Source organism: Thamnophis sirtalis, unplaced genomic scaffold (genome assembly GCF_051295495.1).
Source record: "Thamnophis sirtalis isolate CommonGarterSnake01/CBP01778 unplaced genomic scaffold, rThaSir2_p1.2 scaffold_2, whole genome shotgun sequence".
NCBI lineage: Eukaryota > Metazoa > Chordata > Lepidosauria > Squamata > Natricidae > Thamnophis > Thamnophis sirtalis.
Window position 1 is genome coordinate 65,149,110 of NW_028261382.1, and position 286,016 is coordinate 65,435,125.

Genomic DNA, 286,016 nt, shown 5'->3' on the forward strand with positions numbered 1-286,016 from the left:
TGGGCAACCATATGAAATGGATGGATGGATCAGTGGATAGATGATGATAGATAGATAGATAGATAGATAGATAGATAGATAGATAGATAGATAGATAGATAGATAGATAGATGATACAGACAGACAGACAGAGACAGACAGACAGAGGTGACATAGATATAGATGAGAGACAGACAGACAGACAGACAGACAGACATGACATGACATAGATATAGATGAGAGAACTGAGGAATTTCTCAGAGGAAGACGCTTGCGATGGAGAAGAAACCAAATAGGCACCAAACTTGAAAATTGCATGAATCATTCAGTTCATAGAATGATTTCCCCAGGTCTGAAATCAAAATGGCAGCAGAAGGAGAATTATCAAATCTTCATGGTTGACTTGATTAGGAGCATCTCATCATTGGCTTTCCTGGGACATCCTTCCACATTTCTTGATCCTGGTCTAGACCGGATTTGTCTTTATATTTTTTGGGCAAAGAGCTGAGGAAAACACCAACCACCATAAGTGGTTCAAGTCCACCAGGTGTCAACCCAGGTGTCAACCAAAGCCATTTTGAAGTCTCAGTGTTGCCACACTGGAGCTGAGGGATAGGGAGGAGGGGGAATAGAGATAACTGGGGTTTTGTAGCCAAAACAAAATACTTCCTCCTGGGAACCAAGGACATTCTCACACCTGGTCAGAGAGAGGAGGAGTGAAGTTACCAGGCAACCGGATGGCATCTTGATTAGACCATGTGACTGATGGTTTGGAGAAGGGGGAAGACTTTTACTTTTAATTAGGGGGAAACTGCAGGAACCTTCAGAGTCGGTTTTCACCAGAACTGTGCCAATATGATAGGCCCACTAAAACTATTCTTTGAGGAATCTACCTGCCTCGGAGGTTTGATTGCTATGGGTGTATTACTTGGAACCCTGACACCAGGGATGTAACTTTGTCGCTTGCATCCTTACGATTTATATTGATATTGATCGTTTCCTGATTGCTTATTTGTACCCTATGACTATCATTAAATGTTGTTCCTTATGATTTGTGATGAATGTATCTTGTCTTTTTATGAACACTGAGAGCTTCTGCACCAAAGACAAATTCCTTGTGTGTCCAATCATATTCAATGAAAGGAGAAAAGAAGGAAGGAAGGAAGGAAGGAAGGAAGGAAGGAAGGAAGGAAGGAAGGAAGGAAGGAAGGAAGGAAGGAAGGAATAGCAATAGCAATAGCAATAGCAATAGCAATAGCAATAGCAATAGCAATAGCAATAGCAATAGCAATAGCAGTTAGACTTATATACCGCTTCATAGGGCTTTCAGCCCTCTCTAAGCAGTTTACAGAGTCAGGCTATCGCCCCCATAGTCTGGGTCCTCATTTCACCCACCTCGGAAGGATGGAAGGCTGAGTCAACCTTGAGCCGGTGAGATTAGAACCACTGAACTGCAGATAACAGTTAGCTGAAGTGGCCTGCAGTACTGCACCCTAACCACTGCGCCACCTCAGCTCCTATAAGGAAGGAAGGAAGGAAGGAAGGGGAAAGGAAACAAAAGGCGGTGGGAGGGCATTTGCACCAAAGACAAATTCCTTGTGTGTCCAATCACACTTGGCCAATAAAGAACTCTATTCTATTCTATTCTAATCTCCTATTCTATTGTATTCTAATCTAATCTTTATTCTATGCTTATCTCTATTCTATTCTGTTCTGTTGTGTTCTGTTCTGTTGTGTTCTGTTCTGTTGTGTTCTGTTCTGTTGTGTTCTGTTCTGTCCTGTTCTATTCTATTGGAACCCTGACACCAGGATTGCTCAGGAGGCTTGTTAAGAAAGCTTCTACAGAGCCATTTAATTCTAAGACAATTTGATCAAGTTTCTTGATTCAAGTGGAGCAAGGAAACGGTGCTGCTTTTTAGTGAGTGGACTCTGTCACTTCTGCGGCACCTACAGGCCACACACAGAGGCGCTGGTGGTCTTGAAGTGGTCCCATGAGGCAGATAGTGCCATCTTGGTTGCTGGCCTTCAAAGCAAAACAGAACATGTCCATTTGGTCCAGCTTCCATGCTTCCCCATTGAACAATAGAAGGCAACTGCCATCTTCTTGCATGCTTTGCAAGTGCCCAGGTGAGCAAAGCAATAAGAGCATCTTATGGAAATGCTTGGACCAATTTGCCTGTCGTGAAATGCCAACTACATCCGCCATTTTGTGCCAAGCCACCTCACTTCAGGAGAGCCTTCCAAATGGTCTCACAAAATGGTGGCTGGGTTGCCATGGGCAACCAAAGGTGCAGGATCCCAGCCTATTACCTCCAACATTCCATTTCTGAGTAACCAATCCGAACCCTGAGAATTCTGGGAGATGCAGTCCCCCACCCAGGCAGCTGTTTTATATTTATAGTTGGAAGCTAGCTCCATCTTCATTTGCGTTTTAAAGCAAAACTTAAAATTTATTTTTCTCTCCCCCACCCCCTTGCTCCTGCACACGCTTGATAATTTAGCTGGTTAAATATTACCTCTTTTTTTTTCAATTTAATTTGTTTTAGTTGAACTGCTGCACTGAGCCAGGCGGTGTTTCTAGATTGCTAATGTTATTTTTATAATTGTAATGAGATTGTTTTAGCCCTATTTTATTATTTTAATGGGATGCAAAGCTGCCTTGAGATGGTTTTTGCCTTGAAGAGTGCCTTCTAAATGCTGGAAGTCAAATCTATATCTCGAAAAAAGACTTTAAACACTTGGAGATGTTTTCAGTCTGCTTAGCGTTTCATCCATGTGTTTAAATCTCAGTTTCCCGTTATGTGATAGACACACTGCTTTAATCGGTCTTAAGCAAGGACACAATTGCACACACACAGCAGCAATTTGGGGATAAATCCTAAGCAACGCTAAGTATGACCAAGTTGGCAGAACTTTTAAAAATAACTTTCTACTACCAAACAAGGCCAAGTCCTAAACTCACCTCGTTTTTCTTTCCCACTCAAAGTAGCACAGCCAGTCTTAAAACTCATATAGTAGTCCTTGACTTACAACCACAATTGAGCCCAGAATTTATGTTGCTGAGAGAGTTAAGTGAATTTTGCTCCATTTTACGATGTTCCTTGCCACAGTTGTTAAGTGAATCACTGCCGTTGTTAAGTTAGTCACCCGGTTGTTAAGCTGATCTGGCTTCCCCATTGTCTTAGTTCTTAAGAAAGTCACTAAAGGGGGAATCACAGGACCCCGGGACATTGCAGTTGTCATAAATATGAGTCAGTTGCCAAGCATCTGAATTTTGATCACATGATGCTGCAACAGTCATAATGTGAAAAACTGTCTTACGTCACATTGTAACTAAATGAACTGTTGTAAGTTGAGGACTACCTGTACCGCAATGAGATGGAAATATCAATGTCCATCTAAAAATAGAAAAAACACATCATAATGTAGAGCCAAAGTGGCCCATCCCTGTATCTCTCATCAAATTTGCAGATGATACTAAGATGGCAGGAATAGCCAACGCCGTAGTAGATAGGCTGAAGATCCAGATGGATCTTGACAGACTTGAACCCTGGGCCCTTTCTAACAAAAGGAAATTCAATGTAGAGGAAATACATTTCTTACTTTTCTTAGGCAAGTAAAACCAGAAGGACACATATAGACTGGGTGAAAACGGGCTTAATAGCAGTGACTGTGAGAGGGATCTTGGAGTCTTAGTGGACAACAAATTAAATAGGAGCCAGCAGTGTGCAGCGGCACCCAGAAAAACCAATGCAATCCTAAACTGCATTAACAGAGAGATACAATCTAGATCAAGAGAGGTCCTAATACCACTCTATAAAGCCTTAGTAAGACCACACCTACAATATTGCATCCAGTTTTGGTCACAACAGTATAAAAAAAGATGTTGAGACTCTAGAAAGAATGCAGAAAAGAGCAACCAAGATGATTAGGGGACTGGAGGCTAAAACATACGATGAACTTCATCCCTGGAGGCTTTCAAAAAGAGACTGGACTGCCATCTGTCAGAAATGCTGTAGGGTCTCCTGCTTGGGCATGGGGGTTGGACTAGATGACCTAAAAGATCCCTTCCAACTCTGTTATTCTATTCTATACTTTTAACCACAATGCACCATTCCCAATGGTGGCATAGAAAGGAAAACCTGGTTGGTTCTACACCCAAGATGGTTCGTTCGAAACTCCCCAGAGCACCGTTTTGGAGGAACATAATGGAGCAATTTTTATGGGATTATTATCTCCAAGAAACTAGAAGAAGAACAGCGAAAACGTTAAAACTCTCTCCGGGCTGCCTAGCGATGGTTTACTTGGAAGTAACAGAATACAGGGTTACAACAAGTTACAACAGTTCATTTATTGACTGTTCGAAGTTACAACAACAGTGAAAAAAGTGACTTGGGACCATTTTTCATACTTACGACCTTCACATCGCTGTGATCACGTGATTTACATTCGGACGCCTGACAGCTGGTTCATATTTATGATGGTCACAGCATCCCAGGGTCACGTGATCCCCATTTGCGACCTTCTGAACAGCCAGGTCCATGGAGGAGATCAGAATCACTTAACATCCATCCGACTAACTTAACAACTGCAGGGATTCACTTAACAACTGCGGCCAGAAAAGTCGTAAAATGAGTCTTTAAAGCATACTTAAGAAATGTCTAGGATATGGTGGCTCCATGACTAAGACGCTGAGCTTGTTAGCAATAGCAATAGCAATAGCAGTAGACTTATATACCGCTTCATAGGCCTTTCAGGCCTCTCTAAGCGGTTTACAGAGAGTCAGCATATTGCCCCCAACAATCTGGGTCCTCATTTTACCTACCTCGGAAGGATGGAAGGCTGAGTCAACCCTGAGCCGGTGAGATTTGAACCGCTGACCTGCTGATCTAGCAGTAGCCTGCAGTGCTGCATTTAACCACTGCGCCACCTTGTTGATCAGAAAGGTCAGCAGTTCGGCGGTTCGAATCCCTAGTGGCGCATAACGGAGTGAGTTCCCATTACTTGTCCCAGCTTCTGCCAACCTAGCAGTTCAAAAGCACGTAAAAAATGCAAGTAGAAAAATAGGGACCACCTTTAGTGGGAAGGGAACACCGTTCCATGCTCCTTCAGCATTGAGTCATGCCGGTCACATGACCACGGAGATGTCTTCGGACAGCGCTGGCTCTTTGGCTTTAAAACGGAGAGAAGCACTGCCCCCTAGAGTTGGGAACGACTAGCATTTACGTTTACCTTTACCTTTCAGAAATGTCTCACTTAACAACAGAAATTTTGGGCTCAATTGTGGTCATAAGTCGAGGACTACCTGCAACCAATTGTCTTCAGTTGGGATTCCTTCTGCTCACCCTCAACTAGATGTACCCTCAACTGTTCTTCAAGTTTATTTTATTTTTTTGAATAAAAGGAATGGGAAAAGCAGTGTTTAATTTTTAATGAAGGGGTGGGAGATTTCTCTCAAGGGAGTCTATTTTTATATTCAGCTGGGAAATTAGTAAAATAAGGACGTCAGTTCTACTCAGGGAGACATTCTTGAGGCGTTCCCATTGTTGACTCTATTGTTCTCTGTTCTCTGCTTTGCTTGGAGGGATTTTTTATTATTATTATTAAAAAATAACTGGAAGAAGAGCTACAAAGGGATATTTCGGGTAATCCACTATGAGAGGTTCATTGCCCTAAGAGCGAGCTAACAGTCAGTCTTCTTCTTGGCAATTTATTAAACTAATTGAACAATCGCAGAATGGAAGGAAGGTTTATAATGAAGTTTATAATTACCAGTCCGGAAAGGTGCTGGAGGACAGGAGGACATAAAGGAAGGAAGGAAGGAAGGAAGGAAGGAAGGAAGGAAGGAAGGAAGGAAGGAAGGAAGGAAGGAAGGAAGGGGAGGGGAGGGGAGGGGAGGGGAGGGGAGGGGAGGGGAGGGGAGGGGAGGGGAGGGGAGGAGAGGAGAGGAGAGGAGAGGAGAGGAAGATAAAAGGAAAGGAAAGGAAAAGAAAAGAAAAGAAAGGAAGATATAAGGAAAGAGAAAAGAAAGGAAAGGAAAGGAATCCTAATGAGTCCATTCTTCGTCTTCTTCTTGTGCCATATCTGTCATCAGACCTTGGCGATCATGTTGGTGATTCTATTTTGATCAACAGCTGCACAAAAAAGTGCTGCTGAGTTTTGTCGAAACTGCTCCCTTAGATTTTGAAGCCACAATGTGCTTCTTCTGCCTGGACCTCCTTTGCCTTCAATCTTTCCCTTGAAGATTAAGGGCAGGATGACCTATTTTTCCGGGTGTCGCATCCCACGTCCAAAATATTTCACTTTTTAATGGTTTTGATGATCTCCCTTGGCTTTCCCAGGTGGTTTATCACTTCCTCATTTCTGATTTTGTCAACCCAGCTTATACGTAACAGCAGTCTATAAATACACATTTCAATTGAATCCATAGTGCTTTGAAATCAAATCACTTTTCAATTTTGCCACATAGGCTGGCATGGAGTTTGGAATGGCGAATTTGACACGCATGTTGAACATTGAAACACTGTCAGTTTGCTAGGGCAGTGGTCTCCAACCTTGGCAACTTTAAGACCTGTGGACTTCAACTCCCAGAGTTCCTCAGCCAGCCTGCACTGAAAAAGTAACATGCCCATTTTTCACCCTTAACAACGGCAGTGATTTGCTTAACAACTGTGGCAAGACGGGTTGTAGAATGGGTCAACACTCACTTAACAATGGTCTCGCTTAGCAGCATGAACTTTGGGCTCAGTCGTAGTCGTCAGTCGAGGACTTAAAGAAGAGAGTGGGTAATAAATCCATAATAAACAGAGCCCTGAGGCAAGCAGGTTCCTCAAAGAATTGGACATTTCATTTTGGCACAGACTGGTGAAAACCAACTCTGAATATTCCTGCAATTTTCACCTAATTAAAAGTAACAATAAGCTGTATGGTCCAATCAAGGTCCCGTCCAGTTGTCAGTTGACATTGCTCTTCCTCTCCCCAGCCACCTGTGGGAATGACCTTGGTTCTCAGGAGAGAAGTATTTTGTTTTGACTAGAAGCCCCTTCCTGCCTATCCCTCAGCTCCAGTCTGGCAACACCGAAGCCTCAAAATGGCCTTGGTCAGGTCAGCTTCAGTTTGACATGGACAGCCACTTGTCTGATATGGTATAGGGTCTCCTGCTTGAGCAGGGGGTTGGACTACAAGACCTCCAATGTCCCTTCCATCTCTATTTTGATTGTTTTATTGATTGATTACCTGATGTCAATCAAATCAAAACATAGCATAATATTATGGGTCAGAAATGTTCCCGTAAGTCCCAAACATTTCTAAATTTTTGCACTCACTCCAACTATTCAACAATTCACCATTCACGGGTCCATTTTTCCCAGAGAGTGGTCATTGAATGTTGTCCATGCTGATGGAACCGCTCACAGTGTCTTGACAAGCCAATTTATCAGTTGTGTAGCTGCTATTACATTTTTTGCCTCCAGGACCCTGAAACGGGAGGCACCAACTTTGCTGGATTTTAAATGCAACACTGTACCACCGGTTGATTCTCAAAATAGAAGAGCAACTTAAAAGTGGGTGGGATGGGATGGAACAGAGTAACAGAGTTGGAAGGGACCTTGTAGGTCATCTAGTCTACCCCCCTGCCCAAGCAGAAGACCCTACACCATTTCTGACAAATGGCAGTCCAGTCTTTTCTTGAAAGCCTCCAGTGATGAAGCTCCCACAACTTCTGAAGGCAACTTCTGTTCCATGGGTTGATTGTTCTCACTGTCAGAAAATTCTCCTTATTTCAAGGTTGAATCTCTCCTTGATCAGTTTCAATCCATTATTCCTTGTCTGGCCTTCAAAGATGCTGTGGAAAATAGCTTGACACCCCCCCCTCTCTGTGGCAGCCCCTCAAATACTGGAAGCCTGCTCTCCTGTCTCCCCTGGTCCTTCTCTTCCCTAGACTAGCCATGCCCAGTTCCTGCAATTGTTCACCGTATGTTTTAGTTTCCAGGCTTTTGATATATTCAGATTAACAGAATTGGATCTTGTAGGTCATCTAGCCCAACCCGCCACCCAAACAGGAGATCCTACACCATTTCTGACCGATGGCAGTCCAGTCTCTTCTTGAAAGCCTCCAGTGAGGCTCCCACAACTTCTGAAGGCAACTTCTGCTCCATCGGTTGATTGCTCTCACTATCAGAAAATGAATGAGCTGACGGTTCGCTAAGGATGAGGGTCGCTGTATAGATCTGTTTGATCCACTGCAAAGCACTCATTTGAATTCCTGGATTTTCCACATTGCAACTGTTGGAGAGCAACTGTCCCAGACAGGAGGGAGGGATCAAACAGGAAATTAGTCGGGAGTCATTATGTGAACAAAAGGGCAAGGTCTGACCTAACAGAATAACAGAGCTAGATGGGACCTTGGAGATCTTCTAGTCCAATCCCCTGCTTAGGCAGGAAGCCTTACACCACTTCAGAGAAGTGGTTGTCCAGTCTCTTCTTAAAAACCTCCAGGGTGGGAGTATTCATAACTTCTGGTGGCAGGCTTTTCCACTGGTTAATTGTTCTAACTGTCAGGAAATTTCTCCTTAGTTCTACGTTGATTCTCTTCCTGATTAGTTTCCACCCATTGCTTCTTGTCTTGAATCCCCCTCCCTTCTTTGTGACAGCCTCTTAGCTTCAGCTGGGGCAACAGCGTGCGTGCCATAGATTCACCATCACAGGTATAGGGTCTCCTGCTTGAGCAGGGGGTTGGACTAGAAGACCTCCAAGGTCCCTTCCAGCTCTATTCTGATTGAATGGCAGAGGTTCTCCTGCTTGAGCTGGGGGCTGGACTAGAAGACCTCCAGGGTCCCCTTCAGCTCTATTCTGATTGAATGGAAGACCTTGAGCAGGGGGTTAGGCTAGAAGACCTCCAAGGTACCCTTATTCTGTGTGAATGGCAGGGGGTCTCCTGCTTGAGCAGGGGGTTAGACTAGAAGACCTCCAAGGTCCCTTCCAGCTCTATTCTAATTATAACTCTGGGTTTGGTTTTTCGTTCCAGACCCGTATCCAAACAGCTAGTCCACTCCTAATCTGTTTTTCCACGGGCTCTCTCACTCCTTTCTATATTGCCATCTCCGGTCTCAATGAGATCATGCCAACGGGCCATCCCTCCCTCCCTCCCTCCCTCCGAGGTTTCTAAATTAAAGCTTAACCAGGCAGGTCCTGTGGAAATTTCAATTAGGCCTCTCAGCTCCCCCAAGCTTAGCCGTTCCATGCACAGAGTGCCAATCGATTCTTCTCCCCTTAAACTTAATCACGGGCTACCAACCTGCAGAGATGAGAAAGACCCTCCATCAATACAGATTTCAAGGCCACATGTGGCAATCAATACAGGCCATCATCTGGCAGGCTAAGGGAGAGCAGTTTGTGTGTGTGTGTGTGTGTGTGTGTGTGTGTGTGTGTGTGTGTGTGTGTGTGTCCTTTGTCCTCTCTGGGCCCCTCCCCTCTTCTCCTGCTATTAAATCAACCTGTCATCGCAGGAGTTGTGTCATTAAAAGCAGGGAGAGTCATTTAGGAAGAATAGTGAATTGGGTGTGGGTGTGGGTATCCCTGGGGGCCTCTACAACCCCATGAACACAGCTATTGCTAAGAGCCGCGGTAGCACAGACGTTAGAGTGCAGTACTGCAGGCTACTTTCTGCTGACTGCCGGCTGACTGCAATTGGGCAGTTCGCATCTCACCAGGCTCAAAGTCGACTCAGCCTTTCCATCCTTCTGAGGTGGGTAAAACGAGGACCCAGATTGTTGGGAGCCATAGACTCCCAACAATAAAGAGTAAAGAGCCGAGGTGGTGCAGTGGTTAAATGCAGCACTGCAGGCTACTTCAGCTGACTGCAGTTCGGCTGTTCAAATCTCACCGGCTCAGGGTTGACTCAGCCTTCCATCCTTCCGAGGTGGGTAAAATGAGGACCCGGATTGTTGTTGGGGGCAATATGCTGACTCTGTAAACCGCTTAGAGAGGGCTGAAAGCCCTATGAAGTGGTATATAAGTCTAACTGCTATTGCTATAGACTGACTCTGTAAACCACTTAGAGAGGCTGGAAAGCACTGTAAAGTGAATTATAAGTCTAAGTGCTTTTGTTATTGCTCTTCCTTCCTTCCTTCCTTCCTTCCTTCCTTCCTTCCATCCTTCCTTCCTTCCTTCCTTCCTTCCTTTCATGTGCATAGTGGTTAGAATGCAGTATTACAGGCTAAGTCTGCCACTGCCAGCAGTTTGATCCTGACCGGCTCAAGGTTGACTCAGACTTCCATCCTTCCAAGATGAGTACCCAGATTGTTGGGGACAAAAGGCTGACCTCAACTGTTGAGTTTTGTTGAGTTTACCCCAATCCAAAGAACCGTGCCACAAATTTGTAAACACAGCTACTTCTAGCTCAGCCCTGCCATTTAAAGACACGCAGCCATTTTAAGAGGTGCTCAGCTCTGTCCACGTGGCTTGCCCAGACGTGACCCCACACCAGATCACTGTGAGGCCTCTCCTGCCCACGTAGTTAAGCGTCTGTAATCCAGCCATAATATCTTAACCCCTCCCTTGCACTTTGGACAGGCCAGTGACATCCTCCCGAGCGTGCAAAGTATGAAATAAGACTTGGAAGATCTCCGACAAAGAGGTCACTTGAGGCTTCCTGGGTTTTGCACTAGATTAGCCTCCTCTAAGCAGCTCTCTCTGGGTTTTGGGTAGCTTTGCCTTCTATATTAATTCGCAAAATGTCAGCTTTCAGAATACATCTTGCTCGGTACAAAAAAAAAGTAAAAGCACACCAAGAGACGGCTGCGCACAGCTTTCCAAGTGGTTGTGTTAAATTGGCACAGAAAGAAAAACCCACACCATTTTTTTAAAGTCTTAGTAAGACTAGCCCTAGATTCCTGCATCCAGTTTTGGTCACCAAACCATAAAAAAGATGTGGAGACTCAAGAAAAAGTGGAACAGAAGTTGCCTTCAGAAGTTGTGGGAGTTTCATCCCTGGAGGCTTTCAAGAAGAGACTGGATTGCCATCTGTCAGAAATGGTGTAGAGCAGTGGTTCTCAATCTGTGGGTCAGGACCGCTTTGGGGGTCAAATGACCCTTTCACAGGGGCCGCCTAAGACTATTGGAAAACACATATTTTCGAAAAAATACGGAAAACATAAAATAATTTTCTGGTTGGGGGGGGTCACCACACCATGAGGAACTGTATTAAAGGGTTGCGGCGTCAGGAAGTTTGAGACCCACTGATGTAGTCTCCTGCCTGGGCAGGGGGTTGGACTAGATGACCTACAAGGCCTCTTCCCAACTCTGTTAATCTAATATAATCTAAATGCTTTCATGTTAAACAACAATTGAGATCCATCCATGGCTGTTCGGTTTCCCTGTTTAGGTAAGGAAATATCTCAGAGACCGAGATACGGGTTGCCTTGGGAGTTTTTCAAAGTGATTTTAACACTGCAAACAAAAGGTTGAAGTGACCTTGAGGTGATAAATACAGTGCCGTTTCTGGCAGACGATCTACAGTTCTTCAGATTGGAGTGAGAATTCTTCGCTGACTTCTCTTTGGCATTCTCTTTCCAAGGAAAAAGTTGGCAAGAGTAACTTAGACGTTTAGGATGCTTTTCCTTCAATCCAACTGTGGCATTTTTAGCCCAAATGTGCAGGGCTAGAAAGAACAGCCGCCCAGAACTTCAGGCAAACTATTTTCAACCCTGTGCAGGGAGGATAACCAGTAGTCCTTGACTTACAACAGTTTGTTTAGTGATCACTCAGATTTACAACGGCACTGAAAGAAGTGACTCATGACTACTTTTCACACTGACAACCATTGCAGCATCCCCATGGTCACATTAAACAAACTTCAGATGCTTGGCAACTGATTCATATTTATGACGATTGTTGTGGCCTGCCAGTGGAGCTGGCAGCAGATTCAGACTGTGAGGAGGTTGGGGAGGAAGATGGGCCAGTCCTGGAGTCTGGGGAAGGCTCGGACAAGTGCTCTGCGTTGGAGGCAGAGAGGGGGCCAGGGCCGCCCGACAGTTATCAGCTGCCTTCGGAGTCGGAGATCAGTGGGGCAGAAGAACAGCTGGAGCCTGTTCCCTATGTGTGCATGAGCAGAGCTGCCAGGAGAAGGGAACAGCTAAAAAACAGGGCTCAATTCAGGAGTAAGGTCACAGATGGACAATGAATGGCCCCTCCCAGAGGAAATCAAAGAGGAGCGAGAGGGGAGGGGAGTTTGCAGGAGACAATGAGTTCATTTCATTAGGGTGAAGATCTGTTCCTGACTTCTTGCCAGGTAATTGCTGCTACAGCATGGCGTTTGGAAGATATCAGCTTGGCAGCTGTCCAAGCCTGATAAAGGTCTGTAGTTGTGAAATCTCTTGAAAGACTGTTGGCCAGGACTTTGCTGGAGAGGAATTCCCTTTCAACTAAATAAAAGGGGTTTTATCAGGACGAGGAGTCGGCTTTGTGCTTTTGGGAAGCCTAGATCAGAACAACAATTGCAATGGCTCTCGGTCCCATGATTCCCCCTTTTGCAACCTTCTGACAAGCAAGTCAATGGGGAAACCAGATTGACTCAACAACTGTGTTACTAACTTAACACCAGTATTGATTCGCTTATTGACCATCGTGGCAAGGAAGTTTATAAAATGGGTCAAAGCTCCTTTCGCTCAGCAACCGAATTTGGGGGGGTCAATTGTGGTCGCAAGTCGAGGACGACTTGTGGTGGATCTGGATCTAGTTCCGTCTCTACACAAAGCCGACAGTTGGCGTCCGTCTTTGCTTCCTTCGTAAAACCCGAACCGCAGGAACACCAGAAAAAATTGGAAAACAATATCCTTGTCCAATCAATGGACAGGCATTCCGGTTCCATACCTTCCATCATGGCCAAAATTCACAGTGCCTGGGTTTGCGAGAGCCCTTTCTGAACCGCAAAGTCAGGGAGGAGTATTGCACAAGCAACTTGGGGCTTCACGCCATCCCTGTGGTGGACCATCAACAAACGTTCTGAAGACTCACCTGGGGGCTGGCCAAGAGAAATTGCCAGTGGCTGTTTTGCATAGCTGATGCCGATTCCATTTGCTCCCTCATCACGTCCAGCAAGATGTTGATTAGCTCCTGACTGGAATTTAAACAAGGTCTCCGAGCCCCAAACTATGCAAAAATCAGTGCACTCTCCAAATCTCAACGGCTGCCATGTTGTTCTCAGCCATGTCTTCGGTGCAGGGGGGGGGGGGAAGGGACGAATCTGTATTTCTATAAATGTGCTAATTGTTCATTTACAGCCAACCCTGCTGAGAAAGGGGAGGGGGCGAGGGAGAGAGAGAGGCAGCAGCAATGTTGTGCTTGCCACTGTTTGCCCTTGTTCTCTGAGAAAGAAAGAAAGAAAGAAAGAAAGAAAGAAAGAAAGAAAGAAAGAAAGAAAGAAAGAAAGAAAGAGGTGGAGGGAGGAGGGAGAGAGAGGAAGGAAGGGAAAGAATGAAAGGAAGAGAAGTAAAGGAAAAAAGAAAGAGAGGAAGAAAGGAGAGAAAGAAAAAAGAAAGAGAAAGGAAGGAAGGAAGGAAGGAAGGAAGGAAGGAAGGAAGAAAGAAAGAAAGGGAGGGAGGGAGGGGAAGGAAAAGGGAAGGAAAAGGAAGGGAAAGGAAGAAAGGAAGGGAGCGAGAAAGGAAGGGAAAGGACAAAAGAAAGAAAGAACAGGAAGGAAGGAAGAGAAAGGAAGAAAAAGAAAGAAAAACAAAGGAAAGAGAAGAGGAAAAAGGAAAGGAAGGAAGATAAAGAAAGAAGAGAGAGAGAAAGGAAGGGAAAAGACGAAAGAAAGAAAAAATAAGAAGGAAGAGAAAGGAAGAGAAAGAAAGAGAAACAAAGGAAGGAAGAGAAAGAAAGTAAGAGGAAGGAAGGAAGGGAAAGGAAGGAAGGCAGGAAGAGAGAGAAAGGAAGGGAAAGGACAAAAGAAAGAATAGGAAGGAAGGAAGGAAGGAAGGAAGGAAGGAAGGAAGGAAGGGAAAGGAAGAGAAAGAGAAACAAAAGGAAGGAAGGAAGGGAAAGGAAGGAGAAAGAGAAACAAAGGAAGGAAGGAAGAGAAAGAAAGAGAAAGGAGGGAGATAGGAGGAGGAGGAGGAAGGAGGGAGGGAAGAGAGACAGAGAGAATTTTGATCACGTAATGGGGATGCTGCAACAGTTATTAAGTGTGAGAAACGGTCATAAGTCACTTTTTTCAGTGCCGTTGTAATTTCAGTCACTAAATGAAGTGCTGTACGTCGTGGACTCTCTATAAACACCTACTATGCCACTAAATCCATAGTGTCCATAAAAATACAGACAAATAAGTTCCTTGCATAAGTTTTCCGTACAGTTTCTCTCTCAACCATCCATCCATTGATGTGAGGAATATTTCAATAAGAAATTATCAGGTTCTGTGACTTTGGACTGTGTGCAGAGTTCAGGTACCAACGCAAAAACCAAAACAGGTGAGAATTTAGTGTTTTATTAAGTTTCAATCCAGTAAAACATTAGATTAGAGAGCATCCTTAATAGCTTGATTTTTTCCCCCTTTAAAAAAAAAGGAAAAACCCCAGAAAGACAATTTACCCGCCATTCATTCAATTTTTCCCCCATTCCCCTCCCCCTTTTGTGTCCTTTTTACACTTATATCTTCCTTTGGAAACGTGGAATTAATTGGCATCTCTCCGAAGTCTTGTAACCATTTATTAGGGGAAGAAAACAGTTATTGACAAACCAAGACATGTATAAAGCACCCAGACCACATTTTTAGTCCTTTTATGCCCTTAAAAAATTCATTTAAAAATAATAATAATAATAATAAAGTAAGGAATAAAAAGTTATATATAATATACTGTATATATATATATATTAGCCACAAGCCTCAAACCACATGAGGCTTCCTATCAGATTCAGGTGAGTCAGAGCTCGCCTATTAGAATTCTCCCTCCACCCAATAATTGTGTTTACACCCACATTTAAACAAGCGCCTTGCACAATCGCTTTCTCACACTTGGACGAGAAAGGATAGGGCTCCCCCATCCAAGAAACTGCTGGACTCCAAACTCCTCCAGACAGCCAGGTGTGGATGATGGGTCTGCCATCCCACTGCACCATGGATAAGAGTCTTTATTCCTGACCTCAAAGTGAATGCTTCTGGGATTATTCCCCCCCCCCCCCCCGACGTTTTAAGTGCAAATCTTGTATGGTTCCGTAGGACTTCACAAGCATGCCACGCGTTGCTTTCGTCAGTGCCTTTGGAACTCCTGGCCATATGGAGACAACTGTTTAAAAAGGATTCTTGGCTGATGAAGTATCCTCAATTAGAATCAAAGATCCTGGGCTCAAAATTGCTGCCCGTTGAAAAAAAATGTGACCCTTAAAAACGAGGGGCTGATCACAGCCACAGAAGATCTGTGATTGCCCAGTAAATATATCTAAGCCTTTGTTTCTCTCAACCATTGCCAACTTTAAGGCGCCCTGGACTTCAGTTTGAGGTCCAGACACCTTAATATCGCCACAGGCTTCCTCGAATTTTAAGCAGTTTTGCTTTTAATTCTAGACTTTAATTCTAGACTCTGACCTTCCACCAAAACCAAAAACCTGCACAAAAAGTGCCAAACCAGATTGGATTTTTTTTTAAAAAAAACATCCCACAGGCTCGTGGGACTGAGACCATCATCTAGAGTACCAGTTGCCAAGGTTGGAGACCACTGAACTAGACGGTTGCATGAAAAGAAACACCAGCTAAGGATCACCAACCAAAAAAACCCCAAAACCCACAGCCAAAAAAAACCACAAAAAAACCCATACCTCTTTTCATCTTTCTTCAAAATCCGAGTCCTTTTTACAAAGTTGACCCGAAAATGTTGCTGGTTCCTGTAATGGTTGAGTTTGTTTGTTTTTTCAAAGTTAAATAAAAAGTACATCTCTCTCTCTCTCCCTTATTTTTTTAAAAAAACAATAAAGCAAAACAAATGTTCACCTGCGCTAGCAAACTTTTTTCAAGTGGAAAAGTTGGTCGCATAGGGTTAAGGATTGGGGGGGGGGGAGGAGGACAGGACATTATTAAAAAGCTCATTTTTCCAAGATGCCAGCTACCTCCGTTATCTTCCTACCCATGTTCCACCTCAACCGAGAAGATGCTCTTCAAGTTTCCTGCAAACCACCCACAGCGAGACAAACAGTGGTGAGATCCTCCCGATTTAACAACCGGTTTGCGCGATTTGCGCTGCGCGCATAGTTTGAAGAAATCTTCACTTTCGGGTTTCTTTGTAGGAGTAACCCAGCTGATTCGCGCGGCAGTCTGCTCTGCCGCGCAAATCAGCTGAGAAGATAAAGGTGGGAAATAGCGCGGGTAAGCGGCCTGTCTGATCGTCGGGGTGAACCAATTCTTTCCCAGCTGATCGTTGGCGCAACCGGTTCGCCCAAACCGATACGAACCGGTGGAATCCCACGCCTGGAGACAAGTAACGAGTGGCTCTTCCAGAGGTTTTTTCTCACCTACCCACTGAGAAACATCTGCCGAAAATATTCAGCCCGCCATTTTAAGCTCTCTTTCTCAGCCATCCTGGCGTCGCCCACCTCCGAGACTCATTCTTGCTTTTCAAAATGATAAACATTCTTTAGCACCTAGGTTGGGGAAAAATTCTGCCCAGAGTTCAGATTCCCATTTTTCTGAGCTGGAAGTAAATCACGACTGATATCCCCAAATCCATACAGATTAAATTTTAGCCCTTCTTATTTCCCAAAGCGCTCAGTATAAATCAGATTAGATTTTTCCTGTCCCCGTCTGGAAAGAAGGTCGCTCGAGTCAATTTTCTTTTATGGATATCATCCATATACGTATTATATACACCGGATATAAGTTGACACGCACGCACGCACATGCACGCACGCAAACACACATAGAGACACACACTCACACCAAGAGACGGGAAGAGACGAGGTTCCTTCAAAAATCCTGCAGCTCAGGAATATTACGGTAGAGATCGAGCGTCTCCGGGTTAGAAAAGATATCCCGCTTGGCCACTTCCTTGCCGGCGATGACCTGTTTGACAGCCACTTCCACCTTCTTTCCGTTGATGGTGTACTGAGGGAGAAGGAAGAAGTTGGGAGAAAACAGAAGAAAGAAGATAATGAAAGGACTGTCCAGTTGGTTGCTAATAGAATAGAATAGAACAGAATAGAAAATGAAGAGAATAGAATATAGAAAGAATAGAATATAACATAATAGAATAGAATATAACATAATAGAATAGAATGTAAAACGAATAGAATGTAAAACAAATAGAATAGAATAGGATAGGATAGGATAACAGAGCTGGAAGGGATCTTGGAGGTCTTCTAGTCCAACCCCCTGCTTAGGCAGGAAACCCTACACCACTTCAGACAAATGAGTATCCAACATCTTCTTAAAAATGTTCACAACTTCTGGAGGCAAATTCTGTTCTACTGATTAATTGTTCTGTCAGGAAATTTCTCCTTAGTTCTAAGTTGCTTCTCTCCTTCATTAGTTTCCACCCATTGCTTCTGTCAGGTTTGTCTGTAAAAAAGTGCCCCTGTAGCTTGATCAAAGTTAATGATTTAAACCTGCGTTTTTCCAAACTTGGCCACTTTAAGCTGTTTGGACTTCAAATCCCAGAGATCTACAGCCTTCATCATTCCTGCTGGGAAACTTTGAGAGTTGAAGTCCACACAAAGCAGCCAAGATTTAAGAGTTTAAAAGCCCTAGGTTATTTCCCTCCCTCCCCCTTTCCTTCTTTTCTCTTCCTTTTCTCTTGCCCTACCCACTCCTTCCTTTTCTATTTCTCTCCTCTCCTACCTTCCTTTCTCTCCATCTCCCTCCCTTCTCTCTCCCCTTTCATTTCTATCCCCCTTCCTATTTCTTTTCTTTCCTCTTTTCCTTCCATTCTTTCCTCACTCACCTTCCCTTCTCTCCTCCTTTCCTTCCTTTTCTCCCATTTATTTATCCTTCTCTCCTCCCTTCCTCTCACCCTGTGGCCCTTCTTCCCGTCCTTCCTTTCTCTCGTCCCTTATTTCTCTCCTTTCTTCCGCTCTGATGGTTCCTTTCTTCATCTCTATCCCTCTATTTCTTCCTTCTTTCCTCTTTTCCTTCCTTCCTTCACTCACCTTCCCTTCTCTCCTTTCCTTCCTTTTCTCCCACTTATTTATCCTTCTATCTTCCTTCCATGCTTTCACCTACCTCCCTTTCTTCCTTTTCTGTCTCTTATTTCTCTTCTCCTTTCCTCTCTCACGGTTCTCCCTTCATCTCTAGCCCCCTTCCTATTTCTTTTCTTCTTTCCTCTTTCCCTTCTTCTCTTATTCACCTTTTCTCCTCTCCTCCTTTCCTCTTATTTCTCCTTCTCCTTCTTTTCTCTCCCTCCCCGTCCCTCCCTTTCTTTGTCTCTCTCCTCCCTTATTTCTCTCCTCCTTTCCTCTCTCATGGTCCCTGCCTTCCTTTCTTTCCTCCTTTCCTTCCTTTTCTCTTATTTCTCCTTCTCTCCTCCTTCCTTTCTCTCACCTCCCTCCCTTCCTTCAACATATTTTCCCTGCAGCTTATGATGGTGTTTCATGAGTGATCCACTTGAAGTAAAAAAAATAATGAACACCCAGGAGCAACAAGGAGAAAAATTGTCTCTAACTGTACCCAGTTTCAAGTTACGGAACTGGCCTTTTTGTTGTGGTTCTCAAGACTATTCTGTGCATTTTATTCCTCTTTCGATTCAGCAAACAGAGCCCACATGAAAGGCAGCTGCAGCCGGATGTTTCCAAAGGCTGATCACTCCGAAATCCCTTTATTTGGCACCGCTAAGAACTAGCCAAGACTTTTCCCTGACAAAGGTTTATAAAATGGCTTCTGTTGTTTTTATCCGGGATTTGCTATTCTTTCCTTACAGGAAGACCAAGTGAGTCTTATTGAACATGAAAGGCCCATATGGATGTTGCTAAGCGACACGGATAAACTATTTATAGCTTTCCAATCTGAATTTACAAAAAATGAAAAGATGTCTAAGCATGTGTGGGCACCGGAAAAATAATTGCTTCTTAGTTGATTGTCATTCCAAGGTAGTGTCTCTTTCTTTTCTTTTTCTTTCTTTCCCTTTCTTTTCTTTTTCTTTTTAATCTTTTTTCTCTTCCTCCCTTTCTTTCTTTCTTTTCTTCCTTCCATTCTTTTTCTTCTTTTACTTTTCTTTTAAATCTTTTTTCTCTTCCTCCCTTCCTTTCTTTTCCTCCTTCCATTCTTTTTCTTCTTTCCTCTTCCTTCCTACTTCCATACTTTTTTTCCTATTCCTTCCTTCTTCCTTCCTTCCTTTCTCCCTCCCTCCCTCCCTTCCATCCATCCTTTTTTCCTATTCCTTCCTTTCATCCATCCTTTTTTCCTATTCCTTCCTTCCTTCTTTCTTCCTTTCTCCCTTCCATCTTTTCTTTTTTCCTATTCCTCCCTTCCTTTCTTTTTTCCTATTCCTTCCTTTCATGCATCCTTTTTTTCCTATTCCTTCCTTCCATCTATCCATCCTTTCTTTTTTCCTATTCCTTCCTTCCTTCTTTCTTCATTTCTCCCTTCCGTCCATCCTTTTTTCCTATTCCTTCCTTCCATCTTTTCTTTTTTCCTATTCCTCCCTTCCTTTCTTTTTTCCTATTCCTTCCTTCTTCTTCCTTCCTTTCTCCCTCCCATCCATCCTTTTTCCTATTCCTTCCTTCCATCTATCTATCCATCCTTTCTTTTTTTCTATTCCTTCTTTCCTTTCTTTTTTCCTATTCTTTCCTTTCATGCATCCTTTTTTCCTATTCCTTCCTTCCCTCTTCTCCTTCTTCCTTTCTCCCTCCCTCCCTCCCTTCCATCCATCCTTTTTCCCTATTCCTTCCTTCCATCTATCCATCCTTTCTTTTTTCCTATTCCTCCCTTCCTTTCTTTTTTCCTATTCCTTCCTTTCATGCATCTTTTTCCTATTCCTTCCTTCTTCTTCCTTCCTTCCTTCTTTCCTTCCTTTTTTCCTATTCCTTCCTTTCATGCATCCTTTTTTTCCTGTTCCTTCCTTCCTTCTTCCTTTCTTCCTCCCTCCCATCCATCCTGTTTTCCTATTCCTTCCCTCCATCCTTTCTTTTTTTCCTATTCCTCCCTTCCTTGGTCAGAAAAAATTAAGAACATACCGGAATGCCGCCCGTTTCCAGAATCAGACTGGGCACGTGCCGAGCGGAAAGGGCCACCCGAATCGCTTCCCTGATTCGCTTCACCAAATCGGGTCTGAACTCGTGGTTGGTGCCCATCTTCAAGAAAAGGACCACCCTTTCCTCGCCGTGCATGTTGTACTGTGGGACGCAGAGGCTGTCGGAGACCTCCTCGAAGGCTTCCACTGAAGGAGAAACGAGGGGGTGGGTGAAGCATCTGAATTGCAGGAATCCTGGCAGATAATTCTGAAAACTTCAGAGCCCAAGTGTCCTGACTCAGCTCCAAAACACGACAAACCCTCTGAAGTTAACTCCAAGATTGTTTTCTGCCACGTCTGTTCATCTTCACCCCCTGCCTTTTGTCCCCAGAGTTAGGGTGGGGCTTCGCTAGCAGCGGTGGCTCTTGTCTGGCCCATAGATTTTCACTGCTCTCCTCTCCTCTGCCTTCTGCACGTCAGGCACTGGGCCCAGCTGTTCCTCTTCCTAATCAGCTACTCCCAGACCTGGGGGTTGTTGACTCTCCATCTGAGGGCTGATGGACGGCTCAGGCTCCGCCTCTGTCTGTCTGTCTGTCTCCCTCCCCCCCTCCCCTCTCTCTCTGACACCTCCATTTCCTCTTCCCCCTCAGAGCACCCAGGTTTCCTTGATGCTGACTCTGACTCCCACGACTCGTCCTCCTTTGATTCGGCTGCTGGAGGCACCCGACAGGCCACAACACTAAGAATGGTCTAGCCTGGTGTTGCTCAACTTGGTGTTCTGAAGACCTCGTCACATTGGAGAAGCCCATCCGTTTTGTGCACTGAGGTTGAGAAAATCCACCTTGCGGTGTATCACAAATGGTCTTCTCCAACGTGATGTTCTCCAGGGTTTAGGGAACTGCATGCCAATCAAACACTGAAGTTGGGGAAATCCATCCATCTTGGAGTGTCCAATGGATTATCTTCTCCAATCTGCTGTTGTCCAAAATCTTAAGGATTGGATGCTCTCAGCAAGCCAATCCTTGGCCATAACAAAGCAAGAATCTTAAAACGACGATTGGAAAGATACCTTAATACTAAATCAAATCTTCCCTCTGCCACAAAGCTATATAAAATACCAGACACGATTCTTAAGAGGACTTTCCCAGTCCTTGACCTATGCCCATTCGTTAACAACAATTTGAATTCACAACCTAATTCTAATTTACAACTGCCATGTGTTTGCAATTCGGCTTTTACCACCAGTCGCATCATCCTACTCTCACATAATCATTTCTGGCAAAAAAAAAACCCACTATTCACATGACTTGACTTATGACAATGGTAAAATTGTTGTAAAATTGGATCCGGTCATATGCTGACTCAAATTTAGGACTGCAATGACTTACATTACAAATTCCACTCGCAATTGTGGTCGGAAATCAAGACTTATTTGTAAAAAGTAGGATGGATAGGGAAAAAGAAGCACTGTTTTCCTTGGGAAAAATGCTGAAATATGTGGAGAAGGTTCACAGGACTGAGCCAATATATAAGCCAATATATAAGAGGCCTTGAAGAGAGGAGGAGGTTAAGCTATACCACGTTGGTTCTGATTTCCTTGAAAACCCAGTTTCCAGGAATATCTTCATTTGGATCGATAGGTAGGTAGGTAGGTAGGTAGGTAGGTAGGTAGGTAGGTAGGTAGGTAGATATGAATATATTGTATCAAAAAGACTGGATAGGATAGGATGGATAGATAGATGGATGGATGGATGGATGGATGGATGGATGGATGATAAACAGACAGACCCAGTTTCAATGAATATTTCATTTGGATCACTGGGTTTTCAAGGAAATGAGAACCAATGTGGTACAGCTTAACCTCCTCCCCTCTTCCAGTCTTCTTGTAGGAGGGTCGGGGGGGGGGGACAAAAGGCCACATGAAGAAAATAAAAAGAGGATAAAATAATCCAGAAGATTGGGTTTGGGGGTGGGAGAAAGGCCTTTGAAATTGCTCCCACAGAGGGGGGAATTCAAGCCAAACAGTGCTTTGATTCACTTGCCTGCCATCCATCCCAGGGTGCTGACAACCTCTTTGTGCCCACCCAAGAGTTATGGCCGCCATGCGCAGCGAAAGGACGATGCCCAGAGGACAGTGCTTCTGTGTGGCTCCTTCTTCCCTGGGGACAGCTCAGCACTACTGGGGAGGGGGGGCCCCTCGCACCAGATGTTCAGAGGGCCTTGAAAATGGAGGATGCAGAAGCCTTTGCAACGGCGCCATTCGGATAAGCAGAGCAGACCTCTCCGGCACAGTTAAAAGCCATAAGGGCTTGTAAGAGCTATAGTGGCACAGTGGTTAGAGTGCCTTACTGCAGGCTACTTCTGCTGACTACCGGTTCCTGCCTGCAATTTGGCAGCTCAAATCTCGCCAGGCTGAAGATTGACTCAGCCTTCCATCCTTCCGAGGTGGGTAAAATGAGGACCCAGATTGTTGGAGGCAAGAGGCTGACTCTGTAAACTGCTTAGAATTAAGCGGTATACAAGACTAAATGCTATTGCTATTGTTCTTTCTTTACTTCCTTCCTTCCTTTTGTTCCTTCCTTCCTTCCTTCCTCCCATAACTCTGCCCAATGTCAGCAGTTAAATCCTGACCAGCTCAAGGTTGACTCAGCCTTCTCTCCTTCCGAGGTGGGTGAAATGAGGACCCAGATTGTTGGGGGCAATAGGCTGACTCTGTAAACCGCTTAGAGGGAGCTATAAAGCATTGTGAAGCGGTATATAAGTCTAAGTGCTACTGCTATTGCTCCTCCTTTTCTCCTTCCTTCCTTCCTTCCTTCCTTCGCACAATGGTTAGAATGCAGTATTGCAGGCTGACTCTGCCCACTCCCAGCAGTTCAAGCCTGACTGGCTCAAGGTTGACTCAGCCTTCCATCCTTCCGAGGTGGGCAAAATGAGGTCGCAAAAAGGGATCACGTGTCCCTGGGATACTGCAACCGTCATAAATGTGAGTCAGTTGTCAAGCATCCAAATGTAAATCAGGTGACGAAAGGGATGCTGTGATGGTCGTTAAGTGTGAAAACTGGCCGTAAGTCCCTTGTTTCAAAGCCGTTGTAACTTTCGAACGGTCCCTAAATGAATTGCTGTCAGTCGAGGACTATCTGTAATAGGGTTGGAAAGGACCTTGGAGGTCTTCTAGTCCAACCCACTGCTCAAGGCAGGAGACCTTATATCAGCCCAGACAAGTGGCTGTCCAGTCTCTCCCTTAAAAAGCTCCAGTGTTGGAGCACTCACACCTTCTGGTGGCAAGCTGTTCCACTGGTTAATTGTCCTCACTGTTAGGAAGTTTCCCCTTAATTCTAAGTTGCTCCTCTCCTTGTTTAGTTTCCATCCATTGTGTCTTGTCTTCTGGTGCTTTGGAAAATAAGTTGACACCCTCCTCTTTATGGCAGCCTCTCAAATACTGGAATACAGCTGTCATGTCACCCTTAGTCCTTCTATATAAATAAATAACCATTTCCCGAACTGGAGGGGCTGACAGAAATCAAACTCCACTTACCAATGTTATAGATCTCCGAGCTGCCAAACCTTACTCCACTCGGATTCAGCGTGCCGTCGCTGGAAAAACAGAGATGAGCAGAAAAGAATCATTGAAGGTAAAGGTAAACGTTCCCCTCACACATATGTGCTAGTCGTTCCTGACTCTAGGGCGTGGTGCTCATCTCTGTTTCAAAGCCGAAGAGCTGTCTGAATATATCTCCATGGTCATGTGGCCAGCATGACTCAACACCGAAGACACACGGAACGCTGTTACCTTCCCACGAAAGGTGGTTCGTATTTTTCTACTTGCATTTTTAGGTGCTTTCAAACTGCTAGGTTGGCAGAAGCTGGAACAAGTCAAGGGAGCTCACTCCATTAGGTGGCGCTAGGGATTCAAATTATTACGGTTCCGCAAAGTGGCAACAATGGATGCCATGCATTTTGCTTGGCCAAGAAGCCCATCGGGTTAAGTGTGCCCCCACCCCAAGCCCCCAAATCCTTAGGGAAGAATTTCATCAAAATGTCTTTGGAAATATTAGTGTTGTTGGTTTGAGCTCTGAGCTTGACGATTTGGTTGCAAACGGGTCGTCCCCATACGAGGAGACATCGTCCGTACGCTTTGAATTGTGACCGTCTGCCAGAACACAGACGATCTTTAAATCCCTTTTTATGAGATGCAAATTAGTCCGCATGTTGTTTGCTTGGGTGTTTCTGAGTCACGGTCTGACTTTGGACTGTTTTGCACTGACGAGGTCTCCTCGAATGGGGAAAACAGGCTTGCAACCAAATTGCCCAGCTCGGAGCTCAAACCAACAACATAAGGATTTCATTGCTCATTCATAAACAGGGCCAGAATTTTGCTCAAGTCATGACAATTGAAAATCAGGTCATCCACCTGGCCAGATTCAATTTTTATGAGAGCTGTTCAGCAAATCGCACGGTTTTAAGTCCAAATCTTATTATCCTGGCAAAAAAAAAATCAGAAACCACAGTCACACGATCACAGGACTGCCACTGGGCATAAATGTGAGCCACTTGTCAGAGTGCCAAAATGTGATCATGTCACCAGGGAAGGCGACATTTTACGATGGTCAGAAGTGCTTTACGGTGCCACAAAGCAGCCTTTGAAGTCTACGTAACTCCAAAAGGTCATTAAGCAGCCGTTCGTAAGTCGAAAAGTACCTGTGTTTTATTCAGATTCACCACTCTTAGACCTCTGGTTTATACAGGCAGTCCTCGACTCACGACCACAATAGAGCCTAAAAGTTATGGTTTGTTACATGAGGCATTTATGAAGTGAGTTTTGCCCCATTTTATGACCTTTCTTGCCACCGTGGTTAAGTGAATCCCTGCAGTTGTCAATTAACACGGTCGTTAAGTGAATCCGGCATCCCCATTGTCAGGTCACAAGAAGTGATCACATGACCCTGGGACACTGCAACCGTTAATAAATATGAGTCAGTTCACAAGCATCCAAATTTTGGCCTTCGAGATGCTACAATAGCAATGGCACTCAGACTTATATACTGCTTTACAGTGCTTTATAATCCTCTCTAAGAGGTTGACAGAGTCCGCCTCTTTCCCCCAACAATCTGGTTCCTCATTTTACCAACCTCGGAAGGATGGAAGGCTGAGTCAACCTTGAGCCTGGTGAGATTCAAACTGCCAAATTGCAGGCAGCCGAGAGCCAGCAGAAGTAGCCGGCAGTACTGCACTCTGCGCCACTGTGCACAATGGTTAAGTGTTGAAAAATGGTAACAAGTCACTTTTTTCAGTGCCATTGTAACTTTCAATGGTCGCTAAACTGTTGTAAGTCAAGGACTACCTGTACAGGTTCCCATCAGAAGTGAGCTCTTAGTTTGCAGAGGGTATTTAGCAGCCTTCTCTAGATATTTCAGATATTTAGTGTCAGGGTCAGCTCTGACCCCACGTAATTTAGGGCCGCGATCATGACCCTGTTTCCGCCCTCCCCCAGGATGGGTCATCAATCACATTCACAATTTCACCAGTTGTAGAGATCACTCCCCTCCGGCCACTATAAGCAAACCTGAGAGACAGCTTTGAGAGAGGCAAGTCTGGAATGTGGCATCTGTCTTTTGCTGCCGTGCCGATTCATCTGTTTCCCATCCCCCCTTTCCTATGGCAACTCGAGAGCAGGTCAGGGATGCTTTGCGAGTTGAATATCATATTCTCTAGATATTCCAAATTTTGTTCCAAAAATGGAAAGTAGATCAAAGAAAGAGAAGGATCTATAGATCTCCTCTGACCACGCTATCCTGAACTGCAAATCAGACCGACTCCCCCACACGCACACACACATATACAACCCCAAATTGCCAGGAATTAAATCCAGAACTTTCCACTCCAAGATGGATGCCTGGTCCTTTTCATCCTTCCTTCAACCCACCGTCAGCCAAATCGGGATCCAGACAGACGTTTTCCCAAAGGGTCAGCTCTGAGTGACAAGCTCACCTGCGGCCTAGCATGATGATCCCACCCGTCTGGGGGTTAATCTTGCAGTAGTCTCCGTGGGCCCAAACACCTGTCCAGGAAAAACCCACAAGGAGGTCAATCAAATCTTCACAAAAACATTCTTTATTTTTTTAAGTGCCACCACCACGTCACGGTCTGGCAGCCTTCGGAAGAATTGCACGCTCGGATTGTGCATTGTCTAGTCCAGTGATGGCGAACTCTTTTGGCACAGAGGGCCCAAACCAAAATGCACATGCATGGGTATGCATGTGTGCTTGCCGGAGCACCGAAGACCAGCTGGCCAGAGCACGCACATGCCTGTTTTGGGGGCTGTTTTTCAGGATGTTTTCACAATGTTTTTGTAAGGGTCTTCGCGGGTGCTGGAGCACTGGAAAACAGCCTAAAAACAGCCTGAAAAACGGCCTGGTTTTTCCGGCGCTTCGGCACCTGCAAAGAACAGCTGGCCAGTGCACAGGTGTGTGCCGGGAACCAGAAGAGCAGCATGTGCCCACTAAGAGGGCCATCTCTGTCACACGTGCCATAGGTTCACCATCCAGGGGTCTAGTCTGATTAAAAGAAGGACTAAGGGTGACATGATAGAAATGTTCCAATATCTGAGAGGTTGCCAGAAAGAAGAGGGAGTCAAGCTATTCTCTAAAGAACATGAGGACCATAAGCAATGGGTGGAAACTAATCAAAGAGAGAAGCAACTTAGAACTAAAGAGAATTTTCCTAACTGTGAGAAAAATTAATCAGTGGAAGAGCTTGCCTCCAGAGGTTGTGGGGGCTTCATCACTGGAGGTTTCAAGAAGAGACCGGATAGTCTATAATAGTACAGGGCCTCCTGCTTGAGCAAGGGGTTGGACTAGAAGACCTCTAAGGTCCCTCCCAACTCATTCTTTCTATTCTATATTCTATTGCATGTCGGTAGAGACTAAAAAGGAAAGTTGTTTTGACATCATCAGAAAAATCTCTTCCCCACCCCTCCCCATGAGTTTCCCACCCTTGCCTTTCAGAGGTTGGCAAACGGGGGCAACACCATCACAGCTCGGGTTGTGCGTGTCGGAAGAGACAAAAGAGGAGCGTTGTGATACCTGACGGGGCGACACCGTCGCAGCCAGAGAAGCTGCCGGCCTCTCTCTCTCTTTGCATTGCAAAATAAAACCCAGTTAGAAACCAGCTCGTTTCAGAAGCCAGAAAAAGATGTTTAAAAGGGGAAAGGAATGACACTCTCTCCTCTTTTGCTGGCAGAGCGAAAGGAAATCAGAAAGTCAAATAGAGGCAAGGATCCAGAGGTCGGCGCTATCAGATTGGCAATTCCCTAGGCAAATATTGGTCCTCACAGCAATTCTTGATGGGTGTGTTCAAATATTAGTTTACTGTAAAGGCACTAGCAAGACCAGAGAGCAAACACACACCTACACACACACACACTCAGCTTAAAGGTCTGTAGACAATCTCAGTCCTCCAGGTCCTGGTTGTCCCAAAAGTGCTTTTTTTCAGGAGGCAGCTTGATTTTCTGGGTTTTTCTCTGAAGACATTTCGCTTCTCATCCAAGAAGCTTCTTCAGCTCTGATTGGATGGAGAGGAATGGAAGGATTTATCTTCCTTGCAGACAGCTTGTCATTTGCATCCTTTTAGAGGGTCGCTGAGGCCACTTGGAGGTTTGTCTGTGTCCTCAGGGCCACCAGTGTGATTCAAATGATTCCTGTAGTCTGCAATTTTTTTCCCACAAAGACTTCTTGGTTATACAATTTGGGATGAAGACCCTTTGAATGGGGTGGGAGTAGGAATGGATTTCCAGAGAGAGAAAAATTGCAGACTACAGGAACCATTTGCACCACTCAGGTGACCCTGAGGACACAAATAAGCCTCCAAGTGGCCTCAATGACCCTCTAAAAGGATGCAAATGACCAGCAAGGAATATAAATCCTTCCATTCCCCACCATCCAGTCAGAGCTGAAAAAGCTTCTTGGGTGAGAAGTGAAATGTCTTCAAAAGAAAAAAAACAAGAAAGTCCAGTTGCCTCCTGAAAAAGCACCTTTGGGAATCTCAGCTTGAAGGTTACGGCTCTCTTGACACATACCTGAAAATCTGGAAAAATACGCTTTTCGGTATTTGTTGCCATTTTCATCGTTCCAAAAATGTGTGGGTTGGCAAGGCATAGGTTTGGTGCAAACCAACTCACCGCTTTCTCCCCAAACAGGTTCTCCTGGTTGGGAAAAAAAAATCAAATAAAAGGGTTATTTCCCCCGCAGGAGGTTAAGTATTGCTTCACTGTTTGCACAGGGCTTACGTCAGCTCTGCTGAGGGACACCTGCTTCCGTTTCTCAGCTGACAATAGCGGAGGTTACTTCCTTGACATGGGTAGTCCTGTCTCTCATCAGTCCAATTTACCAATTTAGGTGGCCAATAGACCAAAAGGAATATTTGTAGCTCAGAGTTGAACTGTGCAGTCTTTGGTTCACTCGGAGTTTGGTGGTTTTCTTGCAGACGTTTCATGAACCAACTAAGTAACATCATCAGTGCTAAAAGGGAGTGGGGTTTCTAGAATGGAGAAAAGGAGGAAGAGGAGGAGGAAGAAGCCTGTAGGATCCTTAGTACTCTCGGAGTTTGGTGGTTTTCTTGCAGATGTTTCATGACCCAACTACATAACATCATCAGTGCTAGAAGGGAGTGGGGTTTCTGGAATGGAGAAAAGGTGGGGGGACGACAACAACGACAATGACAACAATGATGACTGTGGGATTCATTTCATTTTTTCATTTTATTGAAAATTTATATGCCGCCCTTTTCCCTGAGGGGACTCAGGGCGGCTTACAACAGTGAAGGGAAGGGAGTGCAAGACAAGACTTAAAAAAAAAAGGAATCGTGATTAAAAGAAAATTGATCGTAAAACACAACATTCACTCAACATTCGGGCGGGGTGAGAGTAATCCTATCCCCAGGCCTGACGGGATAGCCAGTTCTTAACGGCTGTGCGGAAGGCCTGGACTGTGGTGAGGGTACGGATCTCCACGGGGAGGTTGTTCCATAATGTCGGAGCAGCAACTGAGAAGGCTCTCCTCCGCGTAGTCGCCAGTCGGCACTGACTGGCGGATGGAATTCGGAGGAGGCCTACTCTGTGCGATCTGATGGGACGCAGGGAGGTGATTGGCAGGAGGCGGTCTCTCAAATAGTCAGATCCACTACCATGGAGCGCTTTATAGGTGGTAAGTAAAACCTTGAAGTGCACCCGACGATCAACAGGTAGCCAGCGCAGCTCACGGAGGATTGGTGTTATATGGGCGAACCGTGGTGCGCCCATGATCACTCGCGCGGCCGCGTTCTGGACTAGCTGAAGTCGCCGGATGCTCCTCAAGGGCAGCCCCATGTAGAGCACATTGCAGTATTCCAGCCTAGAGATCACAAGGGCTCGAGTGACTGTTGTGAGAGCCTCCCGGTTCAGGTAGGGCCGCAACTGGCGCACCAGGCGAACCTGGGCAAATGCCCCCCTGGTCACAGCCGACAAGTGGTGGTCAAAACTCAGCTGTGGATCCAGGAGGACTCCCAAGTTGCGGACCCTATCTGAGGGGGATAAGTTTTGCCCCCCCAGCCTGATTGGTGGAACGTTAGCCAAATTTTTGGGAGGAAAACACAACAGCCACTCGGTCTTTTCCGGGTTGAGTACCAGTTTGTTAGCTCTCATCCAGTCTTTAACAGCCTCAAGGCCCCGGCTCATCACGTCCACCGCTTCATTGAGTTGGCACGGGGCGGACAGATACAACTGAGTATCGTCCGCATACTGGTGGTATTTTATCCCGTGCCTTCGAATGATCTCGCCCAGCGGTTTCATGTATATGTTAAACAGCAGGGGGGACAGAACCGAACCCTGCGGCACCCCATAGGTTAGGGGCCTCGGGGACGATCTCTCCCTCCCCACCAACACCGACTGCGACCTGTCCGAGAGGTAGGAGGAGAACCACTGTAAAACAGTGCCGCCCACCCCCACCTCCCGCAGTCGTCGCAGAAGGATACCATGGTCGATGGTATCGAAAGCCGCTGAGAGGTCGAGGAGAACCAGGATGGACGCATAGCCTCCATCTCTGGCTCTCCAGAGATCATCGGTCAATGCGACCAAAGCGGTTTCAGTGCTGTAACCGGGCCTGAAGCCAGACTGGAAGGGGTCAAGGTAGTTAGCTTCCTCCAAGGTACGCTGAAGCTGTAAGGCCACCACCTTCTCAACAACCTTCCCCAGAAAGGGGAGGTTGGAGACTGGACGATAGTTGTTAAGAACTGCTGGATCCAAGGACGGTTTCTTCAGGAGGGGCCTCACCACCGCCGCCTTCAGCGCGGTGGGGAGGTGTCCCTCCCGAAGAGAGGCGGTAACAACCGCCTGGATCCAGCCTCGTGTCACCTCTCTGCTGTTGGCAGTCAGCCAAGAGGGACACGGGTCCAGTACGCAGGTGGAGGAACTCACAGCTCGCATAGCCTTGTCCACATCCCCGGAGGCAACATCCTGAAACTCAACCCAGAGATGGTCTACCAAGTTATTCCCCTGTGTCCCGGCTGGATCTGCAGGGGTGGAGTCCAGTTCCGATCGAAACCGAGCAATTTTGTCCGCCAAGAACTGACTATATTCCTCAGCCTTACCCTGCAGGGGGTTCCCCGTCTCCCTCCTATTTAGGAGGGAGCGGGTTATCCTAAACAGGGCGGCTGGGCGAGACTCGGCGGACGCTACCAAGGAGGCAATGTGTGATCTTTTGGCGGTTCTCAATGCCCAAATATACTCCTTGGTGCAAGCTGTCAACAGTGCTCGGTTCGATACGGACCTATCGGATCTCCACCGGTGCTCTAGGCATCTCCTCCGGCGCTTTATCTCGCGGAGCTCCTCGGTGAACCAAGGGGGTCTCCGCGAGCCGCTGACCCGGAGGGGCCGTAGTGGCGCAATTCGGTCTAGAGACTCTGATGCCGCCGAGTGCCAGGCCGCAGCAATAGTCTCCGCCGAACTGTGGGCGAGAGCATCTGGAATGACCCCAAGCTCCGTCTGGAACCTAACAGGGTCCATCAGTCGCCTGGGGCGGAACCACCTGGTCGGTTCCTCCTCCCTACGGTGGGGGTTTGGCCTCCGGAAGTCTAGCCTCAGTAGGTAGTGGTCTGACCACGACAGGGGAATGATCTCATTTCCCCTCAGACCAAGATCATAACTCCACTGCTCCGAGAGGAATACGAGGTCGAGTGTATGTCCTGCCAAGTGGGTAGGGCCTCGAATTACCTGGGTCAGGCCCATGGCTGTCATGGAGGCCATGAACTCCTGCGCTCCATCAGAGTGTTCACCGAGCGAAGGCAGATTGAAGTCCCCCAGAACCATCAGTCTAGGGAACTCAACTGCTAGCTCGGCTATTGACTCGAGGAGCGCAGGGAGGGCCGCTGCAACGCAGTTGGGAGGCAGGTACGTTAGCAGCAAACCCGCTTGACCCTTGAGGTCCAACTTCACTAGCAAGGACTCACACCCGACAAGCTCCGGAGCAGGGATCCTACGAGGAGCTAAAGACTCCCGGACTACAATAGCCACACCGCCACCCCTTCCCTGGGCTCTCGGCTGATGAAGCACCTGAAACCCGTCTGGGCACAGCTCTACGAGGGGGACTCCTCCCTCCGTGCCCAGCCATGTTTCAGTAATACATGCCAGGTCTGCCCCCTCGTCTACAATCAAGTCCCGGACGAGGGGAGCCTTATGGATAACAGACCTGGCATTTAGCGACAGCAGCCTGAGACCAGGGTCCTGATCGCTCACGCCATCTGACCTTGGAGTGGGACTCATAGGGCCGGAAGGAGGGATCTCTGCAATATAGCGAACCCTCCTTCCCCTATAATGGCCAGCCCTAAAGTCCCCGCTTCTTGGTACTCTCTGAGTTTACTGGTTTTCTTACAGACGTTTCATGACCCAATAGAAGGGAATATCTGTGGGTTCCTTGGTGCTCTCTGAGCCGGGTTGTTTTCTTGCAGATGTTTTGTAACTCAACTACATAACATCATCAGTGCTAGAAGGGAATGGAGAATTGATGTGGTCCGCCGGAGCTGGCAGCAGATTCAGACAGTGAGAAGGTTTGGGAGGAACCTGAGCCAGTCCTGGAGTCTGGGGAAGGCTCTGAAGAGGGCTCTGTGTTGGAGGCAGAGAGGGGGCCAGGGCCGTCTGACTGCTATAAGCTGCCTCTGAAGCCTCCAGAGTCAGACATCAACGAGGCAGAGGAACAGGGGGAGCCTGTTCCCAGTGCATGCATGCGCAGAGCTGCCAGAAGGCAAGAACAGTTAAGACAAAAGACTCAGGCGACTCAGGAGTAAGGCTTGAAGATGATTGGCCCCTCCCATAAAACATAAAAGAGGAGCAAATGAGCCTTTGCAGGAAGCAATTTTGTTCATTCTGATCGGTTTAAACTCTGAAGCTCCATTTGACTGTGTTCCATTTGGCAGTTAGATCTTTGGCAGCATTTCAGGGGAGATAAAGGTGGGAGCTTCTCAGCCTTATCCCGAAAGACTTTGACAGACTTCTGCCGGACTCTTTTTATAAACTATTTGTGACTCATTACAAGCTGTGAATGAACATAATTCACAGCCTTTGAAATAAAGAGAAGGTTTTTGGGACTAAGTGTGTGATTTTTACTGTCTCAGGAAGCCTAATTCAGAACAGGAATGGGGTTTCTGGAATGGAGAAAGGGTAGGGAGGGGGAGGGGGACAACTGTGGGATCCTTGGTACTCTCTGAGCTTGGTGTCTTGCAGACATTTCATAACCCAGGTACGTAACATCATCAGTGCTAGAAGGGAGAAGGGTTTGTTCTCTATTTATAGACAACCGGCTTGTCCTATTACTGCTGATAGGTGTGTTGCTTTCATCTTGGTATTCCCTTGATTAGAATTTTGTTTACTGAGTTAGTAGTTGCTTGATTGGGCTATTGTATTGGGGTATAATAGTTTAATAGTTAATAGTTTTATTGATTTGTATGCCACCCACTCCCGAAGGAGTCCGGGCGGCTTACAATAAAACAAGGGAGGGGGAATAATACACAAACAACATTAAAATATACAACAGTCACAATCTCCAGGGGGCTGGATATTTCCAGAGCCCCCCGGCCTGCTGGAGTAGCCAGGACTTAACAGCTTTGCGGAAGGCCGGGAGGGTAGTAAGGGTCCGGATCTCCACGGGGAGATCGTTCCAGAGGGCTGGCGCTGCAACAGAGAAGGCTCTCCCCCGGGGAGTCGCCAGCCGACATTGGCTGGCAGATGGAATCCGGAGGAGACCTAACCTGTGTGATCGAATCGGTCTATGGGAGGTGATCGGCAGGAGGCGGTCTCTCAGGTACCCAGGTCCGATGCCTTGAAGGGCTTTATAGGTAACGACCAGCGCCTTGAAGCGGATCCGGAGACTAATGGGTAACCAGTGCAGCTCACGGAGGATAGGTGTTACGTGGGTGTACCTGGGTGCACCCACAATCGTTCGCGCGGCTGCATTCTGGACCAGCTGGAGTCTTCGAACACTCTTCAAGGGCAGCCCCATGTAGAGCGCATTACAATAATCCAGTCTTGAGGTCACAAGGGCGTGAGTGACTGTCTGAAAGGCCTTCCGATCCAGGTAGGGTCGCAATTGGTGCACCAAGCGAACCTGCGCAAAGGTCCCCCTGGTCACAGCTGACAAATGGTATTCAAAAGTCAGCTGAGGATCCAGGAGGACTCCCAAATTGCGAACCCTCTCTGAGGGGCGTATAATTTCACCCCCCAGCCTGAGAGATGGAATATTTGGCCAATCTTTGGGAGGGAACATCAGTAGCCACTCGGTCTTGTCTGGATTGAGTGCCAACTTATTTACTCCCATCCAGACCCTAACAGCCTCCAGGCACTGGCACATCACTTCTACTGCTTCGCTAAGTTGGCACGGGGCGGACAGATACAGCTGCGTATCGTCCGCATATTGGTGGTACTTAATCCCGTGCTGGCATATGATCTCACCCAGCGGCTTCATGTAGATGTTAAATAGGAGGGGGGACAGGACCGAGCCCTGCGGCACCCCATAATTGAGGGGCCTTGGGGTCGACCTCTGCCCTCCAACCAACACCGACCTGTCCGAGAGGTAGGAGGAGAACCACCAGAGAACGGTGCCTCCCACTCCCACCTCTCGCAACCGTCGCAGAAGGATACCATGGTCGATGGTATCGAAGGCTGCTGAGAGGTCAAGGAGCACAAGGATAGAGGGGTGACCCTTATCCCTGGCTCGCCAGAGATCATCAATCAGCACGACCAAAGCAGTTTCTGTGCTGTAACCAGGCCTGAAACCCGACTGAAAGGAGTCGAGATAATCGGTTTCATCCAAGGACCGTCGGAGTTGGGAGGCCACCACTTTCTCAACAACCTTCCCAACAAAGGGCAGGTTGGAGACTGGACGATAGTTGCTCAAAATGGCTGGGTCCAGAGATGGTTTCTTCAGGAGGGGTCTCACCACCGCATCCTTTAGGAGGAGCGGGAAAGTTCCCTCCCGAAGAGAGGTGTTGACTATCGTCCGGATCCAGCCGCGTGTCACCTCCCTGCTGGTCGAGACCAGCCAGGAGGGGCACGGGTCCAGTATACAAGTGGAGGCACTCACCGCTCCCATGGCCTTGTCCACTTCCTCAGGAGAAGCAAGTTGAAACTCAATCCATAAAGCATGCTCAAGACCTTCCCCCGGTACCTCGGCTGGTACCGTGCAATTGGAGTCCGAATCCGAGTGACTTTATCCGTTAAATACTGAACAAATTCCTCAGCTCTACCTTGTAAAGGGTCATCCGCATCCCTCCCTTTCAGGAGGGAGCAGGTTATTCTAAACAAGGCGGCTGGGTGCGATTCAGCAAATGCAATAAGGGCGGCAAAATGCGAACATTTCGCCGCCCGTATTGCCACAAGATAAGCAGCGAGCAAATCCCCACTCCCGTCTAACACTGATGATGTCGCCAATCTGGGTCATGAAAAGTCTGCAAGAAAACAGCCAAGAAGAGAACAGCCGAAGGCCCATCAAACAGGTCCAGGTCCTGTGGCCAAACCTTCTCCACTTGGACAGGACAAAATTCCCAATTTGAGTAATGATCCTTAGAAGTCCCTTCATAATTTGTTTGAACTTTCACGGTTCTGATTTGGAAGAAACCATCACCCAGGAAGCAGAAGTGGCTCTAACAGACCTACCTTGCTCATTCCACGCTTCTACCGCCATTGCCAGATTCCGTGCCTGGATCTCGCCTTTGTAAACTGGGATGGTTACATTATGACCCATAAAACACGAAACTATATCAGTGCCTCCTAAAATATGAGAGAGAGAGAGAGGGGGGGGGAGGGGGGAGGGGGAGGGAGAGGGAGAGGGAGAGGGAGAGAAGGGGGAGAGAGAGAGAGGGAGAGAGAGGGAAAGAGAGGGAGAGAGAAAAATCTTGTCAGGATGTTGGACTAAGGGCGGAGACATCGAGATTCTAGTTCAGTGTTGGGGAACCTTTTCTGAGTGCTGAAACAAGAGTGCATGCATGCGCGCAGGGGAGCACCGGAAAATGGAAGAGCAGTTTCCCAACACACATGCACGCACCAGGAAACTGAACTTCTGGTTTCAGGCATATGCCCTCACAGCTAGTGCACTGGAAACTGGAAGCTCAGCTTCCTGGAGCGCGCATGCGCACCGGGGAGCTGCTCTTCTGCCAGCTCCATTCCCTCTTCCCCCTCGGAGCTTCCAGGTTGCCCTGATGCTGACCCTTACTCCCCACACGTCCTCCTCATCTGATTCAACTGCTGGAGGGCCTGGCGGCCGAAGGGCCTCAACAGCCAGTCCCAATCACCCAACATTGGATAGATCTCCAATAACTTGTGTTTCATATGCTGCCCATGAGTTGAACCACAGATTCATGGAGTAATGAATTATATTAGCTACCTAAGCTTGCAAAAAATGTTTAGCATCACCTAACCATCTCCAGATGTCGCAGTGGTCTCTCCAGAGGCATCTTTGAGCCAGTCACTCATTCCCAGCCTGATCTACTTCAGTTTGTCAAAATTAGAGGCAGACTATGTTAAAATATTCATGACTGGGAGAGACATGGGAACAAGGTCAGCCAATGAATAGGTATAGCAACTAAGTCAGCCAACAGGAGCTTAAACAGATCTGAGTCTGTGCAGAGAATTGAAACAGAAACTTAAAGCAGTCTGCTGCTCTGAGAAGTAAACTAGCAGTCTGCCTGGGCTCGTCTGCTGAAACTGCTTGCGTTTGTCTGTAACTCTCCTGCCTTGTGTTTACTTGGAAGAACCACCTGTTGGTATTGTACATTTATTCATCTATTCTTATGTATATAAAGAAGTTAATGAATCCTGCTGCATTCTGTGTGTGATTCTGGATTTGAATGTATGCAACAAACTCTGACAGACTATCAGTCCAATCAATAAAGAAAACGGTTGAGCTAATTTTGGTAAAAAGAAAGCAAGCAAGACGGTGTGGAGAAGATGATGCATATAACTTTTTGGTACCTGAAATAGAGCCCAGGAGGACACTGCTCTTGATGTGCTTGTAGACGTACTCATAACTTTGAGGCTTGAGAGGTGACCCGGTGGACAAGATGGTGTGGAGGGTTTGAAGGTTGTGGGTTTCGCCTTGAGAAGAAAACACACAACGACATAAATCCAGGCCCACCGACCCTCCCTCCGTTTCAACAGAGTTGTGAGGCTTGAAGAGCAGAGCGCTATCTCCCATACAAGATGTGGTGGGGTTCGCCTGGCCTGATCACAGCTGGGACTTCCAAGCATTGAAGTCAAAGACTTTTGATGGACTCCCAGATTTAACCAGGCGAAGTAGAGTCAACCACCATGGGGAAATTCTAAACTCAGGCCAGTAAGATTCAAGGAACACGAGATGCTCTTTGCCCAAAACATTTCAAAAGATGTTCAGGTGTTTTGACCTAGGCTTCCCCAGCAGCACGAAGCCGAGTCCTTGTCCCGATAAATCCCTTTTATTTAATTGACAGTGAATTCCTCTCCAGCAAAGTCTTTCGTCTCCCACAGTCTTTCAAGAGAGTTCCCAATTACCGACCTTTATCAGGCTTGGAGAGTGGCCAGGTCGGTATCTTTCAGATGCTGCAAAACTTGGCAAGAATGCAGGAATGAACTAATTGTCTCCTGCAAACTCCACTCCCCTTTCGCTCCTCTTTTATTCCCTCTGGGAGGGGCCATTCACCGTCCATCTGTGGCTTTAGTCCTGATCAGCCCTTGTTCCTTAGCTGCCTCACTGATGTCTGACTTCTAAGGCAGCTGATAACTGTCGTGGCCCCTGCTCTGCCTCCGACACAGAGCCCTCATCAGAGCCTTCCCCAGACTCCAGGACTGGCCCATGTTCCTCCCCAACCTCCGAATCTTTAACCAGCTTTGCTGGCCGCTAGCGGGCCACAACATGGTGTTTGTTTTTCTCAAAATGTCCCACTACCTCTTCAAGGGGTTCAATCAATGGCTTACTATATGGTGGGAACATCAACCACGACATGCCACCATGACAAATCAAGGCACTTCAAGCTTCAAACCATGTCAAAGCCAGAGCTCATGTTTAAATACATGACTCAGAATCGCTTTTCTATTCACCCTGGCTTGTGATAAGGTAGCAACCAGTGGTGGGATTCAAACATTTTTACTACCGGTTCTGTGAGCATGGCTTGGTGGACGTGGCATGGCTTGGTGGGTGTCGCTTGGTGGGCATGGCAGGGGAAAGTTACTGCAAAATTCCCATTCCCTCCCAATCAGCTGGGACTCGGGAGGCAGAGAATAGATGGGGGTGGGGCCAGCCAGAGGCAGTATTTACCAGTTCTCCGAACTACTCAAAATTTCCGCTACCGTTTTCCAGAGCTGGTCAGAACCTGCTGACTTACCACCAATAGTAGCAACTTTTGGGAAATAATATGGGATGGAATGAGGGATGGGTGGGAGGGAACTAGGCTCCAAAATTGAAGGAAAACAAGGAAAGGGGGACCAGGTTCAGCCATTTTGTCCGTAACGTGGTGGTTACCTCGGTGGTTATGGGTCACGTGAGTTCAACCAAACCATGGTTGAACAAACCAGTTTTGTGCGATGCAAAACCCCAACTGGTGCCCTAATACTTACACGGCTTCAAGTTCTTCTCTTCCAGAACTGCCAACCACTTGGCACCCGTCCCAAGGATGGTAATCCTGTAGCCAGAAAACAAATATTGTTTATCTTCTTCTTGTTAGTTTTATATATATATATATGCTGGAACATACGCAAACACACAGCCATATATATATGTATAACTCTGGAACTGAAGCAATTTCAACCAAATTTGGTATACACAGATCACTTAACCTCTGGAAACAAATACAGTGGGACAAGACATCCCTAAAACCTCTTGGGGGGGGGGGTGTTCTGTTAACATACAGCCTGTTGTGCCTTAAAACGGCTTCTACCATACTGCCATAAAATGGCTTCTACTGTAGAGCGCAGTGAAGTTGCCATGGTGAGTGACATCGAATTGTCCACGTCCACCCAGTCACATGACCACCTAGCCACGCCCACCCAGCCGGTCATTAGGCAGATCATATTAGTGGTCCTCAGGATTTAAAATTATGAATTTAGTGGTCCCTGAGGTCCGAAAGGCTGGGGACCGCTCACAAGGAGGACTTCCTTGCCTTCTTCTGAAGCCTCACCAACCTCATTTATCAATAGCTTGAGAGGCCAAATACTGTGAAAACACCCCAGGATCCATCTGAAGATGCTAAGCCAAGTCGGGGCTGATGGTTTACGTACCCTAATCGATCCACCAAGTCCCACAAGACGTTGGGAGAAGGAACCAGGGGGGAGCCGTCATAGAGGACCACTGAGGCCCCCACTGCGAGAGCAGACACCAGCCAGTTCCACATCATCCAACCCGTCTAGGATGGAAAGAGGACAATTAACTTATGCAGATCAGCTTCTCAGAAGATCATTGACATCGCAACCAACATAAGTACGTGCCAGTTGCCAAGCGTCCGAATGTAGATTAGGCAGAAAAGGCTATTTTGCTTTTCCGTCTGTTTTTAGACCTGCAAAGACATGTTTTTGCACGTCTCCGAGACAATCCACGTAAAGCACAACCTACGGCTCATGTGCTAAGTGTGATGTAATTTCCAGAGTCTCTTGCAAAGCAGTGCCTCCCCCCCCTCCTGACCCCAGGCACAAGAACCAGCCGCCTGAACATCCCAGAAATATCCTCTAGAAAGCTTCCACACTATTATATATACATGTTGAGAATTTTAGGGGTTAAAATGTGCAGAGGAGAGCAAGCAGAATGATGAGGGGACTGGAGGCTAAAACAAATGAAGAATGGTTACAGGAACTGGGCAAGGCTAGTCTAGGGAAGAGAAGGACCAGGGGAGACAGGATAGCAGTGTTCCGATATTTGAGGGCCACAGAGAGGAGGGGGTCAAGCTATTTCCCAAAGCACCCAAAGGCCAGACAAGGAATAATGGATGGAAACTGACCAAGGAGAGATTCAACCTGGAAATAAGGAGAAATTTTGTGACAGTTATAACAATCAACCAATAGGAACAGAAATTGCCTTCAGAGGTTGTGGGAGTTTCATCACTGGAAGCTTTTAGGAAGAGACTGGGCTGCCATCTGTCAGATATGGTGTAGGGTCTCCTGCTTGGGTGGAGGTTGGACTAGATGACCTATAAGGTCCCTTCCAACTCTGTAAATTTGTTAGAATTACAATCACTCTATCTAAGATGCAGGATTTGGGTTTGACTAGTCTAAAGAAAAGAAGAATTAGGGGTGACATAATAACAGTATTCCAGTATTTGAGGGGCTGCCACACAGAAGAAAGGGTCAAATTATTCTCCAAAGCACCAGAGGGCAGGACAAGAAACAATGGTTGGAAGCTAACCAAGAGAGAAGCAACTGGGAATTAAGGAGAAACTTCCTAACAGCGAGGACAAATTAACCAGTGGCACAGAAGTTGCCTCCAGAAGTTGTAGGTGCCTCATCTACAGGCTTTTAAGAAAAGTCACCTATCTGAAATGGTATAGGGTCTCCCACTTGAGCAGGGGGCTGGACTAGGAGACCTCCAAGGTCCCTTCCAGCTCTATTCTATTGCATTGCACATTCACCTTTAGAATGGATAGACAAACTCTGCAATTTTAACCCAAAATACTGTGAAGCTTCTGCAACTGCAGTTAAGCCAATTGGGAGAATAAAAACACCCAAACATTTCAAGAGTGGGCTTATCCGCAAGTATAAGTAGTAATTGATTTTAATCTCCATTAATCTTGGGCTAATCTGATCTGGTCTCCTTGGAGGACGAAGAAGGATTTTCTGGAGCGTGTGCAGACAGAGGGAGCCTCCAAAGGATGCCCAGTTTGAAGACTTTCAACAATTTAATATTTGTTTTTAGGGAAAGAAAATGTCAGCGATGCAACAGGGACAATCAACCAGCCCAAAGAGAACAAAAACACTTCAAAGCACCTCTCCCTCCGCAATCAGACCATCATAGATTAACTCCAAGGTTAACTTCAGACCAACAATCAAGTAAACAGTACCTCAATCAAGAAACTAGGCAGTGGATGGAAAGTAGGCAGTGGAAGAGGGTCGAAGGTGGGAGAAATACCTACATTGAGCAGCCAAGTAGACGAAGACAGAGGTAAAGATCCAAGACAGGAATATGGGAGGCAAGTCAAAAAAAAGCATCGCAATTGAAGTATTGAAGCTGGCAAGAGACAATGGATAGATGATTTCTCTTTTTTGTTGTTGTTCTAATTTGCTTCTCTTTTTCTCTCTCTCTCTCTTTTTTTAGGTAGGTGACATGACTAGAAGTTAGAAAGAAAATGTCTTTTAATAGAGGATGAGATGAGTTAGAATAAGCTACAATAAATTATAGAAATAAGAGACAAGAGGAATATTATACACTTCTAGAGAATAGAATAGCAACAAGAGAAAACATGGGTGTTTTTTTAAGGGGATCTGATGAGAGGAGATGGGACATAAATAGTAAATGATTTTTAGCCAATTATAATAACAACAAGGAAATGTCAATGGACATTGTTTAACAATATATGCATACGATGGTATTGGCTAAAGTAACTTGGATATAAATCCTAAACAGTGAGTTGCGGGGGGGGGGGCGGAGGGGGGGGAAAGGTTTAGAAACTTTATTAATTGACTTTTACTTAAAAGATATCATAAAGGTGTAATGTTATTGGAGGATTTTTTGAAATAGCTAATGAAGGCCATTATGTAGTTGTGTCTTTAAGTATGAAAGATTTGAGGCAAAAGCACATTCAAATAATTGTAGTCAAATGAGAATTGTGGTACATTGATAGTAAGATATACAAAGATTTTTGATTTAAAGTGTATAATCTAATATGAACTATAAGTAATGACTGTGGAAGAAATGAACGAAAGTTATCTGTAACCAATCGACACGCTTTCTACAAGATGTAATGATGATTCTTTTTTTGTGTTTTTGTTCAATTAAAATAAAATAAAAACTTTTCAAAAAAAGAGAGAAAACATGGAATAATTGAATAAAGGCACACTGCAACTTAATAGAAGTATGTATTATTATTAGAAATATATAAGTTGGTTGTGTTGGAAGAAATGTCCATCTGGGTTCAGTTCCAAGTGGGGGAAAAGGCACTGGAAACATGGAGGCTGCTTGGAAAGATGGTTTAATGGTGGACAGGATCCCATGGCTTGAGCTCCTGAACGGAAAAGGGGGATCACAGGCTTCCAGATGTTGGGTGAAGAAGTAAAAGAGAGTGAGATGCTGAAAGTCCCTGGTTTTATGCCCTCTCTGGGCTTTGATCTTGATCTTGTATTCTGATTGGTTGTCAGACTCCCATGGGGCCACGCAGGGGCAACTCTCAAGGCTGTGTTTTGAGTCCACGTTTGGTTGAGCCTTGCTTCTTCCCAGGTGCCCTGTGGTGAGATGGGCAAAGGGCTACTCCTATCATGCCTTAATCCCATCACGCTGGAGCTGAAGGGTGGGGATCTTTGTTATGTAGAATAGACTGGCTCAGGCCTTTTAATGGCCCATTGACAAAGGGGGGGACTATTAAGTCTGTTTCCTGCCAAAAGACATGTCTCTCCATTTCTTATCCAGGGAAATAGAATATTCTGCCTTTTCAATATTTCCCAGGACATTTCATTCTTCTAGGAGAGAGGTGGGTGCTAACTTCCTACAGTTGAATGTAATAACTATGATTAATTCTACTAGCTTTAATTGTATTCGAATGTATGACCCCAGGTGCCACACTGTTCATACGTTTGCAAATAAAAAAGCTTACTAAAAACAGAAACTGCCGAAGAGCCATCAGTAAACACACCAAGTAAAGAATCTCTAAGATCACCCCCACCAACACCGATGGGGACAAGCCACCAGAATGTAAACTGACAGCAAACTGCCTCCTTAATAGCGCTGGTGATGTTACCTAGTTGGGTAATGAAAGGTCTGTAAGAAAACAAGCAAGCTCAGAGTGCACCACGGACCCCACAGTCCTCCTTCTCCACTTCACCTCCTCCACCATTACTCAAACCCCTTTCTCTTCTAGCACTGATGATGTTTCCTAGTTCGGTTATGAAAGTCTCTAAGAAAACATGCAAGCTCAAAGAGCACCATGGACCTTATAGTCCTCCTTCTCCACCACTCCATAAACCCCATTCCTTTCTAGCACTGATGAGGAGGTTACCTAGCTGGGTAATGAAACATCTGCAAGAAAACTACCAAGTCCTCCTCCTCCTCCACCTCCTCCCAACAAAACCCATCCCTTATAGCACTGATGATGTTACCTAGTTGGGTAATGAAACGTCTGCAAGAAAACAAGGAAGCACAGAGAGCACCAAGAAGGCCTCATGTCAACCCTTACCTACAAATATTCTCCTTTATTAAAGAAAAAGTCACTTGCCGTGGTATAATATATGATGACGTCATTGCAGCTCATGTTGCCATGAAGGATATGTTCTTTCAGGTGCTGGATCAAAGTTCCCTGCAGGAACAAATAAAATAAAATAAAAAAGGAGAGAGGAAAGAGCTTAAATTGCATTAGAAAGCTAAAATAAAATTTTAGTTTCATTTACATTTTAATTAGCAAAAAACGGAGCCAAGCATTCAAATAAGTATCGTATTTTTCAGAGTATAAGACGCACCTTTTTTCCTCAAAAAGGGGGCTGAAAATCTGGGTGCATCTTATACATCGAATACAGCATTTTTGTCTCCCGAAGCCCCGCCCTCCTTCACCAAAATGGCCCTGCATACCCTTATGGAGGCTTTCAGAGAATCCAGGGGGCTGGGGAGGGCAGAAATGAACATAAAACGGGCCATTTTTGCCCCTCTAGTCCCCAGCAGCACTCTATTCCATAAAGCTATGCATGCAATTTTTTTGACAAGAAACGGACTCATTTTTACAAAAAAACGGGCCGTTTCTTTCTAGTTTTTGTCCCCCCCACTCCACCAGGAGCACTTTGCAAGCCCCCCCCCAAGGCTATTTATGCCTTTTGGGGGGAAGGGGAAACAAGCCCATTTTCACAAAAAACGGGCCATTTTGGGGAGGTTTGCAGAGTGCAAAAACTTTTTTTTTCCTTTTGGAAAGCTCTTTAACTGATTCATGAGAATTACATTGATCAAGTGTTGTGCCAGCAGAAACACCTACTTATCTACTGTATTTCTCTCTCTCTCTCTCTCTCTATCCCTCTACCTACCTACCTACCTACCTACCTACCTACACACACATACACACTCTCCCTACCTATCTACTGTATTTCTCTCTATCTCTATTTCTCTCTCTCTCCCTTTATCTATCTGCCTAACTACTCTCTCTCTCCCTACCTATCTACTGTATTTCTCTCTATTTCTCTCTCTATCCCTCTACCTACCTACACACACACACTCCCTATCTACTGTATTTCTCTCTATATCTCTCTCTTTCTCTCTCTCTCCCTTTATCTATCTACCTACCTAACCACTCTCTCTCTCCCTACCTATCTACTGTATTTCTCTCTATATATATTTCTTTCTCTCTCTCTCCATCTATCTACCTACCTAACCACTCTCTCTCCCCATCTACTGTATTTCTCTCTCTCTATTTCTCTCTCTATCCCTCTACCTACCTACACACTCTCTCTCTCTCCCTACCTACCTACTGTATTTCTCTCTCTCTCTCTTATTTCTTTCTCTATATCCCTTTATCTCCCTACCTCCTACACTCTCTCCCTCCCTCCCTCACTACTGTATTTCTCTCTCTCTACCTACTTACCTACACTCATTCTCTTTCTCTCTCTTTCTCTATCCCTTTATCTACCTAACTCTCTCTCTCTCTCTCCCTACCTACCTAATGTATTTCTCTCTCTTTCTCTACCTACCTACACACTCTCTCTCTATTTCCCTCTCTCTATCCCTTTATTTACCTACCTACCTACCTACTTATTTATATTATTTATTAATTAGACTTATATACCGCTTCATAGGGCTTGCAGCCCTCTCTAAGCGGTTTACAGATTTTTAGCAATTTGAGTCAGCAAATTGCCCCCACAGTCTGGGTCCTCATTTCACCCACCTCGGAAGGATGGAAGGCTGAGTCAACCTTGAGCCGGTGAGATTAGAACCGCTGAACTGCAGAAACAGTCAGCTAAAGTAGCCTCCAGTACTGCACCCTAACCACTGCGCCACCTCGGCTCCTTCTCTCTCCCTATCTACTGTATTTCTCTCTCTACCTACCTACCTACACACACTCTCTCTCTCTCTATTTCTCTCTCTCTCTCTCTATCCCTTTATCTACCTACCTAACTACTCTCTCTCTCCCTACCTACTGTATTTCTCTCTTTTTCTCTCTCTCTCTCTACCTACCTTCTCTCTCTCTCTCTCTCTCTCCCTTTATCTACCTGTATTTCTCTCTCTACTAACCTACCTGTTGTGGCCCGGCAGGAGCCGTTGGAGCTGCCACCAGACTCTGACAGCGAGGGGCCCTATGAGTCGGCCCTGGAGGATGTAGAGGACCCTGGACAGGGTTCCCACTCCGAGCAGGGCGCAGAGAGACTGGTTGGCCACCAGGTGGCACCTGAGCCTTGGATCAGTGGGGAGGAAACAAGAGAGAGTGATCCAGAAACCAACTGTGAGTTGTTCCGGGATGCACGCCGTCAAAGGGCTACTCGGCAAGAACAATTGCGTAATTACAGGAGGTAATTACATTCAGTTGAAGGTCATTAAGCTCCTCTCCAGACTATAAAATACACTGCTTGTGCCACGCCCTTCTTGCAGAAGTCAATGTTTGGGACTAAAGAGAAACGAACTTGGCAGGCTGGATTGCTGCCAGAGTTTGTTTGCATTGCTGCCAAGGTTTCTCGGACTTGCTGCCAAAGTCCTTATCAGTTTGTTTATTTGCCTTTCAGCCACCAAGAGTCTGGACTTGCTAATTAAAGGACATTCCATTTTACGCTTGTCTCGGCTTTTGTTACTGAACGGAGGAAGGGGTCAGAACACCTACCTACACTCTCTCTCTCTTTTCTCTCTCTCTCTCTCCATCCCTTTATCTACCTACCTAACTACTCTCTCTCACTCTCTCCCTACCTACCGTATTTCTCTCTCTTTCTCTCCCTCTCTATCTCTCTACCTACCTACCTACTTTTTAAAAAAATTTACCTCTTCAAAGCTTGGTGCGTCTTATACTCCGAAAAATATGGTAACTATTTGCATGCCAAATATTTCACATTGATTCTGGAGCCTTAAACTTTGTCACAGTCCAGCCTAGACGCAGAGGCTCAAACCCTGCAACGGCTACAAAACGGTTGACATACGAAGGTGAATAAGAGAAATGAAATGGATTCCGTCTGAGGTTTCAGTCCAGGGCAAACTTCATTTATTTGTATCCCACCTTCGTTATTTTTAGAAATAACTGGAGGCAACAAATATATTCCATATTCTAACTGCCTTCCTTCTCCTTTTTTCTCCACAACAACCCAACTGGCCAGCCACTCAGCTGCTTTCGTTGCTAAGGTGGAACTAGAACTCACAGTCGCCTGGTGATTGGCCCAAAGTGCCCCAGTTGGCTTCCATTCCTCAGGCAGGATTAGAACTCACCATTTCCCTAACTAACATCTTTTAAAATATAATTTGCAACTTGATATACAATTATTTGAATTTCTTAAATCTTGCAAAAGTGAGTACGCCTCTCTATCATGTGTGCATTATGTCACCATGTGTTTCTCCCATACTCCAAATATCCATGCATTCCATCATCATCATCTTCATCATCTTCATTTAACAACCCCATAATCCCTTGTGGGCAGTGGTGGGATTCAAATAAATTAACCACTGGTTCTCTGACCTCATGATTTCTTCCAACAACCAGTTCACCAAACTGCTCAGAAAGTTAGTAACCATTTCTCCTGAACTGGTACAAACTGGCTTGAATCCCACCACTGCTTGGGGGGTAGAAACTGGGTAACTGAGTGGAGCTAGCAGAGTGTTTGAATGGCTGGATGCCCTTCCTGTCGCCAGTGCGGAGTTTTGTTCAGCAGATATATTCTCATCGTGCCCGAAGAGAGAAATATCTGCCTCTACCTGGGGTCGAACTCACAGCCTCCCAATAGTGAGACGAGAGCGCCACCCGTAGGCCACCGCACCACTCCTAATATCCGTACCTTTCCATGCCATACTCAAAATAAATAAACAAGGGACACTCACCCCTGCAGAGTGCACCATGCATTTCGGGGCGCCTGTCGTGCCCGAAGAGTACATGATAAAAAGTGGGTGGCTAAAGGGGAGCTGTTCGAACTCGAGCTGAGGCGCCTGGTCTCCCTTACCCATTCCAAGGAAATCTTCTAAAAACACGCTGAGTGGAAAAAGAAAAGAGAAGGGTAAAAATCAAGATTTTCATATTACTAAGATTTTTCTATCACCCATTAATTGTATTGATTAGCCCTCTGGGCCATATCGGAGTGCAGAGTTCCAGAAACACATTTACTAAAATTTGATAAATGCAATTTAAAATGGAATTGCATGAAACACAATTTAAAATGAAATGGATAGATGCTTAAAAGTTAAGGAAAAGGAAGAAACTGAATACTGGGACTCATTTTATCAACATCTAGCCAATAAAAGCAGAAGTTAAAAATATGGAACTATAAGAGAAGGACTAACTGTATAAGGAAGGTATATTAAAGTGGATAAGCAAATACTACAATGATTATAAGATCAGTATCAATGGGATGAATATTACTGTAAGTATTATGATTATCTCTCAAAATTATGTGTACACAGACAAGACACTGTTTATTTAGTAATGGAATTTCTTATACAAAATAAAACTTTTTAAAACTCAAAAAAAGGAAATTGGAATAAAACACAATAATAAATAAGATTTAGATAAAATATGATAAAAATATATTATACTAAGATTTTTCTATGCAACCATCAGCAGGCTAACCTTGGGAACTAAAAGACCCCCAAGCTAATGCAGGAAGTACTCGACTTACGATCACAATGGAGCCCCCAAATTTATGTCGCTAAGTGAGACATTTGTTAAGTGAGTTTTGCCTCATTTCATGACCTTCCTTGCCACTGCTGTTAAGTGAATCCCTGTGGTTGTTAAGTTAGTCACACCATTGTTAAGTGAATCAGGCTTCTCCACTGTTGGATGGTCGTAAAAGCAGATCATGTGACTTTGGGATACAGCGACGGTCATAAAACAATCTTAAAATTGGGTGTGAGTCACTTAACAACCAGCTCTCTTACCAATGGAGGTATGGTTGTAAGTCAAGAACAATCTGCACTTTTATGAGAAGGTTATATTGGTCTTCCAAATCTGAATAGAATAGAATAGGCGTGACCCGTCAAAACCGCGGTCCACTAAAGCGCGCCCGATTAAAGCGCCTACCTGACGTCATCAGCAGCGCGACAAATACGACCGCGGAGAAAAAAGGGCGCTTTAAAAAGCGCTTTTAAAGCAAGCCGATTCACATAAAGGTAAGGGTTAGGTTTAGGTTTAGGGTTAGGGTTAGGGTTAGGTTAAGGGTTAGGGTTAGGGTTAGGCTTAGGGTTACGTTAAGCGTTAGGGTTAGGGTGAGGTTTAGGGTTACGTTAAGCGTTAGGGTTAGGTTTAGGGTTAGGTTAAGGGTTAGGCTTAGGGTTAGGTTTAGGGTTAGGTTTGGGGGGGTTAGGTTTAGATTTACGCTTTAATTTTAAGTTTACCGCTCACAGCGTGCTGTTTTCGTCGCGCTGTGATGGCGTGACGTACACGCTTTCGTCGAGCGCGCTTTAGTCTACCGCGGTTTTGTGGTGGAACCAGAATAGGACAGGAAAAGAGAAGAGAAGAGAGCAAAATAATGGAATGGAGGAGAGGAAAGGCGAGGAGAGGAGAGAAGAGAGCAAAATAAGAAATAGAATAGAAAGAAGGGAAGGAAAAGGAAGGGAATGGAAAGGAATAGAAGAGAATTCTTTATTGGCCAAGTGTGATTGGACACACAAGGAATTTTTATTTGGTGCAGATGCTCTCAGTGTACATAAAAAGAACAGATATATTCATCAAGAATCATAAGGGACAACACTTAATGATAGTCACAGGGTAGAAATAAGCAATCAAATCATACTAGGACACAATCAATATAAATCGTAAGGATACAGGCAACAAAGTTACAGTCATACAGTCAGTCATAAGTGGGAGGAAGGGATATCTCAGCCAATTCTCATAATATCCTTCAAAGCGTTATACCTATTTGGGATTCTGGAAATATCTATGGACTCTCTTGAAGATACATAGGGGATGACAACAACTTTTTTCAGATCCGGAAGTCCTAAAAGGAAAAAAAAGGATCAGAAATGCAAAGATGATCAAGTAGCAACAGCACTTAAAGACTTATATACCGCTTCACAGTGGTTTCCAGCCCTCTCTAAGTGGTTTACAGAGTCAGCCTATGGCCCCCAATGATCTGACTCCTCATTTCACCCATCTCGGAAGGACGGAAGGCTGAGTCAACCTTGAGCCAGTGAGAATCGAACTGCTGACAGTTGGCACAGTTAGCCTGCATTCTAACTACTGCACACCATGGATGGATGGATGGATGGATGGATGGATGGATGGATGGATGGATGGATGGATGGATGGATGGATGGATAGGCAATAACACTAGCAATAGCCCTTAGACTTATATACCACTTTACAGCCCTCTCTAAGAAGTTTACAAAGTCAGCCTTTTGCCCCCAACAATCTGGGTCTTCATTTTAATAACCTTGGAAGGATGGAAGGCTGAGTAAACCTCAACCCAGTCAGGATCAAACTACTGACAGAGTTAGCCTGGAATACTGCATATTTTAACTACTGCACACCATGGATGGATTGATAGATCGAGGGAGGGAGGGAGGGAAGGAAAGAAGGAAGGACGAAAGGAAGGACAATAACACTAGCAATAGCCCTTAGACTTATATACTGCTTTGTAGAGCTAAGCAGTTTATGGAGTCAATCCATTTCCCACAACAATCTGGCTCGGCAGAATTAGCTGCACTCCTGCATTCTGACACACACACACACACACACACACACACACACACACACACCGCCACCAGGGCTCCTTTATGTTGCATTTTTTTATGTTTCATTGTTTTTCTCTTGCATTTTTTATGTTGCATTTTTTATGTGGCATTCAGACACAGAGGAATCCTTTCCAATGGCCTGAGAGAAAAAAGGCAGCAGCTGATTTACCTTTCACGACACTCTGCAGCTTGTCCAGGTGGTTGTGGCGTTTCCCGTTGTAAATGACGGCTTCGACGGAGAAGATTAACTTGGGCTGAATTTGGGAGAAGCGATCCAGGACGCCCTGCGGGGGAGATGGTGGGAGGGAAACCAGGCATGAGCAGAGAATTCAACAAACCTGGGTGAAAAAGGGTGGGCTTTTATGTAGAGGCAGTCCTCGACTTACAACCGTTCATTTAGTGACCATTCAAAGATACGACGACACCGAAAAAACTCATGTTTGTTTCTCACACTTATAACATTTGTAGCATCCCCTTGAGCATGGGATTAAAATTCAGATGTTAAACGCCGAAGGCGCACAAAACGCTGTTGCCTTCCCACCAAAGGTGGTTCCTATTTTTCTACTTGCATTTTTACATGCTTTTGAACTGCTAAGTTGGCAGAAGCTGGGACAGGAGCTTACTCTGTTACGCGGCGCTCGGGATTTGAACTGCCGACCTTTCTGATCGACAAGCTCAGCGTCTTAGCCACTGAGCCACCGTGTCCCTTTGGGAAGAGACTAGTCAGTGACTAGAAGCATTTGAAATGTGGATTGACAGGTGTCTGTTACGTTTAAGCTGGGTTGACAAAATCAGAAACGAGGAAGGCATAAGCTGCCTGGGAAAAGCCAAGGGAAATCATCAAAACCATCAAAAAGTGAAAGTTAGAATATTTTGAACATGGGATGCAACACCTGGAAAAATAGGCCATCCTTCACTTAATCTCCTTAATTGAAGTCAAATGAGGTCCAGGCAGAAGAAGAACATCATGGCTTCCAAATCTAAGGGACCGGTTTGGACAAAACTCAGCAGCACTTTTTCATGTGGCTGTTGATCAAAATAGGATCGTCAACATCCAATGACAGATATGGCACAAGAAGAAAAAATCAAGTTAAAAGAAGGACTAGGGGGGACATGATGGCAGTACTCCAGTATTTGAGGGACTGCCACAAAGAAGAGGGGGGGGGGGGAGGTTCAACTTATTTTCCAAAGCATCCGAGGGCCAGAGAAGAAACAATGGATGGAAACTAGCCAAAGAGAAAAGCAACCTGGAACTAAGGAGAAATTTCCTGACAGTGAGAACAATTAATCAGTGGAACAACTTGCCTCCAGAAATTGTGGAGGCTCCATCACTGGAGGTTTTCAGGAAGAGACTGGACAACCATTGGTCTGAAATGATATAGGGCCTCCTGCTTCAGCAGGGAGGGCTGGACACTAGGGTCCCTTCCAGCTCTATTCTGATTGAATGGCAGAGGGTCTCCTGCTTGAGGAGGGGATTGGACTAGAAGACCTCCAAGGTCCCTTCCAACTGTTATTTTATTATTATTATTATTTTATTATTATTCTATTCTATTATTCTATTTATTATTATTCTGTAGTAGGGACCATCACGTGTCTTGGACACAATGGTGTCCCACTATATGTCTCACCATGCAGGACGCAACTTTTGTTCAGCCTCGCTCCACCATTTCTGGAACTAGATGTCCACCCTCCAGACATCTCCAGCGGAGTAGAAAACAAGCCAAGTTAGAACCACTGATTGACATGTTGCAACTTTGCTTCCAGGTCATCACATGAAGGAATCTTAAAATTAAATTCAGCTGAGATTTTAATTGCAGGACCAATGCCCTAAATTACACACACACACACACACACACTTATGTGAAATGTGACTATAAGCATCAGATCCAATTTCTCCCCCTAAAAGCTCAGTCTTTGGCTAAAAACAGTGGCGCATGACTCCTCTCTTCTGGGGATGCCATAAAAGTCAACCCTTCAGGTCGTCCTCGAGTTACGAATTTCCACGGCTAAGCAATGCATTCGTCATCTGATTTTGCAACTTTTGCCATGGTCTTTAAGCAAATCTCACAGTTCTTAACCGAATCTCGTTTCTCTCATTGATTTTGCCTGTGGGGAAGGTCGCAAACATCAATAGCCTTTAGATTATATAACACTTCCCGGTGCTTTACAGCCCTCTCTAAGAGGTTTACAGAGTCAGCCTCTTGCCCCCAACAACCTGGGTCCTCATTTTAGCCACCTTGGAAGAGGAAAGGCTGAGTCAACCTTGAGCAGAATTGAACTGCTGACAGTTGGCAGAGTTTGTCTGCAATACTGCATTCTAACCACTGTGCAACATGGATGGATGGATGGATGCATGGATGGATGGGAAGAAGGGAGGGAGAGAGGAAGAGCAATGGCCCCTAGACTTATATACCACTTCACAGGGCTTTCCAGCCCTCTCTAAGCAGTTTGCACAGTCAGCCTCTTTCCCCCAACAATCTGGGCCTTCATTTTAACCACCTTGGAAGGCAGAGTCAACCTTGAGCAGATGAGGATCGAGCTGCTGGCTGTCGGCAGAGTCAGCCTGCAATCCTGCATTCTAACCACCGTGCCATCCCGGCTACCTGCCGGTTGCCCAGTGTCCAAATTTGGATCCTGTGTTATGAGGTGGTAGGTTACTTTTTCCCATGGCACGACAAAACCGCGCTCGTCAAAATCGCGGTGATAAAATCGCGGCGCTAAAGCCGCGACGTCATCACCGCACGTCATCACCGCCGCAACAACAGCGCGGCAACAGAAGGGCGCTTTAAAACGGCGCCGCGGCAGAAAGACGACTTCAATTAAGGTAAGGGTTAGGATTAGGTTTAGGGGTTTGTTTTAGGGTTTGTTTTAGGGTTTGTTTTAGGGTTAGGTTTAGGGTTAGGTTTAGCGTTAAGTTTAGGGTTAGGTTTAGGGTTAGGTTTAGAGTTAGGTTTAGGGTACTGAGTGCTTGGGAATGCGCGAATTTGCCCTCCGCGATTATGTCATCGCGGTAGGGTCGCGTTTTTCCTTAGCGCTTAGAACGGCGCAAATTAGTCTTCGCGCTTATGTCTCCGCGGATAAGGGCTTCGCGGATTTGTGGTGGAACCACTTTTTCCAGCATCATTGTTACTTCAAACGGTCGTTAAAGGAACGGTCGTAAGTCAAGGACTACCAGCACTGCTTTGTCCAAAGGAATTCACCCTTCATTAGAGGCTGCAAATGTAGAATGGGGATTTGGGAACAAAGAGATAAGTGAGGGTCACTCACGTTGATGCCAAAATCCGGGGACGTCGCACTCCAGATGGCTCCGATGCTGGCAGCAGCCAGCATGGCCTCCACAGCATGTATCCCATTGGGCAGGTAACCTGGAACAGTTGCAAAAACGGAAGAGGAAGGGATGAAGGATGGATCTTAAGTCACTTGTTGTGGCCCGCCAGCTGCAAGCGGAGGTGGCAACAATGAGGAGGTTGGGGAGGAACTTGGGCCAGTTCTGGAGTCTGGGGAAGGTTCTGATGGACGCTCTGAATTAAGACACGGAGATAGAGCCAGGGCAGTCCGACATTTCCCAGCCACCGGACAGGCAGCTGCCATTGGAGGCTGAGATAAGTGGGGAGGAAGAACAGCTGGGGCCTGTTCCAGATGCGTGCATGGGCAGAGCAGTTTGGAGAGGTGAACAACAGGAGGAAAAGCAGCCCACTCGGGAAACAAAGCACACATGGACACTGAATGACCCCTCCCTGGCTGGGGAATAAATAGAAGGAAGGGGAAGTGGTAGTCGTAGGAGACAACAGTTCATATTTCTGAAGATTTTGTTCATTGTGTTTTGTGCAACAAAGACTGCTTGTCAGAACTTAATTTGCAGCCTTTTGGCTGGGATTATCGCTAAAAACTGATAAGGTCTGTTACTGCAGTTAACTCCTTGCAGGACTATTGCCTGGACTTTTCGGTGTGTGAATGCCATTAATTCACAAGAGGTAAAATAAAGAGGGTTTTTTCGTGACCAGGAGTCTGTTTCTTCCTTCTGCTAAGGCTGGGTCAGAACATCACCAAGGGATCAAGGAAGTAAATACTGCATCAGATCAGATCATCCAAAGGTCCCCAAACCATCCATGCTGCCTCCTACCTGCAAGGCATATATTGCATCATCGCTTCTTCCTGCCGACTACCCCGACAGGTAATGCAACCCAGATGAATTGGACAAAGGCCAGAGGTTTACACAACCCCAAACCGAGTCTGGGAAGACGAAGGGGAAGCCCCCACGGCCTCCCCTTGTCTTTTAAAAAGCCCACCAACCCAATAAGGAAGGAGAACCTGCACCCAGGAGGTCACTGAAGATCCTGGTAAATTATTAGATTTTCGGTGGCAGGTGGGATCCCTCGAGGAGATCCAGCCCCCAAACTGGTCCTTCTGGCTTGGTGGCACATTTTGAAACCCGACGGGAACCTGAATTTCACCTCCTTACTAAGCCAAGAGATAGTCCTCAGATCAGGCCTGGCTGGTTCGAGCAACAAACCTCAGTTGTGTAACTAACGAGTAGTTTGACAATCCTGCTCAACCCAGACCAGAAAAATCTATGCGATGGTTAACAGGTTAAGCCCCTACTTACGACCAAAACGGGACTCCAGCATTTCCATTGCTAAGCCAAATGTTCAGCGGGTCATATCTGATTTTGGCTACATTAGATGAACAGAGTTGCAAAGGACCTTGGTAGGTCATCTAGTCCAACCCCTGCCCAAGCAGGAGGCCCTACACCATGTCTAACAGATGGCAGCCCACTCTCTTCTTGAAAGCTTCCAGTGATGAAGCTCCCACAACTAAAGAAAAGTAAAGTCCTTGTTCTTTGGCCAAGAAAAACCAGAAGTACACATATAGACTGGGTGAAACCAAGCTTAATAGCAGTGACTGTGAGGGGGATCTTGGAGTCTTAGTGGACAACCAGCTAAATATGAGCCAGCAGTGTGTGGTGGCAGCCAAAATAGGCAATGCAATCCTAAGTTGCATTAACAGAGGGATTCAATCGAGATCAAGGAAGGTACTAATACCACTCTATAAAGCCATAGTAACTGAGTACTGTATCCAGTTTTGGTCACCACACTATAAAAAAGAGGTTGAGACTCTAGAAAGAGTGCAGAGAAGAGCAACCAGGATGATGAGGGGACTGAAGGCTAAAACATAGGAAGAACGGTTGCAGGACCTGGGCTTGGCTAGTCTAGTGAAGAGAAGGACCAGGGGAGACAGGAGAGCAGTCTTCCAATATTTGAGAAGCTGCCAGAGAGAGGAGGAGCTCAACCTATTCTCCAAAGCACTTGAAGATCAAACAAGGAATAATGGATAGAAACTGACCAAGGAGAGATTCAACCTGGAAATGAGGAGTTTTGGGCAGTGAGAACAATCAACCCATGGACCAGAAGTTGCCTTCAGAAGCTGTGGGAGCTTCATCCCTGGAAGCTTTTCAAGAAGAGACTGGACTACCATCAGAAATAGTGTAGGGTCTCCTGCTTGGGGGGGGGGGGGGGGGGCTGGACTAGATGACCAAAAGGTCCCTTCCAACTCTGTTATTCTATTCTATTCTTTAATGTTGATGCAACTTCGAATAGTCACTAGAGGACTGTGGTTTTAAGGCGAGGACTGCCTCTAATGCACATGACTGTAAATTCAGTGGGAAATGCTAACTCCACTTCTAATCTTACTTTGGAAGCATCTCAAACCCACTGAAACCGTTCCAGCTAAATCAACATGTGCAAACAAACCCAATGGATGAAGGACGAGAACTAGGCATAAATGTGGATTACGTTGCCACATATTTTCTTTTTGGCAGTTCCAAGTCTCACCGCCCCCGTTACTCAAGACCTTTCCAAAGAGGAAAACCCAGTGCAGCCTGATGCAAGAGGTGCCAATGGCTGCATTGGAACACAAGGAACGATGGGGCAAGTGACCCAATGACACAACGGCAGGCCAACCCTGAGGTATCAGCTGCCCACCTTGACTTTTGAGGGCACAACAGGTCAAACGGAAGCCTGTGGTTTGTGCAAGAGGTGAAGGTGTGCTGGACAGCAACATGACTGGCTGTTTTCCTCCTACGGGGTCCTTGGCGCTCTCTGAGCTTGGCGGTTTTCTTGCAGACGTTTCATGACGAAACTAGGTAATATCATCAGTGCTTAGTTGCCTAGTTTGGTCATGAAATGCCTGCAGGAAAACCACCAAGCTCAGAGAGCACCAAGGACCCCACAGTTGTGGTCCTCCTCCTCCCATTCTCCTTCTGCTGTACTTTGTAAACCACACTGCTTTCTGGCACTGATGATGTTACCTAGTTGGGTAATGAAATGTCTGCAAAAAAACAACCATGCTCAGAGGGCACCAAGGATCCCACAATCCTCTTCCTTCTAGCACTGATGATGTTACCTAGTTGGGTAATGAAATGCCTGCAAGAAAACCACCACTCTCAGACAGCACCAAGGACCTCACCGTTCCACCCTGATCTACAAAGATTCTCTTCTTCTAATTTTCTTCCTCTTCTTCTTCCATACTGGATGTCGGAAAACCCCCAGCTCCACCTCGAGCCCAAACATGCATTCCCGAGACCCTTTGGGAAGTTACAAATGTGTGTTCCCCTCCCTCTCCATCCAGAAGGTTCAGCAAAGTTTCCCACACTTTCTTTGGTTCAATGAGACCTGTTTTTCAACCTGCCATTTATTGGAAGAATTTTGATTTTAATGACCCATTGCTTTCTGTTGTCTCATCTCAGCAACATTTGGCTAAAAGTCGCCCAACCTTTTTTCCAAGTGCCTCTTCCGTGGGTGTTCTGACCCAGGCTTCCCAAGAGCCTGAAGCAAACTCCTGGTCCCGACAAAAAAACCTTTTATTAATTGACTGTGAATTCTGCTCATTCACATCCAGCAAAGTCTTTCAAAGGAGGATTTACAGTCACAGACCTTCTCTGGCTTGGAGAGCTGCCAGGCCGATATCTGCAGAACTTGGCAAGGAGCCTCGGAGACTCACGAACCAATGAAGCAAACTAATGGTCTCCTGCAAACTCCATTCCCCTTTCGCTCCTCTTTTATTCCCTCTGGGAGGGGCCATTATTCTTCCACCTGTGGCCTTACTCCCAGAGTCTAGGACTGACCCATGTTCCTCTCCAACCTCCTCACTGTCCGAATTTGCTACCAGCCATGCCACATAGTGTGTTCCTTTCTGCAGAGCTTTTTAAGAAGGTCAGATCTGATATTTGCACATCCTGGTTGAAAAAGGAATAGTGGAAGGAGAAGGGGGACTCACCCACAACTCGGTCTCCAGGCTGCACCCCCAACTTCCTCATGGCTGCAGCGTAGAAAGCCACCCTATGCCTCAGGTCCTCAAAAGTCACTTTTTCGATCTCTTCCTTCCCTTCCCCTGAGGAAACAAGATCAGGTCCAGTTGCAGGTTGACAGCAAGAAGTCAAAACAAATAACATATTAACCCCTGAAGACAACGAGGCATGCAGAGGGTTTGGGAGGCCTGCAGAGTGCAAAACCTTTTTTTTTTTAAAAAATCATGGTGCGCCTTATACACCAGTGCGTCGTATATTCCGAAAAATATGGTCGTTCTGGATGCACAAAAACCACAATCCTCTACAGCAGTGGCCCAAATTGTGGAAACCTTTTGGGAAAAGTGCATTTTTTGAGATTTGATGGCTAATACACCACTTCTTTTTTTTTAGTAGTACCATAAAATTATATATCAGTGGAAAGATCATTTAATCAAGAATGCAATGCAATGAAGTTTGTTCAATGATCTCTTCTATGAAAGGTTATAGCCAAATATAGCAGCGATAAAACCCAGTTAATAGAAGCAATCATTCAATCTTGGTTTCACATTATAACAGCTGCAGAACTAAACAACTTGGTTCACTCCATGGGAAGACGTTGTAAGGCTGCAATTCATGCTAAAGGTTACCCAACTAAGTATTAGCTGACATGGGGATAATTTTTGTATGTCTCTTTTTTCTACGTGTTTCACTTTTCTTCTTCTACCCCTCACTGCAGGGAGGCAGAACCGACTAGATGGTTCCGCGCTAGGTGCCTGATGGACCCTGAAAGGTTTCTCATGGAGCTTGGGACTTTTCCTGAATCCCTCGCTCACAGCTTGACCAAAGCCCTAGTGGAAGCCTGGGATAGGGCGGCCACTGGGGCCTTGGATCGTGTTGTACCTTTGTGGCCTCTGGCCCGGTGTCGATCTCGGGTAGCTCCCTGGTTTACCGAGGAGCTCCGGGAGATGAAACGCCGGGAAAAAGGGGCCTAGAGAGTGCTTGGAGGGCCAGCCGGTCCGAATCCGATCGAACACTAGTAAGAATTCATATTAAATCCTACTTAGTGGCGATAAAAGCAGCAAAGCGATGACATTTTTCCGCTTTTATCGTGTCCGCAGATAACTGCCCAGCTGCCCTGTTTAGGGTGACCCGCTCCTTGCTTAACCAAGGAACTGGGAATGACCAGGGTAGGGCTGAAGAATTTGTTCAGTATCTGCAGGATAAAATCGCTCAGATTCGGACAGGCTTGGACTCTGACTGGGTAGATTTGGGCGAGTCGATAGGGATCAATCTTGTGAGACTATCCACAAGAAATAGAAGTCTTTGTGAGGTTTTTTTTCTAAACTAGTATTGAATAAAAATTAACCGAAGTTACTAATTACTATCAAACTTAAAGTATTAACTACAATGTAAATATAATGGTGATGTGAACAATTATTACAAGTGTTAATACTACTGTTATTACATTATTAGAGAAGTTAAAATCGATAGAAAGGCAATGGAGAATGGAGAACTACAAAGGCTAAACATGAATGCCGATACAGAAGGACGAATATCTACTTTATATTGTTATATTTGTCTTTTTTTCTTTTTTTGTTGTTGTGTTTTTCTTTCTGTTTTTAAAGGTAAAAATGTTTAATAAAAACTATTTTTTAAAAAATGTTATTACATTACATTTTTGATTAAATTATCTCTCCATTGATATATAATCTTATGGTGCTACTCCAAATAAAAGTGGTGTTATTATCAGCCATCTAACCTCAAAAATACTGTACACTTTTCCCAAAAGGTTTCCACAATTTTGGCCACTATTGTACATGGGCATCCTAAAACCAAGGTTGTTTTTCCCTCCGGCTGCTCCTTGTGGGAGAGTCCAACCTTCACACCTTCAAATGTAATCCAGAGTGGGTTTTTTTTTTCTTTCTTTCCCAGGTTCCAAAAATTATGACTAGGGCAAGAACAGGTGAAGTTGCCGATTGTTCTCGTGCAAATCGTTACATAACACAACTTGAAAAAAAAATTGGCTGGGGGAGGCAAGGCAGAGAGGTGGGCCTGGCTGGGGCTTAACGGGGGTTTTAGCAACCTGGAGAACATCCAGGTGTGGAAAGGAGCAGAATGCAAGTTGCATAAACAGCAGAGTACATCTGCAGCAAGTACTTAAAGACTTGGCCCCTGAAAGTTTGGGGCGATTATGGTGTGGGGAAGAATACCCTTGCCTTCTGCAACTCCAGCCATCAAGGGAGAGCAGGGGGCGGGGGAATCCGGACACCCCCCAAGGAAGAAAAAGAGACACACACAACCCCAGCACATACAACAGCGAGAGGTTTTTGGCAGACAGGAAATATTCCTGCAGCCTGTAATGAAAGAGCCCTTGAATTGGGTGGAGGAATGCTTGAGAATTTTTTTCTAAAAGGAAGCAGGGATGGGAGACCACAGGGAAATCACGCCCTGTAAACTAGAGTGGGGTTCCTAAAAGATAACGAAAAATGATTCCCGCACGACTGCTAATGATGACGAGGGAGAGAGAGAGGGAGAGAGGGAGAGGGAGGGAGAGAGAAAAAGAGACAGGAAGAGAGAGGAGGAGAAAGAGGGGGAGAGACAAAGAGAGAGAATGAGAGAGAGAGAGAGAGAAAGAGAGGGAGAGAGCGGGGAGGAGGAGGAAGAGGGGGAGAGAGAGGGAGAGAAAAAGAGAGCGGGAGAGGGAGAAACAAAGAGAGAATGAGAGGGAGGGAGAAAGAGTGGGGGGAGAGAGGGAAGAAAAGAGAAAGACAGGAGGGAGGGAGAAAGAAAAGAAGCAAGAGAGAAAGAGGAGGAGGAAGGGGGAGGAAGGGAAAGAGAGAAAGAGAAAGAGAGAAAGATGGAGAGAGAGAGAGAAAGGGGGAGAGAGAAAAAGAGAAAGAGAGGCAAAGAAAGAGAAAGGGAGTGAGAGAGGGAGGATGGGAGAGAAAGAGGGAGAAAGAGAGAAAGAAAAAGAGAGATGTGAATAGTTGTATATCCAGCAATTACAAAGATTCGCACGGGGGACTCACGAGAAGAAAGGGGGAGAGAAAGAGGGAGAGAGAAAGAGAGAGAGAAAGGGAGGGAGAGAGGGAGAGGGGGGAGAGAAAGAGAGAGAAAGAGGGAGAGGAAGGGAGGGAAAGAAAGAGCAGAAGGGGAGAGAAAGAGAGATAGAGGGGAGGGAGGGAGAGAAAGAGGGAGAAAAGGGGGAGAGAGAGAGGCAGAGAGAGAAAGAGAAAAAGAGAGACAAAGAAGGGAGGCAGAGAAAGAGGGAGAGAGAGAGAAAGAAAAAGAGAGATGTGAATAGTTGTATATCCAGCAATTACAAAGATTCGCACGGGGGACTCACGTGCGGCATACAGGGCGATTTTATCGTTCTCCTCGTGCTTCAGGAGGTTTTCGGCATAGTTTAAGCGGCTGCCTTTAAACCATTCGGGAACATCCGCGATGCTCTTGGAGGGATCGATCACCTGGTGGGAACACATCCAGCATCCTTAAGAGAAATCGCTGCAGCCATGTAGGGCACAAAGGATCAATATTATGAGGGTCTTTCTCTGCCCGTCTTCACCAGCTGGGGGGCTCCATTAAATCCAGTTAGATGAATGCATTCCCCACCCCCTTGAAAAAACAGGATCAGACTGGGTTATTACTGGGATGGGGCACCACCAGGAAATCCAACCGGATGGGCACATTTTTAAAAAAAAGTCCTTTGGAAGAAGGCATTGGTTGCCTTCTGCTAAGAAAACTACAGGTAGTCCTTAAACCCTATGACTGTTTAGCGACCGTTTGAAGTTCTGACAGCAGTAAAAAGAGTAACTTATGACTAGTTCTCACTTATGGCTGCCACAGCATTCCCCACAGTCATATGATAAAATTCCGGGCACTTGGCCACTGCCACACATTTATGACGGTAACAGAGTCCCGCAGTCACACTTTGCTCACCCAAGCTGGAGAAGACCTAGAATCAGGTGGAAAGTCACACCCACCATCTTCTGCGTGACTCAGTCCTCAATTAACCTGGATAATCGATCGATCGAAAAACAGCTGTGTCTCAGGGGTTGCCACAAAGAACAGGGAGTCAACCTATTATCCAAAGCACCCGAAGGCAGGACAAGAAGCAATGGATGGACACTAATCCAGGGGAGAAGCAACTTGGAATTAAGGAGCAATTTCCTAACAGTGAGAACAATGAACCAGTGGAACAGAACTTGCCTTCAGAAATTGTGGGTGCTCCCTCACTGCAGGTTTTTAAGAAGAGATTGCAAAATCATTTCTCTGAAATGGTACAGGGCAGCGATGGTACTGAGTGGCCAAACCAAAACGCGTGTGCAAACACGACATGCATGTGTGTGCACCGGATCACCGGCCAGCCGGTCTTCGGGTTTCCAGCATGTGTATGCATGCCCCCGACATGCCAGAGCCCCAGAAATCCAAAGACCAGCTATCCGGCAAATGCATGCCTGTTTTTGGGCTGTTTTCCAGATCATTTTCAGGCTGCTTTTCAGCACTCCGATGCCCGCAAAGACCAGCTGGCCGATGCGCCGGAAACCAGAAGAGTAGCTGGCTACGGTACATGTGCCCACAGAGAGGGCTCTGCATGCCACCTTTGGCACATGTGCCATAGGTTTGCCATCGGTCCTGCCTGAGAACGGGGTCCTGCCTGAGAACGGGGTTGGACTGGAAGACCTCCAAGGACCCTTCAAACTCTGTTATTCTATCATCTTACCTCATCATAAAGCCGAGAAAAGGCAATCCCGCTGAATTTCCAAAACTCTGCCCAGAAATCCGAGTAATGTTGTACAGACCACTGGTAAAACTCATTGTAGTTGGCTGGAAGCAAAAAGAAAGACACCAACATACATGTTATATTTATGTTTAGCTAGAATAGGCCATAAGGATTCAGTGTTACTGGAGGATATTAGAAATAGCAAATGAAATGCCAGTATATGGTTATGTTTTAAATCTTGATATATTTTATGATGATGTTTAAACAATTATAGTCAAATGAAAATGGAGATATGATGATGGTAATATGTATAAATATATCCGAGTTAAAGAGTTAATATGAATTATGGTTGATGACTATGGAAAAGATGCACGAAAGTCTTTTGTAACCAACTGATACACTTTCTACACTATGTAAAGAAGGAAGATTCTTTGTGTTGTGTCTGTTTTGAAAATTAATATATATATATATATATATATATATATATATATATATATATATATATATATATATATATATATATATATATGAATTTAAAAAAAACCTCTATAATTATTTTCCACAAAAAAACCCCATTCCGACGGTGGCTTAAACTAGAGTCCTTTTCCACTCTGTTTCGACTCTACCACCTTCCTCCTTTTTTCTCGAGCAAAGCAAATTAAGCCGTTCAAATCAAACATTTTTACAAGTTTTGCTCTCCATCTGCTCACACATGGCATCAGATGCAGACACCACCTGTCAGGCCTGGGCAAAGAAAAATTAAAAATTATTGTTTCCATACTTACTTTTCGGGAACAAACAGCTCCCTTCTCTCTCTGTCTCTCTAGCGCCTTTAATGCAAACAACTAATAGATTTAAATAAATTACAATGGAATTGTAATAATATTAGATATTTAAGATATTGCAAAGTAAGGCTAAGATGAGAGTACATTATGAATAAAACTGTATATTTTAATGTTGGCACAAAATATGTATACCCAGACGACGCATTGGTTAATGGAAAATGGATTGCTTATATAAAAATAAAATTAAAAAATTAATTTTAAAAAATGCAAAGCCCAATAATATCAGATAAACAATTTCTGGGTTTCAGCTAATGCTTGAAAGGAAGGAAGCCCAAAAAAAACAACCTCCAGTGCTTATTTTTCTCTTTGTGATTTAGCGGTCAATGGATGGCTCCATCTTGGCTTCTGGTGAGTCCCCCAGGCAAACAAAGATGTATAACTGGGAAAGGTAGGTAGGTAGGTAGGTAGGTAGGTAGGTAGGTAGGTAGGTAGGTAGGTAGGTAGGTAGGTGTGTGTGTGTGTGTGTGTGTGTGTAAAATTAAACAATATTTTTCCAGGATTATTTACAAGATTAAAAATGTACAGGGTTAAAAATGTACAGGATTAATGTTTTATTTACAAAAGTGAAGTCCTGTCGCGCAATGCCAAGGGTATCATGGGGCACCCCAATTCTACTCCTCTCACCCTTAAAGTTGGCTTGTTAGGACAAGGTACCGTGTTTCCCCCAAAATAAGACAAGGTCTTATTTTCTTTTGACCACTGAAATAAGCGCTTGGCCTTATTTTCGGGAGGTCTTATTATTTTGGAAGTGCAGGAGGCCCTTTAACCTTGGCCTGTGGCTCAGCTGATCCAGAGAGGGCCAGAAGTTCTGTCTCTGTTTCTGGCACACTCTTGCCAGCCGTAGCGTTGCTGGGCCTGCCCTCTTTTTGCGGCTGCCACTAAGAGAAAAACAAATTAATTCCAAGATGAAATAATAAGAAACGTTACGGACTGTGCTGAAATGGACAAACTAACAAAAGAAATCCAGGGAAAAGAAGAAACAGATATACTACCAGATATGGGATAAATGGTGTAGGTGGATGGAGGAAAGAAACAAGGATCAATGAAGGAAGACAACAAAGCCCAAAAATAGAAGTTAAGGAGAATTAACACATATATATATGTATCTAAGTCAGTGTTTCTCAACCTTGGCGACTTTAAGTCCTGTGCTGGCTGGGGGATTCTGGGAGTTGAAGTCCACAGGACTTAAAGTCTCCAAGGTTGAGAAACACTGATCTAAGTGGTTTAAACTTACTAGAGGTAATTAGCCAATATAGCAGACAGAGAAGTAAGATAAGAGGATTAAGAATGGTGAAATGCAAATGAAATATAATAGAAGGGGAAACAATATAAGGTGAGCGATATCGATTGCTATTAGAAAGAACAGGAAGCTCCTGTTTGTATTGTATTGTGTAAATGTGGTGTACGTCTAGGTTTTGTGTGTGTGTATTTTTTTAAATTTTTTTAAATTTTTATTAAATATTTTGATCTTTAAAAACAATAGGAAAGACACAGCAAAGAAAAAAAACACAATAAGACAAAACAAAACACAGAACATTCATAACAATATACAGTAATTTTACAGCTTTCTATATCGGCTTTCCTTCTTAGCTTTTATAATTCTCCCTTCTGCATTGCCTTCCTCTCACTATAAACTTGTCCTATAATGTAACAAACATAATATTAACACTTATAATAGTATTCATTATTTATATCTCCATATATTTGTATTCTCTATTTTCTGTCTTGGCTTCTGTTTTCTAGCCACTTGTACATTTTATTCCATATTTTATAGAAGTCCGATTCTTCTCTTTCTTTTAGCTCTATTGTCATTTTATCCATTTCTGCGCATTCGAGTATTTTCCTGATTGTAGTTTCATCTGAGGGTGTATTGATTTTTTTCCAGTTTTGTGCAAAGGCAATCCTGGCTGCAGTGAGTATGTGTATGATTATATATTGAGATTGTTTTGTGTGTGTGTATTTTACATGTTTGTAAATCTTTTTTTTTTTAAAAGAAAGAGAGAAGGGGCGTGGTAGTTAGGGTTTGCGGTAGTGGCCTCCACAAGACCGTTCTGTGTGGATAGCAGGTGCATGTGAGGTGCATGGGGCATGTGTCCCCCCCCCCCCCAGGAAATGGCGGGGACTGCCTGCACAGGCGTTTAAATATTTTAGGCAAGGGCTTATTTTCAGGGGAGGCCTTATTTTAGCGCATGCGCTCAAAAGCCCGATTGGGCTTATTATCCAGGGAGGTCTTATTTTTCAGGGAAAACAGGGTAATCCTCAACTTATGACAATTGAGCCCAGCCTTTTTTTAAGTATTTTTATTTACACATTTTTCTTTAAAATAGGTAGGCATTTAATAAACCGTATATAGTCTGCGTCATTTTTCCATATGCATGATACTAGTAATAACAATATCCTTTGCTCTTATACAATAGTATTCTTCTAATTTCTATTTTTATTATCTAACCATTGATAAAACAAATCCCAAATTGAAAAATATTCTGCATCTTCTTTATCCTTTATTATGTTAACCTATCTAATATGTTAGCCAAACATTTTTGTTGTTAACCAAGACAGCTGTTTAGTGGGTTTCCCTCCCCCACTTTTCTTGCCACAGTTGTTAAGTGAATCACTGCAGTTATTAAGTCAGTCACACGGTTGAGTCCTTGGGAGAAGGGCAGCATATAAATCCAATAAACCAAACCAAACCAAGTGAATCCTCACTGAGGTTGCTTGTCAGAAGGTCGTAAAAGGGGATCACGCAACTCCTGGGCAACCGTCGTACATATGAGTCAGTTGCCAAGCGTCTGAATTTTTATCATGTGACCCTGGGGAATGCTACAATGGTGTAACTTCAAATGGCCACATGAATGGTTGTAAGATGAGGACTTCCTGTATCTCAGGTTTTACCAAATCCGTATTTACTTTTCCAAATCTCTGAACATCAGAGTTATCTCATTTGTTTGCACTAGCATCGTTGTTTACTCGAAGCGAGCGCAAAAAGAAAGTTGCTTGGAAACTAAACCCAGGGATGCTACCTAATTTATTTTCCAGCCTCCATTTCACAAACCCCACACCATGATCACACTTGCAAACAGCCAAGCAAAAACATGAAAAGGAGGGCAACAGATGCTTTTGCACATCTTTTTTTAAAGCTAACAACAGTTAAGTTTGCAAAAAGAAGCAAACTTCCCTGTCTGAGATATTCTGCATCTATTTTCCACATCAAGAATATCAAGAGAAAACAGTTGCCCAGTTATTCTACTATTCTATTCTATTTTCTTCTATTCTACTCTATTATTTTATTCTCTTCTCTTCTCTTCTATTATTCTCTTCTCTTCTATTATTCTTGTCTCTTCTATTCTATTATTCTATTCTATTATTCTATTCTATTATTCTATTCTATTATTCTATTCTATTATTCTATTCTATTCATCTATTCATGGATTAATAGAAGGCCCAAATGAAATATATATAGCAAGATGTTTCCAATGGATCAAATTTGTTGTGTATCGCACACGCGTTGACACTTTAGGGCACAAAGGGGAAAAGCTTTAGTGTCCCAAATGGCCAGTAGACAGAACTACAAGACCCTATGCCTCTCCTTGTGGGAGCTGTACGGGTAGTCCTCGACTTTCGACCACCAATGATTGAGCCAAAAAATGTCTATTGCTAAGTAAAACAGTTGTTAAGTTAGTTTTGCCCCATTTTATAACCTTTCTTTCCACCGTTGTTAAGTGAATCCCTCTAGTTATTAAGTTAGTGACACGGTTGTTAAGTGACTCTGGCTCCCCTGTTGACTTTGCTTGTCAGAAGGTCGCAAAAGGGGATTGCATGACCCCTGGACACTGTAACCGTCATAAACATGAGACAGTTCCCAAACACTGGAATTTTGATGATGTGAACATTCTGCAACTGTCATAAGTGTAAAAACCGTCATAAATCAGCTTTTTTCAATGCCTTTGTAACTCTGAATGGTTACAAAATGGAACTATTGTAAGTCAAGCACTGCCTGTAGCTCAGAATCTCCTAGGTAGCTGACCTATTTTTGATCGATGCAAAAATCAACAGCCTAAAATTCTTCCCCCCGTTGTAAGAAAGGAGAAATCTTATTAAATGTTCCTTTTTACAGCACATTGGCGCAGTTCCCAATATAAAAAGCATCAGGCCTCGCTCGGCACGCGGAAACACACAACCTGCCCTCTTCAGGGAATCAGAACCCACACAACAGCATTCACACACCATTTTTTCCTCTTTTCTACGGATTTCAGCCTGCAGAGAGGAAAGGCGAAGGGAAGAGAAGCAGGCAGCTGATCTAAGCTGTGTTGAACTGCAGCAAAAAGACATCTCCAAGCCCAATGCAAAACGCTGATTTGTACAAGCCTTGAGGGCTAGAGGTCCAGTTTCTTGGAATAATTTTTTTTTTTTTAAAGCACCCAGATTTTCTCTGGAAGATGACACAGTTCCGAGGGTGTCAGGGCTGAAATCCACATGATGGTTGCACTGTTTCATTCTGGGGATCGTATTGGTTGCAAGGCAAAAAAAAATGGATTTTTTTTTTCACCCTACAGTGGAGGCCTCAAGATCCTGTTTATTTTATTATAGGCTTATTGAATTTTGATGGCCCCCGTCTTCCTGACAAGGCAACTCTGGGTGCCTCGCATGTTTATAAAGTCTTGCAGGGTCTCTCTCTGCTGGCAAGCACACCTGTGAAGGCCCTCGCTCACAGGTAAACCCTGCGGGCTTGCAAATCATGTCAGGATTTAGGCCAGGCGGTTGTCCCCTGGTGGCTCCTGGGATTGCAGCAAGGCTCCGATCTTGCATCAGCCCCGGGCTAAAGACCGACGTGGGAAGGGATAAAATATGTGGGTGGGATGCAGAATGGCTGGGCCCGTGCAACACGCCCGACGGGTTCATTCAAAGCTTCTCTTCGACATGCTAGTGAGATGAACTGGAGATGGGGGCGGGGGGGGGGGACCAGCTCCAACATTTGGGACTGTGAGGATGCCACATTGTCTCCCCAGGGGTTCATTCACAAATTAGAGCACATGTAAGAATGCCATGCAGGTAAGCATCATTTAAGCCCCACTAGAGGAAGCTGAACAACCCCATCAGCCTCTGCTGGTCCAAGATAGACTCCTTCCCCCTCTGGAGGCTCCACTTATTATACCACATCATCAGCCACTGCTGTTTCCAAGGTAGACTCCTTCTCCCTCTGGAGGCTCCACTTTATCAAGATTCATTCTTTCCCCCTTCCAAAAACGCATTAAAAATAAAATAATCATCCTTTTAGGGCAATGTAGTTTTCCCTCCCAATGGACAGCCGGCCGGCTCTCCCAGCACAGGCAGCCCTCCCCCACTCGATCAAATAAGCCCCCCCCCCCAGCCCCAAAAGCCCAGAGAGAAAGCCAGAACAAGGATGACAGCATCGCATTTGCGGAGGGTGCCAGGTTGCCGATCCAAGCAGCGCATCTTGTTCTTTGCAATTGCGGGGCGCCCTGCTTAGCCTACCTTGCAGGGCCGTTGTGGGAGGGATCCCAAGAGGAGATGCGGTCCTGCCTCCTGGGAAGGAACTGGGCTGCAACGGGAAAGAGAACCCGGCAAATGGACGGAGCGTTGCTTTCTCGCCCGGCTTCCCCGCAGGGACTCACCCAGGCGGATGCCGTAAGCCGCGGTGACTGCCGCCCGGAACCGGTCCATGCTGGTGTTGCGCTTGGAGTCCGGCTCCCACATCCGCTGCGCTTCCATGATCTCCAGCTCCCCAGACATGATCAAACTTGGGCACAGCCCCGCCGCTTCACCTCCCCTGCCTGCTTCGCTTCTTAAGCGCAAACTCCTCGCCGGTCCGAGCGGGACTGCGGAGCTCCGCCTCCTGCCGGCGCCTTTTATAGACGCTTCACCTATTCGGCGGCGCCGGTGAACTTCCGCCAGAGGCGGAGCAAAAAAAAAAGCCCAAGAAATAGTGCGCGGAGCGAAAGGCCGATCTTTGCAGGGGGAGCGAGGGTGAATAAAATAAAAATAATAAAATAAAATAAAATAAAATAATAAAATTAAAAAATAAAATAAAAATAATAAAATTAAAAAATATATAATAAAAAATAAAATTAAAATAATAAAATTTAAAAATAAAATTTAAATAATAAAATTTAAAAATAAAATTTAAATAATAAAATTTAAAAATAAAATTAAAATAATAAAATTTAAAAATAAAATTAAAATAATAAAATAAAATAATTAAATAAAAATCATAAAACCTGCCAAGTGAAATTAATAGATATAGATATATACCCAACATGATTTCATGAATGGGTAGCTTCCTTTCTGACTTTCCTCTAATTACAGGTCTTTTTTTTCACAACAACCCTGCGAGGTAGGCTGGGTTGAAAACTAGAGGTGGAATCAGGTCACGCAGGAAGCTTCCAGGGCATCAAATTACCCTGAAATTTAAAATACAGGCGCTCCTCTGTGTAAAACAATTCATTCAGTAACCATTCAAAGTTACAATGTGACTTATGACTGCCTTTCACACTTAACAATGATTGCAGCATCCCCGTGGTTGAGTGATCGAAATCCAGAGGCTTGGCAACTGGTTCATATTTATGACCTTTGCAATGTCTCAAGATCATGATCTCCTTTTGCAACAAGCAAAGTCAATGCGGAAACCAGATTGACTTTAACAAACCGTGTTACTAACTTAATCACTGCAGTGATTCGCTTAACAATGGTGGCAAGAAAGGTGGTAAAATGTGGCAAAACTCACTTAACAAATGTTTCACTTAGCAACAGGAATTTTGGGCTCTTCCCCATGTGTACTTCAAGACATGGGGAAGATTTTATGATTTGTTAGAAAAAAGAAACTAGAAAAGAAAGCAAGAGAGAAATATAGAACTGAGACGAGACACTATTAAATAAAGGAAGGGAAGAGGGGGAAAATAGATAATAAAGTATTAATATACATGTTCAAGAATGAGATGTAGAGAAGATAGATAGATGATAGATGATAGATAGATAGATAGATAGATAGATAGATGATAGATAGATAGATAGATAGATAGATAGATAGATAGATAGATAGATAGATGATAGATAGATAGATAGATAGATGATAGATAGATAGATAGATAGATAGATAGATAGATAGATAGATAGATAGATAGATAGATAGGATAGGATAGGATAGGATAGGATAGGATAGGATAGGATAGGATAGGATAGGATAGGATAGGATAGGATAGGATAGGATAGGATAGGATAGGATAATGAAGAAAAGGGAACAGGAAAGGATAAGCATAAAATTATAACAGGGTTTGCGGGAATACCATCCCGAAAATACACCAGTTCAGCAATGAAAAGAGATAACCACAATAATAAGAAAGGAAAGGAGGAGGAGAAGAGAGGAAAGGGGAGAGAAGGAAGAAAAAGGAGAGGAAGGAGGGAAGGGATAGAAAGAGAAGGAGAGAGGGCAGGAGGAGGAGGAAGAGAGGAGTAGGGGAGAGGCAAGGGAAGAAGGGAAGGGGAAGGAGAGGAGGAAGAAAGAAAGTAGCGAAGGGAGGGAGGGTGAAAAGAAAAGTAAATATAGGGTAGTGATAATATAAAATAGGTGTACGGGATGGTAAGCAAAGCAACCCAGAATGTATATTTTAACCTTTCATATGGAAAAACAAATACGTAATAAAGATAAATAAGAATAATAACTAGGTGAATGTATACCTGTAACTATATAGAAGAGAATAAAAATGGAAACTTATTAAAAAAGAAAGAAATTTTGGACTCAATGGTGGTCATAAACCAAGGACTACCTGTATGTATGTATGTATGTATGTATGTATGTATGTATGTATGTATGTAAAGCAACACGCTCAGACCCTGATTCTATGCAAAAAAACCCTCAATTAGCAACCGCCCCCCCCCATAAATCTGCCTTTAACTAAATTATATTTACTTATTAATACATTCACTACAATGAAATGTTCACGGCGGGGAAATACCTTAGATTTGAAAATAAAATACATATTTTTTCTTGATTTTCCTTCCTCTATTTGTTCAGATTTATCTTTTATGCCTGTAAGTCGCCTGGTGGCGAGAAAAGCGGCCAACAAATGTCATAAATAAATGAATACATAAAAATCTGCTGTTAAAATTAGATCTATTTTTAAAAAGAAAAAGCATCACACTCAAATAAACTCAAATTCTATGGCAAAGAACAAAAAAAACCTACCCTGAATTATGTTTTAAAAAAACAATAAATCAAGTTTAAACTCTGTTTTACTTATTTCATGCATGCAATACAATGTGATGTACAGGGGGAAAAAATAAATGAAAATGTGTAGAAACCCAGATAAGGGTCAAAAGCCCCATACTGGGGTTCAAACCCACGAAAGCTGGCACCTTCGGAGGCAGAGGGCGGATGGATCCATGGCATCAGCGCACCACAAGCAGATGCAGCCCCCTCATTGGTGGATCTGGGTCTGGCCCCACATCAGCCCAGACTCTCCAGCATGGACCATCCAGCAAGCGATGGGAGGGCTGGAGCAGGCTGTGGCCCTCCTCAACCAATCAGAGGGAGAGGTTTTGCTGGCACTGGCTCCGTGAAGACCAATGGGTGCCAGAACTGGGGAAGAGGCGTGCCCAATCAGAGCGCAGCTTTCATGGTATGGGGAAAGGATCCATTGATTGGATTGGATTTGCACACTCAGCGGTGAGAGTGAAAGGAGGATTTGGGAAATTGAATGATTTTGATTTGCACATGCAGCTATAGGAAAGGGGAGGATTTGGGAAACTGGTTTATTTTGATTTGCATACCCAGCCACTGAGAAAAAGGAGGATTTGGGAAACTATGAATGATTTTGATTTGCACGCGCAGCTATAGGGAAGAGGAGGATTTGGAAAACTAATTTATTTTGATTTGCACATGCAGCTATAGGAAAGGGGAGGATTTGGAAAACTGTGAATGGTTTTGATTTGCACACCCAGCTGTAGGGAAGAGGATGATTTGGGAAACCAATTTATTTGATTTGCACACTCAGCCTTGGGAGCAGGATTTGGGAAATGCTTGGCCAGCCCTGGGGCTAAAAAAAGAAAAAGACCTTCAGTCAACAAGGAGTTGTTGCAATCCTTTGGCCACGAAGCTCAGGATGGGGTGAGCAGGCAGGCAAACCCGAAGGGGAGAGGTTAGGTCAGGATCCTCTTTGAACCCGAGTAGCCTGGATATTTTGAAAGTTGCTAAAAAAAGAAAAGTTGGACGGGTGGATTTAGAAAGTGGGCAGAGAGACAAGGCAATGTTGACTCAACTGAAGAGTTGAGTAGGCCACTAAAGGTACTGAGTAGTCTTGGGTCACCTCTTGGCTCCATTGGACCATTACACAATTACACACAATTACAGGTGTAAGCCAGAGTTTCTCAACCTTGGCAGCTAGAAGGTGGGTGGATAGGTGGGGGAATTCTGGGAATTGAAATCCACCCATCTTCCAGTTGCCAAGCTTGAGAAATGCTGGCTTAAGGGGGGGGAAACCTTCATATTTGCACTGATGATGGTTCATTCACTGATAGGTTAAGTAAAATCTCCAGCAGAATTCTTCCCCTCCCCTTCCTGATGGCGGATATAAGCCAAGATGACTGTTAACTTAATTAGTTTGCCTAGAGTGGGTTGAAGGAGGGAGGGAGGAAGGGAGAGAGGAAGGAAGGAAGATACATGTGGGAAGAAGGAAGGGAGGGAGGGAGGTAGAAGGGAGGGAGGAAGTACAAATGAATGAATGAAAATAGATGTGAGAAGAAGGAAGGAAGGAGGAAGGAAGATAGATGCGGGAAGGAGTGAGGGAGGGAGGAATATAGATTGGAAGAAGGAAGGGAGGGAGGAAGGGTGAATGAATGAAGATAGATGTGGGAAGAAGGAAGGAAGGAAGGAATATAGATGTGGGAAGAAGGGAGGAAGGAAGGAAGGACAAATGAGTGAATGAAGATAGATGTGGGGAGAGGGAAGAAAAAATGGAATATAGATGTGGGAAGAATAGCAATAGCAATAGCAATAGCAGTAGACTTATATACCGCTTCATAGGGCTTTCAGCCCTCTCTAAGCGGTTTACAGAGAGTCAGCATATTGCCCCCAACAATACGGGTCCAATACGGAAGGGAGGGAGGGAGTACAAAGTGGGAAGGAGGGAGGTAGGAATATAGATGGGAATAAGGAAGGGAGGGAGGAAGAAGGGAAAGAGGGAGAAAGGGTGAATGAATGAAGATAGATGTGGGAAGAAGGAAGGAAGGAAGAAGGAAGATAGCTGTGGGAAGAAGGGAGGGAGGGAGGTAGAAGGGAGGGAGGGAGGGAGGACAAATGAATGAATGAAAGATGTGGGAAGAAGGAAGGAAGGAATATAGATGGGAAGAAGGGAGGGAGGAAGGGTGAATGAATGAAGATAGATGTGGGAAGAAGGAAGGAAGGAAGATAGCTGTGGGAAGAAGGGAGGAAGGACAAATGAATGAATGAAAGATGTGGGAAGAAGGAAGGAACAAAGGAATATAGATGGGAAGAAGGGATGGAGGGAGGGAGGGAGGGACGGTGAATGAACGAAGATAGATGTGAGAAGGAGAGTCACATGTGAAAACGAAGAGAAACCTGGGTGAAATGTGGGGCGACGATTAGACAATATCAACCATCCCTGCCTAAACTCCCTTTGGAAAGGAGACTGGGCAACCTCCTCCTCTTCCCTGCAGCCTTTTCCTCCCTCCTGCTTTTCCTACCCTTTTTCCTTTCGCTTTCCCCTCTTGGGAGGCAGGCACCTTAAAAAAAACCACCCACCGCAAAGGCCTCCCGAGCCGCCTGGCCCAAAGCCAGCCCTATCCCGGGGACCCCCTTGGCCTCTCGGGGGGCTCGCCGACACGGGGCTTCTCCAAGAGCGCAGAGGCGAGCGGGGCGAGCGCGGGGCGCCTTGAGGCTTTTCCTCTCCCCGCTGAGCTCCGCCGGAGCCTCTTTCTGCCGCGAGAGAGCGCTGCCCGGCCAGGCGAGAGCGGCCAAGCCGAGGCTGGGCGGGGAAAAGCGGGGGAAACCCGCCAGCCAAGAGAGCCGAGCCGAGCCGAGCGCGCTCGGCTGGAGCGCACCAGCTACCCAGGAGCGCCATGGCGAGCCGGAGCGGGACGCGGGGCGCGCTGCTGCTGCTGCTGCTGCTGCTGCTGTCCGGGCCGGGGGCGCGGGGAGCGCGGGGGTCCCGGGGCGCCGACAAGCAAAACAGCCTCCGGAGGGCGGCCAACGGCGTTTACCAGGGCGCCAGCGGCCTCCTGGGCGAGGAGAACGTGCGCGCACTGCAGAAGGTAAGCGGCGCCCGGAGGGTCCCGGGCAAAGAGGGGAGGGGAAAGGGGGAGGGAAAGAGGAGGGGTCTGGGGTGGTAGGGGGTCTGGTCTGGTAGGGGAGGAGTGCAGAAGCGGTTTCCGACTTTGGCGTGGGTGGCCAGGAGGGAGATTGGGAAGGTCCTGGCTGACCCACTTGGGTGCCTGCTGGAGAGGGTGACCTGGTTGGGATGATGGAGATGGGCAAAGATGTTGTGTGGAGGTGGGTTTCCTGGTTGAGCCGGTAGGGTGACCCCACAAGGTGACTTGAGGGCACAATGCTGGGCATGATGATAGTGATGATGATGATGGCTTCTGAGAAGTGAACATGGTCATGGTGGTGAGGATGACCAAAGAGGTTGAGGGTCCTAGTTGACTCAGGGGGATGTCCACAAGGTGATCTGAAGGTGGGGAGAGGATGGGGATGATGGGGGTGGGGTCTCTTCTTGGGAAGTAAGCATGGTACGTGTTCCTCCAGTCGGTTAGACCAGAGGTGTTGGGTATCCTGCCCCAAAGGTGCTTTTTTTTCAGGAGGCAACTGGACTCTCTTGTTTTTTCTTTTGAAGATGTTTCGCTTCTCATCCGACCTAGAAGCTTCTTCAGCTCTGACTTGAATGGTGGGGAATGGAAGGATTTATTCTCCTTGCAGACACTCATTTGCATCCTTTTAGAGAGTCATTGAGGTCGCTTGGAGGTTTCTCTGTGTCTTCAGGGTCACCTGAGTGGTGAAAATGGTTCCTGTAGTCTGCAATTTTTCTTCTGAAAATCCATTCCTACTCCCACACCATTGAAAGGGTCTTCATCACAAATTGTATAGCTAAAAAAAAGCACCTTTGGGACAACCATGACCTGAATGACTGAGAACCTCCACAGATGTTGAGTTGACTCAGTTGGGGGCCCACAAGGTAACCATCAATCTCTTTCGCGGGTGGTGTTAGTGATGATGGTTAGGTTGGTGGTGATGAGGAGCAGGACGGTGAGAAGGTTGGGGATGAGTCTGCTGGAAAGTGATGGAGATAACTGGAGATATTCAGTGTCTTGGTTGGCCCACTTGGGGTGCCTACTGGAAAGTTGAGCTGACGATGGTGGGGTTAGCCATGAAAGTGAATGTGGTCAGCATGGTGTTCGGTGCTCTGGTTGGCCCAGTTGAGGTGCCTACTGGGAAGATGACGATGGGAAACGCATAGGAGAAATGGGAGAAGATGTGCTGCTCCTTCATCCTTTTTTTTAATAGAAAGTTTTTAATTTTTATACATACATACATACATACATACATACATACATACATACATACATACATACAGTTTACAGGTATATCTTCACATTCTTATTTATCTTTATCATTTTTACATGTTTGTTTTTCCATATAAAAAGTTAAAATATATGGTGTTGCTTTTCTAACCATCCCATATACCTAATTTGTATTGTCGCCACCATATTTTTTTTCTTTTCACTCTCCCTCCCTTCTCTTTCTTCCTTCCTCTTCTCCTTTCCTTTTCCTACTTCCTTTACCTCTTCCCTACTCCTCTCTTCCTTTTCCCACTCCTACCCTCTCCTTCTCTTTCTATCCCTTCCCTCCTTCCTCTCCTTTCCTTTCTTCCGTCTCTCCCCTTTCCTCTCTCCTCCTTTCTTTCCTTTTCTGTTGTTGTGCTTATCTCTTTTCAGCTCTGAACTGGTGTATTTCCGGTATAATATTCCCGCACACCCTGTTGTAATTTTACACTTATTCTTTCCTATTCTTCATTATCATATCCTAACTATTTTTTTCCTTCAATATCTCATTCTTGAACATATACTTAGATATTAATACTTTCTTTCATCCTTGATGGTGTGTAATAAGTCGCTCAAGGCTGCTAAAAAACCAGGAGGACCCATTAAGAGGGGAGATTAATCAATAATATTACCCAGTAAGTGTCATGAGGAGATCCTTAGACTACATTCTGGCAGGAGGAAGAATTCAGGGTCGAGAAGAAGGTAGTTATGGTTGTATGAAGGAAGGCTTAGTTTCCTTGATTTTCCTTCCTGGCCCGTCCATATTCTCTCTTGCACCCGAGACTGCGGGCACTTTTCCTTCCCTTTGGAAGACCACCCAAAACCAAAGGTAGACTAGAGAATTCAAGGGATCTTTTTCTGCTTAATCTTCATTGGCCAAAAATGCTTTCCCAGATCTTTTTTTTTTTTTCCTTCCTGGAAATCGTTTCTTTGCTGTTTCACAGTGCCTCAGCTGTTGAGAGCACATGGCAGGAACTTCTCCCTGGGTCCGTAAGTATGGGTTCAAAATCCAGGATATGATTCATAAAATACGTACCTTCTCCGTGGCGTCCTTTGGTCACTGTCTCTTTCAATTGTGGGGGCGAGGCAAGTCCAATCTATGGGTAGACCCCTGGCTGGCTGAGGAATTCTGGGAGTTGAAGTCCACAAGCCTTAAAAGCCTCCATAGTTGGAGACCCCTGCTTTAAGAAGAATGGATTGCTTTCCTATGAAGCCCTTCACATTTTAGAGGGTGAAAAGGGTCTTTTATGTTTTGCCTTTCCAGTTTTTCTCCAGACTAACGGAGAGATTTGTCTACGGAGTCGATGTTCTAGTAGATACGTTCTGGAGAATATGGACAGATCTTCTAGATGTCCTCGGAATTGATGGTAGGTGGGCAAAATAGTAGTTGGGGCAGTTCTCGTGTTCCCTGGGCTTACTTAGATTTTATTTCTTTTTATTTGATTATTAAATTTATGTGTCACCCACCTGAGAACTTACAACTTTATTGCCACTTTGAATGAGAGGGATCTTAGAGTCTTAGGGTACAGCCAGCTAAATATGAGCCAGCAGTGTGCAGTGGCAGCCAAAAAAGCCAATGCAATCCTAAATTGCATTAACAGAGGGATAAGATCAAGATCAAGAGAGGTAAAATACCACTCCATAAAGCTTTAGTAAGGCCACACTTAGAGTACTGCCTCCGGTTTTGTTCACCACACTATAAAAAAGATGTTGAGACTCTAGAAAAAGTGCAGAGAAGAGCAACCAGGATGATGAGGAGACTGGAGGCTCAAACATAGGATGAACAGTTACAGGAACTGGGAATGGCTAGTCTGGAGAAGAGAAGGACCAGGGGAGACAGGATAGAAGCCTTCCAATATTTGAGGAGCTGCCACAGAGAGGAGGGGGTGGTCAGGCTATTTTCCAAAGCACCTGAAGGCCAGACAAGGAATAATGGATGGAAACTGATCAAGGAGAGATTCAACCTAGAAATAAGGAGGAATTTCCTGACAGTGAGAACAATCAACCCATGAAACAGAAGTTGCCTTCAGAAGTTGTGGGAGCTTCATCCCTGGAGGCTTTCAAGAAGAGACTGGACTGCCATCTGTCAGAAATGGTGTAGGGTCTCCTGCTTGACTAGATGACCTACAAGGTCCCTTCCAACTCTGTTAATCTAATTAATGTCCACTGATTGGCATACATTAAAATGAAATTTCATTGCACACAGCTCTCAAAGGATCTCCACGTCTAATATGCACTATATAAACGTGACAAAATAAATACAAAAGTATGCATATACCCACACATATGACATGGAGAAGCAACATAGTCTAGTTTGGATGTGTACATGTAGATGGCAATACAAATGAATCTTGCGAGTTTACCGGATGGGAGGCAGCTGTTCCAGAATCTAGTAGGCCTATTACAAATGGAGCAACTCCATTTCACCTCCATTGAATAAGGAAAATAATAATTTGCGAAGGGTCCCTTGCTTACAAAGGAAGGTTATTTAAAACAAATATTTTATAGTTAATGGATTAGGTTTGAGGTTGAGTTTCATTAGTTCTTAGAAAACTCAACTTCACCACGCCTGGTTGTTAACACCATGAAGTCAAGCAAGATGATAGTCAACAGCTGCATATTGAAGGAGTTTGCAGGGGGTTGTTCCCAGGTAGTCCTCGACTTATGACCACAATTGGGACCCACCCAAATTTCCATTGCTAATCGAGGCCCTTCTGAAGTGACTCGTGCCTGGTTTGACGGTCTTTTCCGCTGCGGTAAAGCAAATCAGTGCGGTTGTTAAGTAAATCCTGTTGGTCGTAAAGTGAATTCGGCTTTCCCCCCTTGACTTTGCTTGTTGGAAGGCAACTGAGAAGGTCACAAATAGCAACCACATGACCTCCGAGGACGCTGGGATAAATTAATGACCATTACCAAGCACCCATTTTTTGAGCTGAGGATTCTGTGACGGTCATTAATACGAGGACTGCTTGTGAGTCGCATTTTCAGGGCCATGTAATTTCAAACAGTCGCTAAACAAATGGTTGTACATTGAGGACTACCTGTTTTCTTTTCTTTTAACGACCCTGTTAATCCCTTGCATCAGGGTGGAATCAGGGTGACTGAATGGAGCTGAGCATTTACAGTCCTGATGCCCTTCCTGACACCTACACGGTGCTCACAGCAGACAATTTTTACTCATGGTGCCCAGAGAGAGAAATATCTGCTGCTCCCTAGAACTAAACTCACAACCTCTTAATTGTGAGGCGAGAGCTCCACCTCTAGGCCACAACTCTGCTCACATTAAAGACTACATATAACATCGTTGCTGTCGTCTTTTAACGACCCCATAATCCCTTGCCGGGTGGAGTCTGGCCAACTGAATGCAGCTAGCAGAGTGTTTTAATGGCCAGATGCCCTTCCTGTCACCAATGCAGAGTTTTGTTCAGCAGATACTATTCTCAGTGTGCCCAGAGAGAGAAATATCTGCCTCTACCTAGGATCGAATTCACAGCCTCCTGATTGTGAGGCGAGAGCTCCACCTCTACCTATAATGCAGCCGTAAAATCTGATGATTTTTTTTTCATTTATCAATGATGCTTGTTTTCTTGGCTGAGTGAGCATTGACGTTTTCTGCTTTGTTTTTTTCCCCCCAGGATCCAACTTGACCCATTATTTCAGCCACACCTCCCTCGCCAACAATCCCGCTCGGGCCCTGTTGCTGATCGGCGCCATCTTGTTGGCTTATTGGTTTGTGTCTCTTCTCCTCGGATTCTTCTTCTATCTCTTGCACATCCTATGTGGGCGTTTCTTCTGGATCATCCGAATCGTCCTCTTTGCTCTTTCCTGCGTCTACATCCTGCAGAAATATGAGAGCGAGCCCGAGCATGCCGTCCTTCCCCTCTGCTTCGTGGTTGCTGTCTACTTCATGACGGGCCCCGTCAGCTTCTACTGGCGGAAGAATAGTCACAACACTTTGGAGGAGAAGATCGACCACCTCGACAGCCAGATCAGGCTTCTGAACATCCGCCTGTCTCGCGTGATCGAGAACCTGGACCGAGGAGGTGACTAACAGGAACATCACCCTTCCTGCAGGAGACAGGCGATTGTCTCGTCCATGGCGAGGCAGACTTTGGGGTAAAGGAGATGTGCACCATCCAGCCGTTAGTCTTCGCGTGTATCTTGTCCGTCCGTACCCCGAACGAAAACACAAATGAACTCATAAAATAGATTAGCTGTACGTTCAGACATGTTCGCCCATGAGTAGAATTTTATCTGCTGTTTTCCAAGCATTTGAAACATCTTTTATATAAAAAGAAAAAAAGAAAAAGAAAAAAAATAAGAGGGAGGGAGGGATTTGATGAAGGCTGATGGAGTCGTTGGTTTCAGACAAGAAAATTATCTATAAACCGGTCACCGATTTCACCTTCGGAAAGAAGGAAGGAAGCACGAAGAATTCAGCTCTAGAGGAACAGTCGTGAGGATCGGTTTTCCTTTCTTTCTTTTTTCCATCTTGCCTTCAGTGATCATTTCATGTTATGCCTCAATTTGTCTTTTTCATATAATTGCGAAGGAAAAAATAAATTATTTGAGTCAGATCCAAATAGGGTTCACCCTGAATTTTGAAAGGAAGAGGTTGCGTCCTTCGGATATCGACGAGAAGCATCAAAACTGCTTCTGTATTTTTTCCCTCCTCCTATCAGTTTTACTAAAAACAGGCCCTTTCTTTAGCCTACACACAAACACACACACACAGTCCAGCTTCCTATAAATGGTTGAGCCCCCTTCTCCCAAACCTCTCCTGCTAAAATCTTCTGGCTGCCCACGTTGGCTCTTCTTCCTTGGCACAACTTAAGCAAAAGACCTTGAGGGAGTGTCAGTCAGATAATATCTGTGGAGAACAGCCTGGTGTGTTTTCGGAATAGAAGTTACATTTCTATCGAAATTATGTGTTGCCTGAAAAAAGAGAGAAAAGTAGAAATAAACCCCAAGCAAACTCAGCTCAACTCATTTTTAAAACGCCGCAGTCACAATCGGCGACAGATTAAAAAAGGATTGCAAAAAAAGAAGAAGAAAAAAGTGGGATACGGGAATCTTTCTCAGGATTAACGTGGCAATAAATTCCATAAAACCGTCAACTTCAGAAGGATCTGTGCTTCATCTATCCAAAATCTTTTTTTTTTCTTAGCTAATACGGAGGAGACTATTGTGTTCAGTCCTTAAAAAAATGGAGTGGCTAATTTGGTTTGCCATTAAAAAAAATTGCCCGAGTGACCATTTGAGGTTCCTGGTGTAAATGGTACCCGCAAAGTAGTAAACCACCAAAGAATTAACATTTTTCCCCACGTGTTTCTAACCTCAAAAAACACGTTACTCTTTGGCTTGAAGACCTATTCCACTGTCAGTCATTTTCCTGGGAAAACTGGAAGCTGTGGGAATAGATAGCATCTCCTGACCTTGTGATCCCCCTTTGCCTGGATGACGATGTGTGTGTGTGTGTGTGTATCTGTTCTGACCTAAAGGACATTATAGACTCTTGTGAGTTGGTGTCTCCTTCCTTCCAGAAAAAACCCAACATTTTTTGAAGGTTGCCACTGAGTCCTAATCATTCCCAAATGAAGGCAAACACAAAACCACCATTTTTCTTCCGCGATCTAATTCTCCAAATAAAAGAATAAAGATTTGCGATCTTGCAGAATAAGAAAGGGCAACTTGGAATTGAGAGAACGTTGGTTAAAATGAACTCCCTCCTTTAAATCAGCTTCCCGTAGTGGCAATGCAGGAATTAGAAAAATATATAGATGTATATGTATAAATAGATTTGATATACACAGCATTTTGTTTGGTATAAGGCCACAGTTGAAAAAAGAATAGAGATATAGAGATATATATTGCCCCCGCTGCCTTGGTGCAGATTTGGCTAAGTAAAATAAACAGGAGCACAAATTATTGTACTTGAAGTAGACTCTTCTTGTCATTTCCTTGCAGAATTTTGAAAGTGAAGATGACCTTAAGTTATCCCCCCCCCCTTATTCTATTAAAAATACAAATGTGGGTGGATTTTTTCTGATTTATTTTTCTTCTTGTTACTGTTCACTTCTCTTGTGGCTAGTACCATCAAGGTATTTTTTCACCTTTGCTCATCTAGAGGCCTAGAAAATACCCTGCTTTGTAGAAAACGGGTGTTGGTAGCCTATTTATTCAATATATAGGTTCAGGGAGAAGAATTAAGCATTGCAGTTAATTATGGATGGCTGTGGTTGGCCAAGGGCAATAGTAAAGTTTTTAATTTGATTTGTCATTCAGGAAAGCAGAGGTGAAATGTTCAAACTAACCAGCTGCGATTCCTTTCTTACAAACCTTACATCCATTTTCAAATTGATACTAGATGTTTTCCCCCCAGCCTGAATTAAGATTGGATTTTTACTGTTGTTAATTCCTAACAGTTTGGAAAAACAGGTTTGCAATGCGTGCCAGCTTACTGTTACAACCTCTGCAAATAATTATTTTTTCCCTTTGTTGCAAGGTCAGCCGATCTTGGTTAATTCTAACTTGGATTGTCATTCAGATCCTCCTCGGTATAATTCTGGTTAGAATTACCCATGAGGATACTATTGGAAGCAAAATACTTAGATGCCAAAGCAGGCTTGAGAAAGCAAGCAGGCTTTGCATTCCTTAAATAATGCAAGAATATACAAAGCTAATCCTCTTTTGTACAAAGATATTAGGCGTGCTAAAAATTTTACTTTGCCAAGATTTTTACGTTAGTAGGATGGTTTTGGTTCAATAAATAGACCGACTTTAATTTTTCTAATCATTCAAAACAACTTAATAAACCCCAATCTTACGGGGATATTACAATGATGGCAGCTCAAGGGAATTTTTTTCCCCAACCGAAAATTCCAGTCTTGTGTTAAAATCAGAGTGTCGTGTGAGACATTTGTGGTGAATCATCTGTGCAATTATTGTGATCAATTGAGGCACGTCAGCCTGAACAAGAAATAGAGCAGAACTACTGAATTTAATGTTGTTGTTTTTTTAAGTTGTCTTAGGTTTTGGAATATTGTGTGCAAATGTGTGCTAAGATAATGTCATACTTTTGCCTTTTGGGATATAATTGGGTTGGATATTTTTTTGTGAGCTATCTTTATTTGTTGGCTGTAGGTTATATATATTTTTTCTGTTGATGAAGGTGAAATGTGTTTTCTTGCCTGTTAATTTGTATTTTGCAGCTAAGATTCTATCTTAACTGGCTTCTCTTATCTTCTACTTATTTTAAAGATCTTTAATCTTTCTTACATTTTGCATGAAACTTAAAACTGCTTCCTTGATTCCCGGGATCCTTGTTGCCAAGTGCCATGTTTAAAAATGTCCTGTTGTAAAAGCAGAAATATATAGTATCTAGATATCTAGATATAGATATATCCCTGGATCCTAACTGTTTATCTGCACTGAGTATAGTGATTGATTATCCTACCTGGACATTTGATCTCCTAAGTATTAAGTTTTTTTAAAAAAAAAAGTCTGTATGGCAAAATTATGTGTTTTGTTTAAGGAAAAAGAGATGATTTTGGTGAGAAGGAAATGTCATGGGCCTCCTTTTAATCAATGATCTTAATAAAACCTTAGTTCTATGAATGATGCTGTTGAATAACTGTGAAGATTTGGAGGAAACATTCGTCCACACCTTTATTTATTATTTGACCATCAAGACCTATGTACTTCTACATAGTGAATCGTTTGTAGACTGATGTCACAACTGAATTAGGGTGTGGTGACCAAATAAATCTTAAATGTTTACTGTAACTTTTGCAGTGGTATCTTTATTGTGTGCTCTCTCCCTCTCTCATCCATCTATCCATCTATCTATCATCTATCTATCCGACCCCATAATCCCTTGTGGGCTGCAGTCTGGGCAACTGAATATAGCTAGCAGAGTGTTTTAATGGCCGGATGCCCTTCCTGTCGCCAATGCGGAGTTTTGTTCAGCAGATATATTCTCATTGTGCCCAGTGAGAGAAATATCTGCCTCTACCTAGGATTGAACTCATAGCCATATGTCCTCCATACGAATCTTCATAATTGCTGGATCTACGACTAGTCACATCTCTCCCCTGCCCTTTCTGTCTTTCTTTTCCTCTTTCCCCCTCTCTCCTCTTACTTTTTCTCTCTCCCTCCTTCTTTCTCTCCCTTTCTTTTTCTCTCCCTTTCTTTCTATTTCTTTTTCCTCTCCTCTCCCTTTCTCTCTCCCTCCCTTTCTCCCTCTACACCAGGGGTGTCCAAACTTGGGAACTTTAAGACTTATGGACTTAAACTTCCAGAATTCCCCAGCCAGCTTGGCTGGGGAATTCTGGGAGTTTAAGTCTACAAGTCTTAAAAGTTCCCAAGTTTGAACACCCCTGCTCTACACAGACACAACACACGATCAATTTACACAAGGAAATGGCATCCTGAGTTTGTGGGGTGCAGATTTCATTCACACTTCCATGCAAAAAGAAAAAAAAAACCCAATAAACTTTTTACTGATTTATCATCTGGGGTTGATGGGAAAATGTTTTTTTTACTGAACCCTGAATGCGGAATCCTGATTTTGTTGCAAACAAGGTGCTTTGCTTTTATTAATTAATAACCTTAATTAAAACAAACCACCAGTTAATTTTAACTAAAATAAACCAGAGTTTCAGCCTCATGGGTTAGCAGCATCGCCCTGCTCGTCCCGTTCCGCTATGACTGGATTTCCCGCCGCGTTTTGCCTCCCACTCGCTCGCGGGAGCCCCGCAAGCTCCTCCTCTTCCTTCGAACGGACTTCTTTTAAAAGTACCATAGAGTCGGAGCCCTGGGTTGGGGGCGAGCGAGTTCTCGCGAGACGAGACGTCAGAAGGCGGAAGTGTTTGCTTCCCGGGGATCCACGTGGGCTGGAGAGGTTGTGTTGATGCGCGCCTCTATGGGGAAGGCGGAAAAGAAGCGCAATTGGCGGGCGCGGCTGCCAGGATCGCCCAGGAGAGGGGCTGCCGCTCCCCAGGAGCCTGTGCAGCTGGAACTGGGAGGTGAATACTATTTTTATATTTTTAAACTCACCTTTTTGATACAGAACTCAATGCCCACCTGGGATTCCCGCCTCCTTTTTGCCTTGTAACAACAGCCTTGCGAGGTAGGCTAAACTGGGAGAGGGAAGGAGGGGGAAAGGGCAGGCCCCAAAGATCAATGTAAAAATTCAATGTAGAGAAAAGTAAAGTCCTACACTCAGGCAAGAAAAACCAAAAGAACATATATAGACTGGGTGAAGCCAGGCTTATCAATGACTGTGAGAGGGATCTTGGAGTCTTAGTGGACAACCAGCTAAACATGAGCCAGAAGTGTGCAGCAGCAGCACCCAATAAAGCCAATGCAATCCTAAATTGCATTAACAGGGGTCTACAATCAAGATCAAGAGAGATACTAATACCACTCTATAAAGCCTTAGTAAGACCACACCCAAAATATTGCATCCAGTTTTGATCACCATGCTATAAAAATGATATTGAGATTCTAGAAAAAGGGCAGAGAAGAGCAACCAGGATGATGAGGGGACGGGGGGGGGGTTAAAACATATAAAGAAAGGTTTCTGGGTATGTCTTATGAAAAGAAGGACTAGGGGAGACATGATAGCAGTGTTCCGATATCTCAGGGGTTGCCAGAAAGAAGAGGGAGTCAAGCTATTCTCCAAAGCTCCTTGAGGGCAGGACAAGAAGCAATGTGTGGCAACTAATCAAGGAGAGAAGTAACTTAGAACTAAGGATACATTTACTGACAGTTAGAACAATTAATCAGTGGAACAACTTACCTCCAGAAGTTGTAATTTCTCCAACACTGGAAATTTTAAAGAGATTTGACAACCATTTGTCTGAAATGGCATAGGGTTTCCTGTTTGAGCAGTGGGTTGGACTAGAAGACCTTCAAGGTACCTTCCAACTCTGTTCTTCTATTCGACTAATGGGGATTTTGTCAATGCTGAATGATTGTCAAGTGATGTTCCTAACTATTTTGGGATTGCACCCAAGACATCTGTTAACTATTGTTGCTATTTTTGCCTTTGAGTTCATGGGACTTATTTCAGAGTGAACGCGCATGGAGGTGGAGTAGCCAAATAGGGTTGCAATTTGACCTGGTGAGCTCATCTTTGTCTTTCTCCCACCCTGACTAGATGAAACCATCTTGAAAGGAGTGGATGGGAGCAACGCCCTTGTCCTTCCGTCTCGAAAAACCCAGGAAAAACCAGCAACCTGCCTTAAAAGTCCAGGAAAGAAACCCCTGACAAAGAAGCAGAAGAAGAATTTGCAAAAGGTTTTGGAACAAAAAGCCAAGAAGGAAAAGGTGGGCGGTTTGATTTTAGGAATACTCCACGCTTGATTGAATAGGGTGACACAGGGAGGCAGGAGACGTCACCCTCTTTCTCACATGGTTTTGTTCTGTTGGGTTGGGTTTGAATTTCTAGCGAGCGGAATTGCTGAAAAAGCTGAGCGAAGTCCAGGTGCCTGAAGCCGAAATGAAGCTTCTCTATACCACGTCCAAGCTTGGAACAGGAAAACGGATGTTCCAGGCGAAAAGGTAAGATAAGGAATTGGGGGGTCCCTGGCGCTTTCTGAACTTGGTGGGTTTCTTGCAGACGTTTCATGACCCAGTGCTAGAAGGTGTTGTGGCCCAGATTTGGACAGTGAGGAGGTTAGGGAGGAACATGGGGCAGTCCTGGAGTCTGGGGAAGGCTCTGATGGCTCTGTGTCGTAGGCAGAGAGGAGGCCAGGCCCATCTGACAGTTATCAGCTGCCTTTGGAGTCAGACTTCAGTGAAGCAGAAGAACAGCTGGAGCCTGTTCCCAGTGTGCGCATGCGCAGATTTGCCAGACGAAAGGAACAGCTAAAGAACAGGGGTCGACTTGGGAGTAAGGCCACAGATGGAGGATGAATAGCCCCTCCCATGGGAAATAAAAGAGGAGCGAAAGGGGAGTGGAGTTTGCAGGAGACAATTAGTTACTTCCTGCTTGCTTGCCAAGTTTTGTGGCGTCTGAAAGATACCGGCCTGGCCACTCTCCAAACCTGATAAAGGTCGGTAATTGGGAACTCTCTTGAAAGACTGTGGGAGAAGAAAGCCTTTGCTGGAGAGGAATTCACTGTCAATTAAATAAAAGGGGTTTATCAGGACGAGGACTTGGCTTTGTGCTGCTGGGGAAGCCTCGGTCAAAACACCTGAACTTCTTTTCAAATGTTTTGGGCAAAGAGCATCTCATGTTCCTTGGTGTTTCAGGTCAGTCCAGGAAGCAAGTGTCGGCTGGTCGAAGAAAATCAAAAGCATTGGAGGTGCCAATAGGAAAAGAGGCAGACTTGAGTTGGAGGAGGAAGAGGTAGAAGAGGAGGAGGAGTCTGAGAAGGAAGAACAGGTTGACAAGGCACTCCCAGAAGCTGCCTCTACCACCACCACCGAGACAGAATCTGGAAAGGCCCCCAAATCTCCACTCCTTTTAGCCAAAGGACTTGATAAACCTCCTGAGCAAAGAAACACAACTTCTAAACCCACATCTGAACCTGCAGTGTTTGTTCCAGTGGATCGATCCCCTGAGATCCAGGTCAGTTTTGAATCCAGTCCCTAGAGAATGTTCTCATGCCTCAATCAAGTTAGCTAATGAAGCAAATTTGAGCTGATTTGTGTGTGTGTGTGTGTATAAATGTATACGTATGTATGTATACATACATTTATACACACACACCACACATACATGCATATTATATATATACACACACATTATACATACATACACACACACACACATATAGCGGTATAGCTAGCACCTGCGCTTTTATATGATACATCATCAGATCTCTCTCTCTCATATACACACACACATACTTTGCATTGGCATCCATCATTCTCAAAAGACTATGGTACCCAAGCAGCAGATCCCCCACTCTCCACGTGGCAGAAATAGTCCAATGGAACAGCAGAGCTGATACGATTGGTTCCAGCTGTGTTGCAGGAGTTACCAGAACATGGTTGTATACAGTCACAAACTGCTTCCGGGACTCCGGCTCCGGATTTTGCCTCGAGGTGGACTTCTGAAGCCTTTTCCAGTAGTAGATGTAGCCACAAGGTGTTGGCGGTTTGTAATCCGAGTTTCCCTTCTCCTAGAAGATGGCTCTGCCGCTTTATCTGCCGTTGGGGCGTAGAGCCCTCCAAACCGTTGACTGTCTTCTCCTGTAAGCCTGGAAAAGGGGCCCTTACGACGTGCTCCCAGCCGGCCCAGCTGGACCAAGGTTACTCCTCCATCGCTCACCTTTTGTCCTGGCTTGTGACAGGCAGAGCCTGGCTTCCCAAACGTTGGGCCCAGGCATCTTCAGGCTGGGTTTTGGGCTTAAAGTGTTATCGGAGCTGCCGTCTTTCTATAAATCTTGGTGGGGGTGTGTGGAGTGCTGGCTTTGTTTCAGTAAGTGGATTGATTGGCTGTGTGGTTGTATCATGATTGGTGCTGGCTGTGTGTCTATTGTTGTTTCGTGTTGTAATGGCCTGGGCGGTAGGTGGGGCCCGTTTGTTGACTAGTGCTGGTTTCCAGATGTCTGGTAGGCAGGAGGTATCGTCACGTTTATTCATGTTGTGGGGGTATTTCTCTATTTCGATAGCTTCCATAATTATTCTCTTGTTGAAGTGTTCTGTTTTGGAGATTAACCTGGTTTCCTTCAAAATTAATTTCATGTCCTGTAGCTTTAAGGTGCTGGGAAAGGGAGGAAGTTTTTTCTTTTTTCTGACTGTGTTCTTGTGTTCTGCAATGCGTGCATTTATTCTCCTGTTCGTTTGTCCTATGTATGCTGCAGGGCAGATTTTGCATGGTATTTCGTACTCCTTGGTTTTCTAGCTGGATCTTGTTTTTGGGGTCTCTTAAGATGTTGGCTATTTTTTGGTCAGTGCTGAAGGCTGTCGTGATATTGTGCTTGTGGAGAATTTTGCTGATTTTATCTGTGGTGCCTTTGAAGAGAGCATTGCCATTGTCCTGTTCTGTGTCTCTGTTCTTGGGGAGTGTCTCATTTTGGATTAGGTTGGTAATTGCTTTTCTTTGGAATCCGTTGGAGATTAATACGGTTGTGAGAGTCTGTAATTCAGTTTTCAGGTGATCTTTGTCGGCTAGGTATTTGGTTCTGGAGATGAGGGTCTTGGCTAAAAAAATCTGCCCTGCCATATATATATGTTTGGCAGTTCAAATCCCTAGGGCCACGTAACAGAGTGAGCTCTCGTTACTTGTCCCAGCTTCAGCCAACCTAGCAGTCCGAAAGCACGTAAAAAATGCAAGTAGAAAAATAGGGACCACCTTTGGTGGGAAGGAAACAGCATTCCGTGCACTTTCGGGGTTGAGTCATGCAGGCCACACGACCATGGAGACGTCTTCAGACAGTGCTGGCTCTTCGGCTTTGAAATAGAGATGAGCCCCCTAGAGTCAGGAACAACTAACACATGTACGAGGGAACCTTTATTTTCATCTTTATAGCGCTAGTTTATATATATTTCTAAATCATCTCAGGTGCTAAACCAAAAGCAATGAAATCATCTGGTCCGAGAATGTGAAGTGACATGGAGCTTGCAACGAAAGAAGTTCTTAAGAGTGGAAATATTAACCACAAGCGGTTTTAAAACTCCAGGATGTCTGTGGAAATGTAATTAAACCTCCAGAATGATGTGTGTGGAAATTTAATTAACAGTTTGGCTTACCACTCTGTTTATAAATATTCTCTCTTTCTCTTGGTTGTGAAAGGAAGCCAGGTTGAAGCTTCCAATACTGGGAGAAGAGCAGGTGATAATGGAAGCCGTGCGGGAGAATCCTATCATCATCCTATGCGGGGAAACAGGTTGTGGGAAAACCACACAAGTGCCTCAATTCCTCTACGAAGCAGGCTACGCGAGGTATGAATTTGGGGGCTTCTAAGGCAGCCCCTTGGACAGGTAGTCCTCGACTTAAAGCAGCCCATTTAGTGACCATACAAAGTTACAACAGCACTTTTTTTCCTCACTTATAACCTTTGCAGCATTCCCTACGGCCATAGGATCAAAATTTGGACGCTTGGCAACTGACTCATATTTATGACTGTCCCGGGATCATGTGGTTCCCCTTTGCGACCTTCTGACAAGCAAAACTATTGGGGAATCCACATTCATTCAACAACCGTTTTGCTAATTTCACAACTGCAGTGCTCCACTTAATAATGGGGGCAAGAAAGGTGGTAAAATGGAGGCAAACTCACTTAACAAATGTCTTGCTTAGCAGCCGAACTTTTGGGCTCAGTTGTCATCAATCAAGAAATACCTCTCTCTGCTTGCTAGAGTGAAATAAAATCAGAATCAGGATAGAGTTTGAAGGGACCTTGAAGGTCTTCTAGTCCAGCCCCCTGCTGAAGCAGGAGAACCTATACCATTTCAGATAAGTGGCTGTCTAGTCTCTTCTTAAAAACCTCCAGTGACAGAACACCCACAATTTCTGACGGCAACTTCTGTTCCACTTATTAATATTCCTCCCTGTTAGGAAGTTTCTCCTTAATTCCAGGTTGCTTTTCTCCTTGATTAGTTTCCACCTATCAATTAACAATAGCTCACACATATTTTGGCTTCAAACCTTTGTTTTCAAAGGTTTTATTATCTGGTACAAATAATAAATTTAAACCAGTTTCTTTTTCAAGCTTGCCAACTTTACAATGCACGTGTCAGCATTCCAAATATCATGCAGAATTAAATCAGAGTCCAAGGCAGAGCTATCCTTAAAGTTCCAATTTAATAAGACAGACATGTTGGCACATCTGTGGAATCCCAAATCTAAAAGCTTCCTGGGATTCCACCCAGTTGAAAGTTCATGATCTTATCCCCACACCCATAAATCCAACACATGGTCCAATCTTCTTCAGCCATGCTGGCATCTCCACCCAGCTGGTTCCGGTCAGGTGCAGAGGTGGGTAGACAAAAGATGACCTTGGGCTTCTAGAAAAGAATGACAACACATTCCACAATTCTACTCCTTTCTATTCTCCCTCCCAATTACTACACTAATGAAACAGTATAATGAAATAATAGAGAGTGTGGCAGGCCAAAGATCCTAAAAAGGAATATAACTGCAGGCCTGACAGCACGGATTTCAGCTCCCAGAATTCCTCAGCCAGAATCTTGGGAGTTGGTCCATCCATGCTACCTATGGAATCTTGCAAAGAAGTCCACTCGGCCGGCTAGGGAATTCTGGGAGTTGAAGTCCACACATTGTAAAGTTGCCACGATCAAGAAACTGCTCTTAACAAATTTATTAAAATCTCACCTCAATTCTGTTTGTAGTACCGACAGCATCATTGGGATTACCGAACCTCGGCGTGTAGCGGCGATATCTATGTCTCAGCGAGTTGCAGCAGAAATGAATTTATCTCAACAGTAAGAATGGCCTCTTTCCAATACTAGTTTCAGATATTATTAGGGCGGAAATTTTGTTGAAATAGAAACATAGCATGTTATGGTATTTAGAATGCAGTACTGCAGGCTACTTCTGTTACTGCGAGTTGCCATCAGTTCAATTGACCAGCTCAAGGTTGATTCAGCCTTCTGTCCTTCCGAGGTGGGCAAAATGAGGACCCAGATTGTTGGGGGCAAGAGGCTGACTCTGTAAACTGCTTAGAGAGGGCTGGTAGTGGCATATAAGTGTAAGGGCTATTGCTATTGCCTTCCTTCCATAACTTTGCCCACTCCCAAGAGTTCGATCTTGACTGGCTCAAGGTTGACTTAGCCTTCCATCATTCCGAGGTGGGTAAAATGAGGAGCCAGATTGTTGGGGGCAAGAGGCTGACTCTAAACCGCTTACAGAGAGCTTATATGCTACTGTGAAGTGGTATATAAGTTTAAGGGATATTGCACCTGTCTTAAGTTTTAGAAACAATTTGAGGATTTAATTATCCATATGAGATAGATTTTTCAGGGAATTTAAATAGCTGGGAAGTGATGTGATGGACCTTGTGCTTTGAATGTTTATTACTCTGTTCTTTTGAGAACAATTTCCATAGAGTTATGAGCCAGAGTTTCAACGTGTTCCCTAGTTTGGTTGTTGTTTCTTCTTCTTCTTCTTCTTCTTCTTCTTCTTCTTCTTCTTCTTCTTCTTCTTCTTCTTCTTCTTCTTCTTCTTCTTCTTTCTCCTCCTCCTCCTCCTCCTCCTCCTCCTCCTCCTCCTCCTCCTCCTCCTCCCCTCTCCTCCTCCCAAATCAAACACATTCTCTGAGGTTTTGAAATGACTGTAAGCAAAATAAAACCGGAAAGTATTTCAAGATAAGGAACCTAATCTTCTTTAAGCATTTATTTGCCATTTACATTTGCCCTAAATACTTCCAGCGAGATAGGTTTAAATGGCATCATCTCAGTTTTGTGTGTTGTGAGGGAAATCTGACAACCTCAACCTGGTTTCCACATTCTCTGTACCAGTGTGATTTCCTACCAAATCCGTTATGAGGGGAACGTGACGAAGGAGACGAAAATGAAGTTCATGACGGATGGTGTGCTGTTGAAAGAAATCCAGAAGGTGAAGATTTTTTACATTTTCCTCTTTTGAAATGTGGGGTGGAAATTGATTTTTAGGAGAATGCACATACATGCAGAACATTTTCTCACTTTAGCACAGGGCTCTCTAACCTCGGCATGTTTTAAGACTTGTGGCCTTCAACTCCCAGAATTCCTCAGACAACTTAAGACTTGTGGCCTTCAACTCCCAGAATTCCTCAGACAGCTTAAGACTTGTGGACTTCAACTCCTAGAATTCCTCAGACAGCTTAAGACTTGTGGCCTTCAACTCCTAGAATTCTACAGACAGTTTAAGACTTGTAGACTTCAACTCCCAGAATTCCTCAGCCAGTTTAAGACTTGTAGACTTCAACTCCCAGAATTCCTCAGCTAGCTTAAGACTTGTGGACTTCAACTCCCAGAATTCCTCAGCCAGTTAAAGACTTGTGGCCTTCAACTCTCAGAATTCCTCAACCAGGATTTCTGAGAGTTGAAGTCCATGCGTCTTAATGGCTGGAGATCTCTGTTTTAGCTGGTCCGAGAAGAGATTTTTGGGAGTCAGATAATCTCTTCTTCCTGCTTCTTCCCCAGTAAGGAAACAAAAGAGTGAAGGAGATTTCTTTCTTTCTGTTCCTTCTTAAAAGGCCTTGAAATTCCCAATAGTATTGCAAGTAGTCCTCAACTTAACGGCCACAATTGGGGTCAGAATTTCTATTGCTAAGCCAGGGGGTTGAAAAGTGAGTCACGTCCAATTTTGCATCCTTTTTTTTTTCTTTTTAGTATGATTGTTAAACATGACTGCAGTTGTTAACTGAATGACACTGCCATTAAGTGAATCCAGTTTCGCACATTGATTTTGCTTGTCTCAACATCTTTTTAATAGTGTGACAAAACTGGATGAAGTACTCTAGGTGTGGTCTTACTAGGGCTTTATGGAGTGGTGTTAGTACTTCCATTGATCTTGATTGTATCCCTCTGTTAATGCAATTTAGGATTGCATTGGCTTTTTTGGCTGCCGCCGCACACTGCTGGCTCATTTTTAGCTGGTTGTCCACTAAGACTCCAAGATCCCTCTCACAGTCACTGCTATGAAGCCTGGTTTCACCCAGTCTATATGTGTACTTTGGTTTTTCTTACCTAAGTGTAGGACTTTACTTTTCTCTACATTGAATTTCATTTTGTTAGATCGGGCCCAGTGTTCAAATCTGTCAAGATCCATCTGGATCTTGAGTCTATTTTCTAGGGCCGTGATGGTGAACCTATGTCACAGGTGGCACAAAAAGTCATATTTGCCAGCTTCGGCACACATTGGCCAACTGATTTTCGGTCTTCCGGAGGAGACTATTTTCGCCCTCCCCAGGCTTCCCCAAGCCTGGGGAAGGTGAAAATTCCCCTCGCCCCTGCGGGGGTCACTCGCGCCTGCGCAGATGGGTGGGCGTGCGCGATGGAACTCACACACACAGTTTTGACACATCTTTGGAAAAGGTTAGCCATCATTGTTCTAGGGTGTTGGATATTTCTGCCAGCTTACTGTCACCTGCAAAGAAAGTGACTTACAGCTGGTACTCACACTTATAACTGGTATTCACACTTACAATGGTTGCACTGTCTCCATGGTGACCTGATCAAAATTTGGGCATTTGGCAACTGGTTCACACTTAACGACGGCTGCAGTGTCCCAGGCTCACGTGATCTCCATTTGTGACCTTCCCTGCCAGTTTCCGACAAACAAACTCAATGGATTCACTTAATGACTGTACAATTTGCTTAACAGAACCTGGATTCACTTAATAACCATACGAGTCTGTATATGTTCTGTTGGTTTGGGTTTTTCTGGCCTAATTCTCCCACCTCTTAATTTTTTTTTCAGGATTTTTTGTTATCCAAATACCACGTCATAATTCTGGACGAAGCCCACGAGAGGAGCGTCTATACTGATATCTTAATTGGTCTTTTATCTCGCATCGTGCCTCTTCGAGCCAAGGTAAAGCAGAAAGAAGGAATTCATTCAATGTAGGCAGTATTTCCACACTGAGCTCAGTTTAATCGAAAGGTGTCTTACTTGGTGATAAATACTTCATCAGTTTTGGTAACAACACTATAAAAAAGATGTTGAGACTCTAGAAAGAGTGCAGAGAAGAGCAACAAAGATGATGAGGGGACTGGAGACTAAAACATATGATGAACAGTTGTAGGAACTGGGCCTGGCTAGTCTAGTGAAGAGAAGGAGCAGGGGAGACAGGAGAGCAGTCTTCCAGTATTTGAGGGGCTGCCACAGAGAGGAGGGGGTCAGGCTATTTTCCAAAGCACCCAAAGGCCGGACAAGGAAGAATGGATGGAAACTGAACAAGCAGAGATTCAACCTAGAAATAAGGAGACATTTTCTGACAGTGAGAACAATCAACCAATGGAACAGAAGTTGCCTTCAGAAGTTGTGGGAGCTTCATCACTGGAGGTTTTCAAGAAGAGATTGGACTGCTATCTGTCAGAAATGGTGTAGGGTCTCCTGCTTGGGTGCGGGGTTGGACTAGATGACCTACAAGGTCCCTTCCAACTCTGTTAATCTGTTAAAATTTGTTAAACCAGAAACTCTTCTCTCCGAAGCAGGGAAGTGAGGTCCCAAGATTGGGCAAACTCTTTAAGAAGGAAAAACACTGGGCAAGACAGCAGAAATATAGACCCGGAAAGTCGATGAAAAATCTTTGGTTTGGTTGGGGAATTTGTAGGATTTTTCTGGAAGCATTTGACTATTGTGGTCCAGCAGAGAAAATTATCTGATGTTTCACCAGTAACTTTGGATGAGCTCTTCAGTCATCTACATGCAACTGACTGGGATCCTGTCTTCAGGACTTCTGGTTGCTCTTTAGCCAAGCTGGCTTCCGATTGGTTGAGGTTGGTGAGGGCTCACCTCTGATTGGTTATTTGTCTGAGATGGGCAGGGCTAGGCATTGCAACGACACAACTTGCAATCTTAGGTCTCCAGGATTGCTGTTGATATCTCTGTTTCTGGATGGTCCTTTTGGACCTAAACTGTTCTGAAGGAACAGTGATAGAGAAGAGCATGTCCTGCTGATCTCAGGGGCATCGCAAAGCCCCTGATTGAGCCAGGAGAAAGCTCTTTTTGCCAGCTACAAGAGAAGCAACCAAAATGGCTGCAGAAGGTTGGGACAAGTCTCTGAAACAGAAGCTGTGCAGGAGTGTGTGTCGAATTGGTGAGAAAAAAATTTATTATTAGAGAAGGGAAAACCCAAAAGAGTTGGAATTTAAAATAAAATTGAAGATAGAAGAAAACAAGCCGCGAATCAACTCTGGTTTAAGACTAGCGTGTTATCTTCTCTACCTTAACTTTATTTGTTTTCTGTGGATGGACTCTTTACAAATGCCTCTTGCTTTTAAACTGGAGTGGTCTCTTTTTCTTCCTTCTTCCTCTATACTTTTTCCATTTTTTGTATTCGTGGTTTAAAAGCTGCTTCTCTCATAAGTAAGGCTGGGACGCAGTGTAATTTTTACAGTTTTTTTTTCTCTCCCGGACAGAGAGACAGAAACTGATGGAAAAGAGGTAACACTGCCATCTAATGGCTAGAGGTTTGGCAATATCTGATATTGCAAAGCTATAAGCTTTGTTTGCTGAAAGGCTCAGTGGGAAATGTTTTGTTGATACAGATGTTCCTTTGAAGGAAAGAGAAAACTTGGATTTGATAAACTCCACTGAATTTGTTTGACCTAAAAAGTCTCAGATATTTTGGCAATGTTTATAACCTGGAAAATGGCACAATGTGAAGAAGAAAAGGCACTATGCAAAGAATTTTCTTAGAAATTCAAAAAGTTGTAATAATTACAGAGAGAATTGAAAAGAGATTTGAAATTATAGATCAAAATACAGAAAGTACAGGGACAGTTTGAGGACAGAGCTGAAAAAAATAACAGACATATGAAAGTGATAAGAAAATTGTTGACACTGATAGCAAACTGAGAGTGGAAGGAAATGACAGGTGTGAAATACGGAAAGGAGAAATTGATGAACCGGATCTTCATTTCGAATGTAGCTGATAAACAGAATAGATAACGGGTTTCGAATTCTTATAATGAACAACAGGTTCTTAAGAGAAGTCCACATAAGACTTATCAAGAAAACATTTAGAATACAGACTTCACAAATGGCAAGAGATATTGGACTACACTATCTCTGGAAGGATACAGGATGATGAAATGAAATGTCACAATAACTTTTAGTTAAATGTAGTTAAATTTTGAGTGCTATATACAACATAATACTGGCTATAGTCAAATAAATGATTAATAATGATAACAAAGTATTTATATATACTAGATTGATAATATGAAATCTTATACAAACTGTAAGTGAGGATTATGGAGATGATGTTGAAAAGCCTTTTTATAAAAGTTAAAACAATTTTATATAGAATAGAATATAAAGATGCAATATCTTTATATTCTAAATATTTATATTCTATCTTAATAATGGATGATCTCGGGTGATGTAATAAAATGTCATAATATAAATACGTTAAATTTAATATGCCTTATGTTGAAAGGATGTAATAATAGCTGGGCTTAATGGATGTTTAATAAGTATAACAATTTGTATACATGTATATTAGATTGATGATACTAACAATGGGGAAAAACATGGAATTGGAAACTATTAGAGAATGTTATCAATGCTAAAATGATTGAATGACTTAGAATAGGATGAAGCATAATAACAATGTACAGTATACAAAGATATCTTGATTGTCAATAAGTAAATTTTGGTAAAATTTGAGGACCACAGACAGGACACAGAAAGATTTTGTAACCAATTGACACACTGTGTGTAATTGAAGAGGCTTTTATGTTATATGTGTTGTGTGTTTGTGTTTGTCTGAAAATAAAAATGTTATTAAAAAAAAAGAAATGGTGTAGGGTCTCCTGCTTGGGCGAGGGGGAGGTTGGACTAGATGACCTACAAGGTCCCTTTCATTTGTCTTCAAGCAAGCTAATAGCCAGCTAAAACCGTTTGCTAGATTTAAGGGAAAGCCTATACGGATACTTCGCCTTCCTCCTCTTGTCCCCCCTCCAAAAAAAATCTTTCTAATCTTTAATTCTGCCATGAAAACCCAACCTTTGAACGTTTCGTTTCTCTTTCGTTGTCAGAAAGGGCAGCCGCTGAAACTGATCATCATGTCTGCAACGCTACGAGTTGAGGATTTCACCGCTAACCAGAAACTGTTTCCTGTTCCTCCTCCAGTTATCCAGGTGAAAAAGGAGTGGGGGGTGGGGGTTAGGAAAAATGAGATTTTAGCAATAGCAATAGCAATAGCAGTAGACTTATATACCGCTTCATAGGCCTTTCAGGCCTCTCTAAGCGGTTTACAGAGAGTCAGCATATTGCCCCCAACAATCTGGGTCCTCATTTTACCCACCTCGGAAGGATGGAAGGCTGAGTCAACCCTGAGCCGGTGAGATTTGAACCGCTGACCTGCTGATCTAGCAGTAGCCTGCAGTGCTGCATTTAACCACTGCGCCACCTTGGCTCGTTTAGAACATTTTTCACAGGCTTTCTTTACTTCAATACAACCCTCTTTACCAATCTCGTTCCAAAGTGTTCCGACCGAGGCTTTCCAAGAGCAGGAAGCAAATTCCTTGTCTCAGCAAAAACCCCTTTTATTAATTTACTGTGAATTCTGCTCATTCACATCCAGCAAACTCTTTCAAGGGAGGATTTACAGTTACAGACCTTATCTGGCTTGGAGAGCTGCCAGGCCGATATCTGCAGAACTTGTCTAGGAGTCTCGGAGGGTGACGAACCAATGAAGCAAACTAATTGTCTCCTGCAAATTCCACCCCCCTTTTGCTCCTCTTTTATTTCCTCTGGGAGGGGCCATTCATCGTCCACCTGTGGCCTTGCTCCCAATTTCTTTAGTTGTTCCCTTTGTCTGGCAACTCTGCGCATGCGCACATGGGAACAGGCTCCAGCTGTTCTTCTGCCTCACTTATGTCTGACTCTGAAGGCAGCTGATAATTGGCATAGGGCTCTGGCCCTCTCTCTGCCTCCAACACAGAGCCCTCATCCAAGTCTTCCCCAGACTCCAGGACTGGCCCAGGTTCCTCCCCAACCTCCTCACTGCCCGAGTCTGCTGCCAGCTCTGCTGGCCACTAGCGGGCCTTTCCAGTTCTGACTCAACTGTGCTGAATCAGGCTGCAATAAGTGCTGAAGCTGACCTGGCTGGTCAGAGTTTGCAGCAGCAATCACATTCAGAAAGCACAGTAACTGATTGAGCAGGATTCAAAATCATAATAATATACAATACATTACCAAAAGCAGGTTTTCCAAGGTAGCGGTAACTGCAAGCAAAACACAAGCAGTTTCACTTTCAGTTCTCGGCTAAGCCAGGCTCCTTGTTGCTCATATTTCAGCGTCCAAATAGCCCTCATTGGCTGACCTTGTTCCCATGTGTCAGCTGAATACCATGGATGCTGGATGGCTAACCTATTTGCCAGCGAATGCCAAAAGCAGGAGCAGTGCAGGGGGTCATGCAGGGGCCCATAATTCTATGTGCGACCCCCCTCCCATGCATGCACGTGCGACCTCTGCCCTCCCCCACTTTTTGCGCATGATCGACCCGTTTTCCACCCTCTCCGGGCTCCAGAGGCTTTCTAGTAGCCTGGGGAGGGCAAAAACTACCTCCCCACCCCCCAGAGGCTTCAGGAGGGTTCCTTGAAGCCTCCGGAGGGCGAAAAATGGCCCTTCAGGCAACCTGGAAGTCTGTTCCTGAACTTCCGGTTTCCACATTGGGCCGTTTTTCGTTCTCTGGAGGCTATGAAGACTGAAGTCTGCTGGCCATCATGTGCGTTGGAGCTGACAGGGCAACGCCTCGTGTGCCTTAACAAATGGTTCCGCGTGCCACATGTGGCACCCGTGTCATAGGTTCGCCATCACAGTGGTAGGCAGAAGCAGAATTTTTCTTATTATTATTTTCCTCCCAAAAACTAAGGTGCGTCTTATATTCCAGAGCATCCTATACTCTGAAAAATACGGTAATTTAATTGGGCTTCAGACCATTGTTTTAGTGTCTTCTTGCAATTTAGCACATTGTTGTTGTTGTTTTACCTATGGTCTTTTTTCTCTGTCAGGTGGATGCAAGGCAGTTTCCAGTCACTGTTCATTTCAACAAAAGGACCCCATTGGAAGATTACAGCGGGGAATGTTTCCGGAAAGTCTGCAAAATTCACCGAATGCTTCCTCCAGGTCAGGGGGCTGATTAAAAAAACCAACAACAGTTGCCTAAAGAGATACCTAGGCAAGAAAATGTTGTCTTTGCAAAGCATTCAAGTTTTAGTAGCACGTAATTCCCTGGCAATGAAGCAGTGAAGTTCCAATCTTGATGCTTGGTTATTTTCTTGCAGACATTTCATTACCCAACTGGGTAGCATCATCAGTGCTAGAAAGAAGTAGGGATTGCAAAGAGGAGGACAACTCTGGGATTCTTGGTGCTCTCCGAGCTTAGTTATTTTCTTGCAGACGTTTCATTACCCAACTAGGTCACACCACCAGTGCTAGAAAGAAGTAGGATTTGCACCCTGCTACCACTGATGATGTTACCTAGTTGGGCTATGAAATGTCTGCAAGCAAACCAGCAAGCTCAGAGAGTCAGGTTTCCGAAGGATGCCCTAATTAGCCTCCAGCCAAGTTTCAAAAGAAAACCAGTCATTTATTAGGAGCACCATTTTGGTAATACCGTATTGCAGTCAGATCGAAGCCTCATTTGAATTACAGCTGAACTTTACCCCTGTTCCTTCCCTCCTCTCAGTCTGTGTCATAAATCACATTCCCCAATGTGGTGCACCCCTCCAAGCCTGCTGTAGTAATCTGAGATCTGACTCTAGCCGAAGGTATGGGTGGAATGCGCTCCTCCCCCCTTCTCTCACCATGGCAACTTTATGAGTTGACACAGAGCACCAAGGATCCTCTTCCTGTTTTCCTTCTCTTCTATTTCACACACCGCACTCCCTTCTAAAACTGATGATGTTATCTAGTTGGGTCATAAAATGTCTGCAAGAAAACAACCAAACTCACAGAGCACTAAGGACTGCACAGATCAACCCTGAACTACAAATATTCCCTTTAAAGTTCCTCTCTGCTGCTTCCCCAAAGCTGCCCCCCCCCCCAAGCTGGATCCTTACACCCATCATCCCCAGCCAGGTCTTTCAGTATTTAAACATTTTGATACTCTGCAAAGGGAGCAGGAGGTTTTCATTTTGGGGGGAGACAGGTGTTCTACGGTCTTTGCAACTTTCCCTTAGGTCAGCGGTTCTCAACCTGTGGGTCTGGACCCCTTTGTGGGTCGAACGACCCTTTCACAGGGGTCGCCTAAGACCATCGGAAAACACATATTTTAAAAAAAAAATACAGAAAATATAAAATAATTTTATGGTTGGGAGTCACCACAACATGAGGAACTGTATTAAAGGGTCGCGGCATTAGGAAGGTTGAGACCCCCTGCCTTAGGTGGTCCCATTTAAAATGCCATCCTTCCTTCCTTCCCTTTCGCAGGGGGCATTTTGGTGTTCTTAACCGGACAGGCCGAAGTCCATTCTCTATGTCGGAGGCTGAGGAAGTCCTTCCCTTTTTGCAAAAATGCAACCCCGGGTAAGTTTTGCCCTCTTAAAATTTATTCCTGTTGTCCTCCTATTTAAGACTTTCTCAAACAGCAATGCGAAAAAGGGCCAGTTAATGCAGCCTTTTCTTCTTTGCTCTGGGAGGGGGCAACCAGAGGCCATCCAGAAGTTTGTGGTGTTAACTTGGCCAAGGGATTGTGCGAGGTGTAAATTCAAGCATCAGTTTATTTACCTGTGCTCTGCATTTCTCGGTAGGTGACCTGGTTTAAATCTTTAGGGATGATACACAGCTGTTTTTTTTTCTTTGCTAAGAGCAGAAAATATACAGGTAGTCCTCGACTTATGATGCTCAACATTTCTGTTGCTATTTGATGCAGTTGTTAAGTGAATTTTGCCTCATTTTACGACCTTTCTTGCCTTGATAGTTAAGTGAACCACTGCCGTGTTAACTTAGTAACTCGGTTGCTAAGTGAATCTGCATTCCCCATTAACTTTGCTGGTCACAAAATGGGACCACATGACCCCGGGACACTGCGAGTCATAAATATGCAACTGTCATAAATACGAGTTGCCAAGCATCCAAATTATAATGATGTGACCTACGGGGACGCTACAACAATTATCAGTGTGAAAACGCTTGCAAGTCACTTTTTTCAGTGATGTCGTAACTTTGAGCGGTCACTAAATGAACTGTTGTAGTCTTGTGGCAATTGATTTTTCTCCACTCTTTCACCTCTCTGAAATGACTCTGACATCCGGTGATTTGTGAAACCCCATCTTTATCACTCTTAAATTGGCTTTTTGAATCATTCACTCTGGAGCTGTTTCTCTCTGGCCACTTTAAGAGAGGAACGCTTCACCTCCCATAACTCCCCAGCCAGAATGGATGGGCGTGCTGGGGAATTCTGGGAGTTAGTTCATCTGTGCTGACTGGAAAAAAATGGGAGTTGGTCCACCCCTGCTGGCTGGGGAATTCTGGGAGTTGAAGTCCATCCATGTTGCCTATGGAATTGTAGGTAATGAAGTCCATAGTGGGTGGGGGATTCTGGGAGTTGAGATCTATTCATGTTGCCTGGAGAATTCTGGGAGTTGGAAGTCCATCCATGTTGGCTAGGGAATTCTGGGAATTAAAAGTCCATCTATGTTTCCTGGGGAATTCTGGGAGTTGAAGTATATCCATGTTGCCTGAGGAATTATAGATGATGAAGTCCATATTGGATGGGGAATTCTGGGAGTTGAAGTCCATCTATTTTACCTGAGGAAGTACAGGTGATGAAGTCCATATTGGATGGGGAATTCTGGGAATTGAAATCCATCCATGTTGCCTGAGGAATTATAGGTGATGAAGTCCATATTGGATGGGGAATTCTGGGAATTGAAATCCATCCATGTTGCCTGAGGAATTATAGGTGATGAAGTCCATATTGGATGGGGAATTCTGGGAATTAAAGTCCATCTATGTTTCCTGGTAAATTCTGTGATTTGAAGTCCGTCCATGTTGCCTGGGGAATTATAGATGATGAAGTCCATATTGGATGGGGAATTCTGGGAGTTGAAATCCATCTATGTTGCCTGGAGAATTCTGGGAGTTGAAATCCATGTGGGCTGGGGAATTATGGAAGTTAATGTCCATTTACATTTCCTGGGGAATTTTTGGAGTTGAAGTCCATTCGTGTTACCTGGGGAATTATAGATGATGAAGTCCATATTGAATGGGGGATTCTGGGAGTTGAAGTCCATCTATGTTGCTTGGGGAATTCTGGGAGTTGAAGTCCATCCGTGCTAGCTGGGGATTTCTGGAAGTTCTACTAACATTTTATAGTCCTGATTGAGAAAGATGTGGCTTTGCTCTTTGTAGGCTCTGAAGATGAGGACAATTCTGTAGAAGCCATCAGAAGGTTTAAGAAATCCAGACAGAAAAAGAAGCATGCTCTTCAAGTAAGCTAAATTTTCCTGCACTGTCACAAATGCAGGCTGGTTGCCAAGAGCCCAAATTTTGCTCACGTGACCATTTTGTATGCTGCAAAAGTTACAGGCGCAAGTTGTAAGTCACTTTTTTCACTGCTACTGTAACTTTGGCCATTAAATAAATGGTTATAAGTTAAGGACAACCTATATTTTCTCTTTCTTTTAAAAAAATCCCACCAAATATCTTAGTTTTGCACATTCATCTCCTTTAGTACATTCTGTCTACTAAATGATAAGAATCTGATTTATCTTCTTGCTTTAGATGATTGGATATTTTCGTACTTTTCAAATAGATCTTAAGATCATGTGAAACGTTAATACCACTTTATCATGCTTTGGTAAGGCTACACTTGGAATCCTGCATCCAGTTTTAGTCACCACGATGTAAAAAAGATTTTGAGACTCTACAAAGAGTGCAGAGAAGAGCAACAAAGATGTTTAGGGGACTTGAGGATAAAACATAAAAAATAATTGCTGGAACTGGGTAGGTCTAGTTTAATGAAAAGAAGGAGTAGGGGAGACATGATAGCAATGCTCCAATATCTCAGGGGCTGCCACAAAGAAGAGGGAGTCAAACTATTCTCCAAAGAACCTGAGGGTAGGACAAGAAGCAATGGGTGGAAACTAATCAAGGAGAGAAGGAACCTGAACTAAGGAGAAATTTCCTGACAGTGAGAACAATTAATCAGTGGAACAGCTTCCCTCCAGAAGTTGTGAATGCTCCAACACCGGAAGTCTTTAAGAAGATGTTGGATAACCATTTGTCTGAAGTGGTGCAGTGTTTTATGCCTAAGCAGGGACTAGAAGACCTCTAAGGTCCCTTCCAACTCTTGTTATTCTACTACTTCTAAATTTTAAATCTAGAAGGATGTCAAGTCTTTGAAGTTGTTGTTGTTTGTCTCTTTCTTTCTAGACCCTGCCCAAAATTGATCTCGATAATTATTCCATTGTGCCGATCGCCGAAGGAGACGAAGACCGAGAGGCCGCGGAAGATGATGAAGAAGCGAACTCGGCTGGTTCGGATCTCGACCTTGATCTGGGCGAAGATTGTCTGCAAGGAGGTTTGTCCTTTCTGAGCCTTTGTGTTCTGACCCAGCCTTAGCAGAAGCAAGAAACAGACTCTTGGACACGAAAAGAACCCTCTTTATTTACCTTTTGTGAATTAATTGCATTCATCCACCAAAAAGTCCAGGCAATAATCCTTCAAGGAGTTAACTGCAGTAACAGACCTTATCATTTCCTTGGGATAATTGCCAGGCCATGAGTTCCCAGCTGAAAGGCTGCAAATTAAGTTCTGGCAAGCAGTTTTTGTGGCATGAAACACAATGAGTAAAATCTTCAGAAATACGAACTGTTGTCTCCTACGACCACCACTGCCCTTTCCTTCTATTTATTCCCCAGTCAGGGTAGGGCCATTCAGCATCCACGTGTGCTTTGCTTCCCAAGTCGACTCCTTAACCCCTGTTGTTTCCCTCTCCTGACAGCTCTGTGCATACATGCATCTGGAACAGGCCCCAGCTGTTCTTCCTCCCCACTTATCTCAGCCTCCAAAGGCAGCTGCCTCTCCGATAGCTGGGAAATGTTGGACGGCTCTAGCTCTATCTCTGTGCCCGACGCAGAGCATCCATCAGAGCCTTCCCCAGACTCCAAAACTGGCCCAAGTTCCTCCCCAACCTCCTCATCGTCCAAATCTGCCACCTGGTCCACTGACAGCTGGTGGGCCACAACACTTTAAAAGTTGGCTGAGTTTGCACAGAAGACCAGAGAGATTTTAAATCATGATTAGCCGATCAAACCACATGAGGCATAATAAGATGAGGCACTATGTGATGCAGCCTCTTTTTTTCTGTTTTATGGACAGATCTTGCCTTCATATCAACATAGAAAAACAAACCCTGGCTTATTCAACAAACCACGAATGTTAAGTTAGCACCTTATTATATCACCTCCTCAAAGATGTTGATCTGCCTTTAATAACAGGAGATGTTTTTTTAAGGTTGAGTGTCCCTGTTTGTAAAGTAAACACCCTGTTAGTTTTATGCTCAATATGACTCTCAAATAAAATCACAAAGAAGCTAGTTCTCATGAAGCTGCCAGAAAAATAGGTGCTGCTTTTTCTTCTTCCATTGCCTCTTAGCTCTTATTTGGAAAAACAAATTGAAACTTATTTATTTACTGGTTATATTTATATTTTTATACTGCCTTATTTCCCGAGGATTCACAGATGTGAGCAATTAAAATAAAAACGTGTAAGGTTAATGATCAAACAGTTAAAAAAATAGTAGTTTTCTTACTGTGTCTGGAAAATACATATTATACTACTAATAACCTAGCAGGCTAATCTTTTCAGCACTTAGATACCTGTATTTTTCAGAGTATGATGCACCTTTCCCCCACAAAAAGGAGGCTGAAAATCTGGGTGCGTCTTATACACCGAATACAGCATTTTTGGCCTCCTAAAACCCCACCCCTTTTGCAAAAATGGCCGTGCATAGCCTTTAGGAGGCTTCCAGAGTGCTCCTGGTGGCTGGGGAGGGCAGAAATGAATGAAAAATGGCTCAGTCTTCCCCCCCCCCCCCCAGCCTCCAAGAGCACTCTACAAGCCTCCCAAAGCCTACGCACGCCCTGTTTTTTGCTCGTTTTTGCCCCCCAGCCCCAAGGAAAACTTTGTAGGCCTTTCAAACCCTCTGCATGCCCCATTTTTCACAAAAAAACGAGCCATGCAGAGGGTTTGGGAGGCCTGCAGAGTGCAAAAACGTTTTTGTTTTTTTTATTTACCTCTTCAAAATCTTGGTGCGTCTTATACTCCAAAAAATACGGTATATGTTTTCCCTGTTTATAATTTGAATGCAGGTGAAAAACCGGATTCTTCCCACCCTCTTTACGTTCTTCCTCTCTACTCTTTGCTGGCTCCTGAAAAACAAGCCAAGGTAAGATTAAACACCCTTGTAGGAATATTGGGGTACATTCGGAAAAGCTGTCTATACTTATGAACATTTCTAGACAGAATAACTTTATTGTCCTTTTGAACTTACACTAAGTTCACTAACTTACACTTCACTAACTTACAGGTGAAACTCGAAAAATTAGAATATCGTGCAAAAGTTCATTTATTTCAGTAATGCAACTTAAAAGGTGCAACTAATATATGAGATAATACTCATTAAATGCAAAGCAAGATAGTTCAAGCCGTGATTTGTCATAATTGTGATGATTATGGCTTACAGCTCATGAAAAACCCCAATGCACCATCTCAGAAAATTAGAATATTACATGCAATCAATAAAACAAGGATTGTACATAGAACAATATTGGACCTCTGAAAAGTATAAGCATGTACTCAGTACTTGGTTTGGGCCCCTTTTGCAGCAATTACTGCCTCAATGCGGCGTGGCATGGAAGCTATCAGCCTGTGGCACTGCTGAGGTGTTACGGAAGACCAGGATGCTTCAATAGCGGCCTTCAGTTCTTCTGCATTGTTGCTCTCATGTCTCTCATCTTTTTCAAACCAAGCTTGAACTATCTTGCTTTGCATGTAATGAATCTATCTCATATATTAGTTTCACCTTTTAAGTTGCATTACTGAATGAAATAAATGAACTTTTGCACGATATTCTAATTTTTTGAGTTTCACCTGTACATTTCATTAAAATGAAATTTCATTGCATACAGCTGTCAAAGGGTCACCATCCCCAATATATGCTACGTAAACATGACAAAAATAAAAATAAATACAAAATTATGTATATACCCACATATGTTATATGGCACAGAGAAACAACTAGTCCGGATGTATAAATGTACGTGGTGAGCAGAACGAATCTTGCGAGTTTGCCAGATGGGTGGCGTAGGGAGCAAAGCTGTTATAGAATCTGGTAGTCCTACTAGAAATACTTCAAGACCTCCTCCCAGAGGGGAGCAACAGAAACAGGCCGTGAAGTGGGTGTGTGGGGGTCTCTAACAATGCTTTGAGCTCTAAGCGCATAGTGCTTCTAAGCAGTATCCTGAATAACACGAAGTGAGTTTCCTATAATCTCTACTGTCCTCACCACTCTCTGTAGGGACTTTCTATCTGAGGCACTGCAGCCCCCAAAACAAACAGGGATGCAGTTTGTTAAAACGCTCTCAGTCATGCCTCTGTAAAAATTGCAGTCTCCCAGGGTCGTGTGTTCACCTTTTGCGACCTTCTGACAAGCAATGGCAAGGGTTAGGATAACCCAGTAATGGAGCCTTGACAAATAGGACATGGCTGGCAGGAAACCTGAAGCTCTTCCCAACATGAAGAGCATTATCACAAATGCTCCTTGTGGAAGGGGTGACTAGTAGACTTCATTCTCTTGTCTTTGGTGAGATGGTTGCTTTTTCTCATCTGTTGAAACCTGTGCCCATCTCAGGTTTTCAGGCCATCTCCACCTGGGACCAGGCTGTGCGTCGTGGCCACCAACGTGGCGGAGACGTCTCTGACCATCCCGGGCATCAAATACGTCGTTGATTGCGGGAAGGTCAAGAAACGGTTCTACGACAAAGTCACCGGCATCTCATCCTTCAAGGTTGTGTGGACGTCCCAGGCTTCAGCCAACCAGCGGGCAGGCCGAGCCGGCCGAACGGAGCCAGGCCACTGTTACAGGTCAGCTAACTTGCTTTTTCTTCTTCTTTACAGAGCTGAAAATCAGGAATGCCCAAATGTGGCCCAAATGTCCTCGGTGCTGGTTTTCTTGTGGACATTTTATGATCCAACTAGGTAACATCATCAGTGCTAGAAAGGAGTGGGGGGGTCCCCTTATTTTTTATCTAGTAATGATTAGTTCTCTCTTTGTTGATGGGAATCTTCTTTATTAAGGTAAAGGTTCCCCTCACATATGTGCTAGTCATTCCTGGCTCTAGGGGGGCGGTGCTCATCTCCGTTTAAAAGCCAAAAAGCCAGCGCTGTCCAAAGACGTCTCCGTGGTCATGTGGCCGGCATGACTAAACGGCGAAAGCACACGGAACGCTGTTACCTTCCCATCCAAGGTGGTCCCTATTTTTCTACTTGCATTTTTTATGTGCTTTTGAACTGCTAGGTTGGCAGAAGTTGGGACAAGTAACAGGAACTCACTCCGTTACGCAACACCAGGGATTTGAACCGCCTAACTGCCAACCTTTCTGATTGACAAGCTCAGCGTCTTAGTCACTGAGCCACCATGTTCCTCTATCTTCTTTATTAGTCTGTTTTATTGCTTCACTGTTGTTCTGGTATGACAGGGCAAGCCATTTGTATAAAGGCGGTCCTCCACTTAATGACCACAAATTGAGCCCAAAATTTATGTTGCTAAGTTAGAAATTTGTTAAGTGAGTTTTGGCCCATTTTACAACCATAGTTGCCACAGCTTTTCAGTGAATTACTGCAGTTGTTAAGTGAACCTGGCTACCCCGTTAATTTTGCTTAGCGGAAGGTCGCAAAGGGTGATCACCTGTCCTTGGGATGCAGCAACGGTCATAAGTATGAACCAGTTGCCAAGCATCTGAATCTTGATCATGGGGATGCTACAAAGGTTGTAAGTGTGAAAAATGGTCATGGGTCACTTTTTTCAGTGCCATTGTAACTTTGGTCACGAAATGAACTGTTGTAGATCGAAGATTACCATGGATAAACAGAGAGAAAACACTACTTCTTTCTAGCACTGATAATGTTAACTAGTCGGGTCATGAAATGTCTGCAAGAAAACCACCAAGCTCAGAGAGCACCAAGGACCCCACAATAATAGTAATAATCCCCCCTCCCCCTCAAGCTGCCACACTTTTTACTGTATACTTTCTTTTGTGGGAAAATGGGAGGGGATTATGTGGAGTTGGGTGATATGTAGCCATAACAACATTATTTCTAGAAAGCCAAGGTCATCCTTTGTCTCTGCACCTGGCTGGAACTGGATGGGTGGAATCTGTCATTGTGGCAATGGAAGACTGGACCATGTGATGGACTTGTGGGTGTGGGGGCAAGATCTTGTACTTTCAACTAGGTGCGGAAAACCAGGAAGCTTTCAGCTTCGGGTTTTCCCAGATGTGCCAACAAGGCTCTCTTAATAGATTGGAACTTTGAGGAATCCTTTGCCTCGGACTCTGATTTACTTTTGGGTGCTATTTGGAACCCTGACACACAGTTCTTTAAAAATGGATGTTTGTTAGCCACTAGTTGTTGGTGGGGTTTTTTTTCAAGGATTGCTTTGACCTCCACTGCTCATTTTTTGTGTGCCCTAGACTGTATTCTTCGGCTGTGTTCAGTGATTTTGAGCAGTTCTCGGCTCCCGAGATCACCAGGCGACCTGTGGACGATTTAATTCTGCAAATGAAAGCGTTGAACATCGAGAAGGTGGGTGTCCCATTTTTTTAGGTGCTTCCTTGATAGGTAGTCCCTGACTTACAACTGTTTGTTGTGAAGTTACAACGTCCCCGGAAAAAGTGAACTTGTGACTGGTTCTTGTGCTTACAACCATTGTAGCATTCTCTGTGGTCATGGGGTCAAAATGACAGCATGGTTGCTGTTTGCAATCTTTCCAGAATCCAAAGTCAATAGGAATAGCCGGATTTACTTGAGAAACACAAGATTCACTTAACAGCCATATGCTTCACAAAGAAGGGGGGGACAAATTATTCTCCAAAGCACCGGAAGGCCGTGACCCGACAAAACCGCGGCACTAAAACCGCGATGTCAAAAGCGCGCCGACAACAGCGTGCCGACAGAAGCGCGATTTAAGTTAAGGTAAGGTTTAGGGTTAGGTTTAGGGTTAGGTTTAGGGTTAGGTTTAAGTTACGGCGCACTTCTGTCAGCGCGCTGTTGTCGGCGCGCTTCAGCGCACTTCAGCGCTCATTCATCGGCGTGGTTTTGTCGACGCGGTTTTGTCAGCGCGGTTTAGTCAGGCGCGCTTTTGTCGTTCGCGCATTTGTGGTGGAACCCCGGAAGGCAGGACAAGAAACAATGGGTGGAAAGTAATCAAGAAGAGAAACAATTTGGAACTCAGGAAAAACTTCCTAACAGTGGGAACAATCAGTGGAACAGCTTGCCACCAGAAGTTGTCAGAACTCCATCTTTGGAGATTTGAAGAAGAGACTGGACAGTCACTTGTCTGAAATTGTGTAGGGTCTCCTGCTTGAACAGGGCTGGACTAGAAGACCTCCAAGGTCCCTTCCTGCTCTCTCCTCTGCTCTCCACTTCTAAATTCTCTCCTCTCTCCCCTTCCCTCCCTCTCCCTGCTCCAGTCTTCTCTTTTCCTCAACTCTCCTGTCCTCTCTTCTCCTCTCTTCCCATTCCTATTCCTATTCTTATTCCATCTCATCTCAGCACATCCCATCCTATCCTATTCTCCCAAGCACCTGAAGGCAGGACAAGAAGCAACAGATGGAAACTAATCAAGGAGAGAAGCAACCTAGAACTAAGGAGAAATTTCATAACAGTGAGAACAATTAATCAGTGGATTACCGTATTTTCACCCATATAACCCGCGGGTTATATGCGTTTTTTACCTGCACAGCGCCCCCTGCGGGTTATATGCGTGGGCGGGGTATACGGAAAATATTTTACACGATCGGAGGCTTGCGCAGGCTTCTTTCTCCGTTTCTTCCCCCACCCCGATCTCAGCTGTTTCCTTCTCCTCCGTTCCTTTCCTCTTCCCCAGCTTGCGCAGGCTTCTTTCTCCGTTTCTTTCCCCCCCCCCCATCTCAGCTGTTTCCCTTCTCTCTTACTCGTCGCGGGTTATATGCGTGGGCGGGGTATACGGAAAATATTTTACACAGTCCCGAAAACCCGCGGGTTATTCGCGTGGGCGGGTTATTTGCGTGGGCGGGTTATATGGGTGAAAATACGGTAATTGTTTTTCAGAAGTTGCAGATGTTCCACCACTGGAGATTTTTAAGAGACAGGATAGCCACTTGCCCAGAATGGTATAGGGTTTCCTGCCTTAGCAGAGGGGTGGACTAGAAGACCTCCAAAGTCCCTTCCTACTCTTATTCTGTTTGTCAGCCTGCAACTATCTTTTCTTTTGTATCTTTGGCCTGCCACACTTTCTATTATTCTCCTATGCATTTTCTATTGTGGGAAAATGGGAGGGGGGATTGTATGGAGTTAGATGCTATGTAGCCAAAATAAAATTCCTTTCTAAAAGCCAAGGTCATCCTTTGTCTCTGCACCTGACCGGAGGTGGATGGGTGGAACTTCCAGCGTGGCAGTGGGAGATTGGACCATGTGATGGACTTGGGGGTGTGGGAGCAAGATCCTGAACTTTCAACTGGGTGGGAAAAACCTGGAAGCTTTCAGATTTGGGTTTTCCCAGATGTGCCAACATGGCTCTCTTAATAAATTGAAACTTTGAGCAATACTTTGCCTTGAACTCTGATTTACTTTTGGATCCTATTTGGAACCCTGACACTGCTCTGTTCTCATTTACTTAACAACCATGGCAAAAAAAAAGATAATAAAATCAGGCACAGCTCACTGACTGGTTGCATCGCTTAGCAACGTAAGTTCCAGTCCCAATTGTGGTCATAAGTCAAGGACTATTTGCATTCAGTCTGGTCAATCTCTTTCCAAATTTTGTTCATTAATTTTCTTTTTATAAAAAGGGAATTATCTCTTGTAAGCCTGAAATTGTTTGCTAGGGAGCCCCTCTTCCTCCCATCCCCCATGGTCCTTCTCTCATACCATCCCAATACTCCACCACACGTATCGCTCCATCTCATTGTTTGCCTCTTTCCTCTCTGTAGGTAATCAACTTCCCGTTTCCTACCCCTCCATCCACTGATGCCCTGAAGGCCGCAGAGGAATTGCTGATCGCCCTTGGTGCCTTGAAGGCTCCTACCACCTCTGGAAGGTATGAAAGACGAAAGAGACTAGAAGAATTTGGAACAAATGCAGTCGGTTGCATTTCCGAATCTACTTTTGCATCAGTCCAACATCTGATCTGTTGGAGGCATCCATCTCAGACATGTCCTTGTGTGGCGTTGTTGACCTTTGTTGAATCAATTAGGATATAATTTCACCAAATAATACAGGTAGTTCTTGGAGTGGTAGTTGTTAGAGTGGTGCAGTGGCCCTCTCACTTCACAATCAGGAATTGTGAGTTCGATCTGAGCTAGAGACAGATATTTCTCTCTCTCGGCACAATGCGAATATATCTGCTGAACAAAACTCTATATTTGGTGACAGGGAAGGGCATCCGGCCATTCAAACACTCTGCTAGCTCCATTCAGTTGCTCAGACTCCATCCTGCAAGGGATTATGGGATCGTTAAATGATGCTTTTATACAGGTAGTTCTTGACTTACAACATTTAGATGGTGGGAGGGAGTTAATTTTTTTAGCACTTGGTGGGAAGATAATCCTTGACTTATTTTCATAGTTTAACCACCTTCCTTCCTTCCCTCCCTTCTAAATGTCCTTCTTCCAGGCTGGAAAAGCTGCAGGAAGCCAAGTTCAGCTCTCCCATCAGCCCTTTGGGTGTCATCATGGCCTCCTTCCCAGTAGCCCCACGTTATGCCAAGATGCTGGCCTTGAGCCAACAGCACCACTGCCTGCCGTACACCATCGCCTTAGTCTCGGCCTTGACGGTGAGGGAGCTGTTTGAAGAGTTCAACAGGTAAAGCCATGGCAGGGGACTACTGAGAAACTGAGCCTATTGCTGCTTTGATTGGTTTTATGGGCTCTAATCTGGTTTGAGGGTTAAACAAACACCTCACCTCTCAAAATGGCACCAATATGGGGGTGAATTTACGATTGGCTTGAAAAAAGATATAAATAGAAAGAGAAAGGAACAAAACATGAAGTAAATATCTCAGAAGACACATTAGTAAATTAGGGGGGAGGGGAAATAAGAAAATATTCAAATGTAAATATACAAGTGGAAAAATGAACATAAGTGGAACTAATATTAGAAATAAAATGTAAACGGAGAAAAGTGCATGAAAATACAGTATAAAGGTGGGATTGCTGAAGTGCCAACCCGAGAAGCCATCAGAGAAAATAAATAAGGGCAACAACAGAAAGAAGGGGGGGATGAGGAGAGAAAAGAAGAAAGGGTAAAGTAGAGAAAGTAAGGGTGGGGAATTAAGAGAGAGGATAAGAAAGAGGAGAAGGGAGGAGGAGAGGGGAAGAAGAAAGGAGGAAGGAGAGGAGGAAAGAAGGCAGAGAAGGAAGGTTGAGAAGATGGAAGGAGCAAGGTTGTTGCAAAATAAGAAGGAGGCACGGGATGGCAAGAAAGTGACCCAAACTATATTGTGTTTGTGTGTGTAAAAATGAGTATAGAGACTGATGATGAATAGATAAGAATGTACAGTATATCTATAAATGAATTTGAAAGGAAAAAATTAAAAAAATTTTTTTTAAAAAAATGGCACCGATTTGTCCATGAATTTGGAAGAGTCAAGACTGACTTAAAGGCATAACTAAAGATTCAATTCAGGTAGTCCTTGACGTACGACCACATTGAGTCCATCATTCCCATTGCTAAGCAAGACAGTTAAGTGACTTTCGCCTCATTTTATGACCCAAAGGTGCTTTTTCAAGAGGCAACTGGACTTTCTAGTTTCTCTTTGAAGTTTTGCTTCTCATCCAAGAAGCTTCCTCAGCTCTGACTTGGATGGTTGGGAATGGAGGGATTGACAGTATATTCTTTGCAGACAGCTGGTCATTTGCGTCCTTTTGGAGGGTCGTTGAAGCACTTGGAGGTTAACCTGTGTCCAAAAATTGCAGACTAAGGACCTCCAACCACCCTCTAAAAAACGCAAATGACAAACTGATAGGTTTCTGTTTCAGATACATTAATAATTTAGTTTATTTAGCATGAAATGGAGCTTAGTTACATAGCATGAAGGCTGTACATTCTGCATTATTGGGACTCTCGGTGAGTCAGCAGTGGGTCAGAGGAGGACAGAGATGGCAGCTGCTCATATAAAAATCATGATTTAAATCAAGTTGATTTAAATCAAGCCCTTTTACTAGTGATTTAAATCATGATTTAAATCGACGTTTCAGATCAAATCCACCCTGACCTGGGGACATTTCTGTGTCCTGCACGATGGACGGATTGTTTGATTGAATCCTTCATTTATTCATTTCTCTTTTTTTATCAGGCCTGCCGTGAATGAAGAAGAGCAGGAGAGCATCAAAGGGAAGAGAGCCCGTGTGGCACAGATGCAAAGAATTTGGGCTGGCCAAGGACCATCTCAGAAGCTGGGCGATCTCATGGTGATGCTAGGTAAAACTGATCTACTTGTCAGTTGGGTTGGGGGCTATAAACTTTCATGGGGTTAGAGGTTTCCACCAGAGATGAGAGACCACGATCACGTGAAGGGTTAGCACCACTTTATCATGCCTTGGTAAGGCCACACTTGGAATCCTGCATCCTTTCTCTCCTCTCCTCTCTTCTGCTCTGTTGTTTTTGTTATTTTCTTCTCTTCCACTCTGTTATCTCTCCTCCCTTCCCTCTGTCTTCTCTTCTCCTTGTCCTAGTCCTCTCCCTATTCCATCCCATCTCAGCACATCCCATCCTAGTCTCCAAAGCCCTGAAGGAAGGACAAGAAGCAATTAATCAAGGACCAAAGCAGCTTAGAGACATGATAGTGAACTTATGGCATGCCTGCAACTTGTGCAGCTTCTGAGGGCACTTGAGGCATTGCCCTGTCTGATCTTAAGCCTTGATTTTTGGCCCTCCGGCCCAATGGGCAACCCAGAGGTCCGTTCCCAAACTTCCCCAGGCTCAAAGAAAGCCGTATGCGGGGCAGCCTGGGTGTGTGTGTGTGTGTGTCACGCGTGCATGCGCGGTGGGGGGGCGCATTAAATTATAGAGGTGGGCATGCAAGCGCATGGCTTTGGCACCCAAGGTGAAAAAGGTTCGCCATATCCCTGACCTAGAACTAAGGAGAAATTTCCTGCCGGTGAGTGAGAGTCTGTCATTGCAGGAGCCGTGGGCGCTTGTGAATACGCAGGTTGCACGCCTCATTTCTGTAGCACCAACGGCCTGCGCTACAAGGCTATGGTGGAAATCCGGCGGCTGCGTGGGCAGCTCACCACGGCAGGTAAGACTCTCCACACCTGCTCTCTTCCCTGGGCTCTGCTCTTCCTTCTATTGGGAGCCTCATTCAGGTGGGGCCACCTCCACCCGTCTCTTGACCTTCACATGTGTGTATGTATACGTCCCCTTCCAAGTGAATGCCGTTTGCCCGGGTGCAGACCTCTTTGTGGACCCCCAAATGAAGCCCCCCACGGAAGAACAGGCCACTTTCTTGAGGCAGATCGTCCTGGCCGGACTGGGGGATCACGTCGCCCGAAGGATCCAGGCAGAGGAGCTCCTTGACGAGAAGTGGAAGAACAGCTACAAGGTCTCTCTCTCATACTCCTTTTTAGTGCCAGCACTTTGCCCTTTCTGGAATTCGTTTAATAAAGTTGGGTTCCAAATAGCATCCAAAAGTAAATCAGAGTCTGAGGCAAAGGATTCCGCAAAGCTCCAATTTATGAAGAGAACCATGTTGGCCCATCTGGGAAAACCCGAAGCTGAAAGCTTCCCAGTTTTCCCCACCCAGTTGAAAGTTTAAGATTCTGCCCCAACACCCACAAGTCCATCCCATGGTCCAATCTCCCACTGCCATGCTGGCAGTTGCACCCATCCAGTTCCGGTCAAGTGCAGAGACAAAGGATGACCTTAGCTTTCTAGAAAGGAATTTTGTTATGGCTACATAGCATCTAACTCCGTACCATCCTCCCTCCCATTTTCCCACAATAGAAACGACATAGTAGAATAATAGGAAGTGTGGTAGGCCAAAGATCCAAAAGAAAAGATGGTTGCAGGCTTGACAAAAGTTTTATGTACAAATTGGAAGGAAAAAAAGGAGACAGAATAACTCAGTGTGTTGAAACACATGCAGATGTAACTGAAGCCATATTTAAAAGTAGAGAAAACAAATTAAGAAACTAGAAAAAGGTGGAAGGGAGGGAAGGAGAAAGAAAAGGAATGAATGAATAGAGGGAGGAAGGGAAAGGAAGAAGGAAAGGAATGAATGAAAGAATAGAGGGAAGAAGGGAGGGAAGGAAACAAAGAGTAGAGAAAGGAATAAGGAAGGGAATTGTTGGAAGAAATGTCCTTCTGGGTTCAGTTCCAAGTGGGGAAAAAGACACTGGATTCATGGAAGTTGCTTGGAAAGAAGGTTTATTGATGGTGGATGGGACCACGTGGTTTGAGGTCATGGGGAGGAAAAGGGGAAGAGATGCGGAGAATGTCCTGGTTTTATGCCCTCTCTGGGCTTTTGAATTTAAGCTTGTATTCTGATTATTTGGCAGACTCCCATGGGGCCATATAGGGGCAACTCTGTAGGCTGTCCTGTGTCCCAGTCTTGGTTGAGCCTTTGCTGGGTGATGATGTAATGAAAGGACTTTGGGATTCCTATTATGGCTCTGCCTGAAGGAGGTAGATCTTTGTTATGTAGAATAGACTGGCCCCGGGCCTTCATGGTCCATTGACAAAGGTGGGGAGGGGGGCTGAGTTTATGCCTCGCTTTTAGGGGAAAATATTCTGCCCTTTTTAATATTTCCTAAAATATTTCATTTTTCTAGGAGAGGGTGCTAACTTCCTACAGAAAGAAGGAAGGAAAGAATAGAAGGAGGGAAGGGAGGAAAAAGAATAAATGAAAGAAAGTAGAGGGAAGAAAGAATAGGGGAGGTAAGGAAGGAAAGAAAGACTAGAGGGAGGGAGGAATAAGGGAGGGTGAGAAGGAAAGAAAAAGGAAGGGAAGAAGAAATAGGGGAGGGAGGGAGGAAAATGTTCCTTGTATATTATGCTTAATTGTTGCTGGTTTACTAATAGGTATCAAAGTAATATAATATGATCAGTAGATAATATTGTTATAAAACCTCACAAAACCTTTACAGATGACTTTCAGTTGTGTAGATGCAGTTGCTGTTGGTTTGCACTAGATGGGAGCTTACCCTATTTTTCAGAGTATAAGATGCACCATTTCCCCCCTAAAAGAGCGTGGAAATGTTGGTGCGTCTTATACACTGAATACAGCCATTTTTGGCCTCCTGAAGCTTTGCCCCCACATCCCATTTTTGCAAAAAACAAAGCCGTGTTTCACAAAAACGGAGGCATTTTCTCCTTCTCCCCAGCCCTGCTGAAGCCTGCAGAGTGCTTCTGAGGGCCAGGGAGGACAAAAACTTTTTTTTCTTACTTACCTCTTCAAAATCTTATACACTGGTGTGTCTTATAGTCTGAAAAACATGGTATTTTTTTTTCTTTTCCTATTCATGCCCTCCATCCTCCCCCCCCCCCCTGCTGCTACTTAGACGCCACTGCTGGACGATCCAGTCTTCATCCATCCCAATTCCGTCCTGTTTAAGCAGCTCCCGGAGTTTGTGGTGTATCAGGAAATCATTGAAACCACCAAGATGTACATGAAAGGTGAGCTGGGGCGTCTGTTTTCCCCTTGCCTTCCGTTTTTTTTTGTTTTTTTTTAAAATATTTAAAGAAGAGAATCTAGACCAGGGGAGAGAGAAAAGACCCTGATCCAAAGAATCCGCAGGTAACATGCAAACATATTGTCTCTGGAAATTATAATTTGCATGATGTCACTTTCTAGCCGAGCTAAATTCCCATTTTCTCCCAATTTTTATTTTCTGGTCCCTTCTGAAGGGGTTTCGGCGATCGAACCTGAGTGGATCCCGCTTCTCCTGCCCCCCTACTGCCATTTTGAAAAACCTCTGGAAGAGCCGCCTCCATTTTACTGCCCCGAAAGAGGCCAGGTCCGTTGCCACAGGCCCAGTGTCTTCTGTAAGTTTGCTTTCCCTCCAGGAAACATATGACCTTCCTTTTCTCCTTCAAATCCGCCGCAAAAAAAACAGGAGCTCGGCTGCGATTCCGTTAACTTTGGGCAAAGTTTTTTTGTAGTTCCGCTGACGTTATAGCAGGAAGCTGCAATTTCTCGATGTATTTTGTTTAAATTCGTGGACAGGGTACCAAGTGCTTTGATGACAATGGGTATCACTGTTCCATGTTTCATCCATAATCGCATCGTTTTCGATTGTCAGGTCGCGATATTTTGTGATTTTTTCCCACCAGTTCTTATTGTTATTATACTTTTATTCATTAAGCATGAAACTCAGAAATATATATGAAATAATATAATATCACAAACATTGACTGGCACTGATGGTTGATACAGGTGGCTGCCAGCATCCTAGGTATCAGCTAAGTATCTTCTTAAATATTATTATTATTAATAATAATAATAATAATGATGAGATTGTAAAACAGCGGATAACAGCAACAGCTAGAAAAATTGAAAGATATGAGGCAGGAATCATCCAATATAAACAAAATCAGCAATTTCGATCAAACCAACGGCGTTTTTATCAAAGTCTTAATGTGAATGGTGACACCAAAAGTGAAAAACCAGAAAAGCAGGCCACAGTTGAATTCTGGAAAGAATTGTGGGAAAATGCAAAGGACTACAATAAGGAAGCAAAGTGGATACATGACTTTGAGAAAAGCATTGGCAACAAACAACTGCAAGTATTAGAAATAACAACTGAGATGGTCAAAAATCGAGTAAAAAAGGTAAAGAATTGGACATCACCTGGAAAGGACCAATTACATGGTTTCTGGCTCAAATATCTGACCAGTTTACTTGCAATTGCCTTTCCTCATTAAGCAGAAAATGCTCCATGATCTTATCCTTCAATTCTTTTTGTTTTTGAGTTAGTTCATCAGTTGGTTCAGTGATAACTGGTTCTAGTGGTGGTAGTGTTATTTCCTCCCCGAGAGCTTCTTCTGGGAGTTCTACTATGTCTTTAGTTGTGTCTTGAATATCAGTTATTTCCGCTTGTGATATTGTTTTTTTGGTTTTGCAATTTGCCTGAATTTCCTCTAGTTCAACTTCACTAAACACTTTATTCCGTATAATAAATCGCCTTTGATCTGCTAGTCGTTGTTCACTAACATTTGAATCTGGATATTGTTGTTTCCATAATTCATACATTCGCTTTAAATAGCCTCTTTTTTCTGGCTCTGAGTTGTAGTAAAGGCCATTATGGCACGGTTTTCATCTGCACTATATTTTTGTCGTTTTGTTGGCTGGTCCACTTGTAGCCCACTTGTCGACGGATGTCCAGGGACCCCAACATCCGCCGCGGCCCTTGTTAACCCGCGCGACGACCGATGCGGTATGGAATTCTTATTCGTTTTTTTCACCATATTGTATGGGTTGGCGGGTTTTTTTTATGGGACCAGATGCCAACCTGACCCCAACCCTCCTCCTTTCTCATCCGGGCTTGGGACCGGCAATGGCGGAGTTGTTGTTGTTGTTGTTATTATTATTATTATTATTATTATACAATTGTATCACAGCGGCCAGTTGTTTCGCCGGATTTGGCATTGGTTACTAGTCGGGCCCCACCCAGGGGCCTAGGACGTTGTAACATATTTTCGTAATATGCGTGCAGATCCAAGCAGTGCGGCTTTTTGCATTTGACTGATGGTGATTTTGTCAATTTTTAACTGTTTTAAATGTAATTCCAGTGCTTTTGGAATAGCACCCAGTGTGCCAATTACCACTGGAATTACCACTGCTGGTTTGTGCCATAGTCGTTGAATTTCAATTTTTAAGTCCTGGTATTTTGCGATTTTTTCATGTTCCTTCTCAGCGACCCTGCTATCACCTGGTATTGCGATGTCTATGATTGTGACCTTATTTTTCTCAACCAGTGTGATGTCTGGTGTATTATGCGCCAGTATTTTGTCTGTTTGTATGCGAAAATCCCACAAGATCTTGACCATCTGATTTTCGGTGACTTTTTCAGGCTGATGTTCCCACCAGTTTGTTGCTGTTTTAATATTATAATTTTTGCACAAATTCCAATGGATCATTTGTGCTACTGAATTGTGCCGCAATTTATAATCAGTCTGTGCGATTTTTTTACAGCAGCTGAGTATGTGATCAACAGTTTCATCAGCTTCTTTGCAAAGTCTGCATTTGGCATCATCAGAGGATTTTTCGATTTTGGCCTTAATGGCATTTGTGCGGATAGCTTGTTCTTGCGCAGCCAGGATTAGTGACTCTGTTTCTTTCTTTAATGTACCTGTTGTTAACCATAACCAAGTTTGTTCACTGTCCACTTTATCTTTTATTTTTTCCAGAAATTGGCCATGCAGTGCTTTGTTCTGCCAACTCTCCATTCTTGATTTTATCACATGTTTTCTGTATTCTTGTTTCGTCTGTTGGGCCTTCAGTAGATTTTTGTTCTTTACTTCAATTAATAGATGTTCTTGACTTTCTTTTAAATAATCAGCCAGTGCATGTTTTTCTTCTTCAACTGTTTGCTTCACTTGTAATAATCCTCTGCCACCTGATTTTCGGGGCAGGTATAATCTATCAGTATCACAACGTGGATGTAAACTGTAGTGCATTGTCATTAGTTTCCTGGTTTTTCGGTCCAAAATGTCCAAATCAGCTTGTGTCCAGTTAACTATACCAGCTGTGTATCTTATAACTGGTATTGCCCAGGTATTTATGGCCTTGATTGTATTTCCACCATTCAATTTAGATTTCAAAATTTTCCTAACTCTGTTGGTGTACTCTCGCCTGACAATAGTTTTTACTTCTCCATGCTTGATGTTATCCAACTGCAGAATGCCTAAGTATTTGTAGGCTTCATTTTCATTGCATTTAATTAGTTGGCCATTGGGCATTTCAATTCCCTCACATGCAGTGATTTTGCCTCTTTTTATGGATACAGTGGCGCATTTTTCCATGCCAAACTGCATTGAAATATCGGTGCTGAATACTCGGACTGTGTTTGTCAATGATTGGATTTCTATTTCTGACTTTCCATAGAGTTTCAAATCATCCATATATAGTAAATGCGAAATTTTTTCAGCTTCTTTGGCTGTTTGGTAGCCTAATTATTATTATTATTATTATTATTATTATACAATTGTATCACAGCGGCCAGTTGTTTCGCCGGATTTGGCATTGGTTACTAGTCGGGCCCCACCCAGGGGCCTAGGACGTCGTAACATATTTTCGTAATATGCGTGCAGATCCAAGCAGTGCGGCTTTTTGCATTTGACTGATGGTGATTTTGTCAATTTTTAACTGTTTTAAATGTAATTCCAGTGCTTTTGGAATAGCACCCAGTGTGCCAATTACCACTGGAATTACCACTGCTGGTTTGTGCCATAGTCGTTGAATTTCGATTTTTAAGTCCTGGTATCTTGCGATTTTTTCATGTTCCTTCTCGGCGACCCTGCTATCACCTGGTATTGCGATGTCTATGATTGTGACCTTATTTTTCTCAACCAGTGTGATGTCTGGTGTATTATGCACCAGTATTTTGTCGGTTTGTATACGGAAATCCCACAAGATCTTGACCATCTGATTTTCTGTGACTTTTTCAGGCTGATGTTCCCACCAGTTTGTTGCTGTTTTAATATTATAATTTTTGCACAAATTCCAATGGATCATTTGTGCTACTGAATTGTGCCGCAATTTATAATCAGTCTGCGCGATTTTTTTACAGCAGCTGAGAATGTGATCAACAGTTTCGTCAGCTTCTTTGCAAAGTCTGCATTTGGCATCATCAGAGGATTTTTCGATTTTGGCCTTAATGGCATTTGTGCGGATAGCTTGTTCTTGCGCAGCCAGGATTAGTGACTCTGTTTCTTTCTTTAATGTACCTGTTTTTAACCATAACCAAGTTTGTTCCCTGTCCACTTTATCTTTTATTTTTTCCAGAAATTGACCATGCAGTGCTTTGTTCTGCCAACTCTCCATTCTTGATTTTATCACATCTTTTCTGTATTCTTGTTTTGTCTGTTGGGCCTTCAGTAGATTTTTGTTCTTTACTTCGATTAATAGATGTTCTTGACTTTCTTTTAAATAATCAGCCAGTGCATGTTTTTCTTCTTCAACTGTTTGCTTCACTTGTAATAATCCTCTGCCACCTGATTTTCGGGGCAGATATAGTCTATCAGTATCACCACGTGGATGTAAACTGTAGTGCATTGTCATTAGTTTCCTGGTTTTTCGGTCCAAAAGGTCCAAATCAGTTTGTGTCCAGTTAACTATGCCAGCTGTGTATCTTATAACTGGTATTGCCCAGGTATTTATGGCCTTGATTGTATTTCCACCATTCAATTTAGATTTCAAAATTTTCCTAACTCTGTTGGTGTACTCTCGTCTGACAATAGTTTTTACTTCTCCATGCTTGATGTTATCCAACTGCAGAATGCCTAAGTATTTGTAGGCTTCATTTTCTTTGCATTTAATTAGTTGGCCATTGGGCATTTCAATTCCCTCAGATGCAGTGATTTTGCCCCTTTTTATGGATACAGTGGCGCATTTTTCCATGCCAAACTGCATTGAAATATCGGTGCTGAATACTCGGACTGTATTTGTCAATGATTGGATTTCTATTTCTGACTTTCCATAGAGTTTCAAATCATCCATATATAGTAAATGCGAAATTTTTTCAGCTTTTTTGGCTGTTTGGTAGCCTAATTTCATTTTTTTTAAGATTACTGATAGTGGGATCATTGCAATGATGAAGAGAAGAGGTGAAAGTGAATCACCCTGGAAAATTCCTCGCTTGATATTAACCATTCCGTAGCTCTCATTCCCTACTGCCAACTCAGTTCTCCATTGTTTCATTGCCTTTTCAGTAAAGGATGTAATATTTTTGCTAATGCCAGTTGTTTCTAAGCATTTTATGATCCAACTATGTGGCAGTGAGTCAAATGCCTTTTTGTAATCAATCCAGACCATATTCAAGTTCGTTTTTCTGTTCTTACAATTTTCTAATATCATTTTATCAATTAGAAGCTGATCTTTTGTGCCCCTGCTCCTTCTTTTGTTGCCTTTTTGCTCTACTGGCAAGATGTTGTTTGTTTCCAAATAATCCATCATGTTATCTGCAATAATGCCTGTGAGTAATTTGAAGGTTGTTGGCAAGCATGTTATTGGTCTATAGTTTTCAGGTGTTGTTCCTTTAGTTGGATCTTTCTGAATCAAGTATGTTTTTCCAGTTGTCAACCATTCATCAATTTGGCCCTTTTGTAAAATTTCATTCAGTTGCCTGGCCAATATTGCATGTAAACTGGTCAGATATTTGAGCCAGAAACCATGTAATTGGTCCTTTCCAGGTGATGTCCAATTCTTTACCTTTTTAACTCGATTTTTGACCATCTCAGTTGTTATTTCTAATACTTGCATTTGTTTGTTGCCAATGCTTTTCTCAAAGTCATGTATCCACTTTGCTTCCTTGTTGTAGTCCTTTGCATTTTCCCACAATTCTTTCCAGAATTCAACTGTGGCCTGTTTTTCTGGTTTTTCACTTTTGGTGTCACCATTTACATTAAGACTTTGATAAAAACGCCGTTGGTCTGATCGAAATTGCTGATTTTGTTTATATTGGATGATTCGTGCCTCATATCTTTCAATTTTTGTAGCTGTTGCTGTTATCTGCTGTTTTACAATCTCTACAGCTTCATTGATGTTTCTTGTATCCAATCTATATCTCCTGATTAGCCGATCTATGATTTTGTTGTTTTTAAGCCGTTGCTCATGCGTGTTCTTTAAGTTACTAGCATCTGCCCTTAATTTTTTTATTTTTTGTTCTAAACGGATTTTCCACTTTGGCTTTGATGCTTTTTCTGTTGTATGACTAGGTACTTTAATTTTAATGCCTAGTTCATTAGTGACTATTACAGCTGCGCTGTACATTAACTGGTTTGTTTCCAAGATGGATCCCGGTTCAATTGTTGAAAACACTGCATTAACCATTTTCATGATAGGGGCCAAAATTTTCTTCGGCACAGTTTTTAGTGATGGTAAACGTTGCCTTTCCTCATTAAGCAGAAAATGCTCCATGATCTTATCCTTCAATTCTTTTTGTTTTTGAGTTAGTTCATCAGTTGGTTCAGTGATAACTGGTTCTAGTGGTGGTGATGTTATTTCCTCCCCGAGAGCTTCTTCTGGGAGTTCTACTATAATGTCTTTAGTTGTGTCTTGAATATCAGTTATTTCCGCTTGTGATATTGTTTTTGGGGTTTTGCAATTTGCCTGAATTTCCTCATGTTCAACTTCACTAAACACTTTATTCCGTATAATAAATCGCCTTTGATCTGCTAGTCGTTGTTCACCAACATTTGAATCTGGATATTGTTGTTTCCATAATTCATACATTCGCTTTAAATAGCCTCTTTTTTCTGGCTCTGAGTTGTAGTAACAGGCCATTATGGCACGGTTTTCATCTGCACTATATTTTTGTCGTTTTGTTGGCTGGTCCACTTGTAGCCCACTTGTCGACGGATGTCCAGGGACCCCAACATCCGCCGCGGCCCTTGTTAACCCGCGCGACGACCGATGCGGTATGGAATTCTTATTTGTTTTTTTCACCATATTGTATGGGTTGGCGGGGGGGTTTTTACGGGACCAGATGCCAACCTGATCCCAACCTTCCTCCTTTCTCATCCGGGCTTGGGACCGGCAATGGCGGAGTTATTATTATTATTATTATTATTATTATTATTATTATTATTATTATTATTATTATTATTATTACACAATTGTATCACAGCGGCCAGTTGTTTCGCCGGATTTGGCATTGGTTACTAGTCGGGCCCCACCCAGGGGCCTAGGACGTCGTAACGTATTTTCGTAATATACGTGCAGATCCAAGCAGTGCGGCTTTTTGCATTTGACTGATGGTGATTTTGTCAATTTTTAACTGTTTTAAATGTAATTCCAGTGCTGTTGTTATTATTATTATTATTATTATTATTATTATTATTATTATTATTATGTGGTTAATTTTGGTGAGATTCACAGCCTTTGGGGCTGGTTGGTAGCTCAACAGCTCGAGTCCTAACCAAGGACCTAGGAACTGTTAAGGTAACATTGGAGGATAGAAGATGTTCCAAGGAGGGTGGTTTTTTGTACAGTCAGAATGTTCAAGTCAGGTAAATTTAAAATTTCCAAATAGCGAGGTAGCCCTTTGGGTATTGCTTCAAGGGCTCCAATTACAATCGGGACAACACACGATTTCCAGTCGCTCAACTTCAATTTGCAAGTGCCAGTACTTTGTGATTTTTTCTTGCTGTTTATCTTCAATTCGTGCATCTCCAGGTATTGCAATGTCAATGAACCATACTTTTTTCTTTTCAACTATTGTTATGTCAGGTGTGTTGTGGGCCAAGTGCCTGTCAGTCTGGATTCTGAAGTGCCACAAGATCTTGACTTTCTCATTCTCTAAAACCTTCTGAACCTGATGTTCCCAATTATTATTATTATCATTATCATCTCTTATATTCATTAACCATGAAACTCAGTCAACTAAACATTTAAAAATGTATTACCGTGTTTCCCTGAAAATATGACATGTCCTGAAAATAAGGCCATGCCATATTTTTCAGTTGGGCAATAATATAAGCCCCCCCTCAAATAAGCCCCTTGGACAATCCACCCCCTCAGGCCAGGCAGAGCACCACTCACCAACCTAGCAGTATCCTGAAGACGCCAAGCTGCAGGAACTGGTGGAGGGTCAAAGGAGCTTGCGTTGCTTGTTGCCTTCAGGCTACCGCTAGGTCAGTGAATGGCGCTGTGCCCAGCTGGAGAGGGGGTTTGCCAGGTGGCTGCTCTCTTGCAAGTGGGCTCCTGAAGAGCTGGGCACAGCCTCGGGCGAACACAGCAGCCATGAGGTGACCATGCTCATAAGCAGCTGCCTGGCATACCCCCTTTCTAGCCGGGCAGAGCACCATTCACTGACCTAGAGGTATTTTGAAGGCGCCAAGCCACGGGAATGCCTGTTCCCCGCCTCCCAGCCCCCGTAGCTCGGCGCCTTCGGAATACCTTTTGGTCAGTGAATGATGCTCTGCACAGCTGGAGAGGGGGGTTGTGTGAGCGGCTGTTCGGCTTGCGTGCCTCCTAGCCTCACCATGCCCTGGCCCAGCTCTCCCTGCTGGGCCAGGGCACCACCGGTAAGTCGAGGACTACCAGTATATTCACTCCGCTCCCTTCTCTTCCTGCAGACCGGGTGGGTTGGCCCCTTCCTGCCGTGGAAGTGGATTATCCTGAAGGCCTTGATCGCTTCAAACATTTTGCCAGGTTTCTCCTGGAAGGGAAGGTGAGTGTCTGCTTCGCTTTACAGCCAGTCCTCCACTTACGACCACAATTGGGACCTGAACTTAGGTCGCTAAGCGATGCCACCTTTAAATGAGTCATCCCATGATTGTAGCAATAGCAATAGCAATAGCAGTAGACTTATATACCGCTTCATAGGCCTATCAGGCCTCTCTAAGCGGTTTACAGAGAGTCAGCATATTGCCCCCAACAATCTGGGTCCTCATTTTACCCACCTCGGAAGGATGGAAGGCTGAGTCAACCCTGAGCCGGTGAGATTTGAACCGCTGACCTGCTGATCTAGCAGTAGCCTGCAGTGCTGCTCTTTAACCACTGCGCCACCTTGGCTCATACTCAATTAGATTGTACTCAATTAGATGACCTTTCTGCTGTGATCATTACGCGAATCTGGAAATGGTCATCACGTGGGCCCCCCTAGGATGCTGCAACTGTCATAAATGCAGACATAAGAATGAGGATTGGTTGTAAGTCACTTTTCAGCACCATCGTAACCATGAACAAATGGTCACAAGATGAGAATTGTCCATATCTCTGCCATGATCCACTGCTGTTTCAGACTTAATTTTAAGCGTTTTCCCCAACCTCAGGCCTGGCTGTTCAGTCCATTTGACTACAAATACCATGCCCTCCACCCAGCAGTAGCCAAATTAGCTGCACATGGGAGTGGTAGTCCAGCAATAACCAAAAGGCCAGTAATTTTCTACCTTTAGATTTTTAAAAATCCATTTTTTGGAGACTGTGTTTACTTGGATAGGAATGCCACAGATTAAAAAGTTGGAGACGAGTGATTGGAAAAATGTTCCAGGGTTGTCAACTTCACAAATAAATAGATTCATCAGTGACACACTCTTTTTCCCCCCTAGGTTGTGAAACGGTTGTCGGCTTACAGCCGTTGCCTGCTCTCAAGTCCAGTCACGATGCTAAAGACCTGGTCCAAGTAGGTTGTGAGCTGTCTCTCCCCTCCTTGTGTAATGGGATGTGAAAATTGTGTGTCTATCGCTCTGTCCACACACATAGAGTCAGCCTTGGGACCACTTACATTTGCTCCCATACTTACCTTTGATAGAATACAGCTGGAAGAGACCCTGGAGGTCTTCTAGTCCAGCCCCCTGCTCAAGCAGGAGATCCTATACCATTTCAAACAAGTGACTGTCCAGTTTCTCCTTAAGCACTTCCAGTGTTGGAGCACCCACAACCTCTGAAGGCAACTTCTGTTCCACTGGCTAATTGTCCTCACTGTTAGGAAGTTTCTCCTCAATTCCAGGTTGCTTCTCCCCTTGTTTAGTTTCCATCCATTGTTTCTTGTCTTGCCTTCTGGTGCTTTGGAAAATAAATTGACTTCCCCCTCTTCTTTGTGGCAGCCCCACAGTTATCATGTCCTCCCTAGTCCTTCTTTTCTCTAGACTAGCCAAACCCAAATCCTCCAACCATTCTTTGTATTTTTTAGTCTCCAGGCCTTTAATCATCTCCGTTGCTCTTCTTTGCACTTTTTCCAAAGTAACAGGTTAGCAGAGTTGGAAGGGACCTTGTAGGTCCACCCCCCACCCCAAGCAGGAGACCCTACACAATTTCTGACAGATGGTAGTCCCATCTCTCTTTGAAAGTCTCAAGTGAAGCTCCCACAACTTCCGAAGGAAACTTCTGTTCCATGGGTTGATTGTTCTCACTGTCAGGAAATTCCTCCTTATTTCCAGATTGGATCTCTCCTTGTTCAGTTTCCATCCATTTTCCTTCTCTGGCCTTCGGGTGCTTTGGAGAATAGCTTGACCTCTTCCTCTCTGTGGCAGCCCCTCAAATATTAGTAGACTGCTATCCTATCTCCCCTGGTCTTTCTCTTCACTGGACTAGCCATGCCCAGTTCCTGCAACCGTTCTTCGTATCTTTTAGCCTCAAGTCACCTCATCATCCTGGTTGCTCTTCTCTGCACTCTTTCTAGAGTCTCCACATCTTTTTTATAGCGTGGTGACCAAAACTGGTTGCAGAACTCTAGGTGTGGTCTTACTAAGGCTTTATGGAGTGGTATTAGTACCTCACTTGATCTTGATTGAATCCCTCTGTTAATGCAATTTAGGATTGCATTGGCTTTTTTGGCTGTTGCCGCACATTAATTGATGAAAAGTTGGTTTTATTTATCCCTCTGGATTCAATCTTTTGCTTGGTGTTCCTTATAGACTTCAGCCCAGGACAGAATCTTTGCTTCAAGCGCTCGTTTCTGAAAATGCTGATAAACTGGACACTTTGCAGCTGGCCTGGGAGAAAAATCCAAAATGTAAGCATTCAGATTGCCAAGATTTTAATTTTTTAGATATTTTTTAATTGTACTTAATTCCGCCACCAAGGCATGTAAGGTTTTACAACCTGCAGTATTTGGGAATCACGATCGCAAGCTAAATTCAGGAATCGAAACTTTTAATCGCAGCAGACTGACGGGTCATTCCTTTCTCCAATTTTAATCTTCTCGTTTCAGATTTATTGGCTGAATATTGCCAGTGGGTTCCCGAAGTTACCCATGAGGAAATTGCTAAAATGTGGCCTCCGGTGCATTGATGCGGTGAATGTTTGAGCCAGGAACCCTCCAGCTTGCATTCTTCCTGAAAATACCATGAAGAAAAGCAAGATCCGTAATTGCACAAGGAAACGGAAGAAAGATTAAATCTTTCTTCATTTGTCATCCAAAGGAACAACACGTGTGTGATTTGTGACCTGCAAAGAAGTGACACGTGGGACAATTGTGACACAAAAAATAATAATCATGCAGATGATTTTGGTTGGGCTGAATGCAACAGCTGTCCAGCGAAAAAATTGATGCACATCCTTTCATACAAACGAAATTCATTGTTTCTCAACCTTGGGAACTTTAAGACTTCAACTCCCAGAACCCCCCCAGGATCTGGCTTCTCTTGAGAACAGACTCTCTTTGGTTGCTAGAACTCGTCCAATATTTCTCAACCTGAGCACCTTTTAAGAGGTTTGGACTTCAATTCCCAGAATTCCCCCAGCTGGCAAAGTTTGAAACACCCTGGATTGCTGTCGCAAAGATCTCACATTCCATTAAGCAGCATTTACTTTAATCATGGTTTGTTTTTTTTGGCTAAGCCATGGAGGTTATCTTTTCCTCCCCAAACCCAGAAACCTTGCTTAGATACACAGTACATCCCAATAGATTACATCACACAAACATAAAACATGGGCTGCAAACATAAAAGATTTAGCAGAGTACACAGCCTTTATACATTTCAACTAGACAACTAACTACAGTTATGCCAAGTTTTGTAGAAATAAATGCCAAGAAAGGAAATACTCTAATATGCCACTGCATATTGGAAAAAACCCACTATGGTTTTGAGTCTCTTTGCACCTGTTTCTTTGAGTTTAAAAGGCTCCTGCTGTTAATCGTGACATTTTCAGTCCGTATCCACAGGATGTTGCAGCCATTTGTAAATGTAATAGTTTGAATGAATATTTGCTGTCGGCGTTTGGTTATTTATTTTCCTTTCTTTAGACATGCAAAGCATTCAGGGGTTTTAATCTGAATGCTCATGACTGGCGCAACGAGCAGATTATTTCTTTGCAAATGAGTTCCAGTGGACAACAATTTAAATATGAGCCAGCAGTGTGCAGTAGCTGCCAACACAGTTCTAAGCTGCATAAACAGAGGGATAGAATCAAGATCACATGAAGTTTTAATACCACTTTATAATGCCTTGGTAAGGGCACACTTGGAATCCTGCATCCAGTTTTGGTTGCCACAATGTAAAAAAGATACTGAGACTAGAAAGAGTGCAGAGAAGAGCAACAAAGATGATATGGGGGATGGAGGCTAAAACAAAAAATGAATGGTTGCAGGAACTGGGCATGGCTAGTCTAGTGAAGAGAAGGACAAGGGGAGACATTAAAACAGTCTTCCAATATCTGGGGGGCTGCCACAGAGAAGAGGGAGTCAAACTGTTCTCTAAAAGCACCCGAAGGCCTAAGGAATAATGGATGGAAACGGATCAAGGAGAGATTCAACCTGGAAATGAGGAGAAATTTTGTGACAGAACAATTAATCAGTGGAACAACATGTCTCCAGAAGTTGTGAATTCTCCAACACTGGAAGTTTTTAAGAAGAGATTGGATAACCATTTGTCTGTAAGGTTTCCTGCCTAAGCAGAGGGTTGGACTAGAAGACCTCCAAGGTCCCTTCCAACTCTGTTCTTCTATACGTCAATGTTGTTTTCTGCCCCAGTTGCAGTTGTGAAAATGTGAACAACTCCGGGTTTTCAATTTGATCATCCACTTGGGACGGATGAAGTAGAATGGATTTGGGTGGTATCCAATGCCTCTTGCAAAAAAAAACTGCAAAAGCTCAAATTTTCATATATAAGAAGATGGTTTTGTCTTGGGAAGGGAAATCTAAATTTTTCTATACCTCTTCTGGCCTTAAAAACCCCCTATACTAATTATTTTGAAAAACAATAATTTCAGTGTTTGTATTTGGCTATTGCCCAAAGGGTTTTCTGAAATAAATTGGTTTTCGTTCAATCCACTGGCTTAGCCGTTCCCTGGCCAATAACGGTGTTATATATTCATTTGTTTTCACATTGCTGGCGATTATGTGGCCTTGGGATTCTGCAACCGTTGTAAAGACCAGAATTTCTGTTGCTAAGCAGTGCTGTTATGAAACAAGCCATGCCCAATTTTACAACATTGACACTGGAGGCTTTGAAGAAGAGACTTAACTGCCATCAGTCAGAAATGGTGTAGGGTCTCCTACTTGGGTTTGGACTAGATGACCTACAAGGTTCCTTCCAACTGTTGTTAATCTGTATCTAGATCCCTTGACCCCAGCATGTTGTACCATTGGAAATACATGCCAGTTGCCAGATGCCCAAATTTTGATCCCATGAATGTGGGGAATGCTGCAAGTGTTGTAAGTGCGAGGACCGGTCGTAAGTCACTTTTTCAGCACTGTTGTAACTTGAGCAGTCCCTAAACCAATGGTAAGTCAAGAACTACCTATAATGGGCTGCAAAAGAAAAAGTTGGATGAATATTGGACATTTCATTTGTCCTGAATGGTGTAAGAACTGCGTCGGGTCAGTGGGTTGGACTAGATGACCTCCAGGTTTCCTTCCAGCCCTGAAATTCTATGGTTTATACAGGTAGTTCCTGACTTAATAATAGTTCATTTACTGACCGTTTAAAGTTACAACGGCACTGAAAAAAGGTGACATGACCATTTCCCCCAGCTATGACCATCTCTGCTCAGGGCATCAAAATTCAGGCATTTGGCAGCTGATTCATTTTATGACTGTTGCTGTGTCCCCAGGGTCACAGGATCCCCTTTTGCAACCTCCTGGCAAGCAAAGTCCATGGGGGAAGCCAGGTTCGCTTAACAACTAGGTTGCTAAGTGAACTGCAAGGATTCCCTTAATGTTTTGTTTTCACAAAAACCCTGCGAGGTAAGCTGGGTTGAGGACTAGAGGCAGAGTTGGGTCGTACAGGAAGCTTCCAGGACACCAAATTACCCTGAAATGTAAAATACAGGCACTCCTCCACATAAAACAATTCATTTAGTGACCACTCAGTTACAACGGCACTGAAAATGTGACTTATGACCGTCTTTCACACTTAAAACAACGGTTACAACACCCTCAGGATCACGTGATCAAAATTCAGACCTTTGGGAGCTGCTCATATTTATGACGGTTGCAGAGTCCTGGGGTTGCGCGATCCCCTTTTGCGACCTGAAAAGCAAAGCCAGATTCAATTAACAACCGGGTTGTTAATTATCAATGGCAGTGATTCACTTACCAATGGCGGCAAGAAAGGTCGTAAAATGGGGCAACGTTGACCAACGTGACGCTTGGCAGCAGAAATATGGGGCTCTCTCATGGTCGTAAGTCGAGGACTCGCTGTATTGCAAATACACTGCATGGGGTGGAAAAAACATGGAGATGCCGGGGATTGAACCCGGGGCCTCATACATGCAAAGCATGCGCTCTACCACTGAGCTACATCCCCTTCCCGGTACCGAGAGTTCCAGCGGGAAATACAAAGCAATTCCATTGTTTCTCCTCTTTTTTTTTCTTCTTCCTCCTTCCAAAAATAGTCTCTTTTTTCCCCTTCTTTTGTCGTGCAACTTTCTTCCCTGCAGGCAGAAGCGCCTCCTCCTCAGTCGGCTCTTAAGCCTTGAGGCTGCCACCCACCTAAGGAACGGGGGAGGCCTTTCTCCTGCACCCCCTTCCTCCACTTTGGGGGGTCTCTGGGGAAGAAGAAGAAGAAGGCTACTCAGGTACAGCTGCAACTTTTGGGGGGGATCCAGGACTTGGGGCTACTTCGGGGGGGGGTTAGCTTCCTCTTTGGGGCAGCGGCCTGTTTGGAGAGCAGGAAAGCAAAAGGAAGCTGAGCTTTACTTTACGATTTGGTTTTATGGAAAAGAAAGGACAGGGGGAAGGAAGGGAGGGGAAGGAAGGAAGGAACGGAGGAGGGAAGGAAAGAAAGAAAGAATGAAAGAAAGAAAGAAAAAGAAAGTGTGAGAAAGAGATCGGAAGAGAGAGGGAGGGAGGAAGAAGTTAGAGAGAAAGGGAAGGAAGGGAGGGAGGGAGGGAAGGAAGGGAGAAGAAAGGGATGGGGCAAGGGAAAAATGGAGGGAGGGAGGGACAGAGGGAAACAAAAAGAAAGAAAAAAGAAAGAAAGAAGGACAGACAGACGGACGGACCTTGGGATCAGCACGTGCCCCGCTTAACTAGCCTCTTTCGAAAAGTAGCGCCCGAGCTCTTCCTCGTTAGTATAGTGGTAAGTATCCCCGCCTGTCACGCGGGAGACCGGGGTTCGATTCCCCGACGGGGAGGCTCAAAGTTTTCTTTTCAGTAACATCAATTGGAAAAAATTTTAAAAACCCAACCAAGAAAACACATGCTTTCTTTTCCTTTCATTCCAGCCCAGGAAAACATTTTTTATGACTCCTTGATTGGATTCTCTGACTTTTGCATCTTAGGCTAGTTCCTTCTTTTCATCCTCCCTCTCTCTCCCCCCCCTTCCTTCCTTCCATCCTTTCCCCCCCCCCTCTCTCTCTCCTTCCTTCTTTCCTTCATTCATTCGTTCGATACACCTCTCCATCTCAGGCAGGTGACACGAGGCAGCTTACAATAAAATAGACATAACGCAACGGATTAAAACAAGAACTACACCCTAACCTGCAACCCTACCCCAGAGACTGACAGGGGGAAAGAGCTACAGGATTTCTGCCCCCCAGCTGACCAAAATTGGAGGGACGCTAATCTAACCCCCCTCCCCACTGCTAAAGGCATAGGGCTTCAGGGTGGGGCAGGAGGGCGAATGCAGGGAAGCCTCTACTGAAGAAAAGTCGGGAGCAGTTAATGCATTGGGCTGGTTGCAATTTACAAAATAAAAAGTGGGGGTGGAGAGGGAAAAGGTCGGCCGCCGAGCCTTGAAAGGGAGGACGAAGAGGCAGGATGACATCAGCCGAAATAGCTCAGTTGGGAGAGCGTTAGACTGAAGATCTAAAGGTCCCTGGTTCGATCCCGGGTTTCGGCAGATGCTTTTTGTTTAAAAGGTGGGGTGGAGCGAGGCTGTTTGTGTTGTATTGCAAAACGCTTCTTTTTGTGCGGCCCCCTGAAAAGAAGACGGAAAAAGGGGTGTAGCCCTTTGTGTGTGTATGTTTTTGTGTGTTGCAAAGCATGCAAAGTTTCAGGAGCTGAAAGTCTGTAGAGATTCTCAGTGCTCCAAGTCATGGTTCACCCAAAGGTCCTTATTTTTTCAGGAGGCAACTGGACTTCTTATTCTTTTTCTTTTGAAGAGGTTTCGCTTCTCCTCCAAGAAGCTTCTTCAGTTCTGAGTGGATGGTAGGGAAGGGAAGGATTGATACTCCTTGCAATTTGCATCCTTTTAGAGGGTCTTTGAGGCTACTTAGACTTAGAGGTTTAGCACTAATAGGAATGGATTTCCAGAGAGAGAGAAATTGCAGACTACAGGAACCATTTGCACCACTCAGGTGACCCTGAGGACACAGATAAACCTCCAAGTGCTTCAAAAGGATGCAAATGACCAGCTGTCTGCAAGGAATATAAACCCTTCCATTCCCCACCATCCAAGTGAGAGTTGAAAAAGCTCCTTGGATGAGAAGCTAACCGTCTTCAAAAGAAAAAAAAACAGACAGTCCAGTTGCCTCTTGGGGGGGGAAACTTTTAGGGTTTACAATGGGCTGCTGTTGCTGATCTCTTTTCTCTTGTAGCAAAACAAAATTTCTTGCCTAGGAAACGTGTGAAAGATGTGATTCAGACGTTGACTCTGTACGCTCTCCAAGAAGGGTGACTGGAAACGCCTGGCAGGGCTCCTCCTCGTTAGTATAGTGGTAAGTATCCCCGCCTGTCACGCGGGAGACCGGGGTTCGATTCCCCGACGGGGAGGCCCAATATTTTTTAAAAATTATTATTTTATTTTATTTTTGAAAAGCAAAGGCCTTTTTCTTTTACAAAAAATCCTGGGAGGCGAGTTGGGAAACGTCGCAGATTTTATTTTGATTTGCATTAATGCAGCAGAACCCTCCAAGGAAGATTTAAGCAGAAAAATTGCAATGGGGGCAACTCCCTTTTGCAGACTCGGTTGATGGGAAAACTTTGGCCTTTGCTGGAGAAAAGAAGTTGGGCAGGTTCTAATTTTGCCCAAATTTGGGCTCTAGTTGCTCCTCTAGTGGCAAGCTGGCTGGAGGAATTCTGGGAGTTGAAGTCCACCCCTTTTAAGCAATTGGCCAAGGTTGAGAAAATACTATTATATGGAGAAATCTTGCAATTAGCTTTAACTCTTTTATTTCCCTTTCTTCTTTTCCTATCCGTCCATTCCGTCTTAGCCAAAAAATCCACTCCATGTTTTCCTTCCAACCGGTTTTTTTTTTCTCTCTGTCTCTTCCATTTAACCGTTTGGTTTCTATTTTCACACCAATTCGAACCTTTTTATCCTTCCCCCGTTCCATTCCACAGAAGGCGGGGAGGACTCCCTGCGCTGCCCCTTCTGACTTCCCGCGTTCCTATTGGCTAACGGGATGCTCGTGAGCTTCAATGAAAAATAATCCCTCGGTTTCCGTTGGCGGAGCGATCCACGTGCGATGCCTATATAAAAGGCCGCCGCAGTTGGTACGCAGTTAGAACAAGTCGCCTCTTGCTTGTGTGAATTTGTTGCTGTCTGCTAGGGCCCACTCGAGCTCCGCCGTAAGCCTTTATTGTTACATTTAAGTCTTATAGTGGTATTTTTTTCTTACATTTTCTATTAAATTCGGTCTGAGGGAGGGTTAATTTTCATTGAATGAGCCTTATTTGGAAAGTGGGAGGGAGTCTCTTTTCTGGGAGAGGGGGGACCGAAACCTTTTAGGAGGGAAGCGCGGATTTTCACAGGCTTTGGTTGTGAGGGGGGGGATGCTATTTTTAATTAAAGCCGAGGGGAGAGAAAGGCCCTAATGGCTTATTCAGCCGCCACCCAAAATGGCCGCCCCGGTAGCTGGATGGGGAAGAGAGAATCAGCGAGTCTCCGCCCACTCGCTTGTGACGTCTTCATTCTGACGTACCACGCCCGTAACCGCCCCCATCCAAAGTCATCCAGTGCGCACGCGCGCATTCTCTCGCGCTGCTCCTTTGAGTTGGTTCCGGAAGAGACGTAGGTGGGGGAAGGAGGGCGGGGCGGCGACTGCAGCCCCTCTCCCTACGGACCTTACCAGATTTTGTGGGGTTGGTAGGGGATGGAAGCCAATGAATTTCGGGAAGACGTAAAAGCAGGCTGGGAGGGGGAGTTGCGAAGGTCATCTAGTCGTGGCCTCCGCGTGATGTTAAAAAAAACCATTCTTAGAATGTGGGGAGGTTACTTTTCAGGACCTCCCACAAAGAACACGTAGCCGCCACAGACAGGTAACATTCCTGCTGGGTAAATGCATTGGTTTAACGGGGTTAGGGTGTGTGTGTGTGTTCCAACTCCAGCAGTAGGAATTGGGATTGTACAATAAGGAAAGAAGCAATAGAGGTCCTGTCATGGGGTTTTCCTTGTGTTTAAATCAAGGATCCTCCAGATTTGGCCCCTTTTAAGATTTGTGGGATTCAATTCCCAGAATTCCCCAGCCAGCCAGAAACTTACAAGTTGGCAGGTTTGGAGATGTCTGGTGTAAGTCAAATCTAAGCAGTTGCACCTTTGACATTGAAAAAAAGAGCTCTTTAAACACAGTTAAGATAGTTGCTAACTGGATTGATGTGGTTTCCTGTCCCTGTTTCCCTCTTCTGTTGCAGAGAAAATGCAGATCTTTGTGAAGACCTTGACCGGGAAAACCATCACCCTAGAGGTGGAGCCCAGTGACACCATTGAGAATGTCAAGGCCAAAATCCAGGATAAAGAAGGCATTCCTCCCGACCAACAGAGATTGATCTTTGCTGGCAAGCAGCTGGAAGACGGCCGCACTCTCTCTGACTACAACATCCAGAAGGAGTCCACCCTCCATCTTGTCCTGCGTCTGAGGGGTGGCATGCAGATCTTTGTCAAGACCTTGACAGGGAAAACCATCACCCTAGAGGTGGAGCCCAGTGACACCATTGAGAATGTCAAGGCCAAAATCCAGGATAAAGAAGGCATTCCTCCTGACCAACAGAGATTGATCTTTGCTGGCAAGCAGCTGGAAGACGGCCGCACTCTCTCTGACTACAACATCCAGAAGGAGTCCACCCTCCATCTTGTCCTGCGTCTGAGGGGTGGCATGCAGATCTTTGTCAAGACCTTGACAGGGAAAACCATCACCCTAGAGGTGGAGCCCAGTGACACCATTGAAAATGTCAAGGCCAAAATCCAGGATAAAGAAGGCATTCCTCCTGACCAACAGAGATTGATCTTTGCTGGCAAGCAGCTGGAAGACGGCCGCACTCTCTCTGACTACAACATCCAGAAGGAGTCCACCCTCCATCTTGTCCTGCGTCTGAGGGGTGGCATGCAGATCTTTGTGAAGACCTTGACCGGGAAAACCATCACCCTAGAGGTGGAGCCCAGTGACACCATTGAAAATGTCAAGGCCAAAATCCAGGATAAAGAAGGCATTCCTCCCGACCAACAGAGATTGATCTTTGCTGGCAAGCAGCTGGAAGACGGCCGCACTCTCTCTGACTACAACATCCAGAAGGAGTCCACCCTCCATCTTGTCCTGCGTCTGAGGGGTGGCATGCAGATCTTTGTCAAGACCTTGACAGGGAAAACCATCACCCTAGAGGTGGAGCCCAGTGACACCATTGAAAATGTCAAGGCCAAAATCCAGGATAAAGAAGGCATTCCTCCTGACCAACAGAGATTGATCTTTGCTGGCAAGCAGCTGGAAGACGGCCGCACTCTCTCTGACTACAACATCCAGAAGGAGTCCACCCTCCATCTTGTCCTGCGTCTGAGGGGTGGCATGCAGATCTTTGTCAAGACCTTGACAGGGAAAACCATCACCCTAGAGGTGGAGCCCAGTGACACCATTGAAAATGTCAAGGCCAAAATCCAGGATAAAGAAGGCATTCCTCCCGACCAACAGAGATTGATCTTTGCTGGCAAACAGCTGGAAGACGGACGCACCCTCTCCGACTACAACATCCAGAAGGAGTCCACCCTCCATCTTGTCCTACGTCTGAGGGGTGGTTTTTAAACTTTCTGCTTGCTTACAACTGTTGAAGTAAACTTCACTGCACTTTGTTTCAATAAAGCTGTTGGGATTCCCAATTGTCTTGGTGAATTATTTGAATTGTTATGTACAAAGTATAAACAACTTAGAACAATGAGGGCGGAATAAAAATGCTCATTTACAAAATGGGGCAGAGGGAAGGTGGCTAGATTTTAGATGCTTTGTCAAAGCTTAGCAAATGATGTTAGTCACATGCTGAGCAAGTAAACTATGACTCACTTGCTATTAAATGTAAAATAACAAGGCCTGAAGGCCTTTGCTTTGGCCCGAGACTTAAGATAATACATTTTCTAGCATGTTTCAAAAAGGATAGGAAGTGTTAAGACTTTATCTGGCACTACTGTTAATTTGGGGGCTTGAGTGACAATGCAGTTAAGAGTAAAGAATCTTAAGTTTCCTTTATATTTCCAGCCTTATGCAGAGAAGACCAATCACACTTGGCCAATAAAGAATTATATTTCCTATAATGGATCTGTTTAAATGTGGATTCCTTCCTATCACTAGCCTGAATAACCTGTGATTACCTAGTCTAATAAACAGCTGGTATTTAGCTGGTTTGGACCTTTGGATGAACCAGTAGTGGCAAACCTGCAGATGGGCCTAGCTAACCAACCTGGCTACGCCGTCCTATTTAGTCAGTTTTGAAAGCTGCGTGAGGAAAGCGTGCACAGAATGCATGCACTCTCACATGCAAGTGGGTGCTCTCAAAATGAGCAGGTGCAGTGACCCATTGGTAAACTGAAACCCACCTCTGCCAATAAAACACCTGTGAACCACCAAGCTCAGAGTACTCAGATTGCCACAGGCCACCTCCACACCCTTGCAGCCTGATGTGATCTATTTGGGTAATAAAACATCTGCAAAAAAAACTACCCACCTCTGCACAGAGGATGCACAGTCCCTGTTCATCCGATTACCTTCTCTCGGCGCTGATGTTTCCCAGTTGGGTCACAAAACATTTGCAAGAAAACCAAGTTCAAGGTTGATCTGTATTCTGTTGCAACTAGTTATTCATTTGCCAAGGCCCTGGCCACATTACCTAATTAGTTCATGAGGTGATAGAAGGAATTGTGCAGCCTGATTCCTTGGAAAGGAGCCCAAATCCCTGCTGGACAGAACCAGAATCTCCGATGGGGAGTCTTTTCTCCCAAGGTGGGAGATGCACCTGGAGCAAACCTGTGCAGTCCCTGGAAGTGCCAGATGCAGTTGGAAAGGGATGGGGCTTCCCATGGGTGAGCCAGGATAGGAGAGCCTCAAAACACGTTCTGCCCTCCTTCAATCCTTTCCATCCATTCCCAACTCCCTCCTTTCCTTCCTTTCATCCCCAACTCTTCTCATTCCTTCTTTCCTCCCCTCATTTGCCTTCATTCCCATTCCTCCTGTTCCATCCATTCCCAACTCCTTCCTTCATTCTTTCTCATTCTTCTCTCCCTCCCCATTTACCACCTTCCCTTCCATCCCTGCCTTCCTGTCTTCCTCTCATCCCTAATTCCTTCTCATTCCTTCTTTCCTCCCTTCCCATTCACCATCCTTTCCTCCTCCTCTTCCATCCCTGCCTTCCTCAAATCCTCATTCCTTCTTTCCTCCCTCCCTCCCTCCCCATTCTTCCTCCTTTCCTTCCTCTCATCCCCAACTCCTTCCTTCTTTCTCTCCTTCCTCTCATTCCCACCTTCCATTTTTCTTCCCTCCCCGTTCTCCTTTCCCTTCTATCCATTCCCATCTCCTTCCTTCTTCCCTTCCTCCCCATTCTCCCTCTTTCCTCCCTCCCCTCCCCTTCCCAACTCCTCTCTCCCTCCCCGCGCAAGACCACCGTGCAGAGCGAGTCGAGGGGCCAGGCGAGAGGTGGCAGCAGGGCGGGAGCCTCCCTCGCGACCACCCGCTTCCAGAGCTCACCGCCCCTGCCTCCCTCCGCCCAGCCCGTCCTTGGTGGCGACGGCGACAGCAGCAGCAGCGAGTCCGCCCGCTCAGCCCAGCCGGGCGCCTCCCTCTGGCCGCCGTTGGCTGCCGGGCCGGGCGGGGAGTGGCGGGGCGGCCAGCGGCGCCCGTCAAGAGCCCCCGCGGCGGGCATGGCACGGAGCGCAGCGCAGCGGCGGCGGCGGGGCTGGCAGGCCGGCCATGGCGAGGGGCGAGAGCACCAAGAGAGGCTGCGGGCAACGCTGCGGGACGGCGGCCGGGTTGGCCGTGCTGGGCTTGCTGTGCCTGGGCTTCGGGCTGGTCCTGCTGCAGACCATGCCGGGCCTCTTGCGGCAGCAGGTGGCCAAGGTAAGGGTGCTCAGGCGGAGGGGCTCCCCCCCCCCCTCAGATACACTGCCCCGAGGAGGGGAGGCTCTGCCCCGCCTTCAGCTGGGCTCGCTCCTCGCGGACCTTTGCAGGAGGCGCCCAAGGGGGAGCGGGGTTGCCGGCCGTGGGCAGGGCTAGAACAGACAGACAACCAAAAGCTTTAATTAAAAAAAAAACACGTATTGGGATTTCAGACTTGCAAACTTTTTTTCCCCTTCCGGCCCGGTTCCCCCCCCCCTTCTCTCTTTCTTTCTCTCTTTTTCTTTCTCTCTTTTCTCTCTCTCTCTCTCTCTCTCTCTCTCTTTCTCTGTCCCTCACTCTATTTCTTTCTCTCTGACTCTCTTTCTTTCTCTCTGACTCTCTTTCTCTCTTTCTCTCTCTGCTTCTCTTTTTTCATTCTTTTTCTTTCTTTCTCTCTCTCTCTCTCTTTTCCTTTCTATCCCTCCCTCTTTCTTCCTTCCTTCCTTTCTTCCTTCCTTTCTTCCTCCCAGTCCTTTCCTCTAGGTTCTCTTCCCACCACTCCTACCAGCTAGGCGAGGAGGACTCCTTTGCCATCTGATTTTGGTTTATCCTTGGCTAAATGTTTGTTTTTCTGTCTTTGCAAAGATGGGTAAATTCTGCTTTGGCTGCTGGTAAAGCTTTTTTCTGCCTTTCTGTCTCCTCCTCTCTCAAATTCAGGAGTTTATTTTTTAAAAACAGGTCAGTTCAGAGTCTGGAGGCTACAGAGAGGCAAACACACACAAGATGCTTCCCAAATCTTTTCTCCATTAGAACTTGTGGTTCTAAGATGGTGAAAATATTATTTCATGCAATGTATTGCCTTTTTCATCTCCTGTCTGGGCCTTTGTTGTGTATTCTTCTGGTTGCCCAACATCTTCTTAAAAATCTGCAGTATTGGAGCACCCACAACTTCTGGAGGCTAGCTGTTCCACTGGTTAATTGTCCTCATTGTTAGGAAGCTTCTTAATTCCAGGTTGCTTCTCTCCTTGATTAGTTTCCACCCATCGTTTCTTGTCCTGCCCTCTGGTGCTTTGGAGAATAATTTTGACTCCCTCTTCTTTGTGGCAACCCCTCAAATATTGTAACGCCTAGTCATGTCACCCCTAGTCCTTCTTTTCATTAAAGTAGATAGACTAGAACATTTTCTCAACTTCCTGCTCTACCTCCCTCCCCAGAATTTAACAGAATAACAGAGTTGGAGGGGACCTTGGAGGTCTTCTAGTCCAACCCCCTACTCGGGCAGGAATCCCTATACCCTTTCCGACAAATGATCGCTTTTTAAAAACCTCCGTGTTGGATCACTTACAACATTCCAGAGGCAAGTTGTTCCACTGCTTAATTGTCCTCCCTGTTAAGAAGTTTCTGTTTAGTTCTTGGTTGCTTCTCTCCTTGGTTAGTTTCCATCCATTGTTTATTGTCTTGCCTTCGGGTGCTTTAGAAGATAAGGTGACCACCTTTTCTTTGGGGCAGCTCTTCAAATACTGGAATACTGCTAACACATCCCCCCTAGTCTTCCTTTTCTCTAGACTAGCCGTACCAAATTATTTTAATTTATTTTATGCATAAGAAGTACAGGTGGAGAAAGAAAAAAAAATATTTGCAAGGGGGTCACACCAGAATTTACATCCATTTTGCCATGGTTGTTCGATAAATTGCTGAAGTTGTTAAGTGAAGCACATGGTTGTTAAGTGACTCTGGTTTCCCTCATGGATTTTGCTGGCTGGGAAGATTGCAATTGGTAATCCCGGGATGCTGTAATGCATTGCAAATCCCTGCCAAGCCCCTGAATTTTGATCATGCAACTCCGGCATGCCGCCACAGTCATAAATGCGAGGACCGGTCGTAAGTTTCTTTTTTCAATCCCGCTGAACTTAAGCAGACTCCAAACAAATGCTCGTACATTCAGGACTAGCCTCTCCATCAGAATTATGGTTGAACCCACGGAATTGCATGCAAGGAATAGCAGCTTTGCCCAAGTTCTGTTGTTAGTTTTTCCTGGCAGAATGGGAAAGACGAACTTTGTTTCTCAAACAGATTTCCAAATTGCATCCAGGCCTCTTGAAATCCAATTTCTCCCTGCTTCCGTCATCCATGTTGGAAACACGATATCTGCGTTTGTTACAGTGCTTAGTTTGTTTGTTTTTTGTCGATGTAACCAAAAAGCAGATTCAGAGTTCAAAACACAAGAAGGAAATCTCACTCGTGCATTTTGAGGGCATCTAAACTAACAGGATTTATTATTTTTATTTTGCTTTGCTCTCTTCTCTCTGCTGGATTTGGTAGATTACAGAGGGATTTAACCTGCACAAGATTTAGTCTGTGGCATACGACAGATTGAATAGATCAAGGCAGGAGGACAAACCCATTCATGACACTTCTGTGCTTTCATATTTTAGTCAGCCAGTCTTTCTCTCCAGGTGGTGTAACCTTCCTCTTAAATTTGCAAAACCTGAAGTGTCCCAGTTGGCAATACACAACCGGTAACAAAAGAAAGTTTAATTAAAGAATTTCAGACCCCTCCCTTCTCCCCCTTTGCTCCCCTGTTCTTATCTCAGTTAGGCACTGTTATTCTTAACCCTTGCAGCCATTCATGTATATGCTACCTGCAGGGACTGAATAATTTGCAAACATGAAAACATATTTCCAAGAAACCTTGTGAATAAATCCAGCTTTTTCCTTCCTCTGCAACCTGGTTTTAAATAGAAACAGAGTTGGAAGGGACCTTGTATGTCACGTAATCCAACTCCCTGGCCAAAAATGAGACCCTATACCCAGGATGGTGAACCTTTATGGCTCTGAGTGCCCAAACTGGAATGTATGTGCATGTGCACACACCGGAGTGCTTGAAATCTGAAGAGCAGCTGGCCGGCACATGCATGCCTGTGTTTGGGCATTTTCAGGCTGTTTTTGCCCCCAAAAATGGCCCCCAAAAGACCAAAAACCGGCCTGAAAATGGCCCCAAAACAGCCTGGTTTGGCCATTTTTCAGGCCATTTTCTGGCACTCCAGCAGAAGAGCAGCTGGCAACGATGTGTGTGCCCACACCACACAGAGGGATCATTTCTGACAGATGGCACTCCAGTGTCTCCTTGAAAGCTTCCAGTGATGAAGCTCCCACAACATCTGAAGGCAACTTCTGTTCCATGGGTTGATTGTTCTCACTGTCAGAAAATTCCTCCTTATTTCCAGGTTGAAACTTTCTTGTTCAGTCTCATTCCATTATTCCTTGTCTGGCCTTCGGGCGCTTTGGGAATCTCAATGGCAGCCACTCAAGTATTGGAAGACTTCTCTCATGTCTCCCCTGGTCCTTCTCTTCACTAGACTAGCCAGGTCCAGTTTCTGCAAACGTTCTTCATGTTTTAGTCTTTGATCATCTTAGATAGATTCAGATTAACAGAGTTATAAGGGACCTTGTAGGTCATCTAGTCCAACCCCCTGCCCAAGCAGGAGACCCTACACCATTCCTGACAGATGGCAGTCCAGTCTCTTCTTGAAAGCCCCCAGGGATGAAGCTTCAACCTCTGAAGGCAACTTCTGTTTCATGGGTTGATTGGTTGATTGGTTGAGCTTTTTTCTCCCTGTGGTTGGGAAAGTTATCGTTTAACTTTGGCCTCTGAGTTTTTAAACAGCAGTCAAGGTCTTTATCACTGTTCTCTATTGTCAACAAAGCTAGACTCAGTTGCACAGACTTTGCCCGTGCTTATCACATGTGGCTGTCCTCTTGTTCGAAAAGAACAACATCTGTACAAAGAGCACCAGGGGGTTTACCTTAGGGCAGTAGCACCTTAGTGGCACGTCCTACTCTGATGTCACCCCTTCGAGGAAAGCCAGATCATGGAAAAGTCACCACAAGGATTACCTGGAACTCATATATGTGTGTGTGTGTGTATGTGTGTGTGTGTGTGTGTGTGTGTATAAATAAATAAAGGGAGACTAGTATAGATCTATTTCAAGGGGCGAATGGCTGTGTTGCACCATCGCAGCAGTGCAACACAGCAGCCATGAGGTGACCACAATCATGAGCAGCAACAAGGCAACCCCCCCTATCCAGCCAGGCAGAATGCCACTCACCGGCCTAGTGGGATCCCGAAGGCGCCAAGCCATGCAAGCGCCTGTCCCCCCCCCTCCCCCGGTTCCCATGGAGATACCACTGGGTTGGTGACAGGCATTCTGTCTGGCCAGAGGGAGGGGGGATTGTCCAAGGGGCCTATTTTCAGGGGAGGGCTTATATTTCCCCCCAAAAAACACTGGCATGGCCTTATTTTCAGGAGATGCCATATTTTTGGGGAAACACGGTATTTCAACGCAAAGTAGTTCATTCTACTATCCTCTCTTTGGCAATGGGGCAATTCCAGATCCTTGGAATGGGGCAGAATGAGGATTTTTTATCCCCTTCCTCTAAAATGGGTGGGTTCCGGTTTTCCCAGCTGTCCCCTTTAATCTGAATTGTCCAGGTGAAAAGATTGGGAGTCGGGGTGGGGAGGAAGTGGAGCAAACTTGCCAAAACTGAGCAGAAATTGTAACAAAAAGAAGTGGGGGACACACCACTTAATTCCACCAGTTTTCCTGCAGACTTTATTTTATCGGCTCTTCCAGAGTTTTTCTAAGCTTTAGAATCAGTTGCAAGATTTTTTTTTTAAAGGCTCCTATTTTGCAAGGATCTTGCAGTCTAAACTCGGAGCAAAGCAACTTCTAAATTGTTCTCCCATTGGAAAGAATCTGTCAGAGAGTGAACAGAACTGTGGTTGTGATTTGAGACTACTTAAAGCAGGGGTCTCCAACCTTGGCAACTTGAAGACTTGTGGACTTCAACACCCAAAGTTCACAAGTCTTCAAGTTGCCAAGGTTGGAGACCCCTGACTTAAAGTACCCCTAATAATTGATTAGGTATGGGGTACAGGTGGCGCAATGGCTAAGACGCTGAGCTTGTCGATCAGAAAGGTCGGCAATTTGGTGGTTCGAATCCGTAGTGCCGCATAACAGAGTTATGCTTCTGCCAACCTTACAGTTCGAAAGCACGTAAAAAATGCAAGTAGAAAAATAGGAACCACCTTTGGTGGGAAGCGAACAGCGTTCCGTGCACCTTTAGCATTTAGTCATGCCGGCCACATGACCATGGAGATGTCTTCAGACAGTGCTGCTCTTCGGCTTTGAAACGGAGATGAGCACCATCCCCTTAGAGTCAGGAACGACTAGCACATATGTGCGAGGGGAACCTTTACCTAATGATTGATTGATAGAACTTATATTGCCGCCTACTCACCCATAGCGACTCAAGGCGGCTTACAGAATATATAACAACATTTAAAACAATAAAAACTAACAAAAAGAATCAAATAAATTAATATAGTACAATATAACAAAATCAATCCCACATCTTCCACCCCAGCGACAGCAGATCACACAGTCATTGAATGGGCTCCATCCCACTCTGGGTTCCCCAGGCCCGCTGGCAGAACCAGGTCTTCAGCACCTTCTGGAAGAGTGTCAGAGTGGGGGCCATTCTAAACTCTGGGGGGGAGTGATGTTCCAGAGGGAGGGAGCCACCACAGAGAAGGCCCTTCTTCTGGGTCCCATCAGGTGTATCTCCCTTAGGGATGGAGGGACATTCCCTGTCTCCCAGCTCTGATGGGTCGGGTAGATGTGACCAGCAAGAGATGCTCCCTCAGACCACCTGGTCCCCAGCCATGAAGGGCTTTAAAAGTGACAACCAGCACCTTAAATTGCACCCAGAAGTAAATCGGCAGTCATTGCAGCTCCCACAGGAGAGGCAATACATGTGCACACTGAGGTCTGCAGAAAGCCATGCGGGGTGCTGCATTTTGCATCCACTAGAGCTTCCAGATGCTCTTCAAGGGCACCCCCATGAAGAGCGTGTTGTGATAGTCAAAGATAGGAAGTGACTAGGGCACAAGTGACCATGAGTAGGGACTGTTGGTCCAGGAAAGGGCGCATCTGACGCACAGCCCACAGTTGTGCCAAGGCCCTCCTGGCCACACAACTGCCACCTGCTCTTCTAATTAGTTAGCAGGACCCTAAAAATTAAGAGCTGCTGCAAGGGTGTGGGGGTGGGTCTTTCAAAATAGAGGATGGCCTTGTGAAATCAGAACGCATTCGCTTAAGAGCGCTTTTCAATTGACGCAAACAGTCATGATCACGGTTCAGAAACTGTCTGTTCTGTAGCCAAGCAGTTGAGCTTGTTCGCTGACTCCCAAGGCCAAAGGATGATAACGTTCTAGTCTCCAATTCTGACCGGCCAGTTGATTTTACAACTCAGGAAAGCATCTGAAGATGCACTTGGAATACTGAATCCAGTTTTGGTCACCACGATGTAAAAAAAGATGTGGAGACTCTAGAAAGAGTGCAGAGAAGAGCAACAAAGATGATTAGGGGATGGAGGCTAAAACATACAATGGTTGCAGGAACTGGGTATGTCTAGTTTAATAGAAAGAAGGACTTGGGGAGACATGATAGCAGTCTTCCGATATCTCAGGGGCTGCCACAAAGAAGAGGGAGTCAAATTATTCTCCAAAGCACCTGAAGACAGAACAAGAAGCAATGGGTAGAAACTAATCAAGGAGAGAAGCAACTTAGAACTGAGGAGAAATTTCCTGACAATTGGAACAATGAATCAGTGGAACAGTTTGCCTCCAGAGGTTGTGAATGCCCCAACACTGGAAGTCTTTAAGATGTTGGATAGCCATTTGTCTGAAATAGGGTATAGGGTTTCTGCCTAGGCAGGGGGTTGGACTAGGTCCCTTCCAATTCTGCTATTGTATTGTATTGATGCTTCAGTGAATGACAAATGTCAGAATTTGTGGTATTTAGCGGTATCCCCCCCAAAACAGAAATCTTGCATGGGAAAGGGGACAGGACAGAATAATTTTAATTTCGGAGCTCAGGAAATAACATCATGTTTCCCTGAAAATAAAACCTCCCTGGATAATAAGCCCAATCGGGCTTTGGAGTGCATGCACTAAAATAAACCCTCCCCCGAAAATAAGCCCTCCCCAAAAATATTTAACCGCATGTGCAGCCTTTCCCTGCCATTTCCTGGGAGGGAAAGTGGGGAACATGGCCCACGTACCCCAAATGCACCTGTCATTCATGCAGAACAGCCTCGCAGAGTCCGCTTCTGCAAACCCTAGCTACCACACCCCTTCTCTTAGTGACAGTCGCAAAAAGAGGGCAGGCTCAGCGACAGTGGCAAGAGTGTGCCAGAAACCGAGACGGAACTTCCGGCCCTCTCTGGATCAGCTGATCTGCGGGCCGAGGTTAAGGGGGCCTCCTGCACCTCAAAAATAATAAGGCCAAGCACTTATTTCAGGGGTCAAAAGAAAATAAGACCCTGTATTATTTTGGGGGAAAGACGGGGTAGCAAGAGGGCAATGTTTAATGTCTGAGAATGAGTCGCTGTTTCTCTGGTGCCCTAAAGCTGATTTTTGGCCAAGGATTCCTGTTTACGATTTCCTGTGTGTGTGTGTGTGTGTGTGTGTGTGTGTGTGTGTGTGTGTGTGTGTGCGCCCGTGTGCGGTTTTTCCCCAGATTAAGGAACTTCTCAAAACCCTAATAAAAGGAACAGAGGAAAGATACAATATTATGTTGATCCCGTATCTTAAGAAGGGCAGACGCACAAATTTTTTGAAAGAGGATTAGGGAAGTTGCACGACCTAAAATGCTTGAATTTCGAGTTTCGCTTCTGCCTGGCCAACTCTCAAAAAGCTGAAGGAGACAGTTTGAATTCTAGCTTGGAAAGGGAAAGGAGATGGGTAGTGAAGTGGTTGGGAACTGTCAGAGGAATCCTGTTAGAGATTGAATCCAAAGTAAGGGATTAAAAGGGGGTTGGTGTGCCATTCTGCAATTTGCATGCCTCTCTGACTGCAAGAGAGAGGGGGGCAGGAGAGGGAGAGGAGAAAGAGAGAAGAGAAAGAGAGAGAAAGAGACGAGAGAGAGATGAGAAAAAGAATCAAGAGAGAGAGGAGAGAGAAGGTAAAAAGAAGAGAAAGAGACGAGAGACAGAAGAGAGAGAGAGAAGAAAACGAGAGAGAGGAAGAGAGACGAGAGAGAGGAGAAGAGGCAAGGGAGAGACAGAAGAGAGAGGAGAGAAAGAGAGGAGAGGGAGAAGAGTGTGAGAGAGAAGAAAACAGGAGAGAGGAAGAGAGACGAGAGAGAGGAGAAGAGGCAAGGGAGAGACAGAAGAGAGAGGAGAGAAAGAGGAGACAGAGAAGAGAGAGGAGAAAGAGAGAAGGGAGAGAGACAGGAGAGTGGGAGAAGAGAGAAGAGATAGAAGAGAGAGACAGAGGGAAGAGAGAGGGAAGAGACAGAAAAAGAGAGGTAGAGGGAGGAGAGAAAAAGAGAGAAGAGAGAAAAGAGAGAGAAGGTGGAGAGAAGAGAAAGAGCAACAAGAGAGAGGGGAAGAGAAGGAGAGAAGGGGACAGAGGAGAAAGAGAAGAGAAAGGAGAGAAGGAGAAGAGAGAAAAAGAGAGAAGAGAGAGAGGGGGAGAAGAGAGAGAAAGGCATATTCAAAAATCAGCCTTAAATAACTCCCAGTAGGAAACAAAGCTGCCAGTCTTCCGTGGCTCCTTAAGCTGGCACTCCAAGTGGGCGTACATATTTGAGCCAAAAAAATAAAATTACAAGGACGAGAATAGCTGTAAGAATATGAGCATTATGAGATTGTATTGTGGGGTTTGTTTTTTCCCTTTCTTTCCACTTGCCTCCATTTGTACAGCACACTTCATTGCAAACAGAGAGCCTCCTTTCGCCTCCTGCGCTCTTTGGATCTCGCTTGTCACATCGTATTATGGTTAGCTCTGTCAGAGATCGCTGAGCATGTGGGTCAATTTGCTGAACCAGGATTGAAGTTAACCCCCGAAAAGCCAGATTGTGCAAAGTGTCATTCCCCCCACCCCTCACCTTCCAAAGTAATTGGCCCTTTGCATGTCTTGGCTGAGCTTCTTTTTAAAAAAAGGTTTATTGGGTTTTCATTTTTAAACATATATATCAACATCAATACATGAACAGCAGGGCCTCTGGGTATGGTTCATGTTAATACAAATAACAATCAATTATTACATTAATCAAATTTCTATAATCCTAATATTGATGTACTTGATTATTTTAAAGTAGTTATTCAATATTTCAATGTCCCATTCTAATGTCAATGATCTTCTTGAACATACATAATAATATCATCGCTTCTCAGCTTTCCATTTAATTATTACTTATTTTCAATTTATACAATGTATTGTTCTTTTGTATTGTAATGACCTGGGCGGTGGTTCATTTGTTGACTAGGGTTGGTTTCCAGATGTCTGGTAGGCGGGAGGTATCATCACATTTATTTATGTTGTGGGGGTGTTTCTCTATTTCAATGGCTTCCATAATTATTCTCTTGTTGAAGTGTTCAGTTTTGGAGATTAAGTTGGTTCCTTCAAAATTAATTTCATGTCCTGTAGCTTTAAGGTGCTGGAAAAGGGAGGAAGTTTTTTCTTTTTTTCTGACTGTGTTCTTGTGTTCTGTGATGCGTGCATTTATTCTCCTATTAGTTTGTCCAATGTATGTGGCAGGGCAGATTTTGCATGGTATTTCATAGACTCCTTGGTTTTCTAGCTGGATCTTGTTTTTGGGGTCTCTTAAGATGTTGGCTATTTTTTGGTCAGTGCTGAAAGCTGCCTTGATATTGTGCTTGTGGAGAATTTTGCTGATTTTTATCTGTGGTGCCTTTGATATATACACAAAGAAGGAACACCACTCAGACCCATAGTCAGCTCCATAGGCTCACCTCTACAGAATCTTGCCAAATTCCTTACCAAACAACTTCACCCCTACACAGAATCCATTACCTCACACGTACAAAACTCACTCCACTTCATAGAAATAATAAAGAAACAAAACCTACAACCCAGCGACCTACTAATGAGCTTCGATGTCATATCCCTCTTCACCCAAGTGCCTATAAAAAAAGCCTTGACAGCTATCCAGAACAAACACAACTCCCCTAAGCACATCCTGGACCTGACCAACCACCACCTAACCAACACGTACTTCATCCATAATGGACAAAGATACAAACAGGTAGAAGGAGCACCCATGGGATCACCCCTCTCACCCGTCATTGCAAACTTATACATGGAACATTTTGAAACTAATGCCTTAGACAAATCTGAACAAAACCCAAACTCTGTCTTAGATATGTTGATGACACTTTCGTAATCTGGCCACATGGGAAAGAAAAACTGGACAACTTCCTCACACATCTCAACAGCCTACACCCCAAAATACAATTCACTATGGAAACAGAAGCAAACAACCACCTTCCTTTTCTGGATGTCCTAATCTACAAAAAACCCAATGGCTCCCTAGGACACTCCATCTACCGGGAAAAAAACACACACCAACTGCTACTTAAACGCACAATCCCATCACACAACTCTGTAGCCAAGAACCAAAAGCCTAGCTGACAAACAACGGACACACAGCCAGCACCTCAGCCACACATGATGACACAAAACAGCCGACCGATCTACAAACATCAACTCCATCTACCAATCAGGATGCAAATACACAGCCAATCAACCCACTTACAGCAAGAAAGCCAGCACTCCACACATCCCCACCAAGATTTTTAGAGAGACTGCAGCTCTGACCATGCTTTACTCGCACAAGCACAAAGCCAAAAACACCAGCCTGAGGATGGCGAGTGAGACTTCGCCGAAACGTTGCCAAGACAATCTCAATCTTACACGGGAAAAGACCCAAATACAACAAGACCAACATACCTAAACCCCTGCCTCTGAGGCATTATCTTGCCTTTCTGGTATCAAATGGAATTAAAAAGAGCATGTGTAGAACATGGTAAATCTGCTAATGAAGGGGAATCACACCTATGGATTATACTGTGTGCTAATTAGAGTTACTCAAGAGGATTAGGTCCTTAGAGGAAAAGATTACCCAAGAATTTAAAGCCATGTTTTTAAAATTCGGCAACTTGAAGATGGTGTGGACTAACTCGCTGCATTCTCTAGCCATTACTAGCTGGGGGAGGTGAATTCTGGGAGTTGAAGTCCATACACCTTCATGTGGCAAGTTTCAAAAACACCGGTTTTAATTAAGGCTGTGTTTTATCCAAAAGCTTGCATTGAAATTCTGGGGTTTTAAGAATTCAGCCATTACAGAACAGAAGGGAAGGGACAGAGCTGGAAGGGACCTTAGAGGTCTTCTAGTCCAACCCCCTGCTCACACAGGAGACTTATACTAGGGATTCGAATGGCCGAACTGCCGACCTTTCTGATCGACAAGCTCAGTGCCTTAGCCACAGAGCCACCTAGCCAGGCACAATCCTTTCTTCTGATTGTGCTTCCTGTTTCCTTGTCAGCCTTCCCAGGCAAGGCAGGTAGTCCTTGAGTTATGACCACAATTGAGCCCAACGTTTATGTCACTAAGCAAAACATTTCTTAGGCGATTTGTTCCCTTGTTTTTGTGACTTTTCTTTCCCACGGTTGTGAAGTTGAATGATTGGATTTCTTAAGTTAGTTAACACGGTCGTTTAAGAGTTTGTGTCTCAGAAGATCGCAAAAGGGGATTGCATGATCCCAGGGAACTGCAATTGTCATAAATGGGATCCATTTACCAAGCCTCTGAATTTTTATCTCCATAAGTCTCTTTCTTCAGTGCCGTTTGCAACTTTGAACCGTCACTAAACGAACCCTTGTTCATTTGATCTTCTTCAACATACATAGTAATACCATACTTCCACCTCTCCTCTTTCCAGCTAATTATTACTTATTTTCAATTTATATATAAATTAAATATATTATCTATATTAATTGGAATGACCTTCTGAATGTCCAGCCTTGATGGTGACCATTTGGAGATTAAATACAGGCAGTCCTTGACTTACAACCACAGTTGAGCCCAAAGTTTCTGTTGCTAAAGGAAACATTTGAGTTCTGCCCCCTTTTACGACTTTTCTTGCCGCAGTTGTTAAGTGAAACACTGCACTAGTTAGTTAATTGTTAAGTTAGTATCACAGCTGTTAAGTCAGTCTGGATTCCCCATTAACTTGGCTAGTCAGAAGGTCGAAAAAAGAGGATCTCTGGATCCTAAGGGATGGCAATTGTCATACAGATGATCGATCCAGAGACCAGGCTTGTGAAATTTGACCACGTGGGGATCAAAATGGGGATGTTGCAACAGTTGTGTGAAAAACGGACAAAAGTCACTTATTTCATTGCTGTTGTGACTTTGAACCGTCACTGTTGTTACATCAAGGACTCCTTGTGCAGGGAAATATCTGATTTTGGCCCTGGCTGCAGCGTACAATCCTGAATATTCTTGTTTTATACACTATGTTTTAAAGATCAAAAGCCGATCTTGAGTGGTTTGTCAAATTGATGGTTTGCCTTACTTACAGGCACAAAAAACCCGTAGATTTGCTTTGGCTATTGCATCAGAGGCATCGCTTGCCCTTCTGGTATCAAATGAGATTATAAACATCAAGTGTAGATCTGTTAATGTCATTTTTTTCCAGTGCCGTTGAAACTTGGAACCGTCACTTGATGTGGTAAGTTGAGGCCTACCTGTATATATAGCTTGACTCCCTCTTCTTTATGGCAGCCCCTGAGATACTGGAAGACTGCTATCACGTCTCCCCTGGTTCTTTTCATGTCTAGTTTAAGGAAAAGAAGGACCAGGGGACACGTGATAGCAGTGTTTTAATATCTCAGGGGCTGCCCCCAAAAAGAGGGAGTCAAGCTATTCTCCAAAGCCGCTGAGGGCAGGACAAGAAGCAATGGGTGGAAACTAATCAAGGAGAGAAGCAACCTAGAACTAGGGGGAAATTTCCTGACAGTTAGAACAATTAATCAGTGGCAGAACTTGCCTCCAGAAGTTGTAAATGCTCCAACACTGGAAGTTTTTAAGAAGATGTTGAGTCAGTTCTGATTTTACGACAATTTATACAGCAATCATTAAGTGAATCACATGGTCATTGAACACAGCTAGAGTACTGCATCCAGTTTTGGTCACCACACTATACAAAAGATGTGGAGACTCTAGAAAGAGTGCAGAGAAGAGCAACCAGGATGATTCGGGGACTGGAGGCTAAAACATATGAAGAACGGTTGCAGGAACTGGATATGGCTAGTTTAATGAAAAGAAGAACTAGGGGAGACATGATAGCAGTCTTCAAATATCTCAGGGGCTGCCACAAAGAAGAGGGAGTCAAACTATTCTCCAAAGCATCTGAGGGTAGAACAAGAAGCAATGGATAGAAACTAATCAAGGAGAGAAGCAACCTAGAACTTAAGGAGAAATTTTGTGACAGTGAGAACAATGAATCAGTGGAACAACTTTCCTTCAGAAGTTGTGAATGCTCCAACACTGGAAGCTTTTAAGAAGATGTTGGATAACCATTTGTCTGAAGTGGTGTAGGGTTTCCTACCTAAGCAGGGGACTAGAAGACCTGTAAGGTCCCTTCCAACTCTGTTATTCTATTTAATTATGTAACATCTGAGGAAATGGATATTTGGGGCCAGGTGTTTGGGAACACAGTGACTCACTGGAAGAATTCAAGTTGCAACCTGCTTGATGCCAAGGGACTACAACTGATACTGGATAATCCAGGATTTTTTTAATGTGCTGTTCCAGCAATCTTACTATGGGTAGAGCCAACTCAGAGAGAACTGCAGGTCCTTCCAGGTAGGCCTAGAGGAAGAACAGGCAGGGCAAGGATTCTCAGAAATGCTAAAGATTAAGAGATATGATTTTGCACGCTCGTTCAGCTTCTATCCCATCTCCTGCCAAAAAAATGTCAAGCTTCTGGATTTGCTTTTTCAACGTTCTCGCTCGCTTTCAACTTAATGAAGTTGAGACTCTAGAAAGAGTGAAGAGAAGAGCAACCAGGATGATGAGGGCACTGGAGGCTAAAACAGACGATGAACAGATGCAAGAACTGGGCTTGGCTAGTGAAGAGAAGTACTCAGGGTGACATGAGAGCAGTCTTCCAATATCTCAGGGGCTGCCACAAAGAAGAGGAGGATCAATCAATTCTCCAAAGCACCAGGAGGCAGACAAGAAGCAATGGATGGAAACTAATCAAGGAGAGAAGCAACCTGGAAATAAGGAGAAATTTCCTGACAGTGAGAAGAAGTGGAAAGGATTGCTTTCAGAATGTTGTAGGTGCTCCAACACTGGAGGTTTTAAGAAGAGACCAGACAACCATTTCTCTGAAGTGCTGTAGGGTTCCTTGCCTGGAATGGGGGTTGGACTAGAAGACCTCCAAGATCCCTGTTATTCTGTTAAATTCTGGGGAGGGATGTAGAGCAGGAAGTTGAGAAAATGTTCTGGTCTACCTAGTTTAATAAAAAGAAGAACTAAGGGTGACATGATAGCAGTGTTACAATATTTGAGGGGCTGCCACAAAGAAGAGGGAGTCAAATTATTCTCCAAAGCACTTGAGGGCAGGACAAGAAACAATGGGTGGAAACTAATCAAGGAGAGAAGCAATCTAGAACTAAGGAGAAACTTCCTAAAAGTAAGAACAATTAATTAGTGAAACAGTTTGTCACCAGAAATTGTGGGTGCTCCAACACTGGGGTTTTAAGAAGAGATTAGACTACCACAAGAATACCCAACAAAGGCCCAGACAGGAGATGAAAAAGGCAATATTGCATAAGGTAATATTTTCACCACCTTAGAACCACAAGTTCTAATGAAGAAAAGGTTTGGGAAGCGTCTGACGCCTACAGACTCTGACCTGACCTGTTTTTTAAAAAGAAATTCCTGAATCTGAGAGAGGAGGAGTCGGAAAAAAGCTTTACCAGCAGCCAAAGCAAAATTTACCCATCTTTGCAAAGACAGAAAAACAAACATTTAACCAAGGATAAACCAAACTCAGATGGCAAAGGATTCTTCCTCACCTAGCTAGTAGGAGTGGTGGGAAGAGAACCTAGAGGAAAGGACTGGGAGAAAGGAAGGGGGGAGGGAGGGAGGGAACCGGTTGTTAAATTATTTGAATCCCACTACTGCCTACAAGGTCCCTTCCAACTCTGTTAATCTGTAAACTATCTAAAAGAAAGGAAGGGAGGGCGGAAGGAAGGAAGGAAGGAAGGTACAAAACAAGGAAGAAAGGGTGGAAAGAAGGGAGGGAGAAAGGAAGGAAGGAAGGGGAGAGAGAGAGAAGGAGAGAGAAAGAGAGAAAGAGAGAGAGAGTTCTCTACTCTCCATCATTTCAGGCTGCAGTGATGATCATAAGCCCAGGACTCTTGCAATGGTTTCTCTTACAGGTAACCCTCAACTTAACGAGCACAATTGAGCCCAACCTTTTTGTGGCTAAGCCAGACAGTTGCTAAGGGAGCTTGGCCCCATTTGACGATCTTTCTTGCCACCGTTGTTAAGTGAATCGCCTTGGCTGTCAAAATGGTATAGCAGGGTTGGCTTCCTTGTTGGTTGCAAGGTTGTAAGAGGGGATCCCATGACCCCGTGACCCTGCAACCTGTTGCGTCCAAAATGTGATTGCGTCACCACAGGGAAGCTGCAATTTAGTGTGTTAAAAAAAGGATCCCAACCCCCTTTTTTTCACTGCCATTGTAACATGGAATGGTCACTAAATGAATGAACGTAAGTTGAGGACTTCCCATACTTGCTTTGTACCGTGGCTGTTGCAACGCGGTCTGTGACCTCCAAATCGATAAATAAGGGAGTCCGGCATATTTGTTTGCCGATCCCAGTTCCTCTTTCGCTTGAATCAGAGATGGTTGAGCTAACTTTCCTGGCCTGTGTCTGTAGCGCTCATGAAACCACAAACCACAAGTCCAGCGTGGCTTATTTTAGCCTCATGTTTGGGGACAAACTCTGCTTTCTGGACAATTCAGAGCATTCTGTGACCAGCGGGAGATTTCAGGGAAATGTTCAGTCCGTTGGGCAAAGGTAAACATGATGTATAAATAGGTTGACTCGATGTGTTTCATCCACACAAACAGAGACTTATAGCTGGAGAAATTATAAACATCATGTTGTGGCTTGTCAGCCGCCGGCCCCTCCAGCAGCTGAATCAGAGGAGGAAGGAGGAGTCAGGCGTGGGAGTCAGGCTCAGCATCAAGGCAAGAGTTGAAGAAGCTTCTCGGATGGGAAGTGAAACCTCTTCAAATAAAAACCAAGAAAGTCCAGTTGCCACTTGAAAAAAAAAAAGCACCTTTGGGACAACTGGACTTTTGTGTTTGCTTGAAGACATTTCACTTCTCATCTGGGAAGCTTCTTCAACTCTTGCCAAAGAAGACGTTTCCCTTCTTTGCAGGCATTTCGCCTCTCATCAGGGATGCTTCTTCAGCAAGATCTTCAACAAGAGTTGAAGAAGCTTCTCGGATGAGGAGCGAAAGCTCTTCAAAGAAAAACCAAGGAAGTTTCCTCTTGAAAAAAAACAAAACAGCTTTGGGACAACAAGGACCTGGAGGACAGAGAATCTCCATAGACAAAGAAAATGTGGAATTAAAAAAAAAAAAACACCTTCCAATGTTTATTTGCATACATCTTAAAATGCCACCGGTAAACATCTATGATGTGACTTTGGTGGCTTTTGGCATTGCCCCGCAAGCGAAGTGAATCATTGGGATAATGTGTCATAATTGGCTTCTTCACACAGGCGTGAACCCAGTGAAGGGTGCCTTTTCCCCTGTTGTGGTTTGAAACAAAGCATGCCCTTGGGGCAGGGTTTGAAAGGGGTAAACAACCTGTTTCAGCCGAAAAGGGGGAAATCCCTCCAGTGTTAGAAGCCTTAACTAATAATTAAAACACTTAGACAATTTACAATCCCTTTTGGGCTGTGTGAATCACAATTATTTAACAGCCAGAAGCACAAAAACAAAAGGCAGCCAAAATTTGAGCAGCAATGGAGGTCCCGGGTGATAAGCCAGTGACTCTGGAAGTTAATTCTGTTTTTCTCTCTCCAAGATGTCAAGGTGGATAATTATTTTTTCCCCCAGAAGTTTTTATTTTATTTTTTGTTCTCTATGTACAATTATAGGTATACACTCACATAGTTATTATTCTTTTTTACATTTGTCGTTCTTATACTTTTGTCATTCCATTTACAGGGTTATAACATACCATTTGGGTTGCTTTATTTACCATCCCTTCCTCCTGTTTTGACACCACCTTATTTTTCCCTTTCTTTTCTCCCTCCCTCCCTCCCTTCTCTACTTACTTCCTCACTCCTTTCCCTTCCTTCTTCCCTTCCATCTCCTCTCCTCCTCTCTTCCTCATCCCCTTCCTACCTTCTCTCCTTCTCTCTTCCATCTTCCTCTCCTCACCTCTGTCTTCCTTCCCTCCTCTTCCTCGCCTCTCCTCTCCTCCTCTCCTCCTCTCTTCCTTTCTTTTTCTATTGTTGTAGGTCCTTTCTTTTCTCCCTCCTTCCCTTCTCTACTTCCTTCCTTCCTCTCTCCTTTCCCTTCCTTTTTCCCTTACCTCTCCCCTACTCTTCTCTTCCCCTTCCTGCCCTCTCTCCTTCTCCCTTCCATCTTCCTCTCCTCACCTCTATCTTCCTTCCCTCCTCTTCCTCTCCTCTCCTCTCCTCCTCCCTTTCTTTTTTCTATTGTTGTAGGCGTCTCCTCCAGCTCTTAATTTAATGTGGGTAATTCTTGACTTACAGCCATTTCTTTAGCGATCGTTCAAATTTACAACAGCACTGGAAACAAAAATAAAAGTGACTCGAAGCCAGTCCTCACACTTATGACCACGATGAACTTTGCCCAAAGTTGGGGTGCTTGGCAATTAGTTACAATGGTTGTAGCATTCCAGGAGTCACCTGATCGCCATTTGTGACCTAACCAGCTGGCTTCCCATCAGTAGTCCATGGGATTTGCTTAATGACACGATTCACTGAACAACCACAGTGCTTTGCTTAACAACCATGGCAAAAAAAATAATCAGGTGGTGAAATCAGGCGTGGCTCGCTTAACAAGTAGCCTTGCTTGGAAATTCGGGCTCGGTTTGTTGTCGTAAGTCGAGGACTACCTGAAGTCCGAGGATTAACCAGGGAGCAATGTAGGATTGAAGATGAAGATGAAGGAAAAAACAACAAGAGATACGTTTGTTTTGTTGGAAGAAAAGTCCTTCTGGGTTCAGCTCCAAGTGGAGGAAAAGACACTGGAAACATGGAGGCTGCTTGGAAAGATGGTTTAATGGTGGACAGGATCACATGGCTTGAGCCCTGAACAGAAAAGGGGGGGGTCACATGCTTCCAGATGTTGGGTGAAGAAGTAAAAGAAACCGAGATGCTGAAAGTCCCTGGTTTTATGCCCTCTTTGGGCTTTGATCTTGTATTTTGATTGGTTGTCAGGCTCCCATGGGGCCATGCAGGGGCAACTCTCTAGGCTGTGAGTCCATGTTGGGTTGAGCCTTGCTTCCTCCCAGGTGCCCCGTGATGAGATGGGTAAAGAGTTAACCCTATCATGCTTTGATCCCATCACCCTGGAGCTGAAGGGGGAGATCTTTGTTGTGTAGAATAGACTGGCTCAGGCCCATTGACAAAGGTGGGGGCTATTAAGAGTGAGTCTGCTTCCTGCCTAAAAACATGTCTCTCCATTTCTGATGCAGGGAAAAATAATATTCTGCCTTTTCAATATTTCCCAGGATATTCCATTCTTCTAGGACAGTGTTTCTCAACCTTGGCAACTTGAAGATGTCTGGACTTCAACTCCCAGCATTCGCTGGCTGGGGAATTCTGGGACTTGAAGTCCAGGCATCTTCAAGTTGCCAAGGTTGAGAAACACTGTTCTAGGAGAAGGGTGGGTGCTACTTCTTCCAGTGAAACCGAGTGTAGTGCATTGTGTAAACTTGTGTTTGCTCACTGGCTTGGCTTGGCATCAGCTGGTGAAGATCAGCTGTCAATTCTGACCCGTCTCCATTACAATTGCAGAATACCAGAATCGACCCCAAGAGTGCCATGTTCACCCTGTGGAAAGACCTCCCGGTGCCCTTCTACATCTCCTTTTACTTCATGGAGGTGATGAATCCCAAGGACATCCTTCTAGGCGCCAAGCCAGTCGTCAGCCAGCGGGGGCCTTACGTGTACAGGTGCGCGCTACTCTCTTGGCTCGGCTCACAGGTGCTTGGGGGAGGGACTCTGCCTGCCTCAGCCAAATAAATCTTGGTTACAAATTTGGGGCAGGAGGGCAGGCCCAGGAGAAGGAGCTAATGTTGAAGGGAGAGGGAAAGGGAGGGAGGGAGGAAGTGCAGGAAGGAAGGAAATAAATGAGGAGAATAGAGAGAGGGAGGGAGAGAAGGAAGGAAGGAAAGGCAAAGAGAAAGAAGAAAAAAAGGAAGTGATGGAGGGTGAGTGGGAGACAGGAAGGGAGGAGGGCAATGAAATGGATGGAAGGAAGGAAGGAAATGGAGGGAGGGAAGGAAGGAAGGAAGAAAGGAAGCAAGGGCAAGGAGCAGGAAGGAAGAAAGAAAAGAAAAAAGGATGTGATGGAGGGTGGGTGGGTGGGTAGATGGGAGATGGGAAGGGAGGGAGGGCAATGAAATGCATGGGAGGAAGGAAATGGAGAGAAGGAAGGAAGGGAATGGAGAAGGAAGAAAGGAAAAGAAATGGAGTGAGACAGGAAGGAGGGAGGACAATGAAACAGGAAGGAGGGAGAGCGGAAAGGCAAGGAGATGGAAGGAAGGAAGGAAGGAAAAAAGGAAAGGGAGAGAGACAGGAAGGAGGGAGGGCAATTAAAGAAAGAGAAAGAAAGAATTAATTAATTAATTTAGCCACAGTTCTTTATGCTACCATTCTTGAATTCTTGAACTGTTTATTGCCTTGGTTGATATCTCATCAGGAAGGCCAATTTGGAATAAATGCTAGATATGTGGTGTATTTTTTGAGTAACAACAACACAAAGATAAAGAACACACTTCACAGCCAGCTGTAATCCTGTCTTTAGCATGGGCCCCATATACATAACCAGGGTATAATTTTGACCTCGGGCCAAACCAGGTTAATTGAGGCAAACATGGTCAAATCAACTGGGATAACCAAACTCAGCCCAAGGAGGAAGATTTTCCAGAACTGGAATGTTAATCAAATCATTTGCAAAACATTTAGGGATGGTTGCTCATTCAGAGATGCCTTTCTGATTTAATTCTGACTAAATTATAGCTTTTCCTGAAGGTGATTAAGCCGATAAAGGAAGAGCCATATCATTATTATGTGTTATTGGTTCCCATTGTTATTAATGTATTGTCCTTTCTGGGGTGTGTTTCTGGATGGTTATTTTAAGTCTTGTTTTCAGCAGAGTTTTGCTCCTGATGATATGAAATTAGTTTCAATTCCTTCCTCCCTCCCTCCCTCCCTCTCTTCTTTCTTTTATATTCTTCCTTCCTCCCCACCTTCCTTCCTTTCCCCCTCCCTTCTTTCCATCTTTCTTTCTTTCTTTCTTTCTTTCTTTCTTTCTTTCTTTCTTTCTTTCTTTCTTTCTTTCTTTCTTTCTTTCTTTCTTTCTTTCTTTCTTTCTGATAGTTTACAGATTAACAGAGTTGGAAGGGACCTTGTAGGCAGTAGTGGGATTCAAATAATCTAACAACCGGTTCTCTGCCCTAATAATTTCTTCCAACAACCAGTTTACCAAACTGAATCAGAAACTTAACAACCGGTTCTCCTGAAGTAGTGCAAACTGGCTGAATCCCACCACTGCTTGTAGGTCATCTAGTCCAACCCCCCACCCAAGCAGGAGACCCTACACCATTTCTGACCAATGGCAGTCCAGTCTCATCTTGAAAGTGATGGAGCTTCCACAACTTCTGAAGGCAACTTCAGTCCCATGGGTTGATTGTTCTCATTGTCATGCCGGCCACATGACCACAGAGACGTCTTCAGACAGCGCTAGCTCTTCGGCTTTGAAACAGAGGGGAACCTTTACATTTAAATAATTGCCCCAAGTAGAAGATGGGGAAAAATTAAGGAAAGTTTCAGAATTATGTCAATTTTTCTCAGCTCTTTGTTTAAGGTTTATAGACTGAATGCAGCTAGTGAGATCAAATGTTAGTTAGATCTAAAGTTTGGTGCACCAGAAGGGGACTTGGTCGAGGGGACCCATCTCACTGCCAGCTCTGAAAAAATGCAGAGGTATTAGTGGAGTGGATTAATTTTTTTTTTAAATGAGACCATAGGAGAAAGAACTGGAATAGAACCAACCTTAAACTACACGCAAAGACAGCAAGAGGAGTGGTTTGCTCACCTGGAGAGAATCCCTTAGGATCCTATGCCATAAAAGGCACATACAAAAAGAGGAGAAGGTCAAAGAACATGAGGCAGACCCAGAAGAAGATGGAAAGACAATATATGAAAGACGCACTACAATAGCATCAAATAGCAAGAAGGAGGAGGAGAGAGAAAGGAAGAAGAAAGGGGAGGAGGAGGGAGGAAGAGGGACGAGGAGGAAGAAGAAGAGAGAAAGGAGGAAGAGGGAGGAGGAGAAGGAGAAGAAGAGAACAAGAGGAGGAGGAGGAGAAGAAAGAAGAAGAGGAACAGAGAGAGAGAGAAAGAAGAGAGAGAAGAGAAAGAGTTCTTTCATCACATAATTATGGGAAGGCTGCAACAATTATTAAGGGTGATATATGGTCGTAAGTCACTTTTTTCAGTGCTGTTATAACTGGTGACTGTACGTTGAGGACTCTCTATAAAAATCTACTATGCCAGTAAATCCATAGTGTCCATAAAAATATACAGACAAATAAGTTCCATGCATAAGTTTTCTGTACAGTTTCTCTCCACCAGAAAGAAGAAGAAGAGGAAGAAGGAGGAGGAAGAAGAAGAAGAGGAAGAGAAAGAAGAAGAGGAAGGAGAAGAGGTGGTGGTGGTGGAGGAGGAAGAGGAAGAAGGTGAAGAGGAAGAGGAGGAGGAAGAAGAAAGAAGGGAAAGAGGAGGAGGAAGAAGAAGAAAAAGAAGAAAAGGTGGTGGAGGAGGAGGAAGAAAGGAAAGAGGAAGAGGAGAAGGAGAAAGAAAGAAGGGGAAGAGGAGGAGTAAGAGGAAGAAGATGAAGAGAAAGAAGAAGAGAAAGAAGAAGTGGTGGAGGAGGAGGAAGAAGGTGAAGAGGAAGAGAGGAAGGAGGAAGAAGGAGAAAGGAGGAGGAAGAAAAGGAGAAGAAGAGGAAGAAGAGGAAGAGAAAGAAGAAGAGGAGGAGGAGGAAGAAGAAGAGGAGAAGGAGGAAGAAGAAAAAGATTATTTATTTATTTATTGGTTATGGATTCATGATAAACCACCCAATTCCAAATGTTTATAAAGTTTAGCAGTTGCTTAACCGACCTCCCACGCGTCGCAAGGCAGAGGCCAGCTCCACCGCTTTTACACAACACAGCTGAGGACGGTTGCATCTGGAAGGCTCAATCCGTGCAGCCGGTGGCATTTCTGCCTGCCTTTCATCACCAGCTTCTTGGTGGAGCAAAGTGTGAGATGGTTAGCCTCCCCATGTGGGAGAGATTACGAAAAAGACCCCAGGGTGAAGGCATGTGAATCACTGTTTTTGTACTCCCTGTTAAGTAAGTATAAATTTAGAAATGAATTATAATCCCCAGAATTTATTCCCAGGATTAAAGACTTGAGATAAATGGCCGAGTCATTTTTGAAGCAATTGCCTTCCACCAATGGAAGGAACAATGTCTAAGGCTGAACTGGGTCAGGGGTTACCATGCATTTTTATTGTCTTGTTTACTCATGGTGGTTTGGTTGCATTTCTTCACGTGGGGCTTTCTGAGTTGGTTGTTTGCTTGCAGCTGTTTCATTAACCAATGAGGCCACATCATCAAGGCAAGGAACAAGTGACAGTAGAAAAGCTGAGCCAATAGAAGGGCTAAAACCAGCAGCCCAGATAAGCAGGGATTAACACCAGACAAAAGTGCAGGTAGAAAATAATTCCCTAATCCAGAAGTGACCAAAGACAAAACCACACTGTCACTAACACTGCCAGGATAATCTTCCGTATATAAACAGGAATGGAACTCCACATTTCTTCCCACCGATGATGTGACCTAGTTGGCAAAGGATACACCTGCAAGAGAATCAGAGAGCATCGAGGAATCCAAAATCATCATCCTCCTCCTCTCTACAAATCCCACTCCATTCTAGTACTGATGATATTATCTACTTGGGTCATGAAACATCTGCAAGAAAACAACCAAGGACCCTACAGTCCTCCTCCTGACAAACCCTCCTATTTTCTGGTACTGATGATGTTGCCTAGGTTGGTAATGAAATATCTGCAAGAAAATCACCAAGCTGAGGGGACCCTATAGTTGTTGTTGTCCTCCTCTTTTTCTTCCTCCTCCTCCCCCTCCTCCTTGCAAAATCCCATCCCTTTTAGCACTGATGATGGGTTATGAAACATCTGCAAGAAAACCACCAAGTTCAGAGAGCACCAAGGATGCCACCATTCTCCTCCTCCTCCTCCTCCTCTCCACAAACCCCACTCCATTCCAACACTGATGATATTGCCTAGCTTGCTAATAAAACATCTGCAAGAAAACCCCCAAGCTCAGAGAATACCAATCACCCCACACTCCTCCTCTTCCTCCCTACAAACTCCATTCCCTTCTAGCACTGATGATGTTGGCTAGCTTGGTAGTGAAACGTCTGCAGGAAAACCACCAAGCTCAGGAGGCATCAAGTCTCAACCCTGAGCTACAGAGATTGTCTTCTATTGAAACCCTTATAAAAACAAGCCCGTACAATTAGACGTATTTCGAGATTGCTACAAAGGAATCACAAACCAAGGGATTTTCTCAGGCTGCATAGGTCAGGGCAAGCCACTCACTCGTGCATGGTTGTACCAGTTTTCAGAAAAGACAGAAACAAAGAAAAGGTCTTGGCACCAATCTTACAAGTGGAAACCTCAACTTTTTAAGAGCAGACTGTTTGCAGCTGCTAAATTTGGATGGAAGGCTGAGCCCAGCCTGTCTTTTTCGGTTTGGACCGAGGGAGGATTGCTGGCCTCTTTCCCAAACTGGAGCAACTGTCTGGATCTTCTTTTCAATTTAGCGTCACTCCAACCATCCAAATGTATAACAACCGGGAAACTGTTCGGCCTCAGCTTGTGGTGGGGAACGCGGCCTGGATCCCTTGCAAAATAAAATTGTTGGAAAGCAAGAAGTGCCCTTTGTTTGATTTTAATTGGAGGAGTCTGCGCAACCACGGGCAATCCTGGGCCTCATTTAAACTGGAGCCAAAACGAAATTATTGGTTTACCTGCCATTTAGAAGAACGTCTCTTTCCTGCTTAAATAGGGGGTTTAAATCACACAAAAAAAGAACCCGTCCTTCTAACTCCTGATGGCTCAGTGGCTAAGACACTGAGCTTGTCCATCAAAACCGCTAGGGGTTCGGCGGTTCGAATCCCTAGCGCCACATAAGGGAGTGAGCTCCCGTTACATGTCCCAGCTTCTGCCAACCTAGCAGTTCGAAAGCACGTAAAAAATGCAAGTAGAAAAATAGGAACCATCTTTGATGGGAAGGGAAGAGCATTCCGTGCACCTTTGGCATTTAGTCATGCCGAGCACCTCACCACGGAGACGTCTTCGGACAGCGCTGGCTCTTCAGCTTTGAAATGGAGATGAGCACCGCCCCCTAGAGTTGGGAACGACTAGCACATATGTATGAGGGGAACTTTTACCATTTTAACCCCTGATTTGTTTTGTCGTGTTCTGCGTCTTTTGCAGGGAATACAGGCAGAAAAAGAACATTACTTTTCATAGTAACAACACTGTCTCCTTTCTGAGTTATCGCTCCTTCGTCTTCCAACCAGACCGTTCCAACGGATCGGAATCCGATTATATCATGATGCCGAATATCTTGGTTTTGGTAAGTGAGCTTCCAACTCTGGGGATCTTTTTTATTATTATTTTTTATTATGCAATTTTCTTTGTCTATATAAACATATAAATGACTCTGTGTGTGTGTGTGTGTGTGTTCTAGCATTACTCTGGAATGCCTCAAGCAATTTCAACTAAACTTGGTACACAGATGACATACTCTCTAGAAACAAATTCTGTGGGGGTAAGACACCCCTAACACCCCTCAGGATATGTGTTTTGTTAAGATACAGCCTGTTGTGCCTTAGAATGGCTTCTACCGTACTTCCTTAAAATGGATTCTACTATACAGCGCTGTGGAGTTGCCAGTACTCCACAAGGGGGCTCCCTCTGGTAAGGAGGAAAATCCAACATTAGAAATTACGTTGGGTCTGGACATTTTCCCCTATAAATAAATACCTGGACAATGCCAAGATCAGCTATTTATATATATAAAATTTCCATATCCACAATGGCTGTGTTCTGACTCGGTACAATCTCTTTTAAATACAAATAATAAATCTTACACATACAATACTATTATTCTCAAAATCTATTCACCATAATCTTTACATATCCTTATTAAACATTTTCTGTTATTTAATTAAACATCTTCTTTGGCTTTGTCTATAATTAGTTAATAATATCAAGCATTATAAACATCATATAACCATCACATTTGTAACTATTATTGTCCAGGTCTATTAATTATAATGTTTACTTATTCAATATGCATTATTTAATTACACATTTCTTCATTTTTATTTACTCCTTAATTCTAAATTTCTAACTTCTGCTTCTATTTTCTAACCATTGATAAAATAATTCCCAAGTTAAAAAGTATCCTGTTTTCTCCTTATCCTTAATTTGCAATGTTAATCTATCCATTTCAGCACATTCTAGTATTTTCTTTATTACATTTTCCTCTATAGGTATATTTTTCATTTTTCCAATGTTGTGCATACACAATTCTCGCTGCTGTTACCACATGTAAAATTAAATATGTATTTCTTTTATTATATTTCTATGGTAGGATACCCAACAAGAACATCTCTGGTTTTAGGTGTGTTTGTTGTTTTGTCATTTCTTCTAGCCACCGTTCTGACCTAGGCTTCCTAAGAAAGCATCAATCACACGCTTAGTACCCAAACCCCTCTTTTTATTTAAACAGCTGTGAATTATGGTCACTCACAGCCCGTAATGATTGACAAACAGTCTGTGAAGAGTCCGACAGAAGTCTGCCACAGTCTTTCAGGGTAATGCTGATAAGCACCCATCTTTATCTCCCTTGAAACGCTGCCAGAGACCTAATTGCCAATTAGTTTTGCAAGGCCAAACGGAGCTTCTCAGAGTTTGAACCGACCAGAATGGACAAAATTGCTTCCTTGCAAAGGCTCACGTCCGTTTGCTCCTCTTTTATGCCTTATGGGAGGGGCCAATCATCTCCAGGCCTTACTCCCAAGTTGACCTTTTTGTCTTAATTGTTCTTGCCTTCTGGAAGCTCTGCGCATGCACGCAGTGGGAACAGGCTCACACTGTTCTTCTGCCTCACTGATGTCAGACTCCGAAGGCAGCACATAACTATCAGATGGTCCTGACTGCCTCTGTGCGTCTGACGCAGCCTTCCTCAGACTCCAGGACTGGCTCATGTTCCTCCCCAACCTCCTCACTGTCCGACTCTGCTGCCAGCTCTGCAGGATGCCAACGGACCACAAAAGTCAAAATTTTATTTTTAACCAATATTTTTTTGCCATAGGACAAGTCCACCACATATGATAATAAGAACCCGATATTTGTTTACTCTCCAAACATCTGGGAGATATGTTTTGGAACATATTTGCCATTCTTGCTGGTGGCAGATGCCGCCTATGAAACATTTTGTAGAGATTTTCTTTGTAGGCTGTTGACATCGTCAATTTATAGTTTCTATCCCAGCCAATTCTGGGGACCGTCAACCCATCTTCACAGAACAGGTGTCATTTCTGGAACTTTTGTGCAAAGGCTCCATATTTTTTACCGATTTTGGTTTTTTCCCCCATTTTGGGCTTCACCTAGCAATATGTTCCCCCCAGAAGGATGTTTGACCTTGCTTTTCATAAAGTCAGATTCTATCCCAGCAACGATGCTAGCTGGGCTTCATTGTATTATTACACTAAAAAAAATTATTGCACAGATTGTTGGTTTTGTTTTTCCCTTAGTGTGCACTCAAAGTCTCAGTGGAACAGGGCGATCTGCAAATATTGCAGAGAATTCAGTAAATAAATACTTGCAATCTTCCGCAGGATTGCAGGAAAAGATGAACAGATTCCAGAATTTCCCTCTATGTTTCAGAAACGAAGCATCACAAAGTCACCAAGGAATTGATTCTTTGCTTGCTAATGGCTACAAGATTTTTTCTCGAGAGCCACCAATAACCTTTGCATACTTAGAAATAAATATAGTTTGTTGATGTCAGGATTTACAGGCGCCATTTTCTTTGAAGGCCAAAGGGAAGATATGGAGTTATTTCTGTTAAAGAGAAATGTTACTTACAGTAGTGGCCAAAATTGTGGAAAAAAATGTATTTTTGAGATTTGATGGCTAATAACACCACTTTTTTGGGGGGGAGTTTCAAGATAATCACATTTCACTGCTGGAATGGCCTGGGAATAGCCCAAACCTTAACCCAATTGAAAATCTATGGAGCCAACCCAGTTAAAACCCAGTTAATAGAAGCAATCATTCCATCTTGGTTTTACATTATAACAGCTAAAAAACTAAAAGACTTGGTTCACTCCATGGGAAGACATTGTAAGGCTGTAATTCTTGCTAAAGGTTGCCCAACTAAGTATTAACTGACATGGTGATCATTTTTGTATATCTTCTTTTTTCTATGGTGATCATTTTTATATATCTCGTTTCACTTTTCTTCTTTATAACTGCTATTCTAATAGGAAGTCCTTCATAAAAGTTATTGCATTACATTCTTGATTAAATTATCTTTCCATTGATATATAATCTTATGGTACAACTCCCTGCAAAAGTGGTGTTATTAGCTAGTTTTAGAAAATACACTTTTCCCAAAAGGTTTCCACAATTTTGGCCATTACTGTATACAAGGGGATTTCCATGCCATTTCTGACAGTCCCCAGCTCTGAAACAATTGGAGGTTGATAAGTGTCAGAAATGGTGTAGAGTCTCCTGCTGGGGTGGGGAAGAGGGTTGGACTAGATGACCTCCAAGGTCCCTTCCAATCCTGTTATTCTATATTCAGTGGAACGACTTGCCTTTGGAAGTTGTGGGAGCTTCATCACTGGAGGCTTTCAAGAAGAGACTGGACTGCCATCTGTCAGAAATGGTGTAGGGTCTCCTGCTTGGACTAGATGACCTACAAGGTCCCTTCCAACTCTGTTCATTTGTAAGGTCATCCTCGACTTACAATAGTTCATTTAGTGCCCATTCAAAGTTACAGCGGAACCGGAAAAAGTTATGATGACTGTTTTTCACGCTTAACTTGCAGCATCCCCATGGTCAAAAGTCTTAGGAATTGACACATAATAATAAGTCCTTGTTTTGTTTAAATGTGGTTTTAGTGACATACTTCTAAGGGCGTAGGCCTAAACAAAACCAGATGGATATCTCCTCCTCGATGGAACAAAAACTGGATAGCAATTAGGAAAGGCACCTCCACATTTATAGAATATGAGAATAATAGAATGACAGAGTTGGAAGGGACTTCGGAGGTCTTCTAGTCCAACCCCCTGCTGAAGCAGGAAACTCTACACCATTTCAGACAAACAGCTGTCCAATCTCTTCTTGAAGACCTCCAGAGATGGAGCACCCAAAACTCCTAGTGGCAAGCCGTTCCCTTGATTAAATTAAGCCAACTAATTAATAGCAATAGCACTTAGAAATAGCAGACTTATATGCCACTTCACAGTGCTTTACAGCCCTCTCTAAGCGGTTTAAAGAGTCTTGCCCCCAACAATCTGGGTCCTCATTTTACCCACCTTGGAAGGATGGAAGGTGTGTCAGCCTTGAACTGGTTAGAATCAAACTGCTGGCAGTGGGTAAATTTGCCTGCAATACTGCATTCTGACCACTGTGGGACAGAAGGAAGGAAGGAAGGAAGGAAGGAAGGAAGGAAGGAAGGAAGGAAGGAAGGAAGGAAGGAAGGAAGGAAGGAAGGAAGGAAGGAAGGAGGAAAAAGGAAAAAGGAAGGGCGATACCAATAGCACTTAGACTTATATACCACTTCACAGTGCTTTACAGCCCTCTCTAAGCGGTTTCCAGAATCAGCCTTTTGCACCCAACAATCTGGGTCCTCATTTTACCCACCTTGGAAGGATGGAAGGTGTGTCAGCCTTGAACTGGTTAGAATCAAACTGCTGGCAGTGGGTAAATTTGCCTGCAATACTGCATTCTGACCATTGTGGGACAGAAGGAAGGAAGGAAGGAAGGAAGGAAGGAAGGAAGGAAGGAAGGAAGGAAGGAAGGAAGGAAAAAGGAAAAAGGAAAAAGGAAAAAGGAAAAAGGAAAAAGGAAAAAGGAAAAAGGAAGGGCGATACCAATAGCACTTAGACTTATATACCACTTCACAGTGCTTTACAGCCCTCTCTAAGCGGTTTCCAGAATCAGCCTTTTGCACCCAACAATCTGGGTCCTCATTTTACCCACTTTGGAAGGATGGAAGGCTGAGTCAACCTTGAGCCAGTGAGGATTGAACTCCTGGCAGTTGGCAGAATTAATCTGCAGTGCTGCATCCTAACTGCGGCGCCACCACGACCAGTTTTTAAAACTATTCTTTCTGTTTGTTCTGATTCTTCTTTTACTCTGTTGATTTTTATTTTTATTTTCCTTCAAGGGAGCAGCCATCATCTTGGAAAACATGCCCTTTCCCATGAGGGTAGCCTTCAGCAGCGCCCTGGCCCTCTTCCATCAAAATGCCTTCATGAACCGGACAGTTGGAGATATCATTTGGGGGTACAATGAGCCCTTCACCCAGTTCCTGAGCAGCCTAGGGGTCAGCGTAGGTCCAGGCAATGAAAAATTCGGCTTGTTTTCCGACGTAAGTCAGAACCTTGGGGTTGGGGTCTGGGTCCACACCTGAACATTGGGGTTGAAATGGGCAGATATCTCCAAGAACAGAGACTTCCTACAAGGAAACTACAGCTATCATATTTGTTGGAGGGAAAAATCAGAAACTGCCTTCTCAGTTATTTTTTTAACCAAGTTGAAAGAAGTATAGGGCAGTGGTGAAATTCAATTATTTTACTACCGGTTCTGTGGGTGTGGCTTGGTGGGTGTGGCTTGGTGGGCATGGCAGGGGAAGGATACTGTAAAATCTCCATTCCCACCCCACTCTAGGGGAAGGATGGTGCAAAATCTCCATTCCCTCCCCACTCCAGGGGAAGGATACTGCAAAATCTCCATTCCCCCCCTATTCCAGGGGCCAGCCAGAGATGGCATTTGCCAATTCTTCCAACTCCAAAAAATTTCCGCTACCGGTTCTCTGAACTACTCAAAATTTCCACTGTCAGAACCTGTCAGAACCTGCTGGATTTTACCCCTGGTATAGGGAGTCCTTGATTTACAACAGTTCATTTAGTGACCGAAGTTCCAGCGGGATAGAAAAAAAGGGATTTACAGTATATCACAGAAGGTATTATACCCCCTCACATTTTTGTTGCCAGCAGTTTAGACATTAATGGCTGTGTGCTGCATTATTTTGAGGGGACAGCACATTTACACCGTTATACAAGCTGTGTCCTCACTACTTTACATTATAGTCCAGTGTCATTTCTTCAGTGTTGTCACATGAAAAGATATACTTAAATATTCACAAAATGTGAGGGGGGTACTCCCTTCTGTGATATAATTGTATGGCCGTTTTTCACACTTAATGACTGTTGCAGGCTCCCCGTGGTTATTTGATCAAAATTCAGACGCTTTATAACGGTCACAATGTCCCCGAGTCACATGATCCCCTTTTGCGACCTTCTGACAAGGCAGGTCAATGGGGGAAGACAGATTTACTTAACAACCGTGTGACTCACTTAACAACTGCAGGAATTCAGTGAACAATTGGCCAGTAGTCATGAAATGGGGCAAAACCTTCACTTTACAGCTGTCTTGCTTAGCAATGGAGATGCTAGGCTCAACTGTGGTTGTAAATTGAGGATTTTTGAGTTCCCCTGATGAGTTCCCCCTACTTCATTACGGTCGCTTTCCAAATTAACATACTGGAGGTGTTGCATTGGTGCAAACTGTTTGGGGAATCCTGCCACGATTTCAATCTTAAATCTTGGAATGTTGGCCAAATGCAGAGCCCAGTTTTTCTCCCAGCCAGCCAGCATAACCAGTGGTCAGGAAGGATGCCGGTTCCTCCCTGAATGTAGACACCCACAACTAATCAGAGATCAAGAAAGCTGAACGTTAACAGCCCACTCCTAGAAACTTAACAATGGTGGGAAAATATGTGGAGGAAAAATTTACACTAAACTATAATTAAGAAGAAAACCAAATCTTATCAAGTGAATCCCTACAGTTGTTGTAGCTGTGCAATAAAGTAGAGGTTGTTCGGGAAACAAAAATAAGGAATTGATGCAGTAAATTTAGTTGCACATATTGAAAACTGCTTTTTAAGGAAGAAAGGTCAACAAGTTAAAAAAAACAACTACAAAACCAGAAAATGATTACAAAACAGAAATACGAAATAGACTGTAGCAAATAAATAATAGGAAATGGATGCAAAATGACGCAAATGTAATGAAGGTTGTTATACATAGAATATATAAAATGTTATATATAGAATGAAGAAAAAAGATGTATGAAATAATATAAATGCACATATATATAAAGTTATAGTTATACAAGATTTATATGTACAGATAAAAGAATCACAACAGATATGTAAAAGAAATGTAATGTGTTGCAAAGATGTGAAGTTTGCATAAACAAGATTTTAAAAAAATGAAAACTGCTTTTTAAAAAATAGTCCTATTATTTCAATTTTTGTAGCCAACGAAGAAAGACGCAGTGGCTCAGTGGCTAAGACGCTGAGCTTGTCGATCAGAAAGGTCGGCAGTAAGGCGGTTCGAATCCCTAGTGTCGCGTAACAGAGTGAGCTCCCATTACTTGTTCCAGCTTCTGCCAACCTAGCAGTTTGAAAGCACGTTAAAAAATGCAAGTAGAAAAATAGGAACCACCTTTGGTGGGAAGCGAACAGCGTTCCGTGCGTCTTCGCCGTTTAGTCATGCCGGCCACATGACCACGGAGACGTCTTCGGACAGTGCTGGCTCTTTGGCTTTGAAACGGAGATGAGCACTGCCCCCTAGAGTCAGGAACGACTAGCACATATGTGCGAGGGGAACCTTTACCTTTACAGTTGTTAAGTTAGTAACACGGTTACTTTTGATTTTGCTTGTCAGAATGTCACAAAAGGTGATCACGCACCCCCAGGACACTACAGTCACTATACTCCTAAGTGTGAAAAATATCCTAAGTCACTTTTATCAGTGCTGTTGTAACTTGGAATGGTCACTAAACAAACTGTTGTGAGTTGAAGACTAAATCTGCATAGGTAATTTACCTCTCTGCCCTGGCTCTCTGTTAAAACGGTAGCCTTTGTTTTCCTGTATTCCTTTTTTCTTAAAAATGAGTCAACGGGGAGTTTAATTTATTGTTAGGTAAAGGTAAAGGTTCCTCGCACATATGTGCTAGTCCAGTGTTTCTCAACCTTGGCAACTTGAAAATGTCCGGACTTCAACTCCCAGAATGCCCCAGCCAGCATTCGCTGGCTGGGGAATTCTGGGAGTTGAAGTCCAGACATCTTCAAGTTGCCAAGGTTGAGAAACACTGTGCTAGTCGTTTCTGACTCTAGGGGGCGGTGCTCATCTCCGTTTCAAAGCCGAAGAGCCAGCGCTGTCTGAAGACGTCTCCGTGGTCATGTGGCCGGCATGCCTAAACACCGAAGGCGCACGGAACGCTGTTCCCTTCTCACCAAAGGTGGTTCCTATTTTTCTACTTGCATTTTTTACATGCTTTCGAACTGCTAGGTTGGCAGAAGCTGGGGAAAGTACCGGGAGCTCACTCTATTACGCGGCGCTAGGGGTTCGAAACACCCAACTGCCAGTTTACTGTTAAAAGTGTGTAAATCACCTAACTGGTTCTTCTTTTCCATTGCAGTTAAACAATTCAAACTCTGGTCTCTTCACGGTGTTCACAGGCATGGATGATATTAACAAAACTCACATGGTGGATTCTTGGAATGGATTAAAAGAGGTAAAGACAAAATAAATATTTTTTTTAAGAAAGGAAAGCTGAAAAACCATAATGAAATAATGCCCATAAATGCTGCATAATTAAATGGGAACCCATCAGTCAGAAATGGTGTAGGGTCTCCTGCTTGGATGGGGGGGTGGGGGGTGGACTAGATTACCTCCAAGGTCCCTTCCAACTCTGTTTATCTGTAAGGTTGTCCTCGACTTACAACAGTTCATTTAGTGGCCATTCGAAGCTAGAGCGGCACTGGAAAAAGTGACTGATGACCGTTTTTCACACAACTGACCATTGGAGCATCCCCATGGTCAAAATTCGGACAGTTGGCAACTGATCCCTCTTTGTGACTGTAGCAGTGTCCCGGAGTCACGCAATCACATTTTAGGACAGTGTTTCTCAACCTTGGCGACTTGAAGTCCTGTGGACTTCAACTCCCAGAATCCCCCAGCCAGCGCAGCTTCTGGAGTTGAAATCCACAGGACTTCAAGTCGCCAAGGTTGAGAAACACTGTTTCAGGACCATCTGACAAGCCAATTCAATAGGGAAGCCATATTCACTCAACAACCCTAGTGCTAATTTAACAAACTGCAGTGATTCCCATAACAACAGTGACAAGAAAGGTCGTAAAATGGGGGCAAAAGTCACTGAACAAATGTGTCACTTAGCAGTAGACATTTTGGCCTAAATTGTGGTTGTAACTTGAGGACTATCTGTATTTCCCCGATATTTTCATACAGGCTTTGGAGCAGGGAAGAAATTCATATATTTTTTTACTACCGGTTTTGCAGGCGTGGCTTGCTGGGTGTGGCAGGGGAAGGATACTGCGAAATCCCCATTCCATCCCCACTCCAGGGGAAAGATACTATAAAATCTCCATTCCCTCCACACTCCAGGGGAAGGATGGTGCAAAATCCCCATTACTTCCTGACTCCAGGGGAAGGATGGTGCAAAATCCCCATTTCCTCCCCACTCCAGGGGAAGGATAGTGTAAAATCTCCATTCCCTCCCCACTCCAGGGAAAAGATACTGTAAAATCTCCATTCCCTCCCCACTCGAGGGGAAAGATACTATAAAATCTCCATTCCCTCCCCACTCCAGGGGAAAGATACTGTAAAATCTCCATTCCCTCCCCACTCCAGGGGAAAGATACTATAAAATCTCCATTCCCTCCCCAATCCAGGGGAAGGATGGTGCAAAATCCCCATTCCCTCCCCACTCCAGGGGAAAGATACTGTAAAATCTCCATTCCCTCCCCACTCCAGGGGAAAGATATTGTAAAATCTCCATTCCCTCCCCACTCCAGGGGAAAGATACTATAAAATCTCCATTCCCTCCCCACTCCAGGAGAATGATACTGTAAAATCTCCATTCCCTTCCCACTCCAGGGGAAGGATGGCGCAAAATCCCCATTCCCTCCTGACTCCAGGGGAAGGATGGTGCAAAATCTCCATTCCCTCCCCACTCCAGGGGAAAGATACTATAAAATCTCCATTCCCTCCCCACTCCTGGGGAAGGATAGTGTAAAATCTCCATTCCCTCCCCACTCCTGGGGAAGGATACTATAAAATCTCCAGTCCCTCCTGACTCCAGGTGAAAGATACTATAAAATCTCCATTCCCTTCCCACTCCAGGGGAAGGATGGTGTAAAATTCCCATTCCCTCCTGACTCCAGGGGAAGGATGGTGCAAAAGCTCCATTCCCTCCCCACTCCAGGGGAAAGATACTGTAAAATCTCCATTCCCTCCCCACTCCAGGAGAATGATACTGTAAAAACTCCATTCCCTTCCCACTCCAGGGGAAGGATGGTGCAAAATCCCCATTCCCTCCCCACTCCAGGGGAAAGATAGTGTAAAATCTCCATTCCCTTCCCACTCCAGGGGAAAGATAGTGTAAAATCCCCACTCCCTCCCCACTCCTGGGGAAGGATACTATAAAATCCCCATTCCCTCCTGACTCCAGGGGAAGGATGGTGCAAAATCTCCATTCCCTCCCCACTCCAGGGGAAGGTTGGTGCAAAAGCTCCATTCCCTCCCCACTCCAGGGGAACGATACTGTAAAATCTCCATTCCCTCCCCACTCCAGGGGAAGGATAGTGTAAAATCCCCATTCCCTCCCCACTCCTGGGGAAGGATACTATAAAATCTCCATTCCCTCCTGACTCCAGGGGAAGGATGGTGCAAAAGCTCCATTCCCTCCCCACTCCAGGGGAAAGATACTATAAAATCTCCATTCCCTCCCCACTCCAGGGGAAAGATACTGTAAAATCTCCATTCCCTCCCCACTCCAGGGGAAAGATACTATAAAATCTCCATTCCCTCCCCACTCCAGGGGAAAGATACTGTAAAATCTCCATTCCCTCCCCACTCCAGGGGAAAGATACTGTAAAATCTCCATTCCCTCCCCACTCCAGGGGAAAGATATTGTAAAATCTCCATTCCCTCCCCACTCCAGGGGAAAGATACTATAAAATCTCCATTCCCTCCCCACTCCAGGAGAATGATACTGTAAAATCTCCATTCCCTTCCCACTCCAGGGGAAGGATGGCGCAAAAGCTCCATTCCCTCCTGACTCCAGGGGAAGGATGGTGCAAAATGCCCATTCCCTCCCCACTCCAGGGGAAATATACTGTAAAATCCCCATTCCCTCCCCACTCCAGGGGAAAGATACTGTAAAATCTCCATTCCCTCCCCACTCCAGGGGAAAGATATTGTAAAATCTCCATTCCCTCCCCACTCCAGGGGAAAGATACTATAAAATCTCCATTCCCTCCCCACTCCAGGAGAATGATACTGTAAAATCTCCATTCCCTTCCCACTCCAGGGGAAGGATGGCGCAAAATCCCCATTCCCTCCTGACTCCAGGGGAAGGATGGTGCAAAATCTCCATTCCCTCCCCACTCCAGGGGAAGGTTGGTGCAAAAGCTCCATTCCCTCCCCACTCCAGGGGAACGATACTGTAAAATCCCCATTCCCTCCCCACTCCTGGGGAAGGATACTATAAAATTCCCATTCCCTGACTCCAGGGGAAGGATGGTGCAAAATCTCCATTCCCTCCCCACTCCAGGGGAAAGATACTATAAAATCTCCATTCCCTCCCCACTCCAGGGGAAGGATGGTGCAAAATCCCCATTCCCTCCCCACTCCAGGGGAAAGATACTGTAAAATCTCCATTCCCTCCCCACTCCAGGGGAAAGATATTGTAAAATCTCCATTCCCTCCCCACTCCAGGGGAAAGATACTATAAAATCTCCATTCCCTCCCCACTCCAGGAGAATGATACTATAAAATTCCCATTCCCTCCTGACTCCAGGTGAAGGATGGCGCAAAATCCCCATTCCCTCCTGACTCCAGGGGAAGGATGGTGCAAAATCTCCATTCCCTCCCCACTCCAGGGGAAGGTTGGTGCAAAAGCTCCATTCCCTCCCCACTCCAGGGGAACGATACTGTTAAATCTCCATTCCCTCCTCACTCCAGGGGAAGGATAGTGTAAAATCCCCATTCCCTCCCCACTCCTGGGGAAGGATACTATAAAATCTCCATTCCCTCCTGACTCCAGGGGAAGGATGGTGCAAAAGCTCCATTCCCTCCCCACTCCAGGGGAAAGATACTATAAAATCTCCATTCCCTCCCCACTCCAGGGGAAAGATACTGTAAAATCTCCATTCCCTCCCCACTCCAGGGGAAAGATACTATAAAATCTCCATTCCCTCCCCACTCCATGGGAAAGATACTGTAAAATCTCCATTCCCTCCCCACTCCAGGGGAAAGATACTGTAAAATCTCCATTCCCTCCCCACTCCAGCGGAAAGATATTGTAAAATCTCCATTCCCTCCCCACTCCAGGGGAAAGATACTATAAAATCTCCATTCCCTCCCCACTCCAGGAGAATGATACTGTAAAATCTCCATTCCCTTCCCACTCCAGGGGAAGGATGGCGCAAAAGCTCCATTCCCTCCTGACTCCAGGGGAAGGATGGTGCAAAATGCCCATTCCCTCCCCACTCCAGGGGAAATATACTGTAAAATCCCCATTCCCTCCCCACTCCAGGGGAAAGATACTGTAAAATCTCCATTCCCTCCCCACTCCAGGGGAAAGATATTGTAAAATCTCCATTCCCTCCCCACTCCAGGAGAATGATACTGTAAAATCTCCATTCCCTTCCCACTCCAGGGGAAGGATGGCGCAAAATCCCCATTCCCTCCTGACTCCAGGGGAAGGATGGTGCAAAATCTCCATTCCCTCCCCACTCCAGGGGAAGGTTGGTGCAAAATCTCCATTCCCTCCCCACTCCAGGGGAACAATACTGTAAAATCCCCATTCCCTCCCCACTCCTGGGGAAGGATACTATAAAATCTCCATTCCCTCCTGACTCCAGGGAAAGGATGGTGCAAAAGCTCCATTCCCTCCCCACTCCAGGGGAAAGATACTATAAAATCTCCATTCCCTCCCCACTCCTGGGGAAGGATAGTGTAAAATCCCCATTCCCTCCCCACTCCTGGGGAAGGATACTATAAAATCTCCAGTCCCTCCTGACTCCAGGGGAAAGATACTATAAAATCTCCATTCCCTTCCCACTCCAGGGGAAGGATGGTGTAAAATTCCCATTCCCTCCTGACTCCAGGGGAAGGATGGTGCAAAAGCTCCATTCCCTCCCCACTCCAGGGGAAGGATGGTGCAAAATCCCCATTCCCTCCCCACTCCAGGGGAAAGATACTATAAAATCTCCATTCTCTCCCCACTCCAAGAGAATGATACTGTAAAATCTCCATTCCCTTCCCACTCGAGGGGAAGGATGGCGCAAAATCCCCATTCCCTCCTGACTCCAGGGGAAGGATGGTGCAAAATCTCCATTCCCTCCCCACTCCAGGGGAAGGTTGGTGCAAAAGCTCCATTCCCTCCCCACTCCAGGGGAACGATACTGTAAAATCTCCATTCCCTCCCCACTCCAGGAGAATGATACTGTAAAATCTCCATTCCCTTCCCACTCCAGGGGAAGGATGGCGCAAAATCCCCATTCCCTCCTGACTCCAGGGGAAGGATGGTGCAAAATCTCCATTCCCTCCCCACTCCAGGGGAAGGTTGGTGCAAAAGCTCCATTCCCTCCCCACTCCAGGGGAACGATACTGTAAAATCTCCATTTCCTCCCCACTCCAGGGGAAGGATAGTGTAAAATCCCCATTCCCTCCCCACTCCTGGGGAAGGATACTATAAAATCTCCATTCCCTCCTGACTCCAGGGGAAGGATGGTGCAAAAGCTCCATTCCCTCCCCACTCCAGGGGAAGGATGGTGCAAAATCCCCATTCCCTCCCCACTCCAGGGGAAAGATACTATAAAATCTCCATTCTCTCCCCACTCCAGGAGAATGATACTGTAAAATCTCCATTCCCTTCCCACTCGAGGGGAAGGATGGCGCAAAATCCCCATTCCCTCCTGACTCCAGGGGAAGGATGGTGCAAAATCTCCATTCCCTCCCCACTCCAGGGGAAGGTTGGTGCAAAAGCTCCATTCCCTCCCCACTCCAGGGGAACGATACTGTAAAATCTCCATTCCCTCCTGACTCCAGGTGAAAGATACTATAAAATCTCCATTCCCTTCCCACTCCAGGGGAAGGATGGTGTAAAATTCCCATTCCCTCCTGACTCCAGGGGAAGGATGGTGCAAAAGCTCCATTCCCTCCCCACTCCAGGGGAAAGATACTGTAAAATCTCCATTCCCTCCCCACTCCAGGAGAATGATACTGTAAAAACTCCATTCCCTTCCCACTCCAGGGGAAAGATAGTGTAAAATCCCCACTCCCTCCCCACTCCTGGGGAAGGATACTATAAAATTCCCATTCCCTCCTGACTCCAGGGGAAGGATGGTGCAAAAGCTCCATTCCCTCCCCACTCCTGGGGAAGGATAGTGTAAAATCCCCATTCCCTCCCCACTCCTGGGGAAGGATACTATAAAATCTCCATTCCCTCCTGACTCCAGGGGAAAGATACTATAAAATCTCCATTCCCTCCCCACTCCAGGGGAAGGATGGTGCAAAATCCCCATTCCCTCCCCACTCCAGGGGAAAGATAGTGTAAAATCTCCATTCCCTTCCCACTCCAGGGGAAGGATGGTGTAAAATTCCCATTCCCTCCTGACTCCAGGGGAAGGATGGTGCAAAAGCTCCATTCCCTCCCCACTCCTGGGGAAGGATAGTGTAAAATCCCCATTCCCTCCCCACTCCTGGGGAAGGATACTATAAAATCTCCATTCCCTCCTGACTCCAGGGGAAAGATACTATAAAATCTCCATTCCCTCCCCACTCCAGGGGAAGGATGGTGCAAAATCCCCATTCCCTCCCCACTCCAGGGGAAAGATAGTGTAAAATCTCCATTCCCTTCCCACTCCAGGGGAAGGATGGTGTAAAATTCCCATTCCCTCCTGACTCCAGGGGAAGGATGGTGCAAAAGCTCCATTCCCTCCCCACTCCTGGGGAAGGATAGTGTAAAATCCCCATTCCCTCCCCACTCCTGGGGAAAGATACTATAAAATCTCCATTCCCTCCCCACTCCAGGGGAAGGATGGTGCAAAATCCCCATTCCCTCCCCACTCCAGGGGAAAGATAGTGTAAAATCTCCATTCCCTTCCCACTCCAGGGGAAGGATGGTGCAAAATCCCCATTCCCTCCTGACTCCAGGGGAAGGATGGTGCAAAATCTCCATTCCCTTCCCACTACAGGGGAAGGATGGTGTAAAATTCCCATTCCCTCCTGACTCCAGGGGAAGGATGGTGCAAAAGCTCCATTCCCTCCCCACTCCAGGGGAAGGATAGCGTAAAATCCCCATTCCCTCCCCACTCCTGGGGAAGGATACTATAAAATCTCCATTCCCTCCTGACTCCAGGGGAAGGATGGTGCAAAAGCTCCATTCCCTCCCCACTCCAGGGGAAAGATACTGTAAAATCTCCATTCCCTCCCCACTCCAGGGGAAAGATACTATAAAATCTCCATTCCCACCCCACTCCAGGAGAATGATACTGTAAAATCTCCATTCCCTTCCCACTCCAGGGGAAGGATGGTGCAAAAGCTCCATTCTCTCCCCACTCCAGGGGAAGGATAGTGCAAAAGCTCCATTCCCTCCCCACTCCAGGGGAAAGATACTGTAAAATCTCCATTCCCTCCCCACTCCAGGAGAATGATACTGTAAAAACTCCATTCCCTTCCCACTCCAGGGGAAAGATAGTGTAAAATCCCCACTCCCTCCCCACTCCTGGGGAAGGATACTATAAAATCTCCAGTCCCTCCTGACTCCAGGGGAAAGATACTATAAAATCTCCATTCCCTTCCCACTCCAGGGGAAGGATGGTGTAAAATTCCCATTCCCTCCTGACTCCAGGGGAAGGATGGTGCAAAAGCTCCATTCCCTCCTGACTCCAGGGGAAGGATGGTGCAAAAGCTCCATTCCCTCCCCACTCCAGGGGAAGGATGGTGCAAAATCCCCATTCCCTCCCCACTCCAGGGGAAAGATACTATAAAATCTCCATTCTCTCCCCACTCCAGGAGAATGATACTGTAAAATCTCCATTCCCTTCCCACTCGAGGGGAAGGATGGCGCAAAATCCCCATTCCCTCCTGACTCCAGGGGAAGGATGGTGCAAAATCTCCATTCCCTCCCCACTCCAGGGGAAGGTTGGTGCAAAAGCTCCATTCCCTCCCCACTCCAGGGGAACGATACTGTAAAATCTCCATTCCCTCCCCACTCCAGGAGAATGATACTGTAAAATCTCCATTCCCTTCCCACTCCAGGGGAAGGATGGCGCAAAATCCCCATTCCCTCCTGACTCCAGGGGAAGGATGGTGCAAAATCTCCATTCCCTCCCCACTCCAGGGGAAGGTTGGTGCAAAAGCTCCATTCCCTCCCCACTCCAGGGGAACGATACTGTAAAATCTCCATTTCCTCCCCACTCCAGGGGAAGGATAGTGTAAAATCCCCATTCCCTCCCCACTCCTGGGGAAGGATACTATAAAATCTCCATTCCCTCCTGACTCCAGGGGAAGGATGGTGCAAAAGCTCCATTCCCTCCCCACTCCAGGGGAAGGATGGTGCAAAATCCCCATTCCCTCCCCACTCCAGGGGAAAGATACTATAAAATCTCCATTCTCTCCCCACTCCAGGAGAATGATACTGTAAAATCTCCATTCCCTTCCCACTCGAGGGGAAGGATGGCGCAAAATCCCCATTCCCTCCTGACTCCAGGGGAAGGATGGTGCAAAATCTCCATTCCCTCCCCACTCCAGGGGAAGGTTGGTGCAAAAGCTCCATTCCCTCCCCACTCCAGGGGAACGATACTGTAAAATCTCCATTCCCTCCTGACTCCAGGTGAAAGATACTATAAAATCTCCATTCCCTTCCCACTCCAGGGGAAGGATGGTGTAAAATTCCCATTCCCTCCTGACTCCAGGGGAAGGATGGTGCAAAAGCTCCATTCCCTCCCCACTCCAGGGGAAAGATACTGTAAAATCTCCATTCCCTCCCCACTCCAGGAGAATGATACTGTAAAAACTCCATTCCCTTCCCACTCCAGGGGAAAGATAGTGTAAAATCCCCACTCCCTCCCCACTCCTGGGGAAGGATACTATAAAATTCCCATTCCCTCCTGACTCCAGGGGAAGGATGGTGCAAAAGCTCCATTCCCTCCCCACTCCTGGGGAAGGATAGTGTAAAATCCCCATTCCCTCCCCACTCCTGGGGAAGGATACTATAAAATCTCCATTCCCTCCTGACTCCAGGGGAAAGATACTATAAAATCTCCATTCCCTCCCCACTCCAGGGGAAGGATGGTGCAAAATCCCCATTCCCTCCCCACTCCAGGGGAAAGATAGTGTAAAATCTCCATTCCCTTCCCACTCCAGGGGAAGGATGGTGTAAAATTCCCATTCCCTCCTGACTCCAGGGGAAGGATGGTGCAAAAGCTCCATTCCCTCCCCACTCCAGGGGAAAGATACTGTAAAATCTCCATTCCCTCCCCACTCCAGGAGAATGATACTGTAAAAACTCCATTCCCTTCCCACTCCAGGGGAAAGATAGTGTAAAATCCCCACTCCCTCCCCACTCCTGGGGAAGGATACTATAAAATTCCCATTCCCTCCTGACTCCAGGGGAAGGATGGTGCAAAAGCTCCATTCCCTCCCCACTCCTGGGGAAGGATAGTGTAAAATCCCCATTCCCTCCCCACTCCTGGGGAAGGATACTATAAAATCTCCATTCCCTCCTGACTCCAGGGGAAAGATACTATAAAATCTCCATTCCCTCCCCACTCCAGGGGAAGGATGGTGCAAAATCCCCATTCCCTCCCCACTCCAGGGGAAAGATAGTGTAAAATCTCCATTCCCTTCCCACTCCAGGGGAAGGATGGTGTAAAATTCCCATTCCCTCCTGACTCCAGGGGAAGGATGGTGCAAAAGCTCCATTCCCTCCCCACTCCTGGGGAAGGATAGTGTAAAATCCCCATTCCCTCCCCACTCCTGGGGAAAGATACTATAAAATCTCCATTCCCTCCCCACTCCAGGGGAAGGATGGTGCAAAATCCCCATTCCCTCCCCACTCCAGGGGAAAGATAGTGTAAAATCTCCATTCCCTTCCCACTCCAGGGGAAGGATGGTGCAAAATCCCCATTCCCTCCTGACTCCAGGGGAAGGATGGTGCAAAATCTCCATTCCCTTCCCACTACAGGGGAAGGATGGTGTAAAATTCCCATTCCCTCCTGACTCCAGGGGAAGGATGGTGCAAAAGCTCCATTCCCTCCCCACTCCAGGGGAAAGATACTGTAAAATCTCCATTCCCTCCCCACTCCAGGGGAAAGATACTATAAAATCTCCATTCCCACCCCACTCCAGGAGAATGATACTGTAAAATCTCCATTCCCTTCCCACTCCAGGGGAAGGATGGTGCAAAAGCTCCATTCTCTCCCCACTCCAGGGGAAGGATAGTGCAAAAGCTCCATTCCCTCCCCACTCCAGGGGAAAGATACTGTAAAATCTCCATTCCCTCCCCACTCCAGGAGAATGATACTGTAAAAACTCCATTCCCTTCCCACTCCAGGGGAAAGATAGTGTAAAATCCCCACTCCCTCCCCACTCCTGGGGAAGGATACTATAAAATTCCCATTCCCTCCTGACTCCAGGGGAAGGATGGTGCAAAAGCTCCATTCCCTCCCCACTCCTGGGGAAGGATAGTGTAAAATCCCCATTCCCTCCCCACTCCTGGGGAAGGATACTATAAAATCTCCAGTCCCTCCTGACTCCAGGGGAAAGATACTATAAAATCTCCATTCCCTCCCCACTCCAGGGGAAGGATGGTGCAAAATCCCCATTCCCTCCCCACTCCAGGGGAAAGATAGTGTAAAATCTCCATTCCCTTCCCACTCCAGGGGAAGGATGGTGTAAAATTCCCATTCCCTCCTGACTCCAGGGGAAGGATGGTGCAAAAGCTCCATTCCCTCCCCACTCCTGGGGAAGGATAGTGTAAAATCCCCATTCCCTCCCCACTCCTGGGGAAAGATACTATAAAATCTCCATTCCCTCCCCACTCCAGGGGAAGGATGGTGCAAAATCCCCATTCCCTCCCCACTCCAGGGGAAAGATAGTGTAAAATCTCCATTCCCTTCCCACTCCAGGGGAAGGATGGTGCAAAATCCCCATTCCCTCCTGACTCCAGGGGAAGGATGGTGCAAAATCTCCATTCCCTTCCCACTACAGGGGAAGGATGGTGTAAAATTCCCATTCCCTCCTGACTCCAGGGGAAGGATGGTGCAAAAGCTCCATTCCCTCCCCACTCCAGGGGAAAGATACTGTAAAATCTCCATTCCCTCCCCACTCCTGGGGAAGGATACTATAAAATCTCCATTCCCTCCTGACTCCAGGGGAAGGATGGTGCAAAAGCTCCATTCCCTCCCCACTCCAGGGGAAAGATACTGTAAAATCTCCATTCCCTCCCCACTCCAGGGGAAAGATACTATAAAATCTCCATTCCCACCCCACTCCAGGAGAATGATACTGTAAAATCTCCATTCCCTTCCCACTCCAGGGGAAGGATGGTGCAAAAGCTCCATTCTCTCCCCACTCCAGGGGAAGGATAGTGTAAAAGCGCCATTCTCTCCCCAATCCAGGGGAAGGATAGTGTAAAATCTCCATTCCCTCCCCACTCCAGGGGAAGGTTGGTGCAAAAGCTCCATTCCCTCCCCACTCCAGGGGAAGGATAGTGCAAAATCCCCATTCCCTCCCCACTCCAGGGGAAGGATACTGCAAAATCCCCATTCCCTTAAGGTGACCAGACGTCCCGCTTTTGGCGGGACACCCCCGCTTTTCAATGCATTTTCCCGCGTCCCGCACGCTTTTTTAAAAAGCACGCTTTTTTTGGCGCTCGCAGCTCCCGCCCATCAGCTGCTAGCTTGCTGGGCTGGCTCATCGTTCTGTTCTCTACAAATTTAAGCCAGCCCAGCCTGCCGCTCACTGATTGGATTGGCCTGGACTCCAGCCAATCAGTGAGCTGGCTGGGATGGGAAATTTTCAGCACGCCACGTGCTGAAAATTTTCCATCCCAACCAGCTCACTGATTGGCTGGACTCCGCTTAGCTGAGCACGCCTGCGCGAGTCTCCATTTCCTTTCGTCTTTTGGGGTTGCAGCTGCGTTTACTCACTGGTGAGTAATCTAATCTAATCAGAGTGAATTAATTTGGGATCGCCGCGGCAGGAGGAGAGGGAGGAGGAGGGGGCAGCCGCCCGCAGACAACTTCCACGCGGTTCAGGGGCTCCCGCCGCCCGGCAGAAGCCCCTGAACCGCGTGGAAGTTGTCTGCGGGTGGCTGCCCCTCCTCCTCCCTGTCCTCCTGCCTGCGGCCGCGAGGAGTCCATTCATGCAGAAATTGCCCGCCCCGGCTGAGTGAATTGGGATCGCTGAGTGAATTGGGATCGCCTGCGGCCGCAAGGAATCCATTAGTGCAGAAATTGCCCGCCCCGGCTGAGTGAATTGGGATCGCCGCAGGCAGGAGGAGAGGGAGGAGGAGGGGCAGCCGCCCACAGACAACTTCCACGCGGTTCAGGGGCTCCCGCTGCCCAGCAGAAGCCCCTGAACTGCGTGGAAGTTGTCTGCGGGTGGCTGCCCCTCCCCCTCCCTCTCCTCCTGCCTGCGGCCGCGAGGAATCTGTTCGTGCAGAAATTGCCCGCCCCAGCTGAGTGAATTGGGATCGCTGAGTGAATTGGGATCGCTGAGTGAATTGGGATCGCCTGCGGCCGTGAGGAGTCCATTCGTGCAGAAATTGCCCGCCCCGGCTGAGTGAATTGGGATCGCCGCGGCAGGAGGAGGGGGCAGCCGCCCGCAGACAACTTCCACGCGCTTCAGGGGCTTCTGCCGGGCGGCGGGAGCCCTGGAAGCGAGAGGAAGTTGTCTGCGGGCGGCTGCCAGCGCCCCCACCTCTCCTTCTGCCGCGGAGTCCGTTCGTGAATCAAAATGGATCGCCGCGGTAGGAGGAGAGGTGGGGGCGCTGGCAGCCGCCCGCAGACAACTTCCTCTCGCTTCCGGGGCTCCCGCCGCCCGGCAGAAGCCCCTGAAGCGCGTGGAGGTTGTCTGCGGGCGGCTGCCAGCGCCCCCACCTCTCCTCCTGCCTCTTCGTGAATGGGATCGCCCCTCCGAGAGCGTGGGGGCAGCGGAGAAAGGTAAAGTGGCGGCCGCACGATCCCTTCAGCAGCTGAGGCGGGAAACATGCGTTTTGACAGGGCCGCCACTTTACCTTTCTCCTCCTCCCCCTCCCCTTCCGCCCTCAGCAAGAGAAACGGCAGCCGGGCCGGGGAATGGACACTTTGGCAGGGCTTCCGCCACGCCCCCAAGGACCTTGTGCTGACCTCGCGCCGCCGTTTCTTCTTCTTCCCCGGCCTTCCCAGTTAGCTTGCTTGAAGCTCCGAGGAGGCGGGAGGAAGGTCGCAGGAGTGGAAGTGGGGGGAGGTCTTCCCGGCCGGGAAGAGCTGAGAGGCTGCCGGCCCCTTTCGCAGGAAAGTTAACTTTTCTTGGCGAAATCCTCCCCCCCCCCCCCGCGTGGTTGAGTGGTCGGCTGTCCTCTTCCCGTAAGCCGCCCGGAGTTACCTGTGTGTGAGGTGGGCTACCCTATGCATTTGCGTGTGTGCGCTGGAGAGAGAGTGAAAAAGAGAGGGAGAAATAATTATATTAATTAGATAGATCAGTCGTTCTCCACCTTGGAGACTTGAAAGTGTGTGGACTTCAACTCCCAGAAAGGTAGTTGGGTATAAAGGGAGAAAGGAGGAGAGAATGAAAGGAAGATGGAAAGAAGAAAGAGGTAAGGAGAGGAGGATGGAAAGGAGAGAAAGAGGGGGAGAGAGGGTAGAAAGGGGAAGAGGAAGAGCAGGAGTAGGAGAAAGGTAAGGGAAGAAGGAAGGGGAAGGAGAGGAGGAAGGAGGAAAGTAGAGAAGGGAGGGAGGGAGAAAGGAAAGGGAAAGGAAAGGAGGATGGAAGGGAGAGAAAAGGAAGGAGAGAGGGTAGGAAGGGAAAGAGGAAGAGCAGGAGCAAAGGAGAGGTAAGGGAAGAAGGAAGGGGAAGGAGAGGAGGAAGGAAGAAAGTAGAGAAGGGAGAGAGGGTGAAAAGAAAGAGGTAAGGAGAGGAGGATGGAAAGGAGAGAAAGAGGAGGAGAGAGGGTAGGAAGTGGATGAGGAAGAGCAGGAGTAGGAGAAAGGTACAGGAAGAAGGAAGGGAAAGAGCAGGAAGGAAGAAAGTAGAGAAGGGAGGAAGGGAGAAAAGAAAGGGAAAATAAGGTGGTGTTATAACAGGAGGAAGGGATGGTAAACAAAGCAACCCAAACTGTATATTATAACCTATTAAATGAAATAATAAATGTATAAGAATGATAAATGTTAAAACACTTGTAACCAAATGACATGCTATATGTGATGATGGGTTTTTTCCTTTTTGTTTTGTTTTGTTTTTATTGTTGTGGGTATGTGTCCTCTATGTAACAAAAAAAAAATTAAAAAAGTTGATAGGCAAGAGGAAGGAGGAAGGAAGGAAAAAAGAAAAAGAGGGAGAGAGGAAAGAAGAAAAGATGGAACTAGAAAGGAAAGAAGGGAGGGAGGGAGGAAAGGGGAAGACAGGGAAAGAGCAGAAAGACAGAGAAGGTGAAGGTAGATAGGCAGAAGGAAGGAAGAAGGAAGAAATAGGAAAGGAGGGAAGGAGGAAGGAACAGAAGCGAAGAAATGGAAAGAGCAGAAAGACAGAGAAGGTAGATAGGCAAAAGAAATGAAGCTGAAAGAATGGAAGGAGGAAGGAAGAGAAAAAAGGAGGAAGGGAGTGAGTGAGGAAAGAAGAGGATGGAAGGAGGGAGGAAGGAAGGAAGAGAGGGAAAGAGCAGAAGACAGATAAGGTGAAGGTAGATAAGCAAGAGGAATGAAGGAAGAAGTGAGGAGTCTCGAGGAGGGGGAAAACATTTAGTGACCAAAGTTACAATGGCATTGAAAAAAGTGACTGATGACCATTTTTCACACTTAGCGACCGTTGCGACCATTGCGGCCATTTTTCACACTTAGCGACCGTTGCAGCATCCTCATGGTCACGTGATCCAAATTTTGTTTGGCAACAGATTCGTATTTATGCTGGTTTCAGTGTCCTGGGGTGACCTTTTGACAAAAAAAAATTTTTTTTAATCAAGCCCCCTCCCCCCCCCCCCCCCGGTCAGGGGCGTCCCTCTTTTCCAATCTGAAAATCTGGTCACCTTACATTCCCTCCCCACTCCAGGGGAAGGATACTGTAAAATCTCCATTCCCTCCCCACTCTGGGTCCAGCCAGAAGTGGCATTTGCCAGTTCTCCCAACTACTCAAAATTTCTGCTACTGGTTTTCCAGAACCTGTCAGAATCGGCTGGATTTCCCCCATGCTTTGGGATGTACATTCCAGAGACTGTCTTGTGCTCCTTGCTTCATGACACTTCTTTTTCCCAGCTAAGCTATGCTATGCTGAGAGATAAGGAACCTTATTTCCATTTTTTGCTTGTTTTGCTAACAGAGATATCTGATATCAGGGTGTTTTCCTCTAACCGTGTCAGGATTAATTAATATCTGGAGCAGGAATTTTACAAAGAGGTGAATCATTCACAGCATGCCTTTTGCAAAAATCAGGTGCATTCTCTTCTAACGATTGAAACAACATCTCCACCATCAGACAATGAAATGCTCACTCCTGGCAACTCAATATCACTGGACTACAACTCCCATCATCCTGATTTTAAGCTTTCTTTTTTTTGGCCTGAGTAACACATAGATTATATAGTCCAACTGACTCTCAAAGGCTCAGGTCACCTTGAATGGGCAGCAATAGAAATCTGATAAATAAATAAACTATTTTTGCATCCGTTTCAGCAGCAGACCAAGAATTGTCTTTTATAAAGGAATCCAATCTTCTGTTCCCATAAACCTGAATTTGGAGGCACATCAAAAATTTTGTTTTCATAATTTTTTCTGGGTAGATTGTTCTTTTTTGGGAGAGGGGTTTACAACGTGTTTTATTCAAAGTCTGGCTGCTATGGAAAACTTTCTGCTGGAGATCTTCTCCTTCCTAACAGCTCACCATCTTCCTTCCTTCCTTCCTTCCTTTCATTTTTTTCTTTTCTCCTGTCTTTCTGTCTCTATCTTTTTCTTTCTGTCTCGTTGTTTCTTCCTCCCTTTCTTTCCTCTTTCCTTCCTTCCTTCCTTTCGTTCTGTTTCTTTTATTTTGTCTTTCTTCTGTGTCTCTTTCTTTTTTTTCTTTCTTTCCTTCTTTCTTTCTTCCTTCCTAGGTAGAGGGAGGGAGGGAGGAAGAGAGAGAGGGGGGGGGGTAGATAAGGTAGACCATAACCTACCTAGGTAGAGGGAGGGAGGGAGGGAGGAAGAGAGAGGGGGGGGTAGATAAGGTAGACCATAACCTACTACTAGATAAAGTAGAAGAATGTGGGTTAGACAGCATCACCGCCAGATGGATTCGTAATTGGCTGACCAACTGCATCTACACAGAGGGAAATATGCAGTGGAGTACCCCAAGGCTCTGTTTTGGGCCCAGTACTCTTCAACATCTTCATCAATGATTTGGATGAGGGAATAAATGGGGAACTCATCAAATTTAAAACGACCCTCTGAGCAAACCGGCAGTGACTTCCGCTTTGTTTGGAGGGTTGTTTTGACTGTTCCGGAGGCTTCAGAGAAGCCTCCTGAAGGTCCCTGAAGCCTCCGGAGGGTGTCCAGGGAGGGCGGGAGAGGCTGTTTTTGCCCTCCCCAGGCTCCTATAAAGCCTCTGGAACCTGGGGAGGGCAAAAAAAGCATGCAAAAATGGGGGGGGGTTGCACTTGTAGTGTGTGCATGCGCACTGGGGGTCGCACATTGCATTATGGGTGCCGCCTGCCTGCACACGACTCCCCTGCGCTCCCCCCACTTACGGCACACAAGCCAAAAAAGGTTCGCCATCACAGGTATAGGTGGTATCTGACTCAATAGTAGTAACTGTGCGAGGGACCTTGGAGTCCTAGTGGACAACCATTTAAATAGGAGCCAGGAGTGTGCAGCAGCTGCCAAAAAAACCCAACACAGTTCTAGGCGGCATAAACAGAGGGATAGAATCAAGATTACATGAAGTGTTGATACCACTTTATAATGCCTTGGTAAGGCCACAGCTGAAATATTCAGTTTTGGGTGCCACGATGTAGAAAAGATGTGGAGACTCTAGAAAGAGTGCAGAGAAGAGTAACAAAGATGATTCGGGGACTGGAGGCTAAGACATATGAAGAATGGTTGCAGGAACTAGGTATGTCTAGTTTAATAGAAAAAAGGACTAGGGGAGACATGATAGCAGTGTTCCAGTATCTCAGGGATTGCCACAAAGAAGAGGGAGTCAAACTATTTTCCAAGGCACCTGAGGGCAGGACAAGAAGCAATGGGTGGACACTAATCAAGAAGAGAAGCAACTTAGAACTGAGGAGAAATTTCCTGACAGTTAGAACAATTAATCAGTGGAACAGCTTGCCTCCAGAAGTTGTGAATGCCCCAACACTGGAAGTCTTTAAGAAGATGTTGGATAGCCATTTGTCGTAAATGGTATGGGGTTTCCTGCCTTGGCAGGGGGTTGGACTAGAAGACCTCCAAGGTCCCTTCCAACTCTGCTATTGTATTGTAAAGTTCCAAAGTTTGGAGATTCCCTGCTTTAGAGGAAAGCATGGGTTCTCATATCAACCTGGTTTCTGGATATTAAAGTTCCTTCTCTCTTGACAGGTATCCTATTGGCATTCTGAAGAATGTAACATGATCAATGGAACCCCCGGAGAACTTTGGCCACCATTCATGACCCCATCTTCACCAGTGGAACTCTATTCTCCGGATGCCTGCAGGTGAGTTTCTTGCAAATTCTTGTCTCTACAAGACCTTATCCTATACTAGAATTCTGCCCAACCTTTCAAATATATCTTCAGTGCAATGAGCAAATGGCCAAATATCCAACTCTCATCTCCTGCCATCACTCAAATAAATTTTCTTGGGATTAGATGTCTGCAAAATGTTGCTGGTCATCCAATGTGGACCCTTCAACCTCTGATTCCCCTAAATTTGAAGGCAGTATCTAACCACCCAAGTTATCCATCTCCATTCTCAACTTTCAAACATGTTTCTTCCTTCATGGTCCATCTTCTTCCTTCATGCTCCATCTTCTTCATGCTTCATCTTCTTCCTTCATGGTCCATGAACTTCTTCCTGGATAGTTCATCTTTTTCCTTCATGGTCCATCTTCTTCCTTCATGCTCCCATCTTCTTCCTTCATGCTCCTATCTTCTTCATTCATGGTCCATCTTCTTCCTTCATGCTCCATCTTCTTCCTTCATGCTCCATCTTCTTCATGCTTCATCTTCTTCCTTCATGGTCCATGAACTTCTTCCTGGATAGTTCATCTTTTTCCTTCATGGTCCATCTTCTTCCTTCATGCTCCCATCTTCTTCCTTCATGCTCCCATCTTCTTCCTTCATGCTCCTATCTTCTTCATTCATGGTCCATCTTCTTCCTTCATGCTCCATCTTCTTCCTTCATGCTCCATCTTCTTCCTTCATGCTCTATCTTCATTCATGGTCCATCTTCTTCATTCATGGTCCATCAGGACGCTGGTCTTCCAAGCAACCTCTGTCTCAATTGACCTCTCTTTTAATCTTGTCTCTTTCAGGTCGATTAAATTAAACTACACCCAATCTGGAAACTTCAAAGGCATACCAGTTTATCGTTACACGGCCCCGAAGACCCTGTTTGCCAACGGGACTGACTATCCACCCAACGAGGGCTTCTGCCCATGCCGGCAATCCGGAATCCAGAACATCAGCTCCTGTAAATTAAGTACGTCTGCTAAACGTTTTGGTTGTATGAAGCATTTCCGAAGTTTCCCATTTTCGTGACAGGGGCTGATTTTGAAGAGGATTTGACACAAGTAGAGTAATAGTTGATGAAGGATCTAAGATCTGAAAGGATGATGTTATTAGAATAACATAAAACTATACATTTTGTTCCTTCTTTCAGTAAAGGTGAGATTAGAAAAGTTTAATGGAAATAATGCATCTAAAGGGAAGACATTCCAGGTTATAAAGTACAGGTAGAGATTAACAGAGTTAGAAGGGACCTTGTAGGTCATCTAGTCCAACCCCACCCCACTCCCACTCAAGCAGGATGTCAGGGTTCCAAATAGCATCCAAAAATAAATCAGAGCCCAAGGCAAAGGATTCCTCAAAGTTACAATTTATTAAGAGAGCCATGTTGACACATCTGGGAAAACACGAATCTGAAAGCTTCCCCACCCAGTTGAAGGTTCAAGACCTTGCCCCCACATCCACAAATCCATCATATGGTCCAATCTCCCACTACCACGATGAGATTCCACTCATCCAGTTCCGGTCAGGTGCAGAGGTGCAGAGGCAAAGGATGACCTTGGCTTTCTAGAAAGAATTTTGTTATCGCTACATATCACACAACTCCCTATAATCCCCCTCCCATTTTCCCGCAATAGAAATTCAGGCCTGAGACAGGAGACTCTACACCAGTGATGGCTAACCTTTTTTGGCTCATGTGCCAAAAGCAGGGGGGGCGCAGGGGGTCGTGTGCAGGCTTACCACACCCATAATGCTATGCGCGTGACCCCAGTGTGCATGCGCACAGTTCCCCTCTGTGCATGGACGCGTGACCAGTGCTCTCCCACTGCTTTTGGCGTGCTGTTTTCACCCTCCCCATGCTCCAAAGGCTTTCTAGGACCATGGGGAGGGGGAAAACAGGTTCCCACCCCCCCCACCCCCCCCCCCGAGGCCCTCTGGAGGCTTCAGGAACTTTCCTGAAGCCTCCAGAGTGTGAAAAAACAGACCTACAGGCAAACCGGAAGTTCGGAATGCTCGTATGAGTCTTTCTGCATCCAGGAATGCCTTTCCACCCTCTGGCTGGAAGACCTTTGAGTGTCCCAGATCACATGTTCAAAAGTTCCACCTTTGCAATGATCATGATGGGCAGGTGTCCAGGAATTAGCCACCAAGGAAGGGAACTTCATGGAGCTTGTAGGAAACGGTTTCTTTCTGCCTCTTCTTTGCATTAATGACACGCAGCGGCTTCAGTCACCTTCTTGTTTTCGTGGCTGGGCCAGCAAAGAGGAATTCCATCCAAATTCTTGGCTGACTGGTCAAGCTTTAAGTAGATAAACGTGGTTTGTGCATTTACATCAATTGTTTTTTCTTCCCCTCCTGGTTTCTGTTTGTTCATCTCCATCCAGAGAGATCTTCTGAAATCTCCAATGATCAGCTGCCCTTTTTTCAAATTTTTAAGCAGTAGACTTATATACCGCTTCATAGGCCTTTCAGGCCTCTCTAAGCGGTTTACAGAGAGTCAGCATATTGCCCCCAACAATCTGGGTCCTCATTTTACCCACCTCGGAAGGATGGAAGGCTGAGTCAACCCTGAGCCGGTGAGATTTGAACCGCTGACCTGCTGATCTAGCAGTAGCCTGCAGTGCTGCATTTAACCACTGCGCCACCTTGGCTCAATATTTTCATTTGCATAACCTGTACAATTTATTTTTTAAATTTCCATTTGCATAACCTGTGCAATTTATTATTAAAAATTTTCATTTGCATAATCTGTGCAATTTATTTTTTAAATTTCCATTTGCATAACCTGTGCAATTTTTTATTTGCAATTTGCATAACTTGTGCATTTTTAAAAAATTTCAATTTGCATAACCTGTGCAATTTTTTGTAATTTGCCAAAGCTACGTCCTTGCCAATAAAAAAACATCCCTAGCATTGGCTTGCTACACCACTGAGGATTTGATTCAAACAAGTTACTGATCCCCATGATCGTTGGAACTTCAGAGCAAGGGTCCAAAATGAAAAAACTGACCTCGTGTAAAGTGGTAGAGCTGGCAGGATGAATCGTGCCAGGTTTACAGGTGGTCCTTGACATACGACTGTAATAGAGCCTGCCAATTATGGTCACAAATCGGGTCACTCATATGAACGACTTCAGTTTTATGATTTTGATACCAGCGGTCATTAAGCAAACAAGGCCACGCTAAAACAAACCCCATCGTTCACTACGGCACGGTTTCTTAAAGCCAAACCTTCGCAAAACGAGCTCACAGGACGCTGCAAACAATAGTAAATGCAGCCATTTGCAGCTGGGGTTATGTGACTGTAGGAGGGGGGGCAGGGGGGAAATGCTCTGAAGTCTGCTACTGCTTCGCTACTAGTTTGCTCCATGCGCACAGGCGCATTGCAGGAACTAGCGCCCAGCGCTGAAAAAGGAGGATTAAGAAGGCTTTTCTGGGTCTGCAAAGGTAAGTAGAATAGCGAGGTGAGGGAACAGCTGTGCTGCACGATTTATATTTGCTAGGAAGCAGGATCTCCTGCTTTCTAGCGAATATTTCTAGCGAATATAAATTATGCAGCACAACATTGTCCAAAAGCTGATCGTCGGAACTATTGTTAGTTAAAAAAAATGCTTTAAAAAGGTTCAATGATCAATTGTGCGACAATCAGCTGTTCCACATGATTTCTAGAGAATATAAATCATGCAGCACAGCTGATTATCCTGCACAACTTGCCCAAACCAGTAGTAAAAAGATGCTTTAAAAAGTTTCGACGATCAGCTGTTCTACGCGATTTCTAGTGAATATAAATTGCACAGCTGATCATTTGAATTACCAGTTCGCCCAACCTGGTAGCATTTTTAACTACCGGTTTGGGGCAAACCACCCCAAACTGGTAGCATTTCACCCCTATGGGGGTGGGGCAATCCTCGGAACTTCAAATCTAAGAAACCGGTCATAAGTCGAAGACTACCTGTCAAAAAAAGAGCTTGTTGCATTTTGATTTTAATTTTTTCCTCCCTCTTGTTTTAAAGATGCGCCAATATTTATTTCTCAACCTCATTTCCTAAACGCTGATCCGGCTTTATTGGACACGGTAGACGGTTTGCATCCGAATGAAAAGGATCACGATCTGTTTGTCGATATCCACCCAGTGAGTTTGCCATTTAATCACCAATTGGTGGTTTACGGCTGTTAATCAGGGCGATGATTGCCGGTTCCAAATGTTTTATCAATCCTTTTGCTCAAAACAGGACAGGCAGGTACAATTCCGGTGAGGTTCCCTGCCCATTTCTTTCAACTTGATTAGCCCTGTTTACATTTTAAGGTTTGATGAATCTGAAAAGAATTATTATTTTTAAAAAGAGGGGGCTGATTTCCACATTGTGGGTGGAAATTATTTTAATACTAGCTTTGTCATTTTGGAAAACATCCCTTTCTTGAAAGTCTAGAAGCATCACTTTGGTTTTTATTATGATAATGGTCACCATTGTTTTTTTTTTCATATTTGCAATTGCTGCCTTATATTTCCTTTTTAAAAATTCATTGTTGTGCATTGCCCACAGTCAGCTTCGGTGAGCAGCCTGGTATAAATTTGATTAAATAAATACTTCAAATGCTAATAGGCAGGAACTTGCCTTTGCATTTGTATTCTAAAAGAAAATAGCTTGAGGGACTAGTCGTATCTTTGCATGCAAATTTAAACAACAAAACATTTATTTGCTCCACCTATTCTTGCCTTTGTTTTCGAAACTGAACAGCTAATTTAAAAGATCCTTCCCTACCAGGTCATAAACAGTTTTTAAGTGGTGGCTAAAGGTCAGTTAGGGATGTGGTGGCTCAGTGGCTAAGATGCTGAGCTTGTTGATCGGCAGTTCAACAGTTTGAACCCCTAGCGCCATGTACCAGAGTGAGCTTCTGTTACTTGTCCCAGCTTCTGCCAACCTAGCAGTCCGAAAGCGCATAAAAAATGCAAGTTCCGCGCGCCTTTGGTGTTTAGTCATACTGGCCACATGACCACGGAGACGTCTTCGGACAACACTGGTTCTTCTGCTTTGAAACGTAGATGAGCACCACCCCCTAGAGTCAGGAACGACTAGTAAAGATGTGCGAGGGGAACCTTTACCTTTTAAGGTCAGCTAAAGTTTTCAATGGACTTTGGGGTGCAATTGGAGAAACCCAGGGAAATCTTTGTCGGCAATAAATAGTCTTTGCAATTGTTCTTGATTTGTGATTATTATTACTATTTCTTTTTAAAGATTGCTTGGCAATTGCAAGACTGAGTGACTAAATGATTAAATGAATACATTTTGTGGCTGCAAGAAGCACACAAATCAAGTTTGTTTCTCTGGATAAATTGGCCAAAAGAGGCTTGTAGAAAAAATGGAATCCTTACTTAGAGAGCCTCGTGATTAAAATCTGTGCGTAGGGATTTGGCTGTGAGAAAAGACCCTTGTGTGTTATAGAATAGAGAAGAATGAAGCTGGAAGGGTCCTGGGAGGTCTTCTAGTCCAGCCCCCTGCTCAATCATGAGACCCTATACCATTTCAGACAGGTGACTTTCCAAACTCTTCTTAAAAACCTCCAGTGATGGAGCCCCCGTGATTTCTGGAGGCAACTTCTGTTCCACTGGTGAATTCTTGTTCCACTGGTGAAGCTTCTCCTTAATTCCAGGTTGCTTCTCTCTTTGATTAATTTCCATCCGTTGTTTCTTGTTTCTTGCCTTCTGTGATTTTATATTCAGACACCGACAAACAGCAACTGCTTCTCAATTCATTTTTATTTATTATTATTATTATTATTATTATTATTATTATTATTAATAATAATAATAATTATTAAGAAAACTAAGATCATGGCATCCATCCCTCTCAACTCCTGGCAAATAGATGGGGAAGAAAGGGAGGTAGTGACAGGTTTTATTTTCTTGGGCTCCAAGATCACCTCAGATGGGGACTGCAGCCAAGAAATTAAGAGACTCTTGCTCCTGGGGAGGAAAGCTATGACAAATCTAGACAGCATCCTAAAAAGCAGAGACATCACCCTGCCAACAAAAGGGTGTATCGTCAAGGCTTTGGTTTTCCCAGTTGCAATGGATGGCTGTGAAGGTTGGACCATAAGGAAGGCTGAGCGCCAAAGAATGGAGGCCTTTGAACTCTGGTGCTGGAGAAGACTCCTGCATTGAGTCCCTTGGACTGCAAGGCCATCCAACCGGTCAGTCCTAGAGGAGATCCATTCTGACTGCTCTTTAGACGGGCAGATCCTGAAGAGGAAACTCAAAGACTTTGGCCACCTAATGAGAAGGAAGGACTCCCTGGAGAAGAGCCCAATGCTGGGAACAATGGAGGGCAAAAGAAGAAGGGGATGACAGAGAATGAGGTGGCTGAAGCAGTCGGCGTGAGCTTGAATAGACTCCAGGGGATTGTAGAGGACAGGAAGGCCTGCAGGAACATTGTCCATGGGGTCGCAATGGGTCGGACACGACTTCGCAACTAATAGCAAAACAACAACAACGAGTGCTGCAACCCATGCAAATGGGATTCCTTTGGAGACATTCTGAGCTTTGCCCTAGATCACAGAATTATTTCTGAAATGCAGAATCTAGAAAGGATGGGAAGGATGTTTCCTTCTTTTTGAGAACCTCTTCCTTGGAACTGGGGCACCACCTCTGCTTCCTCCTTCCTCTTCTTCACCTTTTCCTTCTCTTTCTCCTCCTCCTCCTGCTCTTCCTCATTCATATTTCTTCCTGTTCGTCTCCTTCCCTTTCTCCTTCTTCCCCTGCCTTTTTTCTTTCTTCTCTTTCTCCTTCCTCTTCTTCACCTTCCTCACTGACTTTTTCTCCTTTACCCCTTTCTTCCTCTTCTTTTTTCTTCTCATACTTCTTCCATTCTTCTCCTTGCTCTCCCCTTCCTCCCTCTTCTTCTTCCTCTTCTCTTTCTCCTCCCATCTTTGTTCTCCTTCCACTTCTCCTTCCTCTCCTCCTCCTCCTTCTATCCTTCTTCTTCTCCCCACTTCCTCCAATCTTTCTTCTCCCTCCCTCCTCTTTCCTCTTTCTTCCATCCTTCTCCTCTTCTTCTCCCCTCCTCTTCCTCCTATCTTTCTTGTCCTTCCTCTTCTCCTCCTCCTTCCTTTCCTCCTCCTCCTTCCTCTTCTCCCTCCTCTTCTCCTCTTTCTTCCATCCTTCTCCTCTTTCCTCTTCTCCCCTTCTCTTCCTCCTCCTTCTTCTCCTTCCTCTCCTCCTCTTCCTTCCATCTTTCTCCTTCCTCCTCGTGTCTTCTCCTCCTCCCATCCATGGTCATAAGTCTGAAAAGCAGTCCTAAGTTACGTTCATTCCCAGTGCCGTTACGACTTTCAACGGGTCACTAAACAATCTGTTGTAAGTCGAGGATTGCCTATATCCCGGCAGCTTCCTGGATAAAACGAACGGCGGTTTTGTTCCTGCTGTGGACGCGCCCATTTTGTTGAAGTGCGTGCAGATCCGTGCATGCCAAATTGTGGGGTGATTTGGGTCCGTTTTGTTCCCCGTGGCTGGATTACATTCCTTGGACGAATTGTTTTTGGGGGGAGGGCTGAGATTTTGTCAAATACAAGGCATTTGCTTAGAGAGGCTTTGGACTCCTCGCCAAAGGGGGGAGAAAAATCAATGGGATCTTTGTAACCCAAAGAACTAAATCTGTTTCTTCTTTTTCTGCAGCTGACGGGGATTCCCATGAACTGTTCGGTCAAAATACAACTGAATCTTTTCATCAAACACGTCTCGGGCATCTGGTAGGTTGTGGGCCAAGCAAGGGAGAGACGGGCCTTTGGGTTTCTTTGGCTCTTCTGGGAAGCCTCTTCGTCCCTCGCCAGGGAGCTGGGCAGCCAAGACGGAGGAACAAAGCCCCTCACAGAGCCCCCCCCCCCCCCGGGCTCAGGCTGGGCAAAGGAGGCGGGCTGGGGATTTTAAAATGAGTCTCCTCTCTTCCTTTGTCCAGGCAAACCGGACAGATTAAGCCCGTGGTTTTGCCCCTGATTTGGTTTTCCGAGGTAAGTATGAGTCTGGCTGCATGCATGCATGCATGCATACAGACAGACAGACAGACAGACAGACAGACAGACAGAAAGACAGACATAGAGATAGGGAGGGAAAGAAAGAGGGGGGAGAGGGGAGAACACCTTCTGGGAAGGGTGAATATAGTTTACATTAACTTTCAATCAGGTTAACCTCCCTCCCTCTCTCCCTCTCTTTCTTTCTTTCCTTCCTTCCTTTGTTCCTCCCTCCCTTCCTTCCTCCCTCTTTTCCTCCCTCCCTCTTTTCCTCCATGTCTATCTCCTTCCTCCCTCCCTCTTTTTCCTTCCTTCCCCTGCCTTCCTCCCTCTCTTTCTTCCTCTTTTCCTCCTTGTCTATCTCCTTCCTCCCTCCCTCCCTCCCTCCCTCCCTCCCTTCCCCTCCCTCCATCCCTCCCTTTTTTCTTCCTTCCTTCTTGCCTGCCTGCCTTCCTTCCCCTCCCTCCCTCCCTTCCTCCCTCTTTTCCTCCCCCCTCTTTTCCTCCATGTCTATCTCCTTCCTCCCTCCCTTCCCCTCGCTCTTTTTCCTTCCTTCCCCTTCTTTCCTCCCTCTCTTCCTTCCTCTTTTCCTTCCTGTTTATCTCCTTCCTCCCTCCCTCTCTCCCATCCCCTCCCTACCTCCCCCCTCTTTTTCCTTCCTTCCCCTCTCTCCCTCTAATCCTTCCTCCCTCTTTTCCTCCCTCCCTCTGCCCCTCCCTTTCTTTATCCAAATCTTCATTACTTCAATTTGCTAACCTTGCGCAATATGACAAATTGTCCTTTAGCCAAGAACGAGATGAGATGGACAAGGGAATGGGGGGGGGAGGGAGGGAGATGCACCTGGACTGCAAAGCCCAAAAGGATCCCTCACCACTCTTAAGCTAAACCCTGGAAAGCAAGTTGGATGTTGATTGTTTCATTCCCTTGGATTCAACCATCTTCTCCCACACGGCTAGGAATCTTGCCTCTTGCAGGCAAATAAAATCTTGCGAGGCAGTAAAAACACTCACTGATTGTTTCTTTGTCCTGAACAGAGTGGGGAGATAGTAGGAGATGTTTTGGACGACTACTACACCCATCTAATAACCATCCCTTCATTGCTGGAATACCTGAAGTTCTGCCTCATGGGCTTAGGAGGACTTCTGCTTTTGGCAGCTGGCTTAGTTGGGCTCAGGACCAAGGTAGGCCACGAATGACCTTAGCTCTGCCGCTCTCCTTCCCTATAACATTGGGGGGGGGGTTGGTCTTTCTTCCTCCTTCTGACCCTCCCTGCTGTCAGTCAGCCGATTACTTCCCTCTTCGTCCAAATGCTACTCTTGTTTTCTTCTTCAGTTTGCACAGAAAACTTTTTTTAAAACAAACAAGAAACTTGGAGCCGGCATCAGCAAAACTGGATAACGTGACTCTTCCTGGAACTTCTCCTTTAGAGGTTTCAGCGAGTTGGTGATAGTTCTCTTTCGTTCCCCTCCTACCTAGAGTTGGCTTCCTACAGGCTGGGTATTCCGTCCTCCTTCTGGGCCTGCCCAGTTTGAGCTGCCATTTCTTTCTCTTTGAGAAGAGATACAGATTAACAGAGTTGGAAGGGACCTTGTAGGTCATCTAGTCTGACCCCTCCGCCCAAGCAGGAGACCCTACACCATTTCTGACCAATGGGAGTCTTGAACGCCTCCAGTGATGAAATTCCCACAAGTTCTGAAGGCAAGTTGTTTCATTCAATATAGAATAACAGAGTTGGAAGAGACCTTGTAGGGCATCTAGCCCAACCCCCTGCCCAAGCAGGAGGCCCTACACCATTCAGGACAGATGGCAGTCCAGTCTCTTCTTGAAAGCCTCCAGTGATGAAGCCCCCATAACTTCTGAAGGCAACTTCTGTTCCATGGGTTGATTGCTCTCACTGTCAGAAAGTTCCTCCTTATTCCCAGGTTGAATCTCTCCTTGGTCAGTTTCCATCCATTACTCCTTGTCTGGCCTTCCGGTGCTTTGGAAAATAGCTTGAACCCCCTCCTCTCTGTGGCAGCCCCTCAAATATCCTGTCTATCCTGTCTCCCCTGGTCCTTCTCTTCCTTAGACCAGCCATGCCCAGTTCCTGCAACCGTTCATCGCATGTTTTAGTCTCCAGTCCCCTCACCATCCTGGTTGCTCTTCTCTGCACTCTTTCTAGAGTCTCTTTTTTATAATGTGGTGACCAAAACTGGATGCAGAAGTCTAGGTGTGGTCTTACTAAGGCTTTATAGAGTGGTATTAGCACCTCCCCCTTGATCTTGATTGTATCCGTCTGTTAATGCAATTTAGGATTGCATTGGTTTTTTTTGGCTGCTGCCACACACTACTGGCTCATGGTCCAGGCCAAGGAGAAAACTTCATTCTTAAAGTTCAACATCCAACCTCAATTTTTTTACCTTTCCATAATAGTATAAAGTAGCCGTTTCTATAAAACAACAATTCAATCTAATCAGTAAAACCCAAAATCGATTTAAGCCAATGGCTCAGTGGCTAAGGCGCTGAGCTTTGTCGATCAGAAAGGTCAGCAGTTTGCCGGTTCGAATCCCTAGCGCCGCGTAATGGAGGGAGCTCCTGTGACTTGTCCCAGCTTTTGCCAACCTAGCAGTTCAAAAGCACGTAAAAAATGCAAGTAGAAAAATAGGAACCACCTTTGGTGGGAAGGAAACAGTGTTCCATGTGCCTTCGGTGTTCAGTTATGCCGGCTACATGACCACGGAGGCACCTTCGGACAGCGCTGGCTCTTCGGCTTTGAAACAGAGATGAGCACCGCCCCCTAGAGTCGGGAATGACCAGCACATATGTGCGAGGGAAACCTTTACCTTTTAAAAGAAGAAGATTAAAGCTTTAGGAGGTTTCCTGCAGGTTTCCAGCCATTTCTCCACTGGATGAGAAGTTAAAAAGCAAAGCAAAACTTTCTAAACCTTATTATCTTCTGTGTTCACATTGGACATGTTTACTTCCTCAACAGACGTTGAATCTTTCCCAGCAAAAGGATCGGTCGGTTGCCATACAGATTCCACCTAGATCTGACATTAATTATGGGTATCATGGTCCTTTGGTAAGCGATCCTTCAGTGGATCACGTTGAAAAAAATAGATGTCTAGCAGATAATCTTTCCCTTCTGATGTCTCTCACATTTCCCTAACTCCTCTCTTGAATGTTACAGGAATCTTTTCACAATACTAAGCAACTGTTTGTCATTGTTAATTGTGTGTGTTTGTGTAACCTTTGTTCTTTTTTGTAGCATGGCTTTCAGCCCAGCCGCCCGGGGCTCAAAAGATTGAAAATATGTTGCAAACATCCCCCACCCCCATCTAACGATAACTTGCTTCTTAATCGCTTTTAAATCATATTTAAAATGATAAAACCTAAATGTTTAAATGTGCTTAATTTAGGACAAACAACTGACCTCTTAAAGTTAATTTAAAAAGAACATAACCTAACCAATAAATCCGTTAAACCACATCTTCCTTCTTTCCTTTCAATCAAGTAACATAAATGTCCTTCTAAAACTAATCTAAACTGTTTTAAACCAGGCTAATTATTTTCTAGGGGAAAAGCTTTTTATTTTGGCGTAGTAATAAAAACTCAGGACCTAGAGGGGCAATCCCTGCCTCCAGGAAAAAAGCCACCTTGCAATGGATGGAGATGAAATAGTAGGCGGAGATCTGGGGAAAAAAGCAAACAAAAAACAAAAGGTAACGTCCAATTCGCGGTTTTAACCACAAAAATGTAGCTTGACTCACTTTTAAAACCTCTTCGGGTTTTAAAATGGCTGCTGGAATGGCTCGCTGCTTTAAAAAAACATTCCGTCTTCGTGGTGGCTAATCTTAGCCAACAGCTTCTGCTTTTTAATACGCCCACCCCCTAACTTTATCATCGCCCCACTCATATAATAACCCACTTAATCCGCTGTGACTTCTCCCCACCCCACCCTGCCACGTCTTTTGATAGAGGCCAATGGAAATATTGGAAGATCCGATCCGCCTCTGGAGTTCATTGCTTCGCTAAGCCTCGGATGGCGTAACTTCTTGGGAACTGACTAACCTTCAGTTGAATCCCTTTCTAAAAAAAATAGTCTATGAAATTTTGTACGATGGGTATCAGTCAAGCTGAAGGCCCCCCAACTCTTGGCCTTCAGAGACCTCTGGGTGACTTTCCCTGAGCAGGAAGAAGGAACTGTTGTGGCCCACTAGTGGCGAGCAGAGCTGGCAGCAGATTCGGACAATGAGGAGGTTGGGGAGGAAGATGGGCCAGTCCTGAAGGCTGGGAAGGCTCTGATGAGGACTCTGTATTGGAGCCAGAGAGGGGGACAGAGCCGTATGCCAGTTATCAGCTGCCTTCGGAGTCAGACATCAGTGGGGCAGAAGAACAGCTGGAGCCTGTTCCCAGTGTGCGCATGCATAGAGTTGCCAGATGAAGGGAACAGCTAAAGAACAGGGGTCGACATGGGAGCAAGGCCACAAGTGAACGGTGAATGGCCCCTCCCAGAGGAAATAAAAGAGGAGCGAAAGGGAGTGGAGTTTGCAGGAGACAATTAGTTCGCTTCATTGGTTCATGACTCTCCGAGATTCCTTGACAAGCTTTGCAGATATCAGTCTGTTAGATAAGGTCTGTGACTGTAAATCCTCCCTTGAAACACTTTGCTGGCTGTGAATGAATTTACAGTAAATTTACAGAATTTACTGTAAATTAATAAAAGGGGTTTTTGTCGGGACAAGGAATTTGCTTCATGCTCTCGGGAAGCCTTGGTCAGAACAGGAAGAGATAGAAAATCCTCGATTTACAACTATTCCAAGTTACCAGTGGCCTTTCCCGAAGCTGCTCAGATTCGTAGTTCTGACAGTCCCATTTTCACCTTTTGGTTGCTTGGTAACAAGCCTGCATTTTCAGCTAATTGCAGCATCCCGCCATCATGTGACCAAGATTTACAATGTTTTGTGAGATGGTTACCAGCTGGCAAAAGCAAAAACCCACATCCATTTCAGATGAGGTTTGCTTAATTGTTGATGGCCACTGGAAAAAAGGTTGTAAAATCAGTAAATCACTTAATGGCCAGTATGACTTAGGATGGTATTTCTGGGCTCAGTTATGGCTGTAAATGGAGGATTGATTTACAATACAATACAATAGCAGAGTTAGAAGGGACCTTGGAGGTCTTCTAGTCCAACCCTCTGCCTAGCAGGAAACCCTATACCGTTTCAGACAAATGGCTATCCAACATCTTCTTAAAGACTTCCAGTGTTGGGGCATTCACAACTTCTGGAGGCAACTTCTGTCTATTGATTAATTGTTCTAACTGTCAGGAAATTTCTCCTCAGTTCTAAGTTGCTTCTCTCCTTGATTAGTGTCCACCCATTACTTCTTGTCCTGTCCTCAGGTGCCTTGGAAAATAGTTTGACTCCCTCTTCTTTGTGGCAACCCCTGAGATATTGGAACACTGCTATCATGTCTCCCCTAGTTCTTCTTTTCATCAAACTAGATATGCCCAGTTCCTGCAACTGTTCTTCATATGTTTTAGTCTCCAGTCCCCTAATCATCTTTGCTGCTCTTCTCTGCACTCTTTCTAGACCTGTGTTTCTGAACCTTGGCCACTTGAAGATGTCCGGACTTCAACTCCCAGAATTCCCCAACCAGTGAATGCTGGCTGGGGAATTCTGGGAGTTGAAGTCCGGACATCTTCAAGTAGCCAAGGTTGAGAAACACTGTCTAGAGTCTCCACATCTTTTCTACATCGTGGTGATCAAAACTGAATGCAGTATTCCAAGTGTGGCCTTACCAAGGCCTTATAAAGTGGTATTAACACTTCACTTGATCTTGATTCTATCCCTCTGTTTGTGCAGCCTAGAATTGTGTTGGCTCTTTTGGCAGCTGCTGCCCCCTGCTGGCTCATATTTAAATAGTTGTCCATTAGGACTCCAAGATCCCTTTCACAGTTACTACTGTTGAGCAAGGTACCACCTATACTCTACCTGTGCATTTCGTTTTTGTTGCCTAAATGTAGAACCTTACTCTTTTCACCATTGAATTTCATTTTATTAGATAGTGCCCAATGTTCAAGTTTGTCAAGATCCTTCTGTATCTTCAGCCTGTCTTCTGGAGTGTTGGCTATTCCTGCCAGCTTGGTGTCATCTGCAAATTTGATGAGTTCCCCATTTATTCCCTCATCCAAATCATTGAGGAAGATGTTGAAGAGTATTGGGCCTAAAGCAGAGCATTGGGGTACTTCACTGCATACTTCCCTCCATTGCTTGTACTCCCTTAAATGTAGCATCTGGAATAATCTTGTGGCACGGAGTTGAACAGGATTCCAGAAATTGCAAAGAAGCATTGTGCTTTAGCCAGAGTCTTTTGCCTGGGGAGGGCTGCTCATCTTCAGAATGGAAACCCACCAGGCAGGTTGGCCACCCAGAAGGATCCTTGGTGTTCTCTGAGCTTGGTTGTTGAACTAGTACTGATCATGCTACCTAGCTGGATGATGAAATGTCTACAAGTAAACAACCAATCTCAGAGAGCACCGAGGGCCCCACAGTAGTCCGCCTTATCTTCCTCCTCATCTTCCTCCTCCTGCGTTGATGATGTTACCCAGCAGGGTTATGAAACGTCTGCAAGAAAACAACCAAGCCCAGAAAGCATCAAGAATCCCTCATTTCACCCAAATGTTCTCCTTTATGGAGCCATGATGGCGCAGTGGTGAGAATGTGGTACAGCAGGCTAATTCTTCCCACTGCTACCAGTTCGATCCTGACCGGCTCAAGATTGACTCAGCCTTCTGTCCTTCTTAGATCGGTAAAATGAGGACCCGGATTGTTGTGGGCAAGAGGCTGACTCTGTAAACCGCTTAGAGAGGGATGGAAAGCACTGCCAAGCAGTACAAAAGCCCAAGGGCGATTGCTATTGCTTTATTAACAATCCAGAAATTTGCTAGATCAAGAAAATGAGAGAGAGAGATTTTTAAATGTTGCTCCACTTGGCATGTTTCTTAAGCCCGTGAGAGCAAAGGACCCATTGCTGTGGGTTCACTACCTTATTCAAAAGAACCCTGAATCAGAGATTGTTGACATTCCCCAGAAAAGAAACCAGGAAAGGAAAGATTGGGAGAGCCATGACGTTGGCTGCTTGGCCAAAGTGCAGCCTCAGTGCTTGCCTCTTTGCCATGTTTCCCTAAGCAGGAAATAAACTCTGGCTTCCTCTTTAGATGATCAATATTGATATAACCGTAAAGTAGTGATTCATGGACGCAAACCAGATTCAAACCATGGCCTGCTTGACTCCAATCGAATACCTTGACCGTAATTAAACAAACTGGATTTGGTTCGATTTATTTCATTAAACAACAGGTGGAGGAGGTGAGGTTCAGGCCCATCACGTTAATCCAGGGGTAGGATTCAGCCGGTTTGTACCGGTTCGGGTGAACTAGATGTTAATTTTGCAATCTGCCCACCCCACCCTCCCAGGAGTCTCCATGCGGCTCATTCATCATGCCAGGGCTGGCAGGGCTTGTGCGGAAGCTCTGGGAGGGCAAAAAATAGGCCGCCTGGAAGTCCAGAAATGGGCCTGTTTCCAGCCTCCGGAGCCTGCCTCCAGAGGCTCAAAGGAAGCCTCCGTAGTGAGGGAAGGGTGAAAATGCTCCCCCCCCCCACGGATGGTGGTGCAGGAGGTCAGGTAGGCCATTCCCACCATGGCCACACCCACCCAGCAACCGGGCAGAGAATCAGTTGCTAACATTTTTGAATCTTACCCCTGTTTAAATCCTCTCCTCCAATCCAGAGACTGTGCAGAGAGTTTGATGTTGCAGTTTTTAACCATGATGGGAGACGATCTCGGTTTGTTCCATTCTCTCTGAAAGACACCAGGTTGGGCTAAACCACAGGATTCAGTTGCAGGGGAACCAGGCCAGCCTCCATTCTGTCTGAAAAGGATGAGAGGTCAGAGCGGGAAGTTGGCTCAGCTGAGGAATCAACACAACCTCACCTATTTCAGGATCTGCGCACTGCATGTTGTGGCCCGCCAGCAGCCAGCAAAGCTGCAGTAGAGTCGGGCAGTGAAGAGGTTGGGGAGGAGCATGGGCCACTCCTGGATGCTGGGGAAGGCTTGGACGAGGGTTCTGGGTGGGAGACAGAGACAGGGCCGAGGCTGTCTGGCAATGATCAGATGCCAACAAAGCTAGACAGCATTGAGGTAGAGGAACAGCTGGAGCCTGTTCCCAGTGTGCGCATGCATAGAGCTGCCAGAAAAAAAGAACAGCTCAGAAACCAGGGTTGACTTGGGAGTAAAATCACAGGTGGAAGGGGATTGGCCCCTCCCTTAGGAAATAAAAGAGGAGCGAAAATGGGGGTGCTTTTGCAGGAAACAATTTGTTCGGTCATTAGATTCATTTCAGGAGTGTGAAGATCTGTCTGTGAATCTCAGAGACTCTGTGCCCAGTCTTTCCTTGCACAGCCCCTCATTTGGGAAATATTTACATGGCAGCTTTCCAAGATAGATAAGGTCTGTGGTCATAAATATTCCTTTGAAAGACTGTTTACCAGGCCTTGCTGAATGTGAATGAGAGGAATTCACGTTTGTTTAATAAAAGGGGTTTTGTCGGGACCAGGACTCTGCCTCGTGCTTTTTAGGGAAGCCTAGTTCAGAACATGGCACATTCTAACTAACATCTGTCTTCTTTTCAGAGAAAGGCGGCGACAAGGACTTTGCAAACTCCCAATCCTCTGGAAGCCACGGAAACAAGCCCACTTCTGCAGGAGGACCCAACAATCACAGCTCATGATAGCAGTAATACCTGATATTACTGATATTACTACTAGCCTCAGCTCCTCCTTGCGAAGGATATCTCAAGATCTTTCTTCATCGAGCCTGCTTACTCGCAGAGGGGAGGGGAACGAAAGGGAACCGATGGGGAGTGAAAGGGAACTGATGACTTACAAGACTGTGTGGCCTATGAGAAGGCATCGGGGACCCCCTTCCCCAAGCAGACAGCTTACTCCAGGTTGTCTTTTTCTCATGCCAAGAGTTGAAGGACCTCAATGGCAACATTGGAGTTGGAGGACTGATGGAGAAGCCTTGAAGTGGCCAAACAAAGACTGCAATCCCCCCTCCTCCCCCCTTTGCTGGATCATTTCCAGCTTCTCCTCCCCAGAAAGTCCTTTGATCCTTCTTAAAGGGGAATCACCCACCCTCGTCAGCCTTACCGTATAAAACAGACAGCACCACACAACCACACCGAGTTAATTCTTTCTTGTCAGGCTACATCAACACAACCTTGCAAGTCTGAAAGCACAATTCTCCCTCCTTTGCACCCTGAGAAATTTGGGAGGACCCCTTCTGAGCATCTTTCTCCCGCATCTGTGGGCTAAGCAGGCTAATGATCTAACTTTTCCCTTGGGTGGCATCTTCCCAAGCGCCCGGAAAAGGGGGAGGTTAAGGCAAGTTCAAATGAGCATAAGGATTTATTGCAAGCTTAAGCTCTCTACAAGAATCTGAGCTACTAACAGTCAAGGGGAAGTTAAGAAAGGAATTCAAGACAGGCTGGACTTACATCTCTTTTGGGCAAGCAGGGACTCATGACTGATGACGTGTTTGCCCCCTCTCCCTCAGATTCAGCCTGGTCATCTATACATCTTTTATCGCTACATCTTTCCCACATACTATTACAGCCGTCCCCTTTACAGGATGAGAAACTAGGGAGGGTTCCTTATAAATCCTCATCTTCCACCTGTTATGCAGCTGAGGGCTCAGCAGTCTCTTATTTGACCATCCCCTTGGCAGTGTCTCTTGGCCCTGTCTTTCAAGGCCTTTCCCACATGCCATAATAGCTACATGGTTTACAGCCTGAGAAACTAGGGAGGGTTCCTTATAAATCCTCATCCTCCACCCGTTATGCAGCTGAGAGCTCAGCAGTCCCTTATCTGACCACCCCCTTGGCAGCCTCTCTGGGTCCTTTTCTCGCAAGGCCATTCTACCTATGGGGCCGTTCACGGAGCTGTCTGATTGTTGTGTCTGTAAAAGATCCTTTTAATTGTAGCCTCCCTCCCTTTTTGACGCGAGCGCTTCTTCGTGCACAGCTGCACAAACAGTCGTTCAATTCTGGCTCCGCGCAGCACCCGAAGACAAAAATCAAGTGCAAATTTGTGGATGCAGATGATCCGTTCCTGGTTGGTCTGGGCCTGGAAACCTATCTTAGCTTTCACCGACAATCTATCAGTATTTATAAACACCAGCAAAACATTCAGACAGACCAGCTAGAAATAGACATTGGGGCAGGGGGGGGGTGTATGCATGTGTGTGTGTGTCTTTGCCCAGGGAACAAACATTTTTGTTGTGAAACCCATGAATCTCCTTCCAGGGGAGACCTCGGCACCCCCAAAGTTCTATTCTGCCTTTTTCAGCAAGCACCTCCTCTTTTTTTTTTTTAAAAAAAAGAAGAAAATAATTTTATTCACCTTTTTAAAAAAAACATAACAAAGACTAATACAGCGTAAACTAGTAAAACAAACCTTTAGAAGGTGCAGAAAAAGAAAAACGATGACAGAAAGGCAACGAAGAGAATAATAAAAATAAATCAAGTTTCCACCTTCATCGCACTGAAGACCAGCTAATATAAAGTAACTTTTCACCTCTTTTAAAATTGCAAATAAATTAAAATGAAACCACCTCCACTTAGTCTGAGTTTTATCTATGTGCAATCCAGAAATGGTCATCCTTGCAGCAAAAAGTCCATGAGGAGTTACCAGAAATCTCAAAATATACAGCTAGTCCCCGATTTATGACTGGTCCTCACACTTACGTCACTAGCAGCCATCCCCACAGTCATGTGATCAACATTTGGACACTTGGCAACACTTGGCATAGATGTATAACAGTTTCACTTAACAACATGGCACATTAGTGGTCAAATTGCTTAGCAACGAAAATTCTGGTCCCAATAGTGGAGAGAGAGAGAAAGAGAGAAAAGAGAGAGGAGGAAGAGGTGAGAGATAGAGAAGGAAAAGAGAAAAGAAGAGAGGACAGTAGGGAGAGAGAAGAGAGAAAGAGGAGAGAAAGGAGGGAGAGAAGTGAGAGAGGGAATTGAGGAGGGAGAGAAGTGAGAGAGGGAAGAGAGGAGGGAGAGGAAAGAAAGCAGGGAGAGGAGTGAAAGAAAAGAGGGAGGAGAAGAGAAAGGAAGAGGTGAGAAAGAAGGAAAAGAAAGGGAGAGAAGAGAAGGAAGTGAAAGGGAGAGAAAAGAGAAATGAGAGGAGAGAAAAGAGAACAAGAGAGAAATGGAGAGAAGTGAAAGAAATGAGAGGGAGAAGAGAGGAGGGAGAGAGAAGTGAGAGGAGAGAGAGAAGGAAAAGAAAGAAGAGAAAGAGGGAAGAAAGAAAGACGAGGAAGGGAGAGAAAGAACACACAGAGAGAAACAAAGGAGAACAACGGGTCAAGGGATACCTGGCTTGGATTTGGAATTCAATTCATCCTGTGTCAAGGATGTTGATTTTTCTCCCCCACAAACTCCAGTGTTGCCTTTGAAACGTTTTATTCTCGTCCAGCCCTTCTTTTCACAGGAGAGAAAATAGCAGCGTTTACAGCTTTTGATGCGGGTTTCAGTACTCCATTTGGCCACTAGGTGGGGGTGTTGCATTGGGGTTTTTCTATTTCAGTTTATTGCACAAACAGATATGACTTCATCTGGGTTAGAAAAAAAAGTTCCAGCCTCTTAGGTGGGGTAAAGTGGGATATCTGGGTCAAAGGACCCCACAATCACATTTGCGTCGGATGGTGGAGGCCCTGTTCTCTGAGCTCAGCCTCTCAATAAGCCATGATTAAACATCACCTAATTGACCTTGTGGCAGAAGGTAGTTTTAGAATCAACCACACCACTCTTTGATGACCAGAAGAGAAAGTTAACCCCAAACGGCTCCACGGCAAGCTGGTAGTTAGGACCTCATAATTAATTAACTCATAGACGCCTCAACTTTGAAGGAGAGGGCGCCCACCGCAGTGTCACAAAATCACAAGCCCTTTTAGGCGACAAGATAGATTGTAGATTGTAGATAAATTTATTTATAGGCCGCCCTTTTCCCTGAGGGGACTCAGGGCGGCTTACAACGTATAGGGAAGGGAGTACACACAATGACATATAAAAACAGTACGTAATTAAAATAGAAGCAACATTCATTCATCATTCGGGAGGGGACGGATTATAATCTTTAACCCCAGGCCTGACGGGATAGCCAGATCTTGAGGGCTGTGCGGAAAGTCTGGAGGGTGGTGAGGGTACGAATCTCCATGGGGAGATCGTTCCAAAGGGTCGGAGCTACTACTGAAAATGCTCTCCTCCGCGTAGTTGCCAGTCGACACTGACTGGCGGATGGAACTCGGAGGAGGCCTAATCTGTGTGATCTAATAGGTCGTAAGGAGGTAATTGGCAGGAGGTGGTCTCTCAAGTACCCAGATCCACTACCATGGAGGGCTTTATGGGTGGTAAGTAGCACCTTGAAGCGCACCCGGAGATCAACAGGTAGCCAGCGCAGCTCGCGGAGGATAGGTGTTATGTGGGCGAACCGAGGTGCACCCACAATCACTCGCGCGGCCGCATTCTGTACTAGCTGAAGTCGCCGGATGCTCTTCAAGGGCAGCCCCATGTAGAGCACATTGCAGTATTCCAGCCTAGAGGTCACAAGGGCACGAGTGACTGTTGTGAGAGCCTCCCGGTTCAGGTAGGGTCGCAACTGGCGCACCAGGCGAACCTGGGCAAATGCCCCCCTGGTCACAGCCGACAGATGGTGATCAAATTGGAGTTACTCATGACCATCATCTCTGCCCTGAATGCTCATCTTCTTAGAGAGGTTGAAAGCTTGAGGAACAGACAGTGGTTCAAAACCATCAATGGACTAAGGTTCTTCGGCCATGGTAAACAGCCCTGGAGACAATTCAATAGCAATAGAACTTAGACTTATATACCGCTTCACGGTCCTTTACAGCCCTCTCTAAGCTGTTTACAGAGTCATCATCTTGCCCCCAACAATCTGGGAAGAATGGAAGGCTGAGTCACCCTTAAGCCAGTGAGAATTGAATTGCTGGCACTGGGTACATTTAGCTTGCAATACTGCATTCTAACCATTGTGGGGAAGAAAGGAAGGAGGGAAAGAAAGGAAGGAAGGCAGAGCAATAACAGTAGCACTTAGACTTATATACCGCTTCACAGTGCTTTACAGCCCTCTCTAAAGTGCTTTACAGCCCTCTCTAAGCTGTTTACTCTTGCCCCCAGCAATCTGGGTCCTCATTTTACCCACCTCGGAAGGATGGAAGGCTGAGTCAACCTTGAGCCTGGTGAGATTCGAACTGCCAAATTGCAGGCAGCCAGCAGGCAGCAGAAATAGCCTGCAGTACTACACTCTAACCACTGCCCCGCCGTGGCTCAACCTAGAGAAGAAGTGAGGTCGATGTTCCGAAGCCAAGATAGAAACATTAAGACTCAATTTCTACCATACCTTGAGCATATTTATCATCGGAGAAGCTTTTAAAAGGAAATGCTTGTATCTCCAGCGATGTTGGAGGCTTAATTACATTAGCATCGGGCTGTCTCAGCTTTATGACTTAAGACCGTCTGTCTTGTGGGGCACATGGGTTTATGAATAATATTGCTGAGAAGTATTTGGCTTCCGGGACTGGGCTGGAGAAGGCCAATTGGCATTCTGATAAAATAACAGAATCACAGAGTTGGAAGGGACCTTGGAGGTCTTCTAGTCCAACCCCCTGCTCAAGCAGGAGACCATCTACCATTTCAGACAAATGGCTGTCCAGTCTCTTCTGGAAAACTCCCAGTGTTGGAGCACCCACAACCTTAGTCCTAGGTTGGTCATTCATTTCCATCCATTGCTTCTTATCCAGCCCTGGCTGTTTTGGAGAACACAAAAGAAACCCTCTACCATTTCAGACAGATGGTGTCCAATCTCTTCTTTAAAAAACCTCCAGTATTGGAGCACCCACAACATCTGGAGGCAAGTCATTTCACTGACTAATTGTTCTCACTGTCAGGAAATTTCTCCTTAGTTCTAGGTTGCTTCTCTCCTTGATTAGTTTCCACCCATTGCTTCTGGTCTGCCTTCTGGGGATCTGCAAAATAGGTTGACCGCTCCTCTTTGCAGCAGCCCCTCAAATATTGAAACTCTGCTATCAGGTCCTTTAAGAACAATGATTCTTTCTATTGGAAACAGTTCAGAGAAGAGCAGCTAAGGTGATCAAAGGCCTGGAGACTAAAACATACAAAGAAAGACTGCAAGTTTTGGGTTTGGCTAGACTGAAGAAAAGAGGAACGAGGAGTGACTTGATAGCAGTATTCCAGTATTTGAGCGGCTGCCCCAAAGGAGTCAAATGATTCTCCAAAGCACCAGAGGCCAGGAGAAGAAACAATGGTTGGAAACGAAACAAAGAGAGAAACAATCTGGAATTAGAGAGAAACTCCCTAACAGTGAGAACAATTCACCAGTAGAACAGCTTGTCACCAGAAATCATGGGTGCTCCATCACTAGAGGTTTTTAAGAAGAGACTAGACAGACACTTATCTGAGATTGTATCGGTTCTCCTGCTTAAGCAGGTGGCTGGACTAGAAGACCTCCAAGATCCCTTTCAGCTTCTTCTCTTCTCTTCTCTTCTCTTCTCTTCTCTTCTCTTCTCTTCTCTTCTCTTCTACTTGTGACCTCTAGGCTGGAGTACTGCAACGTGCTCTACATGGGGCTGCCCTTGAAGAGTATTCGGCGACTTCAGCTTGTCCAGAATGCAGCCGCGCGAGCGATTGTGGGTACACCTCGGTTCACCCACGTAACACCTATCCTCCGCGAGCTGCACTGGCTGCCTATTGGTCTCCGGATACGCTTCAAGGGGCTAGTCGTCACTTATAAAGCCCTTCATGGTATTGGACCTGGGTACTTGAGAGACCGCCTTCTGCCAATTACCTCCACTAGACCAATTAGATCCCACAGACTAGGCCTCCTCCGAATTCCATCCGCTGGTCAGTGTCGACTGGCGACTACCCGGAGGAGAGCCTTCTCTGTGGCTGCTCCGACCCTTTGGAATGAACTCCCCGTGGAGATTCGTACCCTCACCACCCTCCAGGCCTTCTGCATAGCCCTTAAAACCTGGCTATTCCGACAGGCCTGGGGCTAAAGATTCGCTGCCCTAGTTCGAATGGTATGACTGTTGTGCTTTTTAATTATGTATTGTTTTGTGTTGTTACTAAACTGTCTGTATCCCCCCTTCCCTTTTTGAGCTGTGAGCCACCCTGAGTCCCCTTAGGGAAAAGGGCAGCATACAAATGAAATAAACTCACTTAAACTACTCTACTCTACTCTACTCTACTCTACTCTATTAAATTCTATTCTAATAGTTATTCTATTCCATTCCATTCTATTCCATATCTATTGTATTGTATTGTATTGTATTGTATTGTATTGTATTGTATTGTATTGTATTGTATTGTATTGTATTCCATTCCTATTGTATTATATTGTATTGCATTCCATTCCATTCCATTCCACCCTTCAGAGCAAGTCATGTTAAGGAGATGGGACCGCTGCTAATTCCAATCATAGCTTTGACCCAGTGGGCAGCTGGGGATCAAAACTGACAACTGCAGAAGGCCATGCCATTCCTTCTGGGGCCTCCAGGCACAGCCCTGGCTATGTTGTCACACCAGCCAACCCCGAGACGAGACGGAGTGACGAAGTGGACGTGTTTACTAAGCCATGGCTTTCAAAGGTCAGATTGCTTTGGGGACAATTAGGGAGGGAGGGAGGGGGGAATGCAACAGGGAGGAGAGGAAGACCTTTGGCGGATTGGCATTTCCTGAAAATGGCATTTTGCATTTGTTAAGTTCATGGACAAATTGCAAAGCAGCAATTAACTGCCCGGCTGGATGCATTTGGTGGAAGGAGGAGAAGAAAGAGAAGCCACAGAATCCCTGACCAATCAATACATTGCAAATCTGGGCGAGCAAACACAAACACACACACACACACAAACACACACACACGTGTGGTATATAGGTTGTCTCTGACTTACAAAAATTCATTTAGGGACAGTTTCAAAGATACAAAGGCGATGGGGAAACATGACCTACACACTTATGACCATTGCAGCATCCCTCCCCCACCCCTCACCCCCCTTGGTTGTGTGATCAAAATTCAGATGCTTGGGCAACCGTCTCAGGCTTACGGCGGTTGCCAGTGTCCCCTTTTGCGACAAGCAAAGGCCATGGGGAAGCCTGATTGGCTAAACAAGTGTGTTACTAAATGAACCGTCGCAGTGATTCACTTAACAACTGTGGAGAGAAAGGTCATGAAAAAAGGGACAAAATTCACTGAACAAATGTTTCAAGTGTTTTTTCTTTGGTGGGACTGGCCTATCAGGGCAACCTGGTCTACCCAAACATGGGACGGAGCTTACTGCTTCCGCTTTTGCCTTTCAGTTTTTGCAACCAACTATTTTTCTGTTGAATTTATATTTTACGGAAAAAGAAATAAAGGAAGACTGGTATATATATCAAGCGATTTAGCTTTCGTCATCTAGCCATACCCTTTCTGGGATTCGAACTAGGGCTGCTTGCATATTAGGTAGATGTATTAACCTCTAGATGGCTCAGTGGCTAAGACGCTGATCTTGTGGATCAGAAGGTTGGCAGTTTGCCAGTTCGAATCCCTAGTGCTGCATAACGGAGTGAGCTCCTGTGATTTGTCCCAGCTTTTGCCAACCTAGCAGTTCGAAAGCACATAAAAAATGCAAGTAGAAAATAGGGACCACTTTTGGTGGGAAAATAACAGCATTCTGTGGGCCTTCGGCATTGAGTCATGCCGGCCACGTGACCACAGAGACATCTTTGGACAGCGCTGGCTCTTCGGCTTTGAAACAGAGATGAGCACCGCCCCCTAGAATCAGGAACGACAACTCATATGTGCGAGGGGAATCTTTACCTTATTAACCTCTAAGCCACGGGCTCTCCTTGCTTTGCCAGCTACACCAGGGGGGAGATTAAGTATTCTTTTTAATCAGGGCAACCTGGTCTACCCAGATATGGGACAGCGCATGCTTCTCCCGCTTTTGCCTTTCTGCCCCAATCCAGGGTCCTTTGCAGGCAATCTCTTTCGTGACAAAGTATTTTTGTGTTCAATTTATGTTTTATGTTTACCACGGAACCAACGTCTCACTGAGCAACAGAAACGTCGGGCTCCTCTATGGTCGCAAGTCAAGGACCATTAAGTTCAACCAATGGCTTGGTTCTTCCAGGCTTCTCGGGTGGATCTTTTAAGTGTCACACGAAACCGCACTGGCAGTTTTCCAACTCTTCCTTCCCTACTCCCTCCCTTCCACTCCCTCGTCCCATCGCAGTAGTAGGACTCACAAACAACGCTGCAGGGACACGGTGGTGGAAGATAATGTTCCATTGTTAATCGCGGGGGAATGATGGCATCTCCAGCGCTGTGGGGTTAAAGAGAAAATTCGCCTGGCGGCGAGAGAGATGAAAGAGCCAAAGAAGACAGAGGGAAAACACAGCCTTCCTTGGGAATAGCTGATTGGGGGACTTCTATCCAGAGATTTCCAGATTTCAGATGCCGCTTTGAAGAGAGTCACTCCGTGTCCTGCCAACGGCATATTTCTTTTTGATCGTCCACCAAGACGCCGCTTAGGACCGATTAGCAAATGGTGAATTATGCAAACTGGATGGCTGGCAGCCAACTACACAACACTCCCCCCCCACACACAAACACACCTCCCCAATCTCTGTTGGCAACCACTAAGTTGTGCCTGGAGTATCTCAGGCTATCTGCAAACACTTCAAATGTGTGTGTGTGTGTGTGTGTGTGTGTGTGTGTGTATTTTGCACCTGATCCAGACTGTCGGTGAGTTCCATAAGCAGGGTCCTCGACATACGACCAAAACGGAACTTTCCAGACTTTCCATTGCTAAGCAAGACATAGGAATAGGAATAGGAACAGGAATAGGAATAGGAAAAGGAAAAGGAAAAGGAAAAGGAAAAGGAAAAGGAAAAGGAAAAGGAAAAGGAAAAGGATATGGAATGGAGTAGAATAGAACAGAACAGAATATGGAATGGAATAGAAATAATGAATAGAATAAAATGGAATAGAATAGAATTGGAGGGGACCTTGGAGGTCTTCTAGTCCAGCCACCTGCTCAAGCAGGAGAACCTAAGTGACTGTCTAGTCTCTTCTTAAAAACCTCCAGTGATGGAGCACCCACGACTTCTGGAGGCCAGCTGTTCCACTGGTTAATTGTCCTCACTGTTAGAAGTTTCTCCTTAATTCCAGGTTGCATCTCTCCTTGTTTAGTTTCCATCCATTGTTTCTTATCCTGCCCTCTTGGTGCCTAGGAGAATAATTTGACCCCCCTCTTCTTTGGGGCAGCCCCTCAAATACTAGAATGCTGCTATCATGCCCCCCCTAATTCTTCTTTTCTCTAGACTTGTCAGACCCAAATCCTGCAGCTGCTCTTCGTATGTTTTATTCTCCAGGCCTTTGATCATCTTAGTTGCTCTTCTCTGAACTTTTCCCAAAGTCTCAACATCTGTTCTGTAATATGGTGAGCAAAATTGGTTGCAGAATTCCAGGTTGGCCCTTACTAGGGTTTTTATAAATTGGCACTAATACTAAGTAGTTAAGTGAATTCTATCCCATTTTACGACCTTGCTTGCCGCAGCTGTTAAGGGAACCACTGCAGAGTTTAAGCTAGCCCAGTGTTTCTCAACGTTGGCAACTTGAAGATGTCCGGACTTCAACTCCCAGAATTCCCCAGCCAGCGAATGCGAATGCTGGCTGGGGAATTCTGGGAGTTGAAGTCCGGACATCTTCAAGTTGCCAACGTTGAGAAATACTGAGCTAGCCACACTGTGATTAAGTGAATCCGGCTTTCCCCCATTGCCTTTGCTGGTCAGACAGTCGCAAAAGGGAACACTAGCAACTGTCATAAATAGGAGTTGGTTGCCCAGCATCTGGATTTCGATCACACGACTACGGGGCTGCAGCAATGGTTATAAGTGTGAAAAACAGTCAATAAGTCACTTTTTTCATCACCGTTGTAACTTTGAAACAGTTCCTAAATGAACTGTTGTAGGTCAGGGACAGCCTCTCTATCACCCTGACCCTTGTTACAAAAGGAGATCACGTGGCCCCAGAACACATTGCAACCGTCATAAATATGAGTCAGTTGCCAAGCATCTGAATGTTGATTACATGACTACAGCAATGGTCGTAAGTGTGAGAAATGGTCATAAGTCACTTTTTTCAATGCCGTTGTAACTTCCAGTGGTCGTGCTCTGACCTCGGCTTCCCAAGAGCGTGAAGCAAAATTCCTCTCCAGCAAAGTCCCGGCCAACAGTCTTTCAAGAGATTTCCCAACTCCAGACTTTATCAGGCTTGGAGAGCTGCCAGGCTGATATCTTCCAAACTCCATGCTGTAGCAGCAATTCCTTGGCAAGGAGTCAGGAATAGATCTTCACCCTAATGAATTGAACTCCTGCAAACTCCATTCCCCTTTTGCTCCTCTTTATTCCCTATGGGAGGGGCCATTCACTGTCCACTTGTGGCTTTATTCCCGAGTCGGCCCTTGTTCCTTACCTGTTCCCTTCTCCTGGCAACTCTGCTCATGCGCACACTGGGAAGAGGCTCCAGCTGTTCGGCTGCCTCGCTGATCTCTGACTCTGAAGGCAGCTGATAACTGTCAGACGGCCCTGGCCCCCTCTCTGACTCTGACACAGAGCCTTCATCAGAGCCTTCCCCAGACTCCAGGACTGGCCCAGGTTCCTCCCCAACCTCCTCACTGTCTGAGTCTGCCACCAGCTCCACTGGCCGCTGGTGGGCCACAACAGGTCACTAAACAGACAGTGGTAAGTCAAGGACTATCGGTATACCGGTTTAATGTAATTTTCTGCTGTTCCCCCATTCCCCTGGTTTCTGAATCCACATGCCCAGTATCCCTTAGAATCATTTATACTTTCCTTGCTTTTCCTCCAGGCTAATTAAGGGATTTTCTTTCATCGTGTTAAATATTAAAAAAAACACCAAAAAAAAACCCACAATAAGTGACAGAACACTATCCCAGCCTTTTTCTAACCTTTTGTTCCGTTCTAGCGATGGTACAGTTGGCTCTGACGCCAGCACATTTTAAATTCCTGCCTCCTACTCCTCTTCGTATGGCTGGCACGCTTTATTCCGCCTGCTATTACACAGCAAAGTCCTCTCCAGCACGCAGCCTTACTCCAAGGAAAAGCACACACGCGCACACACACACACACACACAGAGACACACACAAACATTGCTGACTTTACGATCAGGGGAATAGAAAACCTCACCGTTTGAGGTTGCAAACCTCAGAATTGTGCCAGAATAGCAATAACACACGGAAGGAAGGAAGGAAGGAAGGAAGGAAGGAAGGAAGGAAGGAAGGAAGGAAGGAAGGAAGGAAGGAAGGAAGGAAGGAAGGAGCGAGCAATAGCAGTAGCATTTAGACTTATATATTGCTTCATAGAGCTTTTACAGCCCTTTCTGAAGGATTTGCAGAGTCAGCCTCTTTCCCCCAACAATCTGGGGCCTCATTTTACCCACCTCGGAAGGATTGAAGGATGAATCAACTTTGAGCCGGTCAGGATTTAACTGCTGAAAGTGGGCAGAATTCAGGGGTGGCTTCTTGTACCGGTGGTACCACTTCGCTGTGTGCTTGCTTTGCTCATGTGCGTGCCCACCGCACATTGCTCATGCATGTGCAGTTGACTATACATTCTTCTGCGCATGCACACAAACATACCAGCAAGGACAGAAGAGACTGGGGAACTGGTTCAGGGGCATGGCCAGCCTGAGTAACTGCCGGTTCTGTGACCCAGGCCAAATTACCACTACCGGTTCAGCTGAACCGGGCCGAACTGGGAGCAACCCACTTCTGGCAGAATTTGTCTGCAATACAGCATTCTAACTAATGAGCACCATGAAAGGAAGGAAAGGAAAGGAAAGGAGAAAGGAAAGGAGAAAGGAAAGGAAAGGAAAGGAAAGGAAAAAGGAAGAGCAATAGCAGTAGCATTTAGACATGTACTGCTTCACAGTGCTTTAGCAATAGCAGTTAGACTTATATACTGCTTCATAGGGCTTTACAGCCCTCTCTAAGGGATTTACAGAGTCAGCCTATTGCACCCAACAATCTGGGTCCTCATTTTACCCACCTGGGGAGGATGGAAGGCTGAGTCAACCTTGAGCTTGCTGAGATTTGAACTGCCAAATTGCAGGCAGCCAGCAATCAGCAGAAGTAGCCTGCAGTATTGCACTCTAACCACTGCACACCATGGAAGGGAAGGAGGGAGGGAGGGAAATAGCAATAGCACCTAGACTTATATACCACTTCACAGTGTTTTACCAACCTTGGAAGGATAGAAGGCTGAGGCAACCTTGAGCTGATGAGAATCGAACTGCTGGCAGTGGGCAGAGGGAAGGAAGGAAGGAAGGAAGGAAGGAAGGAAGGAAGGAAGGGACAGCAATCACTTCATAATGCTTTACAGCCCTCTCTTAGTGGACTACAGAGTTGCCCCCAACAATCTAGCTCCTCATTTTACCCACCTGGGGAGGACGGAAGGCTGAGTCAGCCTTGAGCCTGCTGAGATTCAAACTGCCAAATAGCAAAAACTCCGAGCAGCATCGGAAAAAGATGACCTTGAAAGAAACCAACAAACGGGGATATTGGTCAGGGCATCTGGTTTAATTATTGGCCTGGCCTTCGAGGGTTCAAGCAAGCCGAGATGGAAGGGCAAAAGCAGGAGCTGGACTATTAAGTGATAATCCTCTTGTTTTTTTAAAAAAAATTTTTTATGAGGTTGGTTTGGTCAGGGTGACTCAGTTGCACCAGCCTTGGGAACGTCAGACGATGTTCAGGAGTTGGAGCATGGATTTCAGATGAGTCAGTGTTCGCAAGGACGGAAATTAACACCTTTGGATAACGGAATGACAGAGTGGGAAGGGACCTTGGAGGTCTTCTAGTCCAACCCCCTGCCCTATATCATTTCAAACAAAGGGTTGTCCAGTCTCTTTTTAAAAACGTCCAGTGAGGGAGCACCCAAATTTATCATAATTTATGTTAATCATCATCTTTTAATGACTTCATTAATTCCTTGCAGGGTGGAGTCTGGGCAATTAAATGGAGCTGAGCATTTACTGGCCAGATGCCCTTCCTGTCACCAGTGCGGAGTTATATTCAGCAGATATATTCTCACCTGTGCCATGAGAGAGAGAAATATCTGCCTCTACCTAGGGTCGAACTCACAGCCTCCTGAATGTGAGGCGAGAGCTCCGCCTCTAGGCCACTGCATCACTCCATCATAACTTACATTAATGTACCCAGATAATTATAGAACGTAGAATAGCAGAGTTGGAAGGGACCTTAGAGGTCTTCTAGTTCAACCCCCTGCCCAAGCAGGAGTTCCTCTACCCTTTCAGACAAAGGGTTGTCCAATCTCTTTTTAAAAACCTCCAGCGATGGAGCACCCACAACTTCTGGAGGCAAGTTGTTCCACTGGTTAATTGTCCTCATCGTTAGGAAGTTTCTCCTTAATTCCAGGTTGCTTCTCTCCTTGATTAGTCTCCATCTGTTGCTTCTTGTCTTACCTTCAGGTACTTTGGAAAATAGCTTGACTCCCTCTTCTTTGTGGCAGCCCCTTAGATGTTGGAAGACTGCTATCATGTCACTCCTAGTCCTTCTTTTCATTAAACTGGACAGACCCATAGAAAATATCCTGCAACCATTCTTCACATGTTTTAGCCTCTATTCCCCTTTGAGGAGAAGGTGTTTCAAAATGAGACAGGACAATTTCTCCTGCCCCAGGCTTCTTGTCCAGGAGGTATGATAGCACTTAGCCAAGAGCCAAGGTGGCGCAGTGGTTAAAAGCTGCACTGCAGGCTACTGCTAGATCAGCAGGTCAGCGGTTCAAATCTCACCGGCTCAGGGTTGACTCAGCCTTCCATCCTTCCGAGGTGGGTAAAAATGAGGACCCAGATTGTTGGGGGCAATATGCTGACTCTCTGTAAACCGCTTAGAGAGGCCTGAAAGGCCTATGAAGCGGTATATAAGTCTACTGCTATTGCTATTGCTATTAGCGGACTGGAGACACCACTGAAGGTCATCCTGCTGGGGATTTGCTGCCTCAACTATTCTTGTTCAGATGTTCTCCGAAAAGAAGAGACAGCATCTCTGAAGGTCATCTTGGCCATAGATTTGCTAGCTCTGCTCTTTATTGCTAAGATGTTCTCCAACGATGACAGAGATCCAGTTGCCAGTGGGAACAATTGACGATGAGGGAAGAGGTGACGGCTGCAATCGTGGCATTCAATGTATCCACTCATTGTGCTAAGACAGGGTTTGTTAATCTTGGCTTAGAAGGTAGAAGTTGAAATCCAGAGGTCTTGAGTTTGGAAGTGAGGGAGCTTTTTCAAATTGAGCTGATGGGGAAGGGAAGGGGAGGTAGGCTGGTTATAAAGAGATACAGGTAGCCCACAACTTACAACAGTTAACAGATTAACACAGTTGGAAGGGACCTTGGAGGTCATCTAGTCCAACCCACCCCACTGCGCAAGCAGGAGACCCCAAACCATTTCTGACAGATGGCAGTCCAGTCTCTTCTTGAAAGCCTCAAGTGATGAAGCTCCACAACTTCTGAAGGCAACTTCTGTTCCACTGGTTGATTGTTCTCATTGTCAGGAAATTTCTCCTTATTTCCAGGTTGAATCTCTCCTTGATCAGTTTCCATCCATTATTTCTTGTCTGGCCTTCAGGTGCTTTTCAAAATAGCTTGGCCCCCTCCTTTCTGTGGCAGCCCCTCAAATATTGGAAGACTCCTATCCTGTCTCCCCTGGTCCTTCTCTTCACTAGACTAGCCATGTCCAGTTCCTGCAACTGTTCATCGGATGTTTTAGCCCCCAGTCCCCTCATCATCTTGGTTGCTCTTCTCTGCACTCTTTCTAGAGTCCCAACATCTTTCTTATAGTTAATGTAACAACTGAGGCAAGAAAGGTCATACAATGGGGGAAAACTCACTTAAAGAAATGTCTCACTTAGCAACATAAATTTGGGGCTTGTAAATGTGGTCGTAAGTCAAGGGCAAGCGATCAGATCTCCCACCACACACACCCCAGCAAAAACAACAACAGAAAAGCCCAGCCAGATCCTGTGCAAGGAGAGGTTAGAGAATTGACCGTTCCCCTCCAAAACTGCCTGAGGGGGGACGGGACACTTTCATCTACAAGGCGACCACGCATGCATGCTCAGTGGCTGCGGAGCATTTCAACAAACGAGGGGCAACGTGCAAAATGTATGTTCACCATTAAGCTCTTTGCACAGAATTTCCAAAGCCTCTCCCCTCTTTATTTCTTCTTCTTCTTTTTAAGTATGCCCACCGAGATTATTGCAAGAGTTATAGTGGGGTGGGAAAAAAAGGGAATCCAGCCACTTATAAACAGTGCCATCCCATGGCTCCCTATTGACTCACTCTCTGCCTCTCTCTCTTTCCTCTCTCTCTCTCTCCTCTCTCCCTCTCTGTCTGTCTCTTTTTCCTTTCTTTCTCTCTCTCTCTCCTTTCTCTCTCTCTGTCTCTCTCTCTGTGTCTCTCTCTCTCCTTTCTCTCTCTCTGTCTCTCTCTCTCTCTTCTTTCTCTCTCTCTCTGTCTCTCTCTCTCTCTCTGTCTCTCTCTGTCTCTCTCCTTTCTCTCTCTCTCTCTCTCTCTCTCTCTCTCTGTGTCTCCTCTTTGTCTCTCTCTTTCCTCTCTCTTTGCCCACTCTGTCTCTCTCTCTCTTGATTCCCTCTGCCCAGTCCCTCTGTGTGTCTGTCTCTCTTCTCTGCCTCTCTCTCTTTCTCTCTCTCCTCTCTCCCTCTCGCCCTCTCTGTCTCTCTATTTTTCCTCTGTGTGTCTCTCTCCTCTTTGTCTCTCTCTTTTTCCTTTCTCTCTTTGCGCCCTCTCTCTCTGTCTCTCTCTCTTCTCTCCCTCTCTCTCTGTCTCTCCCTCTTCACCTCTGTCTCTCTTTTTCCTCTGTCTCTGTCTCTCTCTGTGTGTCCGTGTGTGTGACTGTGTGTGTGTGTCCCCTCTTTATCTCTCTCTCTTTCCTATCTCTTTGCCCCCTCTCTCTGTCTCTCTCTTCTCTCCCTCTCCCCACTCTCTCTGTCTCTCTCTCTCTTCTCTGCCTCTCTCTCTTTCTCTCTCTCCTCTCTCCACCTCTCTGTCTCTCTCTTTGTCTCTCTCTCTTTCCTCTCTCTTCTCTCCCTCTTCACCTCTCTGTCTCTCTTTTTCCTCTCTGTCTCTGTCTCTGTGTGTGTGTCCGTGCGTGTGTGTATCCTCTTTGTCTCTATCTCTTTCCTCTCTCTCTTTGCCCCCTCTCTGTCTCTCTCTCTTCTCTCCCTCTCCCCACTCTCTCTCTCTCTTTTCTCTGCCTCTCTCTCTTTCTCTCTCTCTTCTCTCCCCCTCTCTGTCTCTCTATTTTTCCTCCCTGTATACGTCTCTGTCTCTCTGTGTGTGTGTTTCTCTCTCCTCTTTGTCTCTCTCTTTTTCCTCTCTCTCTCTCTCTTTGTCTCCTCTCTCTGTCTCTCTCCCATCTCTCCCTCTCCCCACTCTCTGTGTCTCTCTCTCTGCCCTCTCTCTCTTTCTCTCTCTCCTCTCTCCCCCTCTCTGTCTCTCTCTCTTTCCTCTATGTGTATGCTCTTGGCCTCTCTCTCCTCTCTCTCTTTGCCCCCTCTCTCTTCTCTCCCTCTCCCCACTCTCTATGTGTCTTTCTCTCTGTTCCCCCCTCTCTTTCTCTCTCTCCTCTCTCCCCTTCTCTGTCTCTCTCTTTTTCCTCTCTCTCTCTCTGTGTCCTCTTTGTCTCTTTCTCTTCCTTCTCTCTCTTTGCCCTCACTGTCTCTCTCTCTTTCCTCTCTCTCTCTCTCCTCTCTCCCTCTCTGTCTGTCTTTTTTTCCTTTCTTTCTCTCTCTCTCTCCTTTCTCTCTCTCTGTCTCTCTCTCTGTGTGTCTCTCTCTCTCCTTTCTCTCTCTCTGTCTCTCTCTCTCTCTTCTTTCTCTCTCTCTCTGTCTCTCTCTCTCTCTGTCTCTCTCTGTCTCTCTCCTTTCTCTCTCTCTCTCTCTGTCTCTCTCTCTCCTTTCTCTCTCTCTCTCTTTCTCTCTCTCTCTCTCTCTCTCTCTCTCTGTGTCTCCTCTTTGTCTCTCTCTTTCCTCTCTCTTTGCCCACTCTGTCTCTCTCTCTCTTGATTCCCTCTGCCCAGTCTCTCTGTGTGTCTGTCTCTCTTCTCTGCCTCTCTCTCTTTCTCTCTCTCCTCTCTCCCTCTCGCCCTCTCTGTCTCTCTATTTTTCCTCTGTGTGTCTCTCTCCTCTTTGTCTCTCTCTTGTTCCTTTCTCTCTTTGCGCCCTCTCTCTCTGTCTCTCTCTCTTCTCTCCCACTCTCTCTGTCTCTCCCTCTTCACCTCTGTCTCTCTTTTTCCTCTGTCTCTGTCTCTCTCTGTGTGTCCGTGTGTGTGACTGTGTGTGTGTGTCCCCTCTTTATCTCTCTCTTTCCTCTCTCTTTGCCCCCTCTCTCTGTCTCTCTCTTCTCTCCCTCTCCCCACTCTCTCTGTCTCTCTCTCTCTTCTCTGCCTCTCTCTCTTTCTCTCTCTCCTCTCTCCACCTCTCTGTCTCTCTCTTTGTCTCTCTCTCTTTCCTCTCTCTTCTCTCCCTCTTCACCTCTCTGTCTCTCTTTTTCCTCTCTGTCTCTGTCTCTGTGTGTGTGTCCGTGTGTGTGTCCGTCCGTGTGTGTATCCTCTTTGTCTCTATCTCTTTCCTCTCTCTCTTTGCCCCCTCTCTGTCTCTCTCTCTTCTCTCCCTCTCCCCACTCTCTCTCTCTCTCTTTTCTCTGCCTCTCTTTCTCTCTCTCTTCTCTCCCCCTCTCTGTCTCTCTATTTTTCCTCCCTATATATGTCTCTGTCTCTCTCTGTGTGTGTTTCTCTCTCCTCTTTGTCTCTCTCTCTTTCCTCTCTCTCTCTCTCTTTGTCTCCTCTCTCTGTCTCTCTCCCATCTCTCCCTCTCCCCACTCTCTGTGTCTCTCTCTCTGCCCCCTCTCTCTTTCTCTCTCTCCTCTCTCCCCCTCTCTGTCTCTCTCTTTTTCCTCTATGTGTATGCTCTTGGCCTCTCTCTCCTCTCTCTCTTTGCCCCCCTCTCTCTTCTCTCCCTCTCCCCACTCTCTATGTGTCTTTCTCTCTGTTCCCCCCTCTCTTTCTCTCTCTCCTCTCTCCCCTTCTCTGTCTCTCTCTTTTTCCTCTCTCTCTCTCTGTGTCCTCTTTGTCTCTTTCTCTTCCTTCTCTCTCTTTGCCCTCACTGTCTCTCTCTCTTTCCTCTCGCTCTCTCTCTTCTCTCCCTCTCCCCACTCTTTCTGTCTCTCTCTTTCCCCTCTCTTTCCTCTCTCTCTCCCTGTTTCATTCTCTCTCCCCCTCCTCTCTCTCTCTCTCTCACACACACTGACAATATTGCTGGAAGGGACCTTGGAGATCTTCTACTCCAGCCCCCTGCTCAAGCAGGAGATCCTATACCATCTCAGACCATTTCAGAAGTGAACTTCTCTCTCCCTCTCCTTCTCATCTCTCTCTCTCTCTCAGTGCCTTTTCACAACATTTACTAAATGCAAATAACGTGTGTGTGTGTGTGTGTGTGTGTGTGTGTGTGAAAGATAGCTCCCAACAGCTCCAAGTTGGCTGGCTTAACCATCGTTTGTGCAATAAGCTGAAAACTGCTGGCTTCCCATATCACAGGAAGGTATAAATTAAAGATTGCCAGTGATAAAGATCGGGTTGGCATGGCCCAAATGAAAAAAAAAAATAGCATGAGATTTAGCACTAGGGAGCCCTGACTTTCCTTTATGACACTCCCAAGAACCTTTTTAGGGGGAAAAAAGGTACTTTACTACACGTAGTACTCGACCTACGACCACAGGTGATCCTCAGATTTTCTTGTGAGATATTCGTTCAATGAGATTTGCCCCGTTTTATGACCTTTCCTGCTCGGTTATTAAGCGAATCACTTGCAGGTATTAAGCTAGTAACTGGCTTGTTAAGTGGACCTGGTTTGCCCATCGACTTTCCCTGTCGGGGGGGTGGTCACAAAAGGGGGTCAAAATGTGGCCCCAGGACACTGCAACCATCGTAAATATGAGTCAATGGCCAAGCCTTTGAATTTTGGTCCCGCACCGAGGGGGATACTGCAACGGTCGCGAGAGTGAAAAATGGTCATAAGTCACCTTTTTTCAGTGCTGTTGCAACTTGGAACAGTCATTAAGTGGGCTGTTGTAAGTCGAGTTCTAGCTGTATTTATGCTTTCATTCCCTTTGCAAACGCAAATGTGCCCCTTCCAGGACCTGCGTGGTCAGAGTGCAACCCACCCAGTCCTAAAGGCTTCAAATAGTTCCAAAACATTAAAAAAAAACTGTAAGGTTCTACTTTTAGGCATGAAAAACAAAATGCACACATACAGTATATGTCAGGGATGGCTAATCTTTTTCTCCTTGCATGCCGAAATCACGCCCACCTGCCCACACCCATAATGCAATGCGTCCCTCCCCTGCGCATGTGCGTGCCACTCCTGTGGTCCCCCACCCCCACCCCCAGGCATGCGTGTGAGCCCCCTTGCCCTGTTTTGGGCATAGAAGACTGAAACATATGAAGAACAGTTGCAGGAACTGGGTATGTCTTGTTTAATGAAAAGTAGGACTAGGGGAGACATGTTAGCAGTCTTCCGATATCTCAGGGGCTGCCACAAAGAAGAGGGAGGCAAACTATTCTCCAAGGCACCTGTGGGTAGAACAAGAAGCAACAGGTAGAAACTAAGCAAGGGGAGAAGCAACCTAGAACTAAGGAGAAATTTCCTGACAGAGCCAAGGTGGCGCAGTGGTTAAATGCAGCACTGCAGGCTACTGCTAGATCAGCAGGTCAGCGGTTCAAATCTCACCGGCTCAGGGTTGACTCAGCCTTCCATCCTTCCGAGGTGGGTAAAATGAGGACCCAGATTGTTGGGGGCAATATGCTGACTCTCTGTAAACCGCTTAGAGAGGCCTGAAAGGCCTATGAAGCGATATATAAGTCTACTGCTATTGCTATTGCTATTGCTGACAGAACAATTAATCAGTGGAAGAACTTGCCTCCAGAACTTTTGAATGTTCCAACACTGGAGGTTTTTAAGAAGATGTTGGATAACCATTTGTCGAAAGTGGTGTAGGGTTTCCTGCCTAGGCAGGGTGGTGGTGGACTAGAAGACCTCCAAGGTCCCTTCCAACTCTGTTATTCTATTATTAAAAAATCATCTATCAGATTTTTCCCCTCCTAGCTTCCTGCGTCTTTATTTAAAAAATAAAAAGCCAGAGAATAAAAGTGTGTGTTAAGAAGGGCTGTTTTTGCATTGAACGCTGTTCCCTTGTTTTGCCCGTCATGGCAGCCACCACTTTGCATGCAGTGAGGAACCTGTGAGTAAAGGATACTTGTAATTTCACTGGTCTCCTGAACACGCTTGGCATGACTCATCCCTTTCCCTTAAAATTCAGCTGGCTAGAGAAAGAGTGATGCTACATTTATAGATCGGCTCACGGCAGAGATTTACAGGGTAGTTTAGCCATCAATGAGGGACACAGTGGCTCAGTGGCTAAGACACTGAGCTTGTCGATCAGAAAGGTCGGCAGTTTGGCGGTTCGAATCCCTAGCGCCGCGTAACTAGTGAGCTCCCGTGACTTGTCCCAGCTTCTGCCAACCTAGCAGTTTGAAAGCACGTAAAAAATGCAAGTAGAAAAATAGGAACGACCTTTGGTGGAACGTAATAGCATTCCATGCACCTTCAGTGTTTAGTCCTGCCAGCCACACGACCATGGAGATGTCTTCAGACAGCGCTGGCTCTTTGGCTTTGAAATGGAGATGAGCAGCACCCCCTAGAGTCGGGAACGACTAACTCATATGTGCGAGGGGAACATTTACCTTTACCTTAGGCATCAATAATAACAATTAAAAGAGAGAGAGAGCCATTGTCTGGAAATGCCTAACATTTGGGCACCTTTCCCCTCTTTTTTTAAAACAGTTTGCAACTGTTTTTTTTAAAAACAACAAGTTTGCAAATCGAGCGATTAAAAAAAATTAGCCAAAAAGAAAAATAATGCTCAAATTTGGGTCATCTGGTGGGAAACCAGCCCCCTTCCCCTCCAAGGTGCGACTTCCTTTTCTGCTTGGACTGACTTCAACTTTGACAAACCACTTCTGGGTTGGTGAAGAAAAAGAAGAGAGAGAAAAAATTGACAAGCCTGAGCTGTGAAACCACCAGACGCCAAAATGCTTCTCAAAAGAGATGGTGCAAATTTTTGACATGGAGGAGGATGTGAAACTGAAGAGGGAAGTGAGCCAAAATGCATCTTTTTCAGAGAGCTGTGAAAAGCACCTCTAAAAAAGAAATAAATAATTGACCTCCTCAGTACTCTCTGAGCTTGGTGGTTTTCTCTCTGACGTTTCTGGACCCCACTAGATAACATCATCAGTGCTAGGAGGGTGTGGGGTTTGCTATCTGTTGATAGATAGAGTTCTGCCCTATCTGTGTCGGTGTGAGGGGTCTTAGGCCGTTTACTGTTGGATTGTTTGTCTGAGTTTGGTGTTAATCTCAAATAATTTCAGTGTTGATTGTGGCAAGGAACTGTTGTGGTTTCTTATTTACCAACACTGACAGGGCAAGCTGCTAGTAAATAAACAGGGAACAAACCCCACTCCTTTTAGCACTGATGATGTTACGTAGTTGGGTTGTGAAACATCTGCAAGAAAACCACCAAGCTCAGAGAGCACCAAGGACCCCACAAGCCTAATCATCCCCCTCCTTCTCTTCCTCTCTGCAACCCCACTCCCTTCTAGCACTGATGATGTTACTTGGGTGATGAAACATCTGAGGAAAAATCACCAAGCTCAGAGAGCACCAAGGACCCCACAGTTGAACCCTGAGTTACAAATATTCTCTTCTCTTGCAATACTTGTGGTTGCAAACGGCCAAATTCGCAAATACCGGGGCTTCTCAGTAGCTTCTGAAGAAACACCTCCATTTTTTCTGTTGGGCTTGTGACATCCATGCCCAGGCAAACTAAGACAACAGACTGATCCAGAGACCTTGAGACCAAAGGCCCGCTGATGTCCTCCACCTTAAAACACAAACAAAAGTGTCTCCGCAGTATAACTAGGAGGGTTTTTTTTTAATTATTATCATTCTTTCTTAGCTTGGTCAACTTGTACTGTTTTCTTATTTTCTTAGAGAAGCAACTCCTGGCTTTTGTTGGGTGATTGGGAAAGATTAAAGGGAGCCTTGGCTGATGGGCCTGGCCACGTTCTCTGTTTTTCCAGATGGTTTGGCCATCTTTTGTGTTTAGAGAGGGATGGGGGGGGGGAATCTTTTTAGGAAAAACCAGCCTCTCTTGGAGAGTTTGAGAAATGTGACTCAACATAAAAGAGCCGTGAATAAAAATTGTTGGGTTTTTGTTGACGTTTCGTTGTTCAAACCAGGAGGTGGGGACGGAAGATTGAACGAAGGAATCTAGATTAAACAGATGATTTAAAAAGCCAATGCAATTCCCAAATTGCATTAACAGAGGGATACAATCAAGATCAAGGGAGCTACTGATACCACTCTGTAAAGCCTTAGTAAGACCACACCTGGAATCCTGCATCCAGTTTTGATCACCAATCTATAAGAAAGATGTTGAGACTCTAGAAAGAGTGCAGAGAAGAGCAACCAGGGTGATAAGGGGACTGGAGCAGAGAAAATATTCAGCAGATTCTGACCAGTTCTAGAGAACCAGCAAATACCACCTCTGGCTGGCCCCACCCCCATCTATTCTCTGCCTCCTGAGTCCCAGCTGATCGGGAAGGAATGGAGATTTTACAGTATCCTTCCTCTGCCATGCCACCAAGCCATGCCCACCAAGCCATGCCACCAGGGGTGGGTTGTTGCCAGCATTACTGCAGTTCGCAACCCGCATGCAACCTGCATGTGTGCATCACACACGGAGTCACTAAAGTCCAAAATGGCGGTGACCAAGCGGCAGTGAGGGAATCGGTTCGGGGGTGTGGCAGGCATGGGTCACTGCCGGTTCTGCGACCCAGGCCGGAATTCCATTACTGGTTCAGCCGAATCAGGCTAAACCTGTAGCAACCGACCTCTGCATGCCATAGCCACCAAGTCACGCTCACAGAATGGGTAGTAAAAAAATTTCAATCCCACCACTGGACTGGAGGCTAAAACCTACAATGAACAGTTGCAGGAACTGGGCATGGCTAGTCCAGTGAAGAGAAGGACCAGGGGAGACAGGATAGGAGTCTTCCAATATTTGAGGGGCTGCCACAGAGAGGAGGAGGTCAAGCTATTTTCCAAAGCACCCGAAGGCCAAACAAGGAATAATGGATGGAAGCTGCACAAGGAGAGATTCAACCTAGAAATAAGGAGGAATTTTCTGACAGTGAGAACAATCAACCCATGGAACAGAAGTTGCCTTTGGAAGTTGTGGGAGCTTCATCCCTGGAAGCTTTCAAGAAGAGATTGGACTGCCATTTGTTGGGGATGGTGTAGGGTCTCCTTCTTGGGTGGGAGGGTTGGACTGGATGACCTACAACCTTCCTTTCAACACTGTTAATCTGAATCTATCTAAGATGATCAAAGGCCTGGAAGCTAAAACACACAATGAACGGTTGCAGGAACTGGGCATGGCTAGTCTAGGGAAGAGAAGTACCAGGGGAGGCAGGAGAGCAGCTTCCAATATTTGTGGGGCTGCCATAGAGATGAGGGGGTCAAGCTATTTTCCAAAGCACCCAAAGGCCAAACAAGGAATAATGGATGGAAACTAACCAAGGAGAGATTCAACCTGGAAATAAGGAGACATTTTCTGACAGTAACAACAATCAACCGATGGAACAGAAGTTCCCTTCGGAAGTTGTGGGAGCTTCATCCCTGGAAGCTTTCAAGAAGAGACTGGACTGCCACCTGTCAGAAACAGTGTAGGGTCTCCTGCTCGAGCAGGGGTTGGACTAGATGACCTCCAAAGTCCCTTCCAACCAGCGATGGGTTCCAAAAAAAATTAGAACCTCTCCTGTAGGTGTGGCCTGCTTTGTGGGAGTGGCTTGCTGCCCATGTGACTGGGGGAATGGCTTCCCGGCCATGTGACAGAGTGGGAGTGGCTTGGTGGTCATGTGACTGGGTGGGCATGGCCAACTTGTAAAATGTGGTGAAACTCACTTAACAACGCTCTTGCTTTGCAACCAAAATGTTGTTTCAGAAACTCTGGCATTGAAGTTTGCAAGTCTTAATGCTGTCAAGTTACAAGACGCTTCTACCCCTAACCCTTTAAAAAAAAAAAAACCCAGGGGTGTTCAAACTTGACAGCTTTAAGACTTGGTGACTCCAACTCCCAGAATTCCTCCTCTCGCTCTTCATCTTGATGATGTTCAGATGGGCGGGGGGGAGGGAGCTTGAACCGGTTCTAAATGGCACTGCAGATTTGTGGAACCTCTTCTATAGAAGAGGTTCGAACTGGCAGGAACCCACCCCTGCTTTCAACTCTGTTAATCTGTTAATCTGACAAACCTGGATTTCAAAGAGCAATGTGTTCTTCTCTTCTTTGGAAGATGCCAAAATACCAACCGTTAAGGCCACCACAGAGTTCAAAATTTCCGTTGCTGAGTGAGACCATTTTGCCTGGTTTTATGACCTTTCTCGCCACAGTTCTTAAGTGAATCGCTGTGGTTGTTAAATTAGTAAACCGGTTGTTAAGCAAATCTGGCTTCCCTGTTGACTCTGCTTGTCAGAAGGTCTCAAAAGGGTATCACGTAACCCTGGGACATTGCAACCATCGTAAAGATGAGTTTGTTGCCAAGCCTCTTAATTTTAATCACATGACCGTGGGGATACTGCAATGTGTGAAAAATGGTCCTATGTCACTTTTTTGAGGGCTGTTGTCATTTTGAACGGTCACTAAATGAATGGTTGTAAGTTGAGGACATTATCATAATCAGCATTATCATTATTGATTAGAAGCAAGGCAGAAGAAGGGGAAATACAGGTCATCCTCGACTTACAACCGTTCATTTAGTGACCGTTCAAAGTTACAATGGCCCTGAAAACAGTGATGTACGCCTATTTTTCACACTTACGACCGTTGCAGCTTGCCCATTTGGATGCCTGACAATAGACTCACATTTATGATGGTTGTAACATCCCAGGTCATGTGACTCCCCCATTTGCAAACTTCCAGCGAGCAAAGTCAAAGGGGGAAACCCGATTCACTTAACAACCATGTTTGCTAATCTAACAACCGCAGGGAGTCCCTTAAGAAACAAGGCAAGAAAAAGTCATAAAAACGGGACAAAGTTCCCTTAATGAATTTCTCACTTAGCCACAAAAATTCTGGGCTCAGATTGTGGTCATAAGTCAAGGACTCCCTGGGCAAGCTTGTTGGTCCTCCAGTTTTGACTAATCCTTCCATGGAGGCCTCTTAATTGGGAGCAAAGGGCCAGCGGGAGAAGCTAATTGCAAACCTGCTTTGAAGATAGATGGATGCTTAAGCTCAAGATTAGGTGGAGAATGCAAAACATGTGAGGACTTCTTGGCTCTTGGATGGGGGGGGGGACTCCACACACATTCTTCTCCACTGCTCTGGTCAACAACACTTTGAATACCCTATTAGGAATGTGGACTTTCTCCCCCACACCTAGAATTCTGCATCCAGTTTTGGTCGCCACGATGTAAAAAAGACATGTTAAGACTCTAGGAAGAGTGCAAAAAAGAGCAACAAAGATGGTTAGGGGACTGGAGGCTAAAACATACAAAGAACGGTTGCAGGAACTGGGCATCTTTAGTGAAGAGAAGGACCAGGGGAGACAGGATAGAAGCCTTCCAGTATTTGAGGGGCTGTCACAGAGAGGAGGGGGTCAAGCTATTCTCCAAAGCACCCGAAGGCCAGACAAGGAATTATGGATGGAAACTGAACAAGGAGAGATTCAACCAGGAAATAAGGATAAATTTTCTGACAGAACAATCAACCCATGAAACAGAAGTTGCCTTAGAAAGTTGTGGGAGCTTCATCACTGGATTATTTCAAGAAGAGACTGGACTGCCATCTGTTTGAAATGGTGTAGGTTTCCTGCTTTGGGGGGGGGTGGATTGGATGACCTACAAGGTCCCTTCCAACTCTGTTATTCTACATTCTATCATTATGTGGGTGCATTAATGTAAATTATGAAAAAAAATGGGTGCTCCATCATTGGAGGTTTTTAAGAAGAGATTGGATAACCCTTTGTTTGAAATGATATAGGGCAGGGGGTTGGACTAGAAGACCTCCAAGGTCCCTTCCAACTCTGGTTGATTCAGCCTCCCATCCTTAGGAGGTGAGTAAAATGAGGACCCAGATTATTGGGGGCAATTTTCTGATTCTGTAAACCACTTAGAAAGGGCTGTAAAAGCATGGTGACACAGTATAATATAACTCTTAAGTGCTATTGCTATTCTGTTATTCCTTGTTTATCCACCTGCAAAGATCTGTTGAAGTTCTTCCTTCTTTCCTTTCACTAAGATCCCAGGAATTCTGGCTGTTGTTGTGATCCCTCACCCATCTGGAAGGCATCACTCGGGAGAAAACCATCCTACATGACGTCGGTTTGGGCGTCCTGCAAAGCTGCGGTTTATTTGACTGTTGTTTTATTGAATTTGGCTCGGAGTTCCCCAGTCGTAAATCAAATTATGGCTTTGTGGGATGCATCTGCGTCTTATACAGCTATCTGAGAGTGACGGAAGACTGTTTTCTCTCTGTTTTTGCAAAAAAGAAATGTCTGTTTTGCATCACAAAGAAGGCGGAAAACATTTGGGAAAGATGTCCAAAGATACACGTGGCCAAAAGAGTCACGTCTACTTTCGAATGGAATTTCCCTTCTCTTTACAGCTGAAAACATTTTGTGATGGATGGAAGGTGGACAGAAGCATAGCATGGGGAAAGAACTTCCTGTCAGAAGACGCTGGTTGAGTGTCTTCTCTTGAGGAATGACCTTTTTGTGATGGTTTTAGGATGAGCTATGGGTTGTGCTGACCACATGGCATCTTTATCAGCTGAGACAATCTTGGCATCCTAGTCACTGGAGAAAAAAATTCAAAGGTGTAGGAAGTTAAAATCCACCCCTCTGCTAGAAAACTGAAATATCCTGGGAAATATTAAGAAGGCAGAATATTTTATATTTCCTTGGATGTAAAAAGGGAGAAACATGTTTTTAAAAGAGTAGCTCCCTGCAGCTTCCTGCCCCTCCTCCCCACTTTGTCAATGAGCCATTAAAGCCTGAGCTAGTCTACTTTACATAATAAAGGTAGGATTCGCCTTCTACAGAAACTCACCACATGACATCTGGAAACTCAATCAAACTTGGACTCAAAACACAGTCTAGAGAGTTGCCCCTGCATGGCCCCATGGGAGTCCGACAACCAATCAGAATACATTTCTTACACAGGAACATGAAACAGAGAGGTGGGGCCGAACAGAGCATAAAAAACCCAGCAAGCCCCTTCTTCTCTCTCTTTCCTTCTTCACCCAACACCTGGAAGCATCTGATCCCCCTTTTCCATTCAGGAGCTCAAACCATGTGATCCTGTCCACCATTAAACCATCTTTCCAAGTAGCCTCATTTCTAATACAGCAACCCTGCTATCCACCTCTTCTTCCCTTTGGCCTGGGTGTTGAATTTTCTATTTTTGTGAGTGTGTGCCTGCTTGAGTTTTAGTCTTTCTTAATATTTAAAAAAATATTAATTGCTTAATTCTTCTTGATTAACTAGTCGGTGGCTCTCATTTATTACTGTATTCTTGAGGCAGGGTTCACAAACAGTTTTATTTTTAACTGGCTCGTCTTCTCTGGCACCTGGGAGGTTTGCGGGGAGAGAGAAAAGATTACGTAATCCACTTGCTGGAAAAGGAAGAAATTTATTTATGAGCCTCTTTCCTTTTTTTTTCTTTTTTAATCGTTACCAGGGGATATTTTTTTCCCTTTTTTCTTCTTTTTTTAATCTTCTGCTGATCTGCTGGCTTCCCCTTTCACCTCTCTAGCAATGAATCATTCTGGAACCTGGCATGTTGGCATGTTGTGATTTATAATGATGCTACCAGGACATAAAAATGCAGCCAAAACTGAGACCGCTGCGACGCGCCGGGGATGTGCTTGCATGTGTGCTTGTGCTTGTGTGTGTGTGTGTGTGTGTGTGTGTGTGTGCGCGCGCGCGCGCGCGCGTGCGTGTCTGTTTTTGTGTGTGAAATCTTTAGATGAAATGAAAATGCAGCAGGATATTTCAGGGGGAGATATTCTGACTGCTCTTTAGAAGGCCAGATCCTGAAGAGGAAACTCAAATACTTTGGCCACCTAATGAGAAGGAAGGACTCCCTGGAGAAGAGCCTAAGGCTGGGCATGATGGAGGGCAAAAGAAGAAGGGGACGGCAGAGAAGGAGGTGGCTGGATGGAGTCACTGAAGCAGTAGGCATGAGTTTCAATGGACTCCAGAGGATGGTAGAGGACAGGAAGGCCTGGAGGAATGTTGTCCATGGGGGTTGTGATGGGTTGGAAACGACTTCACAACTAACAACAACACAAAATTTCAGGGGGAAAACAAAAAACAAACAAATAAAATCCCCAAAGCCCTTGGAAAAATAAAGCTTTTGTGCTTTTTTCACCTGCTAGGACAAAACAACAATTTTTGCACAATATCTGAGCTGCTTATGAAGAACATGAGCAATACCATCTTAAATTATGGCTAAAAACCTCAATGGAACCTGGTGAAGCCGTTTTTCCTAACCACCAATTGCAATTGAACAACATTTTGGTCCCGTGGTCAGTGCATTTAAATGTGTTTCACCCGTACAGGACATCCTCAGCTTAAAAACCACTCGCTCGAAGCTGAAAAAAGTGACTTGCCACTGCGCCTCGCACTTATAACCATCGTAGCATTGCCCCATGGTCAAACTTCAAGGGCTTGGCCACTGGAAAGCATTTACCATCCTGGCATCATGTGATCGTTGTTTGCAGCCAACGTCTGATAAGCAATGTCAAGTGGGATTCGCTTAATGGCTTTGTGATTCACTTAACAACAGTGGCAAAAGGTCCCTTCCAACTCTGTTAATCTGAATTTATCTAAGATGATCAAAGGCCTCGAAACTAAAACATGAAGAACGGTTGCAGGAACTGGGCATGGCTAGTCTAGTGAAGAGAAGGACCAGGGGAGACAGGATAGCAGTCTTCCAATATTTGAGGGGCTGCCCCATAGAGGAGGGGGTCAAGCTATTCTCCAAAGCACCTGAAGGCCAGACAAGGAAGAATGGATGGAAACTGACCAAGGAGAGATTCAACCTGGAAAAAAGGAGCTATTTTCTGACAGTGAAAGCAATCAACAGAAGTTGCCTTCAGAAGTTGTGGGAGCTTCATCCCTGGAAGCTTTCAAGAAGAGACTGAACTGCCATCTATCGGAAATGGTTTGTGGTCACCTGCTTGGGCAAGGGGTTGGACTAGAAGACCTCCAAGGTCCTTTCCAACTCTGTTCATCTGTAATTTAATGTCAGCTCAGATCTAACTATCCTCACTGCTCTTTTTGCAGCCTGTGAGAAAACCACGATTTTTCACTGATGATTGAAGAAGGTGATTCATGCACACACCGCAGGAAACCAAGAAGGGGCTATGAATCACCAAATGTTACATTCACAGAAAGTCAGGTCACCAGTGTTGTGTGTTGTGTGTGTGTTGTGTAGGACTGTGTGTGTGTGTGTGTGTGTATGTGTGTGTGTGTGTGTGTGTGTGCAGCATTTTAAGTTTTTAAAACCAGACGGTCTTCCCCCTCTTCCCCAAGTTGAACTGCAGGGTGTAAGTAAGAGATTTTATGGACAAATTGGACAGAATGGTGTAAAGTAAGGTTCCCTGCCTGAGCAAGGGGTTGGACTAGAAGACCTCCGAGGTTCCTTCCACAACAATTCTCTTAATGACCATGGGGGAAAGGCCATAACATTGAACACAACTCCCTTAACCACACTTAGCAACAGAAGTTCCAATTTCAAAGGTTTCTATGACGCTGAAGTTTATTCCTGGTTCTGGGTGCATATACATATAAGTCCTCGACTTATAACCATTTGTTTAGTGACTGTTCAAAGTTACAATAATGACTTACAACTGATTCTCACACTTATGACCATTGCAGCACAAACCCCCATGGTCACATGATCAAAATTCAGATGTTTGGCAACCGACTCATACCTACGACAGTTCCAGTGTCTCAGGGGATCACGTGATCCCCTTTTGTGACCTTCTGTCAAGCCAAGTCAACGGGGAAGTCAGATTCGCTTGATCACCATGTGACTAACTGAACAAGTGCAGTGAATCACTTAACAACTGTGGTAAGAAAGGTCATAAAATGGGGCAATGGCAATAGCACTTAGACATATGCAGCTTTCCAGCCCTCTCTAAGCGGTTTGCAGAGTCAGCCTCTTTCCCCCAACAATCTGGCTCCTCATTTTATCCACATTGGAAGGATGGGAGGTTGAGTCAACCTTGAGCTGGTCAGGATCGAACTGCTGACAATCAGCAGAGTTCGCCTACAATGCATTGTAACTACTGCACACCATGGAAGGAGGGAGGGAGGAAGGAGAAAAGGAAGAGGAATAAAGGAAGAGGTGAAGTATTATTACCACTTTATATAACCCTAGTAAGGCCACATCTGGAATACTGCAACCAATTTTGCTCATCATACTACAAAAAAAGGCACAATGGGTAAACAGCATGAGTAAATATCAGCTGCGAACTCTGCATTGGTGACAGGAAGGGCATCCGGATAGTAAACACTCAGCTCCATTCAGTTGCCCTAACTTCCCCCCGATGCAAAGGATTAAGGAGTCATTAAAACACATAATACTACAAAAAAAGATGTTGAGACTTTGGGAAAAAATCAGAGAAGAGCAACTAAGATGTCTAAAGTCCTGGAGACTAAAACATATGAAGAACAGCTGCAGGATTTGAGTTTGGCTAGTCTAAAGAAAAGAAGCACTAAGGGGGAGACATGATAGCAGTGTACCAATATTTGAAGGGCTGCCCCAAAGAAGAGGAGGTCAACCTCTTCTCCAAAGCATCAGAGGGCAGGACAAGAAACAATGGTTAGAAATTAGACAACGAGAGAAGCAACCTAGAATTAGCAATAGCAATAGCCCTTTGACTTATATACCACTTCACAGTGCTTTCCAGCCCCCTCTAAGCAGTTTACAGAGTCAGCCTCTTGCCCCCAACAATCTGGGTCCTCATTTTGCCCACCTCAGAAGGAGGGAAGGCTGAGTCAACCTTGAGCTGGGATGGATGGATGGATGGGGAGGGGAAGGAGGAAGGAAGGAAAATAACAATAGCCCTTAGACTTATATACCACTTCACAATGGTTCCACCACAAATCCGCGAAGCCCTTATCCGCGGAGACATAAGCGCGAAGACTAATTCGTGCCGTTCGAAGCGCTAAGGAGAAACGCGACCCTACCGCGATGATATAATCGCGGAGGGCAAATCTGCGCATTCCCAAGCACTCAGTACCCTAAACCTAACCCTAAACCTAACCCTAACCCTAAACCTAACCCTAAACCTAACCCTAACCCTAACCCTAACCCTAAACCTAACCCTAAACCTAACCCTAAAACAAACCCTAAAACAAACCCTAAAACAAACCCCTAAACCTAATCCTAACCCTTACCTTAATTGAAATCGGCTTTCTGCCGCAGCGCCATTTTAAAGCGCCCTTCTGTTGCCGCGCTGTTGTCGCGGCGGTGATGACGCGCGGTGATGACGTCGCAGCTTTAGCGACGCGATTTTATCACCGCTATTTTGACGAGCGCGGTTTTGTCGTGCCACACTTCACAATGCTTTCCAGCCTCCTCTAAGTAGTTGACAGAATCAGCCTCTTGCCCTCAACAATCTGGCTCCTCATTTTACCCACCTTGGAAGGATGGAAAGTCAGCCTTGAGCCAGTGAGATTTGAACTGCCAAATTGCAGGCAGCCAACAGGCAGCAGAAGTAGCCTGCAGTACTGCCCTCTCATCACTGCACCATCGTGGCTCAATGGGGCAAAACCCACTTTTCACAAATGTCTCACTCAGCCACAGAATGTTGGGCTCAAATTGTACGTCCAGGATTACCTGTAGTTCCGTGAGTGCTTGGCGGATTAACCAGGCAGTGGTTCCCACGTCACCACCCACAGATTAAACCACCAAACAGATTAACCACGATGGAAATTAACCAGGCTTAGCCTGGCCTATCGGAGGAGACAGATGTCCAAGCGTTTGCACTGCAGTCAAATCTGGGGTCGATCGATCCACTTTCTTCTCTCTCCCCTCCCTTGAGACAGGATCCCTCCCCCCACCCGATCCTCTGATCCCTCATCCCTGGCCCCTTTTCCAAAGAAGAATCCGTTGCAGAATAATTGCATTTAGTGCAATTACTTGGATGGACGGGGGAACCAGGAGAGGCTGAGCCAAAAATATCCCCCTAGCAACAGCTGCCTTATATTTCCTTTAAAAAAAATGCTTTTGTCTCTGCTGAGTCAAACGTTTTGGGTGGCGGCCAAATCCTTTTGCATGACCCAGAATGCAAAAATTGTTCTCTTCCTCCCAGCTTCTTCAGAGTGACATTCAAGGGCATGAAGCCGGTAGAAGCCAGGAAAGGTTGTTTGCCTGCAAGGAGGGAGGCCCAACCACCAGTGGTCTGGGTGTCTGGTCTGGTTTTTCTTTGAGTGGGTTTCTCTGCCAAGGCTCATAAAAACCTCAGGGGTGAAGGAACCGATGGGTTGAAGATTTGGATTCCTCAACGGAAGTTTCCCTTGGACCTGCTTGGGAATCATGAACCAAAAATGGGCCTCTGATGGCGTCCCAGATGCCTTCAGGAGATAAGAGCCAGAGAAAAGTGAACTCCTACACTTAGGCAAGAAAAGCCAAAAGGACACATATAGACTGGGTGAAACTAGGTTTAATAGCAGTAACAATGTGAGAGGGATCTTGGAGTCCTAGTGGACAACCAGCTAAACATGAGCCAGCAGTGTGCGGGGGCAGCCAAAAAAGTCAATGCAATCTTAAATTGCATTAACAGAGGGATACAATCAAGATCAAGGGAGCTACTAATACCACTCCTTAAAGCCCTAGTAAGACAACACCTAGAATCCTGCATCCAGTTTTTGTCACCACACTATGAAAAAGATGTTGAGATTCTAGAAAGAGTGCAGAGAAGAGCAACCAGGATGATGAGGGGACATACGATGAACGGTTGCAGGAACTGGGTATGGCTGGTCTAGTGAAGAGAAGGACCAGGGGAGATAGGAGAGCATCTTCCAATATTTGAGGGGCTTCCACAGAGAGGTGGGGGTCAAGCTATTTTCCAAAGAACCCAAAGGCCAGACAAGAACAATGGATGGAAACTGACCAAGAAGAAATTCAACCTGGAAATAAGGAGAAATTTCTTGACAGTGAGAACAATCAACAGATGGAGCAGAAGTTGCCTTCAGAAGTTGTGGGAGCTTCATCACTGGTGGCTTTCAAGAACAGACTGGGCTGCCATCTGTCAGAAATGGTGTAGGGTCTCCTGTTTGGGTGGGAGGGTTGGACTGGATGACCTACAAGGTCCCTTCCAACTCTTGAGGGTTTCCAAAACAGAGATGACAAGACGCCATCAACAAAGATATGCAAGCTGCAGGCCACTGCCCTGGAGACACAGCTGACCATGCAAATTGGCGCGCAATGATCCGAAAAGTGGACACTGCACCTGCGGGAATATGCTAGGAGGAAGAGGAGGAGAAGAAGAAGAGGAGGAGGAAGAGGAGGAGGAGGAGGAGGAGGAGGAAGAAGAAGAAGAAGAAGAAGAAGAAGAAGAAGAAGAAGAAGAAGAAGAAGAAGAAGAAGAAGAAGAAGAAGAAGAAGAAGAAGAAGAAGAAACCATCCAGAGTCCATTGGCTGTGATAAAGGACCATCCATCAATCAGCCTTGGTCCTCCTAAGAATCAATAGTGGCCAATGTTTTCACAGAGCTCAAAATTAACTGGGGGCAGCAAGGATGATCTCATAACTGGTTAAACCCAGGAATCCGGGAATGGGGGTGGGGGTGGGTGGGAAGAACAATTTCCCAGCTGGAAGTCTGTGAACTGTGCAAAGTTTGAGAGTAAACAGAATGGAATAACATGGTTCCCAGATCTCTGTGATTTTTCTAACATTAATCTCAGCTACTCATTTCTGGATGAAGTCATGTGTTCCTTTTTTTTTTTAAACTGGAAAGTTGGTGTCACGGTGTGAAAATGTTGTGATGTGTTGGGAGTTTACTTCTTCCCCTCCCAATAGGACGTAACAGAATAAAACAGAAGAACGGAGTTGGAAGGGACCTTGGAAGTCTTCCAGTCCTGCCCTCTTTCCCAAGCAGGAGATCCTGCACCATTTCTGACAAATGGCAGTCCAGTCTCTTCTTGAACACCTCCAGTGTGGGAGCATTCACAACTTCTGGAGGCAAGCCGTTCCACTGATTATTTGTTCTCATTGTCAGGAAATTTCTTCTTAGTTCTGAGTTACTTCTCTCCTTGATTAGTTTCCATCCATTGTTTTTTGTCCTGCCTTCTGGTGCTTTGGAGAATAAGTTGACCTCCTCTGCTTTGTGGCAGCCCCTCAAATATTGGAAGACAGCTATCACCTCAACCCTAGTCCGTCTTTTCATTAAACTGGACAATGGGATTGCACCCCTTCAGAAAAGTATCTTAAAACAATGAATGCTGTACGATGGATGTTCAGAATATAATTGAGCTGGAAGGGACCTTGGAGGTCTTCTAGTCGAGCCCCCTACTCAAGCAGGAGACCCTATACCATTTCAGACAAGTGGCTGTCTAGTCTCTTCTTAAAAACCTCCAGTGATGGGGCGCAACTTCTGTTCCACCTGTTAATTGTCCTCACTGTTAGGAAGTTTCTCCTTAATTCTAGGTTGCTTCACTCCTTGGTTAGTTTCCAACCATTGTTTCTTGTCCTGCCCTCAGGTGTTTTGGAAAATAAGCTGAACCCCCTCTTCTTTGGGGCAATCGCTCAAATACTGGAATACTGCTATTATGTCACCCCTAATTCTTCTTTTCTCTAGACCAGCTTTCCTCTAAATCCTGCAGCTGTTCTTCCTATGTTTTATTCTCCAGGCCTTTGATCATCTCAGTTGCTCTTCTCTGAACTTCTTCCAAAGTCTCAACATTTTTTTGTAGTATGGGGACCAAAATTGATTGCAGTATTCCAGGTGTGGCCTTACTAGGGCTTTATAAAGTGGTACTAATACTTCATGTGATCTTGGTTCTAAGCCTCTGTTTAGACAACCCAAGATTGTATTAGTTTTTTGGGCTGCTGCCACACATGGCTGGCTCATATTCAAGTGATCGTCCACTAGGACTCCAAGGTCCCTCTCACAGTGACTGTTTTTCAGCCAGGTCTCGCCTATTCTGTACTTATATCTTTTTTTTTTCCTGCCTAAATGTAAAGCTTTGCTTTTCTCTGACATGACATCTGGTTCAGTGGTGGGATTCATTTTTTTTAATACTGGTTCTGTGGGCGTGGCTTGGTGGGTGTGGCAGGGGAAGGATACTGCAAAATCCCCATTTCCTCCCAATCATCTGGGAATCGGGAGGCGGAGAATAGATGGGGCAGGGCCAGCCAGAGGTGGTATTTGCAGGTTCTCCGAACTACTCACATTTTCCGCTACCAGTTCTCCAGAACTGGTCAAAACCAGCTGAATCCCACCTCTGATCTAGTTTTGCTTTTTCTCCAAAGCTGTGACTTGATCCCCCAGACAAGATAAGAGAGGGTTATCCTAACCCCCATCCATTTTTTCTACCACAGTTGTGTAAATGCAGCCAACCGAGTCTCAGTCTCAAAAATGGCACCTGGGCAAAGCTAGGATCCACCTCCTTATTCTGGTTCTTCAACTTGACTCATCCACCCATTTCATCTGTACCACTCCCTTACTCCAAATTGGCTGTTCCTCTTGTTGTTAAGTGGGAAGCCCGTAGTTAGAGTTACCTAATGCAATTCTGGCTAGAAACCGCCTGATTACGAACTCTGGGGAATCTCCAGAAATTGGAGACAATTTAGTAGATTATCTACTTTTTTTTTAAGGCTGCTTTAATTGGGAGGCCAAGGCTGGCTCAGTAATCTTTCGTTAGATAATTTCTGTCTCCAAGAGCTTCTGCTCAATCAACCCCCTTAACTTCTTCTTCACTTCGGATGTTGTCTTCTTCTTCTTCTTCTTCTTCTTCTTCTTCTTCTTCTTCTTCTTCTTCTTCTTCTTCTTCTTCTTCTTCTTCTTCTTCTTCTCCTTCTCCTCTTCCTCCTTCTCCTCCTCTTCCTCCTCCCACTCCTCTTTTTCTTCTTTCTCCTCCTCCTCTTCCTCTTCCTATTATTTTTTTATCTTCCTCTTCTTCTCTTCTTCCTCTTCCTCCTCCTCTTCCTCTTCTCTTCTTTCTCCTACTCCTCACCTTCTTCTTCTTGATGGACTCTTGATGATTTCTTCTTCTTCTTCTTCTTCTTCTTCTTCTTCTTCTTCTTCTTCTTCTTCTCCTCCTCCTCCTCCTCCTTCTCCATCTTCTTCCTCCTCCTCTTCCTCCTCCCACTCTTTTTCTTCTTCCTCCTCCTCCTCCTCTTCTTGTTCTTTTTCTTTCTCTTCCTCTTCTTCCTCTTCTCTTCTATCTCCTACTCCTCACCTTCTTCTTCTTGATGGACTTGATTATTTCCTCCTCCTCCTCCTCCTCCTCCTCCTCCTCCTCCTCCTCCTCCTTCTCCCCCTTCTCCTCCTTCTCTTCCCTCTCCCTCACCTTCCTTGTGCCCTTTGCATATTTTATTTCTTCATGGTTTCGGAAAACCAAGGATTTGGGTTAGGTATTCCCTCCACCTCATGGCTTTCCTATCTGCTTTGGACTCTTCTGTGTAGTGGGAAAAGTTCATTTATCCCAGCAAGGATCCTGCGTGCGGTTCCTTCTCTCTTCTCATTACAATGTGCCTTAGTCACAGTAGGGCCTAGTAAATCTCCTTTTCTGATAGTACACACTGTCTACTGTGCTGCTTTAATGAGGAAATGGGGGGAGGAATGTACTTTGATTCGTTACACACACACACACACACACATTCTAATTTCCATCGCTCTTTCTCCTGAAAGTCCATTCATATTAGCAATGCAGCCTGAGACAGACGGGTCTTCCTAGATCTGGGAAAAATCAGATTTATTTGAAATTCTGAAGTAGGCAGAGCGACTCAGTGCTGGGCTTAAAAGGAAGCGCTAACTTTCCTTTCTTGAATGCTTGTCATTATCCAATTTCTCCCCCACTCCAGCTGCGTTTTAGCCCCCACTTCCTTCCCATTCTTCGCTTTCCCCCCTCCCAGACTGGAGCAGCAGAAGGCCAAGAAGAATGGCCGGCTCCAAAGGGAAGCAGCGGATTCAGAAGTGGGCAGGCTCAGCAGCCGTGGGAGTTCAGCAAGAGGGTAAGAATGCTTAGGGTCACCTCCTCCCTCCTTGCTCTTAAAAAGCATTTCCCATTTTTCTACCTATTTGAAACCTCCTTTCCTCCCTCCTTCTCCTCTTCCTTCCTTCCTTCCTCCCTCCCTCCCTTTCTCCTTTTCTTTCTCCTTCCTTCCTCCCTCCCTCCTTCTCCTTTTCCTCCCTCCCTCCCTCATTCCCACCATCCTTCTACTTCTCCTCCCTCCCTCCCTCCCTATTTCCCTCCCTCCTTCTCCTTCCTTCCTCCCTCCCTCCCTCCCTCCCATCTCACCTTCATGACTTTGTAAGTAACTCAATCAACGCAGTAAACATATCTAATACTGCTCCCTCCTCCTATTTCCCCCCCCTCCTCAACAACCTTGAGAGGGGGTTGGGCTGAGGGAGAGAAGGAGGGACTGGACCAAAATTACCCAGCCAGTTTTATATGCCTGAGGCAGGACTAGAACTCACCATCTCCTGGTATCTAGCCACCACACCAAATTCCCTCTGCTTTCTCAGAAGAGGAAGAAGAGTTTGCATTCAGTTTCTCTAAATTCACAGAGACCTCTCCCCAAACCCCACCCTTATTCATTGACCAGAGAAGCAGGCAACTGGGGGGGGGGGGGCAGACCGGAGGCTGTTAGCAGCCCCTAAATTTGCTTGCAAATTAAAAAAAGCTGTGCAGCCCTTGTGCCTGTGCCCGAGATGTTTCTCCTGGGCTCTGGGATGACCACATCACTGTGTTTTCATTGTGACAAAGAGCGTCTTCAGTCCAGGAGGCTGACCTCCAGCACAAGGGAAGCCTTCTCCTCTGAATTCGGTTCTTGTTTTTTTAGCTACCACATCCCAAAACATAAAGCGCCTTTTATCCCACAAGTTGTCTTTTGTTAGGAGCTTCCCATTAAAAACAAAAAACAAAAACCCAGACAAAATCCAGAGTGGAGACCTTCATTTGCAGCTCATGTGGCTCTGAAAGACAAGGGTGTAAGAGCATGTGGGGAGACGGGGGGGGGGGAAGGAAGAGATGCTGCTTAGGGAATCGTCAGAGAAGAGACCTCAAAGCCCACAGCTGTATAATGGGTGGAGGAAGTCTCCCTCTTAGTTTCTCGGGCTATAGAGGAGACGACGGTAGATGACTTCAGATTTGCAAGATCTTTCTTTCTTTCTTTCCTTCTTTCCTTCCTTCCTTCCTTCCTTCTTTCTTTCCTTCCTCTTCCTTCCTTCCTTCTTTCTTTCCTTCCATCTTTATTTCCTTCCTCTTCCTTCCTTCCTTCTTTCTTTCCTCCTTCCTTCCTTCCTTCCTTCCTTCCTTCCTTCCTTCCTTCCTTCCTTCCTTCCTTCCTTCCTTCTTTCTTTCTTTCTTTCTTTCTTTCTTTCTTTCTTTTGCTTTTCTCTCTCTTTCTCGCCCTCCTTTCCTCTCTCACCCCCTCTGGTTTCCTAGGAGGCCTGTGGGGCACTTCCTCTAATAGGGAAAAACAAGGGGGGACTAGCACAAGGAGTTGGGGATCTCTTAAGGGGAATCTCTTTGCAACCCACCTGCCTTATCAGTGTAACCCAGGTTGCAACTCGGCTCTCCCGATTTCTGCTCCCACAGAGGACAAAGCTTTGATGGCCTTAATATTACCTTGCATTCCATCAGATGAATAAAAGGCCCCTTAGATCCTCGGTTTCCCCCTGGCTGCTCTTTAATCCCTTTTCTCTCTCTCTCCCTTTCTCCCTCCCTCTCTCTCCTTCTGTCTCTCTCTCTCTGTCTCTCCCTCTCTCCCTCTCTCTGTCTGCCTGTCTCTCTCCCCATCTCTCTTTGTTTCTCTGTCTCTGTCTCTCTCTGACTCTCAATCCCTCTCTGTCTCTCTCCCTCTCCTGCCTCCCTCTCCCTCTCCCTCTCTATCTGTCTCTCTCCTTCCTTCTCTCTCTCTCTCTCTCTCTCTGTCTTTCTGTCTCTCTATCCTTCTCTGCCTCTCTCTCTCTTTCTTTGTGTGCGTGTATGTCTGTCTCTGTCTGTCTGTCTGTCTCTCTCTCTCTTTCTTTGCGTGTGTGTCTGTCTCTCTGTCTCTCTTTCTTTGTGTGTGTGTCTGTCTCTCTCTGTCTCTCTATCTCTCTCAGGCTCTCTCTTTGTGTGTGTGTCTGTCTCTGTGTCTCTCTCCCTCTCTCCTTCTTTCTGTGTGTCTCTATGTCTCTCTATCCCTCTCTGTCTCTTTCTCTCTTTCTTTGTGTGTGTTTCTGTCTCTCTTTCTGTCTCTCTCCCTCTCTCCTTCTTTCTCTGTCTCTCTCTGTCTCTGTCTCTCTGTCTCTCTAACCCTCTCTGCCTATCTCTCTTTCTTTGTGTGTGTGTCTGTCTCTCTGTCAGTCTCTCTCTGTCTCTGTCCGTCTGTCTCTTTCTTTGTATGTGTCTCCCTCCCTCCCTCCCCCCTCTCTCCTTCTCTGTCTCACTCCCGCTCTCCTTTCTTTGTCTCTCTTTCTCTCCTTCTTTCTCTATTTCTCTGTCTCTCTATCCATCTCTGTCTCTTTCTTTCTATGTGTGTGTGTGTGTGTGTCTCCCTTCCTCTCTCTCTATGTCTCTCCCTCCCTCCCTCCCTCTCTCCACCTGCTTTGCATATAAAAAGAAGCCCTATGTGTCTCCACAGCTGCCTTTTCTCGAGAAATCCCCCCTGCAGGCGAAGATCTATTTGTAGCTCAGCTGTTGACTCAGAACAAGAAGAAATCTCTCTCCCGCCTCGTCTGGGATGAAGGACGGGGGACAATCGGAGCTCGAGGGCTTCCTCCCCAGAGGCTTTTTTTGGCACAAAAAAAAGGTGGAAATTACTTTCAATTTAAGGGGTGAGGGAAATCAGGTCAGCCCTGGCCTTGTTCTGGAGCCTGAAAATGTGTGTTACACCCCAAGGGGAACCGGAGTTCAGCTCATCTGAGCATTGCTCCGTTTTCATGGGCTCAAGGACCAGGTTGGTTTCTCGTGTTAGGGCCCCCACGGAGTCCAAAGTTTCTGTTGTTAAGTGAGACATTTGTGAAGCAGGTTTCACTCCATTTTGCGACCTTCCTTGGCACGGTTGTTAAGTGAAAATCTGCACTTGATAAGTTAGGGACACGGTTGTTAAGTGAATGTGCCTTCCCCACTGACTTTCCTGGACAGAAGGTCGCAAAAAGGGGATCACACTGGTCATTAGTACAAACCAGTTGCCCAGCCTCTGAATTTTGATCACGGGATGGTAGGGGAGGCAGCGAAGGCCATAATGGTGAAAAATGGTCATGTCACTTCTTTTGTGTGCTGTCGTAACTTTGGACGATCACTAAATGAACTGTTGTAAGTCGAAGACTATCTTGACTCATGTTCTGAAGGAGGGTGAGGCCAACAGTCATTGGGAGTCTGGAAATGTATATTCTAGGATCCAATCTGAGTCTATCACCAGAGATTTACAACCAGTTTCATTGTATTTATTTTAGAATAGAATAGAATAGAATAGAATAGAATAACAGAGTTGGAAAGGACCTTGGGGGTCTTTTAGTCCAACCCCCTGCCTAGGCAGGAAACCCTATATCATTTCAGACAAATGATTATCCAACATCTTCTTAAAAACTTCCAGTGTTGGAGCATTCACAACTTCTGGAGGCCAGTTGTTCCACTGATTAATTGTTCTCACTGTCAGGAAATTCCTCCTTAGTTCTAGGTCTAGCTTCTCTCCTTGATTAGTTTCCATCCATTGCTTCTTGTTCTACCCTCAGGTGCTTTGGAGAATAACTTGACTCCCTCTTCTTTTTTTCTTTCTTTTCCTTCCTTCCTTCCTTCCTTCCTTCCTTCCTTCCTTCCTTCCTTCCTTCCTTCCTTCCTTCCTTAGAATAGAATGGAATAAAATAGAATAGAATAACCGAGTTGGAAGGGATCTTGGAGGTCTTCTAGTCCAACCCTCTGCCTAGGCAGGAAAACCTACACCACTTCAGACAAGTGGTTATCCAACATCTTCTTAAAGACTTCCAGTGTTGGAGCATTCACAACTTCTGGAGGCAGGTTGTTCCACTGATTAATTTTGTACAATGACAATAAAGACTATACTACTATTTATTCTTCCGAGCTTTCGGACTCGTGCTGCATCCCATCCTCTCTCTAGCAGAGTGTGTGCTTTGAGCTGTTTTGTGTCTGGTATTGATAGGGTGCCCAGTTGTGTGTGGCTTTTTTGTTCTTGTTGCTGATTGGGGTGTTGAGGTCTGGATACTAAGTTGTTGGCTGCTGTTTCCTGCCAAACTCTCTCCCCTTAAACTGGTGGTAAATCAGCACTCCTGTTGACTGACCAGAGCATCGTTTCCCAGGCTTCAAAAACTTCCCTGGCTGTTTTTGTACCTGCTCATCCGACAATCTTAATCTTCTGACCTAGGCTGCCCAAAAGCACAAAGTCGACTCCTTGTCCTGTTAAAACCTCTTTTATTGAGGTTAAAGAGAATTCCTCTCCAGCAAAATCCCTCAAACAGTCTTTCATGAGATTTCACAACTATAGACCTTTATCAGGCTTGGAGAGCTGCCAGGCTGATATCTTCCAAACTCCATGCTGTAACAGCAATTCCTTGGCAAGAAGTCAGGAACAGATCTTTACCCTAATGAATTGAACTAATTGTCTCCTGCAAACTCCCTTCCCATTTCGCTCCTCTTTATTCCCTATGGGCCAATTCACCGTCTACCTGTGCCTTTACTCCCGAGTCAGCCCTTGTTCCTTAGCTGTTCCCTTCTCCTGGCAGATCTGCGCATGCGCACACTGGGAACAGTCTCCAGCTGTTCCTCTGCCTCACTGATCTCTGACTCTGAAGGCAGCTGATAACTGGCATATGGCTCTGGCCCCTCTTTGCCTCCAACACAGAGCCCTCCTCAGAGCCTTCCTCAGACTCCAGGACTGGCCCATCTTCCTCCCAACCACCTCACTATCTGAATCTACTGCCAGCTCCGCTGGCCGTTGGTGGGCCACAACACTTAGTAGCTGCAAAAATGAATGTATGTCATGTGTGTTTCCATGGGCTCAAGGGTCAAGTTGGCTTCTGTGCAAGACATCAGGACTCACACGCTAAAGGTGGTGGTGCCAACAGCCACTGGGGTTCCTTCTGGAGTCAGGAAATGAGTGCTGTACCCAAAGGCGAACTAAATCTTCCCTGGGAATCTGGTTGCCAAACTCCTGAAATTCTTTTATTTATTTATTTATTTATTTTTTATTACACAGACAACAATGGGAAAGGGAGAAGATGGGGAAAAAAAGAAAAAAAGGGGGGGAGGGGAAACCCATCTTCACATACAATATGTCGTTTGATCACAGGTGCATCCCTACTAAGTTTGTACATCCCGTATCTCTCTGTTTAATAAACACCACAATAAGCTAGGGTTTAAAAAACAAAATAAAACAAGAAAAAAAGGGTGGGGGGAGGAGGGGGAGGCCAAAAAGGACAAAAAAAAGGTCCAAAAAGGGAAAAAAAAGGAAAAAAAAAAGAAAAAAAACCATCATCACATGAAGCATGTCGTTTGGTTACGATTGTTTTAACATCTACATCTTCAAATAATATTTACCATCTCAGATATTTCCTCTAATGTAACTAAAGGCCTCATTTTCCTTCTACAATATATATTCAGTTAACATTAGCATTGTTTCCCCCCAGAAAGTATACTTCTATTCATTGTTAACCTTGCATTTCATACCTTCAAACAGAGATCTTATTCCTTCATTGTTCAACAAGGCATCGCTGCCTATATATACCAGTTTTCATTTGTTCCCCTATTAGAATTGCCTTATCAGCAGCGAAATATCATTATAGTAAGTTCTTAACCTTATACATTATATCACCAGACCTTATATTAATACTTCCTTATATCATTGTTGAATTATTTCACAGCATAATTATATCATCATTTACTTTTTCCAACTAAGGCGTAAGTGTATCATTTTTCATTTCCAAAGTTTTTTTTTTCCCTTAGCCATTGATAAAACAAGTCCCATATCTTATAAAATTGTTCATCCTCTTGCTCTCTAATTTCAAATGTCAATTTACTCATTTCGGCACAGTCCATTATTTTTCGAATAACTTCTTCCTCTTTTGGTATTGTTTCATTTTTCCAGTTTTTTGCAGATACAATTCTGGCTGCTGTTAACACATTTACAATCAAATATTTTAAGTCTTTGTTGTAGGTTTCTGGTAAGATTCCCAATAAAAAGACCTCTGGTTTAAAGTCTATTTGTTTGTGTATCATTTTCTCCAACCACATGTGGATTTTAGTCCAGTATCTTTTGGCTTCAGTGCAAGTCCACCACATGTGGTAGTATGAGCCAGGTATCTGGTGACATTTCCAACACTTTTCTGATTTATTCTTGAACATTCTTGCGATTCTGGTCGGGGGTAGATGCCACCTGTAAAACATCTTATACAAGTTTTCTCTATATGCAGTGGACATTGTCATTTTGTAATTTTGAGACCACAATTTCTGCCAATTCTCTAAATCAATCCCATACTTAAAAAATTTTCCCCAAGCAATCATAGTTTCTTTAACTTGTTCTTCATGCAGTTTAAACTCCAATAAATATCCATATAGTTTTTAAATTACTTTTTCATCAGTACCTGTTAGAATTTTGTCAAGCTCAGTCATTTTGTTATAGAGACCTTTAGTTTTTCTATCTTCATTATATCTAGATTGTATCTGTACATATGAATACCAGTTCATTTCCATCCCTTCTTGCTTCAACTCTTGACTAGATTTGAGCTCACCCTCTGTATTCAATAATTCAAACTCCTGAAATTCTGATCATGTGACCATAGGGATGCTGTGATGGTCATAAGATCAGACCTGGCATGTATTACTGAAACCTGGCTGGGCCCGGAGGGAGGAGTCCCCCTCACTGAAATGTGCCCAGAAGGGTTTCAGGTGCTCCAACAGCCGCGACCTCAGAAAAGGGGTGGGGGAGTGGCTGTCATCATCCAAGGGTCATTAGTTCCTTGTAGGATCCCTGCTCCGGAGCTTGTCGGGTGTGAGTCCCTGTTGGTGAAGTTGGACCTTGAGGGTCAAGCGGGCTTGTTGTTAACGTACCTACCTCCCAACAGCATTGCAACAGCCCTCCCCTCGCTCCTCGAGTCAGTAGCCGAGCTGGTGGTAGAGTTCCCCAGGCTTATGGTGCTGGGGGATTTCAACCTGCCTTCGCTCGGTGAACACTCTGATGGGGCGCAGGAGTTCATGGCTTCCATGACAGCCATGGACTTGACCCAAGTAATCCGGGGTCCGACTCACTCAGCGGGTCACACGCTTGACCTCGTATTCCTCTCGGAGCAGTGGAGACGTGATCTAGATTTGAGGGGCATTAAGACCTTGCCCTTGTCATGGTCTGATCACTTCCTACTGAGACTTGACTTTCGGAAACCAATCCCCCACTGTAGGGAGGAGGAACCGATTAGGTGGTTCCGCCCCAGACGCCTATGGGATTTCAGACGGCGCTTGGAGAAATACCTGACGCTCTCACCCACAGTCCAGTAGAGTCCTTAGTCGCTGCTTGGAATTCAGTGGCGGCGGGGGCTCTAAACCGGATTGCGCCTTTACGGCCTCTCCGAGGTAGTGGATCCAGGAGGGCTCCTTGGTTTATCAAGGAACTCCGGGAGATGAAGCGCCAAAAGAGACGCCTAGAGCGCCGCTGGAGGGCCAGTAACTCTGAATCTGACCGAGCACTGATGAGAGCCTATATCAGGACCTATCTCGTGGCAATACGGGTGGCGAAATGTGCACATTTTTCCACTCTTATTGCATCCGCTGAATCGCACCCAGCCGCCTTGTTTAGAATAATTCTCTCCCTCTTGAAAGGGAGGGATGCGGACGACCCTTTACAGGGTAGAGCTGAGGAATTTGTTCAGTTTCTAATGGATAAAGTCACTCGGATTCGGACGGATCTGGACTCCAATTGCACGGTACCAGCCGAGGTACCGAGGGAAGGTCTTGAGCAGATTTTATGGAGCGAGTTTCAACTTATCGCTCCTGAGGAAGTGGACAAGGCCATGGGAGCGGTGAGTGCCTCCACTTGTATACTGGACCCGTGCCCCTCCTGGCTGGTCTCAACCAGCAGGGAGGTGACACGTGGCTTGCTCCAAACAATAGTTAACACCTCTCTCCGGGAGGGATCCTTCCTGCACCTCCTAAAGGATGTGGTGGTGAGACCCCTCCTGAAGAAACCTTCTCTGGACCCAGCCATTTTGAGTAACTATTGTCCAGTCTCCAACCTCCCCTTTGTAGAGAAGATTGTTGAGAAAGTGGTGGCCTTTCAACTCCGACGGACCTTGGATGAAACTGATTATCTGGATTCCTTTCAGTTGGGTTTCAGGCCTGGTTACAGCACAGAAACTGCTTTGGTCGCGCTGATCGATGATCTCTGATGAGCCAGGGATAGGGGTCACTCCTCTATCCTAGTGCTTCTTGACCTCTCAGCGGCCTTCGATACCATCGACCATGGTATCCTTCTGCGACGGTTGCGAGAGGTGGGAGTGGGAGGCACCGTTCATCAGTGGTTCTCCTCCTACCTCTTGGACAGGTCTCAGTAGGTGTTGGTTGGAGGGCAGAGATAGACCCCTAGGCCCCTCAATTATGGGGTGCTGCAGGATTTGGTCCTGTCCCCCCTCCTATTTAACATCTACATGAAGCTGCTGGGTGAGATCATACGCCGGCACGGGATTAAATACCACCAATACGTGGACGATACACAATTGTATCTGTCCGCCCCGTGCCAACTCAGCGAAGCGGTAGAAGTGATGTGCCAGTGCCTGGAGGCTGTTAGGGTCTGGATGGGAACGAACAAGCTTGCGCTCAATCCCGACAAGACTGAGTGGCTATTGATGCTTCCTCCCAAGGACGGTCCAGCTATTCCATCTCTTAGCCTGGGGGGTGAAATTATACGCCCCTCAGAGAGGGTTCACAATTTGGGGGTCCTCCTGGATCCGCAGCTGACACTGGAACATCACTTGTCGGCTGTGACCAGGGGGGGGCTTTGCCCAGGTTCGCCTGGTGCACCAATTGTGATCCTATCTGGACCGGGAGGCCCTTCGGATGGTCACTCACGCCCTCGTCACCTCAAGACTGGATTACTGTAACGTGCTCTACATGGGGCTGCCCCTGAAGAGTGTTCGAAGACTTCAGTTAGTCCAGAATGCAGGCGCACGAGCGATAGTGGGTGTACCTAGATACACCCACATCACACCTATCCTCCGCGAGCTGCACTGGCTTCCCATTGGTCTCCGGACACGCTTCAAGGTGCTAGTTGTTACTTTTAAAGCCCTACATGGTATCGGACCTGGCTACCTGAGAGACCGCCTCCTGCCAGTTACCTCCCAGAGACCTATAAGATCATACAGACTAGGCCTCCTCCGGATTCCATCTGCCGGTCAACGTCGGCTGGCGACTCCCTGGGGGAGGGCCTTCTCTGTAGCTGCTCCGGCCCTATGGAACGATCTCCTCATTGAGATCCGGACCCTTACTACCCTTCTGGCCTTCCGCAAAGCGACCAAGACCTGGCTGTTCCGGCAGGCCTGGGGCTGTTGATGTATCCAGCCCCATCCTAAGTTATGAATGTTGTTGAATTTTTAATGTTGTTTTTTATTTTTTTGTATGTCTCCCCCTCCCTTTTTTTACTTGTAAGCCGCCCTGAGTCTCTTTGAGAGTGGGTGGCATACAAACTAAATAAATAAATAAATAAATAAATAAATAAAGAAATAAATAAGTAAGTAAGTATGAGGACCGGTTCTAAATCATGTTTTTCAGTGCTGTTGTAACTTTGAACGGTTGCGAGATAAACGGTTGCAAGTCAAGAACTACCTCTACTTCTCAAGGAACTGAAGAGGATCCCTTCTGAAATCTTTCTCATGCCCCTTTTCCGTCTCTGGGCTGGGATGTCTCTTATCTAACCTGTGCCCTGTCTGTAACACTTCCTCCTCCGGTCTCCCAAGGTTATTCTCACAGACCATTACCGCTTGTGATTGTTCCGCACCAAGTGATCTCCAAAAGGCCCGGACAGAAAGAGAAGTGAAAAAATAGGAGGAAAGATGCAAAAAGAAAAAAATGAAAATCCAGAGGCAATAGTTCTGCCAACCTTGGGGCATTTCTGTTTAGCTTCCTTTTCCAAGGAATGGAGGCAGAGAGAGAAACCGAGAAATTATCAGAAATGAAGTGAGCTTGGCTGAAACAATGGGACTTCGCTGGAGCAGAATAGAACAGAAGAGAATAACAGAGTTGGAAGGGACCTGGGAGGTCTTCTAGTCCAACCCCCTGCTCAGCCAGGAGACCATATACCATTGCAGATAAATGGCTGTCCAATCTCTGCTTAAAAACCTCCAGTGACGGAGCACCCACAATTAACTGGTGGCAAGTCATTCCACTGATTAATTGTTCTCACTGTCAGGAAATTTCCCCTAATTCCAGATTGCTTCTCTCCTTGCTTAGTTTCCATCCATCGCTTCTTGTCCTGACTTGGAGGATAGGTTCACCCCCCTCTTCTTTGGGGCAGCCCCTCAAATATTGTAACACCGCTATCATGTCCTTCTTTTCATTAAACATCTCACCCTGGGCACTTCTTTTTTTTTTTGAACTATTACAATCTGGTAGACGGTACAAGATAATAAAAACAAGGACAAACAGGTTGAAAAGCAGCTTCTATCCCAGGCCAGTAACCGTATTGAATTCTACAGCATAGTGCAATATTGGGTTTTCAATTTAAATTATATAGAATGTATGTTGTGTTTTTATTTTTATAATTGTAATGTACACTGAAGACGGCATTTTATTTCGTTGTACCATGTACAATGACAATAAACTAAACTAAACCAAACCAGAGATACCCAGTTCCTGCAACCGTTCATCGTATGTTTTAGCCTCCAGTCCCCTAATCATCTTTGTTGCTCTTCTCTGCATTCTTTCTAGAGTCTCCACATCTTTTTTACATCGTGGCGACCAAAACCTGGATTTGGTATTCCAGGTGTGGTTTTACGAAGCAGCAAAGTGCGTTTAACTTCATCTGAATTGCATCTGACAAGAGATGGGGAGGTTTTCCCTGCTTGAGCTCAGAGAGCAGGCCCCTCGGATGGAGAAGCTGGAACGACAGTGTCTACGTTTTATTTTATTTTTAAGGACATTTAACGGGCACCAGGTTTATGATCCAGACCGTAAAAGGAAAGGACCCCAAGTTTTCCTGAAGTTTGTTTGTTTGTGTTAAAATATTCATGACTGGGAGAGACATGGGAAAAAGGTCAGCCAATGAATAGGCATAGCAACTAAGTCAGCCAATGGGAGCGTAAACAGATCTGAGTCTGTGCAGAGAATTGAAACAGAAACTTAAGTAAGAAGTATGGATGTGGCTTAGTTGTATTAAGTAACTCTCCCGCCTTGTGTTTACTTGGAAGAATCTGCAGTTGGTATTGTACATTTATTCAACTATTCTTATGTATATAAAGAAGTTAATGAATCCTGCTGCATTCAGTTATCTGTGTGTGATTCTGGATTTGAATGTATGCAACAAACTCTGATAGTTTGTTCTTAAGAGTTTTGACTTTAAAAAAAGCAAGGCTAAAGGAGAAGCACAGATTTCTCTCTCTCTCTCTCTCTCACACACACACATATATATGTATGTGTATATATATATATGTGTGTGTGTGTGTGTGTGTGTGTGTTGTATTTGTGCTGATAAATAAATAAAGGGAGACTAGTATAGATCTATTTCAAGCTGTTTAGCTCTCATCAGCTAGCCATACCCTTACTGGGATTCGAACCTGTGCTGTATTACGTGACACTAAATATATATGTATGTATGTACGTGTATGTGTGTGTGTGTGTGTGTGTGTGTGTGTGTGTGTGTGTGTATGTATGTGTATATATATATTCACGCAAGTTTGGAATGACAAATAAGCCAAATATATCTATGAAATGCTATTTCGGTTTTGATTCCTTCTTCGGCTGGGAGACAAATGGGAAGATTTCTCAATGCACCCAGCGGCAAGGGAGGCTTCCGAGTGGAGTAACAATCCCCAGAGAGGAAGCGGCACTTAATCATTACTCCGAAGAAGGAAGGCGTCCACCAAGGTGTCATTTAATTTCACAGGGCCAGGTCAATGGGAAGGCAAAGCCGGCCTTAGGGGTGAGATCAAAGGAAAGTTTTACTTCCCTCCGCTGCAGGTTTTGACCTTATAATTTGTTAATTGTGTTGCCTGGAAGACGAGCTTGTTGTTTAGGGTGTTGTTGTAGAGCAGCCCAATTTGCACTGGGGGCCTCCGTGTCTGCATTTGCTTTGCAAGACTAGGAGAAGGAGGCAATAATTGTGCAGCTGAACGTCTGGAGGAAGTGGAGGTTGGACGTTTTTCTCTACATCTTCCTCTAATGATGCGTCTTTGAGTCAGGCCTAGGGTTGCATTGACGTCCAACAGTCAGGTTTCTAGTCCTTATGGTGAACAGGAACAGCTAGGCCGAGCAGTCAAGTTTCTAGTTCTTATGGTGGTCATGAACTGCTAGGTCCAGCAGTCAGGTTTCTAGTCCTTATGGTGAACAATAACTGCTAGGCCCAACAATCAAGTTTCTAGTCCTTATGGTTAAAGTAGAATAAAATATGAATTAAAAAATAAGAATGAAGGCGTGGCATAAAAGGGACAGTTAGAAGCTTGCTTAAAGGGACAGGGAAATGTCATCAGCCTCTAACCACAAGATGTTCTAGCCAATGTCCCTAGGTCAAAAGTCCAAACCGCAAGGTTCAAATAAAACTCGTTAAAAGACACGTAGTCCATACCTGTGTCCCAAGAACAAAAGGAGAAGTAAGACCCCCACCTACTTTTAAGGCTTTCCCCCCAAAATAGCCAATAAGAAATGAGTTAAGTATTTCTGTGTTGTGCTGCTTTTGAGAATGTATAAGAATGTGCGCTTCGATAATGAAGGTTGTTCAGAATTTCCAATGCTAGCTACGTGCTAGCTTTCTGAACCTGGCTGCCAAATAAACTTTTCCTGTATCTGAGAAGTCTAAGCTTGTCATTTTCTGCAACATGGTGGTCAGGAATCGCTAGGTCCAGCAGTCAGGCTTCTAGTCCTTATAGTGAACAGTAACTGCTAGGCCCAACAGTCAGGTTTCTAGTCCTTATGGTGGTCAGGAAGCGATAGGTCCAGCAGTCAGGTTTCTAGTCCTTATGGTGGTCAGGAAGCGATAGGTCCAGCAGTCAGGTTTCTACTCCTTATGGTGGTCAGGAAGCGATAGGTCCAACTGTCAAGTTTCTAGTCCTTATGGTGATTAGGAATCACTACGTCCAATTGTCAGGTTTCTAGTCCTTATGGTGATTAGGACCCACTAGGTCCATTTGTCAAGTTTCTTGTCCTTATGGTGATCAGGAACCGCTAGTTCCAACAGTTAGGTTTCTAGTCCTTATGGTGCTCAAGGAACCGCTAAGACAAGGGAGCTGTTCACAGGAGCTGAGGAAAGATTTTGGCAGTCAAAATGACCGAGAAAGTTTGTTTCCCCCTGATGGAGGGCGAGGGAAAATGGCTCCAATTTGCTTCCGGATGCCAACCCAACAGAAGCTTTTTTGGAAAAGAATTGCTCCGAAGAGGGGAAAGATTTTCCTTTCTTTACAATTCTTCCTTACAGCAAGTGCTGATTTCTCCCTACACAAATGAGACCCCAAGGCCTTCACATCCCTCCATTTGCTTTTGAAAGGGGAGCCCTGGATCTCTGGAATACATTCGACATTTTCATTGTTAAAAGGGCTCCTCCTGCCCCACGGCTCCCTGTCCTATTTTTTTTTTACCTGGAGGGGAACTTTTTCCCAACTTTTTACAGGCCGGGAAGGTGCTGGAACGAAGTTTGGGAAACTCTTCTCGCATGCCATTCCTCTCCATCAACTTTTTCCCTTTCTGGAAAATTAATTTAGCACGGAATCTGGGGAGGCTGGTTGGCAGAGCCGCAGGAAGAAAGCTGCGACTGTTTTGTTTCGGGCTTTGGAGGTCGGCCTAACCCGCAGTTGGGGTGGGGGCTCTTACAGCTACTAATTCATCGCATCAGCCTGCCTGAATATTCCTCCCTAAAGCCTCCTCCCCTGTTGTTTTGGCTCATTCCATGGAATGTTGAGTAATGCATTTACTACAGGGAGAGAGTTTACGTGTCACTCCTCTTGCAAAATTCCTTGGCTTGGAAAGAGTCAACTCTTGGCATGCATATCTATCTATCATCCATCTATCTATCTATCTATCTATCTATCTATCTATCTATCTATCTATCTATCTATCTATCATCTATCTATCTATCTATCTATCTATCTATCTATCTATCTATCTATCTATCTATCTATCTATCTATCTATCTATCTATCCAGCTATCCAGCTATATAGCTATATAGCTATATAGCTATCTATCATCTCTCTTATCTCTTTCCTTCTCTATCATCTCTCTTATCTATTTCTCTCTCTCTCTCTAGCTAGCTATCATCTCTCTCTCCTACGTACGTACGTACGTACCTACCTACCTACCTAACTATCTATCATCTCTCTTTTATCTATTTCTATATCTAATCTATCTATCTATCTATCTATCTATCTATCTATCTATCTATCTATCTATCTATCTATCTATCTATCATCTCTCATCTATTTCTATATCTATCTTATCTATCTATATATATATCATCTCTCTTACCTACCTACCTACCTACCAAACTACCTACCTACCTATGTCATCTATCTATCTATCTATCTATCTATCTATCTATCTATCTATCTATCTATCTATCTATCTATCTATCTATCCATCCATCCATCCATCCATCCATCCATCCATCCATCCATCCATCCATCCTTCTATCTATCTATCATCTATCTATCTATCTATCTATCATCTATCTATCTATCTATCTATCTATCTATCTATCTATCTATCTATCTATCTATCTATCTATCTATCTATCTATCTATCTATCTATCTATCTATCCAGCTATCCAGCTATCCAGCTATCCAGCTATCTAGCTATATAGCTATCTATCATCTCTCTTATCTCTTTCCCTCTCTATCATCTCTCTTATCTATTTCTCTCTCTCTCTCTAGCTAGCTATCATCTCTCTCTCCTACGTACGTACGTACGTACCTACCTACCTACCTACCTAACTATCTATCATCTCTCTTTTATCTATTTCTATATCTAATCTATCTATCTATCTATCTATCTATCTATCTATCTATCTATCTATCTATCTATCTATCTATCTATCTATCTATCATCTCTCATCTATTTCTATATCTATCTTATCTATCTATATATATATCATCTCTCTTACCTACCTACCTACCTACCAAACTACCTACCTACCTATGTCATCTATCTATCTATCTATCTATCTATCTATCTATCTATCTATCTATCTATCTATCTATCTATCCATCCATCCATCCATCCATCCATCCATCCATCCATCCATCCATCTATCTATCTATCTATCTATCTATCTATCATTTCTCTCTTATCTATTTCTATATCTATCTTATCTATCTATATATCATCTCTCTCCGATCTATATCTATCTATCTATCTATCTATCTATCTATCTATCTATCTATCTATCTATCTATCTATCTATCTATCTATCATCTATCATCTCTCTCACCTACCTACCTACCTGATTTTTATAACTGTCCATCTCAGCAAATGACTGGGCTGCTTGTAACTCAAAAACATACTACAATTAAAATGTTAAAAAACATTTTAAAACAGTAAAAACAGTGGGGGGGGGACATGGAACAATAAAAAAACCATTAAGACATCTAATGTGACTACAAAATTCAAAATTCAAAGCAAAAGTTCCATTTCGCCAGGAGGCCTTCCACGGTGCGTAAAAAGTTTCAAAATTTTAATATAATTTTAAGAAAAAAGAATGCAAGGTGCAAAAGCAATGTGCTTTTGCAGACAGATGAGTGGCAAGGAAGGCGTATCGGTGGGGCAGGATTGCTTTCCTTTCTGCTGCGTGGACCTGATTGGGCCCAGCGCACATCAATTACAACTTCCGAGTGAGTCAATTGCACAGTGTGTCAAGGCTGGAATTGACAAGCTTGAGGTTGGAAGCCAATTGAGGTGACCTTTCCTTCTTTTTCTTTTCCCCTTCCTCAAAGTGTGCTCCCACGTTGAGGTTGCTGGTCCTTTCCTTCCTTGGGATGGCCGAAGGAAAGTTTGCAGGATGAGAGAAAACAGGGGCTCGGTTTGGGAAAACCCAAAGATATAAAGCCAAAGCCTGTTTCAAATCTTTTTCGTTTGTGCATGTGTGAGTTGAAAAGTTGTCAAAATTGGCAGGGCTGTTCTGGATCCTGGTGGAGCTTTTGCAGCATGTACGGAATGCTGAAAACAGGCCACGCTTGGAGGAGGTGATGGAGGCCACGCCAAAGGCCAAGCGTGATAGTGGAAGGGAGGGAGGCGGATGTGGAAAATGCTGGCTGGAGACGGGTTATAAGCACACAGAGAACATTGCAGAATCCTTGAGTACGCATCCCGATCTCTAGACATTTCTGCTTCCCTTAACTATTGTAGTCTATTTTAATTGTAGCTTATTGAAGACATCCTAGATTGGTGGTTTTCAGTTAGTAACTTGAAGATGTGTGGACTTCAATGCCCAGAATTCCCCTTTCAGCATTTGTGGACTTCAACTCCCAGAATTCTTCTGCCAGGATTCGTGGACTTCAACTCCCAGAATTCTCTTTCCAGGATTCATAGACTTCAACTTCCAGAATCCCCCTTTCAGGATCCGTGGACTTCAACTCCCAGAATTCCCCTTTCATGATTTGTGGACTTCGGCTCCCAGAATTCCCCAGCCACCCATCTTGAAGTTACCCAGGTTGAGAAACATTGCCCTAGATGCCTGAGTTTAGCCAAGCAAGCAAGCATAAGCTAGAATGATAACTGGCTTCCCGTGACCCAAGACATCAAAAGCAAAGAACTTTATGCTGGCTTGGTAAACCCAAGCAGTTTTTGAAATTTGTCATCCCACCGAACCAACATTGGTTCTCCGTGACCGACAGATGCTCTCAAAATTCTTGGTGAAGAGATCTTGGTCACCTCCTGGTTTCTGGTGATTGCGAAGATCTCAAACCTCTTTTAACTACAGAGCAGTACCAATATTTTTAAAAATAAATAAATAATAGTGCCAAAATTCAGATTTTTTTGCAATCTGAGAACTGTCTTTCACTTTAGAATACATGATTTTTGGATTCTCTTTCGTTCCTTTTCCTTCCTTCCTTCCTCTCTCCCTCCCCCTCCTTCTCATCTTCCTTCTTTTTCTCATTTCTTTCCTTCCCCCTTTCTTTTCTCCCTCTCATCTTCCTCCCTTCCTTCTTTCTCATTTGCCTTCCTTCCTTCCCCTTTTTCCTCCCTCATCTTCCTTCTTCCCTCCCCCTCCATTCCTTTTCTCATTTGCCTTCTTTCCTTTCCTCCTTTCCCCTTTCTTTTCTCCCTCTTATCTTCCACCCTCCTTTTTTCATTTGCCTTCCTTCCTTCCCCCTTTTCTCCCTCATCTTCCTTCCTCCCTCCCTTTCCTCCCTCTCATCCTCCCTTCCATTTCTCATTTTCCTTCCATTCCTCCTTTTCCCTTTCTTTTCTCACTCACATCTTCCTCCCTTCCTCCATTTTTCTCATTTGTCTTCCTTTCTTCCTGCCTTTCTTCCTCTCATCTTCCTCCCTCTTTTTCTCACTTGCCTCCCTCCCTCCCTTCCCCCTTTCTTTTCTTATTCTCATATTATAGTGCCAAGAATTCAGATCTGAGATACGAAGCCCCCAACCCATCTTTATGACTAAGATCCTCTTTTTCTGGAAAGTTTGCACAGTGGATTAAGAGTTGATTTATTCACTTGATGAGCTCCTAATGGCATTTTCCCATCTGCTTTACTTAACTTGTGTTCAAAAATAACTTTTTGTCTTCCCAGTCTCTGTTTCATCTCTTACACATTCAGGAAGTGGATTTGAGATCTTGGCTAAAGAGTTTCCAACATTTGCAAATAAATAAATACATTTAATAAATAAATACATTTAGCATTTCAGGATTCCTGGATATCTTCTGAGCTTCCTTCTTTAAAGTGGGTGTTGGAAGTAATGCCCATCTGAGTTCACTTCCAAGGGGGGGGGGAAGACACTGGATTCATGGAAGTTGTTTGGAAAGAAGGTTTATTGATGAACAGGATCACATGCCTTCAAGATGTTGGGTAAAGAAGAAAAAAGGGAAGAGATGTGGAGAGTGCCTGGGTTTTATGCCCTCTCTGGGCTTTTGAATTTGAGCTTGAATTCTGATTGGTTGCCAGACTCCCGTGGGGCCATGCAGGGGCAACTCTATAGACTATCCTGAGTCCCAAGCTTGGTTGACTCTTACTGGGTGATGTTGTAATGAAAGGGCTTTGGGATTCCTATTATGGCTCTGCCTGAAGGAGGTAGATCTTTGTTATGTAGAATAGACTGGCCCAGGCCTTAATGGCCCATTGACAAAGGTGGGGGAGGGGCTGGGTTATTGCCTCCCTTTTAGAGGGAAATATTCTGTCCTTCTAATATTTCATTTTCTAGGAGAGGGGTGGGTGCTAACTTCCTACAGGAGAAAAAAAATGTGATTTGTGACCTAAGACTCCAACATTTACAAATAAATACATTTAGCATTTCCGGATTTCTGGATATCTATTTATGAGCGGGAAACCTTCGTTCTTTAAAGAGGAAAAACATTGCTATTTTTGACTTCAGACACTTTTCTCATTTTGACGACTGCCCATCAGATTCTTTTGCCTGCTGGTTCACCTTGATCCAGCCAGTTGACTAACCCCGAGAGCCAACCTCTTTTCATGCTAGGCTGGTTTTCATGCACATCGGGATTTCTTTGATGCTAAAGATGGAAAAACAGAGCATCTGTCTGCTCCTTTTGAAAGAATAGGTCATCTGTTTTCTCCCAGGGACATTGCACCGAAGAAAAACAGAGATGCTGGGTTTTCCCCCTGTAATCTCCCTGATGAAAGAAGAGGAGGAAGAAGAAGAGGAATAATAACACAGTCGGAAGGGACCCAGGAGGTCTTCAACACAATCAAACCATTTTCTAATCATAGTTGCTTGCTTGGCCTCCTGATAAGGGGGAATCGAAATACAACAAGAGCCCTCCTCAAATGCACCGGATCACAAAGGAACAGGCCACGTTTTAACCTGGATTGTGAATCCAGCAAACGTGGAATGCAGTTTATGATTCAGATGTGAGAACTCAGAAATTTGGATTAAGGAAACCACAGTTAAGAGGACTCATGCAAATGGAGCCAGTGAATCAAATCAATCAGAACAGAACTGGAAGGGACCTTGGAGGTCTTCTAGTCCAACCCCCTGCTCAGGCAGGAAACCCTATACCATTTCAGACAAATAGTTGTCCAATCTCTTTTTAAAAACATCCAGTGTTGGAGCATTCACAACTTCTGGAGGCAGTTCTCACTGTCAAGAAGTTTCTCCTTAATTCCAGGTTGTTTCTCTCCTTGATTAGTTTCCAACCATTGTTTCTTATCCTGCCTTCTGGTGCTTTGGAGAATAGATTGACCCCCTCTTCTTTGTGGCAGCCCCTCAAATACTGGAAGACTGCTATCATGGCTCCCCTAATCCTTCTTTTCTCTAGACTAGCCAAACTCCAACTGTTCTTCATACGTTTTATTCTCCAGAAATTACTGGCTCTGTGTGTTCTATTAAGACATTATGAGATCAGCAATCATTTGTGTAGCAACCATTCAAAGTTGCAATGGCATTGAAAAAAGCAACATGTCAGTCCTCGCACTTATGATGGTTGCAGCCTCTCCACAGTCAAGTGATCAAAATTTGGGTATTTGGCAACTGGTGCGTTGCAGTCAACCCGTGGAACAGAAGTTGCCTTCGGAAGTTGTGGGAGCTTCATCACTGGAGGCTTTCAAGAAGAGACTGGACTGCTATTGGTCAGAAATGGTGTAGGGTCTCCTGCTTGGGTGGGGGGTTTGGACTAGATGACCTACAAGGTCCCTTCTAACTCATATCTATCTGTGCTTCAGCCTCCTGGGGTTATGTGATCACCATTTGCAACTTCCCAGCCAGCTTTGGATGAGCAAAGTCAATAGGGGAATCTGGTTTCGCTTAGCAACTGTGTGACTCACTTAACAACTGCATCCATTCTTTTAACAAGCATTAGATTAAAAAAAACAAACAGGAGCGAGTCATTTAACAAAGACCTTGTTTTAGCAACAGAAGTTCTAGTTCCACATCTGGTCGTAAGTCAAGAACTACCTACATAACTATACTTTCTACAATTGCAACAGAACATAGGAATGGGAACTGGTTGCAAGACCAACAGATTGTATTCCCTTCCGTAAATTAATTCAGTGCAATTTCAGTTGCAATGTGGCACGATATAAAAGGATGGGAAAAGAAATTAAATTAAAAGCAGAGTTGGAAGGTAATCGGGTTCTTAGGAACACCTTGTAGTTGAGATGGGCGGCAAACAAATTTAATGAATAGAATAGAATAGGGAATGAAAATAGAATAGAATAGAATAGAATATGGAATGGAGTAGAGTAGAGTAGAATATGGAGTGAAATGAAAGCAAATAGAATAGAATAGAATATGGAATGGAGTGGAGTGGAGTAGAGTAGAATATGGAATGAAATGGAAGCAAATAGAATAGAATAGAATAGAATAGAATGGAATGGAATGGAATGGAATGGAATAGAATAGAATATGGAATGGAGTAGAGTAGGGTAGGGTAGAATATGGAATGAAATGGAAGCGGATAGAATAGAGTAGAATAGAATAGAATAGAATAGAATTCTTTATTGGCCAAGTGTGAATGGACACACAAGGAATTTGTCTTTGGTGCAAATGCTCTCAGTGTACATAAAGAAAAATAAAATGCATTCATCAAGAATCATAAGATACAACACTTAGTGATAGTGTAGGTTATTAATAAGCAATCAAACCAGGTTGTTGTTAGTTGCGAAGTCGTGTCCGACCCAACACGATCCCATGGAGAATGTTCCTCCAGGACTTCCTGTCCTCTACCATCCTCTACCTCCTCATTCTCATAATCAAATCATACTAGGAAACAAATAAAACTAGTTATAAGTGGGAAGAGATAGATACTAGGAAGGTATGAGAAGAATAATAGTAATATAGTCTTAGTAAATTGTTTGACAGTGTTGTGGGAATTAGTTGTTTAGCAGAGTTAGGTTGAATTGGGTGGTGGTTATTATTATTATTATTATTATTATTATTATTATTATTATTATTATTATTATTATTATACAATTGTATCACAGCGGCCAGTTGTTTCGCCGGATTTGGCATTGGTTACTAGTCGGGCCCCACCCAGGGGCCTAGGACGTCGTAACGTATTTTCGTAATATGCGTGCAGATCCAAGCAGTGCGGCTTTTTGCATTTGACTGATGGTGATTTTGTCAATTTTTAACTGTTTTAAATGTAATTCCAGTGCTTTTGGAATAGCACCCAGTGTGCCAATTACCACTGGAATTACCACTGCTGGTTTGTGCCATAGTCGTTGAATTTCGATTTTTAAGTCCTGGTATCTTGTGATTTTTTCATGTTCCTTCTCGGCGACCCTGCTATCACCTGGTATTGCGATGTCTATGATTGTGACCTTATTTTTCTCAACCAGTGTGATGTCTGGTGTATTATGCGCCAGTATTTTGTCGGTTTGTATACGGAAATCCCACAAGATCTTGACCATCTGATTTTCGGTGACTTTTTCAGGCTGATGTTCCCACCAGTTTGTTGCTGTTTTAATATTATAATTTTTGCACAAATTCCAATGGATCATTTGTGCTACTGAATTGTGCTGCAATTTATAATCAGTCTGCGCGATTTTTTTACAGCAGCTGAGTATGTGATCAACAGTTTCATCAGCTTCTTTGCAAAGTCTGCATTTGGCATCATCAGAGGATTTTTCGATTTTGGCCTTAATGGCATTTGTGCGGATAGCTTGTTCTTGCGCAGCCAGGATTAGTGACTCTGTTTCTTTCTTTAATGTACCTGTTTTTAACCATAACCAAGTTTGTTCACTGTCCACTTTATCTTTTATTTTTTCCAGAAATTGACCATGCAGTGCTTTGTTCTGCCAACTCTCCATTCTTGATTTTATCACATCTTTTCTGTATTCTTGTTTTGTCTGTTGGGCCTTCAGTAGATTTTTGTTCTTTACTTCGATTAATAGATGTTCTTGAGTGTCTTTTAAATAATCAGTCAGTGCATGTTTTTCTTCTTCAACTGTTTGCTTCACTTGTAATAATCCTCTGCCACCTGATTTTCGGGGCAGATACAGTCTATCAGTATCACCACGTGGATGTAAACTGTAGTGCATTGTCATTAGTTTCCTGGTTTTTCGGTCCAAAAGGTCCAAATCAGCTTGTGTCCAGTTAACTATGCCAGCTGTGTATCTTATAACTGGTATTGCCCAGGTATTTATGGCCTTGATTGTATTTCCACCATTCAATTTAGATTTCAGAATTTTCCTAACTCTGTTGGTGTACTCTCGCCTGACAATAGTTTTTACTTCTCCATGCTTGATGTTATCCAACTGCAGAATGCCTAAGTATTTGTAGGCTTCATTTTCTTTGCATTTAATTAGTTGGCAATTGGGCATTTCAATTCCCTCAGATGCAGTGATTTTGCCCCTTTTTATGGATACAGTGGCGCATTTTTCCATGCCAAACTGCATTGAAATATCGGTGCTGAATACTCGGACTGTATTTGTCAATGATTGGATTTCTATTTCTGACTTTCCATAGAGTTTCAAATCATCCATATATAGTAAATGCGAAATTTTTTCAGCTTTTTTGGCTGTTTGGTAGCCTAATTTCATTTTTTTTAAGATTACTGATAGTGGGATCATTGCGATGATGAAGAGAAGAGGTGAAAGTGAATCACCCTGGAAAATTCCTCGCTTGATATTAACCATTCCGTAGCTCTCACTCCCTACTGCCAACTCAGTTCTCCATTGTTTCATTGCCTTTTCAGTAAAGGATGTAATATTTTTGCTAATGCCAGTTGTTTCTAAGCATTTTATGATCCAACTATGTGGCAGTGAGTCAAATGCCTTTTTGTAATCAATCCAGACCATATTCAAGTTCGTTTTTCTGTTCTTACAATTTTCTAATATCATTTTATCAATTAGAAGCTGATCTTTTGTGCCCCTGCTCCTTCTTTTGTTGCCTTTTTGCTCTACTGGCAAGATGTTGTTTGTTTCCAAATAATCCATCATGTTATCTGCAATAATGCCTGTGAGTAATTTGAAGGTTGTTGGTAAGCATGTTATTGGTCTATAGTTTGCAGGTGTTGTTCCTTTAGTTGGATCTTTCTGAATCAAGTATGTTTTTCCAGTTGTCAACCATTCATCAATTTGGCCCTTTTGTAAAATTTCATTCAGTTGCCTGGCCAATATTGCATGTAAACTGGTCAGATATTTGAGCCAGAAACCATGTAATTGGTCCTTTCCAGGTGATGTCCAATTCTTTACCTTTTTAACTCGATTTTTGATCATCTCAGTTGTTATTTCTAATACTTGCATTTGTTTGTTGCCAATGCTTTTCTCAAAGTCATGTATCCACTTTGCTTCCTTGTTGTAGTCCTTTGCATTTTCCCACAATTCTTTCCAGAATTCAACTGTGGCCTGCTTTTCTGGTTTTTCACTTTTGGTGTCACCATTGACATTAAGACTTTGATAAAAACGCCGTTGGTCTGATCGAAATTGCTGATTTTGTTTATATTGGATGATTCGTGCCTCATATCTTTCAATTTTTCTAGCTGTTGCTGTTATCTGCTGTTTTACAATCTCTACAGCTTCATTGATGTTTCTTGTATCCAATCTATATCTTCTGATTAGCCGATCTATGATTTTGTTGTTTTTAAGCCGTTGCTCATGCATGTTCTTTAAGTTACTAGCATCTGCCCTCAATTTTTTGATTTTTTGTTCTAGATGGATTTTCCACTTTGGCTTTGATGCTTTTTCTGTTGTGTGACTAGGTACTTTAATTTTAATGCCTAGTTCATTAGTGACTATTACAGCTGCACTGTACATTAACTGGTTTGTTTCCAAGATGGATCCCGGTTCAATTGTTGAAAACACTGCATTAACCATTTTCATGATAGGGGCCAAAATTTTCTTAGGCACAGTTTTTAGTGATGGTAAACGTTGCCTTTCCTCATTAAGCAGAAAATGCTCCATGATCTTATCCTTCAATTCTTTTTGTTTTTGAGTTAGTTCATCAGTTGGTTCAGTGATAACTGGTTCTAGTGGTGGTGATGTTATTTCCTTCCTGAGAGCTTCTTCTGGGAGTTCTACTATAGTGTCTTTAGTTGTGTCTTGACTATCAGTTATTTCCGCTTGTGATATTGTTTTTTGGGTTTTGCAATTTGCCTGAATTTCCTCATGTTCAACTTCACTAAACACTTTATTCCGTATAATAAATCGCCTTTGATCTGCTAGTCGTTGTTCACTAACATTTGAATCTGGATATTGTTGTTTCCATAATTCATACATTCGCTTTAAATATCCTCTTTTTTCTGGCTCTGAGTTGTAGTAACAGGCCATTATGGCACGGTTTTCATCTGCACTATATTTTTGTCGTTTTGTTGGCTGGTCCACTTGTAGCCCACTTGTCGACGGATGTCCAGGGACCCCAACATCCGCCGCGGCCCTTGTTAACCCGCGCGACGACCGATGCGGTATGGAATTCTTATTCGTTTTTTCACCATATTGTATGGGTTGGCAGGGGTTTTTTTACGGGACCAGATGCCAACCTGATCCCAACCTTCCTCCTTTCTCATCCGGGCTTGGGACCGGCAACGGCGGAGTTATTATTATTATTATTATTATTATTATTATTATTATTATTATTATTATTATTATTATTATTATTATGCAATTGTATCACAGCGGCCAGTTGTTTCACTGGATTTGGCATTGGTTACTAGTCGGGCCCCACCCAGGGGCCTAGGACGTCGTAACGTATTTTCGTAATATGCGTGCAGATCCAAGCAGTGCGGCTTTTTGCATTTGACTGATGGTGATTTTGTCAATTTTTAACTGTTTTAAATGTAATTCCAGTGCTTTTGGAATAGCACCCAGTGTGCCAATTACCACTGGAATTACCACTGCTGGTTTGTGCCATAGTCGTTGAATTTCAATTTTTAAGTCCTGGTATCTTGCGATTTTTTCATGTTCCTTCTCGGCGACCCTGCTATCACCTGGTATTGCGATGTCTATGATTGTGACCTTGTTTTTCTCAACCAGTGTGATGTCTGGTGTATTATGCGCCAGTATTTTGTCAGTTTGTATACGGAAATCCCACAAGATCTTGACCATCTGATTTTCGGTGACTTTTTCAGGCTGATGTTCCCACCAGTTTGTTGCTGTTTTAATATTATAATTTTTGCACAAATTTCAATGGATCATTTGTGCTACTGAATTGTGCCGCAATTTATAATCAGTCTGCGCGATTTTTTTACAGCAGCTGAGTATGTGATCAACAGTTTCATCAACTTCTTTGCAAAGTCTGCATTTGGCATCATCAGAGGATTTTTCGATTTTGGCCTTAATGGCATTTGTGCGGATAGCTTGTTCTTGCGCAGCCAGGATTAGTGACTCTGTTTCTTTCTTTAATGTACCTGTTTTTAACCATAACCAAGTTTGTTCACTGTCCACTTTATCTTTTATTTTTTCCAGAAATTGACCATGCAGTGCTTTGTTCTGCCAACTCTCCATTCTTGATTTTATCACATCTTTTCTGTATTCTTGTTTTGTCTGTTGGGCCTTCAGTAGATTTTTGTTCTTTACTTCGATTAATAGATGTTCTTGAGTGTCTTTTAAATAATCAGCCAGTGCATGTTTTTCTTCTTCAACTGTTTGCTTCACTTGTAATAATCCTCTGCCACCTGATTTTCGGGGCAGATACAGTCTATCAGTATCACCACGTGGATGTAAACTGTAGTGCATTGTCATTAGTTTCCTGGTTTTTCGGTCCAAAAGGTCCAAATCAGCTTGTGTCCAGTTAACTATGCCAGCTGTGTATCTTATAACTGGTATTGCCCAGGTATTTATGGCCTTGATTGTATTTCCACCATTCAATTTAGATTTCAGAATTTTCCTAACTCTGTTGGTGTACTCTCGCCTGACAATAGTTTTTACTTCTCCATGCTTGATGTTATCCAACTGCAGAATGCCTAAGTATTTGTAGGCTTCATTTTCTTTGCATTTAATTAGTTGGCCATTGGGCATTTCAATTCCCTCAGATGCAGTGATTTTGCCCCTTTTTATGGATACAGTGGCGCATTTTTCCATGCCAAACTGCATTGAAATATCGGTGCTGAATACTCGGACTGTATTTGTCAATGGTTGGATTTCTATTTCTGACTTTCCATAGAGTTTCAAATCATCCATATATAGTAAATGCGAAATTTTTTCAGCTTTTTTGGCTGTTTGGTAGCCTAATTTCATTTTTTTTAAGATTACTGATAGTGGGATCATTGCGATGATGAAGAGAAGAGGTGAAAGTGAATCACCCTGGAAAATTCCTCGCTTGATATTAACCATTCCGTAGCTCTCATTCCCTACTGCCAACTCAGTTCTCCATTGTTTCATTGCCTTTTCAGTAAAGGATGTAATATTTTTGCTAATGCCAGTTGTTTCTAAGCATTTTATGATCCAACTATGTGGCAGTGAGTCAAATGCCTTTTTGTAATCAATCCAGACCATATTCAAGTTCGTTTTTCTGTTCTTACAATTTTCTAATATCATTTTATCAATTAGAAGCTGATCTTTTGTGCCCCTGCTCCTTCTTTTGTTGCCTTTTTGCTCTACTGGCAAGATGTTGTTTGTTTCCAAATAATCCATCATGTTATCTGCAATAATGCCTGTGAGTAATTTGAAGGTTGTTGGTAAGCATGTTATTGGTCTATAGTTTTCAGGTGTTGTTCCTTTAGTTGGATCTTTCTGAATCAAGTATGTTTTTCCAGTTGTTAACCATTCATCAATTATTATCGATTCCTCCCATCAATAATAATAATAATAATAATAATAATAATAATAATAATAATAATAATAATAAAAAATAATATTGTATCACAGCGGCCAGTTGTTTCGCCGGATTTGGCATTGGTTACTAGTCGGGCCCCACCCAGGGGCCTAGGACGTCGTAACGTATTTTCGTAATATGTGTGCAGATCCAAGCAGTGCGGCTTTTTGTATTTGACTGATGGTGATTTTGTCAATTTTTAACTGTTTTAAATGTAATTCCAGTGCTTTTGGAATAGCACCCAATGTGCCAATTACCACTGGAATTACCACTGCTGGTTTGTGCCATAGTCGTTGAATATTATTATTATTATTATTATTATTATTATTATTATTATTATTATTATTATTATTATTATTATTATTATTATTATTATTATTATTTACCAGTCTGAGTTCTGCACCTTCTTCACTGGAGGTGATTCTTTTGGTGAAGGGCTCCAAAAATGCCTTTTCCAAATTCTTTCCAAAGCTCTGCCAGAATATAATAAGAGCTGCTCTTTTTATGGATGGGAAACTTGTGGCAAAGGAAGCACACCTCTCGGGGGATGAGCAGAGACAGGGAAATCTGACAGGGCTACAGATGCTCGTCAGAGGCAATTTCTGAACAATTGGGAGCAGCGGAGTGGAAAATGTGGATCCATCAGAGCCAGCTGAAAAACGGTTGCAAACTGCGGTCAGACATCAGAGAGCTACAAAAGGAATGCCACCCGTCAGCCTCAGATGCCAGGAAGGGGCACGGAGGGCTTTGGTTTGTCCAGGGCCCTGTGCCAGCCTGCAGATTTTTTGCAATCTGAGAACTCTCTTTCATTTTAGAATACATGATTTTTGGATTCTCTTCCTTTGCTTTTCCTTCCTTCCTCCCCCTCTCTCCCTCTCACCTTCCTTCCTTTTCTCATTTCTTTCCTTCCCCCTTTCTTTTCTTTCATCTTCCTTTCTGCCCCCTTTTCCTTTTCTCATTTTCCTTCCTTCCTCCCCTCCTTTCCCCTTTCTTTTCTCCCTTTCAACTTCCTTCCTCCTCCTTTTTCTGTTTCCTTCCTGGCTCCCTCCCCCTTTCTCATCTTCCTTCCTTCTTTTTCTCATTTCCTTCCTTCCCTCCTTCCCCCTTCCTTTTTTCCCTTTCATATTCTTCTTTTCCTTCTCATTTGCCTTCCTTCCTTTCCTCCTTCCTTTTCTCCCTCTCATCCTCCCTTCCATTTCTCATTTTCCTTTCTTCCTTTTCCCTTTCTTTTCTCACTCCCATCTTCCTCCCTTCCTCCATTTTTTTCGTTTGTCTTCCTTCCTTCCTTCTTTCCTCTCATCTTCCTCCCTCTTTTTCTCATTTGCCTCCCTCCCTCTTTCTCCCCTTTCTTTTCTCCTCATATTTCTCCCTTCCTTCCTTCTTCTCTCATCTTTCCCTCCCCTCCCTCCCTTCTCCAATGGTGCTTATTCTAACAAATCCTTTTCCCTCCGGGGTCGATTCCTCCCATCAACCCCTTGCGTGCAGCCAGATCCCCCAAGGTGTCTCCCCCACCTGGATTCCCCTCCCTCCCTCCCTCTTCACTCAGCCGCTCTTCCTTTTTTGGAGAACAAAACCCCACAGCTCTCTCTCTCTCTCTCTCTCTCTCTCTCTGGAAAGTTTCCATGCCCAGCTCCTCCGCTCCAGCCTTTTGGAGATTTAAGGGCTCGTTCTTTGCTTCTGCTGGACCCCAGCCAGACAGGAGGGGGGAAATCCCCCCCTACAAAGGCACCTTTGTCCTGGCTTCTCCCCCACCCTGGCCTCAGTAGCAGTGGCAGACCGTCCTCTCTCTTTTGGCCAGGCTGCGCTGAGGTCGATCAAAGGGTCTGTAGGCGGCCTTGGCAAGGGGCCATAAATGCAGAGGCAGGCGGTTTGCCTGGATGAGTTCATTCCCAGACCCTTCCCCTTCCCCCCGCTTCACAAACACATCTCCCACCCAGCCAGCCAGCTCCAAAGCAGAACAGCTGAGTCAGTTGCTGCTTTGGGCCGCGGCCAGAATCAGGCCATGAAATTCCTGCTTTGCACAAGAGCCAAAATCCCAGGGAGTGTGTGCACAGCTTCAGGTGGAAGGAAGGTATTTGTAGCTGAAATGAGGGGCCCTTGGTGATCTCTGAGGTTGGTGGGTTTCTCGGAGACGTTTCATGACCCAGCTGGGTAACATAATCAGTGTTAAAAGGGAACGGGGTTGTTTAGGGAATGGTGGTGCTCTCTGAGCTTGGTTGTCTTCTTGTAGATGTTTCATTACCCAACTAGGTAATATCATCAGTGCTAGAAGGGAGTGGGGTTTGTGGAGAGGAGGAGGAGAACAGGAGAAAGAGAAGGGAAAAAGGAGGAGTATGGGAAGGTCCTTGGTGCTCTCTGTACTTGTTGGTTTCTTGCAGACATTTCATGACCCAACTAGGTAACATCATCACTGCTAGGAGGGAGAGAGGTTTGTAGAGTAGAGGAGGAGGAAGGGGCGAGGAGAAGGAGGATTTTCTTGCAGACGTTTCATTATCAAACTAGGTAATATCATCAGTGATACAAGGAAGTGTGGTTTAAGGCAGAGGAGGACTGGAGGAGGAAGACAACAGTGGATTCCTTGGGGGTCTTTGATCTTGTTTTCTTGCAGACATCTCATGTCCCAAACTAGGTAACACCATCAGTGCTAGGAGAGAGTGAGGTTTGTAGAGAGGAGGAGGACGACGACTGTGGGGTCGGTGCTTTTGGAGCTTGGTGGTTTTCTTGCAGATGTTTCACTACTCAAATGAGGTGACATCATCAGGGCCAGTGAGGTTGCCCAATTTGTTATCCAGCCCGGGTGATGTTCCCTAGTTTGGCTAATGAAACGTCTGCAAGAAAACAGCCAAGGTCAGAGAGCATCAAGGACTCCTCTGGTTCAAGCGTGCATGTGTAAAGGGCTTGTGGCAGAAGTGGTATTCAGCCGGTTCTGACCCATTCTTGCGAACCGGTAGCGAAAATTATGAGTACTTTGGAGAATCGGCAAATACCACTTCTGGCTGGCCCTGCCCCCATCTATTCTCTGCCTCCCGAGTCCCAGCTGATCGGAGTTCTTATGTCACCCTGCACAGGAGAACCAGCTGGAAAGCAGGTTAGTGGGTGGTGTGGGAATGGGGATTTTGCAGTATCCTTCCCCCAGGAGTGGGGAAGAAATTGAGATTTTGCAGTAGCCCTCCCCCAGGAGTGGGGAGGGAATGGGAATTTTGCAGTATCCTTCCCCTGGAGTGGGGTGGGAATGGGAATTTTGCAGTATCCTTCCCCCAGGAGTGGGGAGGGAATGGGGATTTTGCAGTATCCTTCCCCTGGAGTGGGGAGGGAATGGGAATTTTGCAATATCCTTCCCCAGGAGTGGGGTGGGAATGGGGATTTTGCAGTATCCTTCCCCCAGGAGTGGGGAGGAGATTGGGGAGTTGTGTTGTTGCAGGAATCAAGCGGTCATAAGTCTAAGACAAAGATGTTCTTGTACTTTGTAATTCAGAACGAAGGTTGATGCTTTGTGTTTGTGGTGTTGCACGAATCAAGCGGTCGTATGTTGAGGACTAACATATTAGTCAGGCTCAGGAGTGACTTAAATGTGTCGGTCATCCTGAAGTTGATTGACCTAATCAAGTTACCTAGGTTGGCAGACTCATAGAGTGAGGAGGTTGGGGAGGAACATGGGCCTGTCCTGGAGTCTGGGGAAGGCTCTGATGAGGGCTCTGTGTCGGAGGCAGAGATGGACCAGGGCCATCTGACAGTTATCAGCTGCCTTCGGAGTCGGACATCAGTGGGGCAGATGAACAGCTGGAGCCTGTTCCCAGTGTGTACATGTGCAGAGCTGCCCGGAGAAGGGAACAGCTAAGGAACAAGGGCCGACTCAGGAGTAATGCCACAGGTGGAGGGTGAATGGCCCCCCCCTCCCATAGGGAATAAAGAGGAGTGAAAGGGGAGGGGAATTTGCAGGAGGCAATTAGTTCAATTCATTAAGGTGAAGATCTGTTCCTGACTCCTTGCCAAGGAATTGCTGCTACTGCATGGAGTTTGGAAGATATCAGCCTGGCAGCTCTCCAAGCCTGATAAAGTCTGGAGTTGGGAAATCTCTTGAAAGACTGTGGGCCGGGACTTTGCTGGAGAGGAATTCCCTTTAATCTAAATAAAAGAGGTTTTATCGGGATGAGGAGTCGGCTTCATGATCTTGGGAAGGTCAGGTTGAGTAAGCCTCTTCTTCATGGCTTAAACCAGGGGCCCCCAACCCCCAGGATGCGGCCCAGTGTCCGGGCCGCAGAAGTGGCAGGCGAGTGCACAAGAGTGCATACATCCATGCGAAGCTGCATTTTTGAAAGTGGTACACACGCACGCACGCGAAACCATCCCCTCTGCCTCCCCCCGCCACTGCTGCCTCCACTGGTCCACTGAGTCAGAAAGATTGGGGAATGCTGGTTTAAATATCATAGTTTAGGACTGAATGAAGTTAGAGCAATCAATCCCTGGAACAGAAGTTTCTCTTCAGAAGTTGTGGGAGCTTCATCACTGGAGGCTTTCAAGAAGAGACCTGACTGCCATCTGTCAGAAATAGTGCAAGGTCTCCTGCTTGGGTGGGGGTAGACTAGATAACCTGCAAGATCCCTTCCAATGCTGTTAATCTAATCTGAAGCTGCTGTGGTTTACTCCAACCATGTTGAAGGAAAACATGGCTTATTCCAATGGGTAAATCCAACTTGATTCTTCCAAACCATAAGCCGATTCCTAAATCCTGCCAGGTAAGAATAAGCTGTTTCAAAACTAGGCCCTTTCTCCTTGCTAACTTCCAAGTTAAGTGTTGCTCCCGGGGTGAATGGGATCCAGGAATTCTCCTTTGTGGATATTTAAGAAATTAGCATGTCTTGTGATGTGTGTGTGTGTGTGTGTGTGTGTGTGTGTGTGAGAGAGAGAGAGAGAGAGAGAGATACATACATACATACATACATACATACATACATACATACATACATACATACATACTGGCAGGCTGGTAAATGCATCTAAAAAAAAATGACTAATTTTCCAAGCCAGCCTGCCTGCCTACGGATCCCTTCTGTTAATCATTTCGACTGAAAATGGGGAGGGGAGGAAAAAGAGGGGCCAATCTAAGTGTCTAAAGCCAATTTTTAATTCTGGAATTGGAGGGTTTTCTGGAGAGGATGAAATGGATCCGAGGGGTTATTACAGATATTACAGATTAACAGAGTTGGAAGGATCTTGTAGGTCATCTAGTCTAACCCCCCCCCCAAGCAGGAGACTCTATACCATTTCTGACAGATGACAATCTAGTCTCTTCTTGAAAGTCTCAAGTGATGAAGCCCCCACAACCGTCGGTTGATTGTTCTCCTTATTTCCAGGTTGAATCTCTCCTTGGTCAGTTTACATTCATTATTCCTTGTCTGCCCTTCAGATGCTTTGGAGAATAGCTTGACCCCCTTCCTCTCTGTGGCAGCCCCTCAAATATTGGAAGAACTGCTATTATGTCTCCCCGATCCTTCTCTTCTCTAGACTAGCCATGTCTGGTTCCTGCAACCGTTCATCATATGTTTTAGCCTCCAATTCCCTCATCATCCTGGTTGCTCTTCTCTGCACTCTTTCTAGAGCCTCAACCGCTTTTTTATAGTGTGGTGACCAAAACTGGATACAGGATTCTAGGTGAGGTCTTACTAAGGCTTTATAGAGTGGTATTAGGACCTCCCTTGATCTTGAGTGTATCCCTCGGTTAATGCAATTTAGGATTGCACTGGCTTTTTTGGCTGCCGCTGCACACTACTGGCTCATGTTTAATTGTGCGAAGGAGTTCCTGCATCTTACAACCATTCATTTAAGTGATGCGATTACAACAGCACTGAAAATAGTGACTTATGATCAGTCCTCGTACTTAATCCCCAGGGTCACATGATCAGAATTTTAAGTGCTGGGCAACTGGCAGATATTTATGATGGTTGCAGTGTCTTGGGGTCACCTGATCACCATTTACAACCTTCCCCACAAAAGTCAATTGACAACTGTAGTCATTCACACTTACCAATCATGGCAAAACAAGTCATAAAATCACGTGTGACCACAACCTCCTTGCTTGGCAACAAAAATTCTGATCCCCATTCTGGTCGTAAGCCCGCAATTCACTTAATGGCTATGTGATTCACTGAGCAAGTGCGGCGACTCACTTAACAACCATAGAAAAAAAAGTAAAAAAAAATCAGATGTGACACACTTCACTACCACCTTGCTTAACAACAGAAATTCTGCTTCCCATTGTGGTCGTAAACCGAGGACTACCTGTATGTCTTTATTTTCGAAGTTTGAACCAACATGTAAGACTCGTAAATGGATTAGCAGCCATGCCTTATTAGCTGTCTTTAATTCAAGCTCGCTCAGAGGTTCGGGCAAAAGTTATTAGCAGATATATAGGCCGTAATACGCTAATTATATATCTTGACAGATGGGAGGTGCTGAAAAGTGATGGGTTTTGTGCGAGGGGGGACTGTAATTGTGCGCTGAAGATTATAAATGAATATTGATTTAACGCCGCTAAGCAATTGATGTTGGGTGGGTGGGTGCAGAACGCGGTTTATTCCAGACAGCAGAAATCAGGAAAGTCACGTGTAAAACAAGAATATGTGTTGCTTTTGGCATCCTACAAAACAGCAAATAAAGGTACCCCGGTTAGCATTCTGAGGCTTAGCTGAGGATGGCTTCTTTTATAACTACGGGTGTATCTTGACTTATGACCAAAATTGCCACTAAGGACAGAGGTCATTAAGTGAGTTGCACCCGATCCAACGACCTTTTTGCCATGGTTGTTAAGCAAATCACCACCCTTTAAGGCTCAGTGCAATTGTTCCGGAATCCCACTACGGAAATATCCTGGTTTCTTTTAGTGTCTACATTAACTTGGGGTCTTCATTTAGTGTCTACATTAGCTTGGATGCCTCCCAGCCCCCGCAACAGAAAATTCCCTCACAGGACCTACACCTCCCAGCGGGTCACCTCTCTTCCCATAACCTTTGACACACACACACCGTCCCCCTCCCCACCAAGCCCCCTTCCCTTCCAAGTGGCCCACCACTCCTTCTGGAGAGCTGCAAGGGAGGCGCAAAGCCTGTCACACCAACCTCCCCTCCCCTCTTGACTTTTTTTTACTGGGGGGGGGGCGCTAACCTTCCTCTCCCCCACCCCCATCCCAGTTCTACCCCCAGCGTCAGAGGTGTCGGAGACGGCGCTGGTCCCTTTAAGAGTGTCAGCCGGGCTGCTGCAAACCGTGCGCCCCAGCCTGGCCGCAATCCTCGCAGCTACTGCTGCTGCTGTTGCGGCGGCTGCAACAAGGGGGGGGGGGGGGCTCCTGCCTTCCCCTCCTCTCCCTTCCCTTCCTCCTCCTCCTCCTCTGCGGAGCCCAGCCGGAGCTCTCCGCAAAGTTAAACCTTCGCAAAAATAAATAAATAAATACATCAATAAAAAATTAAAATCAAGTCAAAGAGACGCGTTGCAAAACGCAGCCACCAACTGCGGGGCGCGCGTCGGCGGCTGTTGGTGTCTCCTCCTCCTCCTCTTCCTCCTCCTCCGGCTGGGAGCTTCAGACATCTTAGGAGAGGCGGAGGAGGGAGAGATTTCCGGGCCCCCGAAGCGGACGGAGCTTTCCAGCCGAGCCAAAGCCGAGCCAAGCGCCGGGTCGCCTCTCTCGGATTTTTACGCACCGCGCCGAGCCCATGGGAAGCTGCTCCGGGGGACCCCGAGGGAGGAAGGCCGCGGCGTGGCAGGGCTGGCACCGTCCCCTTGGATCTGCTTTGGGCTTTTTTTGATTCTTAAGTGTACCTTTGATTTTTTAATTTTTGGCCACCTCCTCTCCCCCTTAAAAAAGCACCCCTCTTCCCCCCAAAAAACCTCGCTCCACTGGGAGCCTCCCTCGGATTTGGAGACGTCTTGGATGCGCGGCCTAAAGGAATTATTTTTTATTATTTCTTATTTTTGGGGGTTGTTGAAGGAATAATAAAAAAAGAGGGGCCAACGGCCTTGCACGGAGCGGCTCGGGCAGGAAGGTAAGGTCGGAGAGCGAGCCGAGCTCACTTTCTCTTTGTTTTTGGTTGTTGTTTCACTCTCTCCGCCAAAAGAATATAAAATATGTAGCAAGCTTTTTTTTTGTTTTTAAAAAAGCAAACCAACCAACCGGAAAAGGCGCAGGGTGAAATCTGCCCTTTTTAACAAAAACAAAAACAAAAATGGATATATATATATATCTATCTATCCATTTTTCGCAAAAATAAACGGCGAGAGTCCTTTTCAGCACTTTTGGGGCGGCTGGGGGGAGGGAGAGGGGTGGTGGTGGTGGAAATCCTCTGCATTTGCAAGCGGGCGCCCGCAGGAGGGAGAGAGGGAGAGAGAGGGGGGGAGAGGAGGGGGTGGCAGGAGAAAGGGGGAAAACAGAGTGTGGAAACCACACGCGTGTATACGCGCGCACGGACATTTTTCGGGGAGGGGGTCTAATCCTAGCAGGAAAACATGTTTTTTCTTTCTTTCGGGTAGGTGTTTCTGCTCCCCCATCCCCGAGGAAGTTCTGTCTAGACTCAGCCTTGGGTTAGACGGTTAAATGGTTGAGTAATTTTAATTAATATGGATGCCTGCGTGATTTGGGGGGGGACGACGACGTGCTTTTCCTTTAAATTCCTCCTGCGCGCACACACACACAATTTTTGCCAATTGCCTGGTTGGGCTCTTGGAAAAGTTTGGGAGGGTCTCTTTGTGGGCTAAAGGTTTCATATGTAGGTCTGTAGTCGTAGGTGCAATCGGGGCTTAGATCCATGGGAGTTTTGACCAGGAGTTTGTGTGAATGGGGACCAGCCAGCTACCTGGAAAAGGGGAAATCTTGGTCGGGTTGAGTAAAGCAAGCTTAACCATGGTTAGCTGAGCTGAGTTCTTGGGTCTGTGTGGCCTGAACCTTGTTCGCCTCTCCCGTTGGGGGGTTAGGTCGTGGGAATGGACCTTGTGAGGGTTGATGGGGCGCGAACCTTCGGCCTATGGTGCGTGCTGGAGATCCCGGGGGGGGGCTTGCCAAGCCTTGGGGCGTGTGAAAGCCCAGCTGTTGGGACTGCTACCCAGATGTGCTGTGTGCATCCTTGCAGATGGGACTGATGGAACAAACTAGGAATCGCTCAATCCGGGTTAGCATCTTCAAACCCACCTTGAGCAAGGAGAGGAGGGCTCGTTCACTGCAGAAATTGCTCTGCAGGCCTGTGGAATCAAACAATTGGCAACTTTTTAGTTGAGATCCCTCTGGTTGGGGGGGGGGAAGTTGCAACTTTTAGGAAATCCCCCCTGATTTCACCTTGTTTGTCTCCCTTATAACCACAAATGTAACAACTGAACTGAACAACCTTTGGAAAGAGCAGAAGGGGTTAAGCTCCCTTCCGGCACTCAAGCTTTGAATTGCTTCGGATCTGTAGAATCAAAGCTGCCTAGCTTCCCTTTATTATAAATGATATTTAAATGCAGTTGTCTTTTTTTTTGGTCCTTTTATTTGGTCTTTGCCAGTCTTTGTAGGTCTTGGAATCCCAGTTCCTGTTTCTGGTGGCTTCTTCCTCTCAGTTGCTCCATGCGTTTTTTTTGGTGCCTGCGGAAATGGTGTTTTCCTCCCTGAGGCTGCTGGGAACTGCAGTTCATGAAGTTTGAAGTGTGCAAGCGTGTGTGTGTGTGTGTGTGTGTGTGTGTGTGTTTGTGTTTGCACTGGCTGTGTGGGACCGGGCCTGGGGGCTGGCAGCCACTCTATGTTGGCCTGCCCAGCTTTATCTGTGTTTCCTTTGCAAAAACAAAACAAAGAAAAAGTGCATTTCAAATTGACAAGTCGAGTGTGAATGGCTTGATCAAGTTTGGCTGGGTTTTCACATGAGCTGAAGGATGGGTGTGTAAATATGGGCTGGAGAGAATTTGTAAGAAAATAGCAGAGGGATCATTGCTGTTTTCAGTTAGAAGCATTGGTGGCTTCATTTTTTCCAAACAAGCAGGCTGCCTTTTTAGGTAGAAACTTAGGCAGATCTAGTTAAAATGCTTTCCTGGCACAGGGCAGGCTAGATCTTCCTAGGTTTTAATGGTGGTTTTGGTTCTGTGTTTTGTTTCCTTGTGCAATGCTCTACTTAAAGCCATAAGGCAAAACTCAGGGGGACAACAGGGCTCAAATGCTGTTTTTTTGCATCTTAATGCAACACATTTTCCAACTGTGAAAATAAAATGATGAAGTGGCTGGAACTTCAACTTGGGCGTTGAAGTCCACTAGTCTTAAAGTTGCCAAGGTTGAAAAAAAAAAAAACCTTACCATGCGGATTAAATTATTCAGTGATTAATAGTTAAACTGTCATTAAGCTCCCATGTGGTTTGGGTTAAATGGTGGGGTTTGGTTGGCTGAGTCCTGTGAATGCCAACACAGATGGTAATAGAAACCAGGTTAATATGTCGGGTGCCAAGCCCAACCAGGCTGAATAGCTGGGGTGCAGATTAAATGAGAAGAGGGCTTGAAATGGGTGACCTTTGACCCTGGGCACAGGTAGTTTGCTCCCCCAGGTGAGATAAATATGCCCAGTCTGGCTGTAAAATCTCCTTTATTCACAGCTGGCACCCCAGTATTAGTTAAAGATAGAGGTTCCCCTCCCACATATGTGCTAGTCATCCTGACTCTAGGGGACGGTGCTCATCTCTGTTTCAAAGCTGAAGAGCCAGCGCTGTCTGAACACGCCTCCGTGGTCATGTGGCCAGCATGACTAAATGTCGAAGGCGCATGGAACACTGTTTCCTTCGCACCCAAGGTGGTCCCTATTTTTCTACTTGCATGTTTTACGTGCTTTCGAACCGCTAGGTTGGCAGAAGCTGAGACAAGTAACGGGAACTCACTCCGCTATGTGGCTAGGGATTCGAACCACCGAACTGCTGACCTTTCTGATTGACAAGCTCAGCGTTTTAGCCACTGAGCCACCACATCCCAATATTGGGAGAGCTTTAAATCTTCCTACAGAAGATAATCTTCATATTACAACCTTTCATTTAGTGACCGAAGTTACAATAGCATTGAAAAAAGGGACTTATGACCGTTTCACACTTACGAACATTGCAGCATCCCCACGGTCATGTGATCAAAATTGGGACGCTTGGCAACTGACAAGCAAATGGGGAAGCCAGACTCACTTAAAAACTACATTACTAACTTCACAACCACAACGATTCACTTAACAACTGGCAAGAAAGGTCATAAAACGGGACAAAGCTCACTTGACAATGGTCTCGCTTAGCAGTGGAAATGTTGATCTCAATTGTGGCCGTAAGTCGAGGACTACCCAGATAATTCTCTCTGCTGATCGGCAACTTCTGTGTATCTTAGAGGTAGAGACCAATTCACACATAATGTGGAGTCTTGGGTTAATCATGCTTTCCATAAGCCACATTTAGTTCAGTATGCACATTGATGAAGACCTAAACCGTGGCTTGTTTTATGCTCACATCTTTATATACATCTTTGCTTGGTGGAAGAAGTTGAGAGCAAAGCAAGCCACATTTAGTTGAATTTTCACATTGATGAAGCCCTAAACCGTGGCTTGGCTTACACTCACGTTTTTTGCACACACCTTTGCTTGGTGGAGTAAGTTGAGAGCAAAGTGATCCAGAAGGAAAGCTTCTGTAGCTTAGAGACCATTCGCACATGTTGTGGAGTCTTGGGTTACTCATGATTTCCACAAGCCACATTTAGTTGGGTTTGCATATTAAGGAAGCCTTAAACTGGCTTGTAGTGTCTTGGTTTTACACAACCCTTTCCCCAGAAAAACACAAGAGCTACCAAGACTTGATTGGTTACAGTAGGGTTCTTGAAACAAGCCAACTTTAGATTAGCCAAGTCAACATCTTCCAACAAGTCACTCATGGAAAATAATAGATAACCAGGGTTATAAGTGAAATCTTTTGAACTCCTCAGCTCAACTGTGTCCCATTCAGTTACCGCTTTACTTGACTGAAAATGTCTTATTTGCGTTGCAAAGGTAGACAACTAGAGGAACTGTTATCATGTCTGGTGATGCACCTGTAAAAGAAGCTAGAAAATTCCAGATTCAGACACATAACGGGAATGCAGAGGACTTTAAAGGATTAATACAGGTAGTCCTCGACTGAACGACCGCAATTGAGCCCAAAGTTTCTGTGAAGTGAGACATTTGTTAAGTGAGCTTTGTCCCAATTTTACGACCTTTCTGGCCTCACTGGTCAAATGAAGCATGGCAGTTGAAAAGTTAGTAACCCGGTTTATTGAGTAAATCTGGGTTACTCACTGACGTGGCTTGCCAGAAGGTTGCAAAAGGGGCTCCCATGACCCCAGGACACCGAAACTGTCATAAATACGAGTCGGTTGCCCAACGGCTGAATTGTGATCACGTGGCCATGGGGATGCTGGAAAGGACGTATCCTCATGGCTAACCTTTTTGTAGTCATGTACCAAAAGCGCACCTGTGTGTGCGATAATGCACCCCCATGTGTCCACACCCATAATGCAATGCATGTGTGACACCTCCCTGTGCCCCCCCTGCGCGCATGCACACACGACCCTCTTGTGTGTCCCCACCCCCGCAGCCTCCCTGAAGCATCCTGGGACCAAAAGTGTGTGTGGGGGGGGTTGCGCCTGCACAGCAAGACCTGAAAATCAGCTGACCGGCGGCAGGCGCACATGCTTGCGCGGTAGAGCTGAGCTGGGGCGACGGCTGGCATGCCTGCAGAGAGGGCTCCGTATGCCACCTGTGCCATAGGTTCACCATCACAGCTGTATATCATTTCTGCTTTTTTGTTGGATGGATGGGATGGATTGTTGAAAAAAAAATGATGGACGTTTTTGTATGTGATAAATGCAAGTGAGATGGTGGTTTGTGCAAAGTTGGAAAAGATTTGGGGTTGCCAGCCAAGGTTGCTGGAGATGATGGAACTTACTGAGCTGTCTAAATTGACTTTGATGAGAGAAAAGATAATATTGAAGTTGATTCCTGCCCGGAAAACAATTATAGGCCTTTTGGCAAGAAGGCGGGGGGAATGAACTTGGAATTTATGGTTCTAATGATTAGACCAGATAGATGATAAAAGAGAGTAAATCTAAAATTGCTCTTATAACTTCTGAAAAGAAGATCAGAAGTGACTTCTTTCTTCTCTCCTTTCCTTTTACTTTCCCCTTCTTCTTTCCTGCCCTTTTAGCTTTCTCTGATAGCTTTTTCTTCCTTTGCCTTCGTTTTTAATCTTCCTTTTTAGAAATATTTAATAAAAAAATTAGGGAAACGTACAAATCCACCACAACAAAACTACTGCATAACAAAACTACTATTATATCTATCTCTACATAAAAAGATAACATCCCTATGTCTTCAGAAGAATGCAGAATAACAGAAGTTGGAAGGGACCTTGGTGGTCTTCTAGTCCAACCCCTTGCTCAAGCAGGAGATCCAGATTTGATAGACATTCACAGATCTTTCCTGAGACTCGTGTAAAAGGCTCTCAGGGTGCTTTGTGGTGTGTTTGTCGCAATGAGAAAGCAAGAAAAATATAGAATAACGAGTTGCAAGGGACTTTGGAGGCCTTGTAGTCCACCCCACTGCTCAAGCAGGAGACCCTATGCCCTTCCAGATCAATGGCTGTCCCAATCTTGAAAACTTCCAAGGAAGGAGCCTCCTCGCTGGAAAATTTGATTTTTTTTTGTTCCCCTCTTAAGGACATTCCCTTTGTAAAATCTGTCCCCTGAATCTCTCATAATAGTTGGAGTGGAGTGTATTTGCTCCCCCAGTTTTGAGGCTGCTGTTGATGGCCGCTGATGATAAGGACCAAGGCTGAGATACTTGAGCTCAACACCAGCCAAAAGTAGTTTGTTTTCTCGACACACAACTATTAGTTGGCCATCTTGAAGACTCGAAAAAATATTTGCAGATGTGTGAAGTGGATGGGTGTAGCAAATTCCCCTTCTTTTGCTTCAAGCTTTCTCTGATTTATTGTTCTTTGTCTTTGTTTTATCTTCCTTTTTAATAATCTTTAAAATTAAAATATATGAAACTATAAAGATCTGTCTTAGCACTGAAATACGGTCTGAAATACTTCCTCAATGCAAAAGCTGCATGTAGGAAATTTTTGGTGACTTCCTCACCCGGTTAGAAGCGGACAGCTTTCGCATCCTGATTTTCGTTTCTTTGTAAAGAATCGAAAGGTTTTCTGGTCCTAATCCTAGTTTTTGCAAAAGCCACACTTCCGTTTTTACCGTCCCTCCACCAAGAGATGTGTCTGTCAGATTTCTTCTTGAAATAATTTTGAGTTAATTGAAAAACAAAAAAAGAATCCTTTTTGGTTAGCGAACAAATCATTAAATTTCCACCTTGCAAATGAATTAGAATTAGAATAGAATAGAGCTGGAAGGGACCTTGGGGGTCTTCTAGTCCAGCCCCCTGCTCAAGCAGGAGAACCTATACCATCTCAGACAAGTGACTGTCCAGTCTCTTCTTAAAAACCTCCAGTGATGGAGCACCCACAAGGTCTGAAGGTAACTTCTGTTCCACTTGTTAATTGTCCTCACTGTTAAGAAATTTCTCCTTAAGAGCCGTGGTGGCGCAGTGGTCAGAGTGCAGTACTGCAGGCTACTTCTGCTCACTGCCAGCAGTTTGGCAGTTT

The 286,016-nt window shown here is 45.0% G+C and overlaps 6 protein-coding genes and 4 non-coding genes across 20 annotated transcripts in view; 8 read left to right on the forward strand and 2 right to left on the reverse strand.

Annotated features, from left to right (window-relative positions):
- Nucleotides 1-14,442: 14,442 nt before the first annotated feature.
- On the reverse strand, nucleotides 14,443-68,327 carry AACS (acetoacetyl-CoA synthetase). The gene is made up of 18 exons (XM_087705817.1): nucleotides 68,126-68,327; nucleotides 61,648-61,751; nucleotides 60,271-60,391; nucleotides 56,915-57,028; nucleotides 52,907-53,004; nucleotides 49,809-49,923; nucleotides 48,822-48,903; nucleotides 46,796-46,943; nucleotides 43,023-43,103; nucleotides 38,890-39,014; nucleotides 38,230-38,294; nucleotides 36,613-36,735; nucleotides 35,299-35,412; nucleotides 28,198-28,323; nucleotides 26,112-26,181; nucleotides 23,659-23,717; nucleotides 20,128-20,330; nucleotides 14,443-17,065 (listed from the first exon to the last, which is right to left on the reverse strand). Exons 1-18 carry the CDS (start codon nucleotides 68,241-68,243, stop codon nucleotides 16,928-16,930), a joined length of 2,004 nt encoding a protein of 667 aa, XP_087561943.1. The 5' UTR covers nucleotides 68,244-68,327; the 3' UTR covers nucleotides 14,443-16,927.
- Nucleotides 68,328-73,525: 5,198 nt separating this feature from the next.
- Nucleotides 73,526-82,847, forward strand: BRI3BP (BRI3 binding protein). The gene is made up of 3 exons (XM_087705818.1): nucleotides 73,526-73,775; nucleotides 76,327-76,429; nucleotides 78,698-82,847. The coding sequence occupies exons 1-3, from the start codon at nucleotides 73,584-73,586 to the stop codon at nucleotides 79,111-79,113; spliced, it is 711 nt and encodes a 236-aa protein (XP_087561944.1). The 5' UTR covers nucleotides 73,526-73,583; the 3' UTR covers nucleotides 79,114-82,847.
- A 1,097-nt stretch (nucleotides 82,848-83,944) lies between these two features.
- On the forward strand, nucleotides 83,945-128,774 carry DHX37 (DEAH-box helicase 37). The gene is made up of 27 exons (XM_087705819.1): nucleotides 83,945-84,088; nucleotides 85,225-85,394; nucleotides 85,516-85,628; nucleotides 86,322-86,640; nucleotides 88,813-88,961; nucleotides 90,372-90,464; nucleotides 91,500-91,596; nucleotides 93,445-93,558; nucleotides 96,732-96,833; nucleotides 98,712-98,826; nucleotides 100,132-100,227; nucleotides 102,055-102,134; nucleotides 103,078-103,225; nucleotides 105,018-105,094; nucleotides 106,559-106,791; nucleotides 108,399-108,510; nucleotides 110,898-111,004; nucleotides 111,580-111,768; nucleotides 113,261-113,385; nucleotides 114,089-114,205; nucleotides 114,336-114,508; nucleotides 116,466-116,580; nucleotides 116,812-116,949; nucleotides 125,203-125,297; nucleotides 126,178-126,251; nucleotides 127,486-127,583; nucleotides 127,782-128,774. Exons 1-27 carry the CDS (start codon nucleotides 83,974-83,976, stop codon nucleotides 127,859-127,861), a joined length of 3,444 nt encoding a protein of 1,147 aa, XP_087561945.1. The 5' UTR covers nucleotides 83,945-83,973; the 3' UTR covers nucleotides 127,862-128,774.
- A 2,473-nt stretch (nucleotides 128,775-131,247) lies between these two features.
- TRNAA-UGC (transfer RNA alanine (anticodon UGC)) lies at nucleotides 131,248-131,319 on the reverse strand. Its single transcript has one exon. It is a non-coding gene; the product is annotated as a tRNA-Ala (tRNA).
- A 757-nt stretch (nucleotides 131,320-132,076) lies between these two features.
- TRNAD-GUC (transfer RNA aspartic acid (anticodon GUC)) lies at nucleotides 132,077-132,148 on the forward strand. Its single transcript has one exon. It is a non-coding gene; the product is annotated as a tRNA-Asp (tRNA).
- A 634-nt stretch (nucleotides 132,149-132,782) lies between these two features.
- On the forward strand, nucleotides 132,783-132,855 carry TRNAF-GAA (transfer RNA phenylalanine (anticodon GAA)). The gene has a single exon. It is a non-coding gene; the product is annotated as a tRNA-Phe (tRNA).
- An 800-nt stretch (nucleotides 132,856-133,655) lies between these two features.
- TRNAD-GUC (transfer RNA aspartic acid (anticodon GUC)) lies at nucleotides 133,656-133,727 on the forward strand. The gene has a single exon. It is a non-coding gene; the product is annotated as a tRNA-Asp (tRNA).
- A 657-nt stretch (nucleotides 133,728-134,384) lies between these two features.
- Nucleotides 134,385-137,040, forward strand: UBC (ubiquitin C). The gene is made up of 2 exons (XM_087705825.1): nucleotides 134,385-134,525; nucleotides 135,588-137,040. Exon 2 carries the CDS (start codon nucleotides 135,593-135,595, stop codon nucleotides 136,964-136,966), a length of 1,374 nt encoding a protein of 457 aa, XP_087561951.1. The 5' UTR covers nucleotides 134,385-134,525; nucleotides 135,588-135,592; the 3' UTR covers nucleotides 136,967-137,040.
- A 2,020-nt stretch (nucleotides 137,041-139,060) lies between these two features.
- SCARB1 (scavenger receptor class B member 1) lies at nucleotides 139,061-208,418 on the forward strand. 4 transcript variants are annotated; one of them, XM_087705822.1, is made up of 14 exons: nucleotides 139,063-139,264; nucleotides 158,198-158,355; nucleotides 163,974-164,115; nucleotides 168,949-169,152; nucleotides 172,272-172,367; nucleotides 189,631-189,746; nucleotides 190,565-190,731; nucleotides 193,771-193,889; nucleotides 197,430-197,503; nucleotides 197,710-197,761; nucleotides 198,796-198,942; nucleotides 200,733-200,822; nucleotides 201,317-201,462; nucleotides 206,437-208,418. In XM_087705822.1, the coding sequence occupies exons 1-13, from the start codon at nucleotides 139,118-139,120 to the stop codon at nucleotides 201,419-201,421; spliced, it is 1,617 nt and encodes a 538-aa protein (XP_087561948.1). In that variant the 5' UTR covers nucleotides 139,063-139,117; the 3' UTR covers nucleotides 201,422-201,462; nucleotides 206,437-208,418. The 4 variants fall into 4 exon arrangements, with proteins under 4 accessions (XP_087561950.1, XP_087561947.1, XP_087561949.1 ...); XM_087705824.1 differs by lacking the exon at nucleotides 200,733-200,822 and having other exon boundaries at nucleotides 139,061-139,264; XM_087705821.1 differs by lacking the exon at nucleotides 201,317-201,462 and having other exon boundaries at nucleotides 139,062-139,264.
- Nucleotides 208,419-278,813: 70,395 nt separating this feature from the next.
- Nucleotides 278,814-286,016, forward strand: part of NCOR2 (nuclear receptor corepressor 2) — a 205,648-nt gene continuing 198,445 nt past the window's right edge. For 3 of the 8 annotated variants that reach the window (XM_087705829.1, XM_087705835.1, XM_087705837.1), the window contains exon 1: nucleotides 278,817-279,394. The gene's annotated coding sequence lies outside the window, so the exon portion shown is untranslated. Of the gene's footprint in view, nucleotides 279,395-286,016 lie in introns of all 8 variants that reach the window. The other 5 variants (XM_087705827.1, XM_087705828.1, XM_087705830.1 and 2 more) reach the window with 4 other exon arrangements.

Excerpts from the sequence above, each read along its gene's own strand:
- DHX37 (XM_087705819.1), top strand. The coding sequence starts at position 83,974 with ATGCGCGCCTCTATGGGGAAGGCGGAAAAGAAGCGCAATTGGCGGGCG. Across the intron at positions 116,950-125,202 it reads CCACAGGCCCAGTGTCTTCT|ACCGGGTGGGTTGGCCCCTT; the intron begins GTAAGTTTGCTT and ends CTCTTCCTGCAG. Across the intron at positions 125,298-126,177 it reads GGTTTCTCCTGGAAGGGAAG|GTTGTGAAACGGTTGTCGGC; the intron begins GTGAGTGTCTGC and ends TTTCCCCCCTAG.
- BRI3BP (XM_087705818.1), top strand. The coding sequence starts at position 73,584 with ATGGCGAGCCGGAGCGGGACGCGGGGCGCGCTGCTGCTGCTGCTGCTG. Across the intron at positions 73,776-76,326 it reads ACGTGCGCGCACTGCAGAAG|TTTTTCTCCAGACTAACGGA; the intron begins GTAAGCGGCGCC and ends TTGCCTTTCCAG. Across the intron at positions 76,430-78,697 it reads AGATGTCCTCGGAATTGATG|GATCCAACTTGACCCATTAT; the intron begins GTAGGTGGGCAA and ends TTTTCCCCCCAG.
- SCARB1 (XM_087705821.1), top strand. The coding sequence starts at position 139,118 with ATGGCGAGGGGCGAGAGCACCAAGAGAGGCTGCGGGCAACGCTGCGGG. Across the intron at positions 172,368-189,630 it reads CTTGGAATGGATTAAAAGAG|GTATCCTATTGGCATTCTGA; the intron begins GTAAAGACAAAA and ends CTCTCTTGACAG. Across the intron at positions 193,890-197,429 it reads TGTTTGTCGATATCCACCCA|CTGACGGGGATTCCCATGAA; the intron begins GTGAGTTTGCCA and ends CTTTTTCTGCAG.
- AACS (XM_087705817.1), bottom strand. The coding sequence starts at position 68,243 with ATGTCTGGGGAGCTGGAGATCATGGAAGCGCAGCGGATGTGGGAGCCG. Across the intron at positions 46,944-48,821 it reads ATTTCCAGAATCCCAAATAG|CGTGTTTTTAGAAGATTTCC; the intron begins GTATAACGCTTT and ends TTTTCCACTCAG. Across the intron at positions 39,015-43,022 it reads TCATCATATATTATACCACG|ACGGGTTGGATGATGTGGAA; the intron begins GCAAGTGACTTT and ends TTTCCATCCTAG.
- UBC (XM_087705825.1), top strand. The coding sequence starts at position 135,593 with ATGCAGATCTTTGTGAAGACCTTGACCGGGAAAACCATCACCCTAGAG.